The sequence below is a fragment of the Puma concolor genome, chromosome B1, assembly GCF_028749965.1.
Source record: "Puma concolor isolate L17-30 chromosome B1, mPumCon1.1.hap2, whole genome shotgun sequence".
NCBI lineage: Eukaryota > Metazoa > Chordata > Mammalia > Carnivora > Felidae > Puma > Puma concolor.
In genome coordinates this window covers 60759397-61047754 of record NC_141670.1, presented here as the reverse complement: position 1 = coordinate 61047754, position 288358 = coordinate 60759397, and the positions used below count along the sequence as shown (strand labels likewise).

General features: G+C 35.7%; 1 protein-coding gene and 3 pseudogenes across 1 annotated transcript; 1 reads left to right on the top strand and 3 right to left on the bottom strand.

The window, feature by feature from the left end:
* Positions 1 to 50111: 50111 nt before the first annotated feature.
* LOC147581665 (peptidyl-prolyl cis-trans isomerase A pseudogene) lies at positions 50112 to 50744 on the bottom strand (annotated as a pseudogene).
* Positions 50745 to 126887: 76143 nt separating this feature from the next.
* On the top strand, positions 126888 to 226968 carry ANXA10 (annexin A10). The gene is made up of 12 exons (XM_025922230.2): positions 126888 to 127130; positions 164060 to 164141; positions 173895 to 173989; positions 196989 to 197102; positions 199087 to 199177; positions 201049 to 201128; positions 216846 to 216899; positions 216995 to 217088; positions 217739 to 217834; positions 220399 to 220457; positions 223894 to 224016; positions 226461 to 226968. Exons 1-12 carry the CDS (start codon positions 127113 to 127115, stop codon positions 226527 to 226529), a joined length of 975 nt encoding a protein of 324 aa, XP_025778015.1. The 5' UTR covers positions 126888 to 127112; the 3' UTR covers positions 226530 to 226968.
* On the bottom strand, positions 193811 to 194175 carry LOC112859042 (small ribosomal subunit protein eS27-like pseudogene; annotated as a pseudogene).
* On the bottom strand, positions 226515 to 286754 carry LOC147581664 (putative ATP-dependent RNA helicase DDX60; annotated as a pseudogene).
* Between the last annotated feature and the right edge of the window lie 1604 nt (positions 286755 to 288358).

The following is a 288358-nucleotide window of genomic DNA, read 5'->3' as shown; positions in this document are numbered from 1 at the left end:
TTACATTTTTTGTGTCCTGCAACTTTACTGAACTCATTTATTAGCTTTAACAATTTTTTGGTAAAGCCTTTAGGATTCTCTACACATATTTTATGTGTATAAAGTATAGTGTAATTTTCAAATAGAGAGTATATTGTTCTTCATTTCTGATTTGGATATATCTTATTTCTTTATTTATCTAATTGCTCTGGTTAGGACTTTAAGTACTATGTTGAATAAAAGTGGTGAGAGTGAACATCCTTGTCCTGTTTCTCATCTTAGAGGACAACCTCTCAGCTTTTCACCATGGAGTACGATGTTAGTTCTGGGTTTTTCATATATGGCCTTTATTATGTTGAGGTACATTCCTTTTATACCTGATTTGTTTAGAACTTGTATCATAAAAGGATGTTGAATTTTGGGAAATGCATCTGTTCTGTCTATTGAGATGATCATTTGATTTTTATTCTTCATTTTATTTATGTGGCATACTACTGAATAATTAGTGTATGTTGAAACATCTTTGTATTCCAATGAATTTTACCTTGTCATGAAGTATAATCTTTCTTGTGTACTTTTTAATTGGATTTGCTAATATTTTATTGAGGATGTCCACATCGATGCTCATCAAGGATATTAGCTTATAATTTTCTTTTTCCCCTGTAGTGCTTTACTTTGGCTTTTGGTATTAGGGTAATGCTTGCCTTGTGAAATGAGTTTGAAGAGCTTTTTCCTCTTCATCCTCTTCGATTTGGTGAGAAATCTGAAAATAATTCATATTGTCTTCTTTAAATTTTTGTTAATGTTTATTTTTAATAGAGAGAGACACAGAATGTGAGTAAGGGAGGGTCAGAGAGAGTGGGAGACACAGAATCTGAAGCAGGCTGTTAGCACAGAGTCCAGTGTGGGGCTCCATCTCACAAACAGTGAGATCAGACCTGAGCTGAAGTCAGACGCTTAGCCAACTGAGCCACCCAGGCGCCCCTTCTTTAAATGTTTTGTAGAATTCACCAGTGAAGACATTTAGCCTGGACCTTGGTTTTTGGGGAGGTTTTTGATTAACTGATTCAATCTCCAGAGGGAGATAGCAGGGAACGTGCCCGCCAGCTCTGTTAGGCTCCTGGAGGATCCCAGCCAGCACCCACAAGCAGGCTGAGTAGAAGTTGGAACCTCACGCGACAGCTGAGAAACAATGCAGTCAGATCTCTTCCAAGAGAAACTGGGAGATGAGAATTTTTGCAGGCTTCCTCTGTGTTGAGCCGAGGGGTACAACCACAGCAAGTGCTCAGGTGCCCATTTAACAACTGCATCTTGGTTTTCTGTAATTCTGTAGGGACTCCTGATTACAAGCCCTGTCAGTTATCAGCGATCAGTGATTTGGGACTCATCTCTCAAATGGCAGTTATAAAAGCTGAGGAGCCAGATGTGTGGACAAGCCTCTTACAGGGGTGAAGATGGTGACTTGATTTTATTGGTGGAGCAAGTGATAGGAAGTGAGGTAGAGAACTATCCACTGACTCTTTGGAGTTCTGGGGGAAGTTCCCAGTTAGCACCAAGATGTGAGCTAATTAGAAGCCTAACCTTCAGAGACCAGTTGGTCAAGTATGCAGTCAAATACCTTCCAAGGAAAAGCTCAGATATGGGTATACTTTGCCAGCCACCTCTGTGCTGAGCTCAGGGAAACAGCTACCAGAATTAGTTGTGTGTCTTTTTAACAACAGTTTCTTCGTTTGCTATAGCCCTGAGGACTCCTGAGTGCAAACTCTGCTGGCTTTCAGAGCTGGGTGATTTGAAGCCCCAGTCCTCAGATGGCAGACTTAAAAGTTGGGGTGCTATATGTGGTGTCCAAACCCTTTACTCTGCAGGGAGAAGCTGAGAGTTAGGGGTTCCCTATTGACTGTAAGTTGCTATGCCAGCGTAAGGTATATGGGTATATGGCAAGAGTATATCTCAGCCTATCCTACCCATTTTGATGTATATTCATTTTGTATTCATTTCATGTGTACATTCCACTGTAAGAGCCAGTCAACTAGTTTCTGGATATCTCTCAGAGGGAATTAATTATGTATAGCTGTATATTCAGTGTATCTGTGGGAGGAGGAAAATTCGGGAACCTCCTACTTTGCCATCTTTGTGACATTTCCAAATAATCTATGCTTCAAGTTTTTCATTTAAAAACATTTAAGAACACACAAAACTGAATTTTGGTGATAGATTGAAATGGTGTAACCATTGGAGTTATTGACTGAGTTATTGACCCAAAGAAGGCTTCTATGATGGTGAAAATGTTCTGTATCCTTGATGTTTGCAAGGGTACATAATATGTAAAATATAAAATTATGTATGTAAAATTTATATGTAAATGTCATCAATTTGAACTTTCAAAATTTGTTTTAAATATATACATATATGTATATGCATATGCATACACATGATGTATGAATAAATGTATATACACATTAGGCCTCAAATATCGTGTATTTTCGGGTGCTTTGTATATGACTTCATAATGTGTCAAAGAATTTTAGGTGACTAATTATAATTTTCCTCTCTTCCGATATGTAACACAAGGAATATTCTGAAATAACCACTAATTATGATAAGATCCTGAATAAATTTAATTTTTAAATAGACATACTTTTAATGTTTTACTACTTCTGCACAAAGGAAAATATATTTTAAAAAGAATTACAGAAAACAAACAAGGAATTGTGACATATTAAAAAAAAACCGTCAAGGCTGCAAAGGGGCGGGGTACCTGGGTGCTCAGTCCGTTGAATGTCTGACTTCAGTTAAGGCCATGATATCGTGGTTCGTGAGTTCGATCCCCGAATAGGACTCTCTGCTGTTAGTGCAGACCCCCATTCCAATACTCTGTCTCCCTCTCTCTCTGCCCCTCACCCATGCTGTCTCTTTTTCTCTCTCTCAAAAATAAATAAATAAACATTAAAATAAAAAAGACTGCACAGGGACAACTGGACACATTTGCCTAGGATATGTGGACAAGCACTTGGATGTACATGTAAAATTCCTACATTAAGCCAGGTTCATTAAAAAGCCTAAATGGCCCCAAGTTGGTATCATTCTAACTCACAAAGTAGCAAGTACAAATCATCCTAGAAAAACATTCCAAACTTAGGCCCTCAGATCTGCCACAAATTGAATTAACTCAAATATGAGCTCACAATTAAAAATTATCAAATAGACGAGGAAAGGAGCAACAGACACAGAGCAAAAAACAGAGTCAATCCTATACAAAAACTTCTGATATTAATCTTATGTCCACTTTTTACTTTGCCTATTCTGAAACATTTAGAAAACGAAAGAAAAATCAGGAAAATGAGATAGCAAGAAGTAAACATAAAAATGACTTGGCTTATTTGGAGAAGCAGATTGCAATTCTAGAAATGAAAAGTATAATCATTGAAATTTAAAAAAAAAAACAGTAGATTTGCTGAAAAACAAGTTAAACACAGCAAAAGGAGAATTAGCAATCTAAAGATAGATCTGAAGAAATTGCTTTACATGAAGCACAGAGAGATTAAAAAATACAAAAGAATAGTTAAGAAATGGAAGGAAAATATAGATTAAAAAAAAAGAATATATACAGGGGTACCTGGCTGGTAGAGCATGTGACTCTTGATCTCAGGGCCAAGAGTTCAAGCCCCATGGTTAGGGGTAGAGATTACTTAATTAATAGGAGGGTGTTGTTGTTGTTGTTGTTGTTTTTATTTTTTTTTCAATATATGAAATTTATTGTCAAATTGGTTTCCATACAACACCCAGTGCTCATCCCAAAAGGTACCCTCCTCAATACCCATCACCCACCCTCCCCTCCCTCCCACCCCCCATCAACCCTCAGTTTGTTCTCAGTTTTTAAGAGTCTCTTATGCTTTGGCTCTCTCCCACTCTAACCTCTTTTTTTTTTTTTTTTCCTTCCCCTCCCCTATGGGTTTCTGTTAAGTTTCTCAGGATCCACATAAGAGTGAAACCATATGGTATCTGTCTTTCTCTGTATGGCTTATTTCACTTATCATCACACTCTCCAGTTCCATCCACGTTGCTACAAACGGCCATATTTCGTTCTTTCTCATTGCCATGTAGTACTCCATTGTGTATATAAACCACAATTTCTTTATCCATTCATCAGTTGATGGACATTTAGGCTCTTTCCATAATTTGGCTATTGTTGAGAGTGCTGCTATAAACATTGGGGTACAAGTGCCCCTATGCATCAGTACTCCTGTATCCCTTGGGTAAAGTCCTAGCAGTGCTATTGCTGGGTCATAGGGTAGGTCTATTTTTAATTGTCTGAGGAACCTCCACACTGCTTTCCAGAGCGGCTGCACCAATTTGCATTCCCACCAACAGTGCAAGAGGGTTCCCATTTCTCCACATCCTCTCCAGTATCTATAGTCTCCTGATTTGTTGTTGTTGTTTTTAAAGAGTATATACATATATATACTTAGGAGAGAGTGAGAGAGAGAGAGACCCCAAGATTTAAAAATCTAGTGACTTCCCACTAAACATGAGAGTACTTCCTTCTCACCAGTGCTCAGAACTTAGGCACTGGGGTGGCTCAGTCGGTTGAGCGTCCAACTTCAGCACAGGTCATGATCTAACGGTTTGTGAGTTCAAGACCTGCATTGGGCTCTGTGCCGACAGCTTGGAGCCTGGAGCCTGCTTCAGATTTGTGTCTCCCTCTGTCTCTGCCCCTCCCCAACTCATTCATTCTCTCTCTCTCTCTCTCTCTCTCTCTCTCAAAAATAAATAATAACACACTTAAAAAGTTTTAAAAAGAAAGAACTTAGTCTCAATGAAAAGTCAATTCTTCTGACTCTTCCTTCAAAATATTACACATCAGTGATGGATTGAGCCTAGCATTGCCAATGTCCTTGTTAAACAAGTCAGTCTCATCAGTATTGAAAACTTGTGCTTCCTCGTATGCTTTTCCTGAATAACTCTTCTGTAGTCTTAGCCTCCAAACCTTCAGACCACCTCACCTGCACATATAACATTTTTCGTGTCTTATCATCTTTTGAAATGTATGAGTCAGTCTGAGCTAGCTAAAAAGGTAACGGTTTCCTGTCCCTGGATAATATGACAGTAAATTTCTTTGGCTTTTAGCCTCACCATGATGCTGTTACTACACTTTTTGGTTAGTGGCCATTTCACAAATTTAAAAATTTCCCTGCTTTTCCATAGCTTTATCACACATTATAGACGTTACGTTCTGGAGAGGCCTCACCTACAGATTGGAGAATTTTCTCTTCCATTTTCTGATGCATCATGTTGTTGATTTATTAACAGTGAACTCACTGCCACCGGCACTGTAACTCATGTCTGAATGAAGCTTATGTAATACATATGTTTTCTCTGTAAGGCACATCACAGCCTTCTCTCACTTAAGAACACCAGATAACACCTCAGCGCTATGCTTGGGGAACATTTTAAACAGCAAAATCACCAACGAAAAGCACAAAAATGCAGAACTCATGGCACTAAATAGACTGCCAAAAGGATGCTTATTTATAGTAGGAAAGCTGAAATAAGAACACTGAGCATAGCCTTGTTCAACCTCCACCGGGACCTTGCTCATTAGGCCACTCAAATTTTTCCTTTCTTTGTGCATTTCCATGAATGATCACAGAAGTGCCACGAGTATTGGTTTGGGGCCACAAACACGTTTAGCAAGTAAGTAAATTTGCAAATACAAAATCTGCAAATGATGAAGACACACCGTGCCTCCCACAGTTTGTATTCATTTTCTATTGAGGCAGCAAAAAAGTTTCCTCAAGCTTAACAGCCTATAACAACATGCCTTTATTATCTCATGTTTCCATAGGTCAGAAAACTAGACACAGCGTGTCTCACTTGGGCCTTCTGCTCAGAACCTAACAAGATGGAAATAAAGGCGTTACCTAGATGGGGCCCTCATCTTGAGGCTCTGAGGACAACTCTGCTTGCAAGCTCATTAAGGTTGTTGGCAGAATTCATTTCCCTCCCATGCTTTCCACATGGTCATCTCCATCTGCAAGCTACCAATGGCACTCCAATCCTTCTCAGCCCTCGTAAGCCCTCTAACTTTCCCTTCTGCCAGATTTTTAGGGTTCATAGGATTAAATTAGGCCCACATTGAGAATCCAGCCTAATTCCAGCCTATTTCAAGGTTAGATGATTAGTAACATTAGCTCTGGAAAGCAGCTTTTACCATGTGATGTAACATATTCAGAGTAACATCACCAGGGTCAAAGTACGGCCTACCACACAGTTTTAAAAATAAAGGACTAAAATATCAGAAATAGCCTGTAGGTTGGAAAGTTTATAAGACTTAAAACTCAAGATGTTATGGAGTTGGAGGTGAGGGGAATGTTAAGCTGGTAGTTAACTTTAAACTTTATTAAGTTTAATATTGAATATACAGATTAAAATGCCACACATAAGGGGAAAAGCAGCAAAAAAAAACGAGACAAAAAAACACACACAAAAAATCAACTCTAACCTTAAAAAAGTAAAGAAGAAAAAAACATCAGGGCATTTATAATGTACAAAATAAGATTTTAGAGATAAATCACAGTCATAGACTCCTCCCCCCAAAAACATGGTCAGGATTGATAAGAAGAACCATACAGCTATATATTATTTTCAAGAGACCAACTTAAGAGCTAAGGATACAGAAAATTTGAAAATAAAGGGTAGAAAAACAAATTTCAGGCCAACTAAAAAACCCTCTGGGGATAAATTTAAAAGTCTTCATTTACCAGGACAATGGAAGGATTGTGACTGTGTATACACTAACAACATAACTTCATATTTTGTGAAGAAAAAAAAAGTGTTAAGTCAGGGAAAAACCAACAGATCTAACAATACAATAGAAGAATTCAGGACAAATTTCTCAGTTACTGATAGTAAAAACAAGTAAAAAGTAACAAATACATGGCTTGAGGTGATATACAGATCCCTGCACCAAATAATTTTGAAACTAAACATTATTCTCAAGAGCACATTTATTTTATTTTTTCTAAATATGTATTTATTTATTTTGAGAGAAAGAGAGAGAATACCAAGCAGGTTCTGTGCTGTCAGTGCAGAGCCCGACACGGGGCTCAAGCCCACAAACCGTGAGATCATTACCTAAGCCAAAATCAAAAGTCAGACGTTTAACTGACTGAGCCACCCAGGTTCCTCTCAATAGCGCATTTATAAAAGCTGAACAGATATACGATCACGAAGCAAGGTGAATCAGACATCACAGGATCAATAAAATGCATTTGTGCAATTAAGAGGATCACCACACAAAAAGTAATCATTTCAAAGGTCATTAATCTGCAAATTTAAAAAACATGCCTTTAAATCAAGAATTGAAGACATGAAAGTCAAAATGAAGATGAATATAAATTTCAGGTATTCTCAGAATGTTTCCCAAATTATAGAAAACTACAGCGGTGATGTCATTTTTATAAAGCTCAAAAACAACACAAAGCAACACGTTGTGTACAAAGCATGAAACTGTCAAAACCAAAGGACACATAACCAAAATATACAAAATAGCAGTTTCCTCTGTGGAGGGGGCAGAGTGAGCGAGAAACTCAAATGGTGTATCAGTGGTGTGTTGGTGTAGCTTTACAATGGGTGCTAATCTCGAGAATGTTTTATTGTTATGTTTCTTTCACAACTTAAATATTCATCATAAATATCTCTCTGTGGATATACTAAATAATACACAAAGTTAAAATGACCATAAAGAATAGATGTTATTTTCTGACAGAGATACTGAAGCTGACGAGAAACCTGCCATGTATAAAGTTAGCAGAATTTTAAAAGCTGTAAACACCATGAGCCACAGAAACAAACGATAGCGTGAAATGTGCTGAAGAGTGTTGTGTTGTGAAGGGCTCTAGAGGACAGCCTTTTCCTTTTCCTCCTCCAGACACACATGCCAGTCTTTTTCTATGGCCTGTATAAAGAAGCTATGGGAATTTCTCCATCCCGCAATTATGCTGCTCAAAAGAAAGACGGACAGTTTTGTATCTCATACTTATTCTTGTTCACTGGAGTTCCTATCTAATATATCCCCCTGGTGCCGTGGGCTTTGTCAGGTAATCTAATGCATTCCCTTGTGGGATTCCTGATTTTTTTCCCCTGCCCCTTGACAGCTTCATGCATACACAGGACCTCATGGTAGCTGTTACCAACATGGGATCCCTCTTTCACCCTCTCACTACTAAGCTCTCCATTTGTTGTTTTGTTTTTATCTGCTTTCTGAGATGATGCAGAAGTATTGTTTCCTGGTCATTTGTGGCATTAATGAAAGTGTGTTGTGGCTTTTGTCAAAGAAGCTGACCTTCCATGCTCCCTTGGCTTCATTATATGTGTTAGGTCTTTTTACGTTATCAGCGGGGGTGATGGGTGGGCATACATGCATGACTCTCCAATTAGGACAGACATGAAAATTCTGGGGCTCAACAGAGATCAAAGCTGCCCCAAATGCTAATTAGAGATCCTCCCTTACACCATTTTGGGTTTTGTCAGAGCATTTGATTAAAATGGTTTCTGCCTTTCCTTACTCTACCTTAACATGAAAAGAAGGGAAAACTCATCTGAGTGAAGTACAGACATACAGACATACACATCTACATCCTGCCAAATACAATTTCATGATTCATATTCATACATAAAGTTTTCTAGAGTACACATGCATTATCACTTTTTTTTTTATTTACCACAAATTTAGTGGCTTAAAACAATGTACATTTATTATCTCTCAGGTTCTGTCAGGAGTCCAGGTATGGCTTACCTAGGTCATCACAGCTCATAGCTGTATTCATGGGGGCCTCAGCTTCTTACTGACTCTTAGCTAGAGGCCACTGTTAGGTCCTGGAAGCCACTCACTTCTCCCCACCGTGTGGCCTTCTTCATAGGCAGTCATAACATAGCTGTGTCTTTTATTGGTTTTTAAAATGTTTATTTATTTATTTTTGAGAGAGAGAGAGAGAGAGAGAGAGAGAGAGAGGAAATATGAGCCAAGGAAGGGCAGAGAGAGAGGGAGACAGAGAATCCCAAACAGGTGCCACACTGTCAGCACAGAGTTTGATGTGGGGCTGGAACCCATGAAACGTGAGATCATGACCTGAGCTGAAATTGAGTCAGATTATTAACCGACTGAGCCACCCAGGCACCCCATAGCTGTGTGTTTTATCAACAGGATAGTCACAGTGGGCAAAGATGGAAATTTTACATAATACAAAGTCATCACAGGAGTGGCATCCATTATCTTTGTCGTAGAACCTAACTTAATGAAGAAGTGATATTCCATCACCATATTCTAATGGTAAGTCACAGGCTCCACCTGAACTCAAGGTGATAAAACTACACAAAGCCTTAGATAGGTCAGAGGCAGGAGTTATTAGGAGTTATCCTAGGATCTGTCTGCCACCCCACAGATATTTAGTAAAATATTGCCTATTACTGAAGAGTTACATCATGTGTTTTGAAAATATTTTGAAAAAACGATTGCCTATTCTTTAAAAAAATTTTTTTCTTAATGTTTATTTGTGAGAGAGAGACAGACAGATAAAATGTGAGCAAGGGAGGGCCAGAGAGTGAGGGAGACACAGACTTGAAGCAGGCTCTAGGCTCTGAGCTGTCAGCACTGAGACTGAACTCATGAACCGTTGAGATCATGACCTGAGCCAAAGTCAGACACTTAACTGACTGAGCCTCCCAGCTGCCCCAATGATTGCCCATTCTTAGTTATCTAAGTGCAAGTCAGAAAGTTACTATTACACTCAAAGCACAATATGTGAAATCATTATGCTTCCTTAAGTTGCTTATTTTTCTCTTTATCTTCTTTGGAAGAATGTGACCATGGTTTTTGCTATTTTCTTTGCCTCCCAAAAAGATGAGTTATAGCAAGTGCTTTTTTATGTATCTCATTAAAACATAATCTTTATACACTCATCTAATTAAAGGTATAAATCAAATTTTAACTATCCCACTTTTATAAAATGTAATGATAGAACATTTTCAATAAATAAATTCTAATAAACAGAGAACAGAGGAGGCACATATGCCTACTTCTATTTTTTCCACATCCCTAAAGGATCTCCCATTGTGTGTGTGATATCTTATTTGCAAAAGATAGCCTCAAGTATTCGCCCAGAGGAGAATCGGCCACGCATATGAAGAATCAGTGGTACTTTTCAATTTTTCTCATCCTTCCTACAAGTTCCAGGTGTCCATAATGGTTCTTTCCTGAATGTGATCTACTGCAGAAATAAAGACCATCAGATAGCACATTGGAATATGCCTATTTTTTCTATATAGAGTCTCCGCGGGAGTACTTTTGCCTCACAAAAATTACATAGTTCTGCACTTTGTCAATTTCATTGTTCAAAGTTACTCCCTCCTGACAAAGCAATACTTGGTAAATCAGGTAAAAACTGAAGACGTCACATGCATATGGTTTTCACATATACGTATATTCGGTAAAAATAGCAGTTATGGCTTATACATTGACTCCAACAGCTTTACAGATGGAACTTTTTAAATTAGCCTTTCCAAGAAGTAGGGCTACTGTATTTAAGCAGCTAAACCTGTGCCATCATCATTAGATTATTTCTCTTTCTTGTTTCCTCAGTTAAAAATATGTTTCCTTATACTGCTCAAATCCTGGGAAAGAAGGCTGAGAACTGATATTAGGATATCAACCTAAGCAGATGGGTAAGTTTATTCTGGTTGTTGCTGCTTTTGAATGTATAAGAAAGGAATAGTAATAAGGCTTCCTTTGTGAGGTAATTGGGAGGATTAAATAAGTCATTACATATAAAACCTTAGGGATAGTGCTCGTTGTATTGTAAGCCTTCAATAGGAGCTAATATTATAAATTACAAATTTGAGAGCTCAAATATTTTAAATATCATGAAATTCCAATTACAGAATCATAAGGATGAGAACTAAAATGAAAACAGGAAGATTTAAGTTGATTTGTGTAAGAGCAACTATAACAAGATTAAATTCTATCCATCATCTCTACGTTTTCTTAATACATCCATGTGGTTGGAAGGTGGTGAGGAAAAATCCCTAGACCATTTCAAGAAAGAGACTATGTCCCATGCCATGATCACAAATTGTTGAAACAGGGTTCTAGTCAATACACTTGTAAATCGAAAGTGAGTATCTTTCAATGCCTTGTGCTTTGTCAGGTGAAAACTCAAACCTATCATAGATACACGTAGTTCTATCTTTCTGATGGTTGTTAAAGGTGACAAGTGAAATGACTTCCAGCAGTTTCACTCAGATCCCCAGAGAGCAAGAGCCAAATTCAAGATACAAGCAGTAAAAGAATGTTGTATGAAAGTGATACAGGGCTTGATGGATTGAAATACAGTCTCAGTGGGATTAGGAGGAGAGACTAAAGCAAGTCAAGTCCTATTAAATTGTCTACCGGGCTCAGGGATTATGTTATTCAAGTGGCAAAAGTGATAGAGCATCAGGGTATTGGCTCTCTATGTCAACAATTCAGTTACTTCGTTTTGATGGTGGGCAACTTGGGGTCTCGTAAGTTGGAGCAGCTACAACAACTGCTAACTGAACAATATTCAGCGAAGTTAAACAAACTGGGAGTGAAATTTCTTATTTCACTTGCCCACCATTTATGTGTGTGTGTGTGTGTGTGTGTGTGTGTGTGTTTATTTGTGCAAATTTTACTTCCTAAGATCCAGATTCCAAATAAAACTTTTCTGAGAAATTAAAAGACAAGTGTTTTGTTTGATGGGGGGCAGGGGGGGAGGACACATTTCCTATGTAGATTTTTATTACTATTATTACTTAAGCAGCAGAAATTAAACTGAGGAGAAAAACACATTTCTTTTTTTTTTGTAAGACTTATTGTAATTTTATGTATATGTGTATCTTTCTAAGCTTATTTGGTACTTTAGTGTCTTCCCTCTTCACGGTTAAAGGGTTTTTTTTTTTCCTTTTTGCAGGGGAGAAAGAAATTCAAATTGTGTAGAGACTGCATCACCATTCGGTAGAATTTGCCATGGTTATAAAGCTGGCTTTTGAGAAAATTTCATAAACAATTTCTGCAGATAAGCATCCATTCTCTCACTCGGAGGTCCACAACAATGCTTTTTTTGGTAGGCATAATTGCCTATTCTTATGTTATTTCAGAGGAGAAACTGTGGTTCGAGTTTGATATTAGACTCTGCAGTCCAGCTGCCTTTATTTTATATAGGTCTGCTTCTGTAGCTATTCTACAAGCCTTTAGGGAGCGGTGAAGAGGAGTAAACCATAGACCTAAAGAGGCATTTACCATAGGTGAACATTTAATTAGTCCCTTGTTTGACAGGATTGACCCTCACTATGGATCTACTATAAAAATTTCCCTGTAATAAAAACTGCACTTGATACTTTTGTTTCAGGGAAGTACTTCAAAATATACACAACATATCTTAGAAATTAGAGAGGAACCGTCTACAGTGCAATAAATTATTCCTGATACATTGCCATTTTGTTTACGAATTATGGTTTCTGTATTCTCAATTTATATGCCAACCTTACACAATAAACTACATAAAAGAAAAAAAAGGCCCAAAGAAAGTCATAATATTTCAGAGAAATGATCATTTTTGACAGGACAAGTTTAAACAATTAAAAAACACCATAAGAAAACATATTATGATCAAATCCTTGACATATACACACTTTGAGTTCATTTTTTCACACATATATTTTGTTAGCTGAAAATAACAATACACTTGTAAGATATCCATACTTAATTAATTATAATCAGCTACACATTTAGCAATGTAGATGTTGGAATATTATGAAAAAGATCTCTGAAATTTGGGCTCTCTTGGTCGTTCCATTAGTCTAAGCCCTCTGAGATGCTGATCACAAGATGATATTAAATGTGCAAATATTTTATCAAGTAAGATGCCTGTGTGAGAGAAAATAGGGACAAAGCTGGTAAAGGATAAGAAAGCCATCAGACCACCAAGCAAGTCTGACCTTGTGAGAGGAAGACTGTGGACCACTAGATTATTGTGCATTCTGAGATCAGGATGGCAAATTCATGACAGAGTCCTCTTGCCAAAGTCTGCAGCCATTTATAAGATCTTAGGTAAATTACAGCTTTCTGTGCTCAGTGTTCTCATTTGTAGACTAAACAATTTATCTGCCCCTGTTAAATGTAATGATATCTATATGGTTTCTACCTTACATAAAATCCTGTCCTATTATTACAATTAGCCTAGAAAAAATGTAAAAGATCCAGTTAGTAAAAATCAAAGAAAATTTTGTAAATTCACAAGACCATTAGTGTGAGTTTAGTGATTAGTAATATCAAAATCATTATTCTTCTAACCATACAGATTGCTCTAATCTTTTCAACAAGCTAACTATGAAGTCTATAGTTTTCAATCTGTGTGCATATTTTTAGGGGGTGGAATGTAAAGAAAAAAATCCAATAGAGAAAAATGACCCTTTCATCTGCTTTAAGTTATATAAGTCAATAGGAATGGTTATTTTTTAACACCTAGTTAAAAATCATACCAAAACTCATATTCCAATTGAAAAGCTAGTGAAGCATCGAGGACACTGGATGAATATAATATTTCTAAAGTTTCCTAGGAATGTTTTTATAATTCTTAACAAAGAATCATATGTTATTTTAACATTAGGCTGCTCACTGTTCGCTTATCCTATATTAGCAGGCTTTTGTTGCTGTTCTCATTGTTCATTCATACTCATTTACCTAGTTTAGTCTTCCAATTGTGTGAGTCAATGACCATCTTATACATGGTTTATAAGAGCTTTTTCTTTCTCTACTAATTATATTATTTTGATAGTATTTAAAATTCAGTACAGAAGTCATCTGAAATAGGGGTATATATATCATACATAGATTACATATATAATATGCCTAGTTTTTAAAAATATTCTGCAGGGAAGTCTCACAAAATACAGTTTATTTGGGGCACCTAGGTGGATCAGTCGGCTAAGCACCCAACTTAGGTTTGGGTCATGATCCCACAGTTCGTCAGTTTGAGCCCCACATTGGGCTCTGCACAGATGGGGATAGCCTGCTTGGGATTATCTCTCTCCCTCTCTCTTTCTGCTCCTGTCTCACACTCTCTCTCTCTCTAAAAAATAAACAAATAAACAAAAAAGATTATATATATAGTTTGTTTTTGAGTTTCTTGTATTGCTCCTCATTTAAGACACTCATTCATACAGAAAAGTGTCCAGTTTTTAAAATTAAAGTTTAAAAAACTGTCTTTCTATGAAGTAAGGGTGCATAATGCTGAAGATGAGGTAAGTAAAAAAAGAAGGCAGACATTGGCAGACATCATCCTTACGGTGGACAGGTACAATGCATGTATTTCCAAGATTTTCCTGAGAGAATCCAGAAAAGAAGCAATCACATTTTAAATGCTAGCAAGAGCCAGGATAAGAATAACTTGGCAGTGAGAAGAGCATTGCCCCTTTAAGTGAAACTCTGTAATACCAGGATTCCAGAACACAAACATCCCAGTTAATGAAGACAGCAGTGGTTGGACATGCTGTTCCACAGCTAAACATAAACCTCATTTGCGAAGAGAATCCGGCCACAATAAGAAAAGTAACAGGTTTTGTTTCTCTGTTTGATCACAATCAAAAGAAGCATAGCATGATGAAGAAGAAAGAATAAGAAGTATTGAGTGTTATTTTCAGGTCTTCTAAGGAAGCTTTCTATATTTGAGCAAGTCATGGAATGTTTCTGAGTCTTGGGCATTTCAACTACAAAGTTGAATGATAAAAGCTGAATGTTATTAACAAGACAATGTATGAAAAGTCTGATAATAGTAAAACGTTGAGCAGTTGTGATGGGGCTTTCTAGCATTTCATTTCTGTAAAGAAATAATTATAGATAGATGATAGATAGATAGATAGATAGATAGATAATGTATGTGTGTGTCTGTATATATATATATATATATATATATATATATACACACACATATATATATATAATGAATCTAGAGAATTTTTTATTTTCACAACAGAAAAATTCCAACTATATTAATCAATATCAATAAGTAATAATATATTATTCTTTTTTTCTTATAATCATTAATTTACATACATTTACTAGCAAATACATGAATTCAGGGCTACTGTTTCTTTGTTTAGAAAAGTATCAAAACATACTTATGTTTCAGCAATTAAAACCACCCACATGGGGTCGCCTGGGTGGCTCGTTGAGTCTACAACTTTGTCTCAAGTCACAATCTCACGGTTTGTGAGTTCAAACCCCATGTTGGGCTCTGTGCTGATAGCTCAGAGCCTTGAGCCTGCTTCGGATTTGGTCTCCCTCTCTTTCTGCCCCTTCCACACTTGTGCTGTCTCTCTCTCTCTCTCTCTCTCTCTCAAAAATAAACATTAAAAAATATAAAAAAATAAATTAAAAACAAATATCAAAATAAATTCATTTTCTGTGGTGTCTATGAGTCTACCTTTTTCATTTTAAGCACCTTCTCTACCATTCATTCATTCCTTCTTCAGTGCTCTATCTATTGCATTTCCACTTGGCATTCTCAAGGCTTAACGTAATGTTTCTTTATTTGAAAACTGTCATTGACATAACATAGCTTTGGTGCCATCTGCCTTATGTGACAAATTTGAACTTAACAGCTTTATTGAGGCCTCATATATCCCTGAACATACCGCATATTATTTTCATCCAGGTGCACTTTAAAATGCCTTAGATGGAGTATAAATATTTCTACTAGCTCATCAAGTTATATAACTGAATTGAATTTTCTGCTTAAACATGGCATACACTAGAAACAGATGAAAAATTGAATGAAAGCACACACATACTTGTTAGTTATTAACATTAACAGGTGTATTTCTAATAATTTTCTGTTTATTTGCCTATATCTGTAGTATGACTGTGGTGTGCGTGCATGTGTGTGTAGTTATATGTGTGTCACCTGGCAAGTAGGGGGCTATTTATTTCTTATATGGAAGAAGTTTAAGTGTTTGAGCTTTGCCCTTTCATTCTTGCAACTTGAGCAAAAGTCCTTTACTGCCATCACCTGGAATAAACACAATCAAAAAAAAGGAAAAATAATAAGAGAGTATTGTATTTAAATTCTAAGAGTGCTCATTTCAGTAAACATTTATCTAGTGATTATCAGCAATGCACTGTCATAGTCCATGGAATACAGGCAAATACAGAAAGAAAGAGAGAGATATAATCTCTGGGTATAAGAACTTATGATCTCAAACATAAATACACGAGCTACCATGTACAAATAAATATATCTCATAATCTTGGTGAAACAACACTTTTCCTGAATACTTCCTCCTCTGGACCAATTTAATAAGAATATTTTTCGGTAATTCTAACGATACATGGAAATGGGGCTGGAAACAGCAAGAAGCGAATAGAAGTAATCATGCTTTATGAGAGAATTATTTTCTAGCTGTGATATGAGGTCCCCAATTCACTATGTTTCCAAATGTATAAAAGGTTATAATTGTGAAAGACCCATATTATTTGATATACGAATATGGAATGAAGTTATAGTTTGTTGGGAGAAAAAAGCACCAGTGCAAACATAACGTATGTAGTACTTTCAGTTTTCCCCAACCACCTTTTGCACAATAATAGGCTGAATCATTTCTCCCCTTATTTGAACCACCAAAACGTTAATTTTTGGAAGCTGGATATAAATAGTTATAGACATCTATTGTAAATTTTAGTAATATCACAAACTGGGTGATTTCTTAAACAGCCACAGAAATATATGACAAGGAACTATATTAGGTTGTCTTTTTACATAATTCTGCAATAGTAATATTGAAAATAAAGTAGTCTTCTAGATGAATGCTATATTTGGTATATGGATCAAAATGGAGCATTATAATTTATTTCTCCACATTTAATATTACTAATCAAGGATCTACATTCCTCTTCCTATTCTCATAAAAGTACTATAATGATAAAATCCTTCATTGGGAATTTTAAAATGTTATTTGAAATAAACATAAAATTAGTAGTTAAACTGAAGCTGTCAGAGTTTATGTGATATTTCAGAGTAAATATTTCTTAAAAGAATTGAAATATTCATGTGTAGGCATTATGCTACTAAAAAATACAACAGGAGAATTCTTGATTTTTTTTAATATTGGGAAAATATATAATCTTGAATTAGTGCTCATTTTGTTAGACAAATCTGAAAAAAATACATACCTAAAATGTATATATATGTTTACTTGTTAAATCCAAACTATAACATTCTCATACTTTCAAGAAAAGAAACATTGGGAAAGGAAAAGCTATGGGTGGAGTATTAAAATATTCTAGGAAGTAGGGACATAATTCTGGTTTTAAAAGTAAGAAGATTTGGAGGTGCTTGGGTGGCTCTGTAGGTTAAGCATCTATGGCTCAGGTTGTGATCTCATGGTTCCTGAGGTCAAACCCTGCTTCAGGTGAGCATGAGCCCTGCTTTGGGTGAGCTTCACTACTCTCTCTCTCTCCTTCTCTCCCTGCCCCTTGCTTACTTGCGCCCTCTCTCTATATCTCTCAAAAAAAAAAAAAAAAAAAAAAAGGTAAGAAGACTTAGTTAATTATAGGGAATATAATGGGCGCAGGAATAACAGGATTTCATATTCAAGTGGATGTGGGAATGGATCCAGAAGAAGCACCTGAAGATAAAGTTAAAGTTTCTAATAATTTAGGAAATAGTGGAAAATAGAGGTATTGATGTTTGGGGAAAAAAAAGAGTAGGAATGAAGATATAAAGGAAAAACTTGTTTTATGGTAAAGATGATAAAAACAATTTCTTACATGAAACGTTACTCATGTTGAACTAGTGAGCAAGTCTTTACAAATATGGTACTAACAGTTAGGATTGACAGCTATCTACAGAGAGATGATGGTTAAAGTCCTGTGGCAGGATGAGATTCTTCTCAGAGAGACAGGAGAGGAAGGGGTGGAAAGGGAAGGACAAGGGAGGGAAGGGAGAAAAAAAATGAAAACAGAGACAGATACAGGGAGAATCTTCTTAAGTAGAGATCAGATATGGGGCTGTTTCAATAATGACAAGGAGGGAAAATTAGAGACAAAGAGAGACTAGAAAGCTGAATGAAGAGAGATATTTTTAAAAATACTAAGACTGACGGGGCGCCTGGGTGGCGCAGTCGGTTAAGCGTCCGACTTCAGCCAGGTCACGATCTCGCAGTCTGTGAGTTCGAGCCCCGCGTCGGGCTCTGGGCTGATGGCTCGGAGCCTGGAGCCTGTTTCCGATTCTGTGTCTCCCTCTCTCTCTGCCCCTCCCCCGTTCATGTTCTGTCTCTCTCTGTCCCAAAAATAAATAAAAACGTTGAAAAAAAAAATTTAAGAAAAAAAAAATACTAAGACTGACAAAATGATTTAAAAATTAAGAAAACATTTAAAACTTTAAAAAAAAGGCTGCTTGGAGAGAATGGTGGAGAGAATGGTAAAGATAATGAAAAATAAAAAGAGGAAGAAAGAAAGAAAGAGAAAGAAACAAGAAAGCAAGGAGGGAAGGAGGAAGGAAGGGAGGGAGGGAGGAAGGAAGAGCAAGTGGGCCAAGATGTTTAGAGTAAATAAAAGATAAGCAACACAAAACATGGATAATCTTTTTGGGAAATTTCATAATAAAAGGAAGGAAATAATTAGAATAGTATCTAGAAAACTCAGATTTTGAAAAACCTCATTTTTATAAGAAGTTTTATATGTTTTTAGAGACAGAAATAAAAAATTAAAATTACAAGAAATCAATAGTAATCGACGGAACAAGATTCATCGAAACCTCCAAATTAACTTTCCCCCAGAGGACAAAAAAATTACAATCTAGGATTGCTAATGTTCATTGTCTTACTTTCCATCTTGAAATACTGAATAATTGAGAAAGCAATTTGATTGTACAAAATGAGGACTAAACTCATTTGAAACGTTGCCTTTTGCATTAAAATTGAGAACTTGTATCATACAAGGAGGCTGTGGCTCCAGATTATAAATACTTATTATCCATTAAACACGTTTTATTTTAGGGGTGCCTGGGTGGCTCCGTCGGCTAAGCAGCTGACTTCGGCTCAGGTCATGATCTCATGGTTTGTGAGTTCGAGCCCTGCATCTGGCTCTGTGCTGACAGCCTGGAGCCTGCTTCAGATTCTGTGTCTCCCTCTCTCTCTGCCCCTTCCCTGCTCATGCCCCTGAAGCAGCAAGAAAATGGTTGAGAAAAAGACTGCAGTGCATACTACCAACAGTCACCCCCACATCCTGAAATAAATGTTAAAACATCACGTTTAAATCACATATTGACATTTTTATTGAATTTGTAAGAACTTGTGTTTATCTGAAGTTAGTTGTCTTGTCTATTACTACAGGACGTAAACATGGTCAGCAAATCATTAATTATAGCCAATTGTCATGGGAATCAATCATTTTGTTTGGACATTTAAAATTAGTTTCTGGGTTGATTATCTTTGATAATTTTAAAAGCCTGAGAAGAAAAAGCAGGAAGGTTAGAGAACGTACTTGACAAGCAAATATCTAACCCTGACCCACAAGCAAATACACCAAATATCCACAATTCCTCTGCGACAGCAGCATACTGATTCAAGTATTAAATCAGCAGAGGAAAGCTGAGTGACAGAGAATGAGGAGACCACTGGCTTTGAGGGGCTGATCTCATGGGAAATAAGCACAGCTAGAGGAGAAAATGCAACAGGGACCAAAAGAGATTTTATACTTTGGTTCTGATTTCATTCTGGTTGGAGCTTCTACTAGGTCATGTTTTTTTCCAATTCAGTTAAAGCTGTTATAAATTAATTCTGCATTGGAGCACCAATAAAGTACATGTGAAAATGACATATTTTATCCTTGAGCACTTTTGGTGGCAGAAAATATAAAACTTCCTTTTCTGGATAGTAAGAAGAGCAAGATAGAGGAGATTTTGTATCACCTAATGTGTAGCAAAGCCTGCAAATGATTCTCAACAGAACACTGTTTTCCATAAGAGAAAACCCATGCCTTTGAGTTTCAACAAATCATCACTGAGCAGTATTAACTTGGTGGAAAGTATTTTTGAAATTTTTATTACCATTTGAGTGATTAGCTGTTATTTTTTAAGATAATAATAACATAATATCTTACAATATATTTTGTTGAGGGTTTCTAATGCCTGTTCACAAACACTATCTCTTTCATTCTTGAAAACTGTGTTTATTACTGTTTGATCCAAATCAACTAAATCATGAGACAGGATATTTATAAAGTCTGAGTTCATGTAACTGAAGGTAAGACTGATTGGAATTTTCTGTTTATAGGCAGTATACCCACTATAGTGTTTGAATTATTTTTTATATAATAAACTGAATGGTGATAAAAAAAAAAAAACTCTCTCCAGTTTAGTTAGACATTTCATGTTGCTTTCTATGAGGAAAGTATCATTATGCATGGTATGAAGCATATAAGTAAAATACTGTAATCTACCCAAGATGCACCTACATTTGTGCTGGAGAGACATGTGCACAGTCAAGAAGTCAGGAAACAATATGGTTAAGAGTAAACTCTGATGGGGCATCTGGGTGGCTCAGTTGGTTAAGTATCTGACTCTGGATTTGGGATCAGGTCATAATCTCCTGGTTCGTGAGATGGTGCTGTAAATTGGGCTCAGCACTGACATCATGGAACTTACTTGGTATTCTTTCTCTCTCTCTTTCTGCCCCTCCCCTGCACTCTCTCTCTCTCTCAATAAATAAATAAACTTTTAAAAAAAAGAGTGAACTCTGAAATCATACTATCTGGGTTCAAATACTGACACATAGCAGGTTTCAATAAATGTTCCTTGAATGAATTAATTAATTGTTGGAACGAGAAGATATGGATGCAACAGTGACTGATTAATACCTAAACAACACTCAGTGTATGTATTTATGTTTGTGTGTGTGTGTGTGTGTAGACACACACACAGATATATATATATATATACATAAAATTTGAATAATTGTTTCATCTGAAAAATCTTTAGTCTGCCTCCTTAACCACTAGTTCCTTTTTTCCAATATATTACATAGGACCAGAGTTCATTTCTTCTTATTTGCTTCTCACTTATCTTTCTTTTACACTTTGATCTTTGAGAGATGAGGAAAGATAATGGAAGTGAGACCAATAACTTTGTATTTTCGTATACTGTACAGAATGGTATGGAAAAGAGAAGAAAGAGAAATGAGTTTAACCTTAAAGAAATGGAAATCATCCTGGAATCAAGAAAGGATGCATTAAAGTAGACCCTATCATCAAATCCTGGAAATGAAGAAAGTCTACAGGATATAGGGTCAGAGTAAGACTGGAAAGATTTGAGTGAATAAATTGTTACTTGTGAACAGCATAAAGAGAGTTATTTGCAGAAGAGATTTCCATTTCTGTCTGTAAACTACATTTTAGAAGTAGAGAAGTGTGTTCTATTGTATGATAGCAAGTCCTTTTCTTTCCATTAATGAGCTATTTTGTTGACTGTTTCCTAGTTGGATCTATTTGATGTTCACCAAAATAGATATAGAAACTGCTGTTCCTATATATGTTCTATATATATGTTGCCTTCCAAGGTTTTGCAAAAAGATGCAAACATTTTATTCATTTATTTTTACCCCAGAATTTACCCTGGACATTGTACACAACCAGCAAATATATTTTATCTCATCTGGACAGGGATCATTTACTAGTTTGAAATGTCAAAGAAATGTATTATGTTCCAGAAAGGAGAGAAAAATGAACCCCTCAGTATCAGTAATCAGATCATATACCTGGCAATCACTGAAAAGCCTCACCCTTCAAAGAAGAAAGAAGAGGCGATAAACCACCTTCACCGGGCAAATACCTGGTGTCTGTTGTTACACTGAGTCATTTACATGTATTATGCATTTTAAACATTACAATAGCCCTGTGAGGGAATTTCTGTCATAGGTCCCATTTTACTTCTGAGGAACCTGGAGGTATTGACAAGTAATTGATTTTCTCAAAGTATCACATTATGCAAATAATAAAGACTAATAATTGTAACTAAAATAAAAAACAGTAATAATGACAATGATACTTGTAGTTGCAGGAATGTCTACCATTTATAAAGTTCTTACTATGAGACAAGAATGAGCCAACGCTTCACATGCACCATTTAAACCTTATAACCTCTAAGTCAATGGTAGGAAACAGTGGTTTAAATAAATAAGATATTAGGTTATCATTGGGACTAACAACTGATGACAAACCCTTCTTGTACACTGGGCGATCATATTGTTGTTCCCCTTAAAAATAGTTTTCAAATGAATATTGGCAAAATTTGTTGAAATCATCCTAACATAGCAAGAAAACATGGGCTCTGAAACCATGTAGAGTAGGCTAAAATCCCAAATATACCAATTACCAATTTTTAGATTTTGGACAGACAAGTTAAATTTTCAGAAACTGTTTTACCTTTTTTCAAAATATATATAGAATCTTGTAATTTTCAAGGTCACCATAGAGATTAAGTAACTAAATATGTCATCTCTACTAATACAGCACAGGTGGTATGGCAGACAATAAATGGTAGTCATCAGTATCGCCAAGAGGCCTGAAAAAGCAAAGGCATTCATTCCTCCAGTTTCTAGTTTGTGGGGGAGGGGGAGGGGTGGAGAGTGCAGAAGAGTAAGCACAAAACACTAGATATACTTCATTTTAAAGCACACTTCTAATTGTTAATTGAAGCCAAATGTGTGTGAATATAGACTGGGCAGAATAAAAATCAATAAATAAATGCAAGCTACTATATTTTAAAATTATATTTAATTATTTAAAAGCTGGCAGATTAAGACCACGAACAAGTCACAGATTTGCAGAAAATATTTGCAAAATATATATCTGATAAAGGACTTGTATCCAAGATATTAAAAAACAAATTAAAGCTCTACAGTAAGAAAGCAAACAACATAAATTAAAAAGTGGGCAAAGGGTCAAAACAGACACTTCACAAACAAGATATGCAGATAGAAATAAGTATATCAAAAAATGTTCCAGATCATATGCTATTATGTAACTGCAAATGAAAACAATGAGATACCACCACACATATCAGAATGTCTAAAATCCAAAACATTAACAACACCTAATGCTGGTCAGGATGTGGAGTAAGAGGAACTCTAATTAACTGCCAGTAGGAAATGCAAAATGGTACAGCCACTTAGCAAGACGATTTGAGATTCTTACAAAGTTAAACATGGCCTTGCCAAACAATTTATCTCATGCTCTCCTAGGTATTTACTCAGATAAGCTGAAAACTTACTTCCACACAAAAACCTACACACCAATGTTTTTAGCAGTTTTTTCATGATTGTTAGAAATAGGAAACAACTGAGATGTCCTTCAATAGTTGAAAAAATAAATAAACTGTTTATCCAGACAATGCAAGATTAACAGAAGAATAAGAAAGGGACACCTGGGTGGCTCAGTCAGTTGAGCCTCCGACTTCGGCTCAGGTCATGATCTCACAGTTCATGAGTTCGGGCCCCACGTCAGACTCTGTGCTGACAGCTCAGAGCCTGGAGCCTGCTTCGGACTCTGGGTCTCCCTCTCTCTCTGTCCCTCCCCTGCTCATGCTCTGTCTCTCTCTCTCTCTGTGTCAAAAATAAACATTAAAAAATTAAAAAAAAAAAAAGAAGGAGGAGGAGGAGAGTGGAGGAGGAGGAGGAGGATAAGAAGAAGAAGAAGAAGAAAAGAAGACGACGATAACCTATAACGACGACAATATTTGACAGCAATTTTAGACAGTAAAATTATAGACAGTAAAAAGATCAGTGGAAAAGATCAGTGGTTTCTAGGAATTGCAGAGGAGAGAGAAGGGATTAGTAGGTGTGGCCAACTGAGGTACCTGGGTGGCTCAGTCGGTTAAGCATCCAACTCTTGATTTCCGGTCAGGTCATGATCTCACATTTCATGTGTTCCAGTCCCTCGTTGGGCTATGCACTGAAAAAGCAGAGCCTGCTTGGGATTCTCTCCCTCTCTGCCCTTCCCCCACTCATATACACTCTCTGTCTCTCTCAAAATAAACTTAAAAAACCAGGTGTGGCAAAGGAGATATTCAAATTAGTGAAAGTGTTTTGTAGAAGATTGTAATATTAGATACATAATATTATTCATTTGTTAAACTCATGGAACTGTACAACACTGAGAGTGAATGCTGATGTAAACTATGGCTCGGTTAATAATAATGTACCAATATTAATTCCTCAATTGTAATAAATGTACTGCACTAATGCACAATGATGCTAATAGGGGAAGTGAGGGAGGGGTTGAGGGAAGGATAGGTTATGTAGGAAATCTTTATACTTCCTGCTTAATTCTTTTGTCAAACAAAAAGAACTCTAAAAATAGTCTATTAGTTATTGTGTTATTTATTTCTTCACAAGAACAAAAATCAACAATGAAGATAGTCTTTTAAATCTAGCTGAAAGGTTTGGGAGACCTATGTATTACTGGCATACCTAGTTTTATTGGGCTTCACAGACATTGCATTTTTGTGAATTGAAGATTTGCGGCAACCATGCTTGGAGTAAGTCTATTGGTGCCATTTTTCCAATACCATTTGCTTACTACATGTTTCCATGTCACATCTTGATAACTTCATAATATTTCAAACTTCTTTATATTTTTGTTATGGTGATCTGTGGTCAGTGATTATGACTCACAGACTGAATGCTTGGATGATGGTTAGTATGTTTTAGCAACAAAGCATTTTTAACTAAGTTGTGTACATGGTTGTTTTAGACATAAGGCTATTGCACATTTTATGGACTACAGTATAGTGAAAACATATACGCCCTGGGAAACCAAAATATTCATTTGATTCACCTTATTGCAATAGTCGCTTTATTGCAACAGTCTGGGACCAAACCTGCAATATACCTGAGGTATACTATGCTTTTGCCTCTTAGAGATCAGAATTGCACCAGTATGTTAAAAGTTGAGATGACCTCAAGTAAAGGGACATGTTGTTTTTTGTTATTTTTAGTCCCATGTTCCCTGACACTTTTGATTTCTGAACCTATCTTTTTATATATTAGAGAGAGAGCATGCACAAGTGGGGCAGGGGCAGAAGAGAGGGAGAAAGAGAATTCTAAGCAGACTCCACAGTCAGCTCAGAGACTGACACGGGCCTCCATCTCACAACCATGAGATCATGACCAGAACCGAAATCAAGAGTCAGCTAAACCGACTGAGTCACCCAGGCTTCCCTGAACCTTCTTTTCTCCAAAAAGTATCTATAAGCTGTATGGCACATGTTAGAAAAAGGTTGGACTGGACATTTTAAGGGCATTTTAACAGCAGTCTACTTGTATTCACATCCCAGTTTTTTTCACTCTCCAGCTGGACAATCCAGTAGCATTTAAAATATAAACAGTAAGTTCTCATAAATAGTAGCAGTTATCACTATTATTTTTATTTTTCATAAATTTCAAATTCATTTTGATAGTATGACCTTCTTAAAAAGGAAGAGAATCAGAATACTGGGGCAAAGCTGTAGCTACCATACAAAAATTGCACCACGCAGTATGAAAACAACTGGTCAAAAGCGGAAACCCTATGTAAAAGGTATTTTACTTTGCTATTTACAGCCCTCTTCATTCTCCAGTTCCTTCACATACTGGCTCCAATCAACATCACACATGCAATGACTTTAAGGCTTGGTGTACATGCATTACTATAATTTTTAAATTGCTTTGAATGTGTGAGTATCCATGGTTCCCTAAGACATAACTTAATTCAGATTTAGGGAAAATAACTAAAATGTCAGGCTGAATTCTGAAAATGAGAGTTGATTATTTCACATAATATTTAATTATATGCTGAAATATTAATGTTTCACTGAACTGAAAATTTTCCTCTTCTGAAACCTGGAAATATCATAAAAATAGATATATAATAATAAGAATTAGATCTATATAATACATATTTTAATAATAAAAAGTTTGTGGTAAACACTAAAAAGCTCAGTATTATTTATTAATTGCTTTATCCCACTTGTGCTAATTCTAATGAAATAAATTGATACAAGAGTCTGTAATATGTTATTTAATATTTTTTGTAATTACTTAATGATAGTTAATGCATCATTAAAACGTGTGACTGATATCAGTTTGAGATAAATTGTCAGATATTATTAATTAACCTAGTACTCATTACACTTGCATTAATCATGTTATTGTGGATGTAAAACGTTCTTTCAGAAATAGTCATTGGCAAATCTGAATTAAATTAAAATACTTTAACATCTCCGTTCTATAAGGCACATAATTAATAGTTTTTCTTCTCTTGGAATATATGTGCACATCAATGAACGGGCATAAATTTTTTATCACATTGTATCTCCTTAAGTATTCTTACAGGAGGACTAATGTCATTAGCATTTATTAACTTGCAGTTGATTCTTTATAATGGTCCTACTGAGAATAAACTTTCTTTCACACATTTCACATAGTTTGTCCTTCTTTCATTGGGAAATATGACTTGTCCCTAAATTTTCTATAGGTATTTCCTTGTGATGGCAAGAAAGCTTGAAGTCATCCTTAAAATGTGTTTCATATCACTTAATTATCCTTCTCTTTATGTATTTTTGTGTATTACTTATTAATGTATTATATGTGTAGTTCATGATGTTTTGGGTAATTGTAATTGGAGATGATTTTTTGTGCTCACAAATCAGGAGGTTAAATCACTACATGATTTCAACTCTACAAGTTTGTAAATTTTTATCTCAAAAAAGTTTTACAACAGAAATTCAGCAAATTGGACACCTGGGTGACTTGGTTGGTTAAGCTTATGACCCTTGATTTCGGCTCAGGGCATGGTCTCATGTTTTGTGATTTTGAGCGTCACATTGAGCTCTCTGATATCAGCACAGAGCCCGCTTCTGATCTTCTGTCTCCCTCTCTCTCTGCCCCTTCCCCACTCATTCTCTCTCTCTCTCTCTCTATCTCTCAAAAATAAACATTTAGAAAAAGGAACTCAGCATATTATTCATAAAGCTTAAATAAAAAATAAATACTATATATTTTATAATAATACATGAATTTACAGAAGTATTGAGATTAAGGAATAGGGATTAGAATGGAAAACATAAAAAGTCTCTACAAGATCCAACAATGATTGTATACCTGAAATACCTCATGGAAGACACAATCATAATCTCTAGGATTCATTAGTATTTTATATTTACACATTTAATAATTCTCCATTTAATAATTTAAACTTCCATACCAGAAGCAAAAAGCCTAAATGTTGGATGTGTCGAACTTGGGAAAACACAGTCCAATACTGGATCTAGTGTTGTTAGAAGAAAAATTTTTTGATGATTACGAACTCTCTCCATATGTTGGCAAATGAAGAAACCAGATAACGTAATTAATTTTATAACATCTTCAAACCAGGAATCACCAACAAGCAATTCCCAGAACGAAGACTTGAATAGTATTGTATTTTTCATAATCTATGCTAGTGAAGACATTCAAAAAATATATAAATTCACCAAACTAAAGTACCAGTGGTGCTGAGAACCGTGGTAGCATGTTATCGGCCTTCATCTTGGAGTGACATGAGTACCACCTATTTTGTTCACTGGCCCAAGATTAGATCATTCCCCATTTTCCATAGGAAAACAACTGAGTCATGCATGACTGAGTGAAGTTTGTAGTGCCAACATCCTTCATGGAGTGCCTCCAATGCTAACTTAATACTCTCTCCTCTCCATCCACTGGATTACTGAGGGATGAATCTATGTCGATAGCACTTGTCAGGAAAAAAAATGCCAGATTTAGATGACAAAGTTCTGTTTTCCTATAGCTTAAGAAAATTCCGTGTATTCGCTTGACATGCATAATTTCTAACCAGAGTGAATCTAACATAAGGGGGAAGGGTTGTTTGCACAAAAGGACCTATTTGGAGAGCACTTTCCTACTCCAGACTCCACCCGGCAGTGACAGACCTCCATGCCACCTAGTATCTGGCTGTAGCAGTATTCAAATGTGTGGAAGGTTTTACTTCCAGAACACAAAGAGGCATGCCAGGTACCATGCCTCCTTTGTTGTTGTTGTTGTTGTTGTTGTTGTTGTCGCAGGTAATACAAGATGGAGCAATTTCTTCTTCTGTCTAGAGGATATCTTAGCATGCTCCTGAACACTGAACTCCTACAAACTTCACTGAACAGGTAGGTCCCTGAATCTTCCTAATATGTATCTCCAATCCTCTGAAGCATAAGGTCTCCAGTATAGTAGGCAATATCCTCAGGGACATTCATTCAGATGTCTCTATCCCATATTTATGCATCTCAGGTTTTCCCAGCCAGGGTCCTAAACTTAGCATTATAGACCTGTCTTGGCTAAGTCTTTCTGGAGCTCTTCAAATTTATTCAGCTCAGCTGTTCCCACCATATAATTGAAGGAGTTATAGGTCTCCTTGTAAGTTATGAAAGAAGCTCTCTAGTTCTCACATTCATTAACTGTTTTTTAACAGCGCTCAGTATTTTTTATTCTTAGGCAGGGCATCAGTACAACCAACCAGAAACCAAACACCCTTATAGATTTCATAGGATTTGTTCCTCCATATCTTTTGATCATTGCACCTGCAAGGGACTCTTCTGCACTGGAGCATTTCCCCAGGTTATCTCCAGTGAAATTTTCAGCAATTAGACAACAAAAAGTTGCCAGGAATTTCCTTTGTCCCAAATACCACTCAGGATTGCATGGCTTTTCCTGTCTGGCAGTGAGTGAGCCAATCCCAGAATCTTATCATACTTTCTGTTTTCTTGGACTGCTTCTGGCAAAAAATGCACCCAGTTTGTCTAAAAAGGAGGTTCTAACAGGATTTGATATACAAGTGATTCATTGAGCTAATACCCATGAAAGAAAACAGAGAGAGAGCAGCCAGAAGAAACTAAAGGACCATCGGCCCTGTCAGGGGGCAGACCTGTAAAGGAGGGAGAGAAGGAAAAGAGGATAGGCAGGAAGAGGCTAAGACAACAGTGAATTTCTTTAGCATTTAGCCAACAGCAATGGAGAGTCCTTGAGCCACAGTTATTTGTCAAAGGAATCTTGTGTCTCACAGAACTAGACCTGAGTTCGTTTCTCGGCCGTGTTCATTCAGTGACTCACAACAGCTTGCTGTTAGAAGTCTGGCCACTTCATAAGGTTGGTGGTGTGTTCAGAGCCATCACTTAATTAGGCTTCCCAAAGTGACAGATCTGCGGGGCTCATTTTCATGGTGACCAAAGCCAGGAACTTAAAAAAGGCACTCAGTGAAAAACATGCAGATAGAGAATCATTTTGTGTCTCTTTTTCTGAACAAAGGAGCATCATGAATATGTAGGTTTTTCTGAGTAATTTTTCTTGCAGACCTCTCAATGTTATATTCTGGTCCTGCAGCTGCACAAACTGCATCCCTCTTGCTTACTATTAAGCAATATTCTCTATGTAAAATGGATGTGTCAGAAGGAATGAAAGCTGTTTCGTCTATTCAAAGTTACATTTGTGAGATTATATATTCAGTGTTATCTTAAGAATCCATTTCTTCTCTTTAAAGTTTTAACTTTTAATTATACAGCTCCAAGGAGAAGTGAAAAGGATTTCTTTATTGAACTACCATTTTCTGCCCACATGTCACCTTTATTTACCCCTCAATTCCCATTAATCTGGTCCAATTCCTTTATGTGTGTGCAGTCATGCATGGCAGGGAAAGGATATGAAAGGATAGAATAATGAAATATGTTGTCACATCGCAGCAATAAATTCTGCCTCTCTCCTCATCACTTTGCCTATACTTTGCAAAATTGGGCTGAACAGTATTAAAGATTTGAAGTTCTATGTTTCATTAATTTCTATACTACATTGTTCCAATACTCTCTGCCTTTTCCAGGTGTTGTGACTATCTCTTCCATCTCATCTTAGCACCATCATTATTAGTGAGTAGCCAGAACTTTTGTGCCTAGTTTTTAAAAATATCCTTTGGAAGATGCAATTGATTGTCTTTTGAATACTCTTATTAAGTATATACCCACATCCATAACTGGAGATGGTCTTTATTTCATTGTGACATGTGAAATCATTTAGTCTTTTTTAAATCATTTACTCCTAATAATAAAAATAGTACAAATATATAGATATGAGACATACAAGCAGAATTTCTTTTTTCATCAATATATCTATTGAGATTTAAAGTCTAGTGAATATATAAACTGACTAATTGATGTCAAACATAAATTTTAATAGATCTTTTAATATTGTCTAAAAAACAAAAGAAGAAAGTGAAAGGTGTAGGTAATGGTAGAAAAACAAAAGAAAAAAAAATCCATTTTCCTTATTTCTCGCAGACAGAAAGGAAAAGAAGCAGAACAACTTCAGAAAGGGAATCTTCCTGTAGAGGTACAAGTGTGTGAAAATTGTAGGGTGAGACTTCAGTTCTCTTACTACCTCATCCTTTCACCATAGCTGCTATTATGGAAAAGGAAGATGTGAGAGATATAGATAGATATAGATACAGATAATGGAGTATTATTCAGCCATAAACAAGGCTGAGATGCTGCCATTTGTAATAATATGGATGGACCTAGAAGGTATTATGCTAAATAAAATAAGTCATACTGAGAAATATGAATGCCATGATTTCACTTATATGTGGAATCTCTTACAAAATAACTGAATAAACAAACAAAAACAATCAGACCTACAAATACAGAGAACAAACTGGTAGAGGAGGTAGGTAGTTGAGGAGAAGGTGGATAGAAGGAGAGTGGGAGGTACAGGTCTCCACCTGTGGAATGAATAAGTCACGGGAATAAAAAGCACAGCATAAGGAATATAGTCAATGGTATTGTATCAGTATTGTACGGTGACATAGCTACGCTTGTGGTGAGCACAGTGTAACTTACAAACTTGTCAAATCACTATGGTCTATGCCTAACAATAATGTAACATTATGTGCCAACTATAAAATAATTTTTTAAAAAGGAAGCACCTATACATTTGCCATACACCACCACTGGCATTAAAACTTATGCTCTACAGCCTAGGATCTTGGAAAGATAGCAGAGTAGGAGGACCTTGGGCTCACCCCATCCCACGTTTACAACTAGATATCATCCACCTCCAAGTCAATCAACCAGAGAGCAATCCAAAGACTGGCAGAATAATCTCCACAACTAAATACAGAGAAGCTGCGTCAAAAGGTTAGTAAGATCAGAAAGGTGAAGGGGGACTGCCTGCAAAAGGGAGTGAGCTGCATGCCTGGAGAGGACAGAGAAACTGAGCCCTCACACCAGGGAGCTCACACAGAGAAAACTAATTGCCATAATATTTTGGCTTTAAAAACCAGAGGAGCTGAATTCTTTGAATTTGTAAAACCAGTGGGACTTGGAGCCTGGAGTTTATAAGTCAGCTGACTCACCACTGGGTGAGACTGGAGGGGGAGTGATACCTGGGATGCTGCTGTCACTGCCCAGAGCTTAAAGAGACAGCAGCCTGCCCAGATAGGCAACATAAACACAGGACTTTACATAATGCTGGGGGCAAATGGGAGGTAGACCTTTTCATCTGATTTCAGAGCATATTGAGGGACTTCTCCAAAAATGAAGGATCTGGCACTTTCTTTCCCCATCCTCCAGTGTAAACACAGAGCCAACTGTGGGGGTTTCACAGACACCTGTAGCCTCATCCCAGGGCTCAGGGCAACTTTTATTAAAGCTGTGCCTGCACTCTACCCGGCTGCTGGGTAAGCAACTACTGCTGTGCCAACCCACATTCACCATACCCAACCATCAGGTGCCCAACCACTTGGCACACAGCTGCTGCCTTAAGCAGCATCCAGCCACCACGTGGCACCCAGCTGCACACCAGCATAGGGTGCTGTGCCCAGATGCCAGGTGCATAGCTGCCCCTCAACAACATGCCCAGGCAGGCACTGCACCAGGCCCAACCGCCTGGTCCCAAACACCATCAGGCACCAGACCCAGCATCGCCCACCTGCCTGCCCCAGTGCACAGCCACCAATCCACAGCTGTTCTTTGGGGGATCACACATAGGACTAGTGGCTCAATGCAAATTTTGCTAACACTGCTGCCCCATTCCCAAGTTCCCCAAGCAAGCATGCTCCCTTAGAGTTGGCCTGCCTGAGTCCCACTAGCACCACAGAGGACAAGCACAGCCCACAACAGACAGTCAGTGCAGATGACTGGATGACTGCAATGGAAGGAAAGTGACTCAGACACAACAGCCAGGCCAAAACACACATAGGTTATTCTCCTGAAGTGCCAGGTTCTGGTAAACAGAGGACACTGTACTGCAGGGTACTGCAGAAACTCTTCTTTATAAAGTCACTATTTTCAAAAGCAGAAGACATAGCTGACTTTCTTAACACAGAAAAACAGACAGAGAGAGGCAGACAAAAGGAGGAGACAGAGAAATATATCCCAAATGAAAAACAGGACAACGCCATCTATTTAAGGGAAATAGATATAAGTAACATGACTGATAGAGAATTTAAAGTAATGATCATAAGGATACTCACTGGACTTGAGAAAAGAGTGGAAAACATGAGTGAACCCCTTATCACAGAGATAAGGAATAACATAAAGAGATAAAAGGCTCAATAAATGAATTGAGAAACATACTCGTTGGAATGAATAGCAAAATATAAGAAGGAGAGGAGCAAATTAATGACATAGTAGACAAAATAATGGAAAATAATGAAGCTGAGCAAAAAAGAGAAAGAAGAATTATGCAACACAAAAATAGGCTTAGAGACCTCAGTAATGCCATTAAACATAAAAACATTCATATTATAGAAGTCCCAGAAGAAGAGAGAGAAAAGGGGGCAGACAATTTATATGAAGAAATAATAGCTGAAAACTTTCCTAATCTGGGGAAGGAAACAGATATCCAGATCTAGGAGGCACAGAGAAATCCCGACAAAATCAAGAAAAGCAGACCCACAAAAGATATACTGTAATTAGATTTGCAAAATATAGTGATAAAGAAAAAATCTTAAAATCACCAAGACAAAAGAAGTCAGTAACTTAGAAGAGAAAACCCATAAGACTAGCAGGAGACTTTTCAACAGAAGCTTGACAAGACAGAAGGTAGTGGCATGATATATTCAAAGTGCTGAATGGGAAAAATCTTCAGCCAAGAATACTCTATCCAGCAAGGTTATCCTTCAGAATCGAAGGAAATAATGGAAATAATGTTTCCAGACAAACAAAAACTAAAGGACTTTGTGATCACTAAACCTGCTCTGCAAGAAATATTAAAAGGGACTCTGAGTGGAAAGCGAGACCAAAATGACAGTATAAAGGTAGGAAACACAAAAGTGGCAAAAATAAATATTTCTGTAAAAAGTCATTCAAGAAAATCACAAAGGATGTAAAATATAATAACATATACCTAAACCAAGAGGAGGAGAAAAGAATGGGTTCAAATTTAAACAATCATGAACTTGACTTAGCCTGCTATATGCAGAAAAGGTTACATATAAACCTAATGGTAATGATGTATCAGAAACCACTAATAAACATGCAAGGAACAAAGAGAAATCCATATTTGTCACTAATGAAAATCAGCAAAACATGAAAGAAAGAATAAGAAAGGGTCGGAGAATATATTCAGAAATAACCATAAAACAAGTAATAAAATGGCAATAAATACTTATCTATCAATAATGATTTTGAATGTAAATGGTATAATTACTTAAATCAAAAGACACAGGGTGACAGAATGGATGAAACAGTAAGACCCACTATGCGCTGCCTACAATAGATTGGTTTCAGACCTAATGTCACCTGCAGATTGAAAATGAGAGGATGCAGACACATTTATCATGCAAATGAATGTTAGAAGAAAGCCAGAGTAACAATACTTATATTGACAAAATAATTTTTAAAACAAGGAGTATAACAAGAGACAAAGAAGGGCACTACAGCGTTATAAACGGGGCAACAAATAAGAAGTTACAATTGTAAGTATTTATGCACCCAGTATGAAGGCACCCAAATATATGAACAATAACAAACATAAGGAAGCTATTTGATAATACTACAATAATAGTAGGGTATTTTAAAAACCCACTCACATCAATGGACATATCATCTAAACAGAAAATCAAACGGGAAAAAAAATAGCTTTGAATGACACAATGGACCAGATGAATTTAACAGATATATTCAGAATATTCCATCCTAAAATAGCAGATAACACATTCTTTCAAGGACACAAGGGACATTTTCCAAAATAGCCCACATATTAAGCCAGAAAAGAAGCTTCAACAAGTTCCAAAAGATTGAAATCATACCATTCATCTTTCTGAACACAATGCTAAGAACCATAAGTCAACTATAAGAAAAAATCTGGAAAAACTACAGCTCCATGGACATTAAATAACATGTTACTAAACAATGAATGAGTCAACAAGGAAATCAAAGAAGTTTAAAAGTATGTGGAAGCATATAAAAATTAAAACACTATGGTTCAAAATCGGATGCAGCAAAAATGATTTTAATAGGAGAGTTTATAGCAATACAGGCTTACCTCAAGAAGAAAGAAAAATATAAAATAAATAAAATAAAGTAAATCTTAACCTTACCCCTAAAATCTAGAAAAAGAAATACAAGCAAAGCCTAAGGCCAGCAAAAGGAAGGAAATAATAAAGGTTAGAGCAGAAATGAATGATGTAGAAATTCAAAAAATAATAGAACATATCAACAAAAAAAGGAACTGGTTCATTAAAAGAATTAATTAAATTCATAAACTTCTAGCTGGAATTATCAAAAATAAAAGAGAAAGGACTCAAACAAAATCACAAATGAGAGAGAAGAAATAACAGCCAATATCACAGAAATACAAAGGATTATAAGGGACTATTATGAAAAACTATATGCCAACAAATTGGACAACTTGGACAAAATGGTTAATTCCTAGAAACATATAACCTATCACAACTGAAGCAGGAAGAAATAGAAAACTTGACCAGAGCAATAACCAACAAAGAAATTGAATCAGCAATAAAAAAAAAAAATCTCCCAACAAAGAAAAGTCCAGGACCAGATGTCCTCACAGGAGAATTTTACCAAACATTTATTTATTTATATTTTAATTTTTTTTAACGTTTATTTATTTTTGATACAGAGACAGAGCATGAACGGGGGAGGGTCAGAGAGAGGGAGACACAGAATCAGAAACAGGCTCCAGGCTCTGAGCTGTCAGCACAGAGCCCAACGCGAGGCTCGAACTCATAGACTGCGAGATCATGACCTGAGCCGAAGTCGGCTGACCAACCGACTGAGCCACCCAGGTGCCCCTTTACCAAACATTTAAAGAAGACTTAAAACCTATTCTTCTCAAACTATTCCAAAACAAAACAAACAAAAAAACAAACAAAAAACAAAAACAAAAGCAGAAATGGAAGGAAAATGTCCAAATTCATTCTATGAGGCCAGCATTATCTTGATACCAAAACCAGATTGAGACTCCACTAAAAAAGAGAACTACAGGCCAATATCCCTGAGGAACAGAGTTGCAAAATTTCTAAATGAAATTTAACAAGCCGAATTCAACAATAACAGTTTCAAATAATCATGTGTGATCAAGTGGATTTATTCATTGGTTGCAAGGGTCATTCAGTATTCACAAATCAACCAATGTAATAGATACATCAATAAGAGAAATGGTAAGAACCATATGATCATTTCAATAGACACAGAAAAAGCATTAGACAAAGTATAACTTCTATTCACGATAAGAACCCCCAACAAAGTAGGTTTAGAGGGAACATACCTCAATATAATCAAGGCCAAATATAAAAAAATCCACAGCTAATACATTCCTCAATGGGGAAAAGCTGACAGCTTTTCCCTAAGGTCAGAAACAAAATAAGGATGTCCACTATCACCACTTCTATTCAATATAGTACTGAAGTCCTAGCCACAGCATCTAACAACAAAAAGAAATAAAAGGCATCCAGATCGACAAGGAAAAAGTAAGACTTTCAGTATTTGCAGATGACATGATACCGTATATAGAAAACTTGAAAGACTACCAAAAAAACTGTGAGAACTGATAAAAGAATTCAGGGAAGTCACAGGATACAAAGTCAATGTACAGAAATATGCTGAATTTCTATATACCAATACTGAAGTAGCAAAAATAGAAATTAAGAAAACAGGGCATCTGGGTGGCTTAGTCTGTTAAGTGTCCAACTTCTGCTCAAGTCATGATCTCATGGTTTGTGAATTTGAGCTCCACATGGGGCTCTCTCCAATACAGTGCAGAGCCCACTTCAGATCCTCTGTCCCCACTCCTCTGCCCCTCCCCCACTCATGCTTGCTGTCTCTTAAAAATAAATAAACACTTTTTTTAAAAATCAAGAAAACAATCCCATTTACAACTGCACCAAAAATGATACCTAGGATAAAATTAACCAAAAGAGATGAAAATCCTGTACTCTGAAAACGATGAAACACTGATGAAAGAAACTGAAGGTGACACAAAAAAATGGAAAAACATTCCATGCTCATAGATTGGAAGAACAAATATTGTTAAAATGTCTGCACTACCTAAGCAATCTACATATGTAATACAATCCTTATCAAAATGCCAACAGCATCTTTCACAGAAGTGGAAAAACAATTATAATACTTATATGGAACCACAAAAGATCCCAATAGCCAATTTTCAAAAGAAAAGCAAGGCTCGGGTTGCCTGGGTAGCTAAGTTGGCCAAGTGTTTGACTCTTGATCTCAGCTCAGGCCTTGATCTCAAGGTTGTGAGTTCAAGCCCTTCCTTGTTGGGCTCTGTGCTGGATGTTAAGCCTAGTGAAAAAAAAAAAAAAAAAAAAGTTGGAGCCATCACAATTCCGGACATCGAGAGTTCACAAAGTTGTAGTGATCAAATGCTATGGTACTGGCACAAAAATAGACACACAGGTCAATGGAACAGAATAGAAAATCCATAAATAAACCCACAACCATATGGTCAATAAATCTTCAACTAAGCAGGAAAGAATCCCCAATGGGAAAAAGATAGTCTCCTTAACACTGTGGGAAAAACTGGACAACAACTTGCAAAAAAAAAAGAAAGAAACCAGACGACTTTATTACATCACACACAAAAATAAATTCAAAATAGATTAAAGACCTAAATGTGAGACCTAAAACCATAAAAATCCTAGAGGAGAACACAGGAAGTAACCTCTTTGTTATTGGCTATAGCAACTTCTTTCAAGATAATGTCTTCTGGAACATACTTAAACATCATAAAAGCCATTAATGAAAAGCCCACAGCTAATATCATCCTCAATGGGGGAAAACTGAGAGCTTTTTCCCTGAGATCAGGAACACAACAGGGATGTCCACTCTCGCTGCTGTTGTTTAACATAGGGTTGGAAGTGCAAGACTCAGCAATCAGACAACAAAAGGAAATCAAAGGCATCAAAATTGGCAAAGATGAAGTCAAGCTTTCACTTTTTGCAGATGACATGATATTATACATGGAAAACCCGATAGACTCCACCAAAAGTCTGCTAGAACTGATACATGAATTTAGCAAAGTTGCAGGATACAAAATCAATGTACACAAATCAGTTGCATTCTTATACACTAATGAAGCAACAGAAAGACAAATAAAGAAACTGATCCCATTCACAATTGCACCAAGAAGCATAAAATACCTAGGGATAAATCTAACCAAAGATGTACAAGATCTGTATGATGAAAACTGTAGAAAGCTTATGAAGGAAATTGAAGAAGATATAAAGAAATGGAAAAACATTCCGTGCTCATGGGTTGGAAGAATAAAAATTGTTAAAATGTCAAGACTACCCAAAGCTATCTACACATTCAATGCAATCCAATCAAAATTGCACCAGTATTCTTCTCGAAGCTAGAAGAAGCAATCCTAAAATTCATATGGAACCACAAAAGGCCCCGAATAGCCAAAGTAATTTTGAAGAAGAAGACCAAAGCAGGAGGCATCACAATCCCAGACTTTAGCCTCTACTACAAAGCTGTAATCATCAAGAAAGCATGGTATTGGCATAAAAACAGACACATAGACCAATGGAATAGAATAGAAACCCCAGAACTAGACCCACAAAAGTATGGCCAACTTGACATAGCAGGAAAGAATCTTTGACAAAGCAGCAAAGAATACCCAATGGAAAAAAGACACTCTTTAACAAATGGTGCTGGGAGAACTGACAGCAACATGCAGAAGGTTGAAACTAGACCACTTTCTTACACCATTCACAAAAATAAACTCAAAATGGATAAAGGAATTGAATGTGAGACAGGAAACCATCAAAACCCTAGAAGAGAAAGCAGGAAAAGACCTCTCTGACCTCAGCCGCAGCAATTTCTTAATTGACACATCCCCAAAGGCAAGGGAATTAAAAGCAAAAATGAATTATTGGGACCTCATGAAGATAAAAAGCTTCTGAACAGCAAAGGAAACAATCAACAAAACTAAAAGGCAACCAACGGAATGGGAAAAGATATTTGCAAATGACATATCGGACAAAGGGCTAGTATCCAAAATCTATAAAGAACTCACCAAACTCCACACCCGAAAAACAAATAATCCAGTGAAGAAATGGGCGGAAAACATGAATAGACACTTCTCTAAAGAAGACATCCAGAGGGCCAACAGGCACATGAAAAGATGCTCAACATTGCTCCTCATCAGGGAAATACAAATCAAAACCACACTCAGATATCACCTCACGCCAGTCAGAGTGGCCAAAATGAACAAATCAGGAGACTATAGATGCTGGAGAGGATGTGGAGAAACGGGAACCCTCTTGCAATGTTGGTGGGAATGCAAACTGGTATGGCCACTCTGGAAAACAGTGTGGAGGTTCCTCAAAAAATTAAAAATAGACCTACCCTATGACCCAGCAATAGCACTGCTAGGAATTTACGCAAGGGATACAGGAGTACTGATGCATAGGGGCACTTGTACCCCAATGTTTATAGCAGCACTCTCAACAATAGTCAAATTGTGGAAAAAGCCTAAATGTCCATCAACTGATGAATGGATAAAGCAATTGTGTTTTATATACACAATGGAGTACTACGTGGCAATGAGAAAGAATGAAATATGGCCCTTTGTAGCAACGTGGATGGAACTGGAGAGTGTGATGCTAAGTGAAAGAAGCCATACAGAGAAAGACAGATACCATATGTTTTCACTCTTATGTGGATCCTGAGAAACTTAACAGAAACCCATGGGGGAGGGGAAGGAAAAAAAAGAAACAAAAGAGGTTATAGTGGGAGAGAGAGCCAAAGCATAAGAGACTTTTAAAAACAGAACAAACTGAGGGTTGATGGGGGGTGGGAGGGTAGGTGATGGGCATTGAAGAGGGTATCTTTTGGGATGAGCACTGGGTGTTGTATGGAAACCAATTTGACAATAAATTTCATATAATAATAAAAAAAAAGATAATGTCTTCTGCAGCAAGGGAAACAAAAACAAAAATAAACTACTGAGACTACATCAAAATAAAAGCTTCTGGGGACAGTGGGTCAGTCAGTTAAGCATCAGACTCTTGATTTCAGGTCTGGCCATGATTCCAGGGTCATGGGATCGAGCCCCAAGTTGGGCTCTGCACTGAGTGTGAAGCCTGCTTAACATTCTGTCTCTCTCTCCCTCTGCCCCTCTCTTTGCTTGATTTCTATCTTTCTCTAAAGAAAAAATAAATTAGTTTCTGCACAGTAAAGGAAACCATCAACAAAACAAAAAGGCAATCTACAGAGTGGGAGAAGATATTTGCAAATGACATATCTGATAAAGCGTTTGTATCCAAAATATATACAGAACTTATACAACTCAACAATCCAAAATGAATAATCCAATTAAAAAATGGGCAGAAAGAGCACCTAGGTGGCTCAGACGGTTAAGCATTTGACTCTTGTTTCAGCTCAGGTCATAATCTCATGGTTTGTGGGTTGGACCTTTGCATTGGGCTCCTCACTGACAGTGCAGAGCCTACTTGGGATTCTCTCTCCCTTTCTCTCTTACCCTGCCTTGCTCGTTCTCCCTTGCTCTCTCTCTCTCTCTCTCTCTCTCAAAATAAATAAACTTAAAAAAATTGAAAGTGGGGAAATAAATTATATTTCATGCTCCATATTTTACTGAGCCCAAATTGAAATTCTATTCAACATATAGCAACTACTACTAGCTGAGAAATCCTCTGTGTGGCCTGTGAAAGACAAGTTTCTTAATTTTCACAAAGTATCCAGGGTCATGTAAACAGGGCTCTAACCAGCTTCTCTAATTTGTTTGGAGTCCATCATACCCATGGGGAAAACTTCTAAATGTGTCCTCAACAGAGGTTAAAGAATCCATAAACATGTCTGTTGGGCCATGTGTTGGAATTGTCTTAGGGAAGCCATACAGTGATAGATAATGCTAAACTTTGTATGGAACCAGAAAGGATCCTGAATAGTCAAAGTAATGTTGAAAAAGAAAACCAAGGGTGAAGGCATCACAATTCCAGACTTTAATCTGTATTACAAAGCTGTAATCATCAAGACAGTATGGTACTGGCACAAAAACAGACATAGATCAATGGAATGGAATAGAGAACCCACAAATGGACCCACAAATGTATGACCAACTAATCTTTGAAAAAGCAAGAAAGAGAATCCAATGGAAAAAAGAGAGTCTCTTTAGCAAATGGTACTGGGAATACTGAACCGTGACCTGCAGAAGAATGAAACTTAACCACTTTGTTACACCACAGACAAAAATAAATTCAAAATGGATGAAAGACCTAAATGAGATGTCAGGAAACCAAGAAAATCCTCCAGAAGAACACAGGCAGCAACCTCTTTGACCATGGCCACAGCAACTTCTTACTAGACATGTCTCTGGAGGCAAGAGAAGCAAAAGCAAAAATGAACTGTTGGAACCTCATCAAGATAAAAATCTTCTGCACAGCAAATAAAACAAACAATAAAACTAAAAGGCAACAGAAGAAATGGGAGCATTTACAAATGACATATCAGATAAAGTTAGTATCCAAAATCTTTAAATGGATAAAGAAGATGTGGTATACGTATAAAATGGAATATGACTCAGTGATCAAAATGAATGAAATCTTGCCATTTGTAATAACATAGATGGAACCAGAATGTATTATGCTAAGTGAAATAAATCAGTTAGAGACAGACAAGTATCATGATTTCACTCATACGTGGAATTTGAAAGAAAAAAAAAACAGATGAACATAGTGGAAGGAAGGAAAAATAAAATAAAAACAGAGAAGGAAGAAAACCAAAAGAGCTTCTTAAATATAGAGAACAAACTGAGGGTTGCTGGAGGGGAGTTCAGTGGGGGGTTGGGCTAAATAGGTGATGGGCATAAGGAGGGCACTTGTGGAAATGAGCACTGGGTGTTGTATGTAAGTGATGAATCACTGGGTTCTAATCCAGAAACCAATAAATACTACACTGTATGTTAACTAACTTGAATTTAAATCAATTAACTATGTACATAAATCAATAATTTTTTAAAAGCAACATAAATAAGGCAGGTGTGTTGAAGAGGACCAAATTCAACATGGTAGTATGAGTTAATACAGTATATTGTGAGACTGAATATTGAGCACTTGAGTACTAAAAACCCAATGCTTCCTCTACCCCACATATCATCACCACCATTGTTGCTGTTTGTGCTTGAGAATGTTTTGGAATGGCTAAGCTACAATAGAAATAAAAGAAATGCTTGTCTGTTGGTCCAATTCAGAGATAAATGAGCTTTCTCACAAGAGAAGGCAATTTTCTCTGACCAAGAAGCAGATTCTGAAGATTTAGTGAGGGGTGATAGCAGAGATAGGAATCCAAAGGGAAAATCCTTGGGTAGCATGTCCAGATGGTCCATAACTGAAGGCTGCAACCCACAGATCATGTGCTCAATAATAAATAACAAATGTGTCCTATTGTTATGCTCTCCCCAAAACCAACTAATTGACCACTTGCCAAGTATTAAAAGTTACTTTAAGAACTAAATACCTTTTTAAAATATATTTTATAAAATGTCAACACTATCAAAATTAAGGACTGGTTTACTTTTTTTTTTCTTTCTTCAACTTCTATTTTACAAGAATTTAACTTTGAGGATAATATTGAAAATGGATTTGTCCAATTTGTTTTTCTCTTGCCTTTGCTGCCAACCTTAAAATTCCACTAATATTTCTATTATCCAGAGGAAAGGCTCTAAAATAAACCTCTTGAATTTAAAACCTCCCTACCTTACTTGCTAGCTGTTTTACTTTAGACAAGTTGTATATTTCTAAGACTGAATTTCTTCATCTGTAAAATTAGAGCATTTCTGTTCACCATCTCTGAGGGCTCCTGAGAAAACAAAATGAATTAATACAACTGAAGTCCTTAGAACATTACCTGAAGCCAAATAAGTATTCAATAAATATTGGATACCACTCTTATCATTAGATTCTTTTAAGGACATCTGATATTTTGCCTTTGTCCTAAAGATGGAAAGGAACAACTTTATGCAAAATATGTCTCAGGAAGCAGAAGAAAGATATTAGAAGAAAAACAACCTGAGGCATGACACTTTTAAGTAATTTTTTTTGTTACAACTTACATAAAATAAAATTCACTCATTTTTAAATAAACAGTTTGATAAGTTTTAACAGATATCAAAATGTGTAACCATAAGCAAGAATAATGTCAGCATGCCAGAAAGTTCCCTAAAGTCCCTCAACAATCATCCCCACCCACTCAGAGCCCCAGGCATCACAGATGTGCCTTCTATCACTACAGATTATTTATGCCTTTTCTAGAATCTCATTAAAATGGAATCATACATTATTTATTCTTTTGCTCCTAGTTTTTTGCTCAGAATAATCTTCTTTGTATTAGTTCATGTTGTTTCTTTCTTTTACCAGTAGCTTATTCCTTTTAAATGCTAAGTAGTATTCTATTGTGTGAACATATTATAGTTTATTCATTCACTTGTTGAGGGACATTTAGTTGTTTCTGGTTTAGGACTATTAGTAATAAAGATGCTATGAATATTTGTACCCATTTCTGAATGGATACATGCTTTCTTATCTCTTGGAGCATGGAGTCAGAAGGTAAGTGTTATATTTAAGTTTCTTAGAAAGTTAACATTTTAGAAAATTGTCTAAAATGGTTGTACTATTTTATATTTCATCCAGCAGTATATGAGAATTCCAATAATCTAAATTTTCACCTGCATTTGCTACTTCCACATATTGTTAATTTAAATTCTATCTTACTGTGTGTAAAATGTCTTATTGGTTTTATTTTATATTTCCCTGATGAATAAAGTTGGCCAACATCTTTTGACATGCATATTGGCCTTTTTTATATCTTCAAATGTGAAATGTTGGTACAAATATTTTGTGTATTTGTAACTGAGTTGTTTGTATCATTTTATAATATTGAACAGTTTTTATTTGTTCAACATACAAACTTTTTTCTGATATATGTGTGGCAAATATTTCCTCCCACTATGTGGATTCTCTTTTTGCTTTCTTAATAATGTCTTTTTAGAATAAGAAAGTTTTCATTCTGATAAAGAAAACTCTATGTGTGTATATGTGTGTATGTATACAACTTGCATATACACATACCACGCACACACACACACACACACACACACACACACATACACACATGCCCACATATATAGTTTTTTTATTTATGCATTTTATGCCTTACCTCAGAAATCTGTACCCAACTAAAAATCACAAAGATGCTCTTCTATGTTCTCATTGGCAGTGTTATAATTTTAGCTTTCACATTTAGCTTTCTGATCTATTTCAAGTTATTTTTCTATGTGTGTATATGTGAGGAAAATGGTTGAGGGGTTTTGTTTGTTTGTTTTTGTTTTGTTTTGCTTTAGTGTATATCGGTTTTTCCAGCATCATTTTTAAAATTGAAAAACCATCCTTTCTGCATTCAAAATCTCAACAGGCTTTGTTATGTTACCATAACATCTTTGTTGAAAAGCAATTGACTATACATATGGGTCCATTTTTGTACTATATTTCTATACTATATCCCTGTAAGGTCATCCCTGTGCCAATGCCATGCTGTCTTGGTTACTGTACCTTTATAATATGGCTTTATGTCTAAGAAAATAAATATTGCCACTTTGGGGTTTTTCCCCCCATACTGTGTATCTTTCCTTTGCATTTTCTTTTAAATATTAGAATGAATTTGTCGGGGCGCCTGGGTGGCGCAGTCGGTTGAGCGTCCGACTTCAGCCAGGTCACGATCTCGCGGTCCGTGGGTTCGAGCCCCGCGTCAGGCTCTGGGCTGATGGCTCGGAGCCTGGAGCCTGTTTCCGATTCTGTGTCTCCCTCTCTCTCTGCCCCTCCCCCGTTCGTGCTCTGTCTCTCTCTGTCCCAAAAATAAATAAAAAACGTTGAAAAAAAAAATTTAAATATTAGAATGAATTTGTCAATTTATACTTACTCCCAAAGCAAAGCCTGTTGAGATTTTGAAAATAATTGCATTGACTCTCCAGATCAATTTGGGAAGAACTTACATCTATAAATGATGAGTCTTCCAAACCATGTACATGGCATGGTTTTAAATTTATTTGATATTTCTGTATTTTTCCTTTGCAATGTTTTGTAATGTTCAGTGCACACATCTTGCACATATTTTTCTAAATTTATGTCTACGTATTCCATGTTTTTTGGTGCTGGTTTAACGTGAATTTATTAAAAATCAACATTCTAACTGTTCACTGCTACCATAAAGATATATTTTTAATATTAAGCATTACTTTATTTCCTCAAACATTTACTTATAAGTTCTTTTAGCTTTTGTGTAGATTCTTTAGTATTTTCAACATTGTTGATAATCACATTATGAGAAGAGAGACTGTTCTATTACTTCATTTCAATCTTTATGTTTTTATTTCACTTCCTTTACTTATGTTAATGTACTTGGTGGAGCCTCCATTGTAAAAGTGCATAGCAGTGATGACAACACACATAACTCTTGTTCCCGATGAGAAGGGCAAGACATTCAGTTTTTTAACTTTCAATGTGAAATCGCCTTCTATTCATTTGTCCTTTATTAGATTGAAGAAGTTCTCTTTTATGCTAAGTCGTTAAGAGCTTTTAATCATGAGTTGATGTTAAATAAGAGCAAAGATTTTTTTTCTACACATATTGAGATAATCAAAAGTTTTTGCTTCTGAGTTTTCAAAATTTACAGCGAGTGAATTACTTTGAGTGATTTTTTTTTAGTTCTAAAACCAGCCATCCGTTTTTGAGATAAGCTCCACATGGTTAGAGTATATTATCCTTTATCTATGGCTATATTGTATTTCCTAATATTTTTAAAAGGGTTTTTTTGCATCAGTGATTATTAGGAATATTGTTCTGAAGTTTTATTGTTTTTCTAAAACCTTTTTTTTTTGTTTGTTTTATCCTGAAGAAAATACTACCTTGATAAAGGCAGTTGGGACTTTTTCCCTCTGTCTTGATTTTCTGAAAAAAGAAAATGTATGTGTTAATATATTTTATTTCCTAAATTTTGGATATACTTCAACAATGAAGCCAACTTGGCCTAGAATTTTCTTTATGAGAAGGTTTTCAATTGTATATTCAATTTCCTTAGTCAAAACAGGACTGTTTTGAGTTTTTATTTCTTCCCGCTTCAGTTTTGGTTACCTTGTGATTATCAAGGACTTTATGATTTTTTCAAACTGATGCATTTATTTTATATATATATATATATATTTTCCATTGTATGTTCTTAAAAACTTTTTGTGGATCTGTACTGATGTCCACATTTTCATTTCTGATACTGGATGTTTATCTTTCCTTTTTTTATTTGTTTTTACATCATTTTATCTAGAAATATATCAATATTATTTACTTTGTCAAAGAACCATATTTTAGTTTTAATCGGTTTTCTCAAAAAAATTTTTTTTGCTTTTTATATTTCACTAATATCCTCTCTTAACTATTTGCCATCTACTTACTATATACATGACTTGTTTTGTGGCCCAGTATAAGGTTCATCTTGGTGAACATTTCATGTACATTTATAAAACACAGTTGTTCTGCAGTTGTTCAGCCCAGTGTTCAAGTTGTAGTGAGAGTGGATATCCCTTTCTTGCTCCTGACAGTATTTAGAGGAAATGGTCTCAGTTTTTCCCCCACTAAGAATAATGTTATCTATGGGTTTTCATAGATGGCCTTTATTCTGTTGAAGTATGTTCCCTCTAAACCTACTTTGTTGAGGATTTTTATCATGGAAGGATGTACTTTTGTCAAATGCTTTTTCTGTGTCTATTGAAACAATCATATGGTTCGTATCATTTCTCTTATCATGTTGGTTGATTTGTGAATACTGAATCACCCTTGCAACCAATGAATAAATCCCACTAGATCACACTGAATGATTTTTTTTAATGTATTGTTGAATTCAGTTTGCTAATATTTCATTGAGAATTTTTGCATCTGTGTTCATCAGGGATATTGGCCTGTAGTTCTCTTTCTTAGTGGAGTCTTAATCTGATTTTGGTATCAGGTATCATAGAATGAATTTGGAAGTTTTCCTTCCTTTCCTGTTTTGTTTTTTTGTTTTTTTTGTTTTTTTGTTTGTTTGTTTGGGTTTTGTTTTGTTTTGTTTTGTTTTGGAATAGTTTGGAAGAATAGGTTTTAAGTCTTCTTTAAATGTTTGGTAAAATTCTCCTGTGAGGACATCTGGTCCTGGACTTTTCTTTGTTGGGAGAATTTCTTTATTACTGATTCAACTTCTTTGTTGGTTATTGCTCTGTTCAAGTTTTCCATTTCTTCATGCTTCAGTTGTGATAGGTTATATGTTTCTAGGAATTTAGCCATTTTTTCCAAGTTGTCCAATTTGTTTGCATATAGTTTTTCATAATATTCCCTTATAATCCTTTGTATTTCTGTGATATCGGCTGTTATTTCTCCTCTCTTGTTCATGATTTTACTTATTTGAGTCCTTTCTCTTTTATTTTTGATAATTCCAGCTAGAAGTTTATCAATTTAATTAATATTTTTAATGAACCAGCTCCTTGTTTCATTGGTCTGTTCTACTGTTTTTTGGCTTCTACATCATTCATTTCTGCTCTAACATTTATTATTTCTTCCTTCTGGTGGTTTTAGGTTTTATTTGCTGTTCTTTTCCTAGTTTCTTTAGGTTGTAAGGTTAGATTGTTTATTTGAGATTTTTCTTGCTGTATTTCTAGGCCTGTATTGCAATATATTCTTCCCTCTTAGGACCACTTTCACTGCATCCCAAAGATTTTGACCCATAGTATTTTCATTTTCATTTGTTTCCATGTATTTTTTTTTATTTCTTCTTTGATTTCCTGGTTGACCCATTCATTGCTTAATAACATGTTATTTAACCTCTATGTATTTGTGATCTTTCCAAATTTCTTCTTGTGATTGACCTCTAGTTTCATGGTTTGTGGTCAGAAAAGGTGCATGGTACAATTCCACTCTCTTTGTATTTGCTGAAACCTGTTTTGTGACCTCATATGTGATGTATTCTGGACAATGTCCCATGTGCATTTGAATAGAATGTGTTATCTGCTGTTTTAGGATGGAACATTCTGAATATATCTGTTAAGTCTACCTGGTCCAGAGTGTCATCTAAAGCTATTGTTTCCTTGTTGATTTTCTATCTAGATAATCTATTCATTGATGTGAAGGCATTGTTAAAATATCCTACTGGTATTGTATTATTATTAGCTTCCTTATATTTGTTATTACTTAATATATTTGGTCCTCCCATGTTGCATGTATAATTATTTATGTTTGTTATATCTTCTTGTTGCATAGATCCCTTAATTATGATATAATTCCCTTCTTCATCTCTTGTTACAATCTTTGTTTTAAAATCTAGTTTGTCTGATATAAGTATGGCTACTACAAATTTCTTTTTAAATTCATTAGCATGATAGATGGTTCCCCATCCCCTCACTTTCAAACTGCAGGTAAATTTAGGTCTAAAGTGAGTGTCTTGTAGGCAGCATATATATGGGTCTTGGGTTTTTTATCCATTCTGACACCCTATGTCTTCTGATTGGAGTGGTTAGTACATTTACTTTCAAATGTTTGTTTCTGGAGATGTTCTCTGATCTTTTCTTGTTTTTGTCAGTTTTGGTCTTTCTGTTCCACTCAGAGTCCCCTTTAACATTTCTTGCAGGGATGGTTTAGTGGTTAAAAACTCCTTTAATTTTGTTTGTTAGGGAAACTCTATGTATCCTTCTATTCTGAAATATAAACTTTCTGGATAGAGTATTCGTGGCTGCATATTTATTCCATTCAGCACTTTGAATATCATTCCACTCTCTTCTGGCTTGGTACATTTTTGTTGAAAAATCTCCTACTACCTTTATGTGTTTTCCCTTGTAATCTAAGGACTTCTTTTGTCTTGCTGCTTTTAGGATTCTTTCTTTATCACTAGATTTTGCAAATTTAATTCCAATATGTCTTGATTTGGGTCTGCTCTTGTTGATTTTGATGGGAGTTCTCTGTGCTTCCTACATCCAGATGTCTATTTCCTTCCCCAGCTTAGAAAACTTTTCAGCTATTATTTCTTGAAATAAAGTCTCTGCCCCCTTTTCTCTCTCTTCTTCTTCTTGGACTCCTATAATATGAATATTACTACATTTCATGGAGTCACTGAGTTCTCTAAGTCCATCCTCATATTCCATAATTCTTCTTTATCTTTTTTGTTCAGCTTCATTATTTCCATTATTTTGTTTTCTTGTTAGTGATTTGTTCCTCGGCTTCTTCCAGCCTGCTGTTCATTGCATCAAGCCTGTTTCCAATCTTGTTTACTGCATTTTTCATCTCTGATTGATTCTTTTGTAAGCCTTTTATCTCTGTAGTAAGGTTCTCACTGATTTCTTCTATTCTTTTCTCAAGCCCAGTGAATATCCTTATGATTGTTGCTTTAGGTTCTTATATCAATTTGCTTAGGATAAGCAATTTCCCTGGGTTTGGCTTTATCTGGTTCTTTCATTTGAGATGAATTCTTCTATCTTGGCCTTTTTTCTAAGTCTACCTCCTTCTCTGTGTTAGAAAAGCCAGTTATGTTTCCTTCTTATGAAAGTAATGACCTTATGAGGAAAAGGTCATGTAGTGCCCAGGGCCTGGGTGTCCCTCTGGTGTGTGCTGCATGTGCTTTGCTGTTGTGTTTTGGCTGCTCTGTCCTTCAGGTCATTTGTCTACAGAGGCTCTTCTTGACTGTTCTGGGCAGTGTTTGGTACCTGGCCTGAATGTGGTGAGTTTTAGATGTATTCTTATCTGCTTGTGAAATGAGACTTCACACCAACTCTACCAGAACCAAGGCTCTGCAGAACTCGGGTCAAGAAACATCATATGGGCAGGGGTTTATGTTGGGGAGAGGCCTGCCATACTGGAACTGAGGCAACTGGACTGAAAGAGCAGTCATACCAGAGCATAGGGTGTCAGGCTTGGTGTAAGCAGTTAGGCATCCATTGTTCAGGCTGGGCTGCTTCCCCCAGGTGTCTCGCTGTTTATGTTGAGGGCTGCGGGAGAAAAAATGGCCTCAGCCAGTTCCTTTCTTTCTGAGCGGCATCTCTATGAATGCTGCCTCTCAGGATCAGGCTCTGAGAAGATCAAATAATCTCCCCACTGTGTGTCTCATGTGTTTTTCAGATTGCTGTTTCCAAGCTGTCTGCCCCTGGGGTTATTTGCCTGCCTTGTCTCCAGAAGCATTACAGTGCCCTCTGGGTTCTATCCCAGCCAAACCCACTGACTTTTAAAACTCTAGGCTTTAAAGAAGTGGTGTGGGCCAGGTTTGTGCTCGTCTTCTAGGGCAGGGCCCACCAAGCTGGGACTGAAGCACTCTTGACCGAGTCACATTCATTTTTAAATGATATTTATACTGTATAGAAATTTATAGTTTGGCACATTTTTTTTTCTTTCAGCACTTTGAAGATGTTCTTCCATTATTCTTTGTTTTGTTGTTGTTGTGTTTAGTTTTTATTTCACAATCAGAGCCTTAAATCTGCAATCCAGCCAGACTTGGAGGGGAATAAGGAAAATATGGAGGCCACAGAATTGTAATGAAAGCATAAAGATTATGGATATTTTGAGCAGATTGAGGCAAAGGGGTACTTTTCTGAGCAATAGAAGGAATGGTCTGGTAGTTAAGATAAAACACAAGTCAAATTTATTAGATTTGTCCACAGTCAGCAATGGGGATCTTGCTGTTCTTGCTATTCCTGGGCCCAAAGTGCTCCATGGTTTCCACAATATTCATGCCCTTTTTCACCTTGCCAAAGACCACATGCTTGCCATCCAACTACTCAGTCTTTGCAGTGCTGATTAAAAACTGGGAATCATCTATGTTTGGTCTAGCATATGGCATGGACAAGATGCTAGGACTTGTATGCTGCAGGATGAAATTTTCATCATCAAATTGCTCCCCATAGGTTGACTTCTTCCCAGTGCCATCATGGCATGTGAAGTCATGACCCTTGCACTTAAATCTCAGAATAATCTTGTGAAAGCAGGCACCTTTATAACCAAATCATTTCTCCTCAGAGCTCAGAGTAGGAAATTTTCTGTTGTTTTTGGAACTTTGTCTGTAATCAGCTCAATGGAGACATAGCCCAAAGAATCACTATCCAAGGAATATGCTGGGGTTGACCATGCCTGGGTAGCATGGGTAGCTCCAAGGTGGCTGTGTGTGCAAGGCCACTGTTTCACTTTCATTTGGGTAACATTATTCTTTTGAGAGATGACCGTGTATATTTTTGTTTTTCTATTTGTATTGTGTTTCTTTTCTCTCTGGCTGCTTTTATAATAAAATTTAAATTTCTCACTATCCCTGGATTTCAAAAAGTTTATTAAAATATTTCTTGCTATGGTCATATTTGTGATTAGCCTACATAAGATTCACTGAGCTTTTCTTTTCTTCCCTTTTTTTTTTTGTTGATTTGTGGATTATTGGCATCTATCAAATTTGGAAACATTATTCCTTAAAATTGTTTTCTGCCCTTCTCTCCTCTTTCTAGAACTGCAATTGCACATATGCTACACTACATGATAGTGCTTTGCAGGTAACTAATACTGTTCATTTTCTTTCTTTTTTTATCTTTATACTTAGGCCTAAATAGTCCTATGTCTTTAAGGTCTCCCCTGCCTCTATTTTTTCCTTCCAATCTCTTACATTATTTTATTCTCGCTCAGCGAATTTTGCATCTCAGCTATTACATTTTTCATTTGGAAAAATTCTTTTTGTTCTTTTCTATAAATGCTATTCTTTTCTATAAATATATAAATATTTCTATTTCTATTTCTATATTTATATTTCTAAATATTATATTTCTATAAAAATATAAGTATAAATGCTTTTCTTTTCTATAAATGCTATTTCTCTCCTAATTATGTTCTTTTTTTCCTCTACACCCTTGAGCATATTTATTATATTTATAACATATATTTTATTTTATTTTATTTTTAATGTTTATTCATTTTTTGAGAGACAGAGACAGAGATAGAGTGGGGGAGGGGCAGAGAGAGAGGGAGACACAGAATCTGAAGCAAGCTGCAGGCTCTGAACTGACAGCACAGAGCCTGATGTGGGACTCAACTCACAAACCGTGAGATCATGACCTGAGCCGAAGTCGGTCGCTTAATGGACTGATCCACCCAGGCGCCCCTATAATATACATTTTAAATTCTTGTCTTCAAATCCAATGATCTCCATTATTTCTAGGTTTTTTTATTAACTGATTTTCTTCTTGGTTATGGGTCACATTTGAAAGTTTCCATATGTCTTACTTATTTTGTATTGGATGCTTGACTTTGCATGCTTAATTCAGAATTCTACTTGGCTGAAAAAAACGCAAATAATTTTCAGCTCTGTGTGAACACTGGGATTTATTCAATTTATAATTCTCTGAGAGTTGTCTTGCTTGTATTCCTGGAGTCACGCATTGTGTAGGTATAGATCAGTAAATAGCCAAAGACTCCAGTCTCCATAGGATTCTTCTCCTGATTTCTTGAGCTCTTTTTACTTTATAGTTACCTCACTATGTTATTCTGTTCGGCAAATTTCAGCTGCCTCAGACTACAACTCCTGTCTGTCTTTTCATTTTGAAAAATTGTCGAGCTCTGCTTATATTCTCCCTTCTTGTACTGTGGAGTAAAAAACACATCTAGTTAAGAAGTCCAGTGAAATTTTAGTTCTCATCTCATTTATTCTTTTTCTCAAGGTTTGCAGTCTTATTTTTCCTGTTGTACCAATACCTGGACACATATGTTTTATATATTTTATCCAGATTTTTTAGCAGACAGTAAGTTCTGCACCAGAAATTTTCATGGATAGAAGCAGAAGTTAAACATGGCATGGTATTTTAATTACAAATTTTATGTGGCCACCAATCCTTACTCAATATGAAATATACTCATATATTAACTGCCTCTTCCCATCTGATGCTGTGAGGCAGCATTCTAACAGCAGACAGACATATAATCTCTCTGGTTTCCAATCTTCTTAATTCTGGTATGTAAGTATCCTGCAGATTATTCTCATTTTTTCCACCATGCACTTCCTGAATCAAAACTGACAGTTAAAATTTATTACTGAATCCACATTCATGCAAACTTTGTTCCTAAGTTTATTTCAAATGGGTATAATACCCCAATTTCATTGATTTATGAAAAAAACTTAAAATATGCCAAGTTTAAACATTCTTCAGGTGCAATATAAGGAATCATTAGGAACAACAGTAAAGTGAGAAAGACAGTTTTTTTTGATCTTTAAAAAATAGACTAAGCTCTCTATGAAATCGTGTCACAGGAACTAATAAATTTATTATTTATATAATATATATAACTTATTATAAATAAATTTATAAACAATGAATCATTCAGGTCCCAGTTATTGCCACAAAACATCTTAATACGAAAGAGAAATAGCAAATAATACAGCACAGAGGTCTGAGAATGTATTTAAAAACATTTCAACAATGACTTTCATATGAATTTATGGAAACCACCAAGGATACTAAAATGCTCTTTATTAAAGAAAAATTAGGGACACCTTGGGTGGCTCAGTTGGTTAAGCAACCAACTTCAGCTCAGGTCATAATCAAATGGTCAGTGGTTTCGAGTTCCATTTCAGGTCTGTGCTCTCAGCTCAGGATTCAGATTCTGTGTCTCCCTCTCACTCTGCCCCTCCCCCATTTTCACTCTTTCTCTCTCTCAAAAATAAATAAACATTAAAAAAAAAGAAAAGAAAAATTAGAGTCAGGAATAATTACTAAAGGTTACCCTTGGAGGGAAAATCTTCACATTGGGTATTACTACAACAAAAGGATATGGTCAGGACAATTCTAATTTACCACTAACAGCTTTTATCTGTGTTGAAGAAAAAAAATGGTATGAAGTTTTGCTGTTCAAGCACATTTGTCACAAACAGAAGGATTGCAGAACACCTCACAAGAAACATTCTTCTAATGTTGACCACATAGGTAAATTTTCCTGCATATTTTATTTAGGAAAAAAAAAGATGGTTAGAATAGGACATTACTGTGCTTTTCTTTAGATGAATATGTATTTTAAAAATGAGCAGGAGTTGAAGCTATTCACATTTTAAAAGCCATCTTCATTAGCAAACATTTATGACAAATGTTGAAATATTTTGTCTTCACTTGCACATATCTCCATAAGGATTTACAATCTGGCAATAGTTTCATTAAACATCTAAGAATACTTTGTCAGTTTGCATTTAAAAGCAAAAACTTATTTTTTTTTCAAAAAATAACAGTTACAATATGTGCTCAAGCACATAATCTGTGTTAATGTTAAGAAAAGAAACTCAAGTAAGAGTTACAGCATTCAAAGTAAAGAGGGAAAGAAAAAGTCAATGTCATAAGATAAAAACCGTTCTAACACAAACATTTTTGAGTATATCCACCTACAGGTTAGTAATGTATTGGCACTTACAGTAGGCAGGGTTAGGTAAGTGCTTAGCTTTGAGTGAATTAAAATCATGAATCATAAAAATAAGCTTTCTAATATTAGGAAAAAACAGTTGACTGTATTAATGTGCAAACCATTTTTAAACCTGAAGTTGATAGACTTTAGTCAATTTAAAAAAAAAATGATTGAATTCAATTTAAAGTTGACTTTAATATAAACAATTAGAACTCAATATTGCTGAAATCTGTTAGTGATTTGGCTTTCAACCAGGAAATGATAAATTATTGTGTGTCATGCTGGTGAGAAAGCAGTAGTCCAGAGAGATGAGACTAATTATAGGCAAAGATTGGTAGCAGGAAATTGATGTGTGAGTCAATCCATGGGATAGTACCTGAAGTTCAGAGTATTTCACTTTGCAGAGTCAGAGAAGAGTAGTAAAGATAAAACACACTGTTCCTTACTTTAGTTTTGACAGCACTGGAGCAGTAATTTTGCACTCTTACACCTCATTTTAAAATCCACAGTTTTCTCACCAAAAAACAAAAAGACTTCAGCTGGTCCAGTAATTTTTAGGATTCTTTCTAACTTTAAAAATTCAATTACATTTTTAAATGAAGGAAAATTTGGCAGAATCAATGGAAGGACCAGCAGTTTCTCCTAAACGGAGATAAATATAATCTCAAATTCTTTCTTTCAATAGACAATTTAAAATTTTGTCTTCAAATATTACATATACTTATATAAAGTGTTATATGTGTAATTACTTTGTTTCAAGTATATTTTAGGTGTGAATCTAGGGATAGAACTAAAAACAGTAGTTGAGATCAAAAATAATTTATAGCCCTAACATTCCCTTTCATCTATATAACTAAACTGCATTCATTACCAGTTGAAATTATTTCTCTGCTCTTTCTAACCAAAATATGAAAATTATGGCAAATATATTTTACTTTCTACATTGTTTCACAAAACTAAAAAATCACAATAATAGATGGCCACAAATTCATTTTATCCAGGAAACTAATAACAATAAGTCTAGAAGAAAATTAAAAGTTCATTTATCTTTGAGGATACTCTGAATAAAAAAAAAACAGAGGTGGATATATAAACCACTATAACCTCTAATCAGTTTCAATGAGATTCACTGAATTATATAGTTGAAAAAATTATAAAGAAGCCTTTAAAAATTTGTTAAACATTTCTGTAGTATTCCCATTTGTTCCTTGCTGAAGCACATCCAACAACAAGAAACTTATTTCTTTATAAGAAAATATTATCATTTCAAAAGTTAAAAATGGATTCCTGCCTCTCTGAAACCTGTACAATTATATCTTATGCTGGCTCAACTCAGGACAATTATGTCCTTTCCTTAAACTAGCCAAATCTACCAGATAAAATAATGGGTACTCTTTTCTTCATGACATCTCCCTTAATATTGAAAGCACTTATTTCTCATTTTGGTCTACTTTCCTCTAAATAAGCCATCCATTATTCTTTATTCATTCTTGAAATGGTTTAAAGACTCCCCTTCATAACAGTGGATTTCTTCAAAATGCACTCCAATCTGTCAGACAGATTTAATGTTAATTAAATTATTAACTTTTAATACTGTTAGATGTTATCAATTATTGTATTTACTCCTATGTCACTGTATTAGGGTTCTCCAGAGAAACAACCAATGCTAAGTACGTATGTATATATATAAAGACATAAATGTGAGACCTGAAGCCATAAAAATCCTACAAGAGAACAAAGGCAATAACCTTTTTGATATCGGCCATATCAACTTCTTTCTAGGTATGATTCCTGACTCAAGGAAAACAAAAGCAAAAATAAACTATTAGGACTTCATCAAAATAAAAAGTTTCTACACAGAGAAGGAAATACTCAATAAAACTAAAAGACAGCCTGAAGAATGGGAGAAGATATTTGCAAATGACATATCTGATAAAGGGTTGATACGAAAATCTATAAAGAACTTATAAAACTCAACACTCAAAAAATGAATAATCCAATTTAAAAAAGGGCAGAATACCTGAATACATTTTTCCAAAGAGGATATCTAAATGGCCAACAGACACATGAAAAGATGCTCAAAAATCACTCAACATCAGGGAAATGCAAATCAAAACTACAATGAGATACCCCCTAACATTTGACAGAATGGCTAAAATTAACAACACGAAAAACAACTGGTGTTGGCAAGAATGTGGAGAAAAGGAACCCTCTTGCACTGTTGGTTGGAATGCAAACTGGTGCAGCCACTGTGGAAAACAGTATGGAGGTTCCTCAAAAAGGAGGAAAAAATTATATCACTACACACTTCTTTGAAGAAGGTGTTATGTATGTACAGCAATACATCAGAGGATAAATTTATCTGTGAAATATCTACAGGATCCTATGAAGATAAGAACTATAAAAAGCTCTTCTTTCCAGCTTACCTCAAAACCACCCCTCAGGTGATAGTGACTGCTGCAGCAAGACCTCCTGCCCACCCAGACCACCTAGACCTTTTGAGTTAAATCCCTAGCTTTCAACTTGCACCTGTGCAAGATGTACTGTGGAATGACCTCTAAAATGACCTATAATCACCTTTACCTGATTATAATACTAAAATCTCTAGCCAAGGAGGAACCTCAGCCTCATTTACATAACATACAATGCATGTATAGACATGTTTCCTTAAGGAGCATGCGTGATCTTCTGTCCACCTCTGCATACAATGACAAGGTTTCCTTGTTTAAACATTCATCCTAACCCTAAACAAAAGAAACCCATTCACCCTCCCCCAGGATTCAAGGTTTGGGAAGCCATCCTCCTGATCTCCTTTAAAAAAAAAGTATGTATGTATATATGTATGTATGCAGACAGAGAAAGATTATAAGGAATTTTCACATCCACTGTTTCTTCACAACTAGTATAATGTATCTGTGGCTTTAGACTCAGCACTAGACCTTGCATAGACTCATCCACCAGCTCCCACAATTGCATAAGATCTAATTGCTATAATAAATTCTTCATTCTACATGAAGATGAAGAACTCTTCATCCTTAAATAGCAGAATATACTCTCTTCTCCAGTGCACATTCTCCAGAATAGACCATATACTGGGACACAAAGCAGCCCTCAGCAAGTACAAAAATATTGAGATCATACCGGGCATATTTTCAGACCACATTGGTATGAAACTAGAAATCAAACACAAGAAAAAATTTGGAAAGGTAACAAATACATGGAGACTAAAGAACATCCTACTAAAGAATGAATGGGCTAACCAAGAAGTTAAAGAGGAACTTAAAAAGTTCATGGAAGCTGAAGAAAATGATAACACCACAACCCAAAACCTCTGGGACACAGCAAAGGCGGTCATGAGAGGAAAGTGTATAGCAATCCAGGCATTCCTAAAGAACGAAGAAAGATCTTAGATATACAACGTAATCTTATGCCTTAAGGAGCTGGAAAAAGAACACCAAATAAAACCCAAAACCAGCAGAAGACAGGAAATAATAAAGATTAGAGGAGAAATTAATGCTATCAAAACCAAAAAAACAGTAGAACAGATCAATGAATTCAGAAGCTGATTCTTTGAAAGAATTAACAAAATTGACAAACTACTAGTCAGTTTGATCAAAAAGAAAAAGGAAAGGATGCAAATAAACAAAATCAAGAGTGAAAGAAGAGAGAGATCACAACCAACACAGCAGAAACAAAAACAATAAGAGAATATTATGAGCAATTATATGCCAATAAAATGGGCAATGTGGAAGAAATGGACAAATTCCTAGAAACATATACACTACCAAAACTGAAACAGGAAGAAATAGAAAATTTGAACAGACCCATAACCAGTAAGGAAACCAATTTAGTAATCAAAAATCTCCCAAAAAACAAGAGTCCAGGGCCAGATGGCTTTCCAGGGGAATTCTACCAAACATTTAAGGAAGAGTGAACACACCTACTCTCCTGAAGCTGCTCCAAAAAAATAGAAATGGAAGGAAAACTTCTAAACTCTTTCTATGAAGCTAGCATTACCTTGATTCCAAAACCAGACAGAGACCACACTAAAAAGGAGAACTATAGACCAATTTCCCTGATGAACATGGATGCAAAAATCCTCAACAAGATATTAGCCAACCATATCCAATGATACATTAAAAAAATATTCACCATGACCAAGTGGGATTTATACCTGGGATGCAGGTTTGGTTCAATATCTGCAAAACAATCACTGTGATTCATCACATCAATAAAAGAAAGGACAAGAACCATATGATCCTCTCAGTAGATGCAGAGAAAGCATTTGACAAAATACAGCATACTGTCTTGATAAAAACCCTCAAGAAAGTAGGGATAGAAGGAGAATACCTCAAGATATAAAAGCCATATATGAAAGACCCAACGCTAATATTATCTTCAATGGGGAAAAACTGAGAGCTTTCCTGCTACGGTCAGGAACAAAACAGGGATGTCCACTCTCGCCACTGTTATTCAACGTAGTATTGGAAGTCTTAGCCTCTGCAATCAGACAACACAAAGAAATAAAAGTCATCTAAATTGGCCAGGAGGAAGTCAAACTTTCACTCTTTGCAGATGACATGATATCTATATGGAAAACCCAAATGATTCCACCACAAAACTGCTAGAACTGATTCATGAATTCAGCAAATAAAATCAATGCATAGAAATCGATTGCATTCCTATACACCAACAATAAAGCAACAGAAAGAGAAATCAAGGAATCAATCCCATTTAAAATTGAACCAAAAAACCATAAAATACCTAAGAATAAATCAAACCAAAGATGTCTTCACAGAGTTAGAACAAATAATCCTAATCATTATATGGAACCAGAAAAGAACCCAAATAGCCAAAGCAATCTTGAAAAAGAAAACCAAAGCAGGAGGCATTACACTTCCAGACTTCAAGCTGTACTACAAAGCTGTAATCATCAAGACAGTATGGTACTGGCACAAGAACAGACACTCAGATCAATGGAACAGAATAGAGAACCCAGAAATGGACGCACAAACGTATGGCCAACTAATCTTTGACAAAGCAGGAAAGAATATCCAACGGAATAAAGACAGTCTCTTCAGCAAGTGGTGCTGGGAAAACTGGACAGCGACATGCAGAAGAATGAACTTGGACCACTTTCTTACACCATACACAAAAATAAACTCAAAGTGGATGAAAGACCTCAATGTAAGACAGGAAGCCATCAAAATCCTAGAGGAGAAAGCAGGCAGAAACCTCTTTGATCTTGGCCGCAGCAACTTCTTACTCAACACGTCTCGGGAGGCAAGGGAAACAAAAGCAATAATGAACTACTGGGACCTCATCAAAATAAAAAGCTTCTGCACAGCAAAGGAAACAATCAGCAAAACTAAAAGGCAACCAACAGAATGGGAGAAGATATTTGCAAATGACATATCAGATAAAGGGTTAGTATGCAAAATCTCTAAAGAACTTATCAAATTCAACACCCAAAAAACAAATAATCCATTGAAGAAATGGGCAAAAGACACGAATAGACACTTCTCCAAAGAAGACATCCAGATGGCCATCTGACACATGAGAAAATGCTCAACATCACTCATCACCAGGGAAATACAAATCAAGCCACAGTGAGATACCACTTTACATCTGTCAGAATGGCAAACATTAACGACTCAGGCAACAACAGATGTTGGCGAGGATGTGGAGAAAGAGGATCTTTTGCATTGTTGGTGGGAATGCAAGCTGGTGCAGCCACTCTGGAAAACAGTATGTAGGTTTCTCAAAAAACTAAAAATAGAACTATCCTAAGACCCAGCAATTGCACTAGTAGGCATTTATCCAAGGGATACAGGTGTGTTGTTTCGAAGGGACACATGCACCCCCATGTTTATAGCAACACTATCAATAATAGCCAAAGTATGGAAAGAGCCCAAATATCCATCAATGGATGAATGGATAAAGAAGAGGTCGTATATATATATATATATATATATATATATATATATATATATATACAATGGAGTATTACTTGGCAATCAAAAAGAATGAAATCTTGTCCTTTGCAACTACGTGGATGGAACTGGAGGGTATTATGCTAAATGAAAGTAGTCAGTCAGAGAAAGACAAATATCATGACTTTACTCATATGAGGACTTTAAGAGACAAAACAGATGAACATAGGTGAAGGGAAACAAAAATAATATAAAAACAGGGAGGGGGACAAAACAGAAGAGAGTCATAAATATAGACAACACGCCAAGTGTTATGGGAGGGGTTTTTGGAGGGGGATGGCTAATTGGGGAAGGAGTACTAAGGAATCTACTCCTGAATTCATTGTTGCATTATATGCTAACTAATTTGGATGTAAATTTAAAAATAAATAATTTTTAAAAAAGAAGTAAAGTAATTACCATAAAATAGAATACAAAAGAGAAATAAATGAACTCAACAATATATCAAATAAATACACAATTTCTGCAGTGAAAAGGAAGAAAGCACTAACTCAAGTAACATAACCTGCCCAAAGTCAAAACAGAACTGAAAAGAATTACTGACCTATCATTAATTGGTATCTTTTTCACTGTGTGGACTAACACTTCTGGACTACTTTGTCTGTATTTCTATAAGATTAATCAAATGATTAATATATTGGATAATAGAGGCAGATTTCTCACTGTTAAGGAAAGAAGTTACAAATGCACAAAAGGTGGAAACTAATATCAACCATGAGGTGTTATGTTGGAATTAAAAGTGTCAGAGTGAATTCATTTTTTAATATATGAACAACAGATGGATAAAAGATAGATAGGTGATAGATAAAAGTTTTATATGTATAGTATGGGCTTGTATATATACATGTATGTGTTTTGTAAATAGAATTGAAGAAGTTGATGATAGATGGATAGATAGATAGATAGATAGATAGATAAATAGATGATAATTTCCTAAGTCTGTCTGCTAAAGAACGCCTAAAAGTAATGACACCCTAGTAGTAATAGATATAGATATTCACTCCTAAATACCATTTTCCACTAAAAAGAACTGAGGGTCTTTGGAGGTGGTGACTGCCTATAGGTCTAAGCAGAGCAGTACAACATGATCCTCAAACACTTTGTAAATTCAAGGTGTTCTCAAAAACTGATGGAACCTTGTCAAAGGGATACAGAAATGAGCTTCAAGGAGTTCCTACTGGCCAAATCTGAGACAATTAAGGCATTGAAATAAATAAAGTGTGAGTAAAATAATCCATGAGTCCATACTGATATAAATAAATGAAAAAAATTACAAAAAAAGGATGACGACTGAGAGAGCTCTTCCTTACTGTGTGGAATGTCAACTAATAAATGTAGAAAAAATGACAGAGTTAGAAAATGACATTTTAGCCACATTAAAAATTATTTCAGGGAAGAATCATCAATGAAAGCTAAACCTAAGGGGTAAATATTTGATGAAGACTAGGCTATTTATACTGCTTTAGACTCATGTCCCCACAAATTACCTATTGATTACAGTGGGAACAATAATAACATGGCAGTGAAGAAATCTGGCAGAAACTACCAAGTGGTCAAATTTAAGATCACAAATAAGGGGACAAACTGAAGCCATGCACCTTCTGATATGCAGTGTGGAGGAAATCAGTACCTTGTGTTCCTGATAAAAATGTTTAACTTTGGTATAATCATGAAAACAACCTCAGACAAACATATACCAAAAAGTATTTAGAAAATAAACTGGCCTGTATCTTTAAAATGTCAAGGTCACTGAAACAAAGAAAATTTTAACAACTTTTTCATGTTAAAGGAGACTAAAAAGACATTACAATGGAAAACAGTGCGTATTTGACGAGATCCTGAGTCAAAAACAAAAATAGCCATAAATGGCCTTAGTAGGACCAAGGGTAAAATTTTAATATAAGCTGAGATTAAATAATAGCATTGTATAATATTAAATTTCCTTCTTTATATGCATGTATAATGGTTCTGAAAGAAAAATTTTCTTTGTCCTTAGGTAATACTGAATAAAACATTTAGGGGTAAAGTGCAAACTTAATGCCTGCAATTTACCCTCAAATGACTCAATTTTTTATTCTCAGTTTATTTACTCTCTATTTACTCAAATGATATAAGTTTGCATGTGCATATGTATGTGGATGGATACAAAATAGAAAGAGAGAACAAAGAAAGTGAGCAAGAGTGAGCAGATGATAAGGCAAATTGAAGAGAATGTTAACAAATAGAATGAGCAAGGTTATTGGGATTTCTCTGTACTGTTTTTACAATTTTTCTGTAAGTTAGAAATTATAAATTAAAATCATTCTCCCATCAAAAAAAAAGGATATCAGTGACAACTTGATATTTTCAGGTTAGCTAGAACAAACACATTGCAAGCTTGGAAAGAACAGAGTCTTGGATATATGCCTTAACTATTATAGGAAGATTAACTTTACCCTGACATCTAAACTGTGATAATCATAAGCTTGATACATTCTCAAAAATTCTGTTTTATGTGGCGCTCAGTTGGTTAAGTGTCCAGCTCTTGACTTTGGCTCAGGTCATGATCCCATGGTTTGTGGGTATGAGCCCTGTGCTGGCAGTGCAGATCCTGCTTGGGATACTCTGTCTCTCCCTCTCTCTCTGTCCCTCCCTTGTTCATGTGCTCTGTCTCTCTCTCTCTCAAAATAAATAAACTTTTTTTAAAAAATCTGTTTTACTATGGAATTTCATAGTCACTTTAAGACCAAGTAATCAACTTTAAAACGAAGGTATAAATAAAAGATGTGCCTGTTTTTTAAAATATTCTATATAATCCTTAAATTACTAAAAGAAACTTGTCCATATTGTAAACATAATCATGTTAACAAAACATTATTTATGTTCACTGGCATACTGCAAGAGTATAAATTCTAATTCACAAAGTACATGTCATATACAGTTTTTCATTTTCTCTAATAATTTGTTAGCAGTTAATTTTATGTATTCAATTTTCTGAGTCCCGTTGAAATTCAATATTAATGGTGAAGTGTTGAATATTGCTAATTAAACAATGCATCATTCAGAAACAAAAGATTTTGAGAATTATTCTGTAATTCAATATATACTTCTAAGACAATCAAATTAATTGGTATAATCTTATTAGAGATAAATCTTGGGATAATTTACTATAGATACAAAGAATATCAACGGAAACAATACAAAAATATAATGAGAAATTAATATTATGACATCAAATTTATATTAGCCAGATAGCATACTTAATATTTTATTTAATGATGATGACTTTCACTAGAATTTAAAAATAGTTATGATCATTTTATGGATATTATACAAAATAACTTTTGAAACTTAAAATACCTTCAATAATAACAAAATTTGTATTTCTTATTTCTCAATGATAGGTTAAGAAACCTTTTAGCACATAGCTAAGTCTTGAGAAATGTCAAGTGCTTGCAAACTGAAAAGAAAAAAATGTCTTTTCAGGGATATGAATCTGGCATATTTAGAAAGTGACTTGATGTAGACAAGGTGTAAAGCAGGAGAAAGGGGAAAGCTTGGATTATGACTGGAGACTAAACTTGGGTGATGGGTTAGTGTTAGATTCTAAACAGGCTCATAAAATTAAGATAAGATATTTAGTTTATCTTACAGGCAAGAAAAACATTAACCAATTTAAAATTTGATTTTTTTGTAGAAACATATCTTTGGAAAAAAATCCTGGCAGTCATATGAAAATGAAGGGTATGTATTCAAAATCAAAAGGAACTTAGTGATAAGATCAATTAGAAGATTTTTTTTTTATTGAAGTAAAGATGACACATAATGTCATATTAGTTTCAGGTGTACAATATAATGATTTGACAACTATTTACATTATGCCATGCTCACCACAAGTGTAGCTGGCATATAGTCTGTTGCCATACAGGGGATTATTTTCATAGATCAATCAGTGATGTCAGGGTCATAAACTATATGAAAATAACAAAGGGGGGAGAATCTTTAGTTTTGGGCGATTTTTTTGTACATTGTGCTGATATCTGGTTTTGGAGACCAGGCAAATGGCAGAATGAACACTGTCTGAAATGTGTAATTTGTAGCGGGTGGGGGTGATACTGGTCACGAAATACAGTAGACCATTAGGAATACGCCCATCTTCATACCTCCTCTGGCAGAAACCAAAGCAAGGAAAGTGCATTAACTACGTAGTCCATGTGAACAAACCAGACAACGTGCTTCATTTCTGACCTAGTTTTGAGAGTTCTGCACATGCGTTGCTACACAAAATGCTAGATAAAATGCTGTGTGGCCAGGGGGACTAACTACTACATGCAGAGTTACACAGCAAGCTACTCCCAAAATAGAGAGGCAGAATCACTTTCTAAAAATAGCATAAGTCAGCATGCCCAGATTTGTTCATTCTGTTAGCAAATGTATATTGAGTCTCTATTACATATCAAGCAATATTCTAAAAACCATTTAAGGGATGCCTGGGTGGCTCAGTCGGTTGGGCGGCCAACTACAGCTCAGGTCATGATCTCACGGTCTGTGAGTTCGAGCCCTGCATCAGAGTCTGTGCTGACAGCTTGGAGCACTGGAGCCTGCTTCAGATTCTGTGTCTCCCTCTGTCTCTACCCCTTCCTTGCTTGCTCTCTGTATCTCTCAAAAAAAAATAAACATTAAAAAAAATTTTTAAACCATTTAAAGCTGTAAAGAAAACAGAAAAAAAACCCTCTGACTTCATATAGTTTACAGTCTAATGGATGACCTTATTCATTTATAGAATTAACTTACCCTATGAAATGACTTGGGTATGCGTTGATGATGAGAACGTGAGAAAGATACAAAGCTAAGTTTCAAGCAGGAAACATAAAAAAGAAAAGATAGATTTAGTAGAGTTAAATAAAACAACAGCAGTTTGATTGTAATACAACCTGTCTGGAATGGTGTGAGTATGTTTTTATTTTTTTTATTTTTTTAATATGAAATTTATTGTCAAATTGGTTTCCATACAACACCCAGTGCTCATCCCAACAGGTGCCCTCCTCAGTGCCCATCACCCACCCTCCCCTTCTCCCCCCCCTCCATAAACCCTCAGTTTATTCTGTTTTTAAGAGTCTCTCTTAAAAATGGTTTGGCTCTCTCCCTCTTTAAGTTTTTTTTCCTTCTCCTCCCCCATGGTCTTCTGTTAAGTTTCTCAGGATACACATAAGAGTGAAAACATGGTATCTGTCCTTCTCTGTATGACTTATTTCACTTAGCATAACACTCTCCAGTTCCAACCACATTGCTACAAAAGGCCATATTTCATTCTTTCTCATTGCCACCTAGTACTCCATTGTGTATATAAAACACAATTGCTTTATCCATTCATCAGTTGATAGACATTTAGGCTCTTTCCACAATTTGGCTATTGTTGGGAGTGCTGCTATAAACATTGGGGTACAAGTGCCCCTAGGCATCAGCACTCCTGTATCCCTTGGGTCAATTCCTAGCAGTGATATTGCTGGGCCATAGGGTAGGTCTATTTTTAATTTTTTGAGGAACCTCCACACTGTTTTCAAGAGTAGCTGCACCAGTTTGCATTCCCACCAAGAGTGCAAGAGGGTTCCCATTTCTCCACATCCTTGCCAGCATCTATAGTCTCCTGATTTGTTCATTTTAGCCACTCTGACTGGCGTGAGGTGATATCTGAGTGTGGTTTTCATTTGTATTTCCCTGATGAGGAGTGACGTTGAGCATATTTTCATATGCCTGTTGGCCATCTGGATGTCTTCTTTAGAGAAGTGTCTATTCATGTTTTCCACCCATTTCTTCACTGGATTATTTGTTTTTCGGGTGTGGAGTTTGGTGAGTTCTTTATAGATTTTGGATACTAGCCCTTTGTCTGATATGTCATTTGCAAATATCTTTTCCCATTCTGTTGGTTGCCTTTTATTTTGTTGATTGTTTCCTTTGCAGTGCAGAAGCTTTTTATCTTCATGAGGTCCCAATAGTTCGTTTTTGCTTTTAATTCCCTTGCATTTGGGGATGTGTCAAGTAAGAAATTGCTGCGGCTGAGTCAGAAAAGTTTTTTCCTGCTTTCTCCTCTAGGGTTTTGATGGTTTCCTGTCTCACATTCAGGTCCTTTATCCATTTTGAGTTAATTTTTGTGACTGGTGTAAGAAAGTGGTCTAGTTTCATCCTTCTACATGTTGCTGTCCAGTTCTCCCAGCATCATTTGTTAAAGAGACTGTCTTTTTTCCATTGGATATTCTTTCCTGCTTTGTCAAAGATTAGTTGTCCATACATTTGTGGGTCCAACTCTGGAGTCTCTATTTTATTCCATTGGTCTATGTGTCTGTTTTTGTGCCAATACCATGCTGTCTTGATGACTGCAGCTTTGTAGTAGAGGCTAAAGTCTGGGACTGTGATGCCTCCCGCTTTGGTTTTCTTCTTCAAAATTACTTTGGCTATTTGGGTCTTTTGCGGTTCCATACAAATTTTAGGATTACTTGTTCTAGCTTCGAGAAGAATGCTGGTGCAGTTTTGATTGGGATTGCATTGAATATGTAGAGAGCTTTGGATAGTATTGACATTTTAACAATATTTATTCTTCCAATCCATGAGCACGGAATGTTTTTCCATTTCTTTATATCTTCTTCAATTTCCTTCATAAGGTTTCTATAGTTTTCATAATGCAGATCTTTTACGTCTTTGGTTAGGTTTATTCCTAGGTATTTTATGCTTCTTGGTGCAATTGTGAATGAGATAAGTTTCTTTATTTGTCTTTCTGTTGCTTCATTATTAGTGTTATAATAATGCAACTGATTTCTATACATTGATTTTGTTTCCTGTGACTTTGCTGAATTCATGTATCGGTTCTAGCAGACTTTTGGTGGAGTCTATCGGGTTTTCCATGTATAATACCATGTCATCTGCAAAAGTGAAAGCTTGCCTTCATCTCTGCCAATTTTGATGCCTTTGATTTTCTCTTGTTGTCTGATTGCTGAGTCTAGGACTTCCAACACTATGTTAAACAACAGCAGTGAGAGTGGACATCCCTGCTGCGTTCCTGATCTCAGGGGGAAAGCTCTCAGTTTTTCCCCATTGAGGGTGATATTAGCTGTAGGCTTTTAATAAATGGCTTTTATGATGTTTAAGCATGTTCCTTCTATCTCGACTTTCTCGAGGGTTTTTATTAAGAAAGGATGCTGAATTTTGTCAAATGCTTTTTCTGCATCGATTGACAGGATCATATGGTTCCTATCTTTTCTTTTATTAATGTGATGTATCACACTGATTGATTTGTGAATGTTGAACCAGCCCTGCAGCCCAGGGATGAATCCCTCTTGATCGTGGTGAATAATTCTTTTTATATGCTGTTAAATTCGATTTGCTAGTATCTTGTTGAGAATTTTTGCATCCATATTCATCAGGGATATTGGCCTGTAGTTCTCTTTTTTGCTGGGTCTCTGTCTGGTTTGGGAATCAAAGTAATACTGGCTTCATAGAATGAGTCTGGAAGTTTTCCTTCCCTTTCTATTTTTTGGAATAGCTTGAGAAGGATAGGTATTATCTCTGCTTTAAATGTCTGGTAGAATTCCCCTGGGAAGCCATCTGGTCTTGGACTCTTATTTGTTGGGAGATTTTTGATAACTGATTCAATTTCTTCGCTGGTTATGGGTCCGTTCAAGTTTTCTATTTTTTCCTGTTTGAGTTTTGGAAGTGTGTGGGTGCTTAGGAATTTGTCCATTTCTTCCAGGTTGTCCAGTTTGTTGGCATATGATTTTTCATAGTATTCCCTGATAATTGCTTGTATTTCTGAGGGATTGGTTGTAATAATTCCACTTTCATTCATGATTTTATCTATTTGTGTTATCTTCTTTTTCTTTTTGAGAAACCTGGCTAGAGGTTTATCAATATTGTATATTTTTTCAAAAAACCAACTCTTGGTTTCATTGATCTGCTCTACAGTTTTTTTTAGATTCTATATTGTTTATTTCTGCTCTGATATTTATTATTTCTCTTCTTCTGCTGGGTTTAGGCTGCCTTTGCTGTTCTGCTTCTATTTCCTTTAGGTGTGCTGTTAGATTTTGTATTTGGGATTTTTCCTGTTTCTTGAGATAAGCCTGGATTGCAATGTATTTTCCCCTCAGGACTGCCTTCACTGCATCCCAAAGCATTTGGATTGTTGTATTTTCATTTTCATTTGTTTCCATATATTTTTTAATTTCTTCTCTAATTGCCTGGTTGACCCATTCATTCTTTAGTAGGATGTTCTTTAACCTCCATGCTTTTGGAGGTTTTGCAGACTTTTTCCTGTGGTTGATTTCAAGTTTCATAGCATTGTGGTCTGAAAGTGTGCATGGTATTATCTCAATTAGTTTATACTTATGAAGGGCTGTTTTGTGACCCAGTGTGTGATCTATCTTGGAGGATGTTCCATGTGCACTCAGGAAGAAAGCATATTCTGTTGCTTTGGGATGCAGAGTTCTAAATATACCTGTCAAGTCCATCTGATTGAATGTATTATTCAGGGCCCTTGATTCTTTATTGATCCAGTGTATAGATGATGTATCCATTGCTGTAAGTGGAGTATTAAAGTCCCCTGCAATTACCACATTTTTTCAATTAAGGTTACTTATGTTTATGATTAATTGTTTTATATATTTGGGGACTCCTGTATTTGGCGCATAGACATTTATAATTATTAGTTCTTCTTGATGGATAGACTCTGTAATTATTATATAATGCCCTTCTTTATCTCTTGTTACAGCCTTTAATTTAAAGTCTAGTGTGTCTGATATAAGTATGGCTACTCCAGCTTTCTTTTGAGTTCCAGTAGCATGATAGATAGTTCTCCATCCCCTCACTTTCAATCTGAAGGTGTCCTCAGGTGTAAAATGAGTCTCTTGTAGACAGCAAATAGGTAGGTCTTGTTTTTTATCCATTCTGATACCCTGAGTCTTTTGGTTGGAGCATTTAGTCCATTTACATTCAGTGTTATTATAGAAAGATATGGGTTTAGAGTCATTGTGATGTCTGTAGGTTTCATGCTTGTAGTGATGTCTCTGGTACTTTATGGTCCTTGCAACATTTCACTCACAGAATCCCCCTTAGGATCTCTGTAGGGCTGGTTTAGTGGTGATGAATTCCTTCAGTTTTTGTTTGGGAAGACCTTTATCTCTCCTTCTATTCTAAATGACAGACTTTCTGGATAAAGGATTCTTGACTAAATTTTTTTTCTGTTCATCACATTGAAGATTTCCTGCCATTTCTTTCTGGCCTGCCAAGTTTCAGTAGAGAGATCCATCACTAGTCTTATCGGTCTCCCTTTATATGTTAGGGCACATTTATCCCTTGCTGCTTTCAGAATTTTCTCTTTATCCTTGTATTTTGCCAGTTTCACTATGATATGTCGTGCAGATCAATTCAAGTTACGTCTGAAGGGAGTTCTCTGTCCCTCTTGGATTTCAATGCGTTTTTCCTTCCCCAGATCAGGGAAGTTCTCAGCTATGATTTGTTCAAGTACACCTTCAGCCCCTTTCTCTCTCTCTTCCTCCTCTGGAATCCCTATTATACGGATATTGTTCCGTTTCATTGCATCACTTAGTTCTCTAATTCTCCGCTCATACTCCTGGATTTTTTAATCTCTCTTTTTCTCAGTTTCCTCTTTTTCCAAAATGTTAGTTTCTAATTCACCTATTCTCTCCTCTGCCTCTTCATCCTGAGCTGTGGTCGCCTCTATTTTATTTTGCACCTCATTTATGGCATTTCTTTTTGGCTCCTCCTGACTCTTTCTTAGTCCCTTGATCTCTGTAGCAATAGATACTCTGCTGTCCTCTATACTTTTTTCTAGCCCAGCAGTTATTTTTATGACTATTATTTTAAATTCATGTTCTGTTATATTGCTTAAATAGTTTTTGATCAATTCATTACCTGTCACTACTTCCCGGAGTTTCTTTTGAGGAGAATTCTTCCGTTTCATCATTTTGGATAGTCCCTGGAGTGGCGTGGAACTGCAGGGCACTTCCCCTGTGCTGTCTTGAATAACTTGTGTTGGTGGGCAGGGCCACAGTCAGACCTGATGTCTGCCCCAAGCCCACTGCTGGGGCCACAGTCAGACTAGTGTGTACCTTATGTTCCCCTCTCCCAGGGGCAGGACTAACTGTTGAGTGGTGTGACCCCTGTCTGGGCTACGTGCACATTGCCAGGCTTGTGGTGCTGCTTGGATGGGATCTGGCGTATTAGCCGGGGTGGATCAGCAAGGTGCACAGGAGCAGGAGGGGCAGGCTCAGCTCAATTTGCTGCTTTGCCATCTGGTGGTCCCCTGCAGGAGGGTCCCTGCAGCACCAGGAGGGAGGCAGACACATTGGAGGGATGGATCTACAGAAGCACAGCGTTGGGTGTTTGCGAGGTGCAAGCAAGTTTGGTGAAGCGTCCCATTCCCTTTGGGATTTTGGCTCGGGGATGGAAGAGGGAGATGGCGTTTGACAGTGCCTTTGTTCCCTGCTAAGCTGAGCTCTGTCATCCAGGGCTCAACAACTCTCCCTCCCATTGTCCTCTAGCCCTCCTGCTCTCGGAGTAGAGCTGTTGACTTATAAAATTCCAGATGTTAAGTCCCACTGGGTGTCAGAACAGACTCCGTCCAGCCCCTCCGCTTTTACAAGCCAGACTCAGGGGCTCTGCCTTGCAGGGCCGGCTGCCCCTCCACTGCCCCAGCTCCCTCCCGCCAGTCCGTGTAGCACGCACTGCCTCTCTGCCCTTCCTACCCTCTTCCGTGGGCCTCTTGTCTATGCTTGACTCCAGAGAGTCTGTTCTGCTGGTCTTCTGGTGGTTTTCTGGGCTATTTAGGCGGATGTGGGTGGAATCTAAGCAATCAGCAGGATGAGGTGAGCCCAGTGTCCTCCTATGCCACCATATTCCAGTATGTTTTTAATAAATATGTGTATATCTTATGTCTAAGGGAAGCTGGAGACTGAGAATTTGTAGCTATACGGTGTAACAATGTGTGCAAAAGAAAGTATGCTACGATCCAAAGCACCACAGTTACACTGTGTAGGCAGAAAACTCCCATATTTCTGGGATATATTATAAAATTTAGGGGCGCCTGGGTGGCTCAGTCATTAAGCAGCTGACTTCGGCTCAGGTAATGATTTCGCGGTCCATGAGTTCAAGCCCCACGTTGGGCTCTGTGCTGACAGCTCAGAGTCTGGAGCGTGTTTCAGATTCTGTGTCTCCCTCTCTCTGACCCTCCCCCGTTCATGCTTTGTCTCTCTCTGTCTCAAAAATAAATAAATGTTAAAAATTTTTTTTTTAATTTAATAAAATATCCTCCAAGGAGGTCTGATTGACCTCATTCTACTTATGGCTCCAAAGCATGTCTTTAACATGATTGTCTGACCAAAAGTTCCCAACATGAGGATGTACACTATGAGAATGACTACTAATAATTGATTCCTGTGAATCAATATATATATGTATTCTTTATATATTGATTTATATATATATATATATATATATATATATATATACATACATATATAGGTTATTCTTTATATATTTTGTATATTAACTCCTTATCTGATATATGTTTTTGCAAAATGTTCTCCCATTCTGTAGGCTAATATTTCATTTTGTTGATTATTTATTTTGCTGTGTATAAGCTTTTGAGTTGGATGTAGTCCTATTCCTTGATTTTTGCATTTGTTGTTTGTGTGTTTGGTGTCATGTGCAAAAAAATCATCGCTTAGACCATTACTGATGAGTTTCTTCCCGATGTTATCTTCTAGGAGTTTTATAATATCAGGTCTTATATTTAAATTTGTGACCCATTTTGAGTTATTTAAATCTTTTTTTTAATGTTTATTTATTTCTCAGAGAGATAGCATGCACGTGTGCTTGCACAGGGGGAACAGAGAGAGGGAGACAGAGATTCCAAAGGGGGCTCCATGCTGACAGCAGAAAGCCTGATCTCGGGCTTGAACTCATAAATGGTGGGATCAGGACCTGAGCTGAAGTTGGATGCTTAACTGACTGAGCCACCCCGGTGCCCCCATTTGAGTTATTTTTTGTGAATGGTGTAAGATAGCAGTCTAATGTTATTGTTTTACATGTGTTTCTCCAGTTTTCCCAGCACAATTTGCTGAAGACACTTTCTCACTTACACCAAACCCTGCTCCTCTGTGCCTGGCAACTGTTTATTTAGTGGAGCAAGACGGAATCTGGGCCAATGCGGCCAGCCTCTCCTCCAGACCAGCACAGCCAGCACAGCCAGCACAGCCAGCACAGCCAGCACCCTGAAGCATCAACAGACAATTCTTTGCTTTCTTTTCAACCTTCTTCCTTTTGTCTCTTGGAATCAGGCTCACAGTTCCTTTTCTTTTTTCTATTTCCTTTTTTCCTTTTTTTTTTTTTTTGGATCAGGCTTTTTTATTATTTTCCCTTCTTTTCTTTTTTCTTCTGCTCTTTTTTCTATTTTTCCTTTATTTTTCTTTGAAATCAGGCTTATAGTTTTTGATTCTCTGTTTTTGTTGTTGTTGTTGTTCCCTTTCTTTTTCTCCTTTTTTGGGATCAGGTTTCCCCCTCCCCTTTTTTTTCCAGGGTTACCTCAACAAATTAAAGAAAACCCAGTTAAAGGTCCAAACACTCCACCACTACAAGCAAGGAGGAGCTCTGCAGAACACTGACCAGTGGGTTAGAGCAGCCTAAACATAACAGCAAAATGCACACAGCATACACCAGAAACACTTCCTGGAGTGCCAAGCCCTGGACAGTATATGACACTTTTTAATATATAGTACTATTGGGGCACCTGGGTGGCGCAGTCGGTTAAGCGTCCGACTTCGGCCAGGTCACGATCTCGCGGTCTGTGAGTTCGAGCCCTGCGTCGGGCTCTGGGCTGATGGCTCAGAGCCTGGAGCCTGTTTCCGATTCTGTGTCTCCCTCTCTCTCTGCCCCTCCCCCGTTCATGCTCTGTCTCTCTCTGTCCCAAAAATAAACGTTGAAAAAAAAAATTTAATATATAGTACTATCAGGAGCAGGAAACATAACAAGCTTTTAAAGGCAAAAGATGGAAACTTAGCCAAAAAGACGAGATGGAGGAAATCCCCAAAAGAAAGGTCAAGAAGAAATCACAGCCAGGAACTTGATCAAAACAGATATAAGCAATATATCTGAATAAGAATTTAGAACAACAGTCATAAGACTACTAGCTGGGCTTGAAAAAAAAAAAAAAAAAGCACAGAAAACACCAGACAAACCCTTGCCACAGAGATCAAAGGCCTAAGAACTAATCAGTATGAATTAAAAAGTTCTATAACTGAAGGGCACCTGGGTGGCTCAGTTGGTTGAGCGTTTAACTTTGGTTCATTTTATGATCTCACGGTTTGTGGGTTCAAGTCCCATGGTAGGCTCTGTGCTGACAGCTAAGAACCTGGAGCCTGCTTTGGATTCTGTGTCTGTCTCCATATTGGAAGCACCCAAATATATAAATCAACTAATCATAAACATAAAGAAACTCATTGATATTTATACCATAATAAGAGACTTTAACACCCCACTTACAACAATGGACAGATCATCTAAGCAGAAAATCAACAAGAAAACAATGGCTTTGAATGACACACTGGACCAGATGGACTTAACAGATCTATTCAGAACGTTTCATCCTAAAGCAGCAGAATACACATTCTTCTTGGGTGCACATGGAACATTCTCCAGAATAGATCACATATTGAGACACAAATCAGCCCTCAACAAGTACAAAAAGATGGGGATCATACCATGCATATTTCCAGATCACAATGCTATGAAACTTGAGGTCAAATAAAAGAAAAATTTGGAAAGCCCTCAAATAAATGGAGGTTAAAGAACATCCTGCTAAAGAATGAATGAGCCAGAAAAATAAGAAGAAATAAAAAAATACATGGAGGCAAATGAAAATGAAAACACAACAGTCCACACACTTTGGGATGAAGGAAAGGCAGTTCTTTGAGGAAAGTACATTGCAATTCAGGCCTATCTCAAGAAGCAGGAAAGGTCTCAACTATAACCTAAACTTACACCTAAAGGAGCTAGAAAAGGGGCAGCAAATAACACCCAAAGCCAGCAGAAAAAAGGAAATAATAAAGATTAGAGCAGAAATAAATAATATAGGAACAAACACACAAACAAAAAACAATAAAACAGATCAATGAAAGTAAAAGTTGGTTTTTTGAAGAATAAGCAAAATTGATAAATCCCTAGCCAGACTTCTCAAAAAGAAGAGAGGACCCAAATAGATAAAATTATGAATGAAAGAGGAGAGTTCCCAACAACACTACAGAAATACAATTATAAGAGAATACTATGAAAATTTATATGCTAACAAACCAAACATTCTGGAAGAAATGTACAAATTCCTAGAAAATCCCACACCTCCAAACCTCAAACAGAAAGAAATTGAATATTTAAATAGGCTGATAACCAGCAAATAAATTGAATCAGTTATCAAAAATCTCCCATGAAAAAAGAGTCCTGGGTCAGATGGCTTCCCAGGGGAATTCTACCAGACATTTAAACAATAGTTAATACCAATTTTTATCAAACTTCTCAAACTTCAAAAAAATAGAAATTGAAGAAAGCTTCCAAGTACATTCTATTAAACCAGCATTACCTTGATTCCCAAACCAGAAAAAGACCCCATTAAAAAGGAGAATTACAGGCCAATATCCCTGATGAAGCTGGATGCAAAAATTCTCACCAAGATAGTAGCAAATCAAATTCAACAGTACACTAAAAGAATTATACACCATGATCAAGTGGGAATTATTCCTGGGCTGCAGGGCTGCTTCAACATCCACAAATCAATCAACGTGATACACCACATTAATAAAAGAAAGGATAAGAGCCATATGATCCTTTCAATAGATGCAGAAAAAGCATTTGACAAAATCAGCATCTTTCTTGGTAAAAACCCTCAAGAAAGTCAGGATAGAAAGAACATACCTGAACATAATAAAAGCCCCACAGCTAATATCATTCTCAATGGGGGAAAACTGAGAGCTTTCCCCCTGAGATCAGGAACATGACAGGGATATCCACTCTCACCGCAGCTGTTTAACATAGTGTTGGAAGTTCTAACCTCAGCAGACAACAAAAAGAAATAAATGGCATACAAATTGGCAAAGAAGAAGTCAAACTTTCGCTCTTTGTAGATGACATGATACTCTACATGAAAAACCTGAAAGACTCAACCAAAAAACTTCTAGAACTGATATGTGAATTTAGCAAAGTCACAAGATATAAAATCAATGTACAGAAATCAGTTGCATATCTATACACCAACAATTAAGCAGCAGAAAGAAAAATCAAGGATCAATCCCATTTACAACTGCACCAAAAACCATAAGATACCTGGGAATAAACCTGACAAAAGAGGTAAAAGATCTGTATGCTGGCAACTATAGAAATCTTTTGAAAGCAATTAAAGAAGACACAAACAAATGGAAAAAATTCCATGCTCATGGATTGGAAGAACAAATATTGTTAAAATGTTGATACTACCCAAAGCAATCTACATATTCAGTGCAATCCCTATCAAAATAACACCAGCATTCTTCACAGAAATAGAACAAATAATCCTAAAATTTGTATGGAACTACAAAAGACCCAGAATAGCCAAGGTAATGTTGAAAAAGAAAACCAAATCTGGAAGCATCACAATTCCAGACTTTAATCTGAATAACAAAGCTGTAATCATCAAGACTGTATGGTACTGGCACAAAAACAGACAATAGGTCAATGGAACAGAATAGAAAACCCAGAAATGGACCCACAAATGAATGGTCAACTAATCTTTGACAAAACAGGAAGAATATCAATGGAATAAAGACAGTCTCTTCAGCAAGTGGTGCTGGGAAAACTAGACAGCAACATGTAGAAGAATAAAACTGGACCACTTTCGTACACCATATGCAACAATAAATTCAAGGATGCAAGACGTAAATGTGAGACAGTAAACCATCAAAATCCTCCAGGAGAACACAGGCAGCAACCATTTTGACCTTGGCCGCCACAACTTCTTAGTAGACATGTCTCCAGAAGCAAGGGAAACGAAAGCCAAAATGAACTATTGGGACCTCTCCAAGGTAAAAAGTCTTCCAACAACCAACAAAGAAAACAATCACCAAAACTAAAAGGTAACCGATGGAATGGGAGATATTTGCAAATGACGTATCAGATAAAGGGTTAATATCCAAATTCTGTAAAGAACTTACTAAACTTAAAACCCAAAAAACAAATAATCCAGTGAAGAAAAGGGCAGAAGACATGAATAGACACTTTTCCAAAGAAGACATCCAGATGCCCAATAGACACATAAAAAGACACCCAACATCACTAATCTTTAGGGAAATCTAAATCAAAACCACAATGAAATACAACCTCACACCTGTCAGAATGGCTAAAATTAACAACTCAGGAAACAACAGATATAGACGACGATGCAGAGAAAGTGGAACACTTTTACCACTGTTGGTGGGCATGCAAACTGGTGTAGCCACTCTGGAAAACAATATGGAGATTCCTCAACAAGTTAAAAATAGAATTACACTCTCAGCAATTGTACTACTAGGTATTTATCCAAAGTATACAAAAATCCTGATTCAAAGGCACATGCACCCCAATGTTTATAGCAGCACTATCAACAATAGCCAAGTTATGAAAAGAGCCCAAATGTCCATCGGCCGATGAAGGGATAAAGAAGATGTGGTACATATACATGTGTATACACACCACACATACACACACACACACACAACGGAATGTTACTTGGCAATCAAAAAGAATGAAATCTTGCCTTTTGTAACAATGTAGATGGAACCAGAGGGTACTATGCTTAGAAAACAAGTCAGTGAGAGAAAGACAAATATCATATGATTTCACTCATTATATGGAATATAAGAAACACAACAGTGGAATATAGGGAAAGGGAAAGAAAAAATAATACAAAACTAGATAGGGAGACAAACCATAAGAGCCTCTTAAATATAGAGAACGACCTGAGGGTTGCTGGAGGGGACGTGGTGGGGGGAAGAGGGCAAATGGGTGATGGGAATTAAAGAGAGTACTTGTTGGGATTAGCACTAGGTGTTATATGTAAGTGATGAATCACTGGGTTCTACTCCAGAAACCAATACTACTCTGTATGTTAACTGACTTAATAAGTAAATTTTTTAAAAAAGGGTACAAACCTGTAATGCATAGTAAATATGCCATAGAGGTTTAGTGTACAGTAAAATGAATATGATTTTAAAAAGTTAGATAAAATGAACTTGAATAATAAAATAAAATAAATATGCTCAATAATACTGTAGTATAATGATATAATGTGATAAATATTGCTTCAATGGCAATCATATTGCAGTATATAAATGTATCTAAGCAACACTCTATACCTTAAAATTACAAATTATAACATGTCAAATTTATCAAATAAATATATAAATAATAAAGGCATAAATATCAGTGCAAAAAATTATTTCCTTTGCACATACTTTGATTTTATTAAAAGTAATTTTAAAAATATCCAAGTTATACAAGATGAATAAATTCTAGAATCTGATGGGGGCGCCTGGGTGGCTCAGTCGGTTAAGCCGCCGACCTCGGCTCAAGTCATGATCTTGCAGTCCGTGAGTTCGAGCCCCGCATCGGGCTCTGTGCTGACAGCTCAGAGCCTGGAGCCTGTTTTAGATTCTGTGTCTCCCTCTCTCTGACCCTCCCGCGTTCATGCTTTGTCTCTCTCTGTCTCAAAAATAAATAAATGTTAAAAAAAAATTTTTTTAAAAAGTTCTAGAATCTGATGTATAATACTATGCCTATTTTACACTTACAACTTTAAGAGGGTAAACATCTTGTAAAATATTCTTTGCCCAATAATATATGTATTATATATCCATGCATACTATAGCACAATAAAAAATAATTTCATATGGATTATATAAACAATAAAAAATATAAATAGAATCATAAAAAATATCATCAAGGGGCGCCTGGGTGGCTCAGTCGATTAAGTGTCTGACTTCGGCTCAGGTCATGATCTCGCGATTGGTGGGTTTGAGCCCTGCATCAGGGTCTGTGCTGACAGCTCAGAGCCTGGAGCCTACTTCTGATTCTGTTACTCCCTCTCTCTCTGCCCCTTCCCTGCTCACTCTCTGTCTCTCAAAAATAAATAAATGTGAAAAAAATTTTTAATATGATATTCAAATTACAGCAATAAAAAATAAAAAATTGTAACTATCATATGTGTAAAGCAAATAGTTTGTAACATCTAATACTTGAGATAATAAAATCTCATATTTATTATTTCAGCTAAAAGCACAATATGGGAGAGGAATAATAAGTATCAAAACAATCTACTTAAGACAACATTGCCTCATATGTAATGGTTTATATTACCTTTTTCACAGTTAAATACTGGTTTTAGCAACCAAATAAAGTAATGACAGTTTTGGAATCTGTCCAGGCAAAAGCACCCTCTGTATTTAAAAGAACCTTAATTATAAACCATATCTTCTGAATGTTATCATTGGAAACAGATGTAATTTACTCCATTGTTTAAAAAAAAAAAGAGGTAAAAGTTACTACATACAGAATTGTGCCATAACTTCACAAAAATTAAACATATTCTATAATAAAAAAGGTATTTGTAGTATTTTATCATTGGATTCAACATGATTAAATTAAGTATATATATTCAGCCTTTGCTCTTTACATGACTAACATACACATGTTGTTAGGAGTGAAAAATCACTACACTACCAAAATTTAAAGGAAAGATAATAGTTGAAGTTAAAGAAAATGGCCTTTTTATAAAACTAATATATATATATATATATATATATATATATATATATATATATATATAGCAATAAAATGGGTAAGTATTCAAGTCAATATAGCAATAAAATGGGTAGTTATTTGCTGATCTGGACACTACCTACAATTTCACTACAACTGATGAATTTCTGCCAAAAGAAAAAGAATAAAAACTAATCACCCTAACTATGTCTCCATAATAATCAAGGAGAAACATGATTGAAGCATGTTGAAATGAAGCATTTTTCAAGATTTTTACATAATGAGTCTCTCTGCAGATTTTCTTAGCAGATTTTTTGCCTCTGATTAAGTTCATGCGTCTCACACAAGCAACATTTGAGAAAAATGGTAAAAGAAAATATACTCAAGACAATCTTTTAGACAAATCTCCTAGGAAAAAATATGTATTGGATTTTTTCCCTCCAATTATGCCTTAATGCCGTCTCTCTACCCACCATCCCTCTATACCTGCCACACACAACACACACACACACACACACACACACACACACACACACACTTATAGCTATCAGGCTCTTTGTGTCACAGGGTTCACACAGAAGAAAGGAAACATTTGTTCCTATATCAAAACTTACAATGAATTTAAAATTGTCACCCTTATTCATTTATTTATGCTATTAAGTGTCAGCGATTTTCTTTAAATCTTTTTTGGGGTGGGTCATAATATCCAATCTTGGTATCCAGGTAAAGAAAGTGATTATTTAATATATTAATTCATCAACCACATATAAATGATTATCAAAAAGCCCATAAAGTGGCTTTAGGTTCAGTAAATTTCTTTTGTTTTTATGTTTATTTTATTTTGAGATGGGGAGAGAAAGAGAGAGAGAGTACATACACAAGCAGGAAAATGGCATAGAGAGAGAGAATTCCAAGCAGGCTCCTCAGTGCGGAGCCTGACATGGGGCTTAATCCCACAACGATGAGATAATGACCTGGGCCAAAATCAAGCGTCAGACCCTCACTAGACATAACCACCCAGGCACCAGTTCAGTGAATTTCTAAAGCGAGATAAAATTTGCGTTATTCTTATTTTAAGTTATGCTGTAAACAATAAATAACTTATCTGGATTTTTTTAAGCCTTAGTTTTCCTGTAGGTTTCATTCAAATCAAATATGATGCAGCATGTTAAATATATTTTTACATCAACCAGTTTAATCGATCTTACACATGCAATGAGAAACTACTCCATCTGTTATATTATAAATATATATATTTTTTATTCTGAATATGTTTCTATGTGTTACATACATCTACAGCCATGTTTAACTGAAATACCTTTCTCTTTATAATTTTTAAATGACTTCTATGGTGGTTATGCTCACAGACTTCTGTTTTGATTGTTGTTTGTCTCTGGAATGTAATAAAGGAAGAGAAACATCTCTTCTCCTCTTAACTTTTACTGTCGGTCTGGTCTTCAGTTGCATTTCAGACAGTAAGTAATGTATACAAATAAATGCTCTTTAGTAAATTTACAGAGTTGTATAACTGTCAACAGAATTCCATTTTAGAATATTTCCATCTCTACAAAAAGATCTCCCTGCCCCTTTTGAGTCAATCACTTCTCTTCTGCCCTGTCCCACCCACCCCCAATACAGTCCCAGGCAAAACATAATCTTCTGTTTCTGTATATGAAGAATCAGTTTTGAATTAGCTTTTCCACTTGACAATATTTTTTGAGGATTATCCATGTTGTAGCATGGATCAATGGTTTATTCCTTTTTTATTGCTGAATAATATTCCTTTAAATGATATACCATTTTTTTTTTTCTATTTACCAGTTTATGGACATTTTGATTATCTTTACTTTTTGGTTATTGTGCACAATATTGCTATTAACATTCAAGTTCAAGTCTTTTTGTGTGTGTATATATATATATGTTTTCATTATTTTAGAGGAGATACCTAGTTGTCGAACTGTTTGGTTGTAAGATAAACTTTTATTTTACATTTTGAGAAACTACTAAACAGTTTCCAAAGTGGCCGTACCATTTTAAATTCCTACTTGTATTGTACAAGAGTTCTAATTTCCCCACATCCTTAGCAACATTTGCTATTTTACATTTTTTAAAATCATGGTGGGTGTGAAGTGATGTCTCATTGTCATTTTAATTTGCACTTTCCTAAAAAGTAATGATGAGAAGTATTTTTCTATGTGTTTATTAGCCACATCTTTGCATTGCATATCTTCTTTAGTGAAATGGCTATTTAAATCTTTTGCCTATTTGTAAAACGGCTTTTTTGTCTTTTTTTTTTAATGTTTATTTACTTTTGACAGAGAGAGAGAAAGACAGAGTGTGAGCCAGGGAGGGGCAGAGAGAGAGAGAGGGAGCCATAGGATCTGAAGCAGGCTCCAGGCCCTGAGATGTCAGCACAGAGCCCGATGCAGGGCTTAAACCCATGAACCGTGAGATCATGACCTGAGTCGAAGTCGGATGCTTAACTGACTGAGCCACCCAGGCACCCCTGGCTTGTTTGTCTTTTGATTCTCAGGCTCCTTTATATATTCTGTATACAAGCCCTTTATAGGACATTTAATTTTGAAGTATTTTCTCTGCAAGTCTGTGGCTTTTCTCTTCATTTTCTTTACAGAATATTTTGAAGGTTAAATATTTTTAGTTTTGATGGAGTTTAATCAATTCCCCTTTTTTTTTCCTTTTTTTGATTATGATTTTGGTGCCCTATTTTAGAACATTTTGCCTAACTCAGGTTTTAAAGATTTTCTCTTGTTTTTCTTAAAATTTTATATTATCTCTTACCTTTGAATCAATCCACTATGAGTTATTTTTAGGTGGGTATTTTATGAAGTTCGGTCCAAATTCACCTTTGTGTATGTGAATATCTAATTGTCCCAGAACTATTTGCTGAAAAGGCTATATATTTTTCATTGAATTCCCTTGATTTATTTGTTGGAAATCAACTGACCATAAATGTAAATTTTTATGTAGACAATTCTATTCCATAGATCTAAATGCTTATGTTGGTGGTAATACCACACTGTTTTGATCACTGTAGCTTCATAAATAAATTTTGAAACCAGGAAGTATAAGTCCTCTGTTCATTCTTTACTTTAAAACTATTGTGGCTATTCTGGATCCTTTTCCTTTCCATAAAAGTTTTAGGATTGACATGAAAATGCTATCCTAAATGTTGGGATTTTTACGGAGATAGCCATTCTCAACAATATTAAATTTTCCAATCCATGAACATGTCTCAACTTATTTAAATCTTCCTTAATGTCTCTCAATAATATTTTGTAGTTTTCAGTGTACAGATTTTGCACTTTTTTGCTAAATTTATTTCTATAAATTTTACTCTTTTTGATGCCAATGTGAATTGAATTCTGAATGTCATTTCAGTATCATTCACTGCCAGTATACAGAGATGTAATTGATTTGTGTACTTTGCTCTTATAGTTTGTGATTGCGCTGAGCTTGCTTATTAGTTCTAGAAGTGGTTTTATGGATTCCTTGGGACTTCTACTTACAGAGTCATGTCATCTATAAATAAAAACAAATTCACTTTTCCCTTTCCAATACAGATGCCTTTAGTTTCTTTTTGTTCCCTTGTTACACAGGTAGAATCCCAATTCAACAATGAATAGTAGTAATAGGAATAAATTTCTTTCCCTTGTTCTCAAACTTAAGGGGGAATCATTCACTCTTTCACCAGAAGTATGATTTTAGCTTTAGTTTTTTCTTACCTGCCCAATGTCAGGTTGAAAGGCCTCACTTTTGTTTTCTTGAAATCAATTTTCTTTTTCTTTAATGTTTATGAGAAAGAGAGAGGGAGAGACAGAGTCCCAAGAAGTCTCTGTGCTGTCAGCTCAGGGCCCAGCACAGGGCTCAAACTGAGGAACCATGAGATTATGACCTGAGTGAAATCAAGACTATGTCTCTTAATCAACTGAGTCACCCAGGTGCCCCTGAAAGGGCTCATTTTTTCCAGTTTATTGACAGTTTTTATCAACAACAGATGTCAGATATTGTCTTTTTTTAATATCTTACTGACATGAACATGTAGTTTTGTCCTTTATTCTATTAATATGGTGCATTCCACTAATTAATGGTCTGATAAATCAAGCTTGAATTACTGGGATAAATTCTATTTGTTCATGGTATATAACCCTTTTTATATGTTGTTGGATATGGTTTATTGATATTTTCTTAAGAAATTTTGCATCTATGTTCATGAGTGGTGTTGGCCTCTAGTTTTCTTATAATATCTTTGTCTGGGTTTGGCATTACTGGTCTCATAAAATAAATTAAGTGGTTTCTCCCCCATTTTCTGGAAGATTTTATGAGGTACAGGTATTCTATCTTCCTTAAATATTTGATAGAATGGTTTCTCTTTTAATTCCTTTCAAATATTGATTGATGTTCCCCAGGGGATCTGTTCCAATTGTGTTCTAGTATTGTTTTATGTATCCTTCTTCAATTATCTAATCCACACTCCTACTATGAGCTTGCAGTCTACGGCCATACTACCCTGAACACGCCCAATCTCCTCTCGTCTCTGAAGCTATCAGCTTGCAGCTTATAGGCTAAGGATTTCCCAATGGTTCTTCAATTTAAATTTCCCTCTTGAGTTCTATATTTGTCTTTTCAACTGCTTATTGTCTATTTGTATCTAAATGGTTAGTGACAATTCAAATACCCCAAATGTCCTATCTGTATTAATGGAGTAAAAGTCACCTATTTGCACTCAGAGCCATAGACTTACCCACATCTACTTTTCGCCACCACATATTTAATAAGCACCAAATATTACAGTATTACTTCCAAAATATCTCCTGAACTTTTCTTCTGTTATTCTTCTCTGATACCGTCATTATTTCTCACTTGGGTTAAACTATTCACCCAACTGCTTTCTTTGTCCTTATTTTTGGGCCACTTTCAATTATGTGTTTCAACCAGGAGGCATCCTTTGAATATTAGAGGTGAAAACACAAATGTCTCTCAATTTCTCAGTGAAATCTTCAATCAAAAGAAAAGCAGTATATGCCAATGCAATCTGGCTTTTATAGCCCCTGGGATCATAGTCATAAAGAAGACTAGTACATGCCCTATTGGTATTTACTCTTTTTTTTTTTTCCTTATCTCCTGATAATGTAAAAGCTCTGCCTCAGGTTAATACTGTCCTTTTCTCCATTAAGAATGCATCCTCTCCTTAATTATTTCTTTCAATGATGATGTAAAATTTAAGGTTCCTTACCGAAAGCCTTATATCCAGAGGAAAATTATCAGGTGTATGGTAACATCCCAAACATAAATTATTAATAACCTTACCATAAGATAATTTTCTTTAATTTTCTCATTTGAATGTCTGCTTATATAATTTCCCTAAGATCTGTAGTCTGCAAAAATAGGTAGTTTTTATGAACTGAAAAGCCAAGCACCAGTATATATGTGTAGATAGATAGATAAATAGATAATAAAACTTAGGGGGGTGCAGGGGGACAAACATGACAAATAATAAAAAGGAATTATTTTCATACCCTATCCCTTAGAAGGCTAAATGAAATACATTTGCTTATAAATGGGTATTATAGTTAAAATCATAAAAAGCAATTACAGTGACATTTTCAGTCATCTGCAGTACAATGCCAATTACGCGGAGATGCCCACAATTATATATTGAAACTAACTGCCATTAATAAAAGTGCCTATTTAACAAATCAGTTCACTTTACAAATGAAACAACAGTTAATACCAATTATCAGTTGTCAAGGTAACAGCTGAATACTAAAAGGCGGCTATTTTTCTCCTTTAACTTGTGCAGTCTGCTTCCTAGATGGGCGCATAGGGTATAAAGTCAAACATCTCCGAGAGTACAATCCTTAGGTCAGATACTCTTTCTCTGACATTTAAACACTACCATTAAAGTTATATTGAAACACTATTAATTATGCCTGATTGTATCCTAGTCTAGGTTTTAAAGCAAATAATTATGGAGTATTTATATCTCTAGATATTTCTATATTACTAGTTAGAAAAATATGCTTCACAAAATTGTGAGATTTCTCTTCCTTTCAAAAGAAGCCACTTTATGTAAAATTAAAAAGGTTTGCACATCCATTTCACTTTCACATAAATCATCTACAAAAAAAAGTTACATATGAGACCTTAAAAGAATCACTTGATTGTAATTTTTTTCTAATTCACATTCCCTAAACTTTAAAAATATATTTACAAGAGAGTTTTTGTTCAATCTCCTTTTCAATGTCTGGTGTTACTTCTTCTGTAGAGTCTTAACTTTTAGTGTGTAAATACTTCATGCTTTGTAGCACTCGTAGATAAAAAAGTAATATTTAAGCTCAAATTTTCTCATATTAATTACAAGATGAATACGTTATATGAATTACAAAATGTTTAAATTTTTGATGATATATCTGATAAGGAGTTAATATCCAAAATATATAATGAACTTATACAACTCAACACCAATAATAATAATAATAATAATAATAATTCAAATCAAAGTGAGCAGGGAACTGGGGTGCCTGGGTGGCTCAATCGGTTAAGAGTCTGACTCTTGGTTTTGGCTCAGGTCATGATCTCATGGTTTGCAAGTTAAAATCCCATGCCTGGCTCCATGCTGACAGTGCAAAGCCTGCTTGGGATTCTCTTTCTCTCCTCTAACGCTGTCCCTCTCCTGCTCTCTCTTTTTCTCTCAAAATAAATAAAGTTAAAAAAAAATTAGTGGGTGGAAAACTGAATAGATATTTTCCAAAAAAGACATCCAGATGGTTAACAGACACATGAAAAGATTCTCAATCATCACATCATGAGGGAAATGCAAATCAAAACTGCAATGAGGTATCGCCTCACACCTGTCAGAATGGCTAACGTCAAAAACACAAGAAATAACAAGTTTTGGTGAGGATGTGGAGAAAAAGGAACAGCTGTTCACTGCTGGTGAGAATGCAAATTTGTGCAGCCCCTGTGGAACACAGTATGGAGGTTCCTCAAAAAATTAAAAATAGAATTATCATATGACCCAGGAATTCCACTACTAGGCATTTACGCAAAGAAAATGAAAACACTAATTCAAAAAGATACATGCACCCCTAAGTTTATTGCAGTATCATTTACAATAGTCAAGATATAAAAGCAACCTAGCATTGATGGAGAAACAAAGAAACAAAAGATGTGGCATATATGTATGTATGTATGTAGATATAGATATAGACACAATGGAATATTATTCAGACATTAAAAAGAATGAAATCTTGCCATTTGCAACAAGCGGGTTGAATCTAAGGAGTATAATACTAAGTGAAATAAGTGAGTCAGAGAAAGACAAATACCATATGACGTCAGTCATATGTGAAATTTAAGAAACAAAACAAATGAACAAAGAAGGAGACAAACAAAAATACCCAGACCCTTAAATATGGAGAACAAATTGCTGGCTGCCAGAAAAAAGACAAATGGGAAGATGGGTGAAATAAATAAAGGCAGTTAAGAGTACACTTATCTTGATGAGCACTGAAAAATGTATAGAATTGTTGAATCATCATATTGTACACCTGAAACTAATATAACACTGTATGTTAAATATACTTCAATAAAATTTTGATGTTTAAACATCTTTGGTAGGTAGAAAATATATCATATTTATTCATAACAATTTCTGGTATGTCTCTGATTTGCTTATGATTAGTTATAAAAGAATCAGCACAGGGGCGCCTGGGTGGCTCAGTTGGTTAAGCGTCTGACTTTGGCTCAGGTCGTGATCTCACGGTCCATGAGTTTGAGCCCCGCGTTGGGCTCTGTGCTGATGGCTCAGAACCTGGAGCCTGCTTCTGATTCTGTGTCTCCCTCTCTCTCTGACCCTCCCCCCATTCATGCTCTGTCTCTCTCTGTCTCAAAAATAAACGTTAAAAAAATTTAAAAAAAAAAAGAATCAGCACAATCATAAAAGTTAGTATATTGAGGATATTAAAAATTATCTAGACCTGCGGTTTTTGTAGTGTAGTCCCTGATAAGTTACATCAGCATCACCAGAGAACATATCAGAAATGCAAATTATCAGGACTCAATCCAGCACTATGGAATCAAAGATTTTGTGGGTGGACCCAGCAATCTGTCCCAATTTATCCTGCTGGCTATAATGATGCATGCACAAGTGTGAGAAACTCTGGACCAGACTAGTGCTTCCCAAACACTTGTCCACAAACCAATGTTGATTAATGGCAAAATCATACCACTTAGCATCAAATGGAATGCTGCCAGAGAATGAGACCACCAATAGTTAGAGATCTACATAGAGACCCTAATATGCTTGCACCTTCACTTAGCATTTTGCTTTCCTTTAGACACAAACTCTCTCTTTCTGTACATTTTGGTAATAAAATACATAGATTTCACATGAAATTCTTTTGTTTTGTTCGTTTACTGTTAGTAGTGGGCATACAGAACCTTACGTAAAGTTTAGATACATTGGACCACAGCTCATGAAAATTAACTACACTGGGGATCCATTTAAAAGCTGATTTTGAGGGGCACCTGGGTGGTTCAGTCGTTAAGCGTTCAACTTCTGCTCAGGTTATGATCTCCCAGCTTGTGGGTTCGAGCCCCACCTCAGGCTCTGTGCCGACAGCTCAGAGCCTGGAGTCTGCTTCTGATTCTGTGTCTCTTCTCTCTGACCCTCCCCTGCCCGCACTCTGTCTCTCTGTGTGTGTCTCTCTGTCTCTCTCTCTCAAAAATAAACACTTAAAAAAATTTTAAGCTGATTTTGAGTCATGGGATGGGAGGATGGAATGGAGAGAGGGCGGATGAATACAAGTAACTGGCTGGTTCAAAAACAACAGATCACTACCTTGTTCTGTAACTTGATTCAAATGAGTTTCAGTGTGTAAGCAGAGTTTTTATGACCAAGGGCTGATTTATTTTGACGTAGCAAAAGTTGTCTAAGGGTGAACAGAAGTTGTAGTAGTAAATACAGTGAGGAACAGAGAGTGACATCTGTTCATAGTAGCTTTTGCTACTGTACTTTGTTTTTAGTTGATTTTTTTCCCTTCACAAATTAAGGAGATGTTTTTTCCATGGTTTCTGAAAGGTGACAGATATAGAAAGATATTTGTATATGGAAGTTGTTTATTGGAGTGGTGCCTGGGTGGCTCAGTTGGTTAAGCATCCGACTTTGGCTCAGGTCATGAACTCATGGTTCGTGAGTTCAAGCCCTACATGGGGCTCTCTGCTGTCAGCACAGACCCTGATTCAGATTCTATGTCCCCTTCTCTCTTTGTCCCTCCCCACTCTCTCTTTCTGAAAAATAAATAAACATTAAAAAAAAAGAAAGTTAATTTTTGGAGAGTGATCAGATTAAGACAGAATAGACTTAAGCTGCAACCAACTCATACCTGGGTAAGAATTAGAAAATTGTCTTACTTGTAAAAAGTATTACTGATTACAAGAAGTTATAAAATATAGGCACAATTTCTTTATGCAGAACAAGACAGTGCCTAGTACAGTGCTATGTGACAAAATCTGTGATGCATTGAATAGTGCTAATTAATCCTCCATAATAACATCACAAACAGTGCTATGTAACAAAAGCTGTGATACATTGAATAGTGCTCATTAATCCTCCATAATAATGTCACAAAACTACTCCAAACCAAAATATATTCAAAGACAACCTTTTTTTGTTTTTTGTTTTTTGAGGAGAGCTCAACTACATATTGCAGAAATTTTCAAAAAAGTTGTTGGATGGATTTAATAATCCATGAACTTGGTGGCCCTGTGTAGGTTTTATTTTGCTTGTTTCCATTCAAACTCTCTACCAAAGGAAGACAAATAATGATATCAAAAACCTCAGATGCATCTTTTCCTAACACCACTAATCTGCCTCTTTGCAAGCAAGAACGGTCCAAATGAAGAATTATTGAAATGTTTACTACACAAAAATTATTTTCCCATTCATTCAATATTTTTTAAAATATTTATTTATTTTGAGAGATAGAGAGCAAGTGGGGGAGAGGCATTGAGAGAGGCATAGAAAGAATCCCAAGCAGGCTCCACACTGTCAGTGCAGAGCCCAATGCGAGGCTCAAACTCACAAGTCATGAGATCATGACCTGGGCCGAAATCAACAGTTGGATGCTTAACTGATTGAGCCACCCAGCCTCCCCCATTCAATGAATTTGTTAAATAGCATTCCCCTGTGTTAATCATTACCTTTCCCAAATACTCCCATTAAAAATTCAGTTTGTCCTAGATCTTAATCCATCACTATAGTAAGACTGTTCTTAATAGGTTACCTATTCTCTTCCAACATCATTCGGGTCAGCCCTAGAGGACGATGGTCCATGGCTTGCCTTATAAACATCTTTATTGAGTTTTATTGGATTTGGCTTATGGGATATAAATCCACTGAAATCAGGCTTTGGTTTTTGACCTACAAAAAGTGCTTTTATTGAAGTCATTCATTACCTCCATCAAAATTCAATGATTAGACATTGATCCTCTTTATAGATCTATCCGCAGCATTTAAGAAAGAAAAAGCAACTTGATCATGTATTTCAAACACTTCTTTGCTTGATTTCCTAATTTTACTCCTACTCACTGACTACTCTTTTCCCTCTTCCCAGCCCTCTTAAAGCTATTTGTATCAAGCCTCAATCCTTAAATAACTACTCAATACTAGTGCCATTGGGGAATGCATCAAGTCTTCTGGCTATAAATAAGATCTATATGCTGAGGATTGCCAAATACATATGTCCAGTCTTGACCTCACTTCAGAAATCCAGCCTTGCTAATATAATGCATATACTTTATCTCTACATCAAAGTCTAGCAAGATCTAACTCAATATACCAATAATAATAATAATAATAATAATAATAATACAATACTCATTCCTACCCAAAATCAACTCTCAATTTTTCCCATATCAATTATTAGAAATTAAATCCATTCAGTTACTCAAGCCAAAAACTGACTCATCTTTTTTTCTCATATCCTAAATTTATCAGATTCACAGAATCTGAAGCAGGAAATCAAGTTGGCTCTACCTGTGCATTCTGAGTATCTCTTACCACATTCATGCTATTTACCTGGCTTATATCATGACATCTTTTTACATTTGAGCCTCCTAAGTACTCTACTTGTTTGTTTCCTTATCCCCGTTGGTCTATCATCAACCCAATAATCAGAGTTATTCATTTAAAACCTAAGTCAGATCACGTCACCTCTCAGGCCAACCTCCACTGTGTCCTGATCCCTCCTAAAATGATAGCCAAACATGCTATTCTTGCATGCAAGTCCCTGAATGAGTTCACCAATTGTTTCCCCTCACTTGCCTTATTACCTACTACGTTTCCCTGTCTCCCTTGACTGCATAAACACTAGCCTCTTGCTTTTTTCTTAAACATGCCAGGGACTTTTTAAGTTTGGAGACTTTGACCTTATTCTTTCCTAAGCCTGAAACACATTTCACATGATATGGTCCCTCACCTCCTCTAAGTCTTTCCCAAAAGCCATTTTCTCAGTGAGTTCACCTTCCACACTTAATAAGTCTACCCTATTTATAATGGAAACTTCCACCAAGCATGGCACCCCTTATTTCCTTGCTCTGCTGTTTTTCTCAATGGCAAGTACAGCCTCTAACATTCTTTATATTTTAAAATGTATTTTGTTGTTGCTCTTCCTCTTTAAGTGTTTAACCTTGTGATAGTAGTGAGGTAGTGATTGTTGTCTGTTTTGTTCATATCTGTAACCTTATCACTCAGAGCAGAGCCTGGCACAGAAGAAGTAGTCAATAGGGGCACCTGGGTGGCTCAGTCGGTTGAGCGGCTGACTTCGGCTCAGATCATGATCTTGCAGTCCGTGAGTTCGAGCCCCGCATCAGGCTCTGTGCTGATAGCTCAGAGCCTGGAGCCTGTTTCAGATTCTGTGTCTCCCTGTCTCTCTGACCCTCCCCCATTCATGTTCTGTCTCTCTCTGTCTCAAAAATAAATAAACGTTAAAAAATTTTAAAAAAAGAAGTAGTCAATAAACACTTTTGAATTAATTATTGAATAAATTATCAAGATATTTTTGTAAAAGAATACTCTTCAGGCAGCTTGCCTTAGAAAGAACAAAGAAGGGAAAGTCCTTCTGCAGCTAGACTCAAAGACTTAGAGTAAGGTCCCATGTCTGTGGTTTTCTTCTCATGCTACCACTCCATGTTACTTAGTGTTTCAGCAACATAAGTATTTTGAAAACCACTATCAATGATTTCTTATCCTATGCAAAATTCATTTAAAATCCTTTCAATGTAGTTAGTTAATCACACCAGCAATATCATTTTAGTTTCTTTCCAATAATAACTAGTCAATGACTTTATGTCCACTGCTTGCTTGATACATGCTACATACAATACACACTCACTACTTTTAAAAAAAAATTTTTAATGTTTTATTTACTTTTGAGAGAGAGAGAGAGAGAGAGAGAGTGCAAGCAGGGGAGGGGCAGAGAGAGAGGGAGACACGGAATCTAAGCAGGTTCCAGGCTCTGAGCTGTCAGCACAGACTGTGGGGCTGGAACCCAGGAACCATGAGATCATGAACCTGAGCTGAAGTGGGTCGCCTAACCAAGTGAGCCACCCAGGTGCCCCTATACTCACTACTTTTTATTCCTCCCTCTCTCTCTTTCTCACCTCCTCCATCCCTTCCTCTTTTTCTCTCTCTCATCTTATTACATTTTTCCCACTCATGGCTCGGGCAACTTTGCAACAAGGTTAGACACACATATGTATTAATATATCTTTTCAATGATCCTTCTATTATGCAACAGTGTCTCACTTATCCCTAACTGCATTTAATCAAGATTACATTGTGATGATTTTTGCTATGAGGACTCCTGGTGTATTTTAACTTAAAGCAGCTGATATCTGTGACAGAATTATATCCCCATGTATAATTACTCTCAGCAGTCTCAAATAGCATCAGGCTTTCAGACGTCTGTGAGTGGGAATTCCTGAAGTCTCACTCCCATTTACTACTATTGCTTTGATTTGTAAGTGTAAACAATTCAAGATGAGCCATTTCTAGCAGGTGTCAGGATTTAGAGCTTTGAGTTGTATTTAAATCTCAACTGATTCTTCATGGGCTGGTCTTGGAAATAAAATGAACTGCTTTTTGTGGAGTTTGCAGAAGGATCCTTGTATTAGTCTGCTAGGGCTGTTATAACAAAATTCCTCAGACTGGGTGACTTAAACAACACAAATTGATTTTTGCACAGATCTGGAAAGTAAAAGCCCAAGATCAAGGTATCAGCAGGTTTCCTTTCTTTTGAGGTCTTTCTCTTTGGCTTGCAGATGGCCTCACACTGGGTCTTCACATGATCTTTCTTCTCTGTATATGTCCATGGTGTCTCTCTGTGCATCCCAATCTCATCTTATGAAGACACCAGGCATATTGAATTAGCGTCCATCTAATGGTCTCATTTTAATTTAATCATCACTTTAAAGGCCCTATCTCCAAATGCAGTCACATTCTGAGGTAATGGGGTTAGGACTTCAACACATGAATTTTGTAGAGACAGAATTCAGTCCATAACAATCCTTCAGAACTCAGTGTCCTTGGTTTGAACTAATCTTTTAGCTCCACTCCCTCTACTCTGTCTCATACTTTCTGTCATATGCAAAGTAAGAAACGATTTTGCTTCAAATTAGAATCATGCTAATCATTAACATAAACATAGAGTTCACTGCTTAGATGTTGATGTATCAGTCTTTCTCTTTCACCCTAAAAGTAGTAGTATATACTCAGGAAACAGGAATCACATACTGAAAACTAAATTAACACATATCACATTCACATATTCATTTGAAAATATTTATTCATTAATATGAGAATATCTACAGAATGGCTATTATTTTTGTAAAGATTATAAAACATATAAGCTAAAGATGATAAAACGTATGAAGCTCTAGTGAGAAAAATTAAACTTACTTGGAGAGACATCTGGATTTGTCTCAACTGCCTGGAGCTGGTCTTTATGCCTTTGGAATGTTCTGCCCGATAACAGTACCTGGAGGCCTTGGCCACTGAACAACCTAACAGTGTCACTTATGACAGGAGCTTTGTTCCACACAGTCTATCCTCTACCCCTGTAAGGGCCAGCGGGCTACTATCAGCTACACAATATCTGTTCTACCTCTGGAGGGGCTGGAGACTGAAGGTCACCTTTGCAGATAGTCCACGACAGAGCTCCATGAAAGTTTCTAGACAGCAAGGCCCAGGTGAGCTTTTCTGGTTGGCGGTACTCCATGTGTACTGTTACCCACCGATACCAGAAAAATAAGGCTGTCCGCGACTCCACAGGGAGAGGACAACCCGAATCTCCACATTCGGATATTTCCTGTACTCTGTCCTCTGCACCTTTTCCTTTGGCTGGTTTCAATATGTATCCTTTAGCTCTAATAAACCATTCCTGAGAATATAACAGTTTTCAATGAATTCTACGAGTCCTCCCAGAAAATGATCAGATCTGAAACTAATCTTGTGGACTATGTTCTAATTTCACAATGGTGTGTATAAGTAATTGAAGGAATATAAAGGGTATTTACAAAAGATATATAAAAGATAAACACAGGGTGAGGATGTGCTATTTACCTAAGGGAATTAAAGTAGTGTTTCCCAGAAGAGATGAAAGCCAATTAGAAATTTGGTGAGGAGTGGCTAGGTGGCTCAGTCAGTTGAGCCTCTGACTTTGGCTGAGGTCATGATCTCACGGTTCATAGGTTCAAACCCTGCATCAGGCTCTGTGCTGGCTGCTTGGAGCCTGGAGCCTGTTTCGGATTCTGTGTCTCCCTCTCTTTCTCTGCCCCGCTCATTCTCTCTCTCTCTCTCTCTCTCTCTCTCTCCCTCTCTCTCTCTCTCTTTTAAAAAAAGAAATTTGGTGAACAATGGAAAGGTCATTTCAAGCACATGGAATCTATGCTAATAGGCAATGGAAAGAATGTAATAATCTGCATTCTAAAGAATGGACAGTAGAGTGTTGCATGTGCTAAAAACCTGCCCATTTTTAGATGGATATAACTGTCTTAAGTCTAGTGATACTAATTTTAGACTTCTAGCCTGCAGAACTATGAGAGAATAAATTTCTGTCATTTTAAGCCATTATGTCTGCAATAATCGTTACAGTCATAGGAAACTAAACACACAGAGTCTAGGACACGTATACAAGATTCTTCTTAAGTCCTTGTCTGAAAATTAAACTGCACCATATAGAATGAAAATCCAAAAAGTCAAGCAAACAAAAATTCCAGCGAATTATAAGCTGGAAAATTCCCAGAGGTCAAACAGGGATAGGACATGATCAATTTCCAACCTGCCAAAGCAGAGAGATCTGGGTGAATATCTGGGTCATTTAGTAGACTAACAGCCTACTCCTAGGATTGCCAAATTTGGCAAATAAAAATACAGGATACCTTGGCAATTTGAATTTCAGATAAACAACATTGCTTTATACAAGTATGTCTCAAATACTGCAACTGAAGTTTCAATGTCCCAATTTTTACTTATAGTATTGCATAGGACATACTTATCCTAAAAAAAGTGAGTTGTTGATTATCTGGATTTCAAATTGACAGGGTTTCCTATATTTTAATCTGGCAGCTCTTCAGACCCATCCTAATAGGCTTCAGAAGAAGTCAGAAATAGTCAAAAATGTCTGCCAACTCAAGGCCAAAAATTCTACAGAGAAAGACAAGAAAATATAAATATTTGACAATGTAATAAATACAATGCCAGTGTCTAATAAAAATAGTCATATAATCTTTCTTCCCCCCTGCAAATATACAGACAATGTGATCTGTAAACTGGGTAAAAATCAGTTAATAAAAACAGACCAAAAATGACAGAAATATTAGAATTTACAGTCAAGTTCCTTAAAACAGTTATTGCAAAAATATCCAGGAAATTGAAACTAATAATAAAAATAAAAAGGAAAAAGATAGGGACAAAATACAAGACACATATACACAAACATACAAACAAACTTGAAAATTATGAAACAAAAAACTCACTGGTTGAGATGAAAAGCAAATTAAACACTGTAGAAAGAAAGATTACTGAACTTGAGGATATACTAATATCAACTATGCAAATTGAAGCACACGAGTTAAAAATGGCTGTTAGTTAACACACAGAGTCTGAGGAGTTTACAGGATATCAACCTGTCTAACAGACATGTAATTGAAGATCCAAAAAAGAGGAGTAAAAAACCAAGAACTAAAACAGGTATTTGAAGAAAAGTGGCCAGGGGAGCCTGGGTGGCTCAGTTGGTTGAGCGGCCGACTTCGGCTCAGGTCATGATCTCACGGTATGTGAGTTCGAGCCCCCGTCGGGCTCTGTGCTAACAGCTCAGAGCCTGGAGCCTGTTACAGATTCTGTGTCTCCCTCTCTCTGACCCTCCCCTGTTCATGCTCTGTCTCTGTCTCAAAAATAAACGTTAAAAAAAAATTAAAAAAAAAAAGTGGCCAAATTTTTACAAATAATGTAAAAATTATAACCCTACAGGTCACCTAGGTGGCTCAGTCAGTTAAGCATCCAACTTCTTATCAGGTCATAATCTTGTGGGTTTGAGCCACGTGTCAGGCTCTGTGTTGACAGCTCAGTGCCTGGAGCCTGCTTCAGATTCTGTGTCTCCCTCTCTCTCTGCCTCTCTCTCTCTCTCTCTGTCAAAAATAAATAAACATTAAACATTTTCTTTTAAAGTCTAAGCCTACAGATTCAAAATGTTCAACAAACCCCAAACAAAACAAATACAAAGAAAACATCAAGGCATCAACAAATTGCGTCAATAATAGCATATTTTATAAAAATATATTGCAAATACAATATCTACTATATATTTAAATATTTTAGATCTATGGCAGTTTAAAAAATGAAAGAAATCCAAAAATCTATCTACAAGAAAAAATTAAATAAAAATTATGTATGAAGAAATCTTCTCCCTTTTGATGAAAGCATATCATGATTCAAGTGCTATTCTTCATTATTTGTTCTTTCCTATTTATTCTAGAATAGGTACTGATCAAACAACAAGAATGTCTTTTCCCATTGGCAAAGTCAGTCTACTGCAATTGCAAATCATCAATTTCTAATGTCACATATTTTATCACAACTAAAATATAATTATGAGTCATAACCACAAATGTCCTTTTGGGAAATAATCAGCATTCAAAGTACTTCAAGAGCAACATAAGAGATTTTCATGAAGAGTCTGTGTAGAGAAATACACTGCATTTTATCAAAATTGTGTTCTTGTTTTATTGATGTGTCTACTTAATTTCAACTAAATTAGTAAACAGTGAATGCTTGATATGTTTTGCACATTTTCTCTGAAGTTCTGAATTTAACGTGATTAAAAGGACCATTTTCACATTTTAAATCTATATTTTAATAAATGAAGATGACTTAATAGGTGATGGGGGAAATGATTAAATGGATACTTCAATAATGGAAATTCATGTTCCTAAAGATTTCCCAGAAGAAAGGGCAAATCAAGATGCAAATTAATAAGCAAAATGTCAATTTAGGTTAATTAGAGTTCAAAGTGGCAGCCACATTATTTTCATGGGCAGAAAGATTGCTGTTTATTTCTTCCCTCAAGTCAAAAAAAATAGAATCCAAACTACACAAAATTGCTTCTTTCACTTTCTTAAAAACGGCTGCCCTTTATTTAATAGTGATAATGATTTTATTTTTTTTTAATTTTTTCAATGTTTATTTATTTTTGAGACAAAGGGAGACAGAGTGTGAGTGGGGGAGGGGCAGAGAGCGAGGTAGACACAGAATCCAAAACAGGCTCCAGGCTCTGAGTTGTCAGCACAGAGCCCTATGTGGGGCTCAAACTCACATGCTGTGAGATCATGACCTGAGCTGAAGTCGGACGTCTAACCGACTGAGCCACCCAGGCACCCCAAACAGTGATAATGATTTTAAAACCCACGAGTTTATCTTCAACACAACCACACAGAGTAACTATGTGAAGAGAGCTGCCAGCATGCAGTTGGCTCTGTGTTTACATCAAGCAGTTTTCATATGGATGCCCTTCAGTTTAACATACTCTTGTTCCATGGTCCCGTGAAGAAAGACACATGGGCAAATGTGTTGCATGTCATAAGGTGCCATGTGAAAATACATGTGGTAATAAAACATAATATATGAAAATCTAGCAGCTTTATCTTTTAAATTGGCTCCACAATTTATGACACATTAAATAAAGGTATATGATTATTTAAATAAAGCTAAAGAGCCCACAATAAGTAAGCTAGATTGATGTTCAGTAATACATCATAAAAAGTTAGATCATATAAATTGAGAGACGTTATATTACTTGGACAAAAATATGCCACCAGTAAGTGACTGGAATCACACAGGGCTCAGCGACAGGATTTTGATGAATGATAGTCCTGCTATTTATCACATCAAAGCCCTTCATGAAATGGCTGGGATGGCTGGGTGAAACTGCAAATTATATGAATAATGTAAACTTACACCTCCTGTGATTTATTTGCCCTCTTTTTACAGGTCTTGGCTTGAGAACCAAAGCAACTTTGTGAAAGCATAGCCAATTTCAAGCCTTCACTCTATGTCGTCCTTTTCAGTTTTATGGTACAATTGACATATAAAATTATAAGATGCTTAAAGTGAATAGTGTGGTGATTTGACATATGTATATATTGTAGACAGATTCCCCCCCACCATTTAGTTAACATATCCATCACTTCACACTTATCTTTGTGTGTGTGTGTGTGTGTGTGTGTGTGTGTGTGTGATTTAAATTCTACCCTCTTAGAAAATTTCAGTAATACAATACAGTGTTATCAACTAAAGTCACCATGTTACATTAGATCCACAGACCTTACTCATCTCATAGCTAAAAGTTTGTATCTTTTGCTGGCCTCTCCCTATTTTGCCTTACTCTCAGACCCTGGCAACCACTTTTCTCTGTTTCTGTGAGTTTGACTTATTATTTATTTAAACTTTTTTGTTTGTTTCCTCATATAAATGATATCATGTAGTATTTGTCTTTCTCTGTCTGGCTTATTTCACTTAGCATAATGCCCTCCAGTCCCATTCATGTTGTCTCAAATGGAAGGATTTTCTTCTTTCTCATGGTTGAATACATCACTGTTTATATATAACACATCTTCATTTGTTTATCTATTGAAAGACATTTAGATTGTTTCCATATCCTGACTATTTTCAATAATGTTGCAATGAACATATGAGTGGAGACACCTCTTCAAGATCTTGCTTTAATAATTTTCTTTGGATATATACACAGAAGGGCAATTGCTGAATCCTATGGTATTTCTATTTTTAATATTGGGGGAAACCTGTACACTGTTTTCCATAATAGGTACACCTGTTCACATTCCCCAAGCAGTGCACAAGGATTCTCTTTTCTCCACGTTCTCACTATACCTGTTCTTCACTGTTAGTTTATAACACTAAACCCACCCCTCTTCATTCATCCCCAGACGAATTTGCCCTTGGCCCACCCTCTAGTTCTGAGAGCCATAACACAACTTTGGTACCATCCTGTCGTGGCCAAGTTCAAGATGAGAAGAAGGCTACGAGGAAAGATTAATATTTGGAGAAGAGTAGAAATTGGAAACAAAGAGTAGATTCCCTTGAATTATAAATCCTACTTCTTGACAATTTGTGGGAAGAACAATTACCCTTGAAAGCTGCGGTTTTCATGCTAGTGTTCAGCAGAATCATTTGATTAAAACAAAAACTGCAGATTTCTTCCCTCGGAACTTCTGATTCAGGAGGTCTGAGGTAGGACCAAAAAATTTGCATTTCCTACAATTTTCTAAGTGAAATATCACTGTTGATCTAACAACCACATTTAGGGAACCATTCCTTCACAGTGATATTTACCTGTTAGTAATTTGCGTGCCTATGATATATTTTTTTAACAGAACTGAGGTGTACAGTGGGCTAGAAATAAATGAACTATTGTTACTTTCACGTGGCTCCTATACATTTCCCATATTTTCTTACGAAGTTAGTTTCCAATAGAGCTAGAAATTATTGAGGAAATAGACTTGACCATACATTCATATTAATAAAACTATTAATATTGTCCCTGTTGATGTACTTTAATATAGCTTAATATCTTGACATCATTGGCTTTGTTTTAAAAAGATAAAAGAAAATTGCATTAAGATAAACTTGCATCATAATTGATATAGCCTCAAGAAATTAATCAAATTATAGCCATTAATAGTCATACATTTATATCTCATCATTTTAAAATAAATACATGAGAAAGTAATAATTTTATTGAGAAATAACAGAAAAAACTCTATTTGTTTTCACAATGTACATAAACTAGGAGTTAGTTACAGGACTAAGCCTATACACATGTGAAGGTAGAAAATTAAGTCGTTAACAGCAAAACTTTACATAAAATAAAAATATGCCTAAAACTGAAACATAATTGAGGTCTGGCTTATTGGGAGATTTGAATTGCCTGAGCCACCTTCCTTATGAGTCCCTGTGAAGCACAGACATCCACTTGCTGCTTCTGATGTATTCACACCCTGCGAGCAGCTACAGGTGATAGTTCTAAGTGATCTACTTCAAGGACCAGGTTAGCTTCACTGTGTCCTGTGCTGGGATTAACCCATAAATCTGGTGCCAAGTTAAATAGCAGTGAGGATCAACGGAGCTTTGCAAGACCCCACATCTTCCTGACTCTCCTGTCCTATGAGTTCATTGAAAGTTGAAATCTCCATTTGGTGTTTTAGAGTCTGTATCCAGTATTTTTTTTTAATTTCTTTATGAAATTTATTGTCAAATTGGTTTCCATACAACACCCAGTGCTCATCCCAAAAGGTGCCCTCCTCAATACCCATCACCCACCCTCTCCTCCCTCCCAACCCCATCAACCCTCAGTTTGCTCTCAGTTCTCAACAGTCTCTTATGCTTTGGATCTCTCCCACTCTAACCTCTTTTTTTTTTTTTTTCCTTCCCCTCCCCCATGGGTTCCTGTTAAGTTTCTCAGGATCCACATAAGAGTGAAACCATATGGTATCTGTCTTTCTCTGTATGGCTTATTTCACTTAGCATCACACTCTCCAGTTCCATCCACGTTGCTACAAAAGGCCATATTTCATTTTTTCTCATTGCCACGTAGTATTCCATTGTGTATATAAACCACAATTTCTTTATCCATTCATCAGTTGATGGACATTTAGGCTCTTTCCATAATTTGGCTATTGTTGAGAGTGCTGCTATGAACATTGGGGTACAAGTGCCCCTATGCATCAGTACTCCTGTGTCCCTTGGATAAATTCCTAGCAGTGCTATTGCTGGGTCATAGGGTAGGTCTATTTTTAATTTTCTGAGGAACCTCCACACTGCTTTCCAGAGCGGCTGCACCAATTTGCATTCCCACCAACAGTGCAAGAGGGTTCCCGTTTCTCCACATCCTCTCCAGCATCTATAGTCTCCTGATTTGTTCATTTTGGCCACTCTGACTGGCGTGAGGTGATACCTGAGTGTGGTTTTGATTTGTATTTCCCTGATAAGGAGCGACGCTGAACATCTTTTCATGTGCCTGTTGGCCATCCGGATGTCTTCTTTAGAGAAGTGTCTATTCATGTTTTCTGCCCATTTCTTCACTGGGTTATTTGCTTTGCGGGTGTGGAGTTTGGTGAGCTCTTTATAGATTTTGGATACTAGCCCTTTGTCCGATATGTCATTTGCAAATATCTTTTCCCATTCCGTTGGTTGCCTTTTAGTTTTGTTGGTTGTTTCCTTTGCTGTGCAGAAGCTTTTGATCTTCATAAGGTCCCAGTAATTCACTTTTGCTTTTAATTCCCTTGCCTTTGGGGATGTGTCGAGTAAGACATTGCTACGGCTGAGGTCAGAGAGGTCTTTTCCTGCTTTCTCCTCTAAGGTTTTGATGGTTTCCTGTCTCACATTCAGGTCCTTTATCCATTTTGAGTTTATTTTTGTGAATGGTGTGAGAAAGAGGTCTAGTTTCAACCTTCTGCATGTTGCTGTCCAGTTCTCCCAGCACCATTTGTTAAAGAGACTGTCTTTTTTCCATTGGATGTTCTTTCCTGCTTTGTCAAAGATGAGTTGGCCATACGTTTGTGGGTCTAGTTCTGGGGTTTCTATTCTATTCCATTGGTCTATGTGTCTGTTTTGGTGCCAATACCATGCTGTCTTGATGATGACAGCTTTGTAGTAGAGGCTAAAGTCTGGGATTGTGATGCCTCCTGCTTTGGTCTTCTTCTTCAAAATTACTTTGGCTATTCGGGGCCTTTTGTGGTTCCATATGAATTTTAGGATTGCTTGTTCTAGTTTCGAGAAGAATACTGGTGCAATTTTGATTGGGATTGCATTGAATGTGTAGATAGCTTTGGGTAGTGGTGACATTTTGACAATATTTATTCTTCCAATCCATGAGCAGGGAATGTCTTTCCATTTCTTTAAATCTTCTTCAATTACCTTCATAAGTTTTCTATAGTTTTCAGCATACAGATCCTTTACATCTTTGGTTAGATTTATTCCTAGGTATTTTATGTTTCTTGGTGCAATTGTGAATGGGATCAGTTTCTTTATTTGTCTTTCTGTTGCTTCATTGTTAGTGTATAAGAATGCAACTGATTTCTGTACATTGATTTTGTATCCTGCAACTTTGCTGAATTCATGTATCAGTTCTAGCAGACTTTTGGTGGAGTCTATCGGATTTTCCATGTATAATATCATGTCATCTGCAAAAAGCGAAAGCTTGACTTCATCTTTGCCAATTTTGATGCCTTTGATTTCCTGTTGTTGTCTGATTGCTGATGCTAGAACTTCCAGCACTATGTTAAACAACAGCGGTGAGAGTGGGCATCCCTGTCGTGTTCCTGATCTCAGGGAAAAAGCTCTCAGTTTTTCCCCGTTGAGGATGATGTTAGCTGTGGGCTTTTCATAAATGGCTTTTATGATCTTTAAGTATGTTCCTTCTATCCCGACTTTCTCAAGGGTTTTTATTAAGAAAGGGTGCTGGATTTTGTCAAAGGCCTTTTCTGCATCGATTGACAGGATCATATGGTTTTTCTCTTTTTTTTTTGTTAATGTGATGTATCACATTGATTGATTTGCGAATGTTGAACCAGCCCTGCATCCCAGGAATGAACCCCACTTGATCATGGTGAATAATTCTTTTTATATGCCGTTGAATTCGACTTGCTAGTATCTTATTGAGAATTTTTGCATCCATATTCATCAGGGATATTGGCCTGTAGTTCTCTTTTTTTACTGGGTCTCTGTCTGGTTTAGGAATCAAAGGAATACTGGCTTCATAGAATGAGTCTGGAAGTTTTCCTTCCCTTTCTATTTCTTGGAATAGCTTGAGAAGGATAGGTATTATCTCTGCTTTAAATGTCTGGTAGAACTCCCCTGGGAAGCCATCTGGTCCTGGACTCTTATTTGTTGGGAGATTTTTGATAACCGATTCAATTTCTTCGCTGGTGATGGGTCTGTTCAAGCTTTCTATTTCCTCCTGATTGAGTTTTGGAAGAGTGTGGGTGTTCAGGAATTTGTCCATTTCTTCCAGGTTGTCCAATTTGTTGGCATATAATTTTTCATAGTACTCCCTGATAATTGTTTGTATCTCTGAGGGATTGGTTGTCATCATTCCATTTTCATTCATGATTTTACCTACTTGGGTCATCTCCCTTTTCTTTTTGAGAAGCCTGGCTAGAGGTTTGTCAATTTTTGTTTATTTTTTCAAAAAACCAACTCTTGGTTTCGTTGATCTGCTCTACAGTTTTTTTAGATTCTATATTGTTTATTTCTGCTCTGATCTTTATTATTTCTCTTCTTCTGCTGGGTTTAGGCTGCCTTTGCTGTTCTGCTTCTAGTTCCTTTAGGTGTGCTGTTAGATTTTGTATTTGGGATTTTTCTTGTTTCTTGAGATAGGCCTGGATTGCAATGTATTTTCCTCTCAGGACTGCCTTCGCTGCGTCCCAAAGCGTTTGGATTGTTGTATTTTCATTTTCGTTTGTTTCCATATATTTTTTAATTTCTTCTCTAATTGCCTGGTTGACCCACTCATTCGTTAGTAGGGTGTTCTTTAACCTCCATGCTTTTGGAGGTTTTCCAGACTTTTTTCTGTGGTTGATTTCAAGCTTCATAGCATTGTGGTCTGAAAGTATGCATGGTATGATTTCAATTCTTGTAAACTTATGAAGGGCTGTTTTGTGACCCAGTATATGATCTATCTTGGAGAATGTTCCATGTGCACTCGAGAAGAAAGTATATTCTGTTGCTTTGGGATGCAGAGTTCTAAATATATCTGTCAAGTCCATCTGATCCAATGTCTCATTCAGGGCCCTTGTTTCTTTATTGACCGTGTGTCTAGATGATCTATCCATTTCTGTAAGTGGGGTGTTAAAGTCCCCTGCAATTACCACATTCTTCTCAATAAGGTTGCTTATGTTTATGAGTAATTGTTTTATATATTTGGGCGCTCCGGTATTCGGCGCATAGACATTTATAATTGTTAGCTCTTCCTGATGGATAGACCCTGTCACTATTATATAATGTCCTTCTTCATCTCTTGTTACAGCCTTTAATTTAAAGTCTAGTTTGTCTGATATAAGTATGGCTACTCCAGCTTTCTTTTGGCTTCCAGTAGCATGATAAATAGTTCTCCATCCCCTCACTCTCAATCTAAAGGTGTCCTCAGGTCTAAAATGAGTCTCTTGTAGACAGCAAATAGATGGGTCTTGTTTTTTTATCCATTCTGATACCCTATGTCTTTTGGTTGGCGCATTTAATCCATTTACATTCAGTGTTATTATAGAAAGATATGGGTTTAGAGTCATTGTGATGTCTGTATGTTTTATGCTTGTAGTGATGTCTCTGGTACTTTGTCTCACAGGGTCCCCCTTAGGATCTCTTGGAGGGCTGGTTTAGTGGTGACAAATTCCTTCAGTTTTTGTTTGTTTGGGAAGACCTTTATCTCTCCTTCTATTCTAAATGACAGACTTGCTGGATAAAGGATTCTCGGCTGCATATTTTTTCTGTCTAGCACACTGAAAATCTCGTGCCAATTCTTTCTGGCCTGCCAAGTTTCAAAAGAGAGATCAGTCACGAGTCTTATAGGTCTCCCTTTATATGTGAGGGCACGTTTACCCCTTGCTGCTTTCAGAATTTTCTCTTTATCCTTGTATTTTGCCAGTTTCACTATGATATGTCGTGCAGAAGATCGATTCAAGTTACGTCTGAAGGGAGTTCTCTCTGCCTCTTGGATTTCAATGCCTTTTTCCTTCCCCACTTCAGGGAAGTTCTCAGCTATTATTTCTTCAAGTACCCCTTCAGCACCTTTCCCTCTCTCTTCCTCCTCTGGGATACCAATTATGCGGATATTATTTCTTTTTAGTGATTCACTTAGTTCTCTAATTTTCCCCTCATACTCCTGGATTTTTTTCTCTTTTTCTCAGCTTCCTCTTTTTCCATAACTTTATCTTCTAGTTCACCTATTCTCTCCTCTGCCTCTTCAATCCGAGCCGTGGTGGTTTCCATTTTGTTATGCATTTCGTTTAAAGCGTTTTTCAGCTCCTTGTGACTGTTCCTTAGTCCCTTGATCTCTGTAGCAAGAGATTCTCTGTTGTCCGCTATACTGTTTTCAAGCCCATCGATTAATTTTATGACTATTATTCTAAATTCACTTTCTGTTATATTATTTAAATCCTTTTTGATCAGCTCATTAGCTGTTGTTATTTCCTGGAGATTCTTCTGAGGGGAATTCTTCCGCTCGGTCATTTTGGATAGTCCCTGGCGTGGTGAGGACCTGCAGGGCACTTCCCCTGTGCTGTGGTGTATAACTGGAGTTGGTGGGCGGAGCCGCAGTCAGACCTGATGTCTGCCCCCAGCCCACCGCTGTGTCCACAGTCAGACTGGTGTGTGCCTTCTCTTCCCCTCTCCTAGGGGCGAGATTCACTGTGGGGTGGGGTGGCCTGTCTGGGCTACTTGCACACTGCCAGGCTTGTGATGCTGGGGATCTGGCGTCTTAGCTGGGGTGGGTAGGCAAGGTGCACAGGGGCAGGAGGGGCAGGCTTAGCTTGCTTCTCCTTAGGTGATCCACTTCAGAAGGGGCCCTGTGGCAGCAGGAGGGAGTCAGATCCGATGCCGGAGGTTTGGCTCAGCAGAAGCGCAGAGTTGGGTGTTTGCAAGGAGCCAGCAAGTTCCCTGGCAGGAACTGGTTCTCTTTGGGATTTTGGCTGGGGGATGGGCGGGGGAGATGGCGCTGGCGAGCGCCTTTGTTCCCCACCAAACTGAGCTCTGTCGTCCGGGGGCTCAGCAGCTCTCCTTCCCTTTGTCCTCCAGCCTTCCCGCTTTCTGAGCAGAGCTGTTAACTTATGACCTCCCAGACGCTAAGTCGCGCTTGCTGTCGGAACACAGTCCGTCAGGCCCCTCCTCTTTTTGCAAGCCAGACTCGGGGGCTCTGCTTGGCCAGCGAGCCGCCCCTCCGCCCCGGCTCCCTCCCGCCAGTCCGTGGAGCGCGCACCGCCTCGCCGCCCTTCCTACCCTCTTCCGTGGGCCTCTCGTCTGCGCTTGGCTCCGGGGACTCCGTTCTGCTAATCCTCTGGTGGTTTTCTGGGTTATTTAGGCAGGTGTAGGTGGAATCTAAGTGATCAGCAGGATGCGCGGTGAGCCCAGCGTCCTCCTACGCCGCCATCTTCCTGTCTCTGTATCCAGTATTAAACCTCATTAATACACTTGTAATAATTCAATAATCATAGAGAGTGATTCAATTGTATACTAGCAGTGCCAGTTTTTGTCTTCTGAGACTCTAAATGACTCTATAATAATTACAAAAATACTACAGAAATGCTTCCAAGGACTTAGGGCTTAGTGTAGGCCCACAGAGCCAGAATGTTGAGTTCAAAATCTTGTTCTACTGCTGGGTCACCTGGGTGGCTCAGTCGGTTAAGTGTCCGACTTCAGCTCAGGTCATGATCTCCCAGTTCATGAGCTCAAGCCACGCATCAGGCTCTGTGCTGACAGCTAGGAGCCTGCTTTGGATTCTGTGTCTCCCCTTCTCTCTGCCCCTCTCCTGCTCACAGTCTCTCTCTCTCTCTCTCTCTCTCTCTCTCTCTCCCTCAAAAATAAACATTAAAAAAATTCTTTAAAAAATCTTGTTCTACTACCTATTAACTGTGTAAACTTTGGCCAGGCTTCCTGTGCCTTAGTATGTCTGGGTAAAAGAGTTATTTTACAGCAGAAGCAAGACACCTCTATGCTTATCTCTGGAGTCAACTGGAAGTCTGGAATGGACTTTTTTTTTTTTTCTTTAAGTTTACTTATTTTTGAGAGAGAGAGAGAGCGCGCACAGGAGGGGCAAAAAGAGAGGGAGAGAGAATCCCAAACAGGCTCCATGTTGGTAGCACAGAGCCCTGCTATCCCATGAACCATGAGATCATGACCGAAGCTTAAATGAAAAGTTGAATGCTTAACCGACTGAGCCACCCAAGCTCATGAACAGACTCTAGGTGAAAATAAGGGAAGCAAGTGTTATAACTAATAACTTACAACGTACTATTTAAAGTTCAAACTGGTAAAGTTATTCATGGCTTACACCTGGTATTTCCAGTTAGACACCTTTGATTGATTAGAGGCATTAAAAATCCCACTGGAAACTTTTAGGGATGTCTCCCAAAACTAAGATTTATCAGACACATCATGATCGTTCAATCTGGAGATGAAATGTGTTCTGTGCAAATGAGAAAGACTTTGAGAAGCTGCACCTGGAAATCTCTCCTGGATCTTGGTGCTTCCCCATCGTCTTTCTACTGCTCTCCCACCTTTATTTAAAAGTGGAATCTTTGGAGTACTTTCAATATATAATTGACCTGTTACAATTTATGCAGATAGCATAGTTTATCATTTAAGTAATGGTGAAGGGCTCGGTTTAGAAGAATGAAAAATGAAGAGAGGGGAGGTCAGGAACCATCGCCACCAGATGACTTTCCCCCCCCTCCCATTCCTGGCATGAAGGTGCACAAATGCAACCATCTTTGTGCGGAATACCTAGCAGTGGATGTTGGAGACACAGATCCTTGGCTACAGCAAAGCGCTAAATAAATTTACAGAAAAAATTCAAAACGACGGCAAGTCAACCAAGCATAATGCACTTTGGCTGCTTTTGTCTTTTCTGGAGAAAAATATGGTAACAGAAACAGCTGGTGGCTTCTATGGCCACAGACTTACTGCATGTGATTCAGCCTGTAATGCCAATGAGAGTTTGGAAGTAATTGTTCTGGTTAACATATGGTCCTTATAAGAACAAAAACCACTAAAAGTTTACAAATTGGGGAGAACATCAAGAGACTACAAAAACACAAACATATTCAGTTCAGTCATTAAGCTACCTTGTAGATGATTCCAAAGTCATTCCTGAACCTCTACGGAAATCAACCGTTATGCTTAGGAAATCAAAGAGCTATTTCCCTTACATCAGATACTGTTGGAGAAGCATGTGAGTTTTACTCAGGACCTTCACTTACTGAAGCTTTTGCAGAAATGTAGATAGAGGGGCAAACTCCAAATGTGTTAAGCTCTGTGGAGAGGAAGGTAAATAACACAAACCTACACAGGGCAATTGTCCAAATCTATCCTTAAATATTAAAGCATACTTCTTCTGAGGCCACTGAGATGCAGAGAATATAAGTAACTTTGATTAGTTCTGGTAACTCCCAAATTTCTCCTAACTCTATAGCTACAGTTCTCTAACTCTATATGGTTGGTGCTTTGATAGAAGAGGCTCCATCTGCTTGAACTCCTGATAGGACTTAATTGTTCTAGGGACAAGATGAAGTGAGGGGAACTATGGGGGAACTCCTTGCCCAGTTACTGCAAATGGAAACTAACGATGGACAAATAATTATGATTATTCAAAAGAAAGAAACTGAGAATAAAAGGAGTTAAAAAACTCAAACTGAATGTTAAGTATTCGGAAGAGTCATTTAAAACAGCACTGGGGTGCCCGTGTGCCTCAGTTGGCTAAGTGTCCGCTTTTGATTTCAGCTCAGGTCATGTTCCCAGGGTTGTGGGATGAAACTCCATGTCAGTCTCTGTGCTGAGTGTGCCTGATTGAGATATTCTCTCCCTCTTTCTCTCTCTCTCTCTCTCTCTCTCTCTCTCCCTCTGTCCCTCTTCCCCACTCACATGGTGCTCTCTCTTTAAAATAAAAAAATAATAAAACAGCACTAAAAAAGGAGACTGTAAATAGTATAAATAAAATTTTAATGAATCACTGTATAAAGATTAGTGATCTGACTGCCCCACCAACTATGCAAAGATTGTGACAGATTTGCTCAATGTTTCCTAGCCTTAATAATTTTTTAAAACTCTGATTACCATTTAAAACAGGAATTTATAATTCCTGAGTCAATGGGAATTAAAATTGGGTGGGAGGAAAGTAAAGACTATGACTCCCAATTGATAGTGGGGCCAAAGTCACGTAGCTCAAACCCCTAGCAAGGGATGCAAGGCTGCTAATATTAATAAGGGTAAAATGATCTGAGGGTGGTGAAGAAACTTTAGATTGCTGGACAGTGGTGCCCAATATAATGTCATATTAAATGGAATAATGAAAAGTTAACAGGCAATGTAATTCATCTGAAGAGATCTAATGAGCATTTGTACAGGATACAGGTAAAAGTATGGCTTACAATATAGGAATTTATTAACAAAGTTTCGTGGGATTGTCTTATCCTGCCAGAACGTATTATGGGAACAGATGTAATTTTCAAATGGAGACTCTTACCTTACCCAAATTATTGGGGAAATGTTGTCTTGAAAATCTGTTTTGCATTCTTTTTTTTAATGGAGCATGGTAGATGGGAACTTTTAAAATGATCTAAGCCCAATCAAGTGGATAATTTAAAACCATTAGGAAAGACTAGGGTTGGATACCTGGGTTGCATAAAGAAATTCTGATTTTAATTAAAGTTCTTTTAGATGCAGGTATATCAATACCCACAAATTCCTTATTTAATGATCTGTGAGAAAAGCTGATGAATCCTGGAGAGATTCACTGTAGATTACAGAAATCTTAATAAATAACAGCCCACACCACAAGGAATACACAATATGATATTACATATTCAAATTGTGCAACTAGCTAAGGGAGACTGTAATTTTGTGATCAATTTGGCTAATGTTTTCTACTCATAAAGAAATTCAAGGCCAATTTGCATTCATGTGAGATGGATGGAAAATTATGCTTTTACTGTGTTTTCACAAAGATATTTAAATTCTTCTGCTATTGCTAAACCTAATGAGGTAAAGGTATTTTTTCTTTACATTAAACCCTCAAAATTTATTCATCATGCTGCAAATGTATACCCTTTGAGCAATACCTTCCCATTTCCCCTACCTTACCCTAGCCCAGGTAATCACCATTCTACTCTCTGTTTCTGTGACTTCAGTTTTTGAATATTCCACATATAAGTGAGATCATAAAGGATAGAGTGTTTGCTTTTCTCCCACTTATTTCACTTAGCATGATGCCCTCAACGACCATCCATGTTGCCACAATGGCATAATTTCCTTCTTTCTCATGGCCAAAAAAAATACCCCATTGTGTATATAAACCACATCTCCTATACCCATTCATACACTGACAGACACTTAGGTTGTTTCCATACTTTGGCTATTGTGAATAATGGTACAGTGAACATGTACCAATACATGCTCTTCAATATCTTGTTTCTATTTCCTTTGGATATATACCCAGAAGTGGAATTGCTAGATCATATGACAGTTCCATTTTTAATTTTTTGAGAAACCTCCACACCATTTTCCATAGTGGCTGTACCAATTTACATTCCCACCAATAGTGAACAAGAATTCCCTTCCTCCACACCATCACCAAAATTTGTTATCTCCTCTTTTTAATGATAGCCATTGGCAATGAGTGAGGTGATATCTCATGGTTTTGACTTGCATTTCCCTGATTAATAACAACATTGAGCACTTTTTCATGTGCCTCTTTGACATTCGTATACTAGGTTTTCTAATTTAAAAATTTTTTTAAGTTAATTTATTACTTTTGAGAGAGACAAAGACAGCCTAAGAGGAGGAGGGGCTGAGAGAGAGGGAGAGAGAGAGAGTCCCAAGCAGGTTCTGTACTGTTAGCACAGAGCCTGACACAGGGCTCGAACTCATAAAACCATGAGATCATGACCTGAGCCGAAACTGAATCTGACACTCAACCGACTGAGCCTCCCAGGCACCCTGTATAATAAGTTTTCTTTGGAGAAATGTCTATTAAGCTCCAATCCCCATTTTTTGTTGTATGTATTCTTTATATATTGTGAGTATTAGAGACAGACTTGATTCAATTGGAAAGTATGGTTACTTATTATATTAATGATATAATATTTATATATCAATCTGAGCCTTATGCTAAAATTATAACTTCTTGTTAGTCATATGACCCCAGAGGATGGCTGATTAACTCAACTAAAGAACAAGGCCTAACAAAAATGGTAAAGTGCCTAGACATCTCTTGGACAGGGTGACTAGGACATTCCTCAGATAAACATAATTTATTATTCTTGTCAACTCCAAAATCAGAACAAAAGTTACTAAAATAAGTTTTTCAGTTTCTATAGAAATCACACAAAACATTTGAGAAATCTCTTAGCCCCTAGTCATCAAATTACCAAAAAAAAAAAAAAAAAAGGAAAAAAAAAAAAAAAACCTAAATTTGAGTAGGGCTTTGAGAGACAGTAAGTTTTTTTCTTTTTTGGAGGGTCTAAAAAACATAGCACGATCAAGCCCTTTATAACCTTACTTTCCCACGTTCATCTCAAGACAAGCCCCTCTCTCCCCATGCTCAAATGATTTGGGAAGTGTTCATTAAAAGTCCATTATTGCCACCCAGAGGTAGCTGCTAATACTCTGGACTAGAAAGTAACAAACTTGAAAGTGCATCATTTGAAAATAACGCAGCTTATTATTGTTATTGGGGCTTTGATTGAAACTGTTTGTATTATAGAGAACGTAAATTTATTTTGAGACTTGAGATATCCATTTTTGTGGATTATGTCATATGGAAGAAAACAGAGAGAAAAATTTCCTCTTTAAATGAAAATAGTGTATTCAAGAACACATAATAGGAGCGCCTGGGTGGCTCAGTAGGTTAACTGTCAGATTATTGATTTCAGCTCAGCTCATGATCTCCTGGTTTGTGAATTCAGGCTCTGTGCTGACAGTGTAGAGCCTCCTTGGGATTCTGTCTCTCCCTCTCTCTCTGCCCCTCCCCTGCTCTTTCTCACTCTGTCTCTCAAAATAAATGGACTTTTTTAAAAAAGATTAAAAAAAGAACATACAATAATAATGACTACTAGGGTACTTATCACATATGTGAACAGGAAGCTACCATCCCTTTGGGTCCTACATCTCACTATGGAGTTATATAAGGATTTAACAGAATGGTCCCCTCTCTATGACACATTATCAAAGGGTGCCTAAAAAGCAGTATGGTTTGTAGATGGTCATCAAAGGTAGAAGACCAGCCCAACCTGCATTCAATCTAGAAAGCAGCTACACTGTTGAGTATTGATGGCAATACAGTAATTAAAGAGATAAAAGATAAATCTGGTCAAGGGGCAAAATTGAGTGTTCCTTGCAACATCAGAGGAACTAGATATCAGCAAAAGTGCCTTTTGCCAATTCCTGAGTAGTAACCAACGGAGCTGCAAAATGTTCCAGAAAATGAGCCCAAGATAACTGAAAGACAGAGGAACACCAGTGTGGGGTGCTGTATGACATTTGTCATGGAATTAGAGGTGGGTGTCAAAATGCAGCATTTCTAAAATAACCCCCATTTAACTCCCACAATAACCCATAACTGCTATTACTAGCTATTAGCCTGGCTTAGCTACATAGCAGAGAGACATAAAAGATCTTAGCAGAAACTTTTAGCAAGGTCTCCCAAAGCAAGGTAGATTGCACAAATAATGGTTCAATTTGGAGATAAATCATAACCTTGCAAACAAGAAGGACCCTGATAAGCAGGCCCCTACTGCTTCCCCGAAGTCTCTTTCTCCTTCCATATTGTGTCCTTACCTTTGTTAAAAACCTATATAAAGGTTATCTGAATCTAATTTTCAATCTATTCAATCTCCATCTATATTATGGACCAATAAGGCCTACTTCATAGGACTGTTTTGAGGAATAAATTAAATCATTTACAGTGTTCACAACGAAGCTGTAACATTAGGTACTTAACAATATTCTTTTATCACTGGAACAATGGCATCAGTGGTATAATCAGTGTATAATCTCCCAAGGTGAAGAGCCATACATATTTGGACATATGAATTCTACTGTTTATTTTTTAATTACTTCATAGTCACACATCAAAACAGAATCTGTTATTTTACCAAAACTATATTTCTTATTTCAACGAAAAAGATTAGCATATGTATTTGTTGAAAACAGAATATTTTCATACTACGATATGAGCTTTATTTTCTGTTTTCAAGAAAATTTAAATCAAGTTTAAGGCTCTACTTTGGCCACATTTGCTCTATAAGAACACATGTTTCTATTACCAGGTTAACCATGTCCCAGATGAATGAGATGCATCATATGTTTTATTTCAAAACAAAAGAAAAGGTATTTATAAACCAAAAGCTAAATATGATGCAGAAATATTTGATACTGGTTTTTAGTATATGTTGTTTTTGATATTAATTTCAAATGAGACCAATTTAACAGCACAACTATTTCTTCTCCATTAATGACAATGATTCTCTGACTTCTCTGTGAAATACATAAAAATTATTATTCTAGGAATATGAACTTTGTTGCAATTTAATATACATGACTAATGTGCTAGAATCTAATTTTCAAAGTGACGAAAATAATTTTATAGTATGTTACTTTTTTCCGTGGCTTTTAATTAAATTTCTTCTATAAGGATTTGGAGATCTGATTTGAAAAATAATTAAAAATGGGTTATTTTTATTCATGAATTCTATTGCTACAAAATGGAAAGGGTCAGTGCAAACTTCCAATTAGATTGAAACTTAAATGGGCTTTATAATATCAGAATACGTCCAAAGTGCAGAGATAAAGATAATTTTAAAATCACATTTTGTTCATTTATCCATGACATGGATATATGTTGTGAATTATATGTGAATCTGCTTGAAAAAGTACTTACATTTCAACATCAGTTATCACTGCCAATTTATAAAAATGGAAGTGTTCTTTTGAGTAGGACACGTGGTACACTGAGTAAAAATCTATCGTTATAAGCAATAAATAAGCAATCTAATTTAGGAAAGATAATTTTTGCTATTTTGCTCAGAAAGAATCTTGAAGTATACAAAAAGTGAGACTATAGAGATTGCTAGCTAGGATGACCAATAATCATATTTTTAAAATTGCAGGACAATAAATCTTTTAAAAATATGGTATATGGATTTGGGTGACACATAATTTTGGTCTTTAAGCTAACTAATAATTTGTATGTACCTAAGAGTTTTCCTTGGTCACTAGAGAAAGTCTAATGGCCCCACCAACATGATAAATGATCTTGTCCTCAGTTCTAAGTTCTGAATTTAATTTATTCAAAAAATACTTTTGGGGTGCTTTTTACATCTTATACACTATTTTATGTTGAGTCTGATTGTAAGACTAAGAAATCATCTGTCTTCATAGGGCTTAATCAGTGGTAGAGACACATTTTTTTAATAAAAGAAAAATATCATTTTCATTACATAGAAGATGAAGAAAGAAAACAAAATAAAGGGAGAAATAGGGCTACAAGTGAAAGGGTCTATTAAAAACATAGTGGTCAGATAAGATATTTCTAAGGAGGCAATATTTAAGCAAAGGTCTAGATGAGAAGAAAGAGCCACCCTTGCCAAAACATGGAGATCAAGGGTCTACATAAATGAAAAGCAAGTAAAATGTTAACTGCTAAGGTTTTGAGTAAGAGGCAAACTTGATGTCTCTAAGACATCAAGAAGATGACATTCAGTCTGTAGTAGAATGAGCCATGGGAGAAGAGGTTAGAGAAGAGGAAAGAAAGATAGGGCTAGATCATGGAGGGCCTTACTGGGAAGAAGTTTGAGTTTTATTTGAAGGGTTTTCAGAAGTCACTGAAGGATTATGAAAAGATGAGTAACATATCTAATTTACTCTGGTTCCTGTGTAGAGAATGGACCCTATATAGTAAAACAAGTTGTCAAAGAAGCTCTGTGAGGAAGATTTTGTGGTACTCTCCGCTTGGATTAAGACAGTAGTGGTGGAAGGGATGAAAGTGATCATATTCAGGATATACGATAAAGATAGTATCGATAGGACTCGCCGATGCTTCGGGGTAGACCAAAGTAGTAAGATGAGACCTAGATGACAACTATTCCAGATAAGATGAAAACAGAGAATAAGCCACTAGATTTGCAAAGATGACCATCATTCATGAAAAAAAGCAGTTTCAGAGTAGTGGGGGAAAACTTGACTGAAATGACACAAAGCATGTATAAAGTAGAGAGTGACAGTATAGATATCAGTTTGAAGGAGCTTTTCCTATATAGAGGAAAAGAAAAATGGAGTTGTAGCTGGCAAAGAATGGGGAATCAAGGGAATTTGTTTTCTGCTTGGTTGGTTGCTTCCTTTTTTTTTTTTTTTTTAAGTTTATTTTGAGAGAGGAAGAGAGAAAATGCAGGTGGGGAAGGGGCAGAGAGACAGGGAGAGAGAGAGAGAATCCCAATCTGTCATTGCAGAGCCTGAAGCAGGACTTAAACTTACCAACCTAAAGCATGAGATCTTGACCTGAGCTGAAGTCAGTCGCTTAACCAACTGAGCCACCCAGGTGCCCCTTGTTGCTTGCTTTGTTAAATGACGGTTGCTATGACACATTGTGGAGCTAATGGAAATATTAAAAGAATAAAATGATGATGATGAGTAGAAATGGAATGATTTCAAGATTAAAGGCCTTGTATAAATTAAGAGAGAATGCATAAATAAAGTGCTTGGATACAGATAGGAAAAGGGCCTAAGTTAGGAAAAACAACCATCATTACAGGTGGTGAGGAAGAATATAAATGTACAGATGAACATGATGTACAAAAACTCCATGAATTATACTAATGGATAATTCCTCAATGAAACAATAAGAGAGGCATCTGCTAAAAATTAAAATAATAAATATTAGAAGTGTGGAAGAGTGTAGGGGTTTGAGGTTTGATGAAACTTGAAGTGACAGTCTTCAAGAGAGTGGAAAAGCTGAGCAGGATTTTCAGAATTGGTTATCACACACTTGATATTTTCAGTCACATGTTTAAATTGTACCCAATCTAGTGTTTTTATTGTGTATATGTTTTCCTTACTCTTTGTGATGTGATCATATATATTTCTCCCTGCACATAAACATTTTGCCACATATCTATTAGATTTAGATTGATCAAAATAAGACAAGCATGCTAATTTTACAGTAAACAACTGACTTAGCAAGAATTATTAGTGCGATTTGTAAGCTTTGTACTTTTTAATGGCTCAATAGTTACTCACTTCATTATTGTTAATATCTGTTAAGTACATAAATCTGCATTCTAAAAAGGACATCAACTTAACCATGGATATAGGACAAAATATCCTTCACTCCAGTCTGGGACATAGGACTTTGGAAAACAATCATCATTTAAAATAAGAGTAATTACTCTTTCTCAGATATCTATTGCTGTTCTAACTCTGTCAAAGTCAAAATTACAAACTTAATTATTATCTTTTTAAGATTTTTTTAATGTTTATTTATTTTTAAGCAAGAGAGAGAGAAAGACAGAGTGTGAGCAGAGGGCAGAGAGAGAGGGAGACACAGAATCCAAAGCAGGCTCCAGGCTCTGAGCTGTCAGCACAGAGCCCAACATGGGCCTCGAACTCACGAACTGCGAGATCATGACCTGAACCAAAGCTGGACGCTTAACTAACTGAGCCACCCAGGTGCCAGAAACTTAATTATGTTCAAACATGATATGAAATTATTAATATACCTATATAATATTTCTAAAATGTCTGTCTTCTGTCCATTTGCCAAGACTTTTCAAGGGACTAAAAGATAATGTAATTAACCATAAGAAATAAAATTAAACATTAGCATAAATATATAGGTCTTTGTTACCTAGTAACAGAAAGTTTGACCAAAAATCTTCCTGTTGATAGAGTTGCTTTTTTCCAGTTATGTTTAACTCTGACAACAAGATGCATCTAAGAAAAGAATATGAGTAGGGGCGCCTGGGTGGCTCAGTCGGTTAAGCGACCGACTTCGGCTCAGGTCAGGATATCACGGTCCGTGAGTTCGAGCCCCGCATCGGGCTCTGGGCTGATAGCTCAGAGCCTGGAGCCTGCTTCCGATTCTGTGTCTCCCTATCTCTCTGCCCCTCCCCCGTTCATGCTCTGTCTCTCTCTGTCTCGAAAATAAATAAACGTTAAAAAAAAAAAAAGAATACGAGCAAATTCAATAGTCATTTAAGAGGTTTTGCTTTTTGGGAAATTTACTAGAAATTGAGATGAATGATTATTATGACTGGATAGCAAATCCTTCTGAACCAAATATATTTGTAAACTAATAAACTGATATTTTGATAATAAATTACAATGTTCATATCACTCAGAGCTTTATGGAATTGAGTTACATTCTTGTAACAAAAGTACCATTCTTACCAAAGTACTTATCTGAACACCTTCTCAGAGTTTACACCTATTAAAAGAGTAAAACTAAAATGTATGTTATACTGTCTCATCATGGCTGTTAGTCACATTCATCCCTGGATACATGTACTTATTGAGAAAGTAATTTATCTATTTCATTATATTACAATATATTTTAAAGATAATTTTTTTGGCAAAATGTGCACTGTTACTCCAAGGAAATCTCTCAAGAAGAAACAATTTTAACACTTAGAGTCTTATGTTGACAGGATTTGAAAAACAAATTAAAATTTTTTTTTTCAAGTTTTAATTTAAATTCTAGTTAATTAACATACAATGTAATACTGGTTTCAATGGTAGAATTTAGTGACTCATCACTTACCTGTAACACCCAGTGTTCATCATAAGTGTCCTCTTTAATGCCCATCATCCATTTTAGCCCATCCCTCACCCAACTCCCCTCATCAACCCTCAGTTTGTTCTGTATAGTTAAGAGTCTCTTATAGTTTTCTTTGCTTCCCTCTTTTTTCCCCTTCCCCTATGTTCATCTGTTTGGTTTCTTAAATTCCACATATGAGGAAAATCATGGTATTTGTCTTTCTCTGACTGACTTGTTTTGCATAACATAACACATCCTAGATCATCTACATCATTGCAAATGGCAAGACTCATTACTTTTAATGGCTGAGTAATGTTCCTGTGTGTGTGTGTGTGTGTGTGTGTGTGTGTGTGCCGCATCTTCTTTATCCATTCATCAGTTGATGGACATTTGAGTTCTTTCCTTAATTTGACTATTGTTGATAATTCTGCTATAAACATCAGGTGCATATGTCCCTTCAAGTCAGTATTTTTGTATCATTTGGGTAAATACCTAGTAATGCAATTGCTGGGTTGTAGGGTAGTTTTATTTTTAACTTCTGAGGAACCTCCATACTGTTTTCCAGAGTGGCAGCACCAGTTTGCATTCTCACCACCAGTGTAAGAAGGTTCCCTTTTCTCTGCATCCTTGCCATCATCTGTCATTTCCTGTGTTGTTATTTTAGCCATTCTGACAAGTGTGAGGTGATACCTCATTGGAGTTTTGTTTGTATTTCCCTGATGATAAATGATGTTTATCATCTTTTCATGTGTCTATTAGCCATCTGGATATCTTCTTTTGAAAAATGTCTATTCATGTCTTCTGCCCATTTCTTCACTGGACTATTTGTTTTTGGGCTGTTGAGTTGGATAAGTTCTTTATAGATTTTGGATACCAACGTTCTATCTAATATGCCATCTGCAAATATCTTCTCCCATTCCATATGCTCCTTTTTAGTTTTGTTGATTGTCTCTGTGTGCAGAAAACTTTTATCTTGATAAAGTCCCAATAGTTCATTTTTGCTTTGTTTCCTTTGCCTCTGGCAATGTGTCTAGTAAGAAGTTGCTCCACCCTACATCAAAGAAGTTACTGCCTGTGTTGTCCTCTATGATTTTAATGGTTTCCTGTCATACATTTAGTTCTTTCATAAATTTTGAGTTCATTTTTGTGTTGGTGTAAGAAAGTAGTGCAGTTTCATTCTTCTGCAGGTTTCTGTCCAGTTTTCTCAGCACCATTTTTTGAACAGATTTTTCTCCATTGGATACTCTTCCCTGCTTTGTGAAAGATTAACTGACCATATAGTTGTGGATCTATTTCTGGGTTTTCTGATCTGTTCCATTGATCTGTTTTTGTGCAAGTACCATACTGTCTTGATGACTAGAGCCTCGTGACTGATATAGCTTGAAGTCCGGAATCATGGTGACTTCAGACTTCTTTTTTTTTTTTTTTTTTTTTTCAGGATTGCTTTGGGTATTTGGGGTCTTCTGTGGTTCCATACAAATTTTAGGATTGTTTGTTCTAGCTCTGTGAAAAATTCTGGTGGTATTTTGATAGGGATTACATTCAAAGTGTAGATTGCTTTGGGTAATATAAATATTTTAAGAGTGTTTTGTCTTCTAATCCATGAGTATAGAAGGTTTTTCCATTTCTTTTTGTCCTCTTCAATTTCTTTCATAAGTGTTCTAAAGTTTTCAGAGTATAGATCTTTTACCTCTTTGGTTAGGTTTATTCCTAGGTATCTTATGGTTTTTGGTACACTTGTAAATGGGATTGATTCCTTGAATTCTCTTTTTGCTGCTTCATTATTACTGTATAGAAATGCAACAGATTTCTGTACATAGATTTTGTATCCTGTGACTTTGGTGAATTTGTGTATCAGTTCTAGCAAGTTTTTGGTGGGGGTACCTGCCTGGCTCAGTCAGTAGAGCATGCAACTCTTGATCTCAGAGTCATGAGTTCAAGCCCCATATTGGGTGTAGAGATTACTTAAAATAAGCAAATAAATAAAATTTTTAAAGGATTTAAAAAAATTAAATTCCAACGTATAAAGGGAGAATTTCCAGTAATGATGTCCAAGTAATGTGGTTGTATAGACTCAATCATTGTAGATAGATAATAATTATAATGGATGACAGTTATAATAACTGGATAAAACAAAAAGTCACCTATGTAAAGATACTAGAAATCGTCTAAAATCAGACAGAGCCATAGGAAATTTTACTTTCAAAAATCAGTTCTGAAACAATAAGAAATGTGAATTTGAGGGCCTAGTTTAGGGTTTAGGGCCTAAGTTTGTGGCTTTTGGGTTATTAGCTCTCTCAAACCCCACAGCTACAATGATGCAAACAGACAGGAAAAAAAACAAAAAACAAAAAACAAAAAACATGTTACGTAGTCAAAATACCAGAAATGAGTTTAGGATTGGAAGAGCAGCTGGAAATTTAAAACAAAAATTACTAGACATTCAAAGAAACAGCAAAATGTGACACATATTCAGTAGTTAGTCAGTAGAAACTAATTCTAATTGAGCCCACACATGAATTTAAGAGAAGACCTCAAAGCCTCTATTATAAATATTTGGATATAAGAAGAGATAGAAATATGAATAGCTGTTGACATTAAGTCCATAATAGAAATAAAATTTTCCAAGAAGAACTCCAGACAAGTTTGGTTTCACTAGTGAAATCAACCAAATACTAAAAAAAGACTCAAAAATATTAATATTACATAAATTCTTTTAAAACTGGATGAAAAAGAAACACCTCACAACTGATTTTTATGAGGTTACTATTCTTCTGATAACAAAGCTAGACAAATCAATTATGAAAAAGAAAATACCAATATCATATTTTTATAAATATTAGTTGTAATTTTTATAGAAAATATTAGCAAATCAAATTCAATAATATATTAGAAATATAATGCATTATGGCCTAGCAGAGTTATTTTCTAGGAATACAGGTTAATTTAACATTCAAAATAAATTAGTATAACTCACCATATTGATAGAATAAAGGAAACAGTTTATTTGATTATTTTAATACCTTCAGAAAAAGAAAATTTAAAAATCCACAAATCATTCATAATGAAAAAAAGTTCCTCTTAGTCAACTATGGATAGAAGGAGACACCCTCAAACTGAAAAAGTATCTTTTAAGGACCATAGCTAATAATACACTTAAGATAAAAATTAAATACTTCCCTCTAGGATCCATAAAGGCTAGAATGCCTGCTCTCCCATTTATTCAAAATTACACTAAGTTCCTAGCCAAAAAAATAAAGAAAAATAAATTTTAAAAAATACAGTTCTGGGGCGCCTGGGTGGCTCAGTCAGTTAAGCATCTGACTTCGGCTCAGGTCATGATCTCGCGGTTTGCGAGTTCAAGCCCCGCATCGGGCTCTGTGCTGACAGCTCAGAGCCTGGAGCCTGTTTCAGATTCTGTGTCTCCCTCTCTTTCTCTCTGACCCTCCCTCATTCATGCTCTGTCTCTCTCTGTCTCAAAAATAAATAAATGTTAAAAAAAATAGAAAAATAAAAAAATAAAAAAAATACAGTTCAGAAAAGAAAAGGTAAAACTATCTTTTTTCTTCAAACTGGCCTGTTTATGTAGCATACCCTAAAAATTTACAAAAGAGCTGCAAAAACTAACAAATTAACTTAGTAAGGTCCACAGAATGGAATGTAAATATACATAAATCAATGGCAGTCTCATTTGTTAATACTAAATAACTGTAAAATAAAATACCAAATAGAATATGATTTTCAATGGAATCAGAAAATGCAAGGTATTTCAGATAAAATTAATGTACTGAAAACAAAAAATATTCATGAAAAAAGTAGACTTCAATAAATTGAGAAATACACTATATTCATGAATCAGGAAATTAAATCTTGTATAGAGATCATTTCCCCTCAAAATGAACCTATAAGTTCAGTAAAATCCCAATCAAAAGAAATTGATGAGCTGTTTTAAGATTCATAAAATAATAGAAATAATTCACAGGAGCCAAAGCAATTAAAAAAGGAAGAGGAAGAGAAGAACATCAATAAAGTTATAAAATTCACATTACTTCATTTTCACACTTATTATAAAGCTTAGTTATTAATTAAGAAAGTGTAATATTGGTGAAAGGAAAGACAATCAGGTCAATGGAGCATAATGTAAAGTCCACTAATAGACCCATACATACATGGTAAAACAATTTTTGACTCAAATGCCAGGACAAATTCATGGAGAAAAAAAATCATTTAAACAAATGGTGCTGTAAAACTGAGTTTTTGTGGGAAAAAAATAAAGCATGACTCTTACTTCATACCACACAAAATAGATCATATATCTTGTAAGAAATAACTATCAACTTCTAAAAGAAACATCGTGACATTGGAATAAGCAAAAATCTTTTAAAACACAAAGAGCATAAACTTAAAAACTATTAATTGGACTTTGTCCACTTATTAATTTAAAAATAAATAAAGAAATCTTCCGTATTCATAAGACACCATTTCTTTTTTTTTTTAATGTTTATTTATTTTTGAGAGAGAGAGAGAGAGAAACAAAGCACGAGGGGGGAGGGCAGAGAGAGACAGGGAGACACAGACCCAAAGCAGGCTCCAGGCTCTGAGCTGTCAGCACAGAGCCCAATGCAGGGCTCAAACTCATGAACTGTGAGATCATGACCTGAACCGAAGTTGGATGCTTAGCTGACTGAGCCACACATGTGCCCCCATAAGACACCATTTCAAAAATAAAAAGACAAGGCACACACTGAAAGCATGCATTTGTGAATCAAAGATGATAAGCAATATGTGTCTAGAATGTACAACGATCTCTTACTACTCAGTACTAACACCATCAACTCAGTTGGAAAATAGATAAAATATTTGAACAATTTATGTAAGAAGATGTAAAAGTGGACATTTAGTATATGAAAAGATACTCTATATTCTTAGTTATAAGGGAATTGCGAATTAGAAGCACAATGTGATATAACTACACAATTATATAATTAAAATTTTTAAAGGTGATAATATGAAGTGTTGGCATAAAAGCATCCTTATTTATATAATAGCTAGGTGATCAACAGGTAAATGGGTAAACAATATGTAGTATATCCATACAACAGAATATTACTCAGCAATAAATAGGAATGAACTGTTTACATTATGAATATACATTATGGTATATACATTATGAATCAATCTCAAAAATAGTCTATTAAACACATCCAGACAAAAAAGAGTACATATAATATGAATCCATTTATAAGAAATCCTAGATAAAGCAAACTAATCTATAGTTGCATAAAACACATCAGTGGTTTCCTAGAGCAAGAGATGGATGGAGGGAGAAACTACAAAGAGATTTGGGAACACCTTTGTGGGTGATGGTAATGTTTTGAATCTTGATAATGGTTTCAGTTTTACACCGTCAAAACCTAGCAAGTAATACACTTCTAACTGAATGCAGTTAATTGTAGACAATTTAAACTTGTTTATGAAAATAACAAAGATTACTGGAAAAGAGCTATTGGCTTAAAGGAAAATGGAAACCTTTACAAGCTAGCTTAGAAAAAAAAAAAAAGAATGTATACACTTATTTATTTGTTTGTTTGTTTGTTTATTTAAAATTTACTTATTTATTTTGAGAGAGACGGAGAGAGAATGCAAACAGGGGAGGGGCAGAGAGAGAGGGGAAAGAGAGGATCCGAAACAGGCTCCAGGCTCTGTGCTTACAGCAGAGAGCCCGGTGCAGGGCTCAAACTCACCAACCAGGAGATCATGACCTCAGCCCAAACTGGATGCTTAACTGACCGAGCCACCCAGGCACCCCAGTATACACATAATCTAATAAAATGACCTCTCCAAGAGACATTCAAACATAAATGACCTCGTGATAAACATCTAAAAGGGAAGTAGAATGGAAATCAGAGTTCAGAGTGGCAGAGGAAGGATGCTAAGTATTCAACTCTTGAATAAGAGCTTATTGTATGTTTTTTATATGATAAAGGGAATGGAATTGCTATGGTATTTGGATTTCATTGGATGCTTTTAGATGAGTAAAAAGGTAAATTGCAACTATCTAATTTTGAATAAAAGTATTTATATGACCCCTTTAAAGAGGAAAAGTAGGTACAGTTTTTCAAAATTCATTAGGGAATATTGAGATGAAACAGTTTGAAGGCCACTATCTTACTGGAAAGAAGTTTGTTCTATATAAAGCCACCTTGTCTCAACTGTTTTAGACATTTTGCGGTGTTCAAGGAGGCAGTGTTATTATACATAAGTATATAAAAATTTATATTAAACAATTTACATTAATAGCACTTTTTTGGAATCATGTATAAAATAAGAATTCCAAATTATTAATTAATAAATATAAGCACCACAAGGCAAGAATCTTTGTCTCATTCAGTGAAGTATCCCAAGCACCTAGTACTTCTAGGCATGTATTAGTTGCCTAATAAATATTTACTAATAAATTGAATGAATGATGTAAATTTTGACCCAAGAAGGATTAAATGACTGTTTGGCATGGCATACTACACAGAAATTTAAATTTTATCTGGAAGATTGCCTGGTGAATAGTTTTCAAAAAAAAAAAAAAATCATAGGGTTCATGTTGAAAGGCTTCCAGCCAGAATAACATGATAAATATTGCCAACATTGGGATTGCATTAGTTAGTTCATCCAAGTCTAAGAGATTGTGGATTTCCTATGGTGCAAGAGAGCAGAAGCAACAGAAAAGAGCAGCAGAAAATCTCCATGTATCTAAAAGTCTGTGCTCAGATATACCATACTACCACTTGCTCATTTTCCATTGGTTAAAGCAAGCCACATGGCTAAACCCCAAATCAAAGGTAGATAAAAGTATACGCATATAACAGAAATGAAGAAAGTGAATGATTGTGAACAATAATATAACCTACAACATACCTGGTATTCAGGCCGATGCACCTCTAACATAAGCAATTAGTGGGTACTACCAATACTTACCCGATTTTTCTATGCTTTTCTAACTAATCCACCTGCCTTTGGATTTATCCAAATATTTTTTTTAATCATTAACTTAGAGGTTACAACCATGTCTTCTTGGCCTAGGAGTCATTCTGTCTTTTTAGACTGATTTAGCATATCTTCTTTCTGATCCAATATATGCTGATTTATGACCAGGGGACAATATTAATTCCAAGATATTGAATGCTGTTAGTATTTCTCCTTTGTACCTATTAGGTTGAATTTTAGCTCAAATGTAGTGGAAAAAATGTTGATAAAGGCCATATGTAACTACCTATTCAAAGTAAAATTTAGAATTAAGACAATTACAGTACACACTTGAGACCTCCTACCTCCCTTCTCTATCCCTGAGTGTTTGTTCCTTGGTTTCTCTGATGGAAGGCTTTTGCCTTCAATTTCTAAGCCACACTTCAAACGCTATGTCTTCATGTACTTGCTTATTGGGAAATTGCCCATACTGTATTAGGTAACTTGCTTATGGCGCTTAGCATTCTCATCTTGTATTCTATGAATTTTACCCATCTACCAAAATATAAATACCTTTGAATCAAGAAATATGCTTTTTAATTTTGTCCTATGTAATAGTTGTCTTGTTTTATTCCTTAACACAATATGGGTATTAGCACAGAGACTGATGTTATAGGTTCTGATGTTGGACTGCCTAGGCTCAAATTTCCACTGTACCACTTCTTAGGAGGTGTTCTGACTACACAGTACTTCAGTATCCTCCTCATGAAAATATACATAGTCCATAGAGTTGTTGTGAGAATTAAATTCACGTGTAGAGGTAAATTTGCTTGAAACAGTTATTGTTAGCATTTATTCCTTTCTATTTTTATATTTTTATTTTTATATTTTCTTTATATTTATATTTATATAAATTTATATTTATATATATTTATTTATATTATATATAATATATATTTATATTTATATATAAATATTTATATATAAATATAATATATAATATATATTATATAATATATAATATATATTATATAATATATATAATACATATTATATATAAATATAATATAAATATAAATAATATAAATAAATATAAATATATATTTAATATATATTATATATTATATATAAGTATATATAAATATATTTATTTATTTATATTTATATATATTTATATATATATTTATATATATATTTATATATAAATATTTATTTATTATTTATTTATTATAAATTTATAATTTATATTAATTTATAATAATTATATAATTAAATTATATAATTTATATAAATATAAATATAAACAAAATATAAAAAATAAAAATATAAAAATACAAAGTAATAAATGCTAACAATAACTGTTTCAAGCAAATATATATATAATATATACATTATATTTAAATTTTAAATGTTTTTATATTAGGTACTCAAATTACATGTAAATGAGTGAATAGGCCAAACTCAAACTATTATGAAAATTTTCAAAAATAATAAAGTAGAAGTATCTAATTATCTAATGGACTGCCATCTCCCCAACAACTTTCAAGATTTTGCCATACAGAATTAATAACTCCCATACCTTTTTTGCATGAATTGTTATAAAGCAAATCCCAGACATCATTGTTTTAATTGAAAACATTATTTATTTTTTAAAAATTTTTTACATGTTCATTTATTTAGAGAGAGAGAGAGAGAGAGAGAAAATCCCAAGCAGACTCCACGCTATCAGTGCAGAGCCCAATGTGGGGTTCAATTTCATGAACTATAAGATCATGACCTGAGCCAAAATCAAGAGTCAGATGCTTAATTGACTAAGCCACCCAGGCACGCCTAATTGAATACATTTTTAAAAAGCTAAGTCATAAGGTAATGATGAGTACAAGTAAAATAATCATTATCTGAAAGAAAATTAAGAAATATTATCAAATCTGTTTTCTCTCAGTTATCTGATAATATTAGAGAAAATGTTTGCCTCAAGTATTTTCACAATTCACATTTCACACTGACACACTTAATTAGAGCCACAAATCACATAGCTTTTAAAAATAATCATAAGAAAATACTTTTAGTTGAAAAACTCATTTTCTTTTGTTTTAAATTTTGAATCCTATATGTACAAGTATAAACTTATTTAGTAATTACTATATGCTTTTTAAATATACACAGAGAAAACACAACATGTATATAGAATTATTTACCAGATTACAACATCTTCAAAAGCAGGCATCATGCTTCTTTACATCTTAAACTGTACCAAGTATATTACTAAATTAATCAGACTTATGAATTGAATACTGCCGACATCAGATATTTCTCTGCTCATGGTATACATTACATTAAGAAATCCTGCTTAATGATCTTTAACCATATATAACATCAGATTGAAAGTAGTTATGGATGCTGCTTAGTTGATACTTATTGTAATTTTCTGTTCTTTCAACCAAAAATTATTTATCTGTAATTCATTTTTAAAATCTTTTAAAAATCTTATAGCCTAAAGGAACAGGGACAGATATTTCCTAACAATATATTAGAATTTGAAGGTATTTTTTAAATTGTTTCCTTAAAATGTAATAAAATTAAATATTAAAATAAAAATATATATGGAGTGTGAAAATAATGGTGAATATATATGGTTTCTCCAAAGACTTATTGCTGGGTATTCAATTCTGACCTAAATACATTTTTTTTTAAATTTAAGACCAGATATATAGTAGTTAAAGATACTTAAAGAATGGTATAGATGCACAAAGAACCTAGTAGCAGTTTGAAACATGAAGCTAGGGACCAGTGTACCTAAAAAAATATCTAAAAATGATAACACAGAAAATAAATCATTAACTTTGTGGTTAATCAACTTACCTTTCCATAAGTCATCTGCTTTTTCTAAAGATTACACTTCTTTCATTGGTTGGCTAATGTATGTTTCTTAAATCAACACAGGACTGGGGTTCTATTTATTTTGTGCAATAATTCTGCCTACTCACTTATGACCGATAGTTCAGTGTAAATACTGTATCTTGAGACATGCTGTATCCAGAATTGACCCTACGTTTTCTTTCCTGAGAATCTGAGGTGAATGGTAGACATATAAATTTGATTGAACAGTGAACTTCAATTCTTTCTAGCTACATAGGAAAGCAAGTCTATGCCATTGATCACTTAGTAAAACTCTTTTAATCCACTCTGAAGTTAACCACCATCGTCAAAATGTTCTGCGGAGATTATGTAAGTATAATGGCTATTTCAATACTTCTTGAGTCTCCTGAGATTTGAACCTTATTTATAAGATTTCATATGTGGTTCTCGACATTTTCATCAGAAAATATTGGTATTATAATTTATTTTTCATTAAATTATTAATTAGTGCATGTTCAATATAACTATTAAATGAAGATAATATTATTAAATCTCAATCCTATTCTAATTTTGAAGTAATTATTCCATAAGGGCAATTTAGATGCTCTTGTTTCATAAGTAACCTGACTTTGAATTCTCACCGAAGTCTAAGATTTTTTCTCGATATGTACTTCTATAAGAAACTAAAAATTAACTAATTAATTTTTATTTTAAATCTATAATATCTTCAGAAAATAGTTTATTTTTGAATGACTGTTGAATTTGAGCAATGTATTTTGTTTTCGTGTTGGAAACATTTCAATCCAACTGCTCTAACAGTCCACAAACTTTTGAAGAGACTACAAAAACCCAGATTATCTAAATATTCATTTTTAAAAGATAGCCGTTTCACATGGTCTTAGATATTATATATAATTGTGTTCTGTGTTGATATTTTTTAAAATCTATCTCATAGAAAAAGTTTTTAGGAAGCTTTTTATTTTTTACTGAAAATTTTTTATGCAAAAAAATAACAGCATAATTATTTGGTTATCTTTGGGACAAAAATAATATTATTTACTTATTTTAAAAGTATCAATTTCCAAGAAAATTCTATTTATTTTGTTTTTCAAATTAAATATTGAATGAGCATCTAAAATGTGTCCAGTTCCCATCAGTGTTGCCTTAAAAAACCTTAATTTCATCATGAGATTTTAGGATCGCATTGGCAGTTGAGACTTATCATTACTGTTTTATTAATTATGCAGCAGTTACATTTCACTACAGAGAAATAGGAGTCCTTAGGTAATTTAGACCAGCATGGTAAATGATTTAATTTGTAAAAAGCTATTGTCCCTTTCCATTCATTCAAGTACAATTATTTGGAAATGGTATTATATTCTGTATATTGTGTACAGTCTTATACGCCAATTTATCAAAGGAACATTAAGAGAATATTTAAGTCATATTTCAAGGAATATTAGAAGTTATTGGGGCGCCTGGGTGGCGCAGTCGGTTAAGCGTCCGACTTCAGCCAGGTCACGATCTCGCGGTCCGTGAGTTCGAGCCCCGCGTCAGACTCTGGGCTGATGGCTCGGAGCCTGGAGCCTGTTTCCGATTCTGTGTCTCCCCCTCTTTCTGCCCCTCCCCCGTTCATGCTCTGTCTCTCTCTCTGTCCCAAAAATAAATAAACGTTGAAAAAAAAAAAATTAAAAAAAAAAAAGAAGTTATGGTGATGACAAGATTTTAAGGAAATTCGATGATTTGCCATGGTTCTGGAGCAGATAAAAATATCAAAGAGTAAAGAGTTGGATTAAAGAGATTGAAATATTCATTTTAAGTATTTTTGAGCATTGAATGGTTTTTACATAATCAATGTCATTTTATTTTAAAGCAATTATTTATTTTCTTAAGATATATGGCCCAGGCATTAGAATTCGGTCTCTTTACAGACCACCAGTTGAGGTTAAGTTCATCTGTTTAATCTCTACTTTGGCTCTGGGGTTCTCAAGCAAAAGACAAGTTCTTCTATAGGCAATAAAGCAGAAGTTCTTATGGTGTGGATGAATTTTCACTGGGTTGCTTCTTAAAAACAGACTCTTAGGCCCTCCATTGAGCAATTGCTATTCAATATATGACGTCTGAACTTATATGATTGATAAAAATATGTGACCAGTTTTTGAGAGCCACTGCAGTAATTCATTAATATCAATTAAAAATAAAGAAAATTTGGGTTGCCTGGGTGCCTCAGTTGGTTAAGCAGCTAACTTCAGCTCAGGTCATGATCTTGTGGTCCATGGGTTCGAGCCCCACATCAGGCTCTCTACTGACAGGGTGGAGCCTGGAACCTGTTTTGGATTCTGTGTCTCCCTCTCTCTCTGCCCCTTTTCTGCTCATTTTCTGTTTCTCTCTGTCTCAAAAAATGAATAAAAACGTTAAAAAATTTTTTTAATTTTTAATAGAGAAAATTTAAATGTAAGTCAAGCAAGAAGCAAGAATCATAGAAAAGTAGTTACGTTTCTGTAAGAAATAATCATATGTAATCCTTTAAAATTACTTTCTAGAATTAAGGAGGTAGATAACCCTTAATGGTTAAAGTAGTTTAAGTGGGTTAGCTACATTGAGAGGGTAAATTTACCTTTAATGCAATAAGTGTATTTTACTTATGTGTTTGACCATAAGGCTGTCTATTGAAAGCAAGATTTAATTAAATGATTATGGCAAGTCTGGAGGTGTTTTATTAATTAGTCAGATATAAATCACCTTTCAGGAAGATGTTATTAAAATATCCTCCCTACATTGAGGGAAATTGCATTGTAGAGTACTAAAATACATATATTTGCCAAAGCCAGGATCTAAATCCAGTCATCCCTATGTCATTATAATTTGAGATTTTATCCACTATAATATATTGCCTCTTCCAAACATATTGGCCTGATTCTTCTAGTGAAACTGTTGGCTGCTTTTGTCCTGTTGTGTCATCAACTAATCCCCCTTTTTACACAGTAGCATTTAATTTACTATAGATAGATTTATTTGATTATACTCTTCCTTTTTGACTCAAAGTAAACTTTAATCTTTATTCCTTTTCCTAGCCTTTTCACGATATTTTATTTCTACCATATTTATTGATTGATAGAAAAATATTAATTTTAGGAGTAGTACAAGAAATACAACATATTGATATCATAGTCCATATCTGAATTAACATTATGTATTATAACTAAAGTAGAAAAACAATTATTAAAATTATCTGAATCTCTACCATACATCAGGAGCTTTACATAACTTGTCTAATTTAGTTGTTCACAGCAAATCTTTCCATAAGAATACCATTTAACATGCAAAAATTTTGTCTTCTTGGAGACACCAGATATTCTGTTCAGTGGTTCTATAATACATTATTTTTAGTCTTCACAATCTTCAAGGAAAGTATTCCCATTTTCTACATGAATATACTAAGGCTCAGAGAAGGTCAGTACTTTCTTCCAAGTGAAAAGCCAAGCAGTAGTGATATTGGATCTTGTCTAACTCCAAAACCATTTCTCACACACACAAAAAGTAAAACTGCGTAAGTGTGATGATCCTACATACTTACTGACTTCATGTTACAAGGCAAAAAGTAGGTCCTTTGGGAACGCCATTAAGAGGTAGAAAATCAGCAGCAGTATTGTTACAAAGATGCTCTTACTCATAAATTTTCCCCAAAAGTGCTCACCAAAGAACATCAAAGTGAAACAGCAATTTAGACAACGTCTAGTGTGGGCAACCTGACATTCTACATTTTAGCCCAACTAATAGGGAGCAAATGCATTGACACTTAGCAATGAATTAGAGGTAGTGAAGGAAGAGCACTCAGTAAATCAGAAACAAATTCAGGGCATTCTATCCAGGAGTGATTGCAAGCTGAGAAGACCTCCCATGGGAGCAGGAGCTGTTGATTAGGCAAGATTATTTTTAAATCAGGCTTTTTCTATTGAAGGATATTCCTGAGAGAAAAGTTTCCATCCAAAACCTCTGACTTTGATTATTTATCTGCAATATGACTTACTGAACAAATATTAATGAAAGGTTATTCATACTTTAGATTGCTTTCTACTATCACAAGACTACATTGTCTGAACTTTACACACTTTGATTCAACAAAAGTTATGAATCATGCTAGTTATGCTTCAACTTTTTCTGAAGCCTCTGTTGAACTAATATGTATTGAACTGGAAAAATTAAATGTAGTAACTTTTTCCTTGAAGCAATATATAAGCATGCTGTTAAAATTTTAAGCCCCCTTATAATAGCTATCGATTGCTTTTGAATATAAGGGCTGGGCAAATACAACTATAAAACACCTCAAAAAGGTGCTCTATTATTAGTGTTTATGTAGCAACAGTTCCAACGTTTTAAACCTACTCTAACTCAAAAGCCCTGCCCTTCAGTAGCCAATGCACTACTTCTGGAGATGAAATTAAGTTTGTTAGCAAGTTAAGTTTACACATACACACATATATATGTGTATAATCATTCACTTGTATATAAACACAGACACACAGGGGCGCCTGGGTGACTCAATCGGTTAACACATCTGACTTCGGCTCAGGTCATGATCTTGCAGTTTGTGAGTTCGAGCCCTGCATTGGGCTCTGTGCTGACAGCTCAGAGCTTGGAGCCTGCTTCAGATTCCCACCCCCCCCCTCTTCCTCCCCTGATTGCACTAGGTCTCTCTCTCTCAAGAATAAATAAAAGATTTAAAAAAAAAATAAAAGTAAAATAAACACAAACACACATACATACATACACACAATATATGTGTGCATTAATAAAATTTATTAACAAATTTGAATAACATCAAAATTTCATGAATGGAAATAGTCTCTTAGATTCAGCATAATATTTATTTTTCAATGGCTTCTACCATAGTAAAAATATTTTATAATCCAACTTCCCTCACCAGTTACTAGTAAATTCTTTTTTTTATAGTAAAATTCTTCAAAAGTTCATTGCATTCAATATATTCAATTCCTCTACTCCAATTCTCTCTGAATCTACTTTTTTAAAAAGTTTATTTTGAGAGAGAGAGAACACACATGTGCTCCCAAGTGAGGGAAGGGAAGAGAGAGAGAGGGAGAGAGAGAGAGAGAGAGAGAGAGAGAGAGAGAGAGAGAGAGAGAATCCCAAGCAGGCTCCATGGTGTCAGCATGGAGCCCTAGGCGGTGGTGAATCCCACAATCCATGAGATCATCATGACCTGAGCTGAAACCAAGAGTCAGATGTTTAACCAACTGAGTCACCCAGGTGCCCCTCTCTGAATCCATTTTAATTGGGTTTTCACTCACTTCACTTAAACTGTCCTTAAGAATATAAACAGTGACTTGATTCCCTGATTCCCATACCCAGTTCTCATCCTCATCTTATTAGATATGTGAGTGCTGTTTGACAGTCTCCTTTGCCAGGAATATCCCAGGGTTCAATTCTTGAAACTTATCTTTTTCCTTTTTATAGTCACTCATTTTTCCCTTACATCCAAAATAATGTCTATAATGTAGACACTACAATGTATACACAGAGCCTTCTTTGAATTTATATGTCAACCTAACATCTATGCTAGAATCTCAGAATCATAACCAGGTGTCTGCTCAGTGAGTAGAAACTGCATTGACCTAGCACCCCAGGTCAAAAAGAAAGGCAAGGCAAGGCAAGGCAAGGCAGGAAAAGGAAAAGGAAAAGGAAAAGGAAAAGGAAAAGGAAAAGGAAAAGGAAAAGGAAAAGGAAAAGGAAAAGGAAAAGGAAAAGGAAAAAGGAAAGGAAAGAAAGAAAGGAGAGAAAGGAAAGGAAAGAAAAGGAAAGAAAAGAAAAGAAGAAGAGTCTCTGACTCTTCTCTTTCCCTCATACCTTAGAATTAACCTATTAACAAAATCTTTTGGCTCTACATTAACAATATATTATCTGGCCACCTCTTAGTACTTCCACTACAACTACCCTGGTCCAAGCTACCATCATCATCACTTGCCAACTTTATGCAATAGCTTCCTATCTGGTCTCTCTTATTTCCATCTCTGCTCTCACTTCTAGGTACTAGGGATACCACAGTGAATAGGATTGTCAAAACCTCTGCATTCTTGAAATCTGTATTCCAGTGATGTATAGGAAATACCATTATTCCAGAATTCAACAAAGTCGTGAAATAAGAGGTAACACATTAAAAGGGAGCAGGCACCTGTGGCACCTGGGTGGTTCAGTCAGTTGAGCATCTGACTTCGGCTCAGGTCATGATCTTGCAGTTCATGAGTTGAAGCCCGGCATCAGAGCCTAGAGCCTGCTTTGGATTCTGTGTCTCCCTCTCTCTCTCTGTCCCTCCCCTGATCACGTTCTGTCTCTCTCTGTCTCAAAAATAAGTAAACATTAAAAAATTTTTTTAGAAAAGAGCAGGGGGGCACCTAGACACTCGGTTGGGCATCCAACTCTTGGTTTTCAACTCAAGTCATGATCTCACAGTCTGTGAGCTTAAGCCCCACACTGGGCTCTGCACTAACAGCACAGAGCCTGCTTGAGATTCTCTCTCTGCCCCTCCTCTGCTGTCTTGCTCTCTCTTAAAATAAATAAATAAATAAATAAATAAATAAACAAACAAACAAACAAACAAACAAACAAATTTTTTTTAAAAAACATTAAAGAGGAGACTGTGAGAAAAATTTTGTCCTGGTTTACACATTTTTAGAGTATTTATTATAATAGCAAGAATAATAATAAAACTTAAATTTGTAGAATCATTTCCATTTGCAAAAATGCTTATAGTATACAGATCATAGCACCTGTGGAAGATGATACTGCGTTGACATTCCTGTCTAGATTTGTTGATTTCTCTTAAATTCTAGAGTGTCCGTATGATTTTAAAGTCATTCAGGAAGTTATTTTGACATTATATTTCTGCTATTAACATTGATACAGTACACTCATTAAAATACACATTAGGTTAAACCCAAACCCTCTTCAAGTTTAAAAAACACAAAGAGCTGTAAAAGTCACAGCAGAAAAAATATGGTTAACTATATTTTTAATTTTTTTAATTAATCAACCTATTTAACAGACACCACAGGAAAAAAAGTCATCAGATTACCACAAATCACTTTTAAAACTATACTACTTTTGTTAAATAACAAGATTGAAGTCTTAAGAAATTATGTTTGAGTAACAAGACTCAGTTATTTTAATGAGTCATGTATTTCTGGGACTAGGTGGAATGGAAAAAGCAAATAGAAAGACACCATTTAGAGGGCATTACTTGCTGATTTGTCCTTTTGTAGTACACCTCCGAGACCAACACCCAGCCCTCTATCTACCATAGATTTCTTCTATCAGCAGAAACTCCTTGTAATCAGGAATATCCTGGCTTGATTCACCAAAAAAGAATGGATTGCAGGATTTTTTTTTAAGTACTTCAGAGTTCATGCTATCAATCTCCCTGACTCAGCCTCTTTTGAAAAGTCTCCAAAGATTCTTAAAACTCTGCTTATAACCTGTGGACCTGCTTTTCTCATTCAAAGAATTAAAAACACTGTTTCTTAAGACCCATTTTCTTTGCCAACATCCCACCTTATCACAACACATAATTATAAATATATTCTTTTCCCATTACTCTTCTATTTATGTCTTTCTTCAGACATTCTGGTAATTATGCTAGAAGGAACCAGAAAAACATGTTAACAGTATAATAAGTATCATGTAAAAACATAAAAGTAATCATAGGCTATTTGTACATAAGATATAGGTTATGTATTATTATGGATAAAGTGGGAATCAGCTTTACTCAAGCTGCTATGGATTGGCTTTTCTTCCTTATTTTGTGGCAATTTATAATAAAGCAATAAGCTGTCTTAATGTATTTTATCATCCTATTTCTTAATTGCAACATTTGTGCTATTTTATTTTTCAAGTTAAAAAACAACCACTTTAACCCCAGTAGACACACTGTTCTAAGTAATGTGTATTAGTAATGATTTTAAAAATATATGAACAATGGTATTTTATAGCTGGAGATTCTTGTGTTGTTGTCATCACTACAATAGTAATCTTCTTGAATTATTGTTCAATTCTTTAGAGATGTTGAATATATGTACACATTCTTCTAGACTGTCATTTAGCTGTCAGTCTCAAAATATCAGTGTTTTAAAGGGTAAGTAAGAAACCGGACAAAGGTGCTATAAGATAGAGGCATTGGTGCCTGGGGGCACACACACCCTCTGTGTACTTTTCATCACCTGTTGTGCTGACTACTGCGTGTTTAATCAAGCTTGCAGCTCATATATAAAAAAGTAAATATTTATAGTGAGCACAGTAGTCCCTTCAAAGCAAAAAGGGGTCAGATTTATGAACCCTCAAGATAGCCAAAATTATTGGTTTTGAAATGAAGATTGTTTTGTGCAACCAAGGTCACAACTGAACCTATCACAGTATAACGTCCACTAGAAGCTCTTCACTGTCTCACTCCCCTACAGTTCATATTTTGTTTCATCCTATGGTGAATAGTAGGATGATGGTGTGTGGATATGCCACTTCCTCCTTCAAGATATTAAATGTTCTCTAATTTTATGATTTAGTGGACTTGGTCTTCTTCTTATGTAAAATAATGATGTAGACTAATCTCAATGCTTCAGAGATGGAAATGGTTTCAGAAAATGTCATTTAACTTATTTGCAGAGGGAAGTAAGTATTAAATAATACCCCTTCTCAGAATCACAGGATTATGTATAACTTGTCTGCCAATAAAAACCAAGAAACAGGTGAGTCAGCCTCCCTCTCAAATATTATGCTTCATATGCTCTCTTAAAAAAAGATGCAGGAGTGCAGCTTTATGATCTATATTTATTTCCTTTCATTTCTTTTTTTAAATTCCCTTCATGTATTTAGAGAGGAAATGTATTCAAAAGGAAATTCACGTAATCTAAAATTTGATGTAGGAACTAATTGTTAGAACAGGTATAATGTACTCTAGTGCATTACATGGTCTACTGTACTTTCCCCTGCCCCAGTCCTGGAATCAACCACTTCTCCAAGGAGCCCTGATGCCCTTCATTGAATAATAATACTTAAAAACCTAGATTTGGATGCTGGGTGTGCTCGTTGCTACAGGGGCATCACTGTTTATAAGCTCTTTAAGGTGACAGAGCAATGAAATATCTGAAAATGCTAACATATATCTGCACGCATCTATATTTATTTCTGTACATATGTGTTTGGATACCTACACATATGTATGTTTACATCTACCGATCTACCTACATATCTATCCATCTATCTACCTACCTACCTTTCTCTGTGTGTGCGTGTGTGCGTGTGTGTGTGTGTGTGTGTGTCCAGCCACCTGTCTCTCTCTCTCTCTCTCTCTCTGGCTATTATCTCTTCCTATTGACAACTTCAGTCTAACCCAGCACCAAAATTTTAACCTCCTCTATTATTTAGAATTCCTCACAGTAAAAATCGTGAATGTCAATATCTAAAATATATGCTTATTTGCTGGACCCTAGCATACATACCTTAAAATGCACCAAGCCACAGCCCTGTGAGAAACAATTTTGCCAACAACACGACATTGGGTTCTTTTCATCTTTTGCTTCACAATATCCGGTTAAATCTATTTGCCAAAGTTACTTGGGATGCGTCCCTTCTTCCAACCCACTTTACTGTGTTTATGAGATTCGTTTGTAATTTAGATTTGTTTCCTACAATCTGCATTCCTTGTTGGATTCCCTCTATGTGTGACAGAATATGCTTTTTGCGGTATACAGTTGTTTGAGTTTTGAGTCATGTATCCAATGCTACATTTCCTTATAGAAGACCCTCATCATCCAAAATATCCTCCACACTTCTCATTTATAGTCAACCACATCCCTAAACCCTCAAATCCTGGCAAATATTGATCTGTTTTCCATTCCTCTAGTGCTCCCTTTTCCAGATTGTCACATAAATAAATTCAAGACTGTGAAACCTTATGAATAAACCTTCTTTTACTTAGTAGAATGCATTTAACACTTATCCAAGTTGTTGCATGAATCAATAGTTGTATCTTTTTATTGCTGAATAGTAGTCTGTTGAATGAATGTACCATAATTTGTTTATTCATTCAGTTTGAAAGATACCTGGGTTGTTTCCAGCTTTTACCAGTTGCAAATAAAACTTCTATGAAAACTCAAGGTTTTTGTGTGAAGATAAGTTTCCATTTCTTTTAGATAATGATCTAGGAGTGGAATTGCCAGGTTATATGGTAAGAGTATGTTTAACTTTATAAGAAACTGCCAAACTTTCTCCAAAATGGCTGTACAATTTTGCATACCACTGACAACATTTTGCAGCAGTATCTCATTGTAGTTTTACTTTGTATTTTTAATGTATTATGATATTAATAGTTTTTCATATGCTTATTTACTATACCTTCATTGGGAATATGTCTTCCATAAGGCTTAACTATTTTTTACTTCAGGTTTTTTTGTTGATCTCTTATTGGCCTTTATATATTTTGAACAAAAGGTTTTTATGAAAAATGTGATTTACAAATATTTTCTCTGACTCTATGATTTATCTTCTCATTCTTTTAAGAGTGTTTTTCACAGATTACAAGTTTTCAATTTTGACAAAGTCCCATGTATTTTTTAAATTTTTTTAATGTTTTGTTTATTTTTAAGAGACAGAGAGAGATAGAATATAAGCAGGGGAGGGGCAGAGAAAGGGGGGAGACACAGAATCCAAAGCAGGTTTCAGGCTGTGACCTGTCAGCACAGAGCCCGATGTGGGGCTCAAATCCACAAACCATGAGATCATGACCTGAGCCAAGGTCAGAGGCCCAACTGACTGAGACACCCAGGTACCCCCCCCCACAATGTATTTTTTTCTTTATAGATTATATTTCTGTTGTCGTGGCTAAAAATAGTTTTATTAACCCAAAGTCCTGCAGATTTTCTCCTATTTTTATACAGATATTTTCTTCCAGATAATATTTTCTTCCAGATATTTTATACAATTTTCTTCCAGATATTTTATACAATTACATTTAATATTTAGGGCTATGATCAATTTGGGGTTAATTTTTGTGTAAGGTGTGTAAGGTGAAGCTTTATTTTTTTTTCATATGGACATCAGCTTTTAAAGGACAATTTCTTGGAAAAACTATTCGTTCTCCATTGAATTACTTTACAACTTTGTCAAAAGCTATTTGTCTATATTTATGCAGCTCTATTGTCAGATTCCCTATTCTATCCCATTGATCTCTTTTTCTACAACATTAGCCAACACCACACTATCATTACTACTGTGGCTTTGTAACAATTCTTAAAATCAGCATTATTCTTCCATTTTTTTTTTTCAAATTTGTTTCAGTTGTTCTAGGTCCTTTGCATTTCCATGGGTAATTTAGAATCCAATTATTCAAATCTACATAAAATGCTGCTGGGATTTTTATTGGGATTGTATTAAATCCACAGACCAATTTGGGGAGAATTGACATCTTAACAATATTAAGTTTTTCAGCCATGAAAATAGTATATATATCTCCATTAAGTTATGTCTTCTTTAATTATTGTCAAGTGTGTTTTGTTTCTTCTGTCCAATATATATGCCTTTTAAAAAATTTAATTCTAGTGTAGTTAACGTTCAGTGTTATATTAGTTTCAAGTGTACAATATGGTGCTTTAACAATTCTATATATAACTCAATGCTCATCAAGATAAGTATACCCTTAATCCGCTTATCTATTTCACCCATCACCCACCCAACCTCTCCACTGGTAACTATCAGTTTGTTCTCTATAGGTAAGAGTCTGTTTCGTGGTTTCTTGGTTTGTCTCTCTCTCTCTTTTTTTTTCCTTTGTTCATTTATTTTGTTTCTTGGATGCCACAAATAAATGAAACCATATGGCATCTGTCTTTCTCTGACTGGCTTATTTTGTTTAGGGTTATATTCTCTAGATCCGTCCATGTTGTTGCAAATGGCAACATTTCATTAATTTTTTCTCTGTTTCTTCTTGCTTTTAATTTTTTTTTTTTGTTTCAAGTTTTTATTTAATTCTAGTTAGCTAACATATAGTGTAACATTGGTTTCAGGAGTACAATTTAGTGATTCATCACTTACATATAACATACAGTGCTCATCACAAGTGCCCTTCTTAATACCCAGCACCCATTTAGCCCATCCCCCACCCACCTCCCTTCCATCAACCTTCAGTTTGTTCTCTATAGTTAAGAGCCCCTTATGGTTTCCCTCTCTCTCTCTTTTTTCTCCCACCTTCCCCTCTGTTCATCTGTTTTGTTGAACTGTTCTGTTTCTTAAATTCCACATATGAGTGAAATCATATGAATTTCATCTTTTCTTATGGTTGAATAATGTTCCATTGTATATATACATATATATACATTGTATATACATTGTGTGTGTGTGTGTGTGTGTGTGTGTATATATGTATATATATATATATATATATATCGCATCTTCTTTATCCATTCATCTATTGATGGGCACTTGGGCTGCTTCCATAGTCTGGCTATTGTTAAATAATGCTGTAATTAATTAATGTTATAATTAATATATGGGGTTCATATATTCCTTTCAACTAATGTCTTTGTATTCTTTGGGTAAACACCCACTAGTGTGATTACTGGATCATTTGGTAATTCTATTGTTAATTTTTTAATGAACCTTCATACTGTCTTACACAGTGGTGGTACCAGTTTACATTCCCACCAAAGTTGTACGAGGGTTCTAGTTTCTCCACATCCTGACCAACACAAGTTTCTTGTATTGCTGATTTTAGCCATTCTGACAGGTGTGAGGTGGTATCTCACTGTGGTTTTGATTTGTATTTCCCTGACAATGAGTGATGGTGAGCACCCGTTCATATGTCTGTTGGCATTTGAATTTGTTCTTTGGAGAAATGTCTGTTCAGGTGTTCTGTCGTTTAACTAGATTGTTTTTGGGGTGTTTAGTTGTGTACATTCTTTATATATTTTAGGTAGTAACTTTTTATCAGATTTGTCATTTGCAAATATCCTCTTGCATTCAGTAAGTTGTCTTTTAGTTTTGTTGGTTGTTTCCTTTGATGTGCAGAAACTTTTCATGTGGATATAGTCCCAATACTTTAATTTTGTTTTGTTTCCCTTGTCTCAGGACACATATACAGAAAAATACTGTTATGGCCAATGTCAGAGAAATTAGTGCCAATGATCTCTTTTATGATTTTTATGGTTTCAGGTCTCACATTTAGGTCTTTAAACTAGTTTGAGTTTATTTTTGTGTACGGTGTCATGAAGTAGTCCAGTTTCATTCCTTCACCTGTATTTGTCTAGTTTTCCCAATACCATTTGTCAAAGAGACTGTCTTTTCCCCAGTGCACATCCTTACTTCTTTTGTCAAAGATTAATTGACTATGAAATCTTAGGTTTATTTCTGGGCTTTGCATTCTGTTCTATTGATCAATGTGTCTATTTTTGTGCCAGTACCATATTGTTTTCATTACTCTAGCTTTGTAATATTATTTGAAATCTGGAATTATGATACCTCTAGCTTTGTTTTTCTTTCTTAAGATTGATTTGGCTATTTGGGGTGTTTTGTAGTTCCATACAAATTTTAGGATCATTTGTTCTAGTTCTGTGAAAAATGCTATCGGTATTTTGATATGGATTGCATTAAATCTGTAGATTGCTTTGGGTAGTATGGACATTTCGATAGTATTTATTCCTCTCATCAATGAAAATGGAATGTCTTTCCATATGCTTGTGTTGTCTTCAACTTCTTTCATTAATGTTTTATAATTTTCATAGTTTACATCATGAGTTTACATCTCTCTCTCAAAAAAATGAATAAATGTCAAAAAAATTTTAAAAAATAAAGAAGTTGCTTTCTAAAAAGTAATAATAAATTACAAATAAATTTCTAAAAAGTTGCTTTCTCTTTCAAGTTTTTTGGGATTTTACTCATGAATGAATATTATACTTGTTGAAAGTTTTTACAGCATGTTTTGATGATCATGAGTTTTCTTCTTAGTTTATTAATGTGATTATATAAATTGATTAATTTTTGAATGTCAAATCAGCTATGCATACCTGGAATAAACATCACTTGGTCATGCTATGTTATTCTTTTTACACATTCTTTGCACTGAATTTTCTTACATTAGGTTGTGTATTTTTGCCTCATTGTCCATAAAGATTACTGTTCTGTAAGTTTTATTTCTTGTATGTTGGGGGTTTTTTGGTACTAGTGTAATTACAGCTTCATAAAATGAGTTAGAAAATGTTATCTTCTATTTACTATAAGATTCAGTAACATTGGTTACTATTTATTCCTTGAATGTTTGGTAGAAATCACCAGTAAAATTATGTCCCTAAAGTTCTTTTCATTGTCTAACTGAATTCAATTTCCTCAACAGATATCAGACATTTTATATTATTTGTTTTTCTTGAGTGAGTTTTGATAGTTTTTGTCCGTCAAGGAATTCAAATTGTCATATTTTTTGGCATAGAATTGCTCACAGCATTCCTTTTGATAGTGATTTCCTCAGATATTTTCATATTTATATTTTGTATCTTCTCTATTTTTCTTTGTTAGTGTGGCTAGAGTTTTATCAATTTTATTGTTGTTCAAAGAATAAACTTATGTTTTCATTTATTTTCTTTGTTTTTCTGCTTAAATTTTATGTATTTCTATACTTGTCTTTGTTACTTCCTACTTTCTGCTTGCTTTGAGTATACTTTTCTATTATTTTTAAATTTCTTATAATAAAAGCTTAAAATATTTATTTGAGAACTTTCTTTTGTTTTAACATATGCATTTAATGTTATTAATTTTTGTGTAAGTACTGAAAAAAATTGACTTTTGTAGATGCCAAGCTTGCATGTTGAATGTAGATCATTGACTTTGTTTCTCTAGTCTTTGATAGGGAAAAAGTCCATATGGTCTTGAAAGCTGCTAAGATGTTTGATTATCTTCTGAATGTTTCACAGTATAAACAGTTTTAGATCAATAATATTTTAAAGCATTTATTATGAATTTATAGATTTCTAAGATACATAAGAAATGGGAAAATATCATAAATATGTATGTGGGTACCTAAAAGACTACAAGTTTTAATATTTTAAAACTCTATTTTGTATCAAAATGATTCTTGAAAATGATAGTGTCCCATGACACTCTCATAAGAACAATTAAAACCTAGGTGGGATTATAGGTTGAAGTTAATGATAATAATGGAGAAGAGGTGGAAGAGGAACAAGATTAATAATAATGACTACTGACTGTAATATATCCCATTAATCTTCATAACAACTCAAGAGAAATCAAGCCAGCCTTACTCTAGTGAGATCTACGTGTTCATCAACAAGGGAAAGGAAGAGAAGGTCCTTTTACTGGTTACTTTTTATATTTTACAATATCCAGCAACTGTAATTATCAGATGCTTCCTAGTTATATATTAGAATGATATTTGTTTTAATTTTTCACTTACTTGATACATGTATGTTTCTTTTCATGCCCCCTTCCTCTACTCAAGAATATGATAATAGAGAACAAAGATGCATTAGATAGAGAGATGGAGGTGTTTAAATCAGTGGAATAAAGCATTGACTTCATGCAGTTTCTAGAAGAGTTAATACTCCACATTAGGTGGGGGACCTCATAACTTCTCTCTGGAGAGTCATCAAAAGACAGAGTACCCTATGAAATCATTGCCATATCAGTATTCTTTCATATGGACCCCATTGGCAATGGCATAAGCAGGCCAATCAAAAAGAGAAAGTATGGATTTACTTGATTAATAATGAAAGATTGAAGGGGCAACCAAGTGGTTCAATTGGTTGGTTAAGCGTCTAACTTTGGCTCAGGTCATGATCTCATAGTTCCTGAGTTCTAGTCCCGCATTGGGCTCTGTGCTGACAGCTCAGAGCCTGGAGCCTGCTTCAGATTCTGTGTCTCCTTCTCTCTTTCAGCCCCTCCCCTGCTCATGCTCTGTCTCTCTCTCACTCTCTCTCTCAAAAATAAATAAACATTAAAAAATTATTTTTAAATGAAAGATTGAATAATCCAACTTGATGTAAAATAAAAACAGGAGGAACAAAGCTTTGTAATTGGTAGTCAAAATGGCTATTAATTTGTTTCACTTCTCATTATTAAATATATCTTTGAGAATGAAATATAGACTGAGAAAGTCAATTAAGAGAGGTAATGGGGTGAAACAGAACAAAGAATTTCAGTGAAAGATACAAAGCAACTTAAGCTTTAGAGTTTTTTTAAATGAATATCTCTGACACGTTGTTAATATAAATTAATGCACTATTATATTATTCATCCTTTGTTTAACAGGTATTTTTGGAAAACAGCAGAATAATTTTTCAGGTAGTTAAATTAAGTTTGGGTTATTAATTAGAAACAATTATATATGTGGCTTTTTTTATTCTTACACTGTCCTTTTAAACTCTATAGGGTTAGTTTCCCATATAGGTCCTGTCTTAGCTTACTCAGAGTGCTATAAGAAAATGTAATGAATTGGGTACCTTAACAAAACAGACATTTACTTCTCACAGTTCTAAAGACTAGGAAGTTCAAGATCAAGGTGACAGCAGATTCACTATCTGGTGAGAGCCCTCTTTCCTGGCTTGCAGAAGGCTATCTTCTCTCTGAGTCTTCACAAGGTAGACAGAAACTCTGTCTTGGTCTCTTTTTCTTCTTACAAGGATATTTAATCCCATCCTAGGGACCCCACACTTAGTGCCTTAACTAAATCTAATTATCTCTCAAAGCCTCTACCTCCAAATATCATTAAGTTGGGGATTAGGGCTTCATCATATGAATATGGGACAGGCAAAATTCAGTTCATAGGTGACATCATGACTTTATTACTCTTACCTAATTAAATATTAATGTCACTTCACTCACAAAATTTATAGAAATTAAAAAATGTCTATGTGCAATGCAAAAATTTTGAATATTTCTTTTAAATTAAAGCTTCTCTCCCTCACCTGCTCCTGCCAGCTTCAGGCCATTAGTAAAAATCCTCCATTAGTAAAAAGATCAAGATTGACTCTTTTATCCTTCTTTGGATCAGTCCTTCACACCTGAGAGCAGTCTAACGGGCTTTCGATATCTCCAGGATTAGGGAAGGGTGAGTATGTAGGGGAAATGTTCAGGAATATCTTTGGTTTTATTTAACAGGTATTTTAGTCACATAGCACTGATGCTCTCTGGCCATGGAAGGTGTTTCTTTGGAATCACAGTAGGTTTTTAGGCTACCTCTCATTGCCAGGAATCTTCTCCTGATTTATCAGTCTGCTCTTAAGAGTTCCTAACAGTCCTTCTGAGGGAGATTTGGAGCCAGATCCTTGAAAATGACTTACCGACTAACTCTTCCTATTTTGTGTCTCTCAATTGGCCCATGATAAACACTCAAGACATCCTATGTCCCAACAAACTCTGGGAGCATGACAAACTCAGAAAATACAATAAATTCTTGGAGTTCAGGCATTCATTGTGAAGCCACCCCTCCTCACTTAAAACAGCTAGTTAGTTATCCATTCAGTCTACCCTTAGCCTTTCCCAGTGTGAATCCACTGTGTTCCCCAAACTCCATGAACATATATCAAGTTCTCTATGTGGTCTCCTTAATGATTACATTACCATCCAGCTTTCACCTCACTTCCCGTAGCATGACAGAAAGGCCTCACAGACACTATCACTTCTACCCCAATAAATCCCATCTATAATTTTAAATTGAGCCTATTCAATCCCTCAAGGTTGGTGAGTGGCTAAGTGTTACAAAACTAGTGTCTAGAATTTTCCTTGCAAAAGCCACCCAGCTGGTTTATCCTTCACTTTGGAATGTGGATGCACTTGGCAGCTAATGTTTAGCCAGCAGGTTAGAGCTTCAATGGAAACTGAATTATAAAGGGAGCAAAGTTAAAATCCTGCTATAGTGCTATATAAACTTTTTGCCATTTTTTTCTATTATTTGTCTATCAAATGAATATTTCTGTCAACCCTCACTTTCCAAAAAGGAGATTAATATATGTCTTTGTGGAGCAACTCATAACTGATTCCTATTCAACTCACCATATTTATTTGGCACAGATTTTCCTTTTGCTATAAGATACCATATGAGTGTTAATGAAGTTTAGTCCCTTTAGCATATGTTCTCAATATTTGTAAATTATCTAAATACTAGTACTGCTTTAGTGCTTACATTTAACTATTAACATTTTTTTAATGAAGAGAAGTGATGTAAAAACATCCCAAATGCAATTTAAAACAAAAAATGGAATTGTACTTGAATAGATATTACAAAAATTTTAGGTGCATTACCAATGCTTCAAAGTACAAAAATAAGTTGTGTATTATATTAAAAAGTAAAATAACAAGATTGGATTCCCCCTTTATGTGGATGGTAATCATTTCCTGAATCAATCCTGGTATCATTTTGGCAAATGATTGATAGATTACTTTAAAAATTAAAAAAAGTGGTGGGGCACCTTACCATATAATTTAGTGACCATCAATATTTTCTGAATCATCTTTTACTTCCTAAACATTTGATGACTTCTGAGATATATAGTTCACCATGAAATCATTCACTGGTATTTATCAGAATATTGACGAACTTTTATGAGTAAAGCATAAAATTTAAGTCCAATGTCCTTATAAAACCAAGTACTAATAAGAAATTAAAAATTACATTCAAATACTTTACACACTTTGTAAGTATTTCAGCTATTAATAAAATTAGCTAGGATATCTCACTTATCTTGGATTCCTGACTCTAATGCCATCAATGCATTTCATTAACGAAGTAGAAAGCTGTGAACCGAATTGACATAAAACCAGTCAAGATATAATGTGCTTCCTTCGTCCCCTTCATCCCCAGAGCAAAACATGGCTAGATGTGCAACTAATGTCTATAAAGAAAACTTCTGATAATGAATGTCTTCCACCTTTATTATGATACCATTTTCTTCATTTTTTCTTTCTTTTTCTTGTTTGTAGGTATTTGTACATCTTGACTCACACTAAACATAATAAAATGCCATGTAGGACATTGATTTAAAACAGTTCAAAGCAAATATTACCCTAAAGAATCTGGCTATTACTTTAATTCTGCATTAGATATTAGTCACTTACATATATACACATATATGTGTGTATAAAGATTATTTCCAAAATTCTAAAACTTTTGTTTGGGTTAAATTTCTTTTAATACAGAAATATAAAAGTTCCTTATTCTGTAGGTAACGACCTTACTTATGGATTACCCAGTCAAGATTTTATTTAGCAGCAAACTGGCTTTTCCTAAAATCATATTCTCTTCCTTTAGTTAATGTTAACTCAGAGAAAGGAAAAAATGTAAAACCAGCTAGAACCAAAAATTAATACAAAGGTAAATTTGGTTGGCAATAGAACACCATATTTTCCAGAGTTGTCTTTCATTGTCCTAAAAGGAAATAAAATGGTAGGCAAAGAGATGCCATTCTTTTTCTCATTACCATTTCAAAAATATATGGTTCACTTGATAACATTATCATTGATTTTTCTGTTAAAAGCTAAAGAAATTTTAATTACTAGGAGGCTGATTCCATTTGTGAAACAGATTACTGTGCTTTGAGAATACAGGTAACTAACCTCTCTAAAAATATCAAATTAAAGGCAAGTTGTTGAAATTTTAGAATCACTACTCATCTAAGAGCTGAAACATCATTTTGTAGAAGTTTTTTTTTTTTAATAAATCCAGTTCTTGGGGTGCCTGGGTGGCTGAGTTGGTTAAGCGACCGACTTCGGCTCAGGTCATGATCTCCCAGTTTGTGAGCTCAAGCCCCGCGTCGGGCTCTGTGCTGACAGCTCGGAGCCTGGAGCCTACTTCAGATTCCATGTCTCCCCCTCTCTCTACCCCTCCCCTGCTCACGCTCTGTGTCTCTCTGTTTCTCAATAATAAATAAACGTTAAACAAATTTTTTTAATCCAGGTCTTCACACATTAAATATGAACATAATCTCTATCTTAAGAAGGAAATCCTGGACTGTATGTGTTCCATGAATATGAGCAATCACTTAGATCCTAGACTGACTGTGCTTCTCCTTTAACCTTCCAAAAATGTTACTATGTTTTATGCCCTCTAGATTACATTATATGCATTAGAAATTTTTAACCATTTTTTAAAATTTTTCAAAGTTATTTTTTTTTTACATTTATTTATTTTTGAGAGAAGGAGAAAGAGCATGAGCAGGGGAGGGGCAGAGAGAGAAGGAGACACGGAATCTGAGGCAGGCTTCAGGCTCCAAGCTGTCAGCACAGAGCCCCACACAGGGCTCAAACCCACGAACCATGAGATCATTACCTAAGACAAAGTGGGATGCCACCCATGCACCCCGATATTTTTAACAATTTTGAAAAATAAATATGAAAGCAGCATTAATGTTTTGGAATAAGAGAATATAATCAATGAAAAATAAAAAATGAATAGAATTGAGAAATAAGATATACTGGAAAAGTTTAAAGTCAGAATTCTATTATTCTGAGTTGCCAATTACTAAGCCAAAGGCTTGTATAAATGCTGAGTCATTTTTATATGTTATATTGAAATAAAAAACCCTTAGCTTGCCAGATATACCCTTGTTGATAACTTCAAATTAAATCAAAATATAAAAGTACTATTTAAATTACAAAGTAGCTATACAAATAATAAGAAGCAAAATGCCTCCTTCACCTCCAGAATACTATAGTTTGCAAAATACACTTACACATTATTTTATTTGGGGCATGGATATGTTCATTAGACTCAAATGTCATTTTAATTCTCTTTAAATAATATATTATTAATAAAATTAAAAGATTGTTATGAGAACTTATTATTAATTAGACCATTCACAAGAAAGGTTAATAGTATATTTTAGATCTGCTGCATGATATTTTTTAAGTTTATTTATTTATTTTGAGAGAGAGAGAGAGCCAGGGAGGGGCAGAGAGACAGGGAGGGAGAATCCCAAGCAGGCTCCACACTGTCAGCACAGAGCCCAACATGGGGCTTGAACTCATGAACACCAAGATCATGACCCGAGCCAAAACCAAGAACAGGAAGCTCAACCTACTAAGCCTCTCAGGTGCCCCTGCTCCATGACATTTTTGTCTTCAAAGGTAATAAAACAGCAGAATAGACTTTAAGGTATTTCCTATGGAATGGCCTGGTATGGAAAGACAGATTACCACATAATATGTAATATATATTTCCATTTGGAAAATACAACTATATGTAAAGATATGAAAAGCACAAAAAGAATACTTGACAGGTGTTTCCTTTTAACATAACCATTAAAATATTTAACAATAATTTGTAGACAATAAGGTCATAAATTACTTTTTAACCTTTCTTGGTCAGAGATTTCCTTATTTGACAAATCTATTATATTAAGTGTATATTAATTATTTAATGATAAAAATTTTCCATTCGTATTTCTTCTATATATGGAGTCTAGTCTAGCAATTAAGAACACAGGCTTTGGAATCAGACACATCTGGGTCAGAATCTGGGAACCATTATTTACTCACCATATAAACTAGAAGCAGAAATTAACCTTTCTAAATCTCAATTTCTTTATCTGTGGCAATAGTACCAACCTCACTTGTTTGTATATTTGGTTGTTTATTTAATTACTGGGAGTTAAATAAGGTAATATAAACTATTTTACAACAATTCTTGGTATAAATTGAAAACTTAATGAGAGTTGACAATTTTTGGATTGTGGTACTAATAGTATTAAACTACTTCTTTCTTCACTTGACTATGTTACACTGATTCAGATTTCACTGGGTTGAAATCATTCTTAGGTATTAGGTTTTAGAAAGGATATGTAAATGCTAATTCTTCTTTTTGCCCTTTCTCTTAAATTATAGTTTGGCTGGCTTTAAAACTTGTAAATCCTAGATCTTTCCCTTTGAGTTCCAGAAAGACTGATCAAATGCCTTCTAACATTTACTTTGGGGAAGAGAATTCTGATCCCAATTTGATTATTCCTTTGTAAGCAAACTGAATATGTCTAACTGTTTTGTCTTAACTGTTAACCTCGATTTCTTCATTAATATTCCCCAATTTGAGATGATCACTTTTCACAAAGATGTGATTCTTTCATTACCTGAATTTTTTTCTATCTTTTCTTTGTTATTATCTTCCTTTGTTCTGCTCTCTTCAGATGTATATACATTAAATGTAACATCCTGAATTATGTCTCCATGCTTTTCTCTTTCATAATTTATAATCTGATCACTATATATTTTTCTGATTAAATATTCTAAAAGACTATGAACATAATTTTCAAGTAATAACAATCTTTTATAATCCTCATTGATAGCAGTCACATGAAATTCTTCTATCATCTTTTACAATGCTATACCTATTCCATTTTGGAACTTTGTGATATTCTTTATTTACTTATAGAACTATAATAGTCCTAAAACATTACCTTTTATTTATCCAGACAGAATGTTATTTCACATTTCCTCATCATACCTTATCAAATGCTAGCTCCCCAAAAATGCTATCAAAACACTCTGAAGATGAAGCAAATCTGAGGGGAAAGTCTACCTTGACAGTCTATAGCATCTCAGAGTAGAGAGAGAAAGGCAGGATGTTTATGAAATTTGGAGATTTGGTTTAAGGTGTGTCTTTTGATGAGGGGATGGAGGCTTGATTCGGTAAATTTGTGATGTAAGAATTTAAAATTGGAGGACACAGAAGATAAAATTTCAGTGTGAATGTATTAACTACTTATTCTATTGAAACAAATTACTGTAGTTAATGGTTTAAAACAATATAAATGTCCTCTCTTACAGTTCTGGAGACCAGAAATCCAGAATTAGTTTCACTAGGCAAAAATAAAGGTGTCAGTAGAGCTGGTTCCTCTGAAGGCTATATGGAAGAAATGATTTCTTGCCTTTTCTAGCCTCTAGAAGCTTCCTACATTCTTTGGGCCATGTCTCTTTCCTTCATTTTCAAAGCTAGCAATATAGCATCTTGATTTTATCATCACGTTGCCCTTCTTCTTATCATCAAATCCCTCTTTACCTCCCACTTATAAGGACATTTAGGATGGTATTTATGGCCTACCTAGGTAATCCAGGATATTCTCTCCATCTCAATATCTTTAACTAAATTACACCCTCAGAGTCCCTTTTGCCAAACAAGGTTAACATGCACAGTCTCCAGGGAGTAGGAATTGGCTATCTTGAGTAAGTACTTACTCTTAAAGAGTAAGTAGTCATTCAATGCTATCAATTTTATTCTATTTAGCTTAACTTTAATAGTCTTCTATTACATATTATTAAGATAAACTTAATACCATCTGTTATTAAGATAAGTTATTTTTAATCATATCTTCCCAAGAAATTGTTTCATAAAAGAATATAGTCATGTTATTAAAGACACTTTCAGATCTTAATTATAAGAGGCAGTGTGGGTGAATTCAATTCTCCTCTCTTTCTTAAACTCCTTGACATCTATTCACTAAATTGTAAATAAAAACTTTATAGTGACTAAATTAGCAATTGGTTCATTTTTATAAATACTTCTGCATCATTTGAAAAAATAATGTAACCAGGGTTATCTTAATATCATTAGCTGTGTTAGCTGATTGTTTGATTTTATTTTTAATATATATACAATACGTACATATTTTCTTTGCAAGCATAGCCCAGATGTAAACTGAAGTCATACTGTCCTTTAAGATTCAAATTAAGCCACTAAAAATATTATCTCTGTGACTCTGTCTCCCTAAAGATGCTTGCCTGAGGCTAGAGGAACACAGGAAATAAAAATTAACAGATCTCTTCAGGCTATGTTTCCATTTCTTTTTAGTCTAGCCCATGTATGCCACTTCTCTATGGTTATCATGGACACAACCCTGATTCATTCACTCTTTCAAAATACCATCAACAAAAAAGTCATCCCAACCAAACTTTATGGGGGGGATTCATGGTAAACAGGAAGGGTTTATATTGGGGTTCTGCAAATACCTTGAGGTTAAATATTAGACACTGTTCTTAAATGTCTTTTGGTGATCCAGACAATGGGACTATATTTTGGCTTTTTCATATTCTCTCAATCCCTCCTTCTAACACAGACACACACACACACACACACACACACACACACACACACACACAATCTTTCTTTTTTTCTTAGAACTGACTTAAGAGTAAGAGCTTATTCTTTTAGAGTTTTGTTTTTACCTGCAAGATCCTTTTCAAATAGAAATTTCTTTCACCAAAATGAAAAAAGGCCTCAATAATACATGCTATTTTATTTTACATCAATTACAGCTATAATGGAAAGGGCACTAGCCATGAAGTTAAATTTGGATTTGAGTGTTGGCTTCATGACACACTATCTGTGTGGCTTTAAACAACTTACTCAGCCTCATAGTCACATCATCTGTGAAATAAGATTAGTATTATCGGTCTCATAAGACTGCTGAGGTGATTACCAAGGAAGTGAAAGTGAAAATACGTAGAGCATAGCCTGCTTATATGAATAATGAATTTTAAAAACTACTGGGTAAACTAAAGATGTCACTGTGGTACATGTATTTTTGTATTTTGTAAACATTCCAAGAGCCCATATTCTACCTAAGGCACTAGCATAAAAGCTTTGAAAAGCAAGAAAAAAAATGTACCTGTCCTCCAGAGGTTTAACATTTAGAGGAAAAGACAAATGCAAAAACTGTAAGGCCATGTATAATAGAGACATAAATGATAAATAATAATTGATACAATCTGAAAAGACTTCACACAAGAGGCAGAATTTGAAGTGAGTCTAGTGTTGGGGCACCTGGGTGGGTCAGTCAGTTGAGCGCCGGACTTTAGCTCAGGTTGTGATCTCATGGTTCATGGGTTCAAGCCCCACATTGCACTCTGCGCTGACAGCTCAGATCTTGGAGCCTGCTTCAGATTTTGTCTTCCTCCATCTCTCTCTGCCCCTCCCCCACTCACACTCTGTCTCTCTCTCTCTTTCACACAAAAATAAACATTAAAATTTTTTTTAATTAAAAAATAAATTAAAATAAATTAAAAAAATAAAGTGAGTTTAGTGTTTGAGTGGGATACAACCCCTGTAGAGGGAACAAGTGGAGAAAGAATTTTGTGTTTTTAAGTCTCTAAGTATATAGTCAATGAGTGATGAACAGTCTACTGACAAGAATGAACGATACCTAAAGACTAAGACTAGAGGTTAAGTCACTTGGAGATTTTGCACAAATTCACTTATTCCAGCTTTCATTCCCTACATCTCTCCCTCTGAGTACATTTGTAGTATCCCTCCAAGCCAGTTATATTAACCTAGTAAAAGGTTAGTAACCATTTATTTTCACAAGTGGAGGTGAGATGTTTACCACTGCCTTCTCTATCATCAGAACAATAGAGCAAAAAAAGAATTAGTATCTTCAGATACCTACAAATAAAAGAAATTAAAATAAAATAAAATAAAATAAAAAAGTAAAATAAAATAAACACCTTTTTATGACTAAGCTACCAGATAAAATATATCTGAGAGTAACTGTAAATTAACAAAAAGAAATATTTTTACATTTCATATGTTTATTATTATAGAGGAAATTTTATTGATTCGCAACTATAAAATATTCTAAACACTAAGAAAAGATCCCATTATGGTACGATGGTGGTTTTAGAGATTTGTGTCATTCCTTCTATAGAATGACTACAGACCAGTGCTCAGTAAGACAAATATCTAGAAGTTGGGATAGGTTTAAGCCAAACCCATCCACATTTTTTAATCCATGCTTTTTGTGACCTATGAGCTAAGTGAAGTTTTGTTTATTGATACATAGGGTAATGAAACACTATATGCAATTTACTATCACATTTTTATTTTTTAACTTAATTTTAGTAATTGCCTCCAGATTCACTAATTTCACAGTGTATTTTTTCAACAAGGGAAAAAAAGGGAATTATCCAGCTATTAGTTTCATCTCATTAGTCCTGCCTATGGCTAATTAGAAACATCAAATCCATCATAACTGATAAATATTCAAATATCTCTAAAAGCAATACTGAAATGGTAGTCCCCAAAATGATACTTGAACAATTGGAGTCATAGTGTGTTCTCCAAAATAACTTTTTTTAAAAATGCGCCAGACTATTAAATAATAAATGCATGTTTTAGTCTTCCAGTTTTTAGCAGGAATAAATCACATCACTACGTTTCTTATAATCTTTGTCTTACCTGCTAAGTACTAAGTTTCTTGTGAACAAGGGACTCACCTATGTGTATAGCTCTGCCATTGTATAAGGTTGGGCACTGTTGTAAAGCTATACAAGAAAAAGAAAAATGCACGTTTAGCCTTATTAGCATAGGATATTAAACAACAGAGCTTTTAAAAAGATCCTATAAAAACACAAGTTCCTCTATTTCAGCTGAAATAATTATGTAGAATATCATCTGATGATCAGTCTCACTGTGGTCCCAGCCGTGTGCTTCTATTTTGGGGAAGAAGCTATTGTAACCCTGCAGGTTCTTCTTATTCACTTTGATTTATGCTGTGCTCTTATCTCCTGAAAAATCCTTTAGACCAATCTGAGGGTAAAGTGATTGTAATGTGATTGCTGTCTTGAAGCAGGAGGGATTGCACGATATTACAAGTATTCTGTCTTTTCTAATAAGTCATACTAACTAATGGGGAGTTATTGCCTAAATTATTCAGAATCCTTCTAGTTTTTCACTCAAAGAAAGATGTTAAGCTTATAGATTATATTCTTTACTATAGAGAATTTCTCCCTCAAAACCATTTCATGATGTGGAAGGAGGTTTTCAGAGATTTGCTTAAAAATTTTTTAAAAATATGAGGTGAGAAGAAAATAATTCTGAAGATATTGTTGAAATGTGTAATGATACCTTTATGGGATATTCTATTATTTATTTGGAAAAAGAGATAACATCAAGAAATAAAAATGATTATTCATAGTTTTTTGTATTCTATTTCATACCATTAGTTCTAAACTATCTGGCTAATACAGAATATTTGTGCAAATGATCAATGATAATAAAAACTCTACTAGTTGAAAGCATTTAGTATCTATAATGCTTGTTTTTCTATTTCAATATAAGTAGCTTTATTTTTATCTAATATTTTCCTTAGAACCATTATATACAATAATATAAATGTATGGTAAGATATATATTTCTCTATGATGTGTAGGACTCTGTCTCATAGGTCTTATGTTCTCTTAGCTCCAAGAATTTAATACTATTTGTAATTGTGATGAGGAAATTAGCCTAGAAATAATATGAAATAGCAAAACAGGAATAATGTTAACCCATAAAACTGTCTCAGGAAATGAGGTAGAGCCTCCTGAAAAAAAACATGAGACTTCCAAGCAACACATTTCCACTTGTTGAAATCTAATTAAACATGAGATTATTGCCTCAAAACTTCTCCAGGAAAACTTCCCTTAAACTCTCTTATTTTATGCTAGACTATTTCTTTCCTCCAAATTCTACAGTATTTTATTAGATTTTTGTGATATAAGTTTTCATCTGCCTTAAATCAGTTATGTGTATGCATTTAATTTACAGTAGTAAAATTAATGATAGTACATAGCACAATCTATTACACATACTGTTTATTTCAACTTTCTGAAAAAATCAAATAATTGAATAAATTGACAGGGGATATGATAACCTATGATATGTAACCTATATGTAAAGGTAAAATAAATTAGTGTTTAGGGTGCCTTAAATTATGCTCTAAATATCTGCATGAAAATAAGAAATTATTTCAAGTGTGACCACAAAATAATTTATCTAATTATTCAATACAAGACCTACAATATTTAAATCCTATAAGACTACAATAACTAAGAGCTACATTTATTAATATACATATATATTTCGTCAAGCTAATTGTCTCATTCTATATTATGATAATATTAAAGTTAATTCCAAAATTTGACTAAAAATACATTAGTGATGTACTAAGTACTTAGAGTTAAAAGTTGAGAACGTTTCCTATACTACTGCACTAAATTCCAAGTTTAAGTCTTTTAGGATATTAAAGATCACATTCTTGTATTCTAGAGTGCACGCTAAAAATATTTTTATTTCCCCTATAATCTCAATTTTTCTACTTGAATTTTTTTTATACAGATTCATTCTCTTTTAGTTACTCAACTTTTTTATCCTCCATTTTCAGCTTCCACTAATAAGACCCAGTCTCCAAGTCCATGTCAATTGCAGTCTCTTTGGATCAGTGACATCTTGACCTTGTTTCCAAGCCTCTTAATCTCATTAGAAATATAAGGATAATAAAAGAAGGGAGAGGGTGTTTCTGAATGAGATAAGGTGATCAGGAAATAATTACCTTTTTATTGCATTGCCTACTAAGTAATTTAACTGGGAATTTGCACATAAACTTTAAGCCCAGTCATAACATTACATAGTGTAGAACTAAATTCCAGCTGTGAATTTTAAACACTAAAAGTCAGCATTTAGAACTAATGTGAACATGTCATATTTAACCAAACTTCAAGCCAATTTGGTGAAATCAAAATTCTGACAATCTATTGAAAACTCTGCAAAGGCTAAATCAGCAATGCTGTCAAATCATATACAGCGTATACCTCTAATAAAATAACACCACACAATCTATGTCTTTGGGGAGTTCAAGTCTTGAAGGACCAGGAGGACACATAAGCCAGAGTCTGTGTGGAGGGTGTACACATGAGACTGCCTTAAATACTCTGATTATGTAATGTAAAGTCTGAAGCCTTCCCTAGACTTTAAATTTGTAACATCTTATGTTGTCAACATCTTTTCTCCATATGAGCCTACACAGCAACACATTATTTTTTTTCACCCGGACTCACCCAGATAACTCCTCCTTTTCCCCAGTCTGAAAAAAACCTCCATGTACAATACCTTTTAACAAATATTAATGAAAAAATTGTGAATAGCAGGGAGAAATCACAGAAAGTAATTCTACCTCACTATCCATTCTTGTTATTTATCACATCTCTTCCCAAATTGTTTCCTGGAAATCCAAATATTCTTCCTTTATTCATAAGAACAGTTCAATCTCCAAATTTGCACAACTACTCACATTAAGGTTCATTGTCAACAAAACAAAGGAAGATTTATTATTCTTAGAAACTTGGTACAGTTAGAAATGAATATGTTTGGCTGATACATCACTGGTGCTCTAACAGGATATACTACAATTCTGGCCTAGGAAAATTGTAGACACCAGGGAAAGAGCAGACAGTTCTACTGGAAGCATCAGGAAGGGTTCCCTGTGAGAGGTGACACTGGAGCTAAAGCCTGAAAGTTAAATCTTGAATAGATGTTTACAAAAATCATAAGATGAATCAGAGATGAATGTGTGCGTTGCAAGGAGAAGAGGAATATTCCCAATTTATGGAACAGAACAAATAAGATACAGCTGTCTCTTTTGGCTGGAGCGTGTGGCTATATGCCATGGTATGGGAGTTGAGAGGTTCAGGAGAGAGAAAATAAGACATAAACCCACAAAGACAGTAAAGGACGAGGTCATGAAGAACACTGTTCACTCTGTTAGAATATCTGAACTAAACCTCACAAGTCATCTATTCTCAGTCATAGGAATGAGTCGCACCATGCACTGAAAATAATAAATACTGCCATTAATGCTAACAATCCAAAGTATGGATCCTTTGCTTACAATTCCCATTACTTACAATTCATGTTTTGCTCTCTAATATGAGATTTTCACTCAACAGTACAATATACTCTGTTGAGCAAGCAAAAATAAAATGTCAATAAGGCCAGCATCCTGGTATGTGTTCATAACCCTAGATGTTCCCAGGGATGTTTCTTTTATGTGAAAATCATCCATTCTGTGCACCACAGTAGAAAACAAATATTGAGAAGCATTGCTTTGAGTATTAAGAATCTTAGGTATGGAGGGGCGCCTTGGTGGCTTAGTCATTTCAGCATCTGGCACTTGGTTTTCGCTCAGGTCATGATCTCACAGTTTGTGGGTTCAAGCCCTGTGTCAGGCTCTGCTTGGGTATTTCTCTCTCTCTCTCTCTCTCTCTCTCTCTCTCTCTCTCTCTCAAAATTAATAAATAAACTTTAAAAAAAGAAGAATTTTTAGTCATGGACAGACAAATGATGTGTTTGATCTTTTTAGAAGGATCATCCTTGGCAGTGAAGGCAAATTGGACCTACTTAGCAGCATATTGAAATAAAACCAAAAGAAAGTGGTAAAGTCTTGTACTAAAGCAGTAGTGACAGAAATTTTAAAAAGGAGAATCACATGAAAAATATTGTAAGGATAGGGCTGACAGGACTGGACTGAAGGGCACAATAGTTGTGGAAGGGCGAGAGAGGGGAACAATGCTTGTCAACCCACCTTTCAGTGTTGTGTTTAAAGCCACTGAAACCTCATCAGAAAATTCTTGTCAGATAGAAGTCAGAGATTAGGTGGCTGAATACCTTCAGGAGAGTTTAATGCATTTGGGTCTGAGCCAATGGAGATCCAAGGACCAATGCCCCAAAGATGAATAAATGTCTGGTTCAAGGGAAGTGCTCTATGGAAAGGGAATCCCAAGATTTCTGTAGATTTTCTCTTAGAGTTCTAAAAATCCTAAAGTAATGGGGCGCCTGGGTGGCTCCATTGGTTAAGTATCAGACTTTAGCTCAGGTCATGATCTCACAGTTTGTGAGTTTGAGACCCGCATCAGGCTCTGTGCTGACAGCTCCGAGTCTGGAGCCTGCTTTGGATTCTGTATCTCCCTCTCTCTCTACCCTTTCCAGCTCACTCTCTGTCTCTCTCTCTCTCTCTCTCAAAAATAAATTTAAAATATTAATAAAAAAATTTTTCAACACTAAATTAACTGGAGACATAGTCATCTCCACTACACCAAAACCAAGGTATTTTGATGATACTGAACTATTCACTGAAACCTATATTCTAACAAGCATCCAGTCCATGAAATCGTCAACATGCATGGCTAATATTTCAGCCTAAAAGTCTTAAGGCATTCAGATTCTCAATATGAGTATAATTCAAAAGACACATGAGAAAAAGGATTAAACTGTAGGTAGCTTATGAGTGCTGACTTGGAGGGATATGATTTTACGGACCCTGGCCCTTGGGGTAGCTGTGAATAAGTGAAATATGATGTACTTATTGATGTGCCTATTGATCTGAGATGATGCAAGTAATTTTATCAACCTCATGAGCAAAATATATGTGTTTTTTCTCAGTTTTTATTCAGTTCCAGGAAATAATTTAAAAATTTTTCTGTCAGTTAAAGAAATCTATTCATTATTTATTCAGAGGAGATTCTAGAGCTAACTTTAAATCTACAAATTACTCATGCTCTTCTGCTTAGTGAGTTTATGAGGCAGTTTATTCTGTTTTTTAAAAAGGGAGTATTTTGTATTCCTCTGTCAAAACCTAAATTCACAAATGACTAGAAGCAAAGATTATATTTTGATTACCTTGTGGTAAGAATTTAAATGGAAATGACAGGCATTAGAATTTATTTTGCCTTAGACAAGTGATACTATTTCTAAATCTGTCAATTTTCAAAGCAAGATAAATAAGATAATTTTACCGTATGCACATTATTTTTCATGTCACATCTGAAAGTGTCCGATTTTTTGAAATTCCCAATTTGCTCTAACACGAGTATAAAATAGAACATCACTTTAAGAGGTATATATGCTCAAAACACCCAAAACAACAGCCTCTGACCCTTCCAAAAGACTAATACTATTACTTCATTCAGTTAAAATACATCTCAACAATTAGTAAGTTAAATCACATTCAGCTAAGCAAGCAATCTGTATTAAGAACACGCTGTTTGTCTCTCTTCAGGAGTGCGTTATATCTCAACTGGGTTTCTAAATTACCTACCTCTGCTACCTACCTCACTTTTTTTTGTGTCATCCTTTACTCTCATGCTAAAAATCTTTATGCCCCTCCCCCGCTCGTGTGTGTGTGTGTGTGTGTGTGTGTGTGTGTGTGCGCGTGTGTGTGTGTGTGTGTGCGCGCGCGCGCGCGCGCCCTCTCTCAAAAATAAACATTAAAAAAAACATTTAAACATAAAAATCTTTAAATGTCCCTTTTCAGTGACTGTGAAGCTAGGAAGATTCTGGCCTCACAGAGGACGTAGGGTCACCTTCTGCTCCTCCCCTTTGACCTTCCCTCAAAGCTGCTCAGTAAAATAGTTTGACAGGCACGTGGGTGGCTCAGTTGGTTAAGCCTCTGATTTCGCTCAGGTCATGATCTCACAGTTCATGAGTTCCAGCCCCACGTTGGGCTCTGTGCTGACAGCAGCTTGGTGCCTGCTTCAGATTCTGTCTCTGCCCCACCCCCCACCCCCCCGCCTTTCCTGTGCTCATTCTCTCTCTCTCTCTCTCTCTCAAAAATCAATAAATATTTAAATTATAAAAAAGATTTGATCCCCTCCCCCCAAAAAAGTCTTTAGATGTCCCTTAGTAATCCTGCCTTTGCCACTCCTCGCCTCTATCCTGTTTCTCACATGAATCAGTTTTCAAGACTTACTGTGCTCCCTCTTCCCAGATCACTTACTTGCTCATACATGTGGTTGGAAAATTTTTTGCCCTAGCAAACTAGGAACATCTCCCTCTCCTACACCTCTTCTCCAGGGTAATTCTTATTTGTCTGTCTCCTTTATTTGTCTCTGTTCAATTTTCCTAATACAAAACAATAAATATGATAAATATAATGACTAAAAGAATCTGCTTAATTCATGTATGGTCTGTATTTGTAAAAAAATAAAAAAAGTTTTATTATATTAATTGTGTATAAAGCCAGGTCATTCAGCCAAATATTTTATTTTTTAAGAAATCATTTAACTTAAGTAACATCACCAGTAGATGAGAATATTTTATTTTTTTATTTTATTTTTTTAACATTTATTTATTTTTGAGACAGAGACAGAGCATGAACGGAGGAGGGGCAGAGAGAGAGGGAGACACAGAATCGGAAGCAGGCTCCAGGCTCTGAGCCATCAGCCCAGAGCCCGACGCGGGGCTCGAACTCAGGGACCGCGAGATCGTGACCTGAGCTGAAGTCGGACGCTCAACCGACTGAGCCACCCAGGCACCCCGAGAATATTTTAAAAAAAGGTCTCACTACATAGAAAATCATGACATAGAATTAATATGCCTTCTGTGGTCAAGGGACATAAAATATAATTAGAAGGATAAGAAATGAAGACAAAGAATAAATACTTAGGGCAATATGTTATAAAACGATGTGTACCCTATACGACACAGTGAAATTCCCCATTTTAAGAATAGATAGCAAATAGGAAAACATAAAGTACAGATTTTAAATAAAAATGCAGGGGCGCCTGGGTGGCGCAGTGGGTTAAGCGTCCGACTTCAGCCAGGTCACGATCTCGCGGTCCGGGAGTTTGAGCCCCGCCTCGGGCTCTGGGCTGATGGCTCAGAGCCTGGAGCCTGTTTCCGATTCTGTGTCTCCCTCTCTCTCTGCCCCTCCCCCGTTCATGCTCTGTCTCTCTCTGTCCCAAAAATAAATAAACGTTGAAAAAAAAAATTTAAAAAAATAAAAATAAAAATGCAGTAAATGCTAGGGAGTTAGTAAAAGAAATGGTCAGCATAAATTTCATCAGAGAGACTGATATTGTGTATTAAGGAATGTATAGAATATGGTTGAGCACAAATTTGGGGGAAAATATCCAAAGGAAAGATCAAATTACCTTAAAATGGATGAGTATCTACCTATAGTTATATCATAGTCATTTGAAAAAGTTTTATGGCCCCAAATCATTAATCAATCTTTTTTGTTTCAAATTATTTAATTCAGGGAAGAAAATTAGAAATTTATAATTGACTGTTTCAATAGACTTAACTGGTCAGTTTAGTTGAAATGATCATTAAAAGATTGGTGATTGCCAGGGGCTGACAGGGGTATGTGTCAGGGGGGTGGAGAGTGTGGAATTGGGAGATATTGGTCAAAGAGTACAAGCTTCCAGTTTCTATAAGGAGAAAAAGTCTGGGGATCTAACATAGAGCGTGGTGATTTTAGTTAACAATATTATATCATATACTTGAAAGTTGTTAAGAGTAGCTCTTAAATGTTCCTATCAGAATGAAAATGAAACTGTGAGGTGATAAATGTGTTAATCAGCCTTACTGTGGCAATCATTTTGCATTATATACATATATCAAAACATCATGTTATACAGCTTAAATTTACACAATGTTATATATCAATTACAGCTTAATAAAACTGGAAAAATACTATCATTAAAAGACAAAATCAGGGGGCACTTGGGTGTCTCAGTCAGTTAAGACTCCCAACTCTTCATTTCAGTTCAGGTCATGATCTCACAGTTCATGAGTTCGAGCCCTGCATCAGGATCCCCACTGACAGTGTGGAGCCTGCTTGGGACTCTCAGTCTCTCCCTCTCTTTCTGTCCCTTCCTCACTCTCACTCTCTAAATAAATAAATAAATAAATAAATAAATAAATGACAAAACTAGTATACAATGACAAAATAAAAGGAACATTAAGTGTGTGCCTTATATGGAATAATATTGCTCACTTTAGCTTAATTAAAACATAATAATTGGCATAAAAAGAAATATAATGGGGTTGCCTGGGTGGTTCAGTCAGTTGAGTGTCCTACTTTTGATTTTAACTCACGTCATGATCTCACAGCTCATGGGTTTGAGTCATGCATCAGGCTCCGTGCTGAGTCTGCTTTGGCTTCTCTCTCTGTCATCTCTCTCTCTGCCCCCTCCACACCATGCATTCTCTCTCTCTCAAAATAAGTAAATAAATTTTTAAAATAGTAAATAAATAAATAAATAAATAAATAGATAAATAAATAAAATGTTCTACTATGCACTCTCTCTCAAAATAAATAAACTTTAAAAATAAATTAAAAAATGTTCTGCTATGATATATAAATGGGCATAAATGACAAATACATACTAGAAAAATTGTGCTTTGTGAATTACTAAGCTTTTACAATTTTCCTTTACTTCGTGTTGAATTTTTTTCCAGAAGAGTTTTAGCATATTAACAATGCCAGCTGACAAGAAAATAATGAGCTTAAATGGCAAACAATATGAGAACCATAAAGAAAAAAGAAGTAATTTTTACATTATATTGTAAAAGTATGTTGCACTATTAATCTGTACAAGAATTAACACAAGAAAAAATACCTCTTTCACCTACAGATTGTGTCTGATAAGTCATTATAAACATTTACAACTTCCTTTACCTATAAATTTTAGAGTTTTTTTCTTCCCTATAAAGGTATATGCTTTTATTTTATAGCACTTATTTTATAGCACTCCAATAGAAATTCTGAAAGATCCTAGTCTAGCCAGTAATGAGATGTTTTGTAGTGAAAATTTGCATACTCTGTGCTTAAAATTGCCTACATTAATTTACCACGTTTAAGAATATGTCTTATTGTTTTCAAATACATTTTGTCTTTTATAGTTTAAAACAACCCGTTAGCTAATAGCAGACCGCAAAATTAAGGTCTCCAAGGCAAAAAAAAAAAAAAAAAAAAATGGTATTGTCCACACAAGATTTATCCAAACAAATCTTCCAACTCCTAAAATAGGGGAAATAAAGTATCTCTTTTCCATGCCTCAAAAAAAACACTTTATTTTCCCAATGGGGGAAAAAAACCTAGAAAGAACTACGTGGACAAAAAAGGCAATGACAAATAGCAGAAAACAATTTCACATTCAATAGATGGCTCTTCTCTCAAAAGTTTAAAGCTTTCATTTTTCTAGGATAACAAGATTCAAAAAAAAATGCTTCAGGTGAGGAGAACTCAACCTAGGAATTTACATTAGAATCTGCTATTTAAACTGCATTTAATAAGTAAAAGAAGAATCAAAGTCTATCTTCTTAATAGAGACCAATGGAACAGGTTAGTGGATAAAGGAGGTAACATTCATATTGTCTCCTAATAAATAGCCCCCAGAATTGAGGATTGGCTCAAGAGAAATTAGTCTCTGGATCATTTCCACTAAACTTGAATATCAGAAGCAAACTTCATGCACTTTAGCAATGTAACATGCATACCATATTTTCATTTTAATTATGTACATCTGCCATATATGTAATTAAGAAGAATGTCTTACTAACATGGCTGTACTTATGAAAATATGGCCATAGCACAATTGATTCCCAGTCTCCTTCAAATAGACAGCCTCATGATCATTAATATTAGTCAAATGAAATCCAAACAGAATTTAAATTTTAGTTTTCATTCAAATGAACAATGCTTTTAACCCCCCAAAATCTTTTCATAAATATTTTGGTGTTTGTATATGTATATTTCTTGGACTAGAAATGATGGTGCAGTCTTCTCATTAATTAATTTTCTACTGTTAGAAAATGGGCACTAGAAAACTTCATCTTCATCTAAGATATTATTCTTGCAGAAGAGCTTGATGAATGCTTGAGTTCTCAAGGCCTAGTAGACCCATTTGCTAGGGGAAGGCTTTTTCTCCCGATGTTTCTGGCCACACTGACAACAAACGGAGGGGAGGGGCGGAGTTCCCATTCTTAATAAATTTTGATTGACAATTCTTTTGTGCTGAGTATGATGTTACAGTGTCTAGTCCTGGCTGGCTCTGTCTGAAATAATAGACTGTGTATTCAAAGCCCAACACAAATGTTCTGCCATTTTATTATTAGCAAGAGAGAGAATTTAAATGGAATGTCAGTCAGGTTTTCATGTTTTCCTCTGCAGCTGCAAGTTTCAGCTAAAAAATCTCTGCCCTATCTATATCACCTAGATTTTTATGAATCCCATAATCCAAATTCAAATATTTCTGTTTTCTCTAACATGATTTTAAGGTCCCTGATGCATAAAAAAGCTATGGTGGCAAGTGCCACTTCTATTTCATATGAATGTCATGAATCCCCCCCAATAGAGTTCTCTCTTCAGTTTCTCTAAAACAGCCATCAACTCCTGAGAAAATGTTTACTGTTTATTACAAAGATTTATATTTATTTGGCTTTCACATTTTCTACTATTGGTTCTAGTATCTCAATTTCCTAGATGAATAATAGATGTCAATATAATAAGGCCAGTGGATTAAAAAACAACAACCAAATTTGCTCCATGCAATTAATATACAATTAACACATCTGTCTAATAGATTTATGTGTATGTCTTAGAGTAATTTAAATATATGGAATGTATTTTTATTTCCATTTATCTGCAAAAAGAACTGTTGAAATCTTTCTGGTAAAACACTGCAATCTCTTTCTCATTCACCCTTCCCACCAGGTGCAAGGAACCATCTTCCCAGCTCCCAATTTCAACCCCATAATGGACGCCCAAATGCTAGAGGGAGCACTCCAAGGATTTGGTAAGCCAGATCATTTCTATCATCTTTTACTGTAATTTTTTCACTTTACCTTGCTTTAATATTATAATATGGGTGTAAATAGCTGATGTCTAATGGAAGGCAAATGTGGATTAAAACAAAAAGCTGGGCAATGAACTAGAATAAGAAGAAAAATAATAGAAAAGGACAATAATGGATAAATTAATTTGTGCTCTCAATTGCAAATCTGATCTTCACATGTTGCTATCTTAAATCCTTAAATGTCTCACCACTAACTACTAAATGAAACCCCAGACCAAAAAACCTTAATCTGGGGAAAAACATCTTTCTTTGCCTTTGTTTGTTTTCTAGCCTTTTTTTTTTCTACTTCCATTTCCAGCTAAATCAGACTTTCTGCTATTCCCCAAATTGGATCTGCTTTTCCACATCTCTATAAACTAGTCCAATAATCCCCTGCCTGTAATGCTTTTTTCTTCTCCTGTTATTTTGTATCCAAATTCTATTCAAGATCCTCTTCAAACAGTTCCACCTCTTTGAATTGTTCTTTGGGGACTCCAGACCCAACAAACCATGCCAACCTCTGGGGCACCCTCTCCTGCATTCCTATGTCACTGATCTCATTTTCTTTCTTTTTTTTTTAAATTTTTTAATGTTTAATTATCACAGAGAGAGAGAGAGAGAGAGAGAGAGAGAGAGATGAGCAGAGGAGGGGCAGAGAGAGAGGGAGACAGAATCCAAAGCAGGCTCCAGGCTCTAAACTGTCAGCATAGAGCCCAAGGCGGGGGTCCAACCCATGAACTGTGAGATCATGACCTAAGCCAAAGTCAGATGCTTAAGGGACAGAGCCACCCAGTCACCCCCAATCTCATTTTCATTGTGCTTGTCCTTTTGTGTCACTACTGACTTCAGAGAGTTCCCAGAGCATAGAGTTTGGCATGCGGATTCTTAATTGGATATTCAATGAACTGAATCTAGAGTTTAGAAAAGGAATATAGAGATAAGGGAGGAACACTGTTGAGTTCTTTTTAAAAAGATTTAATTTTTAAGAAACGAAATGGAGGGGCGCCTGGGTGGCTCAGTCGGTTAAGCGTCTGACTTCAGCTCAGGTCACAATCTCCCGGTCCGTGAGTTTGAGCCCCGCATCGGGCTCTGGGCTGATGGCTCAGAGCCTGGAGCCTGCTTCAGATTCTGTGTCTCCCTCTCTCTCTGACCCTCCCCCATTCATGCTCTGTCTCTCTCTGTCTCAAAAATAAATAAAAACATTTAAAAACATTAAAAAAAAAAAAAAGAAACGAAATGGAGCTGTTAAACATCCATATATTTTCCTTAACTAAAACCTGTTTTAAGACTTCCTGTGAGCATGAAGATAAATATCGAAATGTTTGCACAGAACATGCAAAGCCTTTCATAAGAAATTAAGCTCTTAACTTTAAAGATAAGGTCGCCTTTAAGAGAACTATGCTCTGTGTGTGTGTGTGTGTGTGTGTGTGCGTGTATGTGTGTACGTGCACATGAACACATGCATGCATGCATGCTCATTTTTGTGTTTTATTCACTAGCAGAATCTCAGAGGAAAACAATAAAGGACTTTAAATATGCTCTCTAAAGTTGACTTTAGGAGTTTGCAAGCTTTCATGCCTTTTAAAATATCAGTCATCATAGAAAAAATACAGAGACAAGTTAACAAAAAGTTATAGATTAACTTTGTCTACAGGAGAGTAATTTTTGCTTTAAAACTATAGTTCAATCTATTCACTGAAAAAATTTTTCTTTGCTCCAATTTCAATTTTCCTGTCATAGCAACTGGAGGGTCAGACTATGGATTCATTTTGACCATTGTAATTTTTTGCTTGTCAGTGTTTTAGACTGAAGAATTCCAGGAGGTTTTGGTTTTGATTGCATACTGTCCACTCTGGCATGCCAGAGCAAGAACACAGATCAAAATGCTTTAAACATCTATCCATCCTGATGACTCTGAACCATGAGATCATGACCTGAGCCAAAGTTGGACGCTTCACCGATTGAGCCACTATGGTGCCCCACAACTTAAGACAATTTTTGTTAATACTTCTCATTTTCATTTGCTTTAGAGTACTTTTTTTTTGCTTTCTTGTTTTTCTAAATAAAACACAGCAGCCAGAAACTAGAAGCTTCTGAAGAGCAAAAGAAACAACAGCTGGAAAAGCAAACTACAGAAAGGGAGAAGAGATTTGCAAATCATATACTTGACAAGGGATTAATATCTAAATTACAGAAGAATCTCATACAACTCAATAGTAAAAAACAAATAATTCTATTAAAAATGGGCAAAGAACCTGAATAAACACTTTCCCAAAGAAGACATATAAATGGCCCATAAGTACATGAAAAGGTGCTCAACATCACTAATCATCAGGTAAATACAAATAAAAACTATGATGAAATATCACTTCACACCTGTTAGGATGACTACTATCAAAAAGACAAGCAATGTGGAGAAAAGGGAATTTCCACTGGTAGGAATGTAAACTGGTATAGCCACAATGGAAAACAGTATGGAGGTTCCTCAAAAAATTAAACACAGAACTTCCATATGACCTAGCAATCCTACTTCTGGGTGTTTATCTAAAGGAAATGAAGTAACTCTCTCATAAAGATATCTGCACCCCCATATTCACTGTAGTATTTTCACAATAGCCAAAACATGAAAGCAACTTAAGTGTCCATCAACAGATGAATTGATAAAGAAAACGGGATTCTCATTCTCTCTCGCTCTCTACACACACACACACACACACACACACACACACACACACACAGTGGAATATTATTCAGCCATAAAAAGAAGAAAATCTTGCTATTTGAGAAAACATGGATAAATCCTGAGGGCATTATGCTAAGCAAATGAATCAGAAAGACAAATACTGTATGATATAACTTATATGCAGAATTTAAAACAACGGAACTCATGAAAACAACCAGGGGCTGAGGGGTGGGGAAATGGGGAGTTACTGGTCAAGCTTTCAATTATTAGAGGAATAAATTCTGGGAATCTAATATACAGCATTGTGATTACAGTTAAGAATACTGTGTTGTTTGTTGTGATGGTGAGAACATTTAATATTAACTCTCTTAGACACTTTCAAGTACACAACACAGTAATCCCTTATCAAGTATATGATTTGCAAACCTTTTCTCCCTTTCTTGTAGTTTTTTTTTGTTTTTTCATTCTGTTAATTGTTTCTTTTGCTCTTCAGAAGCTTTCGAGTTTAATGTAGTCTCGCTTGCTGATTTTTGACCTGGCTACTGTGCTTTATTTAGAAAAACAAGGAAGAAAAAAAAAATACCTTAAAGCAAATGAAAATGAGCAGTTTTTTTTTAAAACATTTTTTTTTCAACGTTTATTTATTTTTGGGACAGAGAGAGACAGAGCATGAACGGGGGAGGGGCAGAGAGAGAGGGAGACACAGAATCGGAAACAGGCTCCAGGCTCTGAGCCATCAGCCCAGAGCCCGACGCGGGGCTCGAACTCACGGACCGCGAGATCGTGACCTGGCTGAAGTCGGACGCTTAACCGACTGTGCCACCCAGGCGCCCCGAAAATGAGCAGTTTTAACAAAAATTGTCTTAAGTTGTGGGGCACCAGGGTGGCTCAGTTGGTTTCGCATCCAACTTCGGCTCAGGTCATAATCCCATGGCTCATGGGTTCAAGTGCCATGTCAGATTCTGTGCTGACAGCTCAGAGCCTGGAGCCTGCTTCGAATTCTGTCTCTCTCTCTCTCTCTCTATCTCTCTTTCTCTGCCTCTCCCCCACTCATACTCAGTCTCTCTCTTTCAAAAATAAACTTAAAAAAATTTTTTAATTGTCTTAAGTTGTATAAAAATTCACCAATCATACTAAAAAGGAATAACTCTCAGTTAACATTCGTTAATAGTGCAGTTCAGTATCCAGTTCCTTACCAGTCGAAACTGTCTTCATTATCCGTGTAATCTCAGAACAACTGTGTTTATTTTGTCTCAGTTAACAAATATAATTTCCAAATCGTCCCTGTGAGATACTGGACAACCTGAATTATTTTTAAACTACATGCCTGAATTTTCACAAAGCTGCATACAAGTCAAAATTAATCTTTTTGAAACAGTCCATGCTATTTGCCTTGTTCAGTCTTTGTCACCATTAAGTATATTGTTCCCTATAGGTTTTATTCAGAATTTTCATCTTGAATACATGTTGGATTTTTTTCAAATGCTTTTTCTTCATCTGTTGATACAGTCAACAATTTTTCTTCTCTATTCTATTATACCAATTGATTTTCAAATACTGAGATAAGACCTGAATACCTGAAATAAACACCACTTGGTCATAATACACAATTCTTTTTTACAACATTGAATTCAATTTACCAGTTTTTTAAGGAAATTTTACTTCTGTGTTCATGACAGATACTGGTCTGTAGTTTTCATTTCTTGTAATATTTTCTCTAGTTTTGGTATTAGGGTAATGCTGACCTCATAGAATGATTTAGGAAGTATTTCCTCTACTACTATCTTCTGGAAGAGATTGTAAAAAAAAATCATATAATTTTATTCTTTAAAAGTTTGGTAGAGGGGCACCTGGGTGGTTCAGCTGGTTGAGCATTCAGCTTTGATTTCAGCTCAGGTCATGATCCCAGAGTCATGGGATGGAGTCTCTCATTGGGCTCTATTCTGAACATGGAGCCTGCTTAAGATTCTCTTTCTCTCCTCTCTCTCTTTCTCTTTCTCTCTCTCTCTCTCTCTCTCTCTCTCTCTCTCAATCTCTCTCTCCTTCTGCTCCTCTTCCCTACTGATGCTCTCTTTCTAAAATAAAATTTTTAAAAAATTGGTAGAGTTCACCAGTGAACCCATCAGGGCCAGGTGCTTTCTGTTCTGACAAGTTATTTAATATTTATTTAATTTCTTTAAAAGACATAGGCCTATACATATTGTCTATTTTTCTTTGTGTGAGTTTAGGTAGACTATGTCTTTGAAGAAATTGTCTATTTCATCTACAGTATCAAATTTGAGGGCACAAAGTTGTTCTTAGTATTCCTTTACTATTCTTTTCATATCCATAGTATCTGTAATAACATATCTTCTTTCGTTTCTGATATTAGTAATTATATCTTTTCTCTTTTTTTTCTTAGTTAACCTGGCTAGCAGCTTACCAAATTTATTGATTTTTTTCAAAGAATGAGCTTTCAGGTTAAATGCTTTTCTCTATTAATTTTCTGTTTTCAGTTAAATTGATTTCTACTTTAATTTTCATTGTTTCTTTGCTTCTGCCCACTTTAGATTTAATTTGTTCTTTTTTTCTGATTTCTTAAGGTGGAAATTTAGGTTAGTGATTTTAGGTCTTTCTTAATTTCCCACATATTTATTCAATGCTACAAAATTTCCTCTAATCATTTCATTTGCTACATACCACAAATTTTAATAGCTTATATTTTCATTTTCATTTGGTTTGAATTTTTTAAATTTTCTTGAGTCTACTTTGACCCATGTGTTATTTACAAGTGTGTTGTTTAATCTCCAGGAATTTTAGAGTTGTCCAGCTATCTTTCTGTTACTTATTTCTAGTTTAATTGCACTGTGGTCTGAGAGAATATTTTGCATAGTTTCTATTATTTTAAACCAGTTAAGGTATATTTTATGTAGTCTTAGTGTTACACGTGAGCTATAGAAGAATAAATAATCCGTTGCTTTCCTTGGATGCAGTTGGATGAAGTATTCTATAGATATCAGTTATATCGACTTGATTGATGATGTTGCTCATTTCAACCATGTTCTTACAAGTTTTCTGCCTGCTGAATCTATCCATTTATGATAAAGAGGCATTAAACTCCAGATAAAATAGTGGATTCATCTGTTTCTCCTAGCAATTCTATCAGTTTTTGCCTCATGTATTTTGATGCTTTTTTATCGGGGTCACACACATTAAGATTTATAATATCATCTTGGAGAATTGGCCCCTTTATCATTATGGAATGGCCCTCTTTATCCCTAATAATTTTCCTTCTTCTGAAGTCTTTTGTGTTAAAAATAATATAGTTACTCCAGCTTTTTTTTCATTATGTTAGCATAGTATATCTTCCTCTATCTCATTACTTATAATCTATCTGTGTAGGCCACTCAGTGTTATTTAGATATAATTTGAAATTTTAGTAATAAGTATTTTCTTGCCTGGTAGGACACTTTTACCTATTTGACCATATAGTCAATGTTCATTATTCACAGATTCCACATTTGCCCATTTGCCTACTGGCTAAAATTTACTTATAACACCAAAATCAGTATTTGTAGTGTTTTCATGGTCATTAACAGACATGTGCAGAGACATGAAAACTTTGAGTCACCAGAGTACCTACTACCAGCTAAGATTAGACAAAATGATGCTTTGCCTCCTTGCCACAGCTCTCATACAGTTAACAAATATTCTTTTTGTAGTCTATTTAATGCTACATTTTTTGCATCTTTATGCTTTTGGTTGGTGATTGTATTCTTTAAAATGCCCCCAACAAATGTTGTGCTGAAGTGCTGGTGAGTATTCCCAAGCACAAGAAGAAATATTATGGAGGAAACATGTGCATCGGATAAGCCTCATTCAGACATGAGTTCTAATGCTGTTGGCCATGAGATCAATGTGAATAAATCACTAATATAGTACATTCCAAAAAAAAGATAAAATTCACTGATCAATGCATGAAGCTGTCCAGAAAAATGCTAAAGTAACATCTGTTCTATGTTATGAAGCTATGGAAAAGCAGTTAAATTTGTGAGTTCATGAGATGACAAGCTAATAATAGTATAAAAAAGTGTAACTATCAGCTTTCTTCTGAAAGTGCTAGATGGCTTGCATGTTTCAAAAGGTGATAGAGCATAAAACTTTCAGCTGAACAAGTGCTATAGATCAGTAGGGTGTAGAAGAATACCTCCTTAAGATATTCTTTAAAAATACCTCTTAAATTTTATACAGAAAAATTTTATACAAAAAATATAAATTTTATACATGAGGAAATGAAGGCTTTCAATGCTGATGAGACAGGCATGTTTTATGAGGACATTGGCTAACAAATAATGTAACGTAAATGGCATTTCTGTTGACAAAAATGTTGTGACCAGAGGTTGTAGAAACACAACTGTATATTTCCCCTCAGAGAAATAGTTCAGTATCTGTTAATTCAGTGGTTATGACACCTATGTAGAAAACTACCACAAATAACAAGAATCAACTGTATATTGTAAAAGCTTACAAAACTTCTATGGTTCATGATGCCATGATTTTCTGTTAACCCAGAAAATAAGAATTACCTAGAAATTTTTGTCATAATGTAATAAGGTAAGAAAGAAAAACTTACAGTTACTGTAAAGAAGAAATCAAAATTCTTATTATGTGCAGAGTATATTATTTGTATCTCAAAATTTGTATAAGCTAATCAACTAAAAAGTTACTAAAAATTATGAGTTCAATAATTTTTCTGAATACAAGGCAATGTTATGTTTACACAAATTCAATATCATTTATTTAATTACGCAATTATGTGTTAAGAAACAAAATACAAATGATGTAACTTTAAATGTCAACAGACATGCAAACATGATTTTTTTTTTTAATTTTTTTAATGTTTACTTATTTTTGAGAGAGAGAAAGAGACAGTGTGAGCAGGGAAGGGGCAGAGAGAGGGAGACACAGAATCAGAAGGAGGCTTCAGTCTCTGAGCTGTCAGCACAGAACCCGACATAGGACTCTAACTCATGAACCACGAGATCATGACCTGAGATGAAGTCAGACGCTTAACTGACTGAACTACCCAGGAGCCCCGCAAATATGAATATTTTTAACAAAATAAAGTTTCTTGTCATTTTCAAAAACTCTACAAACCTTTACTAAGCCTCTTAGAAAAGAAAAACACCGAAATAGCTTAGCAAATACAGTGACAAAAACACAACTTTCGACATGGATTCCTAAATTTAGCTATTTTAATTAAAAATGTTTAATACATTTTTGAGGTCCATATTAAGTTAATCTGAAATATTCTGGAAAAATAAATGAGCAAGAATTGGTATGAGCACTTTGAAAAATGAAGATTCAGTCAGAGGTAGGTTGTAGATAATCTCAATGGAACAACAAAAAGCAGAAGAATATAATAATTATATAAGTATGATCATAGTAAAAATGACAATAGATATAATTTAAAAATCTTCTATTTATTATTAAAAATTTGTTCGCTTTGGAATTCCCATCATGAAGTTAACAGATTCCTACAGAACTACTTAACATCCTTTGAGTCCAACGCATTAACCAGCTAACCCCAGGGGAATATGATGCTCTCTGCCTCTCACAAACCATAAATTTCAGTTGTTGGAGCTGATTCTTTGCCTCTCTCCTTCCATTTTACACCTTCAGATCATTTCTCTCACCTGCATAAAACATCCTCCTCTTCCTTTTGTTTCACTGGGCATAGTTATCTATGTAAATTCTAGTCACTAGCCCTCATTCACTGGATATTTCAGCACCTGACTCAGCTTTCCTAAGAACCTAAGGGCATCCAGAATGGCTTTAATTTCCCAAAAGATGATCTGCTTAACATTCTAGCCTTTCAATTCATTTTTCTCCTCATCTCCATTAAATATCTTCTTTTGTCAAAGAAAAGTTGTACCACACAGAATTAAACAGGCAAGGAAGACTTTATTCAAGACTATTGCAACAGAAATCAAGACTTTACCAACAGAGGAGAAAGATTGAACTCAGTTCCTCTGAAACAAATGGCAAGAGTTTTTAAGCCGAGTGGTAGGAGGGCAGTGAACTAGTTGAAAGTATTGGAGAACTCTGGGAGTCGGGGGTGTTTGTCAATGTGATTAGGCCATCTGTGTTTGCTAACTAGTACTTAAGAAAGTTAGGTTCTTAACCCTCCCACGGAGACTGGGAGATAGGGATTCTTATCTTTCTTGATGATTATATTTCAAAGGGATGGCTCCCAAGTTTTTGGGAAAGACATTTCTGGATTGTAAACTGGCAAGTGATTTGACAGAAGATTTATATCTCAAAGGAAAACGAAATTACAGTTGCAAGTTTTCCAAAGTAAATGCTCTCAGAAGGGGAGATCAAGCAAGGGCTTACAGTCAGAAAGAAACCTGTCTAAATTTTGGTCAAGCTGAGGCAAATGTTAAGGCCTTCTTGGTCACTCTGCTATGACTGTAATCAGAACTAAATTTATCTAAACTAGTTGTGCATTCGGGTGTTATATCAGTATAATGAATTGGCGTATAAGGAAATGGAGGCCTCATACAGCCCAGAAACAGCCTTGGTTGCAGGACAGAGAGACCATATTCCGTGCAAACCATGAGAGGTTCACACAGTCCCGCACAAGGGTACGCATCCCTTGTACTTTCATAATTTCTTTCTCCACAAGGAAGGATCTTTTAAATGAGAAAGATGTACTCCTTTAAACACCAATCAGCCTAAAGTCAAGGAAGCCTTTTTCAGTGGGGTAGGAGAGATGGCTGAAGAAAGACCATATTTTTTATTCCTCTGTATTTTTTAATTGGATCCTTTTAAAGGAAAGTCTGTAGTAATAGCACCAAATTGAGAGATAGGAAGAACCAAGCCTTCATCAAGTGTTGCTCTGTGATTTCCAATTTTAGTTAAAATTGCTCACTGCTTTAAAGTACCATCAGGGAAAATGCTCGCACAATGGTTTTTGATCCTTAGATAATGGGTTCTTCCAAACTACAAAGTAGCAACTTTACTAATCTTCAAATATTATTCTTTTCCAGGCTGTGACAAAGACATGCTGATCGACATTCTAACTCAACGTTGTAACGCACAAAGGCTGATGATTGCAGAGGCATATCAGAGCATGTATGGCCGGGTAGGGTCTCTTCATCTTGACCTATTTCTAGGACAAACTCCTGGGAAATGACAACACTCTCAGAAAACAGATACTGTTATTCTTTTCAGTCTTGCAGATTACAAAGATCTCAGACTCCACTGTATGTCAGACACAGAGTTCCTATGCCTCTAACATGTTTCAAGGAATGTAAGAAAGACGTATCTATGTGTGAGGCATGTTCACACTGACTCCATCAGTCCTTTCTCAAAAATCACTCAGCTTCATAAAATGAAAGTTCTGGTGGCCTTACACTGCTGGTTGGTCCAATTAGGCTAAAAATGTTGCGCTGGAAACACCCCTGTGTCAAGCTTTAGGGAAGGCATGGAAAGGGCTAATGATCACTAGGTCAAAAAAATAAGATCTGTCCTGCAATTCCCCACAGGTCTTCACCTAACTCTCAACCAAAGTGAATTCTGTACTAGCTTTTCTTCTCACAGCATGCAGTTATAGAGACCATTAAAAAAGAATGGCAGTTAAAAATAGTTTAAGGCAATAAAACTATCCTTAGTGCTTTAAAGTAATCACATTCTAATTTCAAAGCAAGTACCATTAAAGATTCCTTTCTTTTGTTATGCATTTAAACCACAGATTCAGAACAAAAACTCTTCAGGCCAAAAGGGCCTGAAATAGCAATTACTTTGTCAACTGAGCATTATTGATGAAACACTATCATAAAACTTTCTCGATAGAGTTAGCTCTTATAAATTCACTCCATCTCTAAACCTCAGTCTTTGAACAGCTATAATACAGGAATAAAGGATAGCCCTCTCTTGTAGAATAAACTAATAATCGAAGAAGCTACCACTACTGGTGAAATTAGTTGAATTATGCCACGGAAGCAAGCCAGTTATGCTTTTTCCCAACCCCCCCCCCCAAGTAAAACTGCTACCTTAGCTTATGTTCCAGTAACACCAGTGCTCGTTTTCTTTTGAAAGAGAATGCAAAAAACCATAAAAGTTGTAGCATTGCAAATCTAATATTGTTTTAATATGCATACCGCTAGAACAGTGGTCATTTTTCAGTATTTTTTTTAACCCAAAGGTTTACATACATTTTATACATCAGGTTAGTTTAGGTTGAAGCATTATTTCATCACATTCTACAAAATTACACTAGAACAGATTAAAACGATTAAAAATGTAGTAGTTCCACTCAAGGAATGTAAAATCTATTAAGCAATTTATACTTTCAATGGTTGTAAAGTTTGTTAAACTCTACCTTCTGCTGAATAATCCATACCGCGTGGAAAAGCTTGGCTAATCACCCAATTGCACCAACAGATGAAAAGGAGTCATGCAGGCCCCTTTCCTCCAAAATATCTTTGTCATACAATCAGTTATCATGTCTTGAAAATTAGTTTTCCTCTCGTATTTCTTTTTCCTCACTAACACAGTCTTGATTCATTTGGCGCCCAGGCTAATGTGAAACTCCTAACTGATACCTGCTACCCTCGTGCCTTCCTACTCCTAACTATCCTCCATACTGAAGCCAGAATGATTCCATCTCTAGATTTCTGCTTTCTGGCTTTAGCTCCTGAATATTTATCTTGTTTCTCCCTTACATATATATCCACAGGTCCACGGAATAAACCAAGGCCTTCTCCGGGCCAACAAAGCCTTGCTTTTATTCTCTATTTTAAGCCCTCTCCCCCTTCTTCACACGCCATCAAATGCAGCCAAACTGATCTACTTATATTTCTACAATTTATCTGTGCCTGCTCCCTTACCTTCATTCAGGGTGTTTCATCTACTCCAGTGGCCTGACTCCCCACCTCCCCAAGCTGCACACCTGTTCATCTCCCCAGATACCGGGCATTTCCTCACACCAGTAACCCCAAACACAGTGGAACAGACTTGTGCTGCTATTGCATTCTTTATATAACTTCCCCCTTGGTACCTAATGACATGCTAGTGAACTTGTCTGTACGTGTTTCCCTTTACCAGAGTCCAAATCCTCTAAAGTTGGAATGCATTTCATCCATCCCTCGAGTTGAGCGCAAATATCTATCTATCATGCCGAGATTGCTGAATTATCTTTGTTGAATGACAGTGTGAAGGCATAGTTTTGGCTGCTCCAATAAATCTTCCCCACCTGTCTCACTCACCCTCTGCCCCGGGCTAGGTGCTGCCTTCCAGGGCCCCAGAGTTCCCTGTACATAATGGGGCCTTGTCACGCTGGGTCGTGTGGGTTTACTGTCATGTCTTGATGACTAGACAGTAATCCTCTAGAAAATCAGGGACTAGGTTATTTGCTACTACTCTCCAGAGCTTAGTCCAGGGTCTAACAAAGAAGATGCATTTCATTTATAGAATAAGGGAATCTAAGGAATTATATTCTGCCTATTTACACTTTGTTTAAAAAAGAAGAGGGGACATCCCTGTATTATCCACTTTATACTTAATGAATATTCATAGATTGCCTAAATTTCTCTTTTCCCTCATTCCCTGCTCTAGCTGCTCCCAGGTCAATTGGCCTGATCTTCAGTTAGGGCTTCCTGATCTCCTCTGCTGCTCCCTTTGAGAATTACTTCTTCCATTTGGCCAAGGTGTCTCTTTTGCTACCTTTCCCTTTCTGTGGTGAGATTTCCTGTATGTTAGTCTTTGATATTTTTATTTTTTATTGGTATGGACAATCAAGATTTCACAGAATTATTTTCCTAGCTGCTGAGCAAAGTGCAATTCTAGGCATGGCCCATAAATTCTTGATATTTTACATTAGTGAAGAACAGCTGAATTTCATCAACAACTTTTCCTTGCCCAAGCCACACTAATCCCTACAGTCAAATGAAAAGCCTTTTGGAATGCCTCTGATTGACATATTTATCAATATAATTAATGAGGTCATTCTTGATCTTCCACACCAAAGCAAGTACTATGCTACAGCCAGTGTAGTGAAACCAAGGGAGCAATGAAAGGCCTCTGGGGCTGAGCAGATAAACTACGCATACCTGATAAGTTTAGCAATTAGACAGTGATCCCCGAATAGGGTTCCAATGCATCACTGAAGTAATTTGTTCTTTCAGTTTTCATCTGAAACAGGGATGATCAGCTCTGGAATGTCCTGGCATCTGGAATTCCTTAAAAGTGTGGTGTTGGTTATGTAATTTAGTGCAGCGGCTAACTTGCCCTGAATCACACAAAGTTAGAACTTAAACCAAGGTATTCTGACTTTGTTTTTTTTTTTTTTTTTTTAATTTTTTTTTCAACGTTTATTTATTTTTGGGACAGAGAGAGACAGAGCACGAACGGGGGAGGGGCAGAGAGAGAGGGAGACACAGAATCGGAAACAGGCTCCAGGCTCTGAGCTGTCAGCCCAGAGCCCGATGCGGGGCTCGAACTCAAGGACCGCGAGATCGTGACCTGGCTGAAGTCGGACGCTTAACCGACTGCGCCACCCAGGCGCCCCAAGGTATTCTGACTTTGAATCATGTCTTTCAAAGCTTCTCACTAAGTTCCTCTTGTTCTCAACTGAATGAACACCAGATTTAACAAGAGGAGATATCTATATTGCTGACTGCCTGATGTTCTTCAAGGCTTTGCTCAATGTCAGCTACTCAAAAGGGCCTAATCTGATTGCCCTGTTTTAAAACTGTCACCTCCCCTGGGGCGCCTGGGTGGCTCAGTTGGTTAAGTGGCGGACTTGGGCTCAGATCTTGCAGTTTGTGAGTTTGAGCTCCTGCCTTGGGGCTCTGTGGTGACAGCTCAGAACCTGGAGCCTGCTTCAGATTCTGTGTTTCTACCTCTCTCTCTCTCTGCCCCTCCCCCACTCATGCTCTCTCTCTCTCTCTCTCTCTCTCTCAAAAGTAAATAAACATTTTTTAAAAGATTAAGAAAAAAACTGTCACCTACCCCAAAGCCTATGCCAGCACTCCAGATCCCTTTCACCTTCTCTGCTTTTTTCTATAGCAGTTACTGCCCTCTAACAAGCTACATAATTTATTAACATATTATAATTATTATTTATTGTACTCCACCTCCCCCTAGCTCAGGCCCCACAAGCAGAGGCATCTTTGTTTTGTTCACTACAGTGGCAGGCACATAGCTGGTGTTACAGACTCAAGTGCATCCCCTCAAAGTTTAAATGTTGAAGCGCTACCCCCCAAAGTGGCTATGCTTGAAGACAGGGCCTTTAAAGAGATGATCAAGGTTAAATGAGGTGATCATGGTGGGGACCTGATCCTATAGGACTGGTGTTCTTATAAGAAGAGGAAGAGATACCAGGAGTGCACACACAGAGGAAAGGCCATGCAAGGATATAACAGGAAGGCAGCCACCTGTAAGCCCCCCCAAAAAAAAAATAAAGAAAAGATGCCTCTCTAGAAATCAGCCGTGCTGGTACCTTGATCTGGGACTTCCAGACTCCAGGCTGTGAGAAAATAAATTTCTATTGTTTAAGCCACCTAGTCTATGGTAAGCCTGAGTAGACTAATGCAATTGATACTCAACACAGAGATGTGAATGTATGAAGAGTTCAAGTTCACTCTTCAGATCCATCTTGTTCTCATAACAATTTTTTTTCCTATTAGGTCTCAGGTTCATGGTTAAAAATATTGATCTTGAATTGTCAACATACCTAGGAAGTAGCCAGCTAGAAAATTACCTTAGCTACTTCAGAGGTAGAATTATCATGTCACTCGTGCCAGTAGAAGTATGGTATCTTTTCCTCTATCCTCACTTTCACTGTAGAAGTGAGGGGGTGGATGTAGTTTTAGCCTCAAAAGGCTATTAAATTCATTACATAATTTATCACAGACCAATTTTATAAGCATGAATTAAGTAATTTGAAATACTATAACTACTTTAACTTTCAATTATATAATGAGTTACATACACCCCTTTTGATGAAACTTAACTACCAGGAAAATAATTTATAATTTCAAGAAGCTTTTCTATAGAATCAGTAAAAATTTTGTCAGTTTAGAAAAACCTCTGTATATGCTTGTTACAGCCTGAACGATTATTTCTCTTGAAAATAGCATACAATCTCTGCCAGGAAGGGAGGGAAGAAGAGAAGAAAGGAGGGAAGGAGGGCGGGAAGTAAGAAGAAAGGAGAAAGAAAATTAGATACTGCTAAATCCAGGCCTAATTAGGCTTCAAAACACTCTCTAAAACAGTTCTGTAAATTTGCACTCTCACCTGCAATAAATATATAATGGCTCCCATTTCCCTCAAATCTTCATAAAACTTAAGAAGTTTGGGCCAATTTTATGGATGTAAATGGGATCTCTCCATGGTTTTAACTTGCATTTTTCCTTGATAATATATAATGTTGAGCATCTTTTCATGTTTCTTTACATCCTGGTTTCTTCTCCTTTTAAGTTAATTCTATATTCTCTGTATTTTTCTTTCAGTAGTTTGCCATTTATTGATTTGTAGCTATTTACATAATTTGGACATTAGTTATTTTTTGTGTATGTAGACTAAAAACATTTTCTCCGAATATGTGGATTAATTTCACACTATGTTGTACAGTCTGTGTCCAAAACTGTGAAAGGTATGAGACTTTAACCTACAAGATAGCAAGCTAACCAACCAAGTTAACATAGATACTGGAGAGTCCTGGGTCAAAGACAAAATACAGTTTATCACTCTGAGTAATAGCAGTCGCCAGAGTGTCAGAATTTTTGCAACAGTTCCCTGAGCTTTAATCCCAAAGGTCTAAGCAAAGATGACCAGATAACGCTTGCATATGCAGTGAGTTGCACTGCAGAAGAGAAGCCATGAGATTAGAAACTTCAATCAGTTTTAATGGGCAGAATGCATGGCTGCCCATTGCTCATAAGGGAAACACTATCTCTCTCATGATGCTATTCACTGTATGAACATCCTTGGAAAGTTAGTCTAGAACAAAGGGCTGTCAGTGCCTCACTCTGCATAACATTTAGAAACACGAGGCCTACAGAAAATTGTCTCCCAACCTCACCCCTGATTTCTATGCCATTTTCACTATTGACTTTCTTTTCTATGAACACACCAATCCCTAAACCACTCCTATTATTCTGACTAACAAAGGCTGAGACTAAATCCATCAATTTGTCTCATACAACATTTAATTATCAAAGGATTTCAAGCAACAAGGGGAGGTCAATTGGCAGTATTGATTCCAACAATGCCGCCACAGGGGTTTGAACACAATGAACTCAACCAATTCCATAAATCATCAGGACTTATCTTAAAAAGCTGAGTGGATTTTTCTTAAGTTTTAGTAATGACTTTTCCACTTGGTTTGAAGTTTTTACTTAGATACAGCAGGATGTATTAGCAATGGCACAGACTTCACCTTTGCCCACAAGAGGGAAGTTTAGAGCAAGTCCATCATCCATAACAATCTTGGCCAGTGAGTTGGGGCTGTCTTCAATACAAAGTGGTGTGATTAGGTAGTCCCTCCCCAGATGCAAGGTTGTTGTTCTTGCTCCACCATTAGAAAAATGTCACTTTTCTTGGGGTGGCTGGGTGGCTCAGTTGGTTAAGGTCCCACTTCAGCTCAAGTCATGATCTCTCAGCTCATGTGTTCAGGCCTGGCATTGGGCTCTGTGCTGACAGCTCAGAGTCTGGAGCCTCCTTCAGATTCTGTCTCAGTCTCTTTCTGGCCCTCCCCGCTCATGCTCACTCTCTCTCTCTCTCTCTCTCTCTCTCTCTCAAATATAAACATTAAAAATTAAAAAAAAAAAAGAAAAAGAAAATTGTCACTTTTCTTGTAGTTGTAACTTCAGCATTTTTATTATTATTTCCAACTCACATCCCAAACTTTCTTTTGGGAGGGTCAGGTGCGGGAGGGACAAAGGCATTTTTATAAAACTTTAAAAAACACACTATGTCACACAAGCAGTGTACTCAACTTATCCTTATGATCCAAGGCTCTAAAGAGTCCAGAGATATTCTGGTGGCTGAACTAGAATTCTTTGAAATTCTTCACCCACTTTTGCTTAGGCTACCACCCACAGTATAGACCAACCAGCACACCTTGAGGTTGACAATGTTAAGAGAAAAAAAATCATCATGCCCAGAGAACGGTCAGGGTAGAATCCCAAATTTTCAAAATTTATCTGCATAATTATAGGAAAACTCCTGTTTCTTTCTACACAATTCAACACTTCACTTCTGACACCAAATGTGTGGATTCTTTTCCTCGAACTAAACAATTCTAATACTAACGACCCAGGGTTACTACATACCCTACAGGGCAAGGACTGTCTCACAAAATTACCCCCCACCTCAGATGCCAACTACAAGTCCTAGATTGTCATCTATACTCTGACTGACTGGCTGTAAAGTATAAGTTCCCACAGCCCCTCCTCAAGTTTGATGATTTGCTAGAATGGCTCACAGAACTCAGGGAAGTGCTGTGCTCATGATTACTGGTTTATTTCAAAGGACACAACTCAGGAATGGCAAAATGGAAGAGATATATAGGGCAAAGTACATGGGAAAGGATGCAGAATTTCCATGCCCTCCTTGGGTATGTCACTTTCCCAGCACCTTGATGTGGTTGTCAACCTGAAAGCACCTCAAACCTCTTTAGTCAGAGTTCTTATGGAGCCTTCTTTACACAAGCACGATTGATCGAACATTCATTGATCATTGTTGAATAAATCAGTCTCCAGACCTTCTCTAGTCCCTAGAGATCAGGAGTAGGGCTGAGGGTTACAACCCAATAATCACATGGTTGGTTCCTCTGGCAACTAGCCCCATTCTTCTAAGATCATCTCATTAGCATAAACTCAATTATGGTTGAAAAGGGGTTACTATGAATAACAAAAGATGCTCCTCTCACTCCAATCAGGAAATTACAAGGTTTTAGGAGCTCTGTGCCAGGAATGGGGGACGAAAGATAGATAGATAGATAGATAGATAGATAGATAGATAGATGATAGATAGATCATGATATCATAACATCCCAATAACCCTCTCCCCCCATTTCATTATGATTATTATTCAGGAGGGAAAACTGTATTCAGTGACCAACTGCCTTACTAAACTATGTACATCAGAAAGAGGTAAGGAAAACAGACTCAGAAATCTCATTGAATCAATCAGTTATCACCAATACCAGAAGCCTATGGATGGTGGAGACTATGGAAGATCCATCAAATACCTTGATCATCAGTCTACTGTTGAGTGGCTTTTGTAATAAAAACTATACCATGGTTAGACCAGGTAGTCTGGAAAGTCAAACACATGACACAGATTAGTTTCAAGGACCATAATTGTGTCCAGAGTCAGCTGATTGAACAGGGACAGCAGCGCTATCACTTGAAAAAGTGACAATAGTTAAAAGGACTTCTAGTAACCTCAAGAGGGGATCAAGTCAGAAGAAATACATCAGCCAAGCCCTGTGAATGATAGTTTCCTTCACAATGAATAAGGCAAATCAAGTTTGACTAGACTCACAACAGTGGCAAGCAATGGTAACTTTGGTGTCAGATACACAAAATACTACATGCCTGCTTTATGATGGTATATGTATTGTCATGTCCAGTATGATGATGGATCCAGGTAGGAACAGCATAATCTGGGCAACACAGGCTTGATTAGTAGCTGGATTCTAGTTGGGCTCATCAAGGAAAAAGCCCTTAGTGTGCAAATCTATGCAAGTGACACAAAAGTTCCTACCAGCAACCACAGTTTATTTTGACAGACTACAGCCACAAAGAAACCTTTGAGGCTTTTTCATGTGGGATCTGTACTTTCCCAAGTGTTAAACCAAAGAGATAGGCTTAACAGCCCAAGAGTGAGTAAAAAGATAAAATGTTTATCACAAAGGATACTGGTCAGAACTATGAAAAAAATCTTCTTGATTTCTGCCCATGGAACACAAATTGTCCATTTTTGGTTCTGCACAGCTATTGCTGAACCATCAATAAACCAGGTCAGGACACTTAGGGCAACTGATTGAAGTCCGCATTGATTCAGCATCTTGTTTCAAGCAGCAGAGTAGGGTTAAAGTTTCCTCAAAGGAATAGCTGCCATTTTTTCATGTAAACTCATGATGCTCCTGGAGCCAGGCGGGCTGTTTTCTTCAGTGTGCCATTTCCATTCGATGAGACTTGCTGATTTCTTCCCACTTTGCTAGTCATTGAGTCCCAGTTGACCCATCAAAATGAGACTATCAGGCACAAAAGTCACAAGCCTCCATACATCAGGCATTCAATTTCTACAAGAATCCAGTAGCAAGTCAGCAAGCAACAACTGCTGCTTTCTAAAAGTGATAACCAGAAGTTGTATGAAGAAGGTGACAAGTTTAAAATGCCAAGAGGCACCTCTGGGATGCTGCCTTTTCTTGCCAGAGGTTCCCATCGGCAAACCATCTGTCACAGAGTTGTGTAGCAGATAGGAATTATTAGGGTTATAAGACCTTCCCCATATTTGCTATAGGTAGAGCACTATATGTGGCTCATTTCTTATCAAGAGCATTCTCTTTGGTACTTCTCAGCATTCCCAAGAGAAACAAATAAACATAAATTCCAGCCATATTCAACAATAGATTATGGTACAGTGACATTAGCCCAAAGGACCTCAATAATAAGTTGTTTTAGTTTCCCTTTTTCCACTGCAAACCTTGCCCACATCCATCAATTGAATTTGGAGGGGACCCAAATTCAACCAATGGGTCCACATAGAATGGTTACCTTGGCAGCTATAGCCAACGAACTCATAAAAAGTTCAGTCCTTCCATTCCCCAAAGTCCCCCAACATACTCAGACAGTCATGAACCCTTTAGTCCACAGTGGGACAGGAAGACCTTGGTCCCACTCCTAATTATTACTCTCCTGAAAGTAACAGAAGCTACAGTAGAAGGGAAGGAAAGACAAGGCACATGAGGGGATAAAGATCTGCAACAATAAGTGAGGTGTTCATTTTCGGTATGTCACCTGTGTCCACCTTGATCAAAGGAACTTCAATGTTTTTGGCCTACACAAGCTTTACGTCAGGTGGGGAATTCACCACTGTTGAAACCATGTTTCAACTTTGTGCGCTCTGGACTCAGTAGCCAGAGCCACATTTCTTTCTGGCCGCAGGCACAGAATTTGGTCCTTTTGACTGGTTTGGAGTTGGCTAATCTTTGAAATGGTTTTTAATGAGTCCTCTTTGAAATGGATTCTGTAGTACATGAAGAATGGATTCTTCATGGTAACAACTCTTAAGTCTTTGCCTGTCATTAACATAAGAGCTAGGGGAATTTGTCAGGCAGCATACTATTATTGTTGAGTATTTTTATTCTACCTTGCTTTATACTCCCCCAAATTAATCATCATTATGCTTTGACGAGTTAATGCTTCTTCAGTTATATTCAATTTTTTATTTCTTTTTTCATTTTTCTTCTAATACCTAACTCCATGTTTCTGGCCTCAATGTCATTTTTCCAAAGGACATTTTTTAGCAGTTTTTTTTTTCTAGAAATCATAAATAATTATTAAATTATTTCAGTTCTTTTCCTTAGGAAGAGCTTTATTTATTTTTTTCTTCATGGTTGAATATTAACTTAGATAGCTATAGAATTCTAGGCTGAATGCTAGTCACTTTTTCTTTGGTCTTTGTAGATATAATTTTAAATTTTTTCCTAGCCTTCACTGATAACTTTTGAGAAATCCATTCTCTCATTAAGAGTTTTCCTTTATAGATTACCTTTAATTCTCTGTTTGCCTTAACAATTTTTAAAAATCCTAATATTTTGCAGTTTCACGATATTAGTAAATAGGTTTTATCTAAATAACTGAAGATTCACATATTATATGATATTTTAAGTAGTGTCTCCCTGGTATTGTCCACATTCTCTCCTGCTATAAATCCTATTAAACAAAAGCTTGTTCTTGCCATTCAGTCTTCCAAGTCTCTTAACTTTATATTCATATCATCTATTTATTGCCTGTCTCTGTGGAATTTTTTAGATACTTTTTCAGATATTTTTCCAATTCATTAATTCCAAGTCAGTTGTTTATTAGATACTCCTCATATATATTGTGTTTTTAAATTCTAAAAGCTTTTCATTTCTAGAATTTTATTTGCCATTTTTAGTGTGATTTTTTTTCCATAGTGTTCTTTCTGATTGTTATCAATTGTCTCAAATTGACGGGGTTTTAATTCTGCCATTTGTAGAGTCCACTGTCTGTCCTCCTGGAAAATTGCTTCTAAGTGCATACCAGATATTTTTTGTTGTGAGAACTTTTAAAGTGATGCTCATCTTTTGCAGTGAGGTTTTTTTTCTCCTCCCTGAAGAGTCAGAGAATCTCTCTAGATTTGTCTGGCATTTGCTTCTTCCTGGCATCCCAGGAGAATCACCAGCCCTGGATTAACTTTCATGATGATTTCTCTTCATGGAGTTCTCAGCCCATCGGGTACAGTAGAATAAATTTAAAAGTCATGCCCAAGGGAGACACAGCTCTATTATTTTGGATTCTCAAGGAAAATATCCTCCTTCTTAACCCAGACAATGAAAGGTGAGCTTTCTGCTCATCTTCCAATGTTGAGTGCTGTTTTTTTTTTCCTAGTTCATACTTTAACTGAAGGTATAATCCTTTGAGGTTCCCAACCTCACAGAGGTTTCAGACTTAGTTAGTTCCTTGTATTACATTGGCCCCATAAATGCTCTCCTGTCCTCATATAATGTTCCACACTGAGCACTGAAATCCAAAACAAATAGTTCTCAAAAACAATCTCTATTCTCCCAAGTCACCTGCAAAATCATCTCCAAGGGTCAGCTGATTTGCTTATCCTCTGGTTTTCATTTTATCCCCTGGATTTTACACCCAGGGGTTTCTTTATTCTGAAATCAAGCATACTTAAAACAGTGTGTGTTATTTTTTTATGGTGGTATTTGGAGGGGAGGGTTTTAGCTTTAATATACTAGGTTTCTCCAGAAGACCAAAGCATTATCATCATTAACAGATAAAAATTAGCTCAAATTTCCAATGAAAATTGAATCATTAAGTAACTATGAAAATATCTATAAAAGAATATTCACTTACTATTATGATGATCCAGCTTGCATAAATGTTTTTATAATATAATATAAAACCATGTGAATATTTACACAATGAATATTGGGGTAGGTAGAATTGAATATTGGGCACACTTTATATAGGCTTACATCACTGAGTTTTTAAAGAGCAAGTATCCTTTTTTACGATAAGAGTAAAAGGCATATAAGTTAAAAGTATATAAAAATGTTCCCCTGAGCATAATCAGACAAGCAAAATGTTAGTCATATGTCTACTTCTTGCCCCTGATTACACATAATTATGTAAAGGCGTGAAGAACAAGGAAGAGGAAACTGCCATTTCACTTCTAGTTTAAATGGAGTGGTCAGAAGAGCTGCACCATGGGTAATCTACAGTTTCATCAGTAGCACAGAACAGCTCAATTTGAAAAGCAAGTAGTCATTAGCTTAATGCAAGGCCAAGCTGTGATTCCCACAGAGTCCCTTTAGGGCAAATCTTTGGCAAACACGAAAGCAGAGGCAGTCAGGCTGAGGAAAGTAACACTCCAAAGGTTGCATCCACAAAGTTATTTATATAACTCCAAGCCAGAATTTAAGGCTTTAATTAGAGCACCTATTTGAAGGCTCCTCTTTGACCACGAAAAGTTTAACTATTTAAACATATTATTCAATATTTATTTTCCCCACAGAAAGTAATCTCTCCTTCCAGATGTCCTGATGATATCATACAATTTCTACTACAATAGCACTTAGCACATTTTGCATAGCAAAGTAATTGTAATTTCTGTGTTTCTGCCCCTCCACTAAATAAAACTGCTTGAGTAGAGGGACTTTGATTTGTTCATCTTTGAATGGCCAAGAATGACTCCAAACAAATAATTCTTGAATTATAAGTGGTCCTCATTCATTTGTCCATTTTATAACAATTTGTGTAAGTTCTTAGTCTGTAGCAGGCACATTCTTAGGGCCTGGTGAAGTAGCCATGAAAAAAAAAGACCAAAAGCCCTGCCATAATGGAGCTTATATTCTACCTGGGTGAGACAGGTTAAAAAAAAAAAAAAAAAAAAAAAAAAGGTAGTAAAATGTATCATGTTAGAAAGTAACATTGCTATGAAAAAAAAAAACAAAACAAAAAAAAAAAAACAAAAAAAAAAAAAACGAAAGCCTGGTAAGAAACATAGCAAGTACTGGGGAAACCAGGGTTAATTTAAAACAGTGTGACAAAGGCAAGCTTCATTAAGAAGTCAGGGAAGGGTGAGCCACTTGAAAGAACATTCAAGGAAGAGTGAAGGGCAAAAGCAAAGGCCCTGAGGCGGAAATAGATCTGTTATTAATCTGAGATCAACTACACAAAAGCAGTTGTAGTTTATCCTGGAGTATAGAGTGGGAAAGGGCATTTCCAGCAGAGGAGTGACTGATCTGATTTGTATTTTTACAGGATCACACTGTCCTGTGTGTTGAGGGGAGACTGTCAGGGGCAAAGACAGAAGGGAAACTCATTTGGAGGTTAATACACTAACACAGGACAGTGGGGATTGTGGCCTGGATGAGGTCTGTAGCAGTGAGAAGTGGTAAGAAATCCTCCGTTTCAAGACAATAGAATTTACTGACAATTGGATATTATTAAAAGTTGTGGGAAATACAATATAACAGATAAAATCTGATGTGGAAAGAGAGAGACAGAAAGAAAGGAAGAGGAAAGAGTGGGAGACAGTCCGGTATTAGCCATTTTGATCTGCAGCAAATTATTTAATAATTTTTGAAGAAAAGACATTTTTTTCAGTACCTAATACGTGCCAGAAAAAAATTTAAGGATTTCACTTGAGTTAAATATTTTTATACTTGGATCTACCCGTGAGTAGATGCTGTTATTTTCACTTTACATATAGGGAAGCAGACACAATGACGTTAAGTAACCTACTTGCAATCTCACGGCTGCTACTTTCCACAGCCAGGATTCAAACCTAAATACTTTACCTCCAGAGCTGGTAGACTCTAATGGCATTATATGATGTCTGATACTGTTTGTTTCACTGAAATTATATAATTTCATTGACATCTTTTATACAATCCGTTTCGATAGCCATGTCATGCACGTGCTCCCTTGTATGCACACCTGAGTTACGCAACAAAGATATGCCAGCGCCATCTAGTGGCACTACTAATCTCAGTTTCCAGTGGAATGCGTACAATCTGGGTTCAGTATTACCATAGGATGGCATAATATGTAAAGTAACCGAAGATGTTGTTATAAATATTTGGGAAGGATGGTGATCAAAGAAATGTAACTAAAGATTAAATAAAGTACTTGCCTGCAATACCCAAGTGATTGTCAGCTTGAACATTGACTTTATCCTTTACAAATAATCAGTAAGATAGGGTCCTCTCTAAATGAATGAGCATTCATTCATTTATTCTTGCACTTGTTTATATATTCGTTTATCAATTATATATACTATATACTCTGAACATCATATATTCAGTACTGTGAGATATATAGATACATAGATATAGAGATAGATAAATGAATTTAGTAAAATTTATGTGAAAGTCCATGTCCTGACAGACTTTGGCGAGAAATGAATGCATATAATATAGTCATGAAAATCTGGTATAATAAATGAAAAGCTAGAGAAGTTTTGGCAAAGAAATAATCAGCTTCACTTAGAGTTATAGAAAGGCTCATAAAAGAGATAATTTTAATGTTTCTACCTTTCCATCAACTGCCAAGTACCAATATCTTCTCACAATAAAAGTATATTACATTGACCCGTTTGCATTTAAACCTTCAATGCACTGCCGCTACATTTAAAAGTTCATAAATACTACATTTACCACCTATATGATATGTTCATCACCTTGCTGATATATCACTAGTGGCTTTCTATGGCCTACATAACATGGAAAAGGAGACAAGAAGGCCAGAATGGCTGATATCAAATCCTGGCTCCTGCACTTACTTGTTTAGCTACGTGAAACTTGCTACTTAAGCTCTATGTGCCATGATTTTCTCACGTATATCATGGGATGTTTATACTTCCTATTTCATAGGGTTGTTGCAATGAGTTATTACAATTATTCTAATACTCAGAATCCTGTCTGACAGAGAGTAAACATTAAATCTTAGTGGTTAATACAATCACCACACTCTTCTGTTTAAATCTCCATTCTTGGGGTGCCTGGGTGGCACAGTCGGTTAAGCGTCCGACTTCAGCCAGGTCACGATCTCACGGTCCGTGAGTTCGAGCCCCGCGTCGGGCTCTGGGCTGATGGCTCAGAGCCTGGAGCCTGTTTCCGATTCTGTGTCTCCCTCTCTCTCTGCCCCTCCCCCGTTCATGCTCTGTCTCTCTCTGTCCCAAAAATAAATAAACGTTGAAAAAAAAATTTTTTTTTTTAAAAATAAATAAATCTCCATTCTTAGGACCTTTTCTCTCTGAACTAGAAGGCATATTGGAATAACTGACATCCAAAGTGTCTTTTAAAACATTGAGATTTCAAATCAGTTCAATGTTTGTTGAGAGCTAGAGTTAACTGCATTATGTCCTGTTTTTCTCCATTTCAGTAATGCTCAGTTGGAATAAAAGAACAAGCATCCTACCTTCAGGCAGGTTGTTACATTACTCATCCAAAGAGCTTTTCAAACACTTCCTCTCACCTAGGATTCTCATATGGCCCCCAACCCCAGCCCAGTTAAAGAATCATTGTTTTATGGCACCAGCATTAATGATGGGTGTATAACTCTAGTGTGGAAAACAATGCTAAAAACTATTAAATAAGATGACAATTTGAAACTGGGTATTAACTAGTATGACACATAAATATAGTAGAGGATGTATTTGAAAGAGTTAAATAAATAGGAGCTTTAGAAAACATTCATTTTGTAGATGCCAAAATAACATGTTAAGATAAAATTTAAAATCCACAATATTGAGGCACAAGTTATATAAAATACTCATTTCAGTACACTTTGATGAGTTCTCACTCATGTCCCCACAAGCACTATCAAAATATAGAGCATGTCTCACACCCCAAAATTTTGTTTCCCCCCCTTTGCAGGCCATCTTCTGCTAACTTCTTGCTCACAGCACCAGCTGTGATCTCCTCTGATTTCTTCTCTTTTCTTGTATTGTATTTGTAGATTAACTTTGTCTTTCTAGAACTTTTATAAGTAGGATCATGTAATATGTGCTCTTTTGTGTCCAGATTCATTTTCTCAGCACATAGTTCTTAACATCCATAGATGTCGTAGGACTCTTGGTTCATTTCATTTCCTTTTTATTGCTAAGTATTATTCCACATATGTATATGCCAATATTTGTTTATCCATTCACCTGTTGAAGGACATTTGGGTGATTTCCAATTGGGGTTGTCATGAATAAAGCTGCCATAAACATTCATGTTCTGAATTCATAAACTTTAAATTTATTTGTTAATGCTGCGAGTGGATTTCATGCAGTTTATATTTATTAGAAATTACAAGAGTTCTAAAGTGGTATATTCCTACCAGTATTAATATGGTAGTTCCAAATGATCCACATCCTTGCTAATACCTGATATCATCAGTCTTTGTAATATTAGCCACTGAAGAGAACGTGTAGTGTTATCTCATTGTGGCTTTAATTCCTATTAGTCTAATGACTAATGTTAAGCATCATTTTATGGGTTTATTCCCCAATTGTTTATTTTTTCTGGTTAAGTATCAGTCCAAATCCCTTGTCAGTATTTTTATCAGATTGTCTTCTCATTATTGAGTTTCAAGAAATTTTTATACCTGCTGGGCACAAGTCTTTTGTCAAATATGTGAGTGACACCTGTGATCTTAGAAGAATTGAAGTTTTTATTTCGACAAAGTCAAATTCATCATGTTTTGTTTTGTTTTGTTTTGATTTATGGGTTGTTACTTTTATGTACTGTCCAAGAATTCCTTGCTACACCGACTCAAAGATTTGTTCCTATGCTTTCTCCTACAAGCATTAGAGTTTTAGCTTTTCTTTTTAGGTATATACCTATTGAATAACATACACGTAGTAAGAGCAGGTGTCTTTGCCTTGTTCTCAGTCCTAGGATATGAGCATTCATTTTTCATTACTAGGCATCATCTCATTTTTATAAATGCCCTCTATCAATTTAAAATCCCCTCTATTCATTCTTCCTTAAGAGTTTCTCTTATGTTTATGTGTTAACCTTTTTCAAATGCCTTTGCTACACCCATTGATACCATCATTCAGCTTTTCTCCTTATACTGCTAAAACGAGGAATCGTATTTATTGATTTTCAAGTGTAAACTGAGCTTGCGTTCCTTGGACAAATCCTACTTGGTCATTACATATCATTCCTTTGACATATTATACATACTGATGGATTTAATTTATAAAATTTGGATATACCACATTTTTTTCGCATCTGTGTTCATAAGGGATATCAACATGCAATTTTCTTTGCATGTGAAGTTTTTGGATTTCGGGATTAGGGCAATACTGGCCACATAAAATAAATTGAGAAGTCACCTTTCATCTATTATTGCTACAAGATTTTGTGTAGAGTTGATTTGATTTCTACCTGAAATGTCTGATGGATTTTATTAGTGATTGCACCAGGGTCTAAAGATTGGCAAGGTGGGATTCATTATGAACTTAATTTCTTTAACTAATATAAAGAACTTCAGATTGAGTATAAAGTTCTGCTTGAGTTTTCTTTGATAATTTGTATATTTCAAGAAATTGGCACATTTCAACTAGTTTTAAAATTTAGTGGCATTCAAATGTCCATCGACTGATTAGTGGAAAAAGAAGATGTAGTATATATATACAATGGAATATTACTCGGCAATCAAAAAGAATGAAATCCTGCCTTTTGCAACAAGATGGATGGAACTAGAGTATATTATGCTAAGTGAAATCAGTCAGAGAAAGACAGATATCACATGATTTCATTCTTATGTGGAATTTAAGAAGCCAAACAGATGAACATGGGAGAAGAGAAGCAAAAATAAGATAAAAACAGAAGGGTAGATGAACCATAAGAGACTCTTAAATACAGAGAATAACCTGAGGGTTACTGGAGGGGTGTTGGATGGAGGGATCGACTAAATGAACAAGGGACATTAAGGAGGATGTTAGGATGAGCACGGATGTTGTATGTAAGTGATGAATCACTAATTACTATTCCCGAAGACAAATTAGTTAATACAATTTAATGTTATTAAATTGTTCATAATATTTCTCTTTTTTTCCTTTGTCTGTAGTATTTGTACAAGCCACTCTTACAGGGGCGCCTGGGTGGCTCAGTCGGTTAAGTGTCCGACTTCGGCTCAGGTCATGATCTCGCGGTCCGTGAGTTCAGTCCCTGCGTCGGGCTCTGTGCTGACAGCTCAGAGCCTGGAGCCTGTTTCAGATTCTGTGTCTCCCTCTTTCTCTGACCCTCCCCTGTTCATGCTCTCTCTCTCTGTCTCAAAAATAAATAAACGTTAAAAAAAGTTAAAAAAAAAAAAAAAACAAGCCACTCTTACATTCCCAATATTGATATTTTGTATTTTCTTTTTTCTCTTTTAAAAAAAATTTTTTAATGTTTATTTTTGTGTGTATGTGTGTGAGAAAGAGAGAGAGACAGAGCATGAGCAGGGGAGGGGCAGCTAGAGAGGAGACACAGAAGGCAAAGCAGGCTCCAGACTCTGAGCTGTCAGCACAGAGCCCAACATGGGGCTCGAGCCCAAGAACCATGAGATCATGACCTGAGACAAAGTCAAACACTTAATCAACTGAGCTATCCAGGCACCCCTCTCTTTTCTTAATCAGCCCAATTAAAATTTTATTAGCATTACTGATCTTTTTAGAGAATCAGATTTTGATTTTATTAACAGTTTCTAGTATTTATCAATTTTTTGTTTTATTGGGTTCTGATCCTGTTATTATTTTCTTTGTTCTTATTCTGAATTTAATTTACCCTTTCTAGTTTTTGTTTTTTGATGTGGAATCTTGGATCATTCATTTCATATGTTTTTCTTCTAATATAAATATTTAAAGCTAGAAATTTACTGTCAAACACTATCTTAGCTGCATTCCACAAATTTTAACATGTTGCATTTTCACCTTCATCAAATTGAAAGTATTTTCTAACTTCCTTGTGATGTATTATTTGATCCTTGCATCGTGTCGAAGTATATTTTTTAATTTCCAAATATTTCAGATTCTCTAGATACACTTTTATCGTTAGTTTTGAAGTTAATTGTGTTGTAATGAGAGAACAAATTCTTGAAGAGGTACATCACAAGCCACATTGAAGGAAACATCTCAATCATGTGCTAGCCCAACTAGCCAGAACTTTATTACTGGGAAGGAGCTACAGGTGGGCGTGGGAGAGGGTGAACAGGCGGAGGATTGAGAAAGCAAAGAAAGCCTGGCCAGAACAGTATAGTCAGGGAGTTAAACTCTCTATTTCCATGTCTAGGACAGAAATCATGATCTTAAGGGCAAAGTTGAAGTTTGAATGTAGCTTGTCCAGACCCCAGTCCCACTCCTACTTGACTTCACCCTTCAAACACTTGTGCAAGGTAGACTTGACTTAAAGGTGAGGAAGAGGAAGAGTGATTAAAATTACTTAGTAATTTTTAAATAAAAAAAGTTATTCGATCTGTTGCAGACTCTCATAGATCCCCTACATGAATATCTGATTCCTTTTTTAAAAGTTTTTTTTTTTAATCTGGAAGAGACCATTAAGAAAAGAAGTATTGTATCCTAGATTTTTAAAATAACAAAATGATGGGAAATTATTTATGGAAATAATTTTAAGGGCACAGGCCTCTTTATATAAAATATACTACATTTTAAATTTGTAAGGGGTTGAAATTAAAGTTTAGATAGCTAGTTTTTTTTAATCCAAAATCTGTTTATTGGGATAGTTCCCCACTCATGTTGACTCAGGGTGCATTTAGTGCTGCTTCAATCTGAAGGAGCATCCTTCTGGGAGCCTTGCTTTTCCTCCTGTCGGCTGGCACAGGACGGTGGAGCAGTCCACACATAGCACCACCGTCTGCATGTGGCTGAACACGGTGGTGATTTTGTAGCACCCTGGGCACTTCACGTCCATGAAGTAGGAGTTGGGGCTCTGCACCAGGCGCTTCTTCTTGTGCTTTCTTCTCTTCCGGGGACGGGTGCAGGAGGTCCTTCGCCAGGGGCATGTTCTCGTGGGCAAGTCGTCACCGCCGGAAAGGCTAAAATAGCTAATATTTTAATCAAGATTTGTATCTCTTGATGATGCACATTGAGAAAAAAAAAATCTTCATTTTAAGAAGCCATAATTATTTGTTGCATTAATGGGACACAGGTTTAGAGTTCCTTTGTCACCAAAATCTTCCATGGTTCCTGAGTTCCCACAGGAGCCAAGATCCAGTTATCACGTAATTCTGTGCTATAAAGTCTAGTTTAATACCCATCTTCTCCTCAAGTGGATCTTTCAGTCTCTACAGATTGACTTATTCACGCCCCCTAGGAAAACACCAATATACAGGTACAAGGATTTCCCCCGCAGGCTCTGCATTTTTCTTTTACTGACTGACTTACCTTCCTGAATGTGGATTAGTCAGGGTTCTCGAGAGAAACAGAACCAACAGCATATGCATATATGCACATACCTGCTTGATAGGTGGCATTAGTAAGACTCCCTACCGGACAAGTCTGGGAAGAGCATCTGCCACACCTGGGGCACCAGGTGTTTATCCTCTCAGGAATCTCCGATTGGCTCTTGGCTCTTTTAGAACTCTGAGCTCCCGGGATGGGGCTCTCTCTCTGGGAAGAGTGGTATGGCCATAGCGCCGCAGGCCTCTCTCTGCCATTCTCCCAGCCACCCCTGACACTCAGCAAATCCCAGCACATCCTGGCCCCGCCCCTCCATCAGGATCCACACTTCCTCCTCCCACCTATGAAAGAAAGAAAGAAAGAAAGAAAGAAAGAGAAAAAATATATCTCTCTGTCCCTCAGTCCCTCTCCCACACTCACTCTCTCGCTGTCCAAATCATGCAGGACCTTATAGCAATGTTATGGAGCTCAACATTTCTTGTAACAGTAATGGAAAACTGTTCAAGGAGAGCAAGGTAATCTCTGTCAATCTAAAGAGAGATTTTTTTTTTTTAAGGAATTAGCTTTCATGATTGTGGTGACTGGCAAGCTCAAAATCTGCCCGGTAGGCCACCAAGCTGGGGACTCAGGGAAGAGTTGGCAGTTCAATTTCAAAGGCAGTCTGCAGGCAGAATTCTCTCTTCTTTGGGGGATGTTAGCCTTTTTCTATTAAAGACTTTAACTAACTGGATGAGGGCCACCCATGTTTTGGAGACTACTGCTTTACTCATCTACCAAATATGTTCACACAAAACCTCTAGAATAATGTACGACCTAAAATCTGGGCACTGTGGGCCAACCAAGGTGACACATAAAGTTAATCTTACAAATGGCTTCTCCATCTCCTGTCACAGTGCTGCATGTCCTTCCTTGTCTAAACGTAACTTGGTTCTGTAATCCTATAAATCCATTCTGATCTCTTACCTGAATTCATCTAATTGTTTTGTACTACTGCTTTAGGATCTTATAATGTGAAAAATGATATTGAAAGCCTTAGAAAATGTATTAGCTCACATTTTTACTTATGTTACCTCTGGGTTTGTGGAATATCAATCTCCTTGAAAACAGAGACTGTGTTGCAATTCTCCAGCACCTACCACTATGTCTGGGAAATGGTATTAAATCAAACAGTATTGAATAACTGCAATCTTTCACTCAAAAAAATTTATTGAGCTCTTGTGTGCATAAGAATATAAGTTTCACAAGCTCATATGTTTATATATATTCTATTCTTTGATGTAGCCCCAATACCTAGAAGAAAGCTTGGCTCACATCACCTTAACAACTATTTGGTAAATAAATTAGAAATAGTCACTGGTGCATAATGAGGGAATTAAATAGAATATAAGTTTCATGAAAGGGGAGATCTTATGCTTCTTGTATATACTCCAAGCACCTGACACAACTCTGGGCATTTATTAATTGCTCATTAAATGAATTGCATTGACCCTAGCAAAAATTCAATAGATTCTCTGCATTACTTATGGATAAATGCTTTATTTTCTAAATAAGAAAATCCACAATCTAGGAATGATGTTGTCAGATTATACTAAATAAAATGAAAATTATGACTATTTTGTTTTTAGTTTAATAAAGCATATTATGTCTTATTGGCAGCTGTTACTTGAATCTATTATTGAATCACCTCAAAACTAAAATATTGCATATTTTTAAAGTACAACTGAATATACTCTATATATTTTACAAGAAATGTTAAGTTTTAAACATCTTTCAGATATCTTTGTAACCCTACAAAAAATGCATTTAACATTCACATTTTTAAACAGCCAGTCTACACTAATAAAATAAAAGTGAAAATTAAAATGATCAATTTTATACTTCTATAATCTGTATTCCAAGAACTAAAATTCAGCATGCTTGTTTTTCTCCTGAAGTGTTTAACTTTCAATATTTTAAACAAATGTATTACCGTGGCTATTTGATGAAAGTTCTTAGATTACTCAATTCATTTACACAGCTTTTTGGCAATAGTATAACCATGAACTCCTGCTAATAGATACTGCTTCAATGATAAAATAAAATGTATATTTTATTTAAGGACCAATGTTTCATTAATTCCATATAAGAAAACTAAGAACTCTCAACTATAATGTTTTTAGGTTTCAAATTTTACTTATTTTCATAATGAGATCAACACAGAAGTTGGGGCTGGGATTAGGGAAAGAAGATCATTTTGTATTTACATGACTAGAATGTCCATGTATATGACCTCTCATGCAGAGATATGATTACATAAGACACTTTCAAACCCATCAAGTCCATCCACTCCTGTAATGCAAAACCAGGTTTCTTACTACGTGAAATGACATAGGAAAGGACATCTTAGTAGAAGACTTTCTGCAATTATCCCATTTCTCTTGTAAAGTTAGTACCTAATATAATGAAAGTATTTACTTTTCCATCCATAGGACCTAATTGGTGACCTGAAGGAGAAACTTTCAGATCACTTCAAAGATGTCATGGTTGGCCTCATGTACCCGCCACCTTCTTATGATGCTCACGAACTCTGGCATGCCATGAAGGTACTATTCGGATACAAAAATATACCTGTAACAAGTGCAGGGCAATATTTAAGTAGAGAGGGAACTGCCCTGTGATGTTCCTGTATGTGATCAGGGATGAGGGAAAGAATATCTGAGCAAAAACAAAACAGTGAGGGGCGCCTGGGTGGCTTAGTTAAGTGGCTGGACTTCGGCTCAGGTCATGATCTCTCAGTTCGCGAGTTTGAGTCCCGCAACCGGCACTGTGCCGACGGCTCAGAGCCTGGAACCTGCTTCGGATTCTGTGTCTCCCTCTCTCCCTGTGTGTCTGTCCCTCCCCAGCTTGCACTGTGTCTGTGTCTCTCAAAAATAAATATACGTTAAAAAAATAAGTAAGTAAATAAATAAATAAATAAATAAATAAATAAAACAGTGACGATGCTGTGCTCAGGTGAAGTGACCCTGTTAGGAAGAGAGGGATTCTACAGCCCAGGAGCTTGGATCAGCCTATTCTTTTGCTGCACAAACTCAGATTCACTGACCCAGCTCTATGTTGAACAACCAAAAAAACCCCCAAAAAAAACAAAATAAGCCTCCAGGGCTGTCCATATTTATCACTCCCTAGTACACATTCATATATTAAGCAAAAATGTTATAAAACATGTGAACCTCTTCAAATTATTTGTAAAAATTGGACTCACTAAGTAAAAGTGGGATACTGAGTCAGAGACAAAATATAGATAATATCTTTGTTTATTTTTGTAACCTCAAGTTACTCCTTTCCAAAAACTATTGCTCAAAAGTATAAAATGTTTTGGGGCACCTGGGTGGCTCAGTCAGTTGAGCTTCTGACTTGGCCCAGGTCATGATCCCACACTTGGTGGGTTCAAGCCCCACACGGGGCCCTGTGCTGACCAGCTCAGAGCCTGGTGCCTGCTTCAGATTCTGTCTCCCTCTCTCTGCCTCTCCCCCACTCCGTCTCTCTGTCTCCCAAAAATAAATAAATATTATTTTTTTTTAATTTAAAGTATAAAACTTTTACTTCTGAAGAATTATAATAATTCTTTACAGAAAAGTCATTTCCAAGAAATAAATTGACTACAGATTTGATAGAGACTGTGTTGGCTAGGGATTGGGTACAAAAGGCTTTTTAACATCTTCCAACTGCTGATATTAAACACCTGCAGAACCATTGCAGTCATTCCAATATGATTCCTGCCAATGACCAGATTATGCAATCTGCAAACAATGTGTGACAGGAGACAGGAAAGGGGAAAAATTAAGGGAACTTGGATTTTGGCCATCATATTTGCAGATGAGAATAGACATTGTATAAAATTCATATGAATTTCAACTAATCGCTTTTTTGAAGTTGCATATGGCAATTCCTACCTCTTGCAAAATGATGTGACCACAACTATAAGAAGGAAGTCATATGTTACTGTTTATATAAACTGTTACATTTTATCAATATTACATGGAATGGTAAGGATTTCTAACATTTTCTGGAATATGTGTTGTTTTTATAACAACAGAGAAAAATCAGAGAAAAAATCTGTCCATATAGCTGTAAGAGACCATAAAAAGCACCCAGCCTAATGTTTAGACCAATAGTACAAAATTTCACATTTAGGGAGAGGCAGGGAGTGGTCCCTGAAGCATCTTTAGGAAACTAGGAGACCCAGGTTCTAATTTCAGCTCTCCAAAGAATGATATTCTAGCAGCAAAAATATCAGTGCCATGAGCCTTGTTCAAACATCTTTTTCCACATTATTTAGAAAGTCCCATGTTGTTTTATTCTAAATGAAGGAATAGGATTTCAGATAATAATATCTCCTCAGGGTCAAGCAGCTAGTAAATAGCAGAGCCAGAACTGAATAGGACCTATCTTTATCCCAAACATCCTTTCTTTCCTCTCTGCCATCTCTCAGAATATCAGGAATGTTATAAATCTTTATTATACATAAGATGCACTATTATTCCCAATACAAATGCCTTTATATTTCTCTCTTTCTCTGTATGACAGGGAGCAGGCACTGAAGAGAATTGCCTCATTGATATTTTAGCTTCAAGAACAAATGGAGAAATTTTCCAGATGCGAGAAGCCTACTATTTGCGTAAGGAAATATACATATGTGCATATATTTTACACACACGTAAACTTCATATTTTTCAAATAACACACAAAATATTTCAGTTTATGTGTTTTAAAGTTTTTTCTAAGACACTCTTAAGTTTGATATATCACTTACTCAAGACCAATCAACTCACTGAGTAAAACTGATGATTATATTACCAAAAATGAAACAATTCTCTGAACAATCAAGTTAAGCAAAGTTTCCAGGAAAAGAATTACAAGTTTCTATGAGGTGAGTGTTTACATTAATGCAGGTAAATGCCAGCACTGTGGTTCAGGAGCATTTTATCGCTTACCTTGAAGAGACCAGGTATATAGACGAAATAAGGCTAAGTTCAATGAGCACTTAGCAAATTCTACAAATATGGGTAACTAGTTCACTTTGCATAAATCTCATCATCACTGTGATCTATCACAAAATCAAATTTCTACACATTTTAAGAGCAGATAAGCTAATTATTTTTTTAAAAAGATCTAATGCTTTAAATTGCATTGCTTCATGTATTGCCTCACATTGAATATCAAGAAAATATTCTAGACAGTCAGCTCTGTTGCATTTGAACAAAAACAAGGGGTATTTCCCAGTGGGGATGAAGAACCTTCACTTAAAATACTAAAATGAGGGGCATTTGCGTAGCTCAGTTGGTTAAGCGTCCAATTCTTTTTAATTTTTTAATGTTTATGGCAATGAGAAAGAACGAAATATGGCCCTTTGTAGCAACGTGGATGGAACTGGAGAGTGTGATGCTAAGTGAAATAAGCCATACAGAGAAAGACAGATACCATATGTTTTCACTCTTATGTGGATCCTGAGAAACTTAACAGAAACCCATGGGGGAGGGGAAGGAAAAAAAAAAAAAAAGAGGTTAGAGTGGGAGAGAGCCAAAGCATAAGAGACTCTTAAAAACTGAGAACAAACTGAGGGTTGATGGGGGGTGGGAGGGAGGGGAGGGTGGGTGATGGGTATTGAGGAGGGCACCTTTTGGGATGAGCACTGAGTGTTGTATGGAAACCAATTTGACAATAAATTTCATATATTTAAAAAAAATAAAAAAATAAATTAAAAAATTTAAAAAAATTAATTTTTTAATGTTTATTTATTTTTGAGAGAGAGAGAGAAAAAGACAGAACGTGCATGGGGGAGGGGCAGAGAGGGAGGGAGACACAGAATCGGAAGCAGGCTCCAGGCCCCAAGCAGTTGGAACAGAGCCCAACATGGGACTTGAACCCATAAGCTGTGAGATCATGACCTGAGCCAAAGTCGGAAGCTTAACCAAAGCATCTGATTCTTGATTTCAGCTCAGTTCATGATCTCACCAGGTGAGCTCTAGATTCATGAGTTGGAGCCCTGCGTTGGGGCTCTGAGCTGACAGTATGGAGCCTCCTTGGGATTATCTCTATCCCACTCTCTCTGCCTGCCCCTCCTCCTCCCCCACTTGTACTCTATCTCTCAAAAATAAATAAATAAACATTTTTTTACATATTAAAACGAGACAGAGCACCTGGGGAAAGTGCTGGGCTGGGTAGCAGTTTATGGAAATAGAATGCATAAGAGCAAATTTTGAGAATTAGAGAATGTGAAATGACTTTCAATGGTGTTTTTCAATTTTGGAATAAAGACAATCGTTTTTTTAAGAAAACAGACCTGTGCCTATGCTACTGTTAGTTACCACATTTCTTTGGAGAACTGTTTAGAAAATTGTCTTCAAGACAAAGAGATGTCAACAGATCGATTGTATTTCCTGTGCTTTCCACCCACAACTGGGGCAATAGCATTAACTTATACAAAGCACATTGTTATGTGGTTCTATAATAAATCATACCTTTAACATGAAAGTTTTTTTTCCCCAGAATACAACAGCAACCTTCAAGAGGACATTTACTCAGAGACCTCAGGACACTTCAGGGATACTCTCATGAACCTGGTCCAGGTATGAAATTCAAAAATTCACACCATTTTGCATTATTAAAAAATATATATGTTTCCTTTTCAAAAAATAGAACAGAAAACTCCAGTTTAACAGTAAATTCTGTATAATAATGTTTACTTAATGCCAGCTAAATTCCAACCACTATAATAGAAACTTGATTTGGATATAGAAATAAACAAATATGAATAATATACCATTTCTATTCTCAAAAAAATCTACTACATATGTTATGATTATAGAAATATACATAAGTAATTATACCTTATAAGGTAGTTAAAAGATTTAAAATATTATAGTTACAATTATAATTCTAATGAGAAATTATAATTCTATTTCTATTTTTTTAAAGCTACTAAACAGGTTGGGTGCATACTAACTTCTGAGGTCCTAGTATAGCCTAGTAGTAGCATGTTTCTCACTTAATAACTACAAAATACTGTAATATAAATATTCTTGTAAGCATTTTATAAATAAAAAATGTAAAACAAAACCTACTAGATTCTAGCTCTCTGTCTAAAGAGCTAATAAGTAGAAATCCAGAATTTGAATTGATTTCTATAGACTCGCACATGCCAGCATCTGATCCTCAGCTCTACCTCAGAAAATTCCATGGTATTATACATGAACACAAAGGAATACTGCTTCAAATTAAAATTTGACACATTTTATCTTTATCTACTGACTAAATGGTATTATTTCTATCCAATTAATATTTCTTAAAAACATCCCACACATTAGCATTGTAACAATAATAATATTTTTAGATATAATTAACCTTTGTCTTATATAATCTGTTATCCAATTCAGCAAAGGCATTCAGGAATGTAAAGAGAATCGATATTCAGTTCTTTACTAACAAAAGAAGACCTAGATGTCCAAACTGGAAAAAGTGTCTTAGGAACCAGTATTTTGGCTTGGTTTTACATCATATGAGTGTGTGTGTGTGTGTGTGTGTGTGTGTGTGTGTGTATGTATGTAATGTATGTAATGAAGCAAGCATTTCTAAAATCCCAAAACTTCTCTTTTTATGTCAAGAACATAACTGAGTAGTCGGTAGCTAGCATAAAATTTCACCAAGAACTGTAGGTAGACAGGTTTTTTACATGGGGATGTAAAATTAAGAAAAAATTCCATTGTCTTTAATGATAAAAGAATAAATGATAGCCCTTCTAGGGAATAAGGGTGGAAGAATGATATGTAGAAAGATGGAGAAAGACCCAAGAGGGAGAAGAGTAGGGTAAGAATTCTGCCTGAGGTCCTTCAGGAGTCCAAGGCCCCACACACTCAGGAGGGGAGTCAGAATCATCAGATGAAAATATGGGATGGACCATGGAATGTCCTTTCTTCCTTTTCTCTGAGCCACTCTGGTTCCAATTGCTTCTATGAGTTCCTGGAATTTTTTTTAGCCTCAACATTTTTATGGCCACTATTGCCAAACTCTGAGATGTTCTTCCTTGCCCTTTGTCCTGTTCAGGTTTATCTGAAGTGGTGCTGTGGAGTATATCCTCCGTGAGGCTTATATCTCTTTCACAGCTCAATTTTGGCAAATGTAGACATCTAACAGTTTGTTTGCAGCTTGAGTAGCACACTTTTCTTTAATCTGGATTTATGATGTTTTGGGAAATGTAAATCTCTAAGAAACTTGGAAGAAGTCTAATGTAATTGATTCCAGTGAATACTGTATACCACTTAGCCACACCAGAACTTCTTTCCTAGACCTATTTCTTTGCATCCTTGCACTCTCCCTGACCATGCCTCTTGTTTTTCACGACTAAAAGCCAGTTCCTTGGAAGTCCTCTCAGATAACATATTTAGTCAGATACACGCTGCAGGGCTGAGTCTTAACAGGTGTTTGCTTTTCAAATCTTTTTCAGGTTCCAGCTTACATTGCTTGGGATCAGTGGTTCCCCCTTATAACTGTTAGGGACACCAAATATCTGGACTTTCTCTCTACCTCTTTTATTTCAGCTTGCAAACCAGGCAATTATTTGCTGAGCTCATCTCTTTCTTGTAATACATGGCCAAAAGCATAAAGTAAATGACAGTTATCAAATTCACATGAAGACCAGAATGGGCTCTCTTGATCAGCTTACAGCTCTCCTCCAAAAAGTGATTCAGGGGCTCATTCTTTTTCCATCTAGTGGCTAATCCATCTTAACATCTTGCTTCTAATTTCATCATTCCAATCCACAATCTACAGAAGCAGAAAGAGGGTGGAGGATTGTTCATGGGAACTTTTATGGACCTCACTGTGATATCTATCACTTTTGCTCACATTTCATTGGCTAGACCTCCATCAGCTAATTCCCCTTATAGTCGGTTTTTTTGTCCTCAAAGAAGATGAAATAAGTTTGGTGATCACCTATCAGTGTGAAAATGAGACTTGAAAACTGAAACCAAGACAGGCCAGTGAGCAACAGAAGATGGAAGGATGAAGATATACTTGGCAATAAGCAGGAAGTCTATGAGGATGACTATATTGGGCACAAAGAGAATTTTCAAAAGGAGAGCAATATATAAACAAAAAAAAACAAATAAAAATGTTCTGCATTATTTCTTATAAGTACTTTAAAAGTAAATGTCTTTACATTTCTATCCAAGCTTTATGTTTTTTGACATATCACCATTTTAAGTGATCTTTTGAAAGATCACTGTGTGAAAGTTTCTTGGCCGTACTTCTAATCTAACTCATAGAATGATGACGTTCATCACACTATATACTATATACATATTATACAATGTTAATCTGAACATATTAGCTGTATTTTTGATTTTCTATATAACTAATCTTAACATGTGTAATTAATTCATATGAGAAAAACAAAAACCCACCTCTATTTTAATCTTTTATTCCTTCTCTTTTGTTTTTGGCATACATAAAGCATGTGTGTGTGAAAAAATATTGTCCAACCTTTACCTGTATTTCATTGATTGATTGTTTGATTGTTTTCTAACAAAGCAAATTTCAAAAATGCTGGTGTGAAAACTAGTGTGGGAATAATCATTTCCCATCAGGCCTCTGATTGAACATACCCTTCAAAGTCTTCTTCTACTTCACAGGAATTGCTCTCCTCTAAGCCTGTCTTATGTGTTTTTATTCAGTGTTACCACATAATGTGAGATGTGTTTGCATATCCGCCTTTCCCAGTAGTTTCCCAATCATGAGTTTACAGTTTACAGTTTTAGAACTAGGCTCAGTATATGATACATAAAAAGCAAGTCAGACTTTTTGGAAATAAATGCTACCAAGAACAAATTCTTTTAAAAGTCTGAGTGAATAAAGTTCAATGCTTGCTGCAGTAAAAAATGAGGCTTAATATACAATAGGTCTATGAGAATTCTAGAAAAGAAACATCATTTGCACACCTGGGGAAGAGGAAGGAGGTGGTTCAGGGTAAGTAGAAACATCTTGCTTGAGCATGCTGGCTCACTCGAAGGATTCCTGCTAAATAGGAAAAACTGATTAAATTGCTGGCTGGCATTGCCAGGTTGATGAGGTTCCTGTAAGCAATAGAGAGCCACAGGGAAATATCTGGCAGAATGAGAGATGACTGGGAAGACTTTATCTATTATCATCTCCACGTAAGTAGGAAAAAATTAAGTTGCACGTGTCATGCTAATTTACCACAACAAATGGAAAGAAACATATTGAGAGCCTCGCTTGTGACTTAAATTAAGAGAATCTAACTTATTAAGAATAAAAACTAGTTTCCCCTTCTTATCGTCTCTTTAATTTCTTAATTCCATTCTCATTGAGTTTGTACTGATCAAATCAATCAGATGTACCCTGAATATACGCTGAAGTGAGACAAGAAACCATGAGAAAACCCAGCAGGAGGCAAGGGACATGTATTTAGGCAAAAAAAAAGCTATCAACAATCCCTCTCTTTTATTATTCAGATTGTCTTACTGGCCGTCTTCCAACAGAGAAAGCAGTTAGAATTCTTGATGTCCCAGCTAAGTTTTAAAAAATTAAAGGAAACAAGGAAACTTCAGGTTAGGAAAAAAAGACAGAGTATTCCCCAGCTCTTCAGGAAAATAGGCCCATAGTCATATGCTGACTTTTTTCCCCCCAAAAATTACAAATTCAAATATTTACCTTACAGAGATTCCTATTTTTTTTTTACTTCTACAAAGCTTTGTTTTTTAAAAAATGGACAGCTTTGTCTCTGTTTCTGAAATTAAAGTATTGTATTACACCACCCAAGATAAGCATTAAGAATTATCTCTACCCTGTCTAGAACTAGTCTGTATGCAAAAATAGTTAAAGTGAGGAAATGACCATTAATAATAACTTTTTCCTCTAAAATATCAATAGCAGTGTGCAAATTTAAATTGCTTCATTTTCCTTCCTTTCTTATTATGTCCTTTTGCTGTCTTCCTTATTTGGGGTGGGTTAACAGATCCGATCAAACACAGGAGGTGTAGTTTCCCCTAATATGTGATTACTGTGTTTAAAACCTTCATATTGTACTTCACACACATTTTATATGATTGGATTAAAGAATGAATAAAAGTACTAGATAGGAACACTAACTATCCAGTCATTGCCAGGCAACATGGATTTTAATTCTTTTTTGTCCTTTTATGTGGGTGTGTGTGTCCAAGTTATTATCAGTTTTGAATTAGGAATAAAAAAATCCAGGGGCGCCTGGGTGGCGCAGTTGGTTAAGCATCCGACTTCAGCCAGGTCACGATCTCGCGGTCCGTGAGTTCAAGCCCCGCGTCAGGCTCTGGGCTGATGACTCGGAGCCTGGAGCCTGTTTCCGATTCTGTGTCTCCCTCTCTCTCTGCCCCTCCCCTGTTCATGCTCTGTCTCTCTCTGTCCCAAAAATAAATAAAAAACGTTGAAAAAAAAATTAAAAAAAAAAATCCAAAGGAAAACACTGCTGAGGAAGCCAGATATTAACTGCCCAGAAATGAGGAGAGATGGCTCTTTTGGACTGATTAGATTTCTTCAAACTGTTCACATGAGAAAGGTGGTATGTACCAGTCATATCCACTGACTTTTCAATTAAATTAAAATTTTCAATTTTTAAAGATAAAGTCACAAATTTGCTTCATTGTATTTGGTTTTCATTTGGTTTGATTTGGATTTGCTTGGTTTTGCTGCACAGTCATAAAACTACCCGTATCACCAACCTCAGTTAATCAAGTCCTGGTTTGAGGTTCAGATCTCTAGGATTATAACATCAATGGATAGTGACAGTTTGTCTTTTCATAGTTCAGCTATATACTTCTGTGTAAACTGTTCAAGAAATAAACTTATTTTAACCTGTGAGAGAGGTTGAAGTCATTATGGGGAAAAGTGTTAATAATAATGATTAATTTAAAAAATGATCTCTGTTGACAGCATGTCAATTGAATGTTTCCTAACTCTTAAATGTCATAAGACTAATTTTAATTAAAACATTCTCTCTGTAGTTAAGAGTCTGTAACTTGGGGCGCGTGGGTGTCTCAGTCAGTTAAGCGTCTGACTCTTCATTTGCCTCAGGACATGATCGCATGGTTTGTGAGTTTGAGCCCCACCTCGGGCTCCATGCTGACGGTGTGGAGCCTGCTTGAGGTTCTCTCTCTCCCTCTCTTTCTCTGCCCCTCCCCCTTCACTCTCTTTGTCTCTCTCTCAAAAATAAATAAATAAACAAACAAACTTAAAAAAAATTTTTTTAAGTCTGTAACTTGGTTTGCCTGACAGTTACCAGAGGGGAGGTGGGTGGAGGGATGGGTTGGATAGGTGATGGGGATTAAGGAGGGCACTTGTGATGACCACGGGGGTCAAAAGGAGGTATTAAATTGTTGTGTTTTGCACCTGAAGCTAATGTTACACTGTGTCTTAACTAACTGGAATTTAAATAAAACTAAACACCTAAAGAACAAAAACAGAACAAAACAAAACATTCTCTCAGTTTAAAAGGATCATTATTTTTTTAAATTTTCAACTAATGAGGGGCACCTGGGTGGCTCAGTCGGTTAAGCATCTGACTTCAGCTCAGGTCATGATCTCACGGTCTGTGGGTTCAAGCCCCATGTCAGGCTCTGTGCTGACAGCTCGGAGCCTGGAGCCTGCTTAGGATTCTGTGTGTCCCTCTCTCTCTGCCCTCCCCTGCTCATACTCTGTCTCTCTCTGTCTCTCAAAAATAAATAAATGCTAAAAAAAAAAAAAAAAAAAAAAAAAAACACTTTAAACTTTCAACTAATGAGGCTGCAAAATATAAATTAAAACAACAGTTTCCAGGCAGAAATTCATATTGGCATAGCCATTGCCCCTAATAGAGGAAAGCCAAGAGTTCCATTGTAAACCAATGAGTTCCATCTTAATATCAAACAAGCGTTTATTTTCTTAACATCCAAATAGAAATTCATTTCAATTTATTAAAGAAAAATATACATTCTTTGGGTGCCTAGGTAGCTCAGTAGGTTAAGTGTCCAACTGCAGGTCAGGTCATGATCTCACAGTCTCTGAGTTTGAGCCCATTGGGCTCTGCACTGACAGCTTGGAGCCCGAAACCTGTTTCAGATTCTATGTCTCCCTCTCTCTTTCTCTCCCTTCCCCTCACCTGCCAATCTCCCTCTCTCTGTCTCTCTCAAAAATAAATAAAAAACATTAAAAAATTTTTTAAAAACCTTGTTAAAGAAAAATATACATTCTCTAGTAAGAAACAAATGTATTTTATTAGGATAACTTTGCATTCCATTAGAGCTATATCACAGTTGAGCTTCTGCTGCCGAATCCTGCTTCTTTCTTCTCCCTTCCATGAGTGTTGCTCCCAAGCACACTCCATAACAAGCAAGATGTGCTGATCTCCATCTCAGAGTCAGCTTTCCAAGGAACCCAATGGCTATAACCCCTCCTTGCAGGGATGAGCAAACTGAGGCTCAGAGAGATTACCATTACACATATACTGAATGAGAAGGCCAATATGGAAATAGGACTAAGTACACGATCCCCGCCTTGTTTAAATCTAATTTCTCCTAACTCCAACCCCATCTGACTCCACTCCAGTTCTACTTCTATTTGACAAAATGTCAATGACCGATATGCAAATGACCTCTTAAAATTTCTGTACCTCTTCAGTGGTTGAACTGTAAGCCACTTAAAAGTACCGACATCTCATAATCAAGATTGCAGTGTATATTTTTTTTAAAGCAAAGATTCTTATATTCCAGGAAAAAATAAAACACACCATTCTGAAAATTTAGCATGACAGAAATTAAGTCATGGAGGAAAAAGTCAGTAAACAGTGTTTTCTCATTGTAATAGGGCAATCAATCTTATTCATAATCACACTTCCTTTTTCCTGAAATTAAACAATAATGCTTTATTATTGATAAAGTATATATGTATGTGTACTTGTATGTATAATAATATTATCTACATAGACACACATATTTTAAAACAACACACTGATTTATGTCACTATGGGATTTTACCTAATTTGGATTATGACTTTATAGTATAAAGTATTACTTCTTAATTTCATTTTCCAGAGTTCAAACATGAAATTATGTGTGTGTGTTTAACTTCGAAATAGCTTTTCTGTGTAGTAGTTTTCCTTCCAACAGACAATATCAAAAAATGAGGGTGAATAGAGACTTAAATTCTACAAGCCAAGGAAAATTAAATAGTTTACTTAAAGATTATATACTTATAAGGTTTCACAGTACATTTCTCTTAAAATGTAAAACACACTTTATAGGTATAAAATAATATGGATTTCATAAAAATTACTTACATTACATTACAATAGAAAATGGAAGTAATAAACATAAAGATATATCTTAGTACAATCTTCTTTAATAATAGCCTTTTTGAAGGCCAGAAGTCTCATGGCAATTCACATTGTTTAATAAAATATATAATTTCTTTTAGATTTTTAAATATTTTGAAGATTTTCCATTGACTGCTGACTTCTACATCAGTGGCTGTTCAGTTGGGAGCTTCTGATTTAGCATTTGGATCAGTAAATGTAGAAGGTTGGGAAAAGATAAAAAGTGAATTAGGGAACTGAAAAAGTTTATCACTTCTGACCATTATCTGGTATGTACACCACTTCAGAGAGAATTTGTCCGGACATTTTACAAAAAAGAAATGGAATTTCTTCCTAAAGAATTGTGCAATTTAGAGCTGGTGAGTTTTGACCAGATAACTGACGGCTGTTTCAGTGTAAACAAATATCTTTCACCCTGTAGTCAGGACCATTATTCTCTCTCTCTCACTCTGTGTGTGTGTCCCTCTCTCTCTGCCCTCCCCTGCTCATACTCTGTCTCTCTCTGTCTCTCAAAAATAAATAAATGCTAAAAAAAAAGAAAAAAAACAGTTTAAACTTTCAACTAGTGAGGCTGCAAAATATAAATTAAAACAACAGTTTCCAGGCAGAAATTCATATTGGCATAGCCATTGCCCCTAATAGAGGAAAGCCTCTATGTGTGTGTGTGTGTGTGTGTGTGTGTGTGTGTGTGTGTGTCTGTCGGTCTGTCTCTGTCTTTCTCTTTCTCTTTCTCAATCTCCCTTTCTCGGTGTATATATAAATGACAGAGAGATGATAGGTAGATGATAGGCGATAGATAGATGATAGATAGATAGATAGATAGATAGATAGATAGATAGATAGATATACTCTGTGTAACACTCTATATTTCTTTTCCACTTGGCTCTATCATAAATCAGTTCTATGTCCTTATATTTATTATTTAACCTTCTTAAGATTCAGATTAGAGAGATTTACTTTGTAATTTAAGGAATGTGAACCCATTCTTCTTTTAATTCCCTCCCAGTACAAGTACTTTAAAATTCTTCAATTGTTGAAATTACATCCACTACTTCCCTCTACATTTTTATTTTCAGAATCAAACTAAAGACTGTCCATGGCTTTCATCTTTTTAACATCATGAAAATTAAGCACACCTCTTTTTGTGAATTAATAGAGATTGAGGGAATTGGAGCATAGGAGCCTTAAGGTATTCATGAAATGGAAGTGTTGAAAATTATTGTCATATTTTCTGGGAGAGATTTTTTACTTAATCTTTAAAGTATTTTCCAAAAGGGATGTTTCTAATAAGGAAACAACTCAGCCAGAACATCTTGTTGAAACGAATGCCAATCATTAAATGGACTTTCAACACTTCGTGCATGCTTTTATTAAACTAGATTTACAGAAGATCTAATTATCTGTCAAATAATTAAAAAAAAATAATCACTTGGAGATTAATTAATCAGCATGTGCAAATCACACTGGAGATGATAAATGCTTTCACAGAAAGAATGGAAACTACCCAATTGGATGCTTGGCTGTCCGGATTTTCCTTACAATGGTTTCTCAAACTGGTACAGTGAGACCGACCACAGGGGATGCATTGCCATGAGTTTTCAGTGATCATCTGTATTCAAATTACCTTGTCCAAATATTTTCAGCTAGATTTTAAGTCCCTTAATTTCTTTTTTTCACAGTTTTACTTTGCCCCTAACCCAAATTCTATACTCATTGATGCCATTTCTTTGACATTTCCATCAATTACACACACCATGCTGCTGTCTTAGGCTTTTTACATGATGAAATTAGCTTGACTCTGCCTTGGTGGAAAAAACTAAATCACAAACTTACTTTATTCACATTTTTTTAATCTACCAGTCTGTTTAAAGTGCTTTGGGTAATTAACGGCACAAAGAAGTAAAGAGACAAGCACCATTTTAAGTTTAATGTCAAAAATCCTATGTTTCAAAAAATATTTCATATATCCAGAACTGCAGAAAATTCTTAAATATTTACCACAAACTTTGTAAGCGTAGGTGTTTACTTAGCTATATAGTTTGATTGGAAATCATTAAGAAAACTTCAGTGATCTGGAAAGTCTTCCTACATCTTCTAACTGATCTTTTTTTATTCTTTATTTTAATTCCAGTGTAGTTAACACACAGTGTTATGCTAGCTTCAGCTGTACGATATGGTGATTCAACAATTTCATATGTTGACTCAGTGCTCATCAAGATATGTATCCTCGTAATCCCTTCACCTAATTCACGCATTACCCCAACATACCTTCTGGTAACTGTTTTTTGGTTTGTCTCTTTATTTTTTTTGTTCATTTGTTTTGTCTCTTAAATTCCACATATGAGTGAAATCATAATGGTATTTGTTTTTCTCTGACTGGCTTATTTCCCTTAGCATAATACTCCCTAGATCCATCCATGTTGTTGTAAATGGTAAGATATCATTCTTTTTTATGCCTAGATAATATTCTATTATATATATACCACACCTTCAGGATCCATTCACCTATTGATGGACGCTTGGGCTGCTTCTGTATCTTGGCTATTGTAGATAATGCTGCAGTAAACATAGGAGTGCATATATCCCTTTGAATTAGTGTCTTCATATTCTTTGGGTAAATTGTCAGTAATGTGATTACTGGATCATAGGATAGCTCTATTTTTAAATTTTTGAGGAACCACTATGTCTTCCACAGTTGCTGCACCCGTTTGCACTCCCAAAAACAGTGCACAAGGTTTCCTTTTTCTCCACATCCTGACCAACACTGGTTGTTTCTTGTGTTGTTCAATTTAATCATTCTGACTGGTGTGAGGTGATATCTCATTGTGGTTTTGATTTGTATTTCCCTGATGATCAGTGATGGTGAGCATCTTTTCATTTGTGTATTGGCTAACAGGATTTGTTCTTTGGAGAAATGTCTGTGCAGGTCTTCTGCCCAGTTTTTAATTTGGTTATTTGTGTTTTTTGGTGTTAAGTTCTTTACATATTTTGGATACTAACCATTTATTGGATATATCATTTGCAAATATCTTCTCCCATTCAGTAGGTGATCTTTTAGTTGTGGTGGTTATTTCCTTTGCTGTGCAGAAGCTTTTTATTTTTATGTAGTCCCGATATTTTAGTTTTGTTTTTCTTTCCATTGTCTCAGGAATATATATTTATAATAATATATTTTAGATATATTATAATATAATTGTGGGTTTATTTCTGGGCTTTCTATTCTGTTCCACTGATCTACAGAAATCTGTTGCATTTCCATACAACTAACAATGAAGCATCAGAAAGAGAAATTAAGAAAATAATCTTATTGACAACTACACCAAAAATAATAAACCACTTAGGAATAAATTTAACCAAAGAGGTGAAAGACCTATACTCTGAAAAGTATAATACATTGATGAAATTGAAGGTGACACAAACAAATGGAAAGACGTTGCATGCTTATGGGTTGGAAGAACAAATGTTGTTAAAATGTCTATACAACCCAAAGCAGTCTACAGATTTAATTCAATACCTGTTAAAATACCAACAGCTTTTCCACAAAGCTAGAATAAATAATCCTAAAATTTGTATGCAACCACGAAAGACCCCGAATAGTCAAAGCAATCTTGAAAAAGAAAAATAAAAGTGGAGATATCACAATTCCAGACTTCAAGTTATATTACAAAGCTGTAGTAATATAACTGATCTTTGAATTCTGCTATCTAAACGCCACTTCTTTATCTTTCCTCCACTCATTTAGTATTGATTCAGTTAGTATTTGTCAAGTACCTACAATGTGCCAAGCATGGTTCTAAACAATTGGGAATTGTCAATGAACAATAGAGACAAAGACCACATCAGTCCTTAAGATGCTTACATTGTAGTGGGGGAATAGGAACAATTAAAGAGAAATCTAGTAAACATAATGAACAGGTACATTATATAGAATGTTAGAAAGTGATGAAAGATATGACAGAGTAGGATAATGGGGATAGAAACTGTTGGGCTGGGCATAGTAGGTAGGCTGCAATATTATATAGGTTGGTCAGGGTAAATGTCCTCAAGAAGATGAGATATGAGCAAACATTTGAAAAGAATGAGTTAGCAAATGAATGGCTATAATAGGGCAATACAGGCAAAGGGAAAAAGAGAAAAGTTCTAAGGCAAGGGAATGGCTGATGGTTGTAAAGAATAGCAAGGAGCCAGCTGGTGCTATCTGAGCAAGCAAAGGAATGTACTATAGTAGTGGCAGGTAATGTCAGACAAGTAACAGGTGATGAAATTAGGTCAAACCTGTAGCCACTCTAAGGACTTTGGCTTTTGCTCTGAATGAAATGGGGAAAGGTAAATCATTTCTGGGTTTTGAGAAAAGGAATATTATGATCTTATGCTTTAAAATATTCACACTAGATGCTGTGTTGAGAAAAAAAAAGTAGGGAGACAGGATAGAAACAAGCCTGTAAGGATACTGTATGATCAACAAAGTCAAGATATAATGTTAACTTGGACTCATAGGAGAACACTGGCAGTGATGAAAAGTGCCCAGATTCTGCATGTGTTTTGAAGGTAGTGTCCATATTACTTCCTCAGGAATTGGGTAGAGGATTTAAAAGTAAAACAGAAAGAATAAAGGGTGCCTAGGTGGCTCAGTTGGTTAAGCATCCAACTTTAGCACAGGTCATGATCTCAGAGTTTGTGGGTTTGAGCCCCATGTCAGGCTCAGCATGACAGCTCAGAGCCTGGAGCCTGATTCAGACTCTGTGTCTCCCTCTCTCTCTGCCTCCCCCACTTGTGTTTTCTCTCTCTCTCTTTCTCTCTCTCAAAAATAAATAAACTTTAAAAAAAAAAGAAGGAATAAAATATTGCTCAGTTTTTTAGTCTTAGCAAGAGGAATGATGGAGTTTTATAAAATGAGATGTGGAAGGTTGTGGATGTAAGAGGTCTTTGAGTTAGAGGGAGACCAGAAGATAGATTTGAACATGTTGAGTCTAATATGTGTATTAGAAAACCAAGTGAAGATGTTCACTTGGCATTTAGAATATATGCATCTGACATTTGGGTGATAGATCTGAGCTAGAGATGTAAAATTGGGTATCACTACAAAGCAGATAGCATACAAACCACATGAATGGTTAAGATTAACAAGGGAAGGATTATAGACACAGACAAAGACCAAAAACTGTGTACTACAACTTTCCAGTATTAAGAGACTGAAAAGTAAAAGGGGATTAATATGTAAGATTGAGAAGGAGTAACCAATGAAATAGAACAGAAGGAAAAAGAGAGGGCAGGATCCTGCAAGTCCAGTGATGAAGGCATAGCAAGGAGAGAGAGCAAGTGCATCAAATCCTACTGATAGGTCATATAAGATGAGGACTATGAATTGCCATGATAAGTTTATATTGCTAAAGATACAACATATGTTCATAGAAGATATAGTACATTTATTGCTTTCAGTCATTTATTGCTTGGGTAAATTAAAGCCATAAGAGACTGGCCAGAGGATATTATCTAAAAATAATGAGTTCTTTCGGCTAAGGGAAGAGTATAGTAACCAAATCTCAGGCCAGAAATGGCATTGAAATCAAATAATCATATTTTTCTTAATAATAAGACCTTGAGGAATTCATTTAGTATCTGTAAGCCTATTTATTTTTTATCTTTAAGATAAGAGACAAAACTATACAACCCCAAGATCCCTGCACCTGAAAACTTCTGCAATATGAAGGCAAAATAACTCCCATAATTCTACCACTTAATAAAATTATGTTCACACTCAAGCGTTGTCTTATATTCCTTGCCCATATGTACACACTTGCTTACAAAAATACACAGATTTTTGGGGTGCTTGGGTGACTCGGGCTCAGGTCATGATCCCAGGGTCATGGGATCAAGCCCCAGAATGGATCCCAAAATTCTCTCTCTCTCTCCCTCTACCCCTGTCCCCTGCTTGCGTTCTCTCTTTCTCTAAAAATAATAATACACAGATTTTTTTAAGTAAGAGTTACACATATGCAGTCTTAGTCACCTAATATTTTAGGCAAATGAAATGAGGCAGAAGAAATGTGTATGATAAGTTTGTATCAATTTTTCCTTAGCTGGATAATTCTAGTTGATACAACTTCTAAGTTGTGATAAAACATATTAAATTTTCCAGGGTTACACAATGACTCACTAAAGTGTATAGTGTATTTATTTACGAATAAATTGATCTTTCTCATATACCTCCAGCTTTTGGTTAGCAAGGAAACCTAATATTTAATTATATTACCATAGCAAATTTAATCCATACAATACTTTAAACAGTTAATGTGAGTCCATGTTCAATATTATTTACACAGTTATTAAGTTAAATACTCAACTGTCAGATTTCTGGCCATCCCTTCTCCTTCTCACCAAGAGAGCATTTGGTGGAGAAGCATGTGTGTGTGTTTTATGAGATATCTTTATGAGAGTGATAGTGTCCTCAGATCATGAAGATACTTCCTCCATCCTTGCTCATCTTGGCTATGGAATGGTGGTTCCGGGCAACTTTGGACATGTAGCCTATGAGATGTAGATGTCCAGGATACGAGCATTTCTCAACATTAGCTGCCAAACCATGCAGCTGGTCAATTTATGATCCTTTTTCTGTCTCAGTTTGATCAGAGCCAAGTAACCTTCTATGATGGTTTAGCCTCATCTTTGTTCTCACTGGAGCTGAATAATCCCCCTAAATTCTAGGTCCCACACAATCCACCAGTATAGTCCACCTTATAGCTCTTGGCTACTAGAACAATCTGTCTCTGCCATGGTTATAAAACAACTGTATCTGTCAGCCTCCACAGCCCCGTTCTCAACTAGCATACAAGTTCCTCCATCAAGAACAGATAAGAAATTTGATCCAGATGAGAAATTTTCTCCATCAGGAGCAGATAAGTAGTCCATTAATCCTATTTAGGGATTGATATTAATTCAAGAGAGTAGTATTTTGATTTTCCTCTGCCCCATCTTGTTATATCCCTGAGTTCATTACAATGGGGCCATTTCCAAAGTTCAAACAGAAGATAGGAGCAAAAGCCACCCTATTTTCACTGTTCTCTCAGCATAGTTGAAAAAAAAATTTAATTAAAAAAAAAAAAAGAAAAAGAAAAAGAAAGCCTTCCCTCCAGATCTCAAACCAAGGGAAAGGTTAAATGAACTGTCTCATAACATATCTCTCCTAATTCTTTCTCCCTTCTTTCCATCATAATTCTTGGGGACCAGAGGCTGCTGCACTGGCTAGCCATCCTTCCTGACTGTTTGTGATGGATATCTCTTCAATCACCTTGGTCATAAAGGGGTGGTAGTGCTGGGCATGAAACAAATTTGCAAAACATTCTTACTACACAAAATTTGGATTTAATGACTATTTTATTGTCATATATATCCTATTTTACAGGTCAGAGACTGAATATTGACTCATTCTTTCACTCTAATAATGTTAAATCCACCTGTACTGCCCACTGCCAGACCTTGGATGCCCAGTTTGATGGGAAGAAGACTCTGCACAGAGAGCTGGAAGAGTGAAAAGCATTTTAACATCTTTTAAAGATTACCACCAGTGCAAAGACAAAATGAAACCTACATTTTTAGGGGTGCCTGAGTGGCTCAGTCAGTTAAGCATCCAACTCTTGATTTCAGCTCAGGTCATGGTCTCATGGTTCATGAGATGGAGCCCTGTGTAGGTCTCTGTGCTGACAGTGTGGAGCCTGCTTGGGATTTTCTCTCCCTCTCTCTCTCCCCCTCCTCAAAATAAATAAATAAACATTTACAAATGGCACATTTTTTTAAAAAAAGACCTATATTTCATATAGCGTTCAACAAATGTAGACTCCAAATAATGATAGAATTTTCTCAGGAATTATCAAAGATCTTTGTCCTAATAATCCTATATGGACCGTTAATTAAGAAAATTTACAAAGGAAAACCTGTGCTTATTTTGCAGGGAACCAGAGAAGAAGGATACACAGATCCTGCAATGGCTGCTCAGGATGCAATGGTAACTAGAACCAGATCTCAAAATGACTATGGAAAACCTTTGTTAAAATGTCTGAGGTGGTTGTGGTGCTATTTCCTAGCTGTATGATGTTTCAGGTCCTGTGGGAAGCCTGTCAACAGAAGACAGGGGAACACAAAACCATGCTGCAAATGATCCTGTGCAACAAAAGTTATCAACAACTATGGCTGGGTAATTGTTAATCAAGTTCCTTTTCAGCTACTTAACTGACTGTGTAATAAAAAGCAAGTTGTTAACTGGCAGAAAGAAAAGGGAAATGTTTCATATAGCTATGACAAAAGTGCTTATTTTGAATTATGTTTATACAGATTTGTCTCATCTAATGACATTACTAAGGAATTAAGTTCTCTTATAATTTTATTTTTTCTAATAACTGAATTATATAATCTTTAAGTACTGAATCTTTTAAAATAATCTCTGTTTTTGATGGAGAATTTACTCAAATACATTAGCTATTTCCTATTAGGCATTTTATGTGTTGTCCTGAAGAGACTATAGTGAACATAGTTTAGTCCATTACAAGTCAAGATGATTATTATTAATGTCATGATCTATGCAAAGCTGCCATATGGGTCTTAAAGGTGCATTAATATTAGCTGGCACTTTATTTGACTTCTATACCTTTCTGTTCCTTTTATTTATTAATTTGTTTTCTACTTGTATAAAACACTCTGAAAATTTGTAAAAGACAGCCTACTCCAACTCAACCTGCACCTTTATATTTTATTTACTTTCACTATTTACAGCAATCTAATCAATATTTATGTTGTAAATTTATAATATGTATAAACTCTCCTTTGAATTTTATCAATTTGTTGAAGTTTTCCAGGAATTCCAAAATATTTCTGGGCAAGACCTAGTAGATGCCATTAATGAATGTTATGATGGATACTTCCAAGAGTTGCTAGTTGCAATTGGTAAGTAATAATTTATTTGGTGTACAGCAGACCTTTTATCCCAGAATAAATGCTAATTAGCTCTGATTGAATTAAAGATGCATGAATATGCTCTTCATTGAGTCACTTTCCCCTGAATTTAATTATTTAGTAAGGATGTTAATTCTATACACGAAAGGTACATTAGCTATTGACGCAATGCACTAACATGGCAAGTTGATAACTTAATGAACTAATACCCTTCCCTAGTAACTGGTTCAACTTTCATACTAGGAAACACCGAATTCTCAGATATTCTCTCAGGTAATTGGGATCTCACACCTTTCAATTCATTACTGACTTCATTCCCTTTTTAAGGAGCAGATAAATCCTAGCAATATGGCTTTCTTTTTTCCAAGAGGAAAATAAATTTTTGTCACTGTCTCTAATATTTTGCCTTTAGGGGTAAGTTCTACCATAAAAAAAAAGATTTGGGGCGCCTGGGTGGCGCAGTCGGTTGAGCGTCGGACTTCAGCCAGGTCACGATCTCGCGGTCCGGGAGTTCGGCCCCGCGTCGGGCTCTGGGCTGATGGCTCAGAGCCTGGAGCCTGTTTCCGATTCTGTGTCTCCCTCTCTCTCTCTGCCCCTCCCCCGTTCATGCTCTGTCTCTCTCTGTCCCAAAAATAAATAAACGTTGAAAAAAAAATTAAAAAAAAAAAAAAAAGATTTACCAAGTTGTTACTTAGTAGTGACTTCTGCAGGCTATTGTGAGAGAGACATACCTCCAGCTCTTTCCAAAGAAAAGATATCTTCCCACAGAGAGGTAAACAGTAGTAGCTGTTCCTAACAACTACTATTAAATTACCCATGTTGTACTTTGTGCTGTGTTGTGACTTGACAGCACACATTGCAGGACCTACAAATGGAGGGTGTTTGTAAGATATCCTCATAAAGAACACATCAAGTAATCACTTGTATTTGTTGAATAAATGGACAGTCTGATTTTCCATTCCTAGAACGGCACAGATATTCATGGGCATTGAAGATGATAGGTAACAGAATGTGTATAGCTTAGCTTGGAAAGGAGTTTGAAGCTAGGGTTCCATGAAAAGATTTGGTGGGTTCTATGAAATCCGTGAAATAGTATACAATATGTGAATATTTGTATGTGTTTCTGGGGATAGGGTGCTTTTATTTTGGCTAAGTCTCAACATAATTTAATTACCGTGTATCTTATTACAATTCATGTAACAAACAAGGCCCAAGGACATTAGTATGGTCTCAAAGTCTGCCAACTAATGAGCAACAAAGTTATGACTAGGACTTCAGGTCATCTGAGTTTCAGGATAGCTCTTTTTCCACTGTAGACCACACCACAAACACAGCAGTGAGTGAGAAGAAATACTGGACATGAGAAATACCAGAAAACAATGTAACTGATTCATTCATTTATTCAATAAACATTTATTGAGTTATCTACCATTCTGGCCATTGATTTAGGCACTGCAAATGGAACAGTGAAATAACAAAAGCCACAACAAAAGCCCCTGTCTTTAAAGTGCCCACATTCTAGCAGTGACTCGGGAGTGCTAAGAGGTTCACAGTTATAAAGATAAAAGATGAAGACATGGTCTCACAACCTAAAATTAGCATTTGAATTATAGAGAAAACACTGTTGTGATTATCTTATTTTGCCTAAAAGTTAAAGCCTCACAGACGTTACTTATTCATTAATTTATTCACTTATTCAAATAGACATTATTGACTGTCAATGATCATCAACTGACTTCTATCAAGGACAATTGTTCACTAGGCTCTTGGTGGTTCTAATGCCATAATGCTTTGATTAGATGACTCCTAACACTGGTATAGGTCCCTTATGGCCAATCCAGTTTTTCTTTAAGAGACTTCAGGCCTACTCACAGGTCTACCAAGGATTAAAAATAGTGTTTGGGAAGGGGCACCTGGGTAGCTCAGTTGGTTCAGCATCCCACTCTTGATTTCAGTGCAGATCATGATCTCAAGGTCGTAAGATTGAACCCTACATCAGGCTCTGTGCTAACAATGCAGAGCCTGCTTGGAATTCTCTCTCTCCCTCTCTCCCTGCCCCTCCCCTGCTCACTCTCTCCTCTCTCTCTCTCTCTCTCTCTCTCAAAACAAATAAATAAACATTAAAAAAATAGTGTTTGGGAAAATGAGCCAACTGCACATTGAATTATACAATAATAAAAATCTGTAATAGTGATCTATTTAATCTTCAAATAAGAGCACACATTTTTCTTCTCTAGGCTATGCAAAGGAACTACAGATCTCCAAGAGGTAGAGATAGACTAAATGAAAATCTGAATGAATCATTATAATATTGTTGCTTTATATTTTTCTATGTGTTATGGTTTTACCAGTATTCTAAATGTGGAAATTTTTACACATGCACATTGTACATGTGCAATGTACAATGAGGGATCCCACAGAGAACTCAAAAAGTATCACTCTTCCAGGATTTTAACAGAAAAAAAAAAAGAAGTATTCTCATTGTTTCCCAAATTCTGAAGAAAATACATACTGTCACTCTCAAACTTTCTTTTTTTCTCTCTGATTTTTTCTAGTTCTATGTGTTCGAGACAAACCAGCCTACTTTGCTTATAGGCTATATAATGCAATCCATGTAAGTATGACCCACATATTTTTTAAAATTTCTCCAGAAATCATGTTTACCTTCTCAAATCACTAACTAAAGCACATGGGGGAGATAGGCCCCAAGGAGTCATACTTCTCAGGTAACTCAATTTGTATAGAAAGCAGAGCATTATTTCTTTGGTGGGTCTCATTCTGGTGTATAATACATTTTTTCACTTGAGCATTTCTTGTTTGAAATGAATATATTTGCATACAGGTTCAAAAATAGAATTCAGTGTTTTAAGAAACACAAAATAATGTTAGTAATTATTTTTAAACATAAAGTGCTATCTTAAAAAACACTTAAAAAGAGATGGCTAGACAATAATAAACTCTAAATCTATTTTATAATTAAATGAGAATAGTTTTCATAGTTTAGTGTGATAGTCAATCACACATCTTTTGGTGCATTTGTTTTTAAAGAAACAAAAACTTAAATGCATGAAACAATGCACACTTTATTCATAACGTGTGTGGCCCATATTTTGAAAAAAAAAGTTCTGATACGAATCATTGCATATATATCATGGCTTCAAAAATTCAGTGAAAATTATTTTTTTAAGTCAGTAATACAACAATTTTAATAGTGTTTTATCACCAAAGTAATTTTTACAGACAAGTTCATTAAAAGTAGCTAGCATGTTGGGATAATATAATATTCAAGAATATTTCTATTATATATCTTGTGTAAAGAGTATTTTTTATTTACGTACAAGAACCTATGTATCCTCAGAACACAGAAGGAAGATTAATGTTCACGGCCTTCCCCTATTTTATTCTATTTCCAAGCAGAAAAAGTTGATTTGATTTTTAAAAAATTAAATAATGTATCAGGCAATGCTATTGAACAATTTCAATAGTGTCCTTCCCCAAAACCAGAATGAAGTTTCACTTGTGAATGACCATGGGAAAAGAAGCACAATTACTCTGATTCCAAATTTGCCCAAGAAGAGGGCTACTTATTCTAATAATGAATAAAAATCCTATTCCTTCTGTGTGTCTTTCAATGCAAAAATAAAGATATGTGTACTCACAACTGGTTTGGAGGTAAAGAAGAAGATTGTATATTCGAATAATTGAGTTGTTGATATATGATAACCTCGAATGTAAAATATTGGCCAAAGCTGTTTATATTACTGTTAATCAAAGAACATCTACAGAGATTTTTCTCCATTACACTCTAATGAATGATATACAACTGAAATATGGAAACTTGGGTAAAATCACTTAATTGAATCACATCAAATTATGAAAATTTGCTTGGCAGGTCTATTCCCAAAACATTCAGACTTTAAAAATTTTATTATGCTCAAAAAAATTATGCTCACTGGCCACTGGATGTCCCCATTACTCCATTTGAAAAGACAAATCGAAATTGGTTTGTCAAGCAATATTCCTTCTGGAGCTAGTATACAGAAGTTGATTTTTGTATTTTTCAGTATTTGAGTTAAATTCGGCAAATATTTCAAATATCTGGAATTTTTATTTTTACGATTTTTAATAATAGACTATAAAATAAAGATGCAATTGCTGTCTTACTCAGACATACCAATGTTCATCTAGCAGAATTCAAAACCCACCTGCCTCCCTGGCCTAGAAGAATTTTTACCTAGAAAGAGTACATGATCAGATTTGCATTTCATAATGCAGTGTGAGGGAGACAGTGTAAAAGTTGGCTGTTAAAGAAAGGAACTATTGCAGAATCAGGGTGAAATGATAAGGGCCAGCATCAAGGGAGGGGCAATGGAAATAGAAATCACAAGGCATTTAAGAAGCAAAATAGAAAGGGGTCCCAAGATGGTGATGTAGAAGACCCTGAACTCACCTCCTCCCACCAACACACCAAATCTCCACCTACACAGAGAGCAGTTCCTCTTGAAGAACTGAAAGCTGAACAGCTTCTGCACAACAAATGATAATGTTTCTCACAACATAAAGATGGGAGAGTTGGAAACATAGTAATCCTGACACAAAGACCTTAGTAGGAAGGGAAATCACTGAGGGGCCCATGCACAGACTGACCTGCCCTCGGCACAGTGAAGAAACAGCAGTTTGAAGGGCAACTAGACTATAAGTAAAGGAAATTCATTCATTAACCTTAAAGTAGTCACCAAATAGGCAAGGAACTGCTGGAACTCTCTGCAGGGTCAGAGGTGTGAACGAGCACCAGGTTTCATATTCCCCCTCCACCTTGACAACAGAGACATGAACAGGGTGCAGGTGCTCTACCCAGCCTGCTAGAGCTACCCAGCATGCCTTGGGCCTCTTACCCACACACCAGCTCCAGCAGTCCCACTGGAAGCAACACACAGATGGCCACCAGGCACATGAAAAGATGCTCAGTATTACTAATCATTAGGGAAATGCAAATCAAAATCACAAGGAGATATCACCTCACACCTGTCAAAAGACAAAAAATAACAAGTGATTGGCAAGGATGTAAAGAAAAGAGAATCCTCATACGAGAATATACATATAGGAATGTATATTGGTGCGGCCAATGTGGAAAATAGTACGGAGTTTCCTCAAAAAATTAAAAATAGAACTACTATACAATCTAGCGATTCCATTTCTTAGTATTTATTCAAAAGAAAACAAAAACACCAATTTGAAGAGATATATGCAGCCCTATGTTCATTGTAATATTATGTACAATAGCCAAGAAACAACCTATGTGTCCATCAATAAAGAATGTGTCACACACACACACACACACACACACACACACACACTGGAATATTACTCAGCCATAAAAAAGAATGAAATCTTGCCATTTGCAACAACATGGGTGGACCTAGAGGGTATTATGCTAAATAAGTCAGACAGAGAAAGACAAATACAATATTATTTCATTTATGTGTAGAATCTAAAAAACAAGACAAATGAATAAACAAAACAGAAACAGACAGGTACAGGAAACAAACTTGGTCACAGAAGGAGAGGGGTGGGGGAATAGGCAAAATAGCTGAAGAGGATTAAGAGACACAAACTTCCAGTTATAAGATAAATAAATCATGGTGATGTAACACACAGCATAGGGAATATAGTCAGTAATATTGTAATAACTATATGGCAAAAAACTGTATGGTAAAAAATCAGATTTGGGGGAATCATCTTGTAATGTATAAAATACTGAATCACTATGATGTACATCTGGAACCAATAGTATACTTCAACAAAATAAATTAGTAAAGCAAATGAAAGAAGTCAAATAGGTAGACTGCTTCACGGTATACACACAGTAAGAGAGAGGGAGAAGTCACAGAGGACACTGGGAGTATGACTCGGGCACTTCCCAGATCGCAATGCCAGTGTTCGAGGCTCACAGGAGGAATAAATAGTCACAGAAAAGAGGATGAGTCTATATTAGACAGATTAACTTTTACCATTTTCTAATTTTTTCCCTCCTTTTCTCTATCTTTTAGGACTTTGGTTTCCATAATAAAACCGTAATCAGGATTCTAATTGCCAGAAGTGAAATAGACCTGATGACCATCAGGAAACGATACAAAGAGAGATACGGAAAATCCCTATTTCATGACATTAAGGTAAATCTACACATGATTTATTTTGATCCATATTTTGTCCCTTTTGAAACTGAAATAAGAGCTTTAATATAAACACCTTCATGTTAGAATCTAAAAATTTAATAAGGCACATGGGTGGATCAGTTGGTTAAGTGTCTGATTTCAGCCCAGGTCATGATCTCATGGTTCCGGAGTTCGAGCCCTACGTAGGGCTCTCTGCCATCAGCACAGAGCCTGCTTTAGATCTTCTGTCTCCCTCTCTTTCTGCCCCTCCCCCCACTTGCACTTCTCTCTAAAAAATAAATAAATATTAAAAAAATAATAATAAAATAAATAGTTAACTATTCTAACAAAGATAATCTACTTTTGTACATCAGACAGCCTTTAGTGCACCGACAGGTGCTGAATGAGAAAATCCCTCTACCTCAGTAACAGAATTTATTTCTCTTTGATGTGTTTTGAACAAAAATTGTTGATAGAGTCAGGTAAAATATTCATCCCTACTTGTGTAATTGTGCTTTATCAGTTAAATTTTAGGGGCGCCTGGGTGGCGCAGTTGGTTAAGCGTCCGACTTCAGCCAGGTCACGATCTCGCGGTCCGTGAGTTCGAGCCCCGCGTCGGGTTCTGGGCTGATGGCTCAGAGCCTGGAGCCTGTTTCCGATTCTGTGTCTCCCTCTCTCTCTGCCCCTCCCCCGTTCATGCTCTGTCTCTCTCTGTCCCAAAAATAAATAAATAAAAAAAAAAAAAAACGTTGAAAAAAATTTTGAAGCATGATCAGTATCAGGAAAAATACATTTTACAAAAAGACCACACTAATTGTGAAGAGGTTTCTTAGGTCAATTCAGCTCTCTTCCCATATTGTTATAGAAGGCAGGGCGGACAGTCCAATCCCATAAACTGGTAATTTGGAGGAATTTAACATGGATAGTAACATAAAATTCTTTGTGTACACACCCATCTCTTTACCCCTTAAGGGGCAAAGCAGCAATGATTCAGAAGTGAACAAGTCCTTTTCTTCATTCTGATATGTCTAAACTTTAGTCTGGATTTTGATAAAACCTAGCAAAGAATTATTAGACTATATAGGGCTCTAGATAGGTAATTTGGGGCACCTAATCTACAATTCAAGTATCTGACTCCTCTTTCAAAAACTTATAAAGAATTTGAGGATGGCACCAGGAGAGCATTAAACCAGGCACAGGGCGCTGAGCATATATCTTCACTTCTACTTTGCACACAGCTAGATGTTGTTACTTATACAAATTGTTTTACACTTAAATGTTCAATTGCATAAAATAGCTTTTTAGTTTATTAAAAGAGTGATCCAGAAGCAACATAACAGCCCAAGGACCAAAGGACCACAAAAACCCAGATGGCCCTCTAGGCCTTTTGTGGCCAAATTGGTTTCCAAATGCAGGACTTGATGCAACAGTTAAGAGGAATTTTATTCCTTGGTTCTGATAAAACTCTCCTTGCCCCTACCTTCAATATCCTAAACTTTGAGAACTGCCTGTCCTAATACATTTTCTAAACAAATAAACTACTGCAATTAGCCACAGCCACCTCAAAGTCTGTTATTTACATATAATTAATGTAACACTACTACATGCACTTAAAGCAGTGAATTATTATTACATGACTTTGTGTGAGAGAATGTTAATATGATAGTTGATTTTTAACTTAGTTTTTATGATTCCATTTATTTATTGCTATTATTGTTTTGAAACACTTAGAAACTATAGAAGACCATAAAAAGAAGATAAAAATTGCCTTATTCTCTACCACAGATAACCAGTAATGAAATGTTGTAGGTTCTGTCTTTTTCAAAATATATGTAAACATTAATATGCTTTACTACATAAAGGAATACTTTCATTGAACTATGGTATCCCACTGTATAAGTTATAAAATACATAAACTACCCCACATTATTAAATATTGCTTTTTACTTTTTCACTATCATACATAAAGTTGTCTATATTTTCGAATGTAAATTTTTGTGTTCGTCAATAATTGATCATTATTTCCTTAGAATATATTTCTTGAAATGGAATTACTGCATTAATGAGTATAAACATTTTTAAGTCTTTGGAAACATATTGCCAGTTTACCCTCCAAGACTCTAAACTGATTTATAACAATAATATTAGGACACCTCTTCCTAAAGTTGAGGAGATTTAATTCTACTGTAAGTTATTCTTTTTATAAATACACATCAGGGTTAAATCAACTTTATAGAAACCCTGTTCTATTGCCTATAACCATGGTATTATTTTTCGATAACTTCCACTGGGAATAGTTCTCAGGACATATTAAATCTTTAGATGAAAAAAGACAACAATTTTGGAAACACTAATGGCCCATGGATCTTTCTGACTATAGTTCAGAGGAATGACGCTTCTTTTTTAGAAATACTAAGACATTTTCTTTCAAATACGTTGTTTGTTTGTTTGTTTGTTTTCAGAACTTTGCTTCCGGGCATTATGAGAAAGCTCTGCTTGCCATCTGTGCTGGTGATGCTGAAGATTACTAAATCAAGAGATGGATTTGCAGGACTGCACACTCCTCTCTACAGACTTGTCAAAATATAGAGTTTGTGATAAATTTGTATTGTTAGAAGCACTGTAGCAAAACTGTAGAATCATATTTTCTCTGCTATCTTTAAAATCATTCTGAGCCAAAGAAGAATCTATTGATAAAAGTATAGGAGGCTAGATTTGTACTTATTATCCAAATCAGTGATTTATTAAATTGTGTATAATGGAATAATAAAAAAATTTTTTCGTTGAAATATATTTTATTTAAATGTGAACTTTCAATTCCCTAGAGCAAGAGTCTGCTTACAACTGTCCTTTAGCATTCTTAGGGAAAAGAAAACACAGTGTGTGGCCATCCCCCTCAGAGAAATTTTCAAGACTTCTGTACAAATGCAATAAACCCAGAGTAAACAACTAAAGCTGCCTTTATGTAAAAGAAAATGAAGATATGAAACGGCAAAATGCAACCCGATAGATGTTTGTCAGGCTTAGATACGTAAGAGACTTGGATGTAAATTGGGTATATGCTTGTATGTGTGTGTGAGTACGTGTGTGTCTGTGTATTTGACAATCATTCTGGTAAAGGCAGTTTAGCTAATTTTTTTAGTATTAGTGCCTAAGAAACCTATTATTTGCCCATGCAATGTCAGAAAAGCCATTGCTCATTGTTTTTATCATCCCTTCTTCACATCTGCACCAAAGTCATTTGGAAGTTATGTGCTTTGTACCATCAGTAAAGCCTGGCCTCTCATGTGTCTGAAAACTCAGTAAATTCGGAGCAGCAAAGGAGAAATGCTCACTGAGATCACATCTGGGAGAGAATCTAGATTGATGCCACAATCTAGCCAAGAATAAAAGCAGAAACAGAGATGGGTGAGTCCATAACGGAGGGCTCCCGTTATACACAAGAGAAAACACAAATCCAAGATCACGGGAAGCTGCAGTTAATGAAGTCAAACAAGGAGAATGAGGACACATGCAATAAATCTAGATGAACTGGTGAAATTGATAGGAGTGCTTTACTCCACATGGAATTTTTTTTTGCAATACCCTGTAACCCAGTTCCTATATATCTGTCTCTACCAGTCTCAGGAGAAATGAAAAATGTTCTCAGAACCTGTTTTCTTACAAGCAAAATGATATAGGAAGTTTAGAACACAGTAATTGGGCACAACATAAAACATTTAAGAATAATTAGACTTCTGAAACCATTTTCAAGATTTAAACTTACTGCTACGGTGTATGACGTTATATCATTTTAAATTGGCTTTGATTTTTATCTTTAAAAAATATCATTAACATTTCCATCAAAGGTAGTAATTGTTTGAGACATTCAGTATAGCTATTCTTCCAGATAAAATGTTTTTCACATACAATTTTTAATAAGAAAAATGTTAGAATTCTTACTGAGAATTTAGATATTTAAATACAAATTTTCCTTGCTAGGATATATTTCTGTAAGTAGCTCAATAAATTGTGGAATTTACACTTCAGCTAGGTAATACCTTTTATTTCTCTAGTACAGCATTGTGTTGCCAAATCAAATACAAATCTAGACTTAGATAGGGAGGGATTTTATCAAAAGGACTAGTGCAATAATTGGAAAGAGGAGCTGCAGTAGGGAAAGAGACTGCAATAGAGAGAATGCTCTGACCACGAGATTTACAGGAGTCTCAAGGGTAGCCAGAAAAAGGATTTTTAATTTCTAAGGGTGAATAAACAAGGCTAGAAAGAATCAGGTATGGGGGGATGGGATGAATTTGTGGTGTGGCTGGACAATTCATTTGTGGTGTGGCTGGGAATGTCTTTGGTAACATTGCCCGTCATTGATCTGAGATTAGACAGTTGATTTGGAACAGTGAATGCTTCCAGTAAATTTTCAGCAGGAGACAAAGGGCGGATTAAAGTCAGGGACCTGTGGGAAGGCAGAAACCTGAGTAAAGTTTAGTCAAGTCAAGTTAGTATGTATCTTGTCCAGATTGGTCAGTAGAGGAAAACAGTTCAGTTAACCATTTATGAGGCAAGGAAAGGAATTTGATGGGTGGGTGGGTGTAGGATTGTTATAGGTAAACAGGAGGTCATCTGTAAGTCTTAGCTAAGTGGGATGAGGAAGAATGGTTCTATTAGAAAGCCATTTTCTGAAACTCAAAATGGTGGTAAAATTTCTTGACCATCTATTTTCCAGCATCCCAGTACTTAGGTAAAGATTAACATTGCTAATGTCTTTTTTGTCTTGATTGCTTCACTTAGTTGTTTACATGCCAAGATGACATTGTCATCTTCATCATCACATAATTCACTTAATGAAGTCCTATCAAAGAAATTGTTTAAATTATCATCATTGTTATTTGTGCTTAATGATGTTTAGCTGTTTATATCATCTTCTAATGCACAAAGGTTTACCTGATGGACTAAGTAACAAGTGAAAAATCTCTGGTTAAATTAAAAACATCTCCCATGTTTAACTTATAGGGGAAAAAAAGACAAACATTTAAAGGAATAAATTTGCTTTTCGTGTGTTACCCATCTACAGTAAAGGAAATAGTAAATTACCTGAATCACTGGCTATTCCAGAAAAAAATAAAACCAGATATGGAAAGACTGCAGAAAGGTATTTGTGTCCTTTGCATTCAGTATTTTACTATGCTTGGTTTAGGCCCAAATAGATCAAACATGTAAAGAGGCTAATCATTTGCTAAAAAAATAAAATGAGTGTTCTGATTTAGTAGCATACTATTATTATCAAAGTTAAATATTTCACGTATGTTAAAAACAATGCCAAATATGTGATGACACTGATAACAGCAGAGTAGGCTGCTCTAAGGGCCCATCCCTCCAAAGAAGCATCAAAAAAAATCATGCAAAAGCTGTCAGGATTAACTTTGTCAGAACTCTGGAAAATAGTAATTAACTCTGAATCAAGAAAACAGTCACACGAGGTAGGAAAGCTTTGTGACATTTTTATTTCTTCTTTTCCCATCTTCCTCCCAACTCAATGGCAGTTGTGAAGACACCAGCCACTGTGGACCTCTGCGGAGCATATCTGGCTTATTAACACAGAATATATGTAACTCTGTCTGGGAGCTCACTAAAGGACCAAGGTGAGGCACTTGTCTTTGTTTTGTCCAAACCAGACCTCACTCGGGGAGGAAAAATCGTTAAGACAAATGAACCACTTGCAGCTGCCTAGGGCAAAAGATTACAATTGAGGCAGTACAACTGAGTGATGAAAGCCTGTGAAGAAAATATGGGAAATCTATATATTCCCCCTATATATGGGGATTTATAAAGTCATGCACATGCCTGAGGCAGGACACACACTGAAAAGACTTGAGAAAACTCTAAGCTGTCAACTTATTGGTCTCAAGGATTAGTCCAAGCAGAAAGTGAAGGGCAATACAGAGTTCTAAATGGTCTAAGTGTTGAAAGGCATATCTCAGCATACAGCCAATCTACAAAATATGGGAGAAATTTTTTTCTTAATTCCTCCTTCTCCTCCTTCTCCTCCACCTCCTCCTCCTCTTCACTCTTTCTTGTCCATTCTTGTGTTCAAAGAAATCTCTGTCAAAACAGTGACTAAAGAAACAAAGACTTCAGAGACCACACATGATGAAGAATAGAGACATTATAAAAAGTGTTTAGGAAAGTCACTAAACAAAGCTACAGCTACTGTGAACAGATGGAAACAAAAACAAACACTTAAGAAGAAAAAAAAAATTCTAGAATTACCACGTCATAGTATCCAAAACATACAGTTCTCAAAAAACATGAAAAAAAACATTAAAATATACTCATTAATGGATAAAATTACTAGAAACTATCCTTAAGAAACAAATAACACAAAGGCATAACACTTATAAAAAACAAGTACCGGGGCACCTGGGTGGCTCCGTCAGTTAAGTGTCCGGCTTTGGCTCAGGTCATGATCTCGTGGTCCATGAGTTAGAGACCCCCATCCGGCTCTGTGCTGACAGCTCAGAGCCTGGACACTGCTTTGGATTCTGTCTCCCTCTCTCTTTGCCCCCCCCCCCACTCATGCTCTGTCCCTCTCTGTCTCAAAAATGAATAAACATTAACAAAAAAAAATTTTTAAAAACAAGTACCAAAATGAGAAAAGTAAGTTCTTCATTATCAGTAATTATTTTAAATGTAAAATGGATTAAATGTAAGTGGATCAAAAAATAAAGATTGGCAGAATGGATTAAAAAAAAAAAAAAAACCATGATTTAACTATATACTGTCTGTAAGAGACTCCCTTTAGATCCAAAGACCCAAAGATGTTAAAAGTGAAACGATAGAAAAAGATATTCCATACAAATAGCAAAAAAAAAAAAAAAGAGAGAGAGAGAGAGCTGAGTAGCTTTTACTAATATGAGGCAACATACACTTTAACTCAAAAACTGTTACAAGAAATAAAAAAGACATTATATACTCAGAAAAGGTTTAATTCATCTAAAAGATATAACAATTAAAAATATGTAAACCCCAAACAAAAGAGCCCTCAAATGTATGAAATGAACACTAACAAAATGGAAGGGCACAGAACTGACAGTTCTAAAATAGTAGTTGATGATTCAATACCCTACTTCCAATAATAGATAGAACTTCTGGACAGAAGATCAATAAGGAAATAACTAACTTAACACCATACTCCAATTAGACCTAATGAACATATTTAGAAGACTATACCCAACAACAGCAGAACATACATTCTTCTCACGTACATATCAAACATTATCCAGAAGAGACCATATGCTGGTCTACAAAACAAGTTTCAATATACTGAAAAATACTGAAGTCATAGAAAGTATCTTTTCAGTCATAGAAAGTATCTTCATTTTTAACAGAGTGAAGTTAAAAATCATTAACAAATATATGGAAATTAAACAAATTAACAATTAACAAATATATGGAGATTAAACAAATATATGGAAATTAACAAATATATGGAAATTAAACAGCACACACAATGAGTCAGAGAAAAATAATCACAGAAAAATCAGAAAATGCTTAGAAATAAATGACAGTAAAAGCACAACATACCAAAACTTATGGGACACAGAGAAAGCAGTCCTCAAAGGAAATTTATACCAGTTAATACCGTTTTCATTGAAAAAGATTAAAGATCGCAGATCAACAACCTAATTTTATACCCTAAAGAAGTAGAAAGAAAAGAACAATCTAAAACCTAAGCTAACAGAAGGAAAGACAGAAGATCAGTGTGAGGATAAATAAAATAGATAATAGAAAAATAACAGAAAGAGCAATAAAACAAAAGTTGGATCCAGAAAAGATCAACAAAATTGACAAACATTTAGCTAGGTTGACAGAGAAAATAAGAAAGAAGATGCAAATAAATAAAATCAGGAATGAATGTGAGGATATTAGTGATGCTACAGAAATACAAAGGATTATACAGAAGTACTATGAACAACTAATTGCACACCAAAAAAATTTATATAATCTAGGTTAAATGGTCAAATTCCTAGTAATACATAAATCATCAAAACCAACTCAAAAGAAATAGAAAATCAAACAACATCTGTAATAAGTAAAGAAATTGAATCAGTTATCAAAAACCTCTCAACAAAGAAAAGTCCAGCCTAGCTGGCTTCACTGGTTAATCCTACTAAACATTTACTAAGCTTTTTTTTTTTTCAAGTTTTTGTTTTGAGAGACAGAGAAAGAGAGAGAGAGCGCACAAATGGGGCAGGGGGCAGTGAGAGAGGGAGAGAGGGAATCCCATGCAGGCTCCATTGCTGTCAGCACAGAGCCCAATGTGGGAATCGATCTCACCAACCATGAGATCATGACCTGAATGGAAATCAAGAATTGAATGCCTAACTGATTGAGCCACCCAGGAGCCCTGTAATTCTACTAAATATTTAAAGAAGAATTAGAACCTATCTTTTTCAACTTTTCCAGAAAACAGAAGAGGTAGAAACATTTCCTAACTTACATTCTATGAGTACTGTATTGCCTGATACTAAAATCAGACTAAGACATCACAAGAAAAGAAAACTACACACCAATATCCCTTATGAATATAGATACAAAAATCCAAATATAGATACAAAATACCAGCAAACTGAGTTCAGCAGCATTTTTAAAATATTATACACTATGACTCAGTGGGATTTACCCCAGGAATGTATGAGTGAGTCAACATAAGAAAACCAATCGTGTAATATACTATATTAAGAGAGTGAAGTAAAAAGAAATATGATCACTTCAATTAATGCAGTATGAGCATTCAAAAAAAGTCTTTTTCACAATAAAAATACTTGGCAAACTAGGAAGACAAGATAACTTCCTCAACATGATAAAGCACATTTATGGTAAACACAGCTAACATTATGATAAAAGACCAAAATGTTTTTCCTAAAGTCATCAACAGAACAAGGATGTCTGCTTTCACCATTGCTATTCAACATTTTACTGGAAGGACTAGTCAGAGCAATTACGTAAGAAAAATAACAAAGAAGGCATCTACATCGGAAAGGAGAAAGCAAAACTCTATTCACAGATGACATGATCCCATATATAGAAATTCCTGACGGGGCATTTAGGTGGCTCTGTCCATTAACTATCCAACTTCAGCTCAGGTCATGATCTCACATTTAATGAGTTCGAGCCCCACATCAGGCTCTGTGCTGGCAGCTCAGAACCTGGAGCCTGCTTCGGATTCTGTGTATCCCTCTCTCTCTACTTCTCTCTCTCTCTCTCTCTCTCTCTCTCAATCTCTCCCTCAAAAATAAATTAAAAACATTAAAGAAAGATAAATTCCTGAAGAATCCACAAAATAAGTATTAGAGCCAATAAATTTTAGAGTTATAGAGTTTAATATCAACATTCAAAAATCAGTTGTGTTTTTATACACAAGCAAGGTACTTAAAAATATCCAATTACAATAGCATCCAAAATAATAAAATACCTAAGAATAAATTTATTCAAGGTTAAAGACTTGCACGCTGAAAACTACAACATTGCTGAAAGAAATTAAAGAAGAACTAAAAAATGGAAGTACACATTTGTTTATGGATTGGAAGAATTAATACTGATGACAATGCTATATAAAGTGATCTATAGATTCATTGGAATCCCTATCAGAATTCCCTTATCCCTTTTTGTAAAAGTGGAAAAGCAATCCCTGAATTAATATGGAACAGCAAAGGACTTTGAATACCCAAAACAATACTGAATACAAACAGCAAAGTTGGAAGAAACATTTCCCTGTTTTAAAAGCTAATCGAAATAGTAATCAAAAAAGTGCAGTACCAGCACAAGCACAGACGTATAGAATAATAGAACAGAAATGAGAGTTCAGAAATAAACCCATACATCTATGGCCAACTGGACTTTGAGAAGGTGCCAAGACTATTGAATGAAAACAGAATTCAAAGAATGATGCTGGGAAACTGTATATCCATATGTTAATGAATGAATTGGACCCTTATGTCACAACATATACCAAAATTTATTTTTAAATGTATCAATGATATATATCAAAATTTATTCAAATGGATTCAACAGCTAAATCTTAACATTTTTATAAGAAAACACAGGGATAATTCTTCATTAACTTTGATTTGCAAATGGATTCTTAGCTATAACACCAAAAGCATGAAAACAAAAGGAAAAATAGATTGGACTCCATCAGAAAAAACTTTTAGGGCACCTGTGTGGCTCACTTGGTTAAGCATCCAGCTCTTGACTTCGGCTCAGGTCATGATCTCACGGTTTGTGGGTTCAAGCCTCATATTGGTCTCTGCACTAGCAGTTCAAAGCCTGCTTGGGATTCTGTCTCTCTCCCCCCTCTCTCTCTGCCCCTCCCCTACCTGTGTGCTCTCTCTCTCTCTCTCAAAATAAATAAACTTAAAAAAATTAAAAACTTTTGCGTACCAAAGAACATTATCAAATAAAGGAAATGACTTATAGGAGAAAATATTTGCAAATCATATATTTTGAAAGGGTTTATATCTAAAATATATAAAGAATATCTACAAATCAAGAACAAAAAGAAGTACAACACAATTAAACTTGGATAAAGGTCTCCAATAGACATTTCTCCAAAGAGAATATACATATTGTGCCATAACATGAAAAGATGCTCAACATCATAAGTTATTAGGGAAATGCAAATCAAAACCACAATAAGATAGGTATCACTTCACACCCCCTAGAATGGTTATAATTTTTTTTTTTTAATGAAAATTATGGGGAGGAGCCAAGATGGCAGAACAGCATGGAAGATTTTTGTGTGTCTCGTGTCCATGAAATACAGCCAGACCAACACTAAACCATCCTACACACCTAAAAAACTGACTGGAGAATTAACACAACAATTTGCACAAACTGAACCACAGAATTCAGCAGGTACCCGGCGCGAAGAAGTGAACTTGGGGAGCGAGAGGCGCAGGAAGGAAGGTGCTTTTGTGAGTGGAGAGAGGAGACAGACTGGGGTGGGGTGGAGAATACGCGAAAAGCACCCCTCCCCAAGAGGAGCTGGAGAGAAAGTGGAAAATTGGAAACAGCTGCAGAGACTAAACTAAAAAGGGAGAAAGGAGAAAGGAGAAAGGAGAGGGTTTAAATTCTATTGAGACTGTAAACAAAGGGAGCGCAGTCTGCAACTCCACAGCTCCATACCTGGCAGTGCTCTGGTGGGAAGGGCGAATCCCCAGGATTAGAGTGAAAAGCGGAGAAAAGCGGTTCCACTGCTGGAAGGACATTTGGTAGAGACTGTTGAAGCCACCCGGTCCCACCAGACCCCAGAGGGTGGTCACATTCGCTGGTGCTGAAACAAGGTTGTTAAGAGTGAAGCCTGCCAGATGCGTGTTGTGATTTTCCACAATCCCTGAAAAGCTGCTGCTACACTATCTCGCGAACTTTTTCTGGGGCGGGCTGGCACCTGGCCGCAGTCTCGGGGCACCGGCAGCAGCAGGGTCCCACAAGCGTTCCTGGGTGGAGCTGACATTCAGCCATTGCTCACTGAGACCCTCCCGCAGAAGGGCAGAACCGGTCAAAGCCTCAGTCCTTCAGAAGAGGCTGGGGAAAGCAGCCGCATCTCAGCCAATCTCGGGAGAGAGGTACTGCCTGGGGCCTGGTCACAGACAGTGAAAAAGCAGGGAGTTGACAAAAGCTGAAGACAGAGGATGGGTGTGCGATTGCTGATCCAGGAGAACAGACTGGATAGCTGGGTGACACCATTTTTACCACTCCCGCGCATGCACATACGCACCTACAAGCGCCACAACGCTCCACCAAAGTAGGCTAGCAGCGCCATCTAGTGGAAAGCGGAGCCATTACACTGAGCCCCGCCCAACTGGACCAACCTCATTCTTCAAGAACACAAGTCTCACTGCCGGCTTAGTTTATGGACTATAAAGCACCACATAGACTGACTTATAGAGAAAAACGAAGTAATTTCAGTCCTAATTCAATCTGTTAGCAGGTCCATCATTCAATTTTCTTTCTTTTTTTTCTCTTTTACACTTCTTTTTCTTGAATACAGAAAGAGAAAAAATACATTTTCATTTTCAATTTTTATTAAAAATGTTTTTTTCTTTAATTTTTATTACTATATTTCTTAATTTTGTGTAAATTTATACAAAATCTATTTTACTTCCATCATTTTATTTTAGTCTACTTCAGTGTATTCACCTTTTCAAATTTTCAATCTCCTTTTTCTTTCTTTTCTTTTTTTCTCTTTTTCATTTCTTTTTTTCTTGAATGCAAAAAGAGAAAAACTTCATTTTTACCTTCAATATCTATTAAAAATATTTTTCTTTAATTTTTTTACTATATTTTTTCTTTTATGTAAATTTTTTTCAAATTCTATTTGACTTCCACCATTTTATTTTAGTCTACTACAGTGTATTCACTTTTTCAAATTTTCAAACGATTTCCTTTTTTTTCTTTTTTCTCCTTTTTTCTCTTTTTCATTTCTTTTCTTTTTCTTGAATATATAAAAAGAAAATTCATTTTTAATTTTTGATAAAAATATTTTTCCTCAGTTTTTTTCTACCATATTCTTTACTTCTGTATATATTTTTTCAAATTCTATTTTACCTCGATCATCTCATTTTACTCTAATTCAGTGTATTCATTTTTTCAAATTCTCAAACGATTTCCTTTTTTTTCTTCCCCCCCTTTTTTTTCTCTAATCTGTGAAACCACTTTCAACACCCAGAACAAAACATACCTAGGATCTGGCATCATTTATTCTATTTGTGTGTGGGTGTGTGTGTGTTTAATTGTATAATTTTAATATTTTTTAATTTTAATTTTTAATTTTAATTTTTCTACCTCATTAATTCCTTTTCTCCCTTCAAAATGACAAAACAAAGGAATTCACCCCAAAAGAAGGAGCACTAAGAAACTACAGCCAGAGATTGAACCATCACAGATACAAGCAAGATCTCTGAACCAGAATTTAGAATCACAATAATAAGAATACTAGCTGGAGTTGAAAATACTTTAGAATCCTTTTCTTCAGAGATAAAAGATGCAAAAAATAGCCAGAATGAAATTAAAAATGTTATAACTGAGCTGTAATCACAGATGGATGTAGCGGCAGCAAAGATGGATGATGCAGAACAGAGAATCAGCGATATAGAGGACAAACTTATAGAGAATAATGAAGCAGAAAAAGAGAAGGAGATTAAGGCAAAAGAGCATGATTTAAGAATTAGAGAAATCAGTGACTCATTAAAAAGGAACAACATCAAATATAGGGGTCCGAGAAGAGGAAGAGAGAGAAATAGGGGTAGAAGGGTTATGTGAGCAAATCATAGCGGAAAACGTTCCCAACCTGGGGAAAGACACAGACATCAAAATCCAGGAAGCACAGAGGACTCCCATTAGATCCAACAAAAACCGACCATCAACAAGGCATATCATAGTCAAATTCACAAAATGTTTAGGCAAGGAGAGAATCATAAAAGCAGCAAGGAAAAAAAGTCCCTAACCTACAAGGAAAGACAGATCAGGTTTGCAGCAGACCTATCCACAGAAATTTGGCAGGCCAGAAAGAAGAGGCAAGATATATTCAGTGTGCTGAATCAAAAAAATATGCAGCCAGGAATTCTTTATCCAGCGAGCTGTCATTCAGAGTGGAAGGAGAGATAAAAAGTTTCTCAGACAAACAAAAATTAAAGGAGTTTGTGACCACTAAACCAGCCCTGAAAGAAATGTTAAGGGGGACTCTCTGAGGGGAGAAAAGATGAAAATATAAATAAATAAATAAATAAATAAATAAATAAATAAATAAGAAAAGCAACAAAGATTAGAAAGGACCAGAGATCACCACCAGAAATTCCAACTCTACAAGCATCATAATAATAGATTCATATCTTTCAGTACTCACTCAAATCATCAATGGACTCAATGCTCCAATCAAAAGACACAGGATAACAAAATGGATAAGAAAACAAGATCCATGTATATGCTGTTTACAAGAGTCCCACTTTAGACCTAAAGACACCTTCAGATTGAAAATAAGGGGATGGAGAACCATCTGTCATGCTAATGGTCAACAAAAGAAAACTGGTGTAGCCATACTTATATCAGACAATCTAGACTTTAAAATAAAGACTATCAAGAGATGCAGAAGGGCATTATATCAAAACCAAGGGGTCAATCCACCAAGAAGCCTAACAATTGTAAACATTTATGTGCCAAATGTGAGAGCACCCAAATATATAAATTAATTAATCACAAACATAAAGAAACTCATCAATAGTAACACCATAATAGTAAGAGACTTCAACACCTCATTCACAGTAATGGACAGATCACCTAATCAAAAAATCAACAAGGAAACAATGGCTTTGAATGACACACTGGACCAGATGGACTTAACAGATATATTCAGAACATTTCATCCTAAAGCAGCAGAATATGCATTCTTCTCCAGTGCACATGGACTGTTCTCCAGAATAGACCATATACTGGGACACAAAGCAGCCCTAAGTAAGTACAAAAAGATTGAGAGCATACCGGACATATTTTCAGACCACAATGCTATGAAACCCGAAATCAACCACAAGAAAAAATTTGGAAAGGTTACAAATACTTGGAGACTGAAGAACATCCTACTAAAGAATGAATGGGCTAACCAAGCAGTTAAAGAGGAAATTAAAAAATATGTGGAAGTCAATGAAAATGATAATACCACAACTCCAAACCTCTGGGACACAGCAAAGGCAGTCATAAGAGGAAAGTATATAGCAATCCAGGCCTTCCTAAAGAAGGAAGAAAGATCTCACATACACAACCTAACCTTATGCCTTAAGGATCTGGAAAAAGAACAGCAAATAAAACCCAAAACCAGCAGAAAACAGGAAATAATAAAGATTAGAGGAGAAATTAATGCTATCAAAACCAAAAAAAAAAAAAACAGTAGAACAGATCAATGAATTCAGAAGCTGGTTTTTTGAAAGAATTAACAAAATTGATAAACCACTAGCCAGTTTGATCAAAAAGAAAAAGGAAAGGACCCAAATAAATAAAATCAAGAATGAAAGAGGAGAGATCACAACAAACACAGCAGAAACAAAAACAATAAGAGAATATTATGAGCAATTATATGCCAATAAAATGGGCAATGTGGAAGAAATGGACAAATTCCTAGAAACATATACACTACCAAAACTGAAACAGAAAGAAACAGAAAATTTGAACAGACCCATAACCAGTAAGGAAATCGATTTATTAATCAAAAGACTCCTAAAAAAACAAGAGTCCAGGGCCAGATGGCTTTCCAGGTGAATTCTACCAAACATTTAAGGAAGAGTGAACACCTATTCTCTTGAAGCTGTTCCAAAAAGTAGAAATGGAAGGAAAACTTCCAAACTCTTTCTGTTAAGCCAACATTACCTTGATTCCAAAACCAGACAGAGACCCTACTAAAAAGGAAAACTATAGACCAATTTCCCTGATGAACATGGATGCAAAAATCCTCAACAAGATATTAGCCAACTGGCCCCAACAATACATTAAAAAAATTATTCACCATGACCATGTGGGATTTATACCTGGGATGCAGGGCTGGTTCAATACCTGCAAAACAACTAACGTGATTCATCATATCAATAAAAGAAAGGACAAGAACCATATGATCCTCTCGATAGATGCAGAGAAAGCATTTGACAAAATACAGCATCCTTTCTTGATAAAAACCTTCAAGAAAGTAGGGATAGAAGGAGCATACCTCGAGATAATAAAAGCCATATATGAACGACCCAACGCTAATATCATCCTCAATGGGGAAAAACTGAGATCTTTCCCCCTAAGGTCAGGAACAAAACAGGGATGTCCACTCTCGCCACTGTTATTCAACATAGTATTGGAAATCTTAGCCTCTGCAATCAGACAACACAAAGAAATAAAAGGCATCCAAATTGGCCAGGAGGAGGTCAAACTTTCACTCTTCGCAGATGACATGATACTCTATATGGAAAACCCGAAAGATTCCACCAAGAAACTGCTAAATTGATTTTTGAATTCAGCAAAGTTTCAGGATATAAAATCAATGCACAGAAATCGGTTGCATTCCTAAACACCAACAAGGAAGCGACAGAAAGAGAAATCAAGGAATTGATCCCATTTACAATTGCACAAAATACATAAAATACCTAGGAATGAATTTAACCAAAGAGTTGAAAAATCTATACACTGAAAACCATAGAAAGCTTATGAAAGAAATTGAAGAAGACACCAAAAAATGGAGAAAGATTTCATGCTTCTGGATAGGAAGAACAAATATTGTTAAAATGTCGATACTACCCAAATCAATCTACATATTCGATGCAATCCCTATCAAAATAACACCAGCATTCTTCACAGAGCTAGAACAAATAATCCTAAGTTTGTATGGAACCAGAAAAGACCCCAAATAGCCAAAGCAACCTTGAAAAAGAAAACCAAAGCAGGAGGCATCACAATCCCAGACTTCAAACTTTATTACAAAGCTGTAATCATCAAGACAGTAAGGTACTGGCACAAAAACAGACACTCAGATCAATGGAACAGAACAGAGCACCCAGAAATGGATCCACAAAAATATGGCCAACTGATCTTTGACAAAGCAGGAAAGAATACCCAATGGAATAAACACAGTGTCTTCAGCAAGTGGTGCTGGGAAAACTGGACAAGACATGCAGAAGAATGAACCTGGACCACTTTCTTACACCATACACAAAAATAAACTCAAGATGGATGAAATACCTAAATGTAAGTCAGGAATCCATCAAAATCCTCGAGGAGAAAGCAGACCAAAACCTCTTTGATCTTGGCCGCAGCAACTTCTTACTCAACATGTCTCTGGAGGCAAGGGAAACAAAAGCAAAAATGAACTATTGGGACCTCATCAAAGTAAAAAAGCTTCTGCACAGTGAAGGAAACCATCAGCAAAACTAAAAGGCAACAGACAGAATGGGAGAAGATATTTGCAAACGACATATCAGATAAAGGGTTAGTATCCAAAATCTCTAAAGAACTTATCAAAGTCAACACCCAAAAAACAAATAATCCAGTGAAGAAATGGGCAAAAGACATGAATAGACACTTCTCCAAAGAAGACATCCACGTGGCCAACCAACACATGTAAAAAGTCTCAACATCACTCATCATCAGGGAAATACAAATCAAAACCACAATGAGATACCACCTTACACCTGTCAGAATGGCAAAAATTAACAACTGGGGCAACAGATGTTGGCAAGGATATGGAGAAAGAGGCTCTGTTTTGCACTGTTGGTGGGAATGCAAGCTGGTGCAGGCACTCTGGAAAACAGTATGGAGGTTCCTCAAAAAATTGAAAATAGAACTACCTAAGGACCCAGCAATTGCACTACTAGGTATTTATACAAAAGATACAAAAATGCTGATTTTTAGGGGCACACAGACCCCAATATTTATAGCAGCACTATCAATAATAGTCAAAGTATGAAAGAGCACAAATGCCCACCGACTGATGAATGGATAAAGATGTGGTATATACACATACAATGGAATATTACCCGGTGATCAAAAAAAAAAAAAAAAAATGAAATCTTGCCATTTGCAACTACGTGGATGGAACTAGAGTGTACTATGCTAAGCAAAATAAGTCAGCCAAAGATAGATTTCATATGATTTCTCTCATACGTGGAATTTAAGAAACGAAACAAATGAACATCAGAGAAGGGAAGCAAAAATATGATAAAAACAGAAAGGGAGACAAACCATAAGAGACTCTTAAATACAGAGAGCAAACTGAAGGTTGCTGGCAGGGTGTTGCGGAGGAATGGGCTAAATGGGTGATGGACATTAAGGAAGACATTTGTTGGGATGAGCACTGGGTGTTGTATGTAAGTGATGAATCACGAAATTCTATTCCTGAAATCATTATTACATATATTGTAATACATTACATACATATATACACATACATATATTATATATATATAATATATATATTATACACATACACATATATACACATATATACACATACATATATTATATGTATATAATATATGTATGTGTATATATGTATATATATATGTACATATATGTTAACTAACTTGGATTTAAATAACATACATACATACATACATACATAAAGTGTTTGATATATATTTACTGAGTTCTTATTCTGTATCATACACCACTTGTAGGTAGAGGGATCATACAAGTAACCAAACACAAACTGCCCTCAAATGACTTATAGCAGGGTTTCTCAAATGTTTGTGCATTTTGAACTCAATAGTTCTGAGATGGCTCCCAAGATTTCATCATATCTAGCAGATGATACTGATGTTGGTCTTTGGTTTGCACCTGGAGTGGCAAAGGCTTATGGTATAGTAATTCACAGCAAGACACAATTCATACATAATGATTAATTGAGAAACTAACACCCTTTTCCTTACCTATATCAATTATTGTGATACTAAAACTACTCAAGTTGTTTTAGAAAAAAATTTTTTTTCTAGTTCCGTGCAAAGTACTGCTATTATGGAATAAGAGTAAAGTGGCTTTGTTTCACTGGACACAGCTAGTATTACAATCATGTAAAAATTGTTTCTTTTAAAAGAATACATGGGATAAAAGAAAATTTCACATACATCACTTACCACATTCATAGGGAAGAAATCTTGATCAGTTGTACTGGACAGGAGAGCAAACGGAGAAACAGCAGTTCTACTCTCCGGGCCAGGGAGCAGGCGAGAGCCCAGTTCGGAGTTTTTACATCTTTTACCTGAAAAGTTGAATAAGAGGTCAATTAGAAAATCAAATAAATTAATTTAAAACAATTCTTCTTTTAAACACAAGTTATTGTAAAACAAGTCATACTTGTTTATATCACTAGTATTAGGGAAATTACTGACTTTTTTAAAAAAAGGAAAATATTTAAGGTGAAAATTTAAGAATTCTATCTCCAGGAAGGCTTTTTTTTTCCTACGCTAAACATCCTGGCATGTGTTAGTGGCGTTATTATTTGTAGTCATCAGTTGGTCTGGTTGGGTAATTCCATGTCTATCCCCTCAGAAATTAGATAAACACCATTTACAAAGCTTCACTGGACACTAATGGATCTGAGAATCCCAGGTCAAGAACCAATGCCATCCATCTGTCCTTTAAAGTATGTTTCATTGTCAGCTAATTCCTCTCAAGCTACAGAAACTACAAAATTTCTCATAATAGAGTTAAAATTGACATCATTGCCACTTTCTTATGTTAACTCTCATATTCCAACAGAAGGGAAGAAATTCCTGCCAGTCGCCAGGAGGCAAAAGCAATAGAGGAACGTTTCTAGATCTTGTCAAACTCACTCCTACCGCCCCACCTCGGTGTGAGTTTGAGAGAAGGAGCTACTGTCATGTGACTCAAGTTTTTCTCTGTCTTCCCCCTCCCAGCCTCCCTGCGGGCCTTCCTTCCATCTTCTTCTCTGACTGCTTTCTTGTACTATATAACACACTTAGCTCTGTGTGTTTCGTTGTTTCTCTTTGAATGACCTACTGCTTATCTTCTGTTGTTCTCTCCACTTTTTGTCATAGCTGTGCCTCTTTACCCCTCTACTTTGTCTATACTGCTCTCTCTTTTTTCCAGTCACATTCTCTTAGTCTGTCTTTCTCTGTTAATCTCTCTCTATGATTGTCTGTCCTTTTTGTCCATGTTGTCTCTATTTCTATTTCTGTCCATCTCTCTCTGTCTTTCTGTGTTTGTGTCTCATTTTTTTTTATCTCTCCCTACTTCTCTCTCCCTGACTATCTGTCTCTATGTCTTTGTTTCTCTCTCTTTCTTTATGTATCTCTGCCTTTCCTATATACACTTCTCTGCGTCTTCCTCTGTCAGTCTGTCCCTTTCTCTTTGTCTTTCTTTTTCAGACCCAGCTGACTGCTAAGAAGATACATTCTAGTATTTTCCTGTCATATGGTAACATAGAAGATAGAATCTACAAGAAGGGAGCATTGTTGTTTTATTTGGGGGACAGATAATTGAAGTTTCACTCGGGACTATGCTTTATATAACATATTTAAATGAGAATGAAAATCATGCTAATTCAGCTTCATCCATATCACCCCCACATTAAGTATTCAATCAATCCCAACTTTAGAGGCAAAACACTAGTGTTTGATGTTTACCCTTAAGCTCCCAAAATTAAATGCGTGACTTGGATTTATTAGTAAGAAACTCTGCAATTTTTTTTTTTAAACATTTTTTTTTTCAACGTTTATTTATTTTTGGTACAGAGAGAGACAGAGCATGAACAGGGGAGGGGCAGAGAGAGAGGGAGACACAGAATCGGAAACAGGCTCCAGGCTCCGAGCCATCAGCCCAGAGCCCGACGTGGGGCTCAAACTCACAGACCGCGAGATCGTGACCCGGCTGAAGTCGGACGCTTAACCGACTGCGCCACCCAGGCGCCCCGAAACTCTGCAATTTTTAATAGTTACAATCATCTGATCCTGTTAACCAAGTGGCATTAAAATAAAAACTTTAAAAAAGAAAAAGAAAAAAACAACCATCATTTGGTTGTATTTGTTTTAATTAGATAAAGGTGATGATCACACATTTTGCCATACCAAATGCCACAGGATTATATACTTTAAAATGATTAATTGTATGTTATATGAATTTTATCTCCATTAAAAGAAACCTAAAAAAATATGACCTATTATTTGTCTACTGTTTTTTTATTCACATGTCCCTTTTCTTAAAAGTTGTATTAGCCTCCTAATGCTGATATAACAAATTACCTCAAACTTTTGGCTTAACACAATCTAAATTTGTTATGGAAGTTCTGGAAGTCAGAAGTCTAAAATGAATCTCATTGGCTTAAAACCAAAGTGTAGTCAGAGCTGTGTCGGTTCCTTCTGGAGACCAGAGGGGAGGATCTATTTCCTTGCCTTTTCCAGCCCCATTAGGCTGCAGCATAGTCCTTGGCTCATGGCCCTTTTCCACCTTCAAAGCCAGCAATGATCAGTTAAATCTTTCTTGTACTATGTCTCTTTGACTCTGATTCCTTTGCCCCTGTCTTTCATTTATAAGGACCCTTGTGATTACATTGGATCAATCCAGAAAATCCAGGATAATTTCCTCATCTCAAAGTCAACAAATTAGAAAATTTAGTTCAATGTACAATGTCAGTTCCCCCTTTGTTACATAACATAACATATTCATAGGTTCCCAAGATTAGCATCCAGACTTTTTTTTAAGGGAGGGGGATTATTTTGCCTGCCACAGAAATCATCCCAGAGGCAAATAGGAAAAATAATTATACCTACCCCTCTAACTCCCAAATGTAGGCAATTGCCTGGGAACAATTAAGTTCTTTTCCATGAAGTTGACTCATTACTAGCTGATTTCTTATTCCATGATTGAATAAACTGACCATTTTCTTTTACCCTTCATAAGCCTCTACATTCCAAAATAATAATCTATCCAGAAATACGAATAAACCAAAGCAGACCTTACTGTTTCATTTTTTTTCTCCCTGCTTCTGGAGATAAGGGAAAGGAAATCTGCCCCCTTTCCATTTTCCTCTTAGTACTCTCTCCTTCTCTCCATCTTTTCATTTTGGGGCACTAAGTATATCTCCTACTTCCAATACCTTTACTTTACTGGCATAGATTACAGAATTTTCCTTATGTTTGTGTTATCTTCATTTTCATTTATTCTATCCTTCCCTCAAAGACATAGGAAATACCTTCTTTGCTGTCCCCCATAGTCCTCAAGAAAGTATAAGATACTAATGGCCCTTCAAAAATATGCCAGGGGTGCCTTGGTGGCTCAGTTGGTTGGGTGTCCACCTGGGTTTGGCTCAGCTCATGATCTCATGGTTCATGAGGTTGAGCCCTGCATCAGGCTTTGCACTGACAGTGCAAAGCCTGCCTGGGATTCTCTCTCTCTCTCTCTCAAAATAGATAAATAAATTTAATAACTAAATAAGTAAATAAATATGCCAAAATTCCTTTTCTTATATTTTCAAAGTTATCCAGATTTGAAAGTTTAACTAGTTAAGAATGCCATTATCTACTAAAAGGCAAACAGCATCAATAGGAGAGGAGATATTCTAGAATAAATTTAGACCACGCAATGGTTTGTTAGCTTATAATGACACTAGAAAACATAGAAATATTTTACACATTTAATGTCAAGTCAAATCCATGGTGGTTTAGTTAATTACAAATAATATAAGTCCTTTCTAGTATAAAATTTCTAGAGCATAGAGCTGAAAGATTGTTTCCTGTGTATTTATTCGCAATAGTTTTGTCCTCATTTTCTGAAGTTTAGTTTTATCTCAAAATATTTACATTTATTTCTTTTATTGACCTCACATTCTGTTCACAGACATTCACAATATCATCAATTTTTGACAAAGGTAGTTGGTATGCTTTTTTCATGTCAGTCAACTTAGAAATCATTAGGAGGAAGGAACCAAAATATTTTTTAAGTTTATTTATTTATCTTGTGAGAGAGAAAGAGAGAGGCAGAGACAGAAGGAGAGAGAGAATTCACAAGCAGCTGGCAACACGTAGCCCCATGCGGGGCTCAATCCTACTAAGTGTGAGATCATCACCTGAGTCAAAATCAATAATCAGCACTTAACCAACTGAGCCACCCATGGTCCCCAGAACCAAAATTCTTTTTAATTATGTTATTGAGTTCCACAGTTGCCACTGTAGCAAAGTCCTTGGGAAGATCATCTAGAATTACCTAGTAACAATGAAATGTAGATGAATGTAGATATTTGAAACAAAAGTAGATTACCAAAGTCTGTGAGACACAGAGTGAAAATATTTTTAAAAGTCTGGATGGAAGTATATTTCTAAGTATGAATACTATTACTTACAGCAAAGTATAAATATAAACATTAAAGTCAGTTGTGGTCCTACCACACAGGAAGATAGAGCCATAAGGATTTTGGTATATAGTATTTCCTTCCAGTCTTCTATAGACACATTTATGTTGTAGTATTCAGTTTTTATGGTCTAATGCTTATGCTTAACAGAATATCTAGGGCATTTCCAATGTCACAGAATATTATTCTCAAAGATGAATTTTTGTGGCTGCATATAAGATAGCCACATATAGGTATGCTAAAATTCATCTAACCTTTTTTGTTGTTGTTGTTGGATGTGGTAGGTAGCACCAATTTTCAATTATAAGCAAGCATGATGTCATAGACTGAACTGTATTCCTCAAAAAATCATGTCGAAATCCTAAACCTCAGCATCTCAGAATGTAACCTTATTTGGAAATAGGGTCATTGCAGATATAATTAGTCAAGATGAAGTCATATTAGAGAAGGATGGGCCCCTAATCTGATATGACTGGTGTTCTTATAAAAAGAAACTTGGACACAGAGACATGCACACAGGGAGAACACCGTGAACATGAAGGCAGAGATTGGGCTGATGTGACTATAAGCCAAGGAATGTCAAAAATTGCCAACAAAACACCAGCAGCTAGGAGAGAGGCATGGAACACTCTCCCTCAGTCTTCAGAGGGAAGCAATCATGCCTGCACTTCTGGCCTCCAGAACCGAGAGCCCACAAATTTTTGTTGTTTAAGCCATACAGGTTGTGGTGCTTAGTCACAGTAGCCTTAGGAAACTAATGAGGTAAATTTTTACATCAATCTTTTTGTGTGTATCTTTGATTATATAATTATTATAAATTCTAAGAAGTAGAAACACTACGTTAAAGAATATTTTAAAGGATATATCTATTTACAGTCCTATCAATATAACTATTAATTGCAATCTTGCCAAATTAACAAGTGAACAATAGTATCATATGAATTTCCATTTTTTATTGTTAGTAAGATTATTTTACATTATATTTTCTTTGTAACTTTAGTATGTGGGAAAGCTACATTTTATTAGACCTATTTTGCATTTGAAGACCTACTAAACTGTCATTAATTGTAATCACTTTTCTGTTGATTCTTTTGGCTTTTTATAGTAGCCGGTCATTTCATCTGAAAATAACAGGAATTATGAAAATAAGAGCTAAAAGCACCAAGTGCATATATTAACTCATTTAATCTTCACAGCAATCCATTGAAGCAGATAGTATTATGCTCCCCAATTTACAGATAATAACAGGCCTGGATAAAGAAATTTTCTTAAGGCCATTTCTATGCTCAGTGGCAGAGCTGGAGTCTAGTTATCTGGCTTTAAAATACCCTACCACATGCTCACTAACCTTACTTTTCCAATAGTTACATTGCATTTTTACTTCTTGACATTTGACAATGACAATTCCGAGAAAAATATTTTCAAATGGCTGTTAAAATGAAACATGTCTTGTTTCAAATATATATGTTACTGTGATTATTATTTCACTATTGAATATAATATTGTTTGAAATCTTTTTTTTTTTTTTTTAAAGAGAGAGTGCACGAATGGGGGAGGGGGCAGAGGGTGAGAGAGAGATTGAGAGAGAGAGAGAGAGAGAGAGAGAGAGAGAGAGAGGATCTTAAACAGGCTCCACGCTCAGCTCTGAGCCTGTCACGGGGCTCGATCCTATAACCCTGGAATCATGAACTGAGCCGAAATCAAGAGTTGGACGTTCAACCAATGGATTCACCCCGGTACCCTGAGATCATCTTTAATGTAATTAAAAAAAAATCATGTTACTAGCTTGCTGCTAAGAATCTCTATCAGAAATAAAGTTGTTCATTTTTTTCTTAAATTTTTTTTTCAACGTTTTTTATTTATTTTTGGGACAGAGAGAGACAGAGCATGAACGGGGGAGGGGCAGAGAGAGAGGGAGACACAGAATCGGAAACAGGCTCCAGGCTCTGAGCCATCAGCCCAGAGCCCGACGCGGGGCTCGAACTCACGGACTGTGAGATCGTGACCTGGCTGAAGTCGGACGCTTAACCGACTGCGCCACCCAGGCGCCCCTAAAGTTGTTCATTTTTTTTTTTTTTAATTTTTTTTTTTTTTTTTTTAACGTTTATTTATTTTTGGGACAGAGAGAGACAGAGCATGAACGGGGGAGGGGCAGAGAGAGAGGGAGACACAGAATCAGAAACAGGCTCCAGGCTCTGAGCCATCAGCCCAGAACCTGACGCGGGGCTCGAACTCACGGACCGCGAGATCGTGACCTGGCTGAAGTCGGACGCTTAACCGACTGCGCCACCCAGGCGCCCCTAAAGTTGTTCATTTTTAAAGAAGACTTCAATCTTTCCTCATTGACTGGGGCAGGATGAAGCAAAAGTAACTAATGACACCAAAATTTTTGTTATTAGGAAAATACGATCGTAGTACATGTTATAATGGAAAGATTTTACATGAAATTATAAAGTTGGGGTATATATTTTTCTTACCACTGAATGAGAACATTTCTTTTTAAAGTTTCTCACACACAGAGGAAGACATTTTCTTCCAAAAAGACCTGCTAACACCACTACTAAAGCTTGCATCACATCTTCAGAAAATGTCTTTTGGCCTGTTCAAAATAAAGGGTTTAACTTTTCAAAACTTTAAAGAACAAAATTCGTCATTTTAGAAATACCCTGAGCCAGTTCTTAAGACCCAAACTTAAATTTTCAAGGTAAACCAGATTTGAAAAAGTCACTTTCAGACTTTGGTAAATTCTTAATAAATTAGAATATTACCTTATAGTAATGCAAACTAATTGACCCTCTATTGACACAGATTGCTGGTTTTCTTTTTTTTTTTTTAATGTTTTGTTTTCTTTATTTTTAATGTGTATTTTTGAGAGAGAGAGAGAGAGAGCAAGCGGGGGAGGGGCAGATAGAGAGGAGGACAGAGGATCCAAAGCAGGCTCCACACTGACCGCAGCAAGCCTGATGCCGGGTTCAAACTCAAGAACCTGGAGATCACAACCTGAGTGGAAGTCAGGCACTCAACGGACTGGGGCACCCAGGTGCCCCTCCTTGTCCCCACTGTTAGCTGTAGGAATGTAGAGGGGGAAATGAATAGCCATTTGCCTTAGTTCTACAATTGCCATGGGATTCTATCATAGGCTTCAAATCCTCCTTCTGCTTCTTTGTTCCACTCAGTTTTTCTACCTCTGTTCAAAACTTGCTAAGGAGTGAAGACCGTATGCTGCTTTCCAAATTCTTTATCTGCCATTCCAGACCATATGTTTATGCCCACTCACTCTCTCTTGGCACACGTTACAGTCAAAAGAGAGCTCACTAGAGCTCCCGCTGACATGACTTTGTTCCTCATATTTTCTTTCCCTGGAGTATTTATCTCCTACATTTGCATATACCCAAAACCTTGTAGTATTTTAGGAACAAAATCTCCTTGACGGAAAACCTATGTTTGATTCCTGATTTGCAATCTGCCACAGTATTTAGCAGAGTGCTATGCCCACGCGGATAGCCACTCAATCACTAGACAGTAAATGAATGAGTACACAACACATATTAATGTGAGTACTTGGAAACAGGCCACGGCTGCCTCCCGCTACTGGAAAAATGAAGAACACTAAGAATGAAGCTTCCAGATTTCAAGTAAAAAAAAGTTAATTTGATGTGTTTACACCGATAGAATTATAGGAAAAATTATTTCAGTTTTTCTTATTCTTTTAATGTTGTGATACAATACACACAATATTTATAAAATAAGTAAAATTCACTGACGATTACTTTGTAGGATCCTTTAATGGAAAAATATAGACTCAAACAGATTAAAGGTTTTATGGTTTGATCTAGTAGTTACTAAGGTATGTTCTATAATATTATTTTAATGATTTTTATATTATTCTAACAATTTAGGCCATTTACCAAAAATAAAATGAACAATAGAATATTAATTCTATATTCCTCTTCCCAGCTGTCTGCATTTGAGTTTGGATCATATCCACTTTATTATTCTCTAGTTGATGTCATTATGGAAAAGTTATGGAAAAGGGAAAAATAATTTATAAATTAAAAAAAATAAAATCATTACAGGTGACAACACTGTGATTCCAATATAGTCCTATGGTTTATATTTGACATTGAACTGTTACCTTCATATTTTACTACAAGACGGCTAATGATTAGGACCTAAATGTGAGGATACCACAGAGACTTATTTTTCATGTGTATGACCAGATGCAAAAAAAGATAAAATTGGTGACTTTACATAAATTATTGAAATTTATATCAATTAATATATATTTAAAATGCCTTGTGATTTCAGAAGAATAATATTTATTATTCAAGTGTTTATTCTTTCAAATGTAAAGTATATTAAATGGTCATTAAGAATGTTTACATAACATTACAAATATACTCATAAATATTTTAATATTTCCATAAACCTCTTTAATAACAAAAATAAGAAAAATTTTCAAACTGCATTAAAAGAAAAAACAGTTGGGCACCTGGGTGGCTCAGTTATAAGCTCTTGATTAACTCTTGATTTCAGCTCAGGTCAAGAACTCAAGATTTGTGAGTTTGAGCCCCATATGACTCCACACTGACAGAGCAGAGCCTGCTTAAGATTCTCTCTCTCTCTCTCTCTCTCTCTCTCTCCCTGTCTCGCTCCTCCTCCCTCACTGGGCACACATGCTCTTCTCCTCAAGCATGCTTTCTCTCTCTCTCTCTCTCTCTCAAAATAAATAAACTTAAAAAAAAAACTTAAAAAAAAAGAAAAAGCAGTTAAAAAATGGCATGCCGTCCAAAGTAAATGCAGTTCTGGGGAATGTATGGCTGTATGTAAATACACACATGTGGTCTGTGTGTGTGTATGTGTGTGTTTGTGTGTGTGTGTTTGTGTGTGTGTGTTTGTGCACAGAGTCTAATGAGTAAAAGTATGAGAAAAGCTTATTTGCTTACCATTTATGTTGCTTGGATTATACAACCTGTGAAATAAACCTTTCACCAGCAAGCTTACTAAAACAAAATTCACAGGTTCATGGTGGCACAAATGGGACACGAGTCCAGAATATCCAATAGGAAAACATTCTTGATTCATGTATTCCTAGAAATTAATTTTATCACGTTAAACTCAGTCTCTTGGTCTCAGAAATATCGAACAAATAAGAAATATCAAACAAATAAACTAATAAAGGAGATATTAGTAGAGATAATTTGTACTAACACCTTAAATTAGTGAAAATAGATTTAAATCTTACCTCTGTGACAAAGAATTGCAAAGAATATATAAAACAAAATTCTAACATGAACTTGATCTTTGGTTGCTTGAAGGATATCAATAAATGTTGGACAACTAATAATAGCTACACAGACATATATCAAAATATCAAGTTAGATTTTAAGCAATTCTGGTAGTGTGCCTTCCAAATGTAATACCCCAAGGGACAATTAAACATTTCTATCACAAAACGTGTTATTATATCTACTTATATACTATATACAATGTATGGTATATTTTCACATTTTATATTAGGCATTGCATATTGCTTTAATATACTATTTATTATATTATTATAGTACTTTTATTATAATTAGGTATTCCATAATGTTTTATATTAAATGTGTGTGTATAACAGAAAATGGTAAAAAAAAAATTAGAGGGAGAGAGGAATAATTACAACTGCATGACAGTGAAAAGTAAACATAAGGTGCAAAAACGTTGAAACAAGAATTGTGAACATTTCAGTATCTTATATATTTTTGAGCCATTAATTATTTTTTTGAAATTTAATTTCTAAAAGGCTTTAGACTATATATATTTATAGAAAAAGTTTCTTTTTTAATATATGCAGAGCCCAGGGGTAATTAAAACAGAAAAACCATGGGCTTAATTTTCCATATGCTTGAAAGCATGAAAGTTAAAAGCATGCTTTTGTGTTGAATAAGGGTACTGTAAAATAGAATCAAATGTCACAGTGAGTTTATTTACGGTACATTGTTTTTTATTCCCATCATCTTATGAGACTTATTATAAAATCGAGCTGAAATAATTATATTAATTAAAGTAATTTAAATAATATGAAACAGTATCCCTTTGCTTTGGCAACTCTTTGTCATCTGTTTTGGCAATGAAGACCATAAGTCTGAGAACCAAAGATATGTTAGAGGAAATTGACCCTTTAGTTTGCTCACATTAGACTCTAAGAGCCTATCTTAGGTAATAGAATATCATAGAAGAACACATTTCCTAGATGGTCTTCTCCACATCTTCCTGCACGACTGGACATCTAAAGAGCTGATCACATAATTTTTGAATAACTTCACTTCTTGTCTCTCTAATTGCTTAATGTCTAACTTACCTATATCATATGGAATATTAGATTTCAAAAATGTTGAAAGAGTTCTTTGTTGCTTAGTATATTAATTTTAGCAAAGTTTAAAACATTTTATTTTACAAATATTAAAATGCGTTTGTTCTTTTAGTAGTATCTGTTTGAAGATCATCACTTGTAAGCAGGGCAATTTTCATCTTATTTCCCAGTGTATTTCTAGAAACCAGTCTGAACTGAGACCATTGTAGATAGTCCATTTACAATCATTGGTGCCTGGAACCAATTGGGAACTCCAAAGGTATGGTTACCTCTCCTTCATAGTATTTTTAAATTCAATAATATGTACCAAAGCAAGAATATTGTGAAGAAAGCTAATCTATTTAGCCAATGATTGCTTAAAATTTCATTAAATATAATCATATTCATATCATATATCTAGAACCCATTTTCAAATATTTTATGTAGTCTCCAAATGTTTCAGAATAGACATTGGTTTATCTTGGCTCACTGAATGGATGTTCCAGATCCAGTGTATACAACTGTAACAAAAGGCATGTAGCATAAATACCTGTCAAAGTTCAAGGCATCCAGATAAACAGAATCTTCTTTAAAACAACAGATTTAATGGCATATTACAAAGCAAGGGTTGAAGTAGTCGTTACTTCCTATGGGTGGAAGATAGAAAAAAATCTGAAAAACAAATTTAACATACAAATACATAGATGTATACATAGCCACTAAATGTTGACTGGATCAGACTCCCTGAAATTATGAGTAACAGGCAATGGAAGCTAGTGTCACCAAAAATAGAAACTGCATTTTCATTCGGAATAAATAATTGTGAGCCTCATAGAGCTTTACATTCACTTTAATGTTTTACCTTAATATTGCAATTACCTACCATTTTCAGATTAAAAATAATGTGAAATCAAAGTCATTCGGTAAGCATTTCTTTTTGCAGAAATAAAAGCAATAGGTTAGAAAAGGAGTATTAAGTTTACATTGAAAGATTTCTAAGACGAGAAATGAGTAGGGAATAAAATCAGAAGCAAAGCAAGAACCAGGTTATATCAAGCATTTAAAAAGCTACTGTGAGGAACTTGGATTTTAAGAGAAAGGGGAGTTGCATGATATGGTTAATATTTTTGATTGTTTTGGCTTCTCTATGAACTAATTTTAGGAGGTGATGAATGAAAGCTGAATGATCTGGTAGGAGACTTTTAAATTATTCTGGACAACATATGATTGCATCATTGAGTAAGGAATAGTGTTCTCAGGAGAGATCAGATATATGAATAAAGGATGGCTCCTGGGATTTTTTACGTTCCTACTTCAATTTTGAAATGCTATTTTGACTCACATTTCTCAGAAAAAAAACTGAAGCCATCAGCTATAATCTCTCTTTTCCCTACCTTACCTACTTGAGGTTGTTTATGTTCTGTCTTGATTCTCTCTTAGGTTTTCTTCCCTTCAAAATGGACAACAGTTACAGTCTCACATTTTCCTCAAGTACTAGCTTTGCTGTACCACATAAGTTTAGCAATATAGTATTTTATTTATTAATTCTATGTGCTTTTTTAAAATTAGGCTTTCTTCTTTTGACTTTGTGATATTATGTAAAAATATTAAATAAGTATACCTCTCTAATGGCGGGACTAACAGTATCTCTAACAAATAGTTCATCTTAAAAATATATTTTATTTTGGGGCACCTGGGTGGTTCAGTCGGTTAAGCATTCATCTCTTGATTTCAGCTCAGGGCAATATCTCATGGTCTTGAAATCTAGCCCTGCGATGGGATTCTTAGGATTCTCTCTCGCTCCTCCTGTGCTCGCTCTCTCTCTCAAAAATAAATAATAAATACACGTTTAAAATATATTTTATTTGATATAGACATAACCACATCAGCCTTCTTTTGGTTATTTGTGCATTTTTTTTCCTTTCAATCATTTCCTTTTCTCACATTTTAAATATGTTCCAAACAATCAAGCTTAGTTGGATATTTTGTTAATCACGTTTTTTAAAAAGTTCTATCAGAGTCATTAAGTTTATATGCATAATATATATTTAATATAATTTATAGATTTTATTACCTAGCTACGATTTTATATTGTGCTATTTGTGTTTTACATACTTTTGTCTGCTTTCTTGATTACTTTTCCGTTGATTTAGATGTTTCTCATGTTATTTATTTTTCCTCTGTAGTTTGGACATTATACACTTAAATTCTGTTCTTTAAGTGGGTACTGACAAATTTATATAATCTGTATTTATCTTATAAAGGTCAAAAAGTGATCAATAATTTTATCCTCCCTTTGAACATTACTTCAAATAACTTCCATTTCTGAAGCATATACTATTATAACATATTTTATGTCTTTTTTTATTTCAAGGTGTTATTTGAAAATGAGAATTGTAAATATGGGTACATTAAAACATTTTTATTTTATCTAAATAAAAATGGTAAATGTGGATACAGTAAAACATTTTTGTAAGAAATGTTTTATAAAAATATTTACTAAAACATTTGTTACAAAAATGTTTTATTGTACCCACTTTTACCATTTTCTAGAATCTTTCTTTTGTGTATATTTGACCACCTTTTATTTTCCTGAAATTACTTTAATTTGGCCTGAATTGTCTAGAATTTTATTTTAGTGATTGGGTGAGATGATGAACACTCCTAGTTTTTATTAGTCCAAAATTTTCCACTTTGCCCTCATTCTGGAAGAATAGTTTTGCTGTGTGTAAAAATCGAAGTTGACCCTTATTTTCTTCCAGTTTTAAAAATTGTTTTTAATGTTTATTTTTTAGAGAGACACAGTGTGAGAGAGACAGAAGGGAGGGGCAAAAAGAGAAGGAGACACAGAATCTGAAGCAGGCTCCAGGCTCTGAACTGTCAACACAGAGCCTGACATGGGCTGGAACTCATGAACCATGAGATCATGAACTGAGCTGAAGTCAAACGCTTAACCGACTGAGCCACCCAGGTTCCCCTATTTTCTTCTAGTTTTTAAAGGTAAATTTTTACTTATTTCTGGCTTCCATTTTTGTTTTCAGGAAGTCAGATGTCATTCTGTTATAGTAATCTCTTCATTTTTCCTCAGGGAGCTTTCAATGTATTTTGTCCTTATACAATATAGTTTATATTAAAACATATAAATTAAAACTGGCAGAACTACAAAGAGAAATAGAAAAATTTACAATAAGAGTAAGAGATTTTAACACTTTCCACTCTTAATAATTCTACCCTCAGTAATTAATAGAGGACCAAACAACAACTATATGTATATATATATATATATATATATATATATATAACAAATTTAAACTAAGAACTCTTACAGAAAAGTACAGCCAGTACCTGTAGAACACATCATTTAATTAATGTATGGAACATATTTCTAAATAAACTCTATATTAAAATTTTTTTAGATTTACAAAGATAACACAGCATTGCTAAATACTCTGCATCTAATTTCCTCTATTATATTTTAAATTTGTACTGTACATTTGTTACAATTGATGAAAAAATATTGGATTATTAACTGAAGTTCATACTTTTTTCAGATTTTATTAGTTTTTACCTAGTGTCCTTTTCCTGGATCCATCCAGGGTATCACTTTACATTTAGTAGACATGTGTTACTAGGTTCCTCTTGATTGTAACAGTTTTTCAGACTGGCCTTAAAAAAATTCAGTTCTCTTTGGAGAAAAGAATATTTCTAAAACTGGGACAAGAGATATAAAATGTGAGCCTACAGCATCTTATTTTGCTAGAAGGTAAAAAAGTGATCAACAATGACAGCAGCAATAACAACACGATAATGGAAGCATGGCAAAGAAATTCAGGAAGCAAGTGAAAGAGCTCCCAATGGCCAAAACTGGAGAAAGTTGAGCAATAAAAAAAGTAAAGTAGCACTGAACCATAATCTAAAGCATAATATAAATATCTATGTGTCCATACTGGTAAAAATAAATGTTGGAAACATAAATAAATGAAGGAGAAAAGATACATTTTCTGTGCAAAAGAATTCCAAATAATTTATATAGATACTCCAACTATAAAGAGGTGAAACTGGGGCAACTGGGTGGCTCAGTCAGTTAAGCGTCTGACTCTTGATTTCGGCTCAGGTCCTGATCTCATGGTTGGTGGGTTTGAGCCCTGCATCAGGCTCTATGCTGACAGCACAGAGCTTGCTTGGGATTCCCTCTCTCTCTCTCTCTCTCTCTGCCCCTTCTCTGCTCCCATGCTCTCTCTCTTTCTCAAAATAAATAAACTTAAAAAAAAAAAAGAGAGATAGAACTACCTACTCCTTAAGTGTGGGCTGTACATAGTGACTTTTTTCAAAGAGGATAGTAGGGAAAGTGGAATAAAAGGTAACTTTATAGTGGAGAAATCTAACAAATACTATCTTTGCCGGATGCCCAAAATTAACATCAATAGTGGTAAGTCATGTCAGTAGTCATACCCTTGATTTTTAATATAAGAGTGGCACATTACCTCTGTGGTCTTCCTTCAAGAAACACATAACCCTAGTCTAATCATGCGAAAAATACCAGATAAATTCCAATCAAGGCATATTCTACAAAACACCTGGGGTGTTCAGTAATCTTTGGGGCATGGGGTGGCACAGTCAGTTGAGCGTCCAACTCTTCATTTAGGCTCTGATCACAGTCCCAGGGTTGGGGTATCAAGCCCCTCATTGGCCTTCATGCTGAGTGTGGAAGCTGTTTAAGATATTCTCTCTCTCTCTCTCTCTCTCAAAAATAAACTTAAAAAAATTTTAAAACAGAAAATGAACTAGAAAAATAAGAAAAATACAAAAAAAGAAAAAGAAAAAGAAATTTTAAACAATGACACCTACAATGAAAGTTCTTTTTGAGCATAGTAAAACTAGACTTACTGAAGAAATTGCCTTCCATGAACCACAGAGAAGCCAAGGATCGTTATAGATGTAATGCAAAAAAAATGTTAGTAACTCTAAGACTAAAGTATATCAACTTAGACTTTGTTACATACCTGTTGAGAGGTACCTAATTCGTAATTGGAAAGTGTGTTGACATCTCCATCATGTAAAATTATAACATTAATCAAAGCCATATCAAACCACAAAGAAACAACATAACTAAAAAAACAAAATAACTGCAGGCGTATCTAGTAAAATGATTGGGAAAAATTTATAAGCATCTTCCCAACGAAAAATGAATTTAGAATGAAAATATCGTGACAGAAAAAGCTGGCCACATAAATCTTGATTGAAAGCAGAATTTAGTCTAATGTACCATGACTTGTAATACCAGAGGATGTCTGGTAATAAATAAAGAGAGAATTTTATTCATTTATTCATTCAACTGATATCCTATTCATACACTTTTGGTCTATGAATATTTTCAACAGAATATCTAAAATTAAACAATTTTAAAAAAGAAATACTTAAAACTAGAATGTTAGGTGAAAAGAATGTAAATTGACCAACCAAAAGTTATTAGACAAGATAACAATAAATAATAAGAGGATTTTCATGTTCTGAATGTCACAGTTTATTGCCATGAGACATGTCATAAGTTTGAAGGGAAGGAAATTTATGGTTAGTGTCTGCTGGAGAGGGTATTGAATGGAACTATTTGGAGGCTAAAAGTGCCACCTCCTAAGAGATGGCGAGTCAAGAGGATTAAGTCAGATTAGGCTGACATCTATACATCCCGATGTATTAAATGCCAGATAATGGCAACGATGAACCAAAGATTCTCACCTGTAGCTGTACACCAAAATTTCATAGAACATTGTTCCCTGGCCCCAGGAAAGGCCAATCGAATCAGAATTTTTAGAAATGAGACCAAGCTCCCCAGGTGACTTTAATAAACAGCTAGTGTTGAAAACGTCTATTTAATATAATAGTAATTCTTGACATCAGGTGGCAGATCAGGTGGTATGCCCAAGTCAGTACGCAATTAAAATTAAAAAAAAATTTTTTTTAACGTTTATTTATTTTTGAGACAGAGAGAGACAGAGCATGAACGGGGGAGGGTCAGAGAGAGGGAGACACAGAATCTGAAGCAGGCTCCAGGCTCTGAGCTGTCAGCACAGAGCCCAACGTGGGGCTTGAACTCACGGACCGCGAGATCATGACCTGAGCCCAAGTTGGAAGCTTAACCGACTGAGCCACCAAGGCGTCCCCGCAATTAAAATTTAAAAAGAAACAAATGGGTTCCTTCCCACATGGCATGAGGAGATGGGATCCAGAAACAGATTGAAATACATCTTCCATTACCTGAGACCATGCTGATCAAAAAATGATTACCTCTTAAACATAATCTAGGGTCTCAAGTGATCAATTACATGTTGGCATATATGAATGTGTTTATCCATATTCTTTTCCTTCTAGTAGTCCCTTCAGTTATCCCTGGGTAACACTGCTCATGCCATTAAAATATTGTAGTACCTGTTTTTCAAAAAGTAAACTGTCATTTGTATTTTTTTTAATGGAATATCATCAAAGAATAGAGCCTAAAGTAAGATAAATAGCATACTTCTTAACACTCCTCCTATATATTCAGTTTTTTGGTCACAGAGAAAAACTGAGCATTTACCTTTCCAAGTAAGTAGACAAAAGGTCTTCCTTGGAAATATATTGGCGAAGAAAATCAGGGCATGATCCAGTGGCATCACAAATCAGGGAACTCCTCCTTCTATGAAAAGCAATAGCCCAATGGTTTTTTGCTTGTTTATTTAAGTTTATTTTGAGAGAAAGCATGAGTGGGGGAGCAGCAGAGAGAAAGAATCCCAAGCAGGCTCCACACTACCAGGGCAGAGCCAGATGAGGGGCTCAAAGTCATGGCCCATGAGATCACGACCTGAGCCAAAGTCAGACGCTCAACCAACTGAGCCACCCAGGTACCCCCCAACTTGAGTTTTATTGTCTGAAGTGCAGATTCAAAAAGGACATGGTACCAGCGTGTATGGGTTGTCCAAGCTAGGACGTAAGTAATAATTTTTTGCCTTTCCACCTCTAGCTAACTAAATTTAAGGTAGAAAAGCAAAGCATGGTAATGAGATATCCATTTTCAAATCCGCAAGAGCTTTATGAGTGATTCTCTTGAAGCTAAATGAAGAAGTCTGACTCATTCCATGTTAAACTTCTATTTAAATAAGTTCTAATGGTGTTAACTACCCTGCTTGGGTCCAGCTGTATCCAGTAAATCCTTTCCTTTTTCAGTTCCTTTTCGTATTTCTTTGCATCTGCCCTCTCAATGACTACTTTATTTTTGAAGCAGCCGAATTCTTCAGGTTCCAAATCCTTGAAAATAAAGAACCACAAATGCCAAGGAAAATGAAGTCATCATGTTTCTAAAGTTTTCCATTTATACTACTATGAAGTAAATCTCTCAAGCAGTCAATACCCACCCATATTCAGTTAACTGCATATAGGCTAACAGGTCTGTTCTCTAAGTAATGGTTGCATATGATTCTGCTTTCATTAGAACCTACCAACACACATTATTTTTTAATATTGCAGTTAGCTTTAGAGAGAAAAGAAATTAAAGTTCCTAAAATGTTCACTTTAAAACTATATGTGGCAAGACACTATTGTAACCACTTTACAAACAACTCAGTTAATCTTTATAATAACTCTATACAATAGATATTGTTATCTTTATTGGCAGGGAAAAATGCATATATAGAAAATATAACTAATTTGCCCAGTTCTAGAGTTTATCCTCTTAACAATGAAATGTGCTGTTCTTATCTAATCCAGAAGATATACCATTCACCAATATGTTTATTCCTGATGGACTGGCATAGACAAAGAACTAGAAATGTCAGCCATAGAATATATCTATACACACACCTGCATTCTTGGCCGTTCTGGCCAAAGGTATACCATAGCATCATAAAGCAATATGGTTTCCCAAGAAGAAAATCAAGGGTCTAAAGGTATTCCATATTTCTCTACCTAAAAGCTATAAAATAGAAAATTATTAATGTTACATCCCATATGCAGATTTTTAACAAACTGGATACTTACTTCCAAATTGGTTTCTACTTACATGGTTGAGTGTAAGTGCAGCACATGGGTGGTAGTGTTCAAAGAGAAAGTTCCTATCCTTTAGGGAACACATCATTGTATTGTTCTTTATAATATATTGCAAAGAGAGGATTGAAATGACTGCTAAGACCTATTTGCTTTCGAAGCAATGATGTAATTACGATATTACAACTACCAGAAGTCCTAGAGAGAGCAATGCATGAACCCATTGTCAATAAAACACTAGAACCAGTGCCGTGCAGAGGGAAGAAAGTTGAGAGAGGGTTCAGTGACCTCTGCTGCATGTATGTGCTCCACTTTTCCTCCTGGTCTTAATTTTCAATTATAATCTACAACTTCTTTTTCAGTTCCTGGTATTTAATTATTATTTTCTAGGGGCGCCTGGGTGGCGCAGTCGGTTAAGCGTCCGACTTCAGCCAGGTCACGATCCCGCGGTCCGTGAGTTCGAGCCCCGCGTCGGGCTCTGGGCTGATGGCTCAGAGCCTGGAGCCTGTTTCCGATTCTGTGTCTCCCTCTCTCTCTGCCCCTCCCCCGTTCATGCTCTGTCTCTCTCTGTCCCAAAAATAAATAAACGTTGGAAAAAAAAAAAACAAAAAAAAAAAACAAAAAAAAAAAACAATAATTATTATTTTCTAATTTATTTCTCTGTGTATTATTGTAAAGCATGCCTCTGTGAAATATAATCTATGTATAGTCATACAGTTATTTATTTAAGAACATTAGGTATTACTATTAATATTAATGTTATATCATCTCCCTATCTTTGAGAATATTACCAGGCCACAGAAAGAATATGTGTCCTCTTTTGACCCTTGTCCATTTTTTTTAAATTTAAGAAGCTGATATTCCATATGTCTCTATTAATATTGCACTTGAATTTTTTTAAGTACTACCTAACGTGCTATTTTTTAAATTTATGCATGTATTTTTTTGACTTATTCTACATCTTGCTTAATCACTATGCTCTTAAAATTTAAGCTCCATGAAACAAAGAATCTGTTTCCTATTGTCTCCAGGGACTAGAATGGGTCTGGCACATTCTAGGTACTTTAATATTTGTCAAGTAAAACCATGAATGTTACATAGGGATTTTCAGCTTTTCATTGGAAAATAGCCAGAAAACTATGATTTGTATACTACTTCAGAGAATCCTCATGGAAATAGTCATACGTGTATAAGATATAGCAACATTCATTCATTCAGTAGTAAAATATTCAGAGTACATATAAAATATAAGACACCATGATATAGATAAATATATATACTTAGTATATAAATAATATTGCCTATTTACTTATATATTTAAAATGTCAGATATTTTTCAAAAAAAATAAAGCATATAAAAAACACAATAGGCAGTAGAAAATGTCATAATATAGGATATACTATGGCCCTTGAGCTGAAAGAATCAAGGTGGCAAGCATTTGAGCTGTGCCTCTAGACTATGTCATTGAAATAATGAATACATAGAGTCTGCTCACATGTGGAGGAAAAGGTGCTCCAGATAAAGAGATTGAAAAGCAAAGGCAAGATGTAGAAGAACAACGAATAATCCACACATCAAGAAAACACATGAGAAATGACGTTCTTGTGGTATGAAACAGGAATGAGAGCATAGCTCTAGGCCACAAATGAAATAAGGGATTTCAAAGCAACCATTTCTCAACATGCCAAAACCTCCCTCCAGACAGGTTTTTTACTTTAATTTTGTTCTTATAAAATAAGGTGTGAAACATCCTTGTTACATTATTCTTAACCACATGAAATTTTGCAGGAGCCACATTTTTTTCTAAATAGATTATCTTTGGAAAGAGCTTAATCTTCAACTTGAATAGGTTCACCATTAGCTGTGCGGACTTCAACATGTTACTTAATCTCCTAGAATTAATTTATTATTTTATTTCCTCTGTAAATTAAAATAAAATTGATTTCCTTTCAGAGGTTAAGTAAAGACCAACTTGTTTTAAATGTATAAGATACTCTAATCTGTCACAAGCACATAGAATGTGCTCAGTAATTCTGAGCTTTTCTCCCAGGTTACGATAGTCATACCCAGTTTAACTCTGTACAGTGGTTTTTCTATTCTTTTTCTTTGTTGTTTCATCAAACACAAAATGTGTGATGAGTTAGAATTTTCCGCTGTGCTCTCAATGTTTTGCCAGTATCTTTTAATTAACACCAACTGCCTAGTTATAACAGCAGAAAAAGATAGGTATTGTCACAGAAAAACAAATCTAGGATACCATTTGTTTGCTAAGAAACATTATTAAAAAGTGATTTTTTAAATAGTTTTTTTTTTAAGTAGGCTCTGTACAGAGTGTGGGGCTTGAACTCACGACCCCAAGATCAAGAGTCGCATGTGCTACTGACTGAGTCAGCCAGGTGCCCCTAAAAGGTGATTTTAAAAGAATAGAATCTCCTCTAATTTTGAACACATTAAAAACTGTATTTGTGTTCACACAGTTTAATCAGTTGTTACTTTTTATATCAAGAACTGATACTTTGAAATTCCTTAAGAAATGCATTGACTAAATATAGTGGGTATATCCATTTCCACTGTACGTGTTGTCTCATTTTGAAAACATTTGTTGATGTTTTGCATAGAAAAGTAGTGTGCAAAGGGTGGTTCTAAACTAAGTGCCTTTTGCTGCTTTCTGAGAACCTAAGTATCAAAGTATCTCACACAAAGCTCGGGAGGAATCAGGTTAAGTATGGAAACCACATATAATCCAAGGGTGAGAGAAAATGCTTTCTAGTCAACCAACCAAATTTAAAGAAAATAAGTCTTTTTTTAATATAAAGTTTAATTAGTTAACATACAGTCCAATATTGGTTTCAGGATATCACTTACCATCAGGGAAAACAAATCTTGAAGAGAGGTTTGTTTTGGTTTTAGAGATTATTTTAAATAATTCATGACTGGATACAATTAAATGTCTATTAATAGTGATAAAAATGAATGTAAAACTCAGGCTTACTCAGTGAGATGTTCAGGATGACTGATACTAACAGAGAGTGCCAGGGAGGGACACCAAATCATAACAAGAAGATGTGCCCAAACTTCTATTCCGATTTCTGCCCCGATTTCTTCCCCCAGACGGTGAAACTGACAACGTGGTTAAATTGATTCAACATAAAATCAGTTACAATTTCTTCCAAAATGTGCTACCAGAATTTATTACTCCCTTCTCTCTCCACATTCAGTACTTCATTCACCCACTGACAAAGCTGGTCAAAGAATCCAACATGATTTTGAGAAGAATTAACGTGGATTTGAGACTTTACCAATAATATATTGAGAAATGACTTGCTGTATCATGCATTATGACAGCTAAACTACTATTACCTGCCAGGGTAATAACATTTATAAATGAGAACAAATGAACAAAAAGCCACACATTTTTTAACTTTTATTTACAAATGAAATATTGGCTAAATTATAGATTGTCATAAAAAGAAAATAATATGAAAAAATACTCTACAAAATAAAACATTTACTCTTTATGAGTAAATACAGACAAAATGAAAAACTGAAACATAGGCTGAAATATCCCACTGAAACACAGACAAAAATGATTATAAAATAAATTCATTTGGAATCAATTAACTACTCCAGGCCTTAGTCTGCAAAGGTACCTAGAGCATTCATTCTATACTAGTCAGAAATCTAGAGGAAAGCCTGAGCCCTGTGACTATAAATAAAGGCAAGATAAGTGAAATGATTCATTATAAGTTTGCCACAGTGATATGTACAATTAGTAGTAACATGTGAACATAGGAACGACTTTATGAGACTTGATTTTAAATAATTTCTGCAAAAATTCTCAACTAATAATAAAGTTTGATTTAGCAAAATTAGATCCTTATGTATGTTATGCTCTACATAGAGCATCTGTAGTAGAATAAGAAAAAGAAAAGAAAAACAACTCAGCTTCAAAAATCTTATGTGTATGCTTTATTTCTGATTTTTACTATGAAAAATCAAGGTCACTATGAAACAGGAACAGTGGAGAAGTAAAGATAAGGTTTCAAAGGACTTTTCTTCAAAATAGGAAGAAAAAAGAAAGAGAAAAGCATGTAAGGACACCAAAAATATATTGATAACAAAGTGATTTTAGTAAAGTGCAACAATCATGAGTGTGTTTGCCGTGCCGGAGAATGATAAATCAGAGACAAATACAGAATTTATAATGATGAAATGAGAACTTGGTAAGAATCAGTCACTAGTGTTTTAACCACCAAAGACGTAAAAAGCCTTAAAATAACTCTATATAAACATTTCGTAGCTTTTAAATTCATCGTAATGTTTGAGAACACTTAACTTCATCTTTTAACATGTAGAGAGAGCTCTGTATCTCTGTGCAGCAATGTGACAGAGCATTTAAAGCACAGAAATGGAAGCAGGCTGCCCGCGTTCTACCCGTGGCTCTGTCACTTAACATTGTATGAGTTTGGGAAAGTTCATCTCTCTTTGCCTCAATTCAGTAGGTAAAATAATACTACTTACATCACAGGATTTTTCTGAAGAGTCAATAGCTTTATAGCTGGAAATTGTTTAGAACAACTGCCCATAGTAAACATTAAAATAGCAATAGATGTTATAATTTTATGTATAGCGATCTGTCCAATGTAATTATTCATATCTAAGATTGATACCAATTTCGTATTCTTTTTTAATCTTTGCTTTATTATAAAATATAACATTCAATAAACTGTAGAAAATATAGACTCTCGTATTAACAAAGTGATATTCAGATTAACAAAGCAACATCCCCATAAATCAAGATAAATGTTCCCAGCACCTCAGAGATCTATATTATAATAGCCCCCTTCTTTGAAATTTGTGTTGCTTTAAAAAAATTATGTCTCGGGCTGCCTGGGTGGCTCAGTCGGTTGAGCGTCCGACTTCAGCTCAGGTCATGATCTCACAGCTTGTGGGTTCAAGCCCTGCGTCAGGCTCGGTGCTGACAGCTCAGAGCCCGGAGCCTGCTTCGGATGCCGTGTCTCCCTCTCTCTCGCTGCCCCTAACCCACTCGCGTCCTGTCTCTGCCTCTCTCAAAAATAAATAAACTTTAAAAAAAAATTATGTCTCCTTTTTCATTACATTTCTCTCCATATACGTATGTGTGTGTGTATGCAGAAAAAAAAACCACAAGTTGATTTTGCCAGTTTTGTAAGTTTTTATAATTGGAATTGCATAGCATGTGTTCTTTTGTGTCTAGCTTCCTTTGTTCAATATAATGTTACAATTATTCTGTGTTGTTGGGGCGACTGAGTGGCTCAGTTGGCTGAGACTGTGACTCTTGATTTCAGTTCAGGTCATGATCCCTGGGTAGTGGGATCCTTGGCCCACGTTGGGCCCCATGCTGAGCATGCAGCCTGCTTAAGATTCTCTCCCTCTCCCTGTGCCTCTTTTCCCCACTTGTTCTCTCTCTCTTTCTTTCTAAATAAATAAATAATTCATTAATTAAAACCACAATTATTCTATGCTGTGCTAATTTAATTGTCTTACTTGCCTCATTTTTGAAGATCTTAAATCTTATTGTTCTGGTCCTAGGGTACATAATCAGAACTGGAATTCCTTGTTCATCAAATATCGCCATCTTCATCAGATTTTGTCAGAACGATTTCCAAAGCAGCACCTGCCGGCAGCGTAGGAGTTTTCCTGCTGCTTTCCTTCCTCTGTAACACTCGATACGGTCAGATTCTAATTTTTACTGATCCGGTGGAGGTATCTCATTGTAATTTTAATTTGTATTTCAGGAGAATTCCTTTTCAGAAACGGACACTTGGAAATCTTTTGTGAGTAACTTTTCCCTTCATAATTTGAAGGAAATTTTGATATACTTTGAATGAGAGTTCTTGGACCGTTATAAGTTACAAATACCTTCCACTCGGTGCCTTGTCATTTCATGATCTTAATGAAATATTTTGATGAATAAAAATTCTGAATTCTAATATAGTCAAATTGGCTAACCTATTTTTCATAGTTTGTGCTTTACGGGTCTTATTTAAGAGATCTTTCCTGGGGCGCCTGGGTGGCTCAGCGGGTTAAGTGTCCAACTCTTGATATAGGCGCAGGTCATGATCTCACGGTTTGTGAGATGGAGCTCCTATGTCAGGCTCTGCACTGACAACACAGAATCTGCTTGGGATTCTCTCTCCCTCTCTCTCTGTCTCTCTGCCCCTCCCCCATGATCTCTTTCAAAAACAAAGAGATCTTTACTCCTAAGAAGTGAAGATATTCTCTTCAGATATTATATTCTAATTTTTTCAATGCTTTTTTTTTTTAAGAAAGAGAAATGAGTGGGGGGAGGGAGGGGCAGAGAGAAAGGGCGACACAGAATCTGAAGCAGGTTTCAGGCTCTGAGCTGTTAGCACAGAAAGCAACGCAGGGCTCAAATCACAAACAGTGAGATCATAACCTGAGCCAAAGTTGGTTGCGTAACCAACTGAGCCACCCAGGTACCCCCAGATATTGTATTCTAAAGTTTCATTCACTTATTTTTCACATTTATGCTTTTCAACCATGTAGGTTTGATTTTTGTATATGATGTGAAGAGGTGATCTAATTTTATTTATTTTTCATATGGATTCCCAATTTTTCCAATACCCTTTGCAATGTCACTTTTGTCTTAAATAAAATGTGTGCGGTTCTGTTTCTGGGTTCTCTGGCTCATTTTGTCTATATGTTTATCTCTGGTTTCCGTAGACACTGTCTTGATTATCACAGGTCTAGAATAAATCCTGATACCTGATAGAGCAAGTTTGTTCAACCTGATCTTCTTTTTCAAAGAGTATCTTCGCTACTTTGGTTCTTTCGTGTTTTTAGGTAAATTTCAGAATCAGGTAATCAACTTCTCCCTCCCATCAGGCCTACCCACCCCCACCCACAACATGGAAAGACAAGGGGAAAAAATGTGGAAGATTTTATTGTTATTGTACTGAATCTATACAACAATTTGGGGGCCTAATAATATGTGTGTCTAAACTGAGCTAAAAATTCAGGCAACTATAATCATAATATTGAATTTTCCAATAGAAAAACATGGACTATTCCTCTCTGTATCTGTATTTAAATACTTTTATTCTTTTTAAAAATATATATATTTAAATATCACTTGGTAAAGTTTAAAGATGTCTTTATAAAAGGCTTGCACATGTTTTTAAAGATTTATTCCAGACTACTTCATATATTTTATGCTATTATAAGTACTACTGAGAATGCTTGCTTATCTCATTGCCTCAACATGTATTGCCACCATGAAAATCCCTTATTAATTTGAACTGCAAAGGATGAAAAATATAAGACTAATTCTTGACCTAACGCAACTATGCTAGAAATACAAAATCAAAAGATAGTTTAAAGAAAAAGTAACTTCGGAAATTAGGAAATATAGTTCTTAAATACACAGTGGAACAAAAATAAATCATGATGGAAATTAAAAGACATTTTAAACTGAATGATTAAAAAATTAAATACTTCAAGTGTGGCTAATGCAGTAATTGAAGATCAATAGATAACCTTCAACACCTGCATTAGAAAAGAACTAAGAAGTAATATTCAAATTACATATCATCTTTCTAAATTTGCAACCTGCCTATTTGTTTACTTGTTTAGTCTATTTTTTGTTTGTTTGCTTCTTTCTATTTTGTTTTTTTTAATTACTTCCTAATAGAATTAATCAAACTAATGCAGACTGAGAGTATGACGCATTTTAAACCAACAAACAGAAAAAACATGTCTAATTATAGCTGGTAATAAGTAAATATCACTATACCTGGTTATATACCTGGTAATAAGTAAAGAGGAAAGTATCCCTTAAAAGATAGCCAGTTCAGTGTGATAAAAGTTCTCTAGCTGAAAGAAAGAAAGAAAAAAAATTGTATTTGCTAATTGGTCATTGGTGTGTCCACTGATTTCTGGGATCCTTTTTTTCTGCTCCTGTTACTCTTAATCTAGAATTTTCTCTCTCGCCCCGATTCCCAACTGCTTCCAGACTTACCTTTTACCACCAGTATATAGAGACAGTCCGTCCATAATTAAATTAATATTTATTTTAATTTCCATCCATAGGAATGCCATCTTTATTTAAATATATAAGCTACAGGGTCGCCTGGGTGGCTCAGTTGGTTAAGCGACCGACTTCGGCTCAGGTCATGATCTCGCGGTCCGTGAGTTCAAGCCCCTCGTCGGGCTCTGTGCTGACAGCTCAGAGCCTGGAGCCTATTTCAGATTCTGTGTCTCCCTCTCTCTGACCCTCCCCCGTTCATGCTCTGTCTCTCTCTGTCTCAAAAATAAATAAACATTAAAAAAAATTTTTTTTAAAAAGTTTAAAAAACAAATATATAAGCTACATATTTTTATATACAAAAAAAATCTTTAGCTGGGGTAATGGCATTGAAAGGTAGCATACCCCATAAAATATGACGTATCTCATTCTTTTTGCCAGTTTTGTTACTCTTGTGATAACAAGAGTATTTCCAAAACTGAGGCACTGTCACCAATAACTGTTTTTAAAGAATAGAGAAACATTGGTTTGTTTTAAAAAAAATTAAAAATAAAAAACTTAAGTTTTCTAAACATTTAAACATTTAAACATTAATAAAATACTTTAGACAGAACATGCATATTGACATTTCCATTAAAACAACCATCTCCTTTGTGATAAAATGTAATGAATTTGTGTAATAGATGCATGTTGCCACTGATACATTCAAAAGGAGTTAAGCTTATTTCATTAAGAAATATTCTTGCACATAGGACATTGGGAATATGAGATCATCACAATTTGAAACCGTCACCATTAGAGGAAGCTGCTTACTCATGTTGTAACGTCAGATAAGAAAAGCATTCTACTTTGTATAGAAAACATAATTATTTGAAGGGTACCTAGGTGGCTCAGTCTGTTAAGGATCCAGCTCTGGCTCAGGTCATGATCTCACTGTTCGTGGGTTCAAGTCCCGCATCAGGCTCTGTGCTGACAGCTCTGTGTTTCTCTCTTGGTCTGCCCCTGCCACACTCACATTCTCTCTCTCTCTTTCTCTCTCTCTCTCTCTCAAAAATAAATAAAACATTAAAAGAAAATATAATTATTTGAAAGTTGACCAAATTATTAAGAAAAATCTTATAATTAATCCATTCAAATATAATTGTCAGGGTGATTGTGAATTTAATTCATCCCTGTAGTAAAGCCTTTAAGTGTATAATGGAGTGCCATAATATGTGTTATTATCCATTACATGTACATGTCTGTGACGTACCTGACAACTCAAGGTGTCATGACACTAATCTCTTGTAGAAACTCCACACACCACTAATCCTTTGCGTAGCCCTTTGGTAAATAAATTACAGACAGTTTCTACCACTTGATTAACAAGAGCCTTAAGTCCTAAAATATACAATCTGCTCTTCAATAATTATTGACAAGACTGCAAAACATTGCTTAAAGTGAACTAATGTCTGGAACAATTTTCATGCAAAAACAGTGCAGTAGGTTTGGGGAGTCAAAACTTATATTTGGATTTTTGACTGCACAGAGTGGTGGGGGTGACAGTGCACCTAATCCCTGTGTTGTTCAAGGATCAACTGTATTTTTCACCTAAATGGTTCCCACTGGTTCCATTTTAAAGTTTTCCTAATGTATAATATATCACCCAGTGCTTATTGATGTGACAGCCAGAAACAGCGAACAAACAACAATCTATGCCATATAAATGTGATATATTTGTACAGGTGAAATCAGATGATTATTTTTTATTAAAAAATCAAATAAGCCATCCAGTGATGGACACATTACTTAATTTCACTAAGCCTCAGTTTCCTCATCTGTAAAGTGAGAAAAATGGGTCATACAATAGAGACGACACTTTCCAACATTAGCAATCTGAATCTCTCTTCTCAGTGCATCTCTAAGGCCTGCAGTTAAGGGTTCTCATATGGAAAGAGAGAAGAAAGAACACCCTGAGTCCCTTCTAGATGAAGAGAAAAGTTCTGATTTAGCCAAGAGCTTCCAGACTCTTTTATACAGTAGCCATAAAGGAAGAAACCTATTGCAATTATCAGGGGCTATTTCACAGAGCATATCGAACCCCCAGCAAGGGCAAAACCGAGATGGGCTTCTGCCTCTCCCTCTTTCTCTCATGAACTTGTCTATGCTCTCTTAAGTCATGTAATCCTGGCACAGACATCGAATGGTTTCCTTTAGCATAATTGTCAAAAGTGTCAAATCTTGTCTTTTAATAACTTGGACCTAGAGAGTTTTAAGCAATAAAATGAATATAAGGTAAGTGTGAATGGTTCCAATTATTGATCATTGTTTGCATCCAGACAATGTATTAGATGCTTTACATACATTTCACTTAATGATTAGAAAACAGCATAAAGTAAATATTCTTATCCCCTTTTGCAGGTGAAAAAACTAAGGTAAGACACTGGCTCGAGGTCCCAAGCACATAAGCACTCACATCCATGACAGCAATGCCGGAGCCTATAGACTGTGGTACCTCCCTATGACTGAGGACACAAACTACAGTTGAGGAAAATTACTGTGAGATATGCAGTGTCACATGGACACAACGCCTCCGTAGGGGCAACATAAACAACTATCCCTTCGCTGCCCTCTCTCAGGATTTTCTCCATGCAGTAGTATGAAGCAGAAAGCTTTCCCTGATGAAGTCAGAACAACAATCACAGCCGATTCATTTTTTTTAATGTTTATTTATTTTGAGAAAGAGAGGGAGAACACACATGCATGAGCAGAGGAGGGTCAGAGAGACAGACAGAAAGAGAATCCAAAGCAGGCCCCATGCTATCAGCACAGAGCCCAATGCAGGGCTTGAACTCACAAACCGTGAGATCATGACCTGAGCCAAAATCAAGAGTTGCATGCTCAACTGACTGAGCTACCCAGTCACCCCACAGCGGATTCATTATTATCTACAATGTCGAGAAGCTCCCTCTAGATAAGAAAAAAAAAAAAAATCACAATTTTTTTGAAAATACATATTTAATGTCAAATTTAGTTTGACATCAACTGTATTTAAGGTAAATTAGTGTTCAAATTTCCTTCTGAGGGGCGCCTGGGTGGCGCAGTCGGTTAAGCGTCTGGCTTCAGCCAGGTCACCATCTCGCGGTCCGGGAGTTCGAGCCCCGCGTCGGGCTCTGGGCTGATGGCTCAGAGCCTGGAGCCTGTTTCCGATTCTGTGTCTCCCTCTCTGCCCCTCCCCCGTTCATGCTCTGTCTCTCTCTGTCCCAAAAATAAATAAACGTTGAAAAAAAATTTTTTTTTAATTTAGGAAACAATGTGCTATTATAGAAGTATACTTAATAGCACAGAAAAAGAATGCCCATTATATATTGATAGGTGGAGAAACAGGTTAAAATATAGAAAGGGATTTTCATTTTTTCATAATTTTAAAAAATATTTTAAAGTTTATTTATTTTGAGAGAGACAAAGACAGTTTGAGTGGGAGAGGGGCAGAAAGAGGAGAGAGAGGATCCCAAGCTGACAGCACAGAGCCCAATGGGACTCAGATTCATGAACCCAGGAGATCATGACCTGAGCTGAAACCAAGAGTCAGACGCTCAACTGACTGAGCCACCCAGGCGCCCCTAGAAAAGGATTTTCTTGTAAAAAAAATACACTATATGAACAAAAATGACTGAAAGATTATATGCCAAAATTTTAATAGTGATTATCTGTGGGAGGTGAGTATAGACTTTTCTTCTTTTTCTTATCTATTTTTCCATATTTCAAAAGGAAATAAGCAAATAATAGCATGGCCAGATTATAGATTACACAGTTACAAAATTGTTTTAAGAGATTTTTAATAATACAAAAGGGAAAATGACTACAAAGAAATGCACCAATATGTTAACAGCACTTAACTCTGTGAAGATCCTATTAGTAGGTTTTTCCTCATTACACATTTCTTCATTTTACAATTATTCCAAAAGGAGAATAAATTATTTTATCTTTGTAATTCATGGATGGTATTTAGAGCATACTTGATTTGTAGCTATTAATTTTTTTAGGAAAATTAGTTTTTCCTTCTCTGAACACAAGATTATCAATGTGTACAATGCTGGATATTGTTAATGAAGCTCTTGCAGGGAAAGGGTCTTAGGACCCCCACCTGACTAAGCCCTGCTAATCAACAATGTACCTGGTATTTTCTCATCTTCCGCACAGAATTTTCTGGAGGTGGCAGACTTCTTTCTCTTAAAATCCTTACTGATCTGTTACCTCCTATCAAAGAGTTTCCAAAGACGTAATAGAAATGATGTAATTTCTGGATTTCTCATTGTCCTCTGGCATCTTAGGATTTAGCTGTAGGAAATAAAAAAAGTATTAAAATATGCTGACAATGCTATTTATGAGTCTCATTCAGAGAACATTCATAAAAATGATTTTGACAGATACCGTTACAACTCATATTACCCTAATTATAAACATGTTAGAGATTGAGATATAGAAACTGAAATTATTTGAGCCATATTTAAATATCTTGGAAGGATCTAAATCAGCATCTGTTATTTGTATTTTCACTTTATTACAATCAGCAAGGCATTATGGGTATATCCCATAGAATGAGTCCATGGTGAGCTTATGCCCTTCTTTTCTTCCAGGGCATCAAAACCACCAGAGAAAACACCAGCTCCTTGGCATTGTTGATGACAAGTGGCATAAACTCAAGAACAAAGTACATGAACAGTCTGTTAAGAGCATTGGATTTAGAAACAGAATCTCTGAAAACCACCCCAGAATTAAGGCAGAAATAACTGACTAAAAGAATTTAATCAAATTCCAGGTACTATCATAGAATGGACTCTGGAAACAAGGCATTATCAATTTTCAGAACCACTCTTTGTCTGCAGCAATACTGCACACAACCAAAAGGACTATATCCTTTTTCCATATCGATGTCAAAGCAGTTCTTTAAAAATGTAAACCTGATCATGTCTCTCATGTGGTTTGAACATTTCAGTGGCTTCCTGTTGCTCTTCGGTCATTCAAAATCCTCATTAAGGCCTACAGAAACCTGCATGATCCAGACTCATCTCACATCACTCTCTGTACCCCGAGCTCATTGACCACTTCCTGTCATGGTGTCCCTCTCCTGCCCCACCCCTCGCTACCACACACCCAACTAATCAGCTTCATCTTTCAGATGTGGCTTGAAAATGCCCCAGTCCTTCTAGCCAACCCTCTTCACACCCTTTGCATTAAATTGTAGTATTCATAATTTTAAAGAAGTATCTCTGTATTGGTTTGTTTAATATCTGCTTTGCTAGACTGTGAGCACTGCAAGGGCAAGAATGTATCTTTCATGTTCCCTGTTGTATTCCCAGAACCCAACACAAAGCTGGGCACATAGTAGGTCTCAATGTGTAGGTTAGATGTTGAATGAGTGTGTCAGAGACCTGCAATTCCAAGCTGGCTGCCACTTCCCAAGCTATAAGAAATCCTAATTGGGTGCAACTGATTTTTAATTTTTCCTACACTGATTTTCCTGCACCAGTTTGAAATCCAAGAAGATAACAAGATGACACAACTATACTGGCCCATGATAACTTACTGACAAAATAATTATTAGATTATTTGAACATTTGAAACTTATTCCACTTAATAAATACCATTACTAGACAATATTTTAGAGCAAATAACTAATGTAATTAGAAATTGGGACAATGAAGGCATTGGTCTTATATAGTAATACAACAGGAATTTTTCACCAAGAAAAACAAAGAACTAAAAGGAAATTTAGTTCTAACATGTAAAGTAATTTGTTGTAGCAATCTAAGAAAAATAAAAAGCTAACGATCTCACCTAAGCAAAACAGTTTTTACTCTAATAGATCGATTGAAATTTCATTTTTCATACTATAGAAACTAGGTTCTTCCCAGTTCTGCTGTGAAAGGTGCTGGGACTGTGTATGGTGGCAGAGAGAGAGAAGAAGAGTATAAATTAGACTTCATTAAGTCAGATGAGTCATTCTTTTCTTATACATATAATTCTATAATAAATAAGAATGGTGAAAATGTTTACTAGAAATTATTTATATTTACCACCACTGTTGAGCTTAGTCCTTTCAAAATCATCACTGAGAGGTCTAGAGGAATTCCAGTGTGCAAGTTAACCAAATTCTTCCTTCTTAAAAAAAGATAGAGGCACCTGGGTGCCTTAGTCAGGTAAGCACCTGGCTCTTGATACAGGTTCAGGTCATGATCTCACGATCATGAGATCAGGCCTGCATTGGGCTCCACAGTGAGCATAGAGCCTGCTTGTGATTCTCTCTCCTTCTCTATATGCCCCTCCCCCCCCGAAATAAATAAATAAAAACTTTAAAAGAAAAAGAGAATAAAATTAGCTGGGTCATCACTGAGGGAAAAAAACCAAAAAGCATACAGTATAACACACATGTAATTTTTTTTAGTCTAATCTATGAACTTATTTAATGGGTCTCTATCCTTAATTTTATAATTATGAATAATTTATAATTATTAAAAAGCAAAACATGTTTTTAAAAAACTTAATGCACCTCTTGAAGAAATAAGAAGTGGCCAGAATATTTGTAGAATTGTCTCTGTGGTAATAAAAGCACGTATTAAGAATTTATTTGTGTGTGGGACTGAAGTAGGTACCAAATAATGTTGAGGAGTATATAGCCCCACCCATAAAATATCATATTTCTGACACTGAGAGACCCTTCTTGATTATTTTAGCTTGCTTATTGGTGGGAGTTTGTGTGTGTGTGTTTGTAAAATATTTCAAGCACAGAGAAAAGATTAGAGAATAAATGATACCTGTGAACCTACTATTCACTCATTCCAAGCTATTTATTGAATGCCTGCTATGTGCCATGTACTCTTCCAGACTCCGAATACGTCAGTGAACAAAACAGATTAAAAAAAATTTTTAATGTCTCTGTGAAGTTTATTTACTAACAAAAACTTACAGAAGACAAAGAAATATAAAGACAAAATATATTCTATTCCAGATGATAAAGCGTGAAGGAAAAAAAATAAAGCAGGGAGATAGGATAGTGAGTTCTGGGAGGCACAGATGGTATCCTTCTAAGCAAGATGGTCAGGAAAAGCCTTGCTAAGAAAGTATTTGAGCAATGGGTTAAAGGTTGTTTGAATCAGAACATTTCGGACAAATATAGCAGCAAGTAGAAAGGCTGAGAGGTGGAAGAGCAACTGTTGTTTTCAAGAAATGCAACGGCCAAGACATGGAAAAAACTTAAGTGTCCATCAACAGATGAACGAAAAAGAAAATGCAGCACATACATACAGTAGAATATTACTCAGTCATAAAAAAGAAGGAAATCCTGCCATTTGTGACAACATGGTTAGACCCTGAGACTAATATGATCAGTGAAATAAGCCAGACAAAGACAAAAACAAAAAACAAACAAAAAACAAGCTCATAGAAACAGAGCAGAATGGTGGTTGCTGGGGGGGCTAAGGGATGGAAAAAGTGGAAAGATGTTGGTCAAAGTGTACAAACTTCTAGATTTAAGATGAATATGTTCTGGGGATCTAACATACGTCTTGGTAACTACAGTTAACAATACTGTATTGTATACTCGAAAGTAGTTAGAAGAGTAGGTCTTAAAGACTCTCACCACAAAAGGTAATTACGAGGTGATAGATGTGTTAACTAACTTATTACAGTGATCCTTTTGCAATATATACGTGCATCCCATCATCAGGTTTTACACCTAAAACTTGTACAAAGTCATATGTCAATTATATCCTAAGAAGCTTGGGAGTGGGGGTGGAGGTGGGGACAAAACAGAAAGGAGGCCAGCATGGACAGAGCCAGAGACCTTGGGAGAGATTAGTAGGAAATGAGGCCTAAGAAGTAAAGGAGAGTAGGCTGGAGCATAGAGAGCAAAAGATCCCAGTGGTCCTTTTGTTCTGACTGACTTGAAACTCCTTGGAAGGCTTTGAGCAAAGGAGAGAAATAATCTGATTTTCCTTCTATGGCACTACTCTGGCTGCTGTGTTGAGAGCATAGTGAAGGAGACCAAGGCAGAAGTAAGAGGCCAATTAGGGGCTACTGCAATAATCAAGAAATGATGGTAGATTGTACAGGATATGAAGGGTAGGCAAAAGCAAGAAAAGGAAATACTCTGTGTGAATTTTGGGGGAGGAGAAATGAGGTTGGCTGAAAGACTGGGTGTGGTATGCGAAATATAAGAAGGACTCAAGGATGATTCCAAGAATTCTGTCCTGAGAAACTGGAAGAAAAGAGAAGATGAAGATAGAAAACACTGAGGGATGACCAGTTTCCCACAAGAAGTTCACGAGTTTGGCATTTACACATTGAGTGTGGGATGTCTATGCGATATCCAATTAAAATCAGGAGTTCAAGGGGCGCCTGGGGAGATTTTGACTCCGGTCATGAGTGAGCAGTTCATGGGTTCGAGCCCCGTGCCGGTTCAGTGCTGGCAGTGCAGAGCCTGCTTTGGATTCTCTCTCTCTGCCCCTCCCAAGCTCATGCTCTCTTGCTCTCTCTAAAAATAAATAAATAAACTTAAAAAAAATTAAAAGAATCAGGAGTTCAAAAGTCTGAGTCAACAATTTGGGGAATTTATAGCAAAAAATCTGGAGATATGAATTCAAGACTTGCTGATATGACAGCAAAAAAAAAAAAAAGATACTTAAACCATGACATTAGGTGACCCATGGGATGACCACTGGCTTTGTCAAATGCTAATAGTTTTCTAGGTTTACTTCAGATCTTCTTTGTTTTAAAGAAATAAATATTGCAGATATATTTTAAGCCTCCTAGTTACCTCTGAGAAACCCTTTCTTCTCTCTTCTAAAAAGGAATTGCCATCTTGTATTTATCATGTCCGTGCATATTTATATATCGCTGCTAAATAGACTGCACATAAATGGCATCATAACAGGTACATTATTCTCTAAATTTCCGTGTGGCATTAACCATATGATTTTGAGATTCATACATTTGATATCTGTGTGCAGTTATTTATCTTTACTGTGCAGTGTTTCACTGTATTAATTTCCCACAATTTTCTTCTCATTACCCTCCTGCTGGATATCTAGTTTACTTCAACAAAGAATGCTGCAACGATTATTAGTGCAACTTTTCCTTATTTAAATATACACGAGTTTCTCTAGTTAAACTGCAGGTTGTAGAGAATGCACATCTTTACACTAGGTTTTACCAATTTCTATTCCCAGGTCAATGTTTAAACAATGTTTTTATTGCTTCCCTACATTGTTTCCATTGCCACACATCCTTGGCATCACTAAGTCAGAACTTTTACTAAAATGAAGGATGTTGAATAACAGCCAAATGTAATTGTAATCTTAATTAAATTTAATTTCCTTGATTAACAATGAAGCTAAACATCTTTTCACAGTTTTACTGGCTATTACCACACTTGCTCTTCTATTAATTAACTGTTTCTATTCTTTTGCCCCTTTTCTTCTGTCTCATTCACCATTTTCTTATGAATTTTAGGAATTCTTTGCACTAAGTCCTTTATAGTAATCTCATGCTGACTATATACAATTTTAATATCTCCTAATTTTTTGTATTAAATTATTTAATATTAATAATGTCAAATGTATCACATTTTTCTTAATGATGAAAATTTTATATAGCATTTGAATGCTGTGAATACCTCTACCCTGAGGTCATAAAAATATTTTCCTATATTTTCTTCCACTAATGCAACTATTGTCTTTCACACTTAGATTTCTATCAACTTAAAACTTATTTTGTTACATGGTGTCATGTAGGAATATACTTTCATTTTTAAAAAGAAAAGATGTACTATTTGCAAAATAATGTGTTATTTTCACAGTGATTAATTCTGTCATGTCTGCCATATATATGCAACTGATAGGATTGAGTTTGCTTCCAAATGCACCAATCTCCTTGTGAAACCACTAATGTCCACACTGTCTCTGCACCATGCACATTTCAGCCTTCCTTGTCTCATCACCATTAACTGCTTGAAAGACCCATTCCCTAGAATAATGGTTAATATTTGGACTACCTAAACCACCTTTAAAACTAGTTCCATGAGGACGGACTTCTCTGTTCATCTCATTCTTCACCCAACATTTACACTTACAAGGTTACCATCCATTATTACCAGACTCTAATGTTCCTATGACTCTACTTCTATAACCTCACTAAACCTTTCACCGTATCTTCTAGACTTTGGAGACTGCCATCAGTAATTCCTTCTATGCATAAATTATTCTTTGAATATTCCCTTTGCCTAACTTTTCTTGACTAAAATCTGACTCTTGGGGCACCTGTGTGGCTCACTTCGTTAAGCATCAACTTTGGCTCAGGTCATGGTCTCATGGTTCATGGGTTTGAGCCCCGCGTTGGACTCTGTGCTGACAGCTCAGAGCTTGGACAGCTTCAGATTCTGTGCCTCCCTCTCTCTCTGCCTCTTCCCTGCTCACTGTCTGTGTCTCTCTCTCTCTCACTCTCCCCAAAAATAAATAAACACTAATTTTTTTTTTAAACCTGACTCTTCCCTGGGGAACTGCTTGCTTCCTTTGCTTCTTCTTCAAGCCTGGCTAGTTTTTCTTCTAATTTTTTTTTTAAACCTGACTCTTCCCTGGGGAACTGCTTGCTTCCTTTGCTTCTTCTTCAAGTCTGGCTAGTTTTTCTTCATTTCCTCCCTTACTATTGGGCCCAGAGGCAATTTAATCCACTCCTTTCTCCTCCTTTCTGTTTTAGGACTGCTATTTCCCTTTCCATTTCATTGAAATATATGCCTCTGATAATTCCCAATACGTTTGGCAAATAAAAATGTAGGACACATTTGAATTTCAGATAAAGAGTGGATACATTTTAGCATAAATATCTCTCATACAGCCTTACTCCAGTGTCGACTCCAACAACTCTTCCTTGCTGAATTATCCTCCTCACTACTCCCTTTCTTTCACTAAAGATATAAACCTAACTTAATGTCTTTCTCTTATTTTTTTCTCTCATTGTTCCTGATGATTTCAAGATGCACACTGATGATTCATTTCACATCCAGCTTTTAAATTCTATATCTTGGCTACCACCATGCCTCAGCCACTCACTCCCTTTAATTACACCCTTAACTTCTCATACCCATTATTGAGAATAAAGGTAAAAGAAATATCTCTATATGTGAGGGATGAAGGAAAGTTGTTTAAAGAAATTTTTAATGTTTTTAAAATCATAATAATCAATTTTGTATAAAGTAAAATTCACCAAAATTGTGATTAAAACTTATCTTCCAATGTGAATTTTAATCATGCATGTACAATATATACAATAAATCCAGCTCATTATACCCAGTGATATGTAAGATAAATATCACAAACAAGGCAGTTTTTCTACAAAACTTGCTTAGAAAAGGTAGTTCTGACAAAATATCTCCAGCATAATCTTGTATAATTTCACCTTTCAGGGAAATGAGTTCTGATTTATCATTTTCTTGATTTTATACTGGTAGTACTTAGAAATACAATTAATATTTGAACACAAAACTCTAATAATAATTTACCATTGTGATGCAAGTGTTTCTTAGATTTTTTTTAATTTTTTTTTTTTTTTTTTTTTTTTTGAGATATAGAGCAAGCACGGGGCAAGGACAGAGAGAGAAAAGGGAGAGAAAGTCCCAAGCAGGCTCCATGTTATCAGTGTAGAGCCCAACACAGGGTTTGATCTCACAAAGGTGCCCCACGATGCATGTGTTTCTAAAAGAACAAAGTTGGGGTTCCTGGGTGGCTCAGTCAGTTAAGCATCCAACTTCAGCCCAGGTCATGATCTCTCGGTTTGTGGGTTCGAGCCCTGCATCGGGCTCTGTGCTGAGAGTTCAGAGCCTGGAGCCCGCTTCTGATTCTGTGTCTCCCTCTCTCTCTCCCTCTCCCCCACTCATGCTCTGTCTCTCTCTGTCTCAAAAATAAATAAACGTTAAAAAATTTTTTAAATAGGGGCGCCTGGGTGGCGCAGTCGGTTAAGCGTCCGACTTCAGCCAGGTCACGATCTCGCGGTCCGTGAGTTCGAGCCCCGCGTCGGGCTATGGGCTGACAGCTCAGAGCCTGGAGCCTGTTTCGGATTCTGTGTCTCCCTCTCTCTCTGCCCCTCCCCCGTTCATGCTCTGTCTCTCTCTGTCCCAAAAATAAATAAATGTTGGAAAAAAAAAATTTAAAAAAAAAAAAATTTTTTTTAAATAAATAAATAAATAAAATGGTGGAGGATGGTTATCCATCAAAGGTATGTCTACTATGTATTTATTTAGCAGCAATAAAAGGAGGGTGATAAAGCTTCGTATTGTCACAACTGTTTCAATATGGAAGACTAGGACTGAGTAGGAGATATAATCTGTATACTAGCAGAAACAAACAAAAAAACAAACAAAAATTTGGGTTTGTATCCCAACTCTGCCATCAATTAGCTGTTTGACTCCTATTCATCTATAAAGCAGAACAACAAGACCATCTAACGTGCCAAATGGCTGTAAAGATTAATGATAATGTGAATAAAGTATCTGGTATTAACATATAATAAAGACTCAATAAAAGTTAAGGTTATTAATAGTAACATCACCATTATTATTGGTCTTCTTAACAGAAAAAAATGGGTTCTGAGCAACAGAGTACATGTATCTTAATCACCACCATAATTGCTGCCTCCAGTAACACTCCTCCCCAACAGCTTTTATAAAAGCCAATCTCCTGTGGGATGTTACCACCTATGTCTTGAAACTGGCCTATGAAATTTCAGCATCAATGATAATCAGCTGACTCAAGAATAAAATGATATTTATTGTTTGGTCAGGGAATAAACAGGTGACAAGATCACCACAGGAAAAAAATCTTAACTTGTTTTGAAAAGAACCTTACATGCTTTCATTAGAATATGATCAATATAGTTACCTCAATGCTTATTGATCAAACATGTAACAAACACATATTATCTGTTTAATGATGAGAGTACACCTATGGCTCATATTCATAAGCACTGTCACATGTTTAAAAGTAAAATTAGATACTAATTTTTGAAAAAATGAAAGAAGAAAGAAAGAAAGAAGAAGAAAGAAAAAAGAAAAGGAGGGCTGGAATCCGGAGGGAGGAAGGAAGGAAAGAAGGAAGGAAGAAAAAGAATCTCACCTGTGTGTTATGATTTTTGGTGCATGTATTTAAGCTTTCATGGTCTTGTGCATCATATAAGATTTTTTTACACAGTTTTGGTATCACAGAGCATGAAACAGCATGACACTTATGTCAGCTCCTTCTGGCCAGAGACTCTGAAGCAAGGAAAAAGTTTGATGTATCTGCAATAAAATATATCTTAAAGTCCTAGTGATTACAAGACATGGTATTCAAAGCTTAAGTGATATTTAATCCTAGAAAAAGGAGTTTTTTCCCAGTAAAAATATCAATATTAAAATTTAATCTTTAAAAAATTTTAAAGAAAATTTTGAAGAAATGCCTAAGAAGTGAACAGTTGGAAAATGTTTAATGGAAATGAGAATGCACTGCATTTAACTAGATTCTAAGTGCCATTTTAATATTAACAATTTCTCCTCCTGATCTGTATACTCACTAACAAATCTGGATAAGCCATGCCCAGTTTGCAAGTCTCTGAATGATTAACCTATAAATTCTTTAGTGCTATCAGGTCAGATATTTTTCAGTGGCCACTGAAGCAAATGAGATAAATACCATGAATTTACCCAATGTTCAACAGCTATCTTCTTGTGGGTTGGTAATTATGAACTACTACTACTAAAAATTATTATCACTACAATGTCTGTACTTTGGGGAAAGTTGGAAAAGAGCAAGAAATTGAAAAGTTCAGCAAGATAACGAGACTATAATAGAGGGAGGTAGCCATACAGACTTAAGACAGTTTGCTCAGTCTTTGGCAGGGTATCACAGTCTCAGCCAAAAACTTTGCTTCTCCTAAAAACTTAAGAGTCAATTAGACATATCACTTAACATCATTCATTCATTATAAAATGTTTTTTTAGTGTCTACATATTATGTAGGGTTTATAGGAATTTTATTCTAAGCTTGATTAACACATTTCCATAGAGTTTTGAGTAGAGTGGTAACAAGACATTATATTTATGCTTTTAAAAGATCACTCTGATTACTGTCTAGAAAGTAAATCATAGGAGATCAAGAACAGAAGCAGAAATACAAGTAGGTTAATGTATGTTAGCCTACTGCATTTGTCCATGCATGAGATGACAGAGTCTTAAAGTCACAGTAATGGAGATGGTGAAAAGGTGGCAGGTGCAAGATACATAGTGACAGGATTTACTGGTGGATGGCATGTGGGGTATGAGGAAAAGAGTGAAGTCAAGGACACCTCCAAGGTGTTTGTCTAGATAGCTATAAGAATAGAGATGCCATTAACTGACATGGGGAACACTTCAATGGAATCGGTTTTGGGTAAGGGTCTGTTTAAGCCACGGTAAGCTTGTAGTGCCTATTAAAATCCACATGGAGATGTCTGATATAGGAGAAACTAAGTATATTGCTTGTAAGCATATTGACTCCAGAGTCATATGACCCTGACTGCATCATCCCATCATACCTACTCTTCCAAAAAGAATGATCTGTTGAAAGGAAAACAATGTCAGATAGTATGTTTCAAGAAACCGGAAGGGTAAAATAACCATTGACTTAGGTCATATTCTTCATGAGAGATTACCAAAGAACCAATTGTTTAAGTTCAATTTACTAGCTGCATAGATATTTTTCCTCTTCAGAATACTGGAATAGTCCTGTCTTCTTGGGATAAAATTCCTTGTGGTCATCCATATATTTTGAGATCTTATAATTATCATAGTCATTGTCTTCAATTTTACTGTGTATTTTATACTAAGTGGTTTTTTGGGTTGTTTTTTTTTGTTTGTTTGTTTTTTGCAGAAAATGATTAGGGTCTTGTAATCAATAAATTTAGCAAGATTCTTTCTACCACAGAGCTATGTGCCTTGATGGAGAACACATCCCAAAGATGTAAGTTTATGTAATCAGTAAGAACATGAAAGCCAGGAAGGAAATGTCTGTCTTCTAGATGGAACAAATCATTAAAAGTATATTACCAAATGCTGAACTTTAGTAATTCAAAATAAATGTGTTATTACCTGTTTCTGCATGTCTCCCAAGTTTAGTTTCAAATAACCATACAGAACTATTTCTATTTCCTGTGACTTCTGGAAATAATCTATTATGTAGGCAAACAAGGCATGTTGCAGTTGTTTCTCATTCTCAAAAATGAAACACACAAGTAAATCTTCTGGTTCAAATAAAAATGCATATTACAGGGGCGCCTGGTGGCGCAGTCGGTTGGGCGTCCGACTTCAGCCAGGTCACGATCTCGCGGTCCGTGAGTTCGAGCCCCGCGTCGGGCTCTGGGCTGATGGCTCGGAGCCTGGAGCCTGTTTCCGGTTCTGTGCCTCCCTCTCTCTCTGCCCCTCCCCCGTTCATGCTCTGTCTCTCTCTGTCCCAAAAATAAATTAAAAAAAAAAATGCATATTACAAACCTCTAGTTAAAATAAATATGAGGTGGAAAGTAATGTTCATGATCATTTGGCTGCAGAAAAAAGAATCAGTTAATTCAAGTTAAAATAGACTTTCACCCCTTTTGCTTGGACTGTTCGTTGCTGGGATTATTCACATATAAGAAGAAAATTTTAAATGCATTTATTTCTAACAAAACCAGCCATTAAGAAATTACTGGTCTTAGTAGTAGTATAATTGCTTTATATTTCCCCACACTGGCCTCTTATGTATTAAGAAAGAAAAGGGGGATGGTGAAGAAAGGAGAGACTGAAGACTTAAACTATTGGTTATCTGGTTAATTTTTCACATATTATATTTTTCATCTCTTCTGGGAGATTTACCCTAACTTAACCATTTCAAAAAAACGTTGGTGAACATAACAACTTGAGGCACAGTATCCATGAATTGGGTTTTTTCCCCATAGTATCCATGAATTCTAAGGACATCTGACTCTATTCCCAAAGGCTGTAAAATATTTATTTTCTTCTAAAAAGCATGAATAATAAAAACATTTAAAAAGTCTGTTTGACAAGGTGTTATACCCCTTTCAGAGACAATTAAGAAATAAGGATAATATTCTGTAAGAAATATCTCCCATTCTGGTGACAGACAATTGGAAAATTCTGTATGAATACTGACATCAGTGCTGTGTCCTAAATGTTGAATCAACGTAATACCAAGTGCCAGAAGTTCAGGGTAATTAAAATATATTTTTTCTGCATCCTGCAGGAAAAGAAAGTCAATGTTAATCTTAGAGATAAAAATACAGTAATCAGTGATTTTTCTAAAGATTACAATTGTGTACAATTGTCATATTAAAATAATACAAACAGTTAAGAATTTCAATATGTTAAAATATATTTTTCTGCTATATATATTTTTCTATAGAAATGTTAGATAAATACTCATTAGCTAATTTCCTATTGATAATACTTGTTATTATTCCTATTAGTAGAGATTTTAATTGTAATCTAAAGAAGCAAAATATCTAGAAAAGCAATAATTGATGAAATTTTAAAATTATTGAATATTTTTTCTCACGTTCTACGAGAGGAGAATTTCATAGGCTTTACAAAATAAATTTAATTGTTACCTTAAAAAGTCTATTATAAATTTGGCTTCTTTTGAATGAAATCATGCAGTAATTTTCCACAATATAGAAATAAAGATTTTGCCCTTTCTAGAAGTTGACATTGAAAGCACAAGTGATGAATAATGAATTTCCACAATCAAAAAAATTCAAGACTCAACAAACTTTAAGCAAATCTTACTATGATGAATAAAAATACAAAATACATAACACAATTATAAAACTAATAGCAGCTTAAAAGAAATTCCACAGTTCAATTGGTTATACAAACTTTCTTCTAACCTAAGAAAAAAATGTAAAGAACTAACCACAGTCAAGGAGACAAGATGGCAGAGCAACATGAATATTCTCTGCTTCTCTCATCCCTGAAATGTGACTACATTAGCAACAAACTATTTTCCACACCTAGAAAATTTATCTGAGGATTAACACAAAAATCTGCATAACTTGAGCCATAGAACTCTACAGGTATGTGCCATGGAGAGGTGAACTGGGGGAGAGAGAAGCCGTGGAGGGTAGGGAGTTGTTTTTGTTTGCAGAGAGAGGACAGAGATGGGGAGAGAGTACAGGAAAAGCACTCCCCCTGAAAGCAGCTAGAGAGAAAGAGAAAGAGTGGAGAGGGTTTCAATACCATTAGGACTCTATAAACAGGGGAGTGCAGAGTAAGAAATTCTGCAGCTCGATACCAGGCAGTCCTCCGGTGGGAAGAGCAAATCCCCAGGAGCAGATAGCAAGGTCCGAGGGGTCCTCCGGTCACATGGGGAGAGGCAGTTCCCCTGCTGGGAGGCCATTTGGTAGAGACCCTGAGGCCTTCCCATGGGAAAAGGTCCCATGGACACTGGAGAGCAGCCATGTTTGCTGGTGTTGGAACGAGGACTCTAGGGTGTGGTGAAACATGGCACCAGTTGTGTGTTGTGATTTGCCATCATGATCACATGAATTTTTCTGGGGTGGCCTGGCACCCAGACACAGTCTCTGAGCCTCTGCAGCAGTGCGGTCATGCAAATGTTCCCCAGGAGCAAGCCAGTACCTGGACATTGCTCAGGAAGACCCTCCCCCAGAAGTCAGAGTGGGCCCAAGCCACAGGCCCTAAGAAGTGAATGGTTTGGAAACACAGCCCCATCTGAGATAAAATTCAGGAGAGAGGCGATGACTAGCAGGCTGACAGCTTGGTCACGGACAGTGTAGAAACAGGGAGTGGATGGAGGCCAGGGACAAAGGGGTGCCTGATGGCGAGTTGGTGAGAGCACAGAGTTCAGATGCTAGAGACTGGGAAGCTGGGTGACACCATTTTTGCCTCTCCCACACCTGCATGTACACACACATGAAGGCCACACTGATCCACCCCAATAAACTGAGCAGCACCATCTAGTGGAGAACAGAGCCATTATACCAAGCCCCATCCAACTGTGCCAACCAAGCACTGGAGAATGACCACATGTCTCTCCACCTGCTTAGTATATGGACTATAAAGTGCTTCACAGTTTGACTTCTAGAGGAAACAATGTAATTGCATTCAGATTTCATTCTGTTCTCTGGTCCATTTACTCATTTTTTTTCTTTTTCTTTTCTTATTCGTGGATACAGAAAGAGAAAACAAAATATTTTTATTTTCTGCTTGTATAAAAAATTTAATTTTTTACTATAGTTTTTATGTTTTTATAAATTTTTATTCTATTTTACTTCATATTAATTTATTCTATTTTTAGTATACCTTTTTAAATTTTTTAATGTTTTTTTACTTTCTTTTTCTATTTTTTCTTTTCTTTTCTTTCCCTTTTTTCTCTATTCTATCAAGCTTCTTTCAACAACCAGACCAAAACATGCCTAGGATCTAGCTTCTTTTATTTGATTGTTTGTGTTGTTCTTAATTTTTCAATTTTTATTTTTATTTTATTTCATCCAAAATGACAAAAAGAAGAAATTCACCCCAAAAGAAAGAACAGGAAGAATGACAGTCAATGATTTAATCAACACAGATATAAGCAAGATGTCTGGACTAGAATATAGAATCACGATGATAAGAATACTAGCTGGGGTAGAAAGAAGAATAGAATCCCTTTCTGCAGAGATAAAAGAAGTAAAATCTACCCAGGATGAAATTAAAAATGCCAAAACTGAGATGAAGGCTTGAATGCTTGCCATGGTGGTAAGGATGGACAAAGCAGAGCAGTGAGTCAGTGATATAGAAGACAAAATTTTGGACAAAAAAATGAAGCAGAAAAAAAGAGGGAGACTAAGGCAAAAGAGCACGATATAAGAATTAGAGAACTCAGTTACTCATTAAAAAGGAATAACATCCAAATCATAGGAGGACCCAGAAGATGAAGAGAGAGAAAAAGGGGTAGAAGGTTTATGTGAGGAAATCATAACAGAAACCTTTCCTAACCTGGGGAAAAACACAGACATTAAAATCCAAGAGGCACAGAGAACTCCCATTAGATTCAACAAAAACTG

Excerpts from the sequence above, each read along its gene's own strand:
- ANXA10 (XM_025922230.2), top strand. Across the intron at positions 201,129-216,845 it reads CTCTCATGAACCTGGTCCAG|GGAACCAGAGAAGAAGGATA; the intron begins GTATGAAATTCA and ends CTTATTTTGCAG. Across the intron at positions 216,900-216,994 it reads TGGCTGCTCAGGATGCAATG|GTCCTGTGGGAAGCCTGTCA; the intron begins GTAACTAGAACC and ends ATGATGTTTCAG.